The following is a 288,358-nucleotide window of genomic DNA, read 5'->3' as shown; positions in this document are numbered from 1 at the left end:
GAATAAAACAAGGACAGAGATTTCACAGACAAGTGAAGAAATTTGTCTTTAAACATATGAACACATGCTTACTGTTTGTCATAGATTTTAAAATACAGTTTAAAACAATGATGAATTACCATTTTTTATTTATCTGTTGGGCAAAGATTATAAAGTTGGATGAGAAGTAAACTGATGAGAGAGTAACTCAGTATAATTTCTTTGAAAGGCAGTTTTGTAAATGTCCACTGAATTCTTAAACCCGTTGATCCAGGTATCTGGCTTCAAGATATTTATCCCATAGCAGTAAAGTACAAAAATAATTGTGCAGAAGAATATCTATGGCAGTGTTGCTTGTATTAGCAGTCTAGAAACAGTCTAAACGTCCATCAAGAAAAAACAAGTTCAGTACATTTTGTAACATCTATACAATAGAACAAATTGTAGCCATAAATCTGAAGGTATTCATAGAAAATGTTCTTCTCCAAGTCAGACTACTGAGAAAAAAAGAGATATAAAACAATGCGCATGAACACACAGGTTATATCAAATGTGCATGCATCCATCATATTTCATAAAGATACCAGGCTCTGGTGACAACAGTGCCAGAGGGATCTGAGAAGTTGAAGATCTGTGTTGGCAAAAGATATACTTTTCAATGGGTACCCTTTGAAAATGTTCTTACATGTATGTCACATTTTTCCAAAAATCCTTTAAAAATAGGATAAATCAGTGATAAAATATACCCCAGATAATTCTGATACGAAGCCAAGCTTGGGCACCCTTGTCCTAGAACAAATTTGTATCACTTCACTTGACATCCCCTCCAACCAGTTCCAGAGGAACCAAGGATAAGCCAGTGAAGGTCACTCTGGCCTCTAGGCAAATAGTAAGAGTAAAAACAGCACTAATCAAAGTTTAGTGGCAAAGGTTATGCTGTGTGCCGGCGCCTCTGCCAAGCGCTGTGTGTGCCTGTTCTCATTTGGTCTTCACCATTAACCAGTGGAACGAACGCTAATATTGTTCTCATTTTACTGTGAGGACTAGGAGGGGTAGAGTCTGGATTCTGAATCAGTCTGCCTGCCTCCAACCTCATGCTTTACCATGTGGAAACCATAAAGAGCAACCACCATTGTCCTTCGCAGAGAACAACACATTGTCTACCTATAAGGTGTTGACCGGGAGTGGAATATTCACTAACCTTAGGTCAGCACTCCGGCTCAATTGCCACTTGCTAGCTGTTGCCTGAGGCTTCGGATAGGTCTTTTTACTCTATCATCCGTAAAACAAGGATAATGGTAAACATTTTTAGCTTGATTAATTGATCTTTTTTGGTAGTGGGACTTCCTGGGTGGTCCAGTGGTTAAGACTTCACCTTCCAACGTAGGAGGTGTGGGTTCAGTCCCTGGTCGGGGCACTAAGATCCCACATGACTTGAGCCACAAAACCAAAACATAAAACGGAAGCAATACTGTAACGAATTCAATAAAGACTTAAAAATGGCCCACATAAAAATTCTTTAAAAAAAAACTTGGGTAGTAAATAATGATATGTTCCCCATTTTGGAGATGAGGTATTTGATCCTACGTGTGATCAAGTGCTTTATTATAAATCTCCATCAGTCAAGGACTGGAGAAATGAAGACCATAAGTAACTCTCCCAAATATGAGCACAGCATTTGGAAGCGATGCAGAAAGCTGGCAACTACCAAGATAGAAAAGAATACTGCTAACACATTAATAGCCCTCCAGTTCACACATTATGACTCTTGATTTCTACCACATTCTTTCCATTTCAAATACAATTATTCCTCATTAAGAGAGTAAACTCTAAACCTTGGCAGCCATCATGTTTAGAACTGCCAAGGAAAGCATGTGTTATTGTCACCACCCAAGTTCAGAACTGAAAAAAGTTCCATTGCTTTTCATAATCAGTATCGACGGAAACCGATTTATGTGCCAAATGACTTAAGTTTCTCCTCTAGACTGTGCATTACTTGAGAGTATACATGGCACTTGCACTACTCCATTCATAGTACAGTCATTGCACGATGAGCGTTTGTTCATGATGGAATGGATGGAGGAATGGGTGGATAGATGGATGGATGGAGGATGGTCAACCGATGGACATAAGGGTGGATGGATAGATAAATGATTAAGTTACCACAACGAATTTTCCTGATAATAATGATTATGTAGTTTGCAATATGAAATATAATCATTTTGTAAAAAGCTACATGGCAGAAGGAGACAACGCTTTCATTTAATTGGTACATGTTTGCTGTTTCTCAAAGCTCCCACTTATGATAAATCGGCATTTCAGGTGCACCTGCAGAGCAAAGAGAACTTGCCAAGAACCTCTGAAGAGGAGCTAACCACACGACAAAAGGAGAAAACATTCAGAGAGAAAAATCATCTCAATAATCACTATAGCACTTAAACAGACTTCCAACTTGCAAAGCAGAGAGGGAATAATTTTCTAACTTTCTAATGAACGTTGCACTTAGCCAGCTGTCAAATATGCAGTTAATTTTTCATTCTAATTATTCGGAGTTTTTTTTCCCCTGGGTCGCATGATTGTTAGTTGCTCCATTGTGTCCAACTCTTTGCGACTCCGTGGACTGTAGCCCGCCAGGCTCCTCTGTCCATGGAATTCTCCAGGCAAGAATACTGGAGTGGGTTGCCACTCCTTTCTCCATGAGATCTTCCCAACCCAGGGATCACACCTGGGTCTCCTGCATTAGAGGTAGAGCTACCAGGAGGCTGGATGCTCTATATGCTATGTGACTGACAGTCAAGCTGACAAAGGTTCTCCAAGCCCAGAGTCTGCAACAGTGTCTGAGCTTCTTACTAATGGGCTGTGCCAGTGCATATTCATGCCTCACAAACTCCTGTGCTACTCAGTCTTGTACAAATTCACAGTCCTATCACCTTTAAGGGCAAAGTGAGAGGAGCTGGCTAGGGTAGGAGGAGGTCAGGTAATGGTATGAGAGGTTTATCTTGTACCTTCTAGGATCCTGATAGCAAAAGCTAAAGAAATGGCAGCCAAGGAAAGACAAGGACCCAAGGTCAGGGCAACAACACACCAGTCCAGAGAGTAGTGGCCAAATCAAAACTGAGAGACAATAGTTTGCAGTGAAATAGAAATTGTGTGGTGGGCATGTTGTTTTTCTCTCTAGGGTATTTTGTTAGCTTATTTTTTTTTGTTTGTTCCTTGTTTATTAGTTTGTCTGTTTGGTAACAGCACTCTGTTTTTCTCTGGGGGAATTCTCTACCCCCTGCATGTAAGCTTACTGGATCAGTCCTCAATAGATTGGACACTAGCTTCCGTCTAGCAAGTAGAGTTTCATCTGTTCACCCGAAGCTGGAAAACACATTCCTCAAGACTGGAAAAGAGAAATGGGTTAACTGTCTGCCTCCCAGGGCTGGAGAGCTGAAGCCTTTGGAGTAATTATTTGTAAAGACAGACTTAAACATCATTTGCTATTAATTAGTTTGCATACTGGAGTCCCAAACACTGGACTGAAATTGAATTCCCCATAGTGCTTTCAAATTCTGATCAGATTATATTAATTCTTGGCAAAATTTGGCTTTTAATACCATCACCTATTGTCTTTCAGTTTGTCCAATATCTTGCTCGTGTTTCACCATCAGGTCATCAATTTGATTTCGTCTGAAGAAAAGATAAATTAGTTCCTTAGCAGCATTTCTCAGCTTACTCACGCCATTGCTGTTGCTGTTCAGTTGCCAACCTGTGTCTGATTCTTTGTGACCCCATGGACTGCAGCATGCCAGACTTCCCTGTCCTTCACTATCTCCTGGAGTTTGCTCAAACTCATGTCCATAGAGTCAGTAATACTTATGCCATGGCACACTTTCAATTATATTTGCAGTGCACTCGAGTCAAGTTTGAAATGACATACCCAGAGTCAACTGCTTTAGAGAGTTCAGTTGCCCCAGACACATCATATCCAGCTACCTGAGGGTCTAGGAGGTGAATAACTCAGTCCCCTGTGAACTGGCTACAGCACATGTATAAGGAAATTTGCCTCAGATGATATAGCTACATCATTAAAAAAAAAAAAAAAAAAAAGCAAAATCAGAATCTCCAAACCTCTCTCTTCTGTCACCCTCACCAAGTCCAACAGAGAATAACTGTTATTTCTAGAGAGGAGACACATACCAGGCAAAACTGGAAACATATCTCTTAAACCTGCATTAAAACTTCCACTAATCATTAGGCTAAGGGGGGAAAAGCACACAGGAACTGTGTGGCTATGTAATACCTCATGAATATAAATCAGAGACTTTAAATTGCTCTTTGAACAAATATTTGGACACTTCGTTATCAATAATTATATGGCTTATCTGACACAAAGGAAAATTGAAGGAAGCGGTTTGGGCTTGAGATCCATTCAACTTGCAATGGACTTGCTTCCTTAAAGGACAAGCTCAACAGTGTGGTTGCCTAGATGGCTGCCTCTGAGTTTTCCAATGACCCTGCATGGCAAAATATAGCTCCACTATGATCTTTTTAACAATCTCTGAAATTTTACTTGCCAACTTTTTGGGTGAAGTCAAGAATGCTCTTATTCTTTTTCTTATTGCTATTGTTTTTTTAATAACCAGGTTTTTTTTAAATTTTTTTGGCCACACATTTTGTGGGATCTTAGTTCCCTGATCAGGGATCAAACCTATGCCCTTGGTAGTGAAAGTCCTAACCACTGGACTGTCAAGAAATTTCCAAGAATGCTCCTGTTTATTTTGGACTAAGCAGTTGTCATTAATTCAAATTAATTCCATATTGGGAGTTAGTTTTTCAGAAATCTTAAAGTTAGTTAGTTTTTCAGAAATCTAAAAACCTAACCTCAGTGGAGTTCCCAAGATGCTTTCTCTGATCGTTCCACCTAAGAAGAGGAATGTAATTTGAGGTCGAGACCAGAAACACTTAAGGTCTTTAGAAGGACAGACCTGGGTGTACAGAGAGATTTTTATCGACCTAAAAGCCTTTTTTTCTTAGCAAAGAATGTCTTGACCATTGGATGTTATTTCTCTATTGTATTTTTTTTTCTCTCTGTGACCTCATTTTGGGAGATCTCGCTCTCTCTCTGACTCCATTCAAGGAGCATTTATTGAGGTGTTCTGCAGCATGAGCTGGATGCAGAATACAAACATAAGCAGGACAACTGCATTCCCTGAACTCACAGAGCTGTAACCAAGAATGATGACAATCAGATGCCAGGTGATCTAGGAACAGGAAAAGGAAGACAAAGAGAAGCAAATGAGCAAACAAAGAGGTGCAAGAAAACCTTTATTCCAATAACACATTTTCTTCGCAGAGGAGTAGAAAGTTCACAACCCCAGCTAGTTGACTACCTTCAACTAAAGTACTGTGGTCTTTCCCATCTCTGGGCTTTGGCATATGCTGTTCCCTCTGCTGGTAAGGTTTTACACACTACTTCCTGTACTGAAACCTCCCCCCATCCTTCAAGAACCAATCCAGGGCTTCCCTGGTGGCTCAGTGGTAAAGAATCTGCCTGCCAAAGGAGGAGACATGATTTCTATCCCTGATCTGGAAAGATTCCACATGCCTCAGAGTAACTAAGCCTGTGTGCCATGACTATTGAGCCCACGCTGTAGAGCCTGTGAGCCAAAATTAGAGCACATGCGCACAACCACTGAAGCCCATGTGCCCTAGAGCCTGTGCTCCAGAAGAGGAGAAGGCACTGCGATGAGAAGCCTTCAGACCACTAGAGAGTAGCCCTGCTTGCTACAACTAGAGAAAAGCTCACAAAGCAACAAAGACCCAGCACAACCAAAAATAAATAAATTATTTTAAAAGAGAATCATTCCAAATGTTCCCTCCCTTGTGAGTCCCTCCCCTCACCCTTCATCATCCCCGCCCAGGGTGGATCCGTGTATTTGTTGATGCCAACACTCCTTGCACACAACTCCATCCTATGACACATTGCAGTGTGGTCTGCTGATGGCTTTTGTGCATGTTGACTCTGCCAAATGATGACTTGTGAAAGCAGGGGCTGTTTGCTGTTCATTTATGCATCCAGAGTCTAATATGAGACTTGATTTATAGCTGGTGCTCAATAAATTCTTATTGAAGCTACCTGCAGGTATCAGTTAAGAGAAGGAGTGAATAGAGGAAGCTGGCACGTTCGTCACAACACATTACTTCTCCTTCTTCCCTTATCCTATTTTTTTTAAGGGAAACTTTATTTCTGTCCCCCAGAGAGGCTAAGTGAGTAGGTACTGCCTGCAATCTCTGGCTGCAGCCTTGTGCTAATTTGCTAAATTTAACTCACTTTCTCTCTCTCATCTCTTCCCTTCCCTCTCAGTAAAAGCCAGTCAACAGGATCAGTAAAACCTAGTGGTGGATACATCTGCAGAAATGATTGAAAAAGAGGAGGGTGAAAGCCAAGCAATCCTTTTAGTGAAGCCATTTCCCAGTCTTTCAAAATTTACCCACTTCCACTGCCTGTAAATATCCCAGTTTCCACTGAGATCTCTAGACGTCAAATGTAGTGCATTGTAAACTCAATCACAACTATTCCTCCTCCTTATCCCAAGTCAAAACTAAAGAGCCTCTGGACCTGAGGTCTCACCTCTAGATGTTAATAAATGTGTGTAGTTCCTGAATGATCACTGCATGCAAGGTGGCATGTCGTTGTTGTGTTGTGATTGCAACTAAGTTGTGTTAATGACTGGGCTGGTTAATGATTATGGCCCTTTATGGGCCGTAAAAGAGGCCAGAATTTAAAACATATATGAAATCAGAGAAAGTCATTCTCAGAATCTTTGGAAACATCAATTCTGCTGTTCCAGAAAGAGAAACCGAGGCCCAGGAGGAATAGAACTTAACATCTGAGCTGTGTTCTTTGCTGTGAAGGAATTTATGACTCTTCCAGGGAGACAAAGTATAAACACAGAGAAAATTAAGCAACAACATGATAAAGTGCACAGGCCTTTTAAACTGAGAGGCTAATGAGTAATCCAAAGAGGGAATGTGTGAGATTTCATTCATCATCATCTCCATCACCATCATTATCACCATCATCGTCACATCACCATCATCATCATTACCACTATCATCATCACCATCATCACCACCATCACCATCATCATCGTCATCACCATTTTCATCATCATCATCATTACCACCACCATCATCACCACCATCACCACCATCATCATCCTTATCACCATCACCATCATTATCATCGCCATAATCATCATCATGCCATCATTATCACTATCATCATATCACCATCATCATCATCACCACCATCACCATCACCATCATCATCATCACATATGATCATCATCATCATTACCACTATCATCACCATCATCATCATTACTATCATCATCATCATCATCACCATTTTCATCATCATCACCATCACCATCATCATTGTTATCATCATCATCAAATCACCATCATCATCATGCCATCATTATCACCATCATCATCATTACCACCATCACCATCCCCACCATCATCACATATGATCATCATCATCATTACCAGCATCATCATCACCATCATCACCACCATCACCATCGCCATCATCATCACATCACCATCACCATCATTATCATCACCATCATCATCACCATCATTATCATCATGCCATCATTATCACCATAATCATCATATCACCATCACCATCATCATCACCACCATCACCATCACCATCACCACCATCACCACCATCATCATTATCACCATCACCATCATCACCATCATCACCTTCACTAATACCTATTGACTGTTTCAATGTGCCAGATGCTTCCCTAAGTACTTTATAGGTATGATCTAATTAATCTTTTCCCTACACTTAAGAGAAAGATTTTATCTCAGAGATGAGATATCTGAGGCCTAAAAAGTTAAGTTTTAAGGCTCTGGAGTCAGAATTTGTGGGTTCACATACCAGCTCTGCACCTAACAAGGTGTAGCTTTTCTCAACCTCTCTACACCTCTGTTTACTGACACCTTTAGTGGGGAGGCGAGTGCATAACTCTGAGATGATATGACAATCAAGTCAATAAGTGCAGGTAAAGTGCTTCACAACTTGCCTGGCCCACTGTCAGTGCTCCATTACAAGTCAACTATTAGTATTCTTGTCGTTGTTGTGTTGTGATTGTAACTTGGTTTTGTTAATGATCAGAATGGGCTTTGATCTGTACCTTTAGGAAATAACAAAATGTAATCTGAAGGAACTTCAAGACAGACTATGAGAGAAAGTTGACATGATTCCCAATAAGAATGTTATAATACCAACAAACACTTATATGCAGTGCCCTCTGTGCCCAGCAACGCATATAGAATGAACAGTGATTGGAGCTGAACGTCTGCTGCTGGTGGTGGTTTCATTGCTAAGCCGTGTCCAACTCTTGTGACCCCATGGACTTGCTCCTGCCAAGGTCCTCTGTCCCTGGGATTCTCCAGGCAAGAATACTGGAGTGGGTTGCCATTTCCCTCTCCAGGGGATTTTCCTGACCCAGGAATAGAACCCAGGTTTCCTGCATTGCAGGCAGATTTTTTACCAATTGAGCTATGAGCAAAGCCTGGAACCAAAAGGATATTGTGAAGGAGAGCTGAGCAAGAAAATGGAAACTGGGGCTTCCCTGGTGGTCCGGTGGTTAAGAATCCGCCTTGCAATGCAACGGATACAAGTTCAATCCTTGTTCTGGGAAGATCCCACGTGCAGCAGACCAACTAAGCACATGCCACAACTACTGAACCAGAGCTCTAGAGCCCAGGAACCACAAATACTAAGCTCACATGTTGCAACTTCTGAAGCCTCTGTACACAGAGCCCAAGCTCTGCAACAAGAGAAACCACTGCAATGAGAAAGAAGCCCATGCACTGCAACAAAGAGTAGCTGCCACTCACCGCGACCAGAGAAAGCTTGTGTGTAGCAACGAAGACCCAGCACAACCGAAAATAAATAAATAAATCTTTAAATAAAAAAAAGAAAAAGAAGGTGGAACCTCATTATAAAAAGTATGGCGACCCAGCAGAAGACCCTGAACTGAAGGCTGTAGGGCACACGGTCCAGAGGAAGTGCCTCCTCCGCACCCAAAGGAGAATGAGAGTTGAGCCCCTAGGGCTGTCCCAAGATGGCAATGACAACTCTTAGAAAAAGGGGAGTGAGAGAGGAAGTCCATCAGAAACAAGCCTTAGGAGGTCAGGACATGCCAGGGTGGCACATGCAAAAAATTTTTGTCCTCAGAGCAGTAGGAAAGGGAGAATGCCCAGTGGCCTCAAGGTACATTTATTCTTCTCTAGTAGCTCAGCCGGTAAAGAATCTGCCTGCAATGAAGGAGACCCCAGGTCGATTCTTGGGACAGGAAGATCCACTGGAGAAGGGATAGGCTACCCACTCCAGTATTCTTGGGCTTCCCTGGTGGCTCAGCTGGTAAAGAATGCACATGCAATGCAGAAGACCTGGGTTCGATCCCTGGGTTGGAAGATTCCCCTGGAGAAGGGAACGGCTACCCACTCCAGTATTCTGGCCTGGAGAATTCCATGGACTACATACTCCATGGGGTCTCAAAAGAGTGACATGATTGAGCGACTTTCACTTTTCACTTTCAGCTCACTTAAAGGGTTAAAGTAGGACAGAAGAGAAAGAGCAAGGACTCTGATGTCAACATTTATTTGTTCATTCTTTCTTTTATTCATTTACTTAGCACTTAATAAGCACCTAGTAGATGGTAGGTTCTATGTTGATAGATACTAGAAATTTAGTGGGAGAAGGCAATGGCACCCTAGTCCAGTACTCTTGCCTGGAAAATCCCATGGATGGAGGAGCCTGGAAGGCTGCAGTCCATGGGGTCACTGAGGGTCAGACACGACTGAGCAACTTCACTTTCACTTTTCACTTTCATGCATTGGAGAAGGAGATGGCAACCCACTCCAGTGTTACTGCCTGGAGAATCCTAGGGACGGGAGAGCCTGGTGGGCTACCGTCCTTGGGGTCGCATAGAGTCAGACATGACTGAAGCGACTTAGCCCAGCAGCAGCAGCAGAAATTTAATGAGAAGCAATAACACCTGGTTATCCATAAGATGCTAGGCATTATATCAGACCCTTTAAAAACATTTCTGCCTTATGACCCAGCAATCCCACTACTGGCCATACACACTGAGGAAACCAGAATTGAAAGAGACACGTGTACCCCAATGTTCATCGCAGCACTGTTTATAATAGCCAGGACATGGAAGCAACCTAGATGTCCATTGGCAGATGAATGGATAAGAAAGCTGTGGTACATACACACAATGGAGCATTACTCAGCCATTAAAAAGAATACATTTGAACCAGTTCTAATGAGGTGGATGAAACTGGAGCCTATTATACAGAGTGAAGTAAGCCAGAAAGAAAAACACCAATACAGTATACTAACACATATATATGGAATTTAGAAAGATGATAGCGATAACCCTGTATGTGAGACAGCAAAAGAGACAGATGTGTAGCACACTCTTTTGGACTCTGTGGAAGAGGGAGAGGGTGGGATGATCTGGGAGAATGGCATTGAAACATGTATAATATCATATATGAAACGAATCACCAGTCCAGGTTCAATGCAGGATACAGGATGCTCAGGGCTGGTGCACTGGCATGACCCAGAGGGATGGTACAGGGAGGGAGGTGGGAGGGGGGTTCAGGATGGGGAACACGTGTACACCCATGGCAGATTCATGTTGATGTATGGCAAAACCAATACAATATTGTAAAGTAATTAACCTCCAATTAAAATAAATAAATTTATATTAAAAAAAAACATTTCTAATCCTTAAAACAATTCTCCCAATTGGAATTTATTATTACCATTTCAAGGGAATGGTAGAAAACCATTAAATAACTTTCCCAAGATCACACAGCTAATAAGGAACAGTACAGCTAGGATTTAACTCAGTCAAGTCAAACATCAGAAGAAAAATAAAAGAGAAGAACAAAGATTACCCCACTTCCATTCTCAAAACGCCCCCCCCAGCATCTCATTTCCTAAAGTGGCTGTGGTTAAATTTAACAGTCTGCAATTGCTTCCCAGTCCAGTCTGCATGACTGACTGCAAGATTTGGGGGTGTCGCTCTTTGATTAGGGGCATAAAAACAAGCTGTGGAGCCACCCTGGCCTAGCACAACAGGGGCCCGGCTGGGGAGTGAGTCAGCTAGGAAGGCCTCCTGAATGTCAAGCACAAACATCCAAGAATAGCTGCTCACTGGGCAGGAGGCTTCAGGAACTGCCCCACGTGTGCCAGCCTGTGAATTGGAAATGGCAGTGAGCTTGACATGATGGGTCTGAGCCAAAAATAATCCCTGTCTGTTCCATAAGGTTTGCAGGGAAATGAAAGCAATCTTCAGGCAGAAGCAAATTAGGAGGACTTCCCTGGAGGTCCAGTGGTTAAGATTCCATGCTTCAACTGCAGGGGTTGAGGGTTCGATCCCTGGTAGGGGTACTAAGATCCCACATGGCACATGGTGGGGCCAAAAAATAAAATAAATTTTTTTAAAAAAAGAAGCAAACGGGAGACTTCTAGCTGATGATTCCACTACAGATGGGAACGTGGTCCATCTTATGATGTTAGCTGTGACCAAGATACTGGACATGTTTGACCTGAGGCCATGTTGGACACCTCAAGTGGCTTTTAAATATTATTAATCTGACAACATAAGGTTCTAGACAAAAAAGAAAATTAGGAACTAGAATACTCGCTAATCATGAAAAAACAGAGTGGCCTTGAGTTTTAAAAAACAAGAGATTCAGGCTTTTAAATACCAAATACCTAATTAGGGCCTACAAAGTGGCAGGCAATGAACTTGGCACTTGAGCACTTGAGGTATAACAAGGAATCGCTGAATACTATTTTCTCAAAGCTCAAGCTCCTTAACCAAATACTCAAGAGTTCTCCCTTTAAGAGGATGCATAATATATTAGTTAGGTCTCTTTGGGGGCAAAGGTAAGAGAAACACAACTAAAAATGAATTAAGGGAAACAAAAAGGAGTTTTTTGGCTCATGTAATAAAATTGGAAAGTTAGAATGTCTTCAGGTACAGCTGGATCCAGAGGCTAGAGTCACCAGACTCTCACTTGCTGCATTTCCGTGCTCCATCTTCATCAGTTTTGGATCCCTTCTCTGGAATATTTTCCTTAGGAGCTCCCAATGACTTTAGGCCTTCATACTCATATCTCATGTAGAGTATGATTCCTGTAAAGCATTTCAGACTGTCTTTAATTGAACTGACTTGGATCACATGCTCATCTTGAACTATTAACTGCAAGTTTGATGAAATACAGTTGTTGCTCAGTGTTGGGCTCTCCACTCAGTAACAGAGGATGAGCAGAGACACAGAATTCACCTGTGATTTTGTAAGTAAGAGAAGAGTGGCTTCCCTAAAGAAAGGTACCTTCTCCAGGGGATCTTCCCAACCCAGGGATCGAACCCACAGGATGTCTTGTCTAATTCAATTCTATGCAGAAACCCAATACTCAATTTGTACTTCAGAGAGACAAATGAGCAAACTACTTGTGTTGAGCCAGTGGAAATAACTGGGGAGGAGCATTGCCCTTAATCCTCCTGGAGTCACCCCTGAGGCTCACATTGACATATCTCATCAGCACTTTGCATTAGGTGGAGGGAAACAGCAGACAAGGAAAAAAAGGAAACCCGTCAAAGGTGCATCGTCAAGTAAACAGTCACCAGAACTGAATCCCCCTGGGTCCCCTTGGGAGACAATGTACATACACCTCAGACTTAGACTCCCCCTAAGGTGTTTATCCATTCAGTCCCATCAGCCTTTGGCAGAGGGCTACACCCAGGGGGTGCTATGCTCTGGCACTTCCAGGTTGTCCTGCTCACGTGACCAGAGAGCCTTCAGGGAAGGAATAGCAAGATCTGGCCATTGGAAATGTTAAGTGCTGAAGCAATGAGGGACAGGTACCAACAAGGTCCATCACAGAGGCATAAACATTATCTCACGCACTTGACATGGATTTATTGAGAAGTACTCCACTCAGGATGGTATTGGGCCAAAAATTTCATACCATGTTACAGAAAAACCTGAACGAACTTTTTTGACCAATCCAATAAACAGCTGGAATTCCTGCCCTCCCAGAGCTGATAGTCTGACAAGAGGACCAGATGGGTCAAGGGACTCTAGTGCTATGCGACAGGTAATAATGACTGTGCAGGAAGTGTGAGACCACAGGGAATAGGGGCGAGTATTTAACCCAATATTTAGAATGCAGGGAGTCACGGAAAGTTTATGATAAAAATGACATCTTAGCTGAAATCTTCAAATTAATCATTTACTCCCCACTCATGCCAAGATTAGCAGAAATTCTATCATATTCTTCAATTACCCATAGGCTAATGGGTAATTCACATATTTACATTCACATATAGGCTAAATGTGAATCCTAAGAATTCTTACGTTGAAACCCTAACCCCCTTCCCCAGTATTTCCAAATGGGACCCCATTTGCAGAGGGGGGTGGTCTTTGCAGAGTTAATCAAGTAAAGTGAGATCCTTCAAGTAGACTCCAGCAGATTTCTTCTGGAGAAGGGATAGGCTACCCACTCCAGTATCCTTGGGCTTCCCTTGTGGCTCAGCTGGTAAAGAATTCACCTACAATGATGGAGAACTGGGTTCCATCCCTTGGTTGGGAAGATTTCCCTTGGAGAAGGAAACGGCTACTCCCTCCAGTATTCTGGCCTGGAGAATGCCATGGACAGTATAGTCCGTGGGGTCGCAAAGAGTCAGACATGACTGAGTGACTTTCACATTCAGGTAGGTTCTAATTCAGTGTGACTGGGTCCTTATACAAAGGGGAACTTTGGAAAAGATGCACCCACTTGGATGGCACCACACAGAGAACTACCAGAAGCCAGGAAAGAGGCCTGGAATGGATCTTTTCCTCACAGCCCTCAGTTGGGTCGTCATGGGCAAGTCATTTTACTTTTTTGAGCCTCAGTTTCCTTAACAATATAATAGACATAATATCCCTGTCTAAACAGTGTACTTCCTGATAAGGTCAAATAAATACCGCACATGTAGTGTTTTGCAAACAGCAAAGCGCCATGCATGCATACGAAATTGAACTCATTGTACAAAGAGCTGTGCATGAAAACACTGGACATATTTGATGGTAATCCAAGAATACTATCTGAAGCTCCCTTTTCACAACTCCATTTTACAAAGGATTTCCGGTATGATTCATTCTTCAGACTCAACTGGCTTTCCCACGTGAATCCATGCCACTTGAAATAGCTTTTCAAAGCCAGACCTTAAATCATCATGCTAGATTTGGTATCTAGCCCAAAGCAATATTCATATGAACCAGTCCAATTAAATGAAGCTCAAATGCCATCTCTTTCCTGACGTTTTCACTGATTTGAACAGTCCCCAGAACTACCACAGCAATAAGACTCTGGAAGCCTTCTCGTTCTCATTTGAATTCACTCCCAGCCCTAGCACCCCTAGGATTCCTGTTCTCATTGAGATGCCTAATAACTTGGAGACACAAAAACAAACAGGACAGAATAGGACAAATTGAAATAAAACTAGATTATTAGCCTGCCCTTAAAATATCTTGCATAGGTAGGGGTTGCAGACACCAGATTAGAAAGTAGCCCCTCCCCGAGAATCATAGTATCAAAACTTAGATCCTAAGTAGGTCTTGGCACCAAGCACTCAGTACCACAGATACTGCCAAGCTATTTAATGGGACAGGCTTCATTGATACTATATACAGAGTATAGAGTCAGATCTACATCATTCCAATCCTAGCTCCACTTTTTATACCACTTTTGTGGTTTTGGAGAAACCACTTAACTTCACTGAGTCCAGATACTTCATCTATAAGATGAGAAGTAATAATACTCTTAGCTTAGAGACTTGTGGCAAATATTAAATGAGATCATATAATACTTAAGTGCCAGACAGCAAGGAAATGATCCATAAATGTTAGCCATTGTTATTGCATATTTTCAGGGACCTAGGTCCAAATTCTCATGCTACTCATGTCATGACATAAGCTACAGCAACCTCTCTAGTTAGACTTTCCAGTGGTCACATTCTCCCAAGATGGAAGATGTCTCTTTCCCTTTTGTGTTTATCATGCATTTGGTGACATTTAGTTTTCAATCCCCTTCTCCTGAAGCATCATATACGTTTTCCCCAGTAGTACTTATTGCCTTGATAAATTGTAATTGACTCTCTTCCTTTAAGATTTGGGCAATCTTGATTCCAGTTTGTGATTCATCCAGCCTGGTATTTCACATGATGTACTCTGTATTTAAGTTACATAAGCAGTGTGACAATATACAGCCTCGATGTACTCCTTTCCCAATTTGGAACCAGTCCACTGTTCCATGTATGGTTCTAACTGTTGCTTCTTGACTCCACACACAGGTTTCTCAGGATATGGGTAAGGTGCTCTGGTATTTCCATCTCTTAAAGGATTTTCTGGTTTGTTGTGATCCACACAGTCAAAGACTTTAGTGTAGTCAATGAAACAGAGGTAGTTTTTTTTGGAATTCCCTTGCTTTTTCTATGATCCAGCAGATGTTGACAATTTGATCTCAGGTTCCTCTGTCTTTTCTAAACTCAGCTCATTGGAAAAGACCCTGATGCTGGAAAAGACTGAAGACAAAAGGCGAAGGGGGAGGCAGAGGATGAGATGGTTAGATAACATCACCAATTCAATCTGCATGAATCTGAGCAAACTCCAGGAGATAGTGGAGGACAGAGGAGCCTGGCATGATGCAGTCTATGCAGTCACCAAAAGCCAGACATGACTTAGCAACTGAAGAAAAACAGCTTTAACAATTAGAGCAGAAAAAGAAATAAAAGGAATCCAAATTGGAAAAGAAGAAGTAAAACTCTCACTATTTGCAGATGACATGATCCTCTACATAGAAAACCCTAAAGATTCCACCAGAAAATTACTAGAAATAATCAATGACTATAGTAAAGTTGCAGGATATAAAATCAACACACAGAAATCCCTTGCATTCCTATACACTAATAATGAGAAAACAGAAAGAGAAATTAAGGAAACAATTCCATTCACCATTGCAACGGAAAGAATAAAATACTTAGGAATATATCTACCTAAAGAAACTAAAGACCTATATATAGAAAACTATAAAACACTGGTGAAAGAAATCAAAGAGGACACTAATAGATGTAGAAATATACCATGTTCATGGATTGGAAGAATCAATATAGTGAAAATGAGTATACTACCCAAAGCAATTTATAGATTCAACGCAATCCCTATCAAGCTACCAACAGTATTCTTCACAGAGCTAGAACAAATAATTTCACAATTTGTATGGAAATACAAAAAACCTCGAATAGCCAAAGCTATCTTGAGAAAGAAGAATGGAACTGGAGGAATCAACCTGCCTGACTTCAGGCTCTACTACAAAGCCACAGTTATCAAGACAGTATGGTACTGGCACAAAGACAGAAATATTGATCAATGGAATAAAATAGAAAGCCCAGAGATAAATCCACGCACATATGGACACCTTATCTTTGACAAAGGAGGCAAGAATATACAATGGATTAAAGACAATCTCTTTAACAAGTGGTGCTGGGAAATCTGGTCAACCACTTGTAAAAGAATGAAACTAGACCACTTTCTAACACCATTCACAAAAATGAACTCAAAATGGATTAAAGATCTAAACGTAAGACCAGAAACTATAAAACTCCTAGAGGAGAACATAGGCAAAACACTCTCCGACATACATCACAGCAGGATCCTCTATGACCCACCTCCCAGAATATTGGAAATAAAAGCAAAAATAAACAAATGGGACCTAATTAACCTTAAAAGCTTCTGCACATCAAAGGAAACTATTAGCAAGGTGAAAAGACAGCCTTCAGAATGGGAGAAAATAATAGCAAATGAAGCAACCGACAAACAACTAATCTCAAAAATATACAAGCAACTCCTACAGCTCAACTCCAGAAAAATAAACGACCCAATCAAAAAATGGGCCAAAGAACTAAATAGACATTTCTCCAAAGAAGACATACAGATGGCTAACAAACACATGAAAAGATGCTCAACATCACTCATTATCAGAGAAATGCAAATCAAAACCACTATGAGGTACCATTTCACGCCAGTCAGAATGGCTGCGATCCAAAAGTCTACAAGCAATAAATGCTGGAGAGGGTGTGGAGAAAAGGGAACTCTCTTACACTGTTGGTGGGAATGCAAACTAGTACAGCCACTATGGAGAACAGTGTGGAGATTCCTTAAAAAACTGGAAATAGAACTGCCTTATGATCTAGCAATCCCACTACTGGCCATACACACTGAGGAAACCAGAAGGGAAAGAAACACGTGTACCCCAATGTTCATCGCAGCACTGTTTACAATAGCCAGGACATGGAAGCAACCTAGATGTCCATCAGCAGATGAATGGATAAGAAAGCTGTGGTACATATACACAATGGAGTATTACTCAGCCATTAAAAAGAATACATTTGAATCAGTTCTAATGAGGTGGATGAAACTGGAGCCTATTATACAGAGTGAAGTAAGCCAGAAGGAAAAACATAAATACAGTATACTAACGCATATATATGGAATTTAGAAAGATGGTAACAATAACCCGGTGTACGAGACAGCAAAAGAGACACTGATGTATAGAACAGTCTTATGGACTTTGTGGGAGAGGGAGAGGGTGGGAAGATTTGGGAGAATGGCATTGAAACATGTAAAATATCATGTAAGAAACGAGTTGCCAGTCCAGGTTCGATGCACGATACTGGATGCTTGGGGCTAGTGCACTGGGACGACCCAGAGGGATGGTATGGGGAGGGAGGAGGGAGGAGGGTTCAGGATGGGGAACACATGTATACCTGTGGCGGATTCATTTTGATATTTGGCAAAACTAATACAATTATGTAAAGTTTAAAAATAAAATAAAATTAGAAAAAAAAAGAAAAACAGTTTTAAGATTCTGAACGCCTCCATGGCAAGGGCTCAGTCTCATTGTCTTATATTTCCAAGGTGCCACAAAACACTTAACCCATCACTGATGTTTAATATTTGTTGAGCTAATTAAAAAGAGGAAATATTATTTGATCTGACCTTTCTCAAAGCACTCACTGGGTAGCACAAGGAGGTAGAAGTAACACAATGAGTTTCCACAATACATCAAGCTTCATACTATGCAATTTTATGGCTGTTAAACTATCTTTATCAGTAAAGAATACATTCAGGTAGATATATAAGCCAACCAAGAGTGGCTTACACAAATAGGATTTATTTCCCCTCATTTGTACAGGTGAGAACATTCTGTTTTTACTTCTACTCTTTACTGGTGCCATTGGGACCCTGTAGTGTGCTCTGTCTCTGCTCTGCCATCTTTAGCTTTGTTCTCTTGCTTGCAGAATGGCTGCCACAGCTCCAGGCAATACTTCTACACTCAGAGCAACATAATGGGGGGAAAGATGCAATAATGTTTTCTGCCAACTTTTTTACAGGAAATTAAATACTGCTCTAGGGACTTCCCTGGTGGTCCAGTAATTAAGACTCTATGCTTCCACCACAGGGGGCACAGGTTCCATGCTTGTCTGGGGAACTAAGATCCAACATGCTGTGCAACAGGCCAAAAAAAAAAAACCACTTCATAGACCTATGGTAGAACTTTACCTAGGTCCTCTTTGCCAACACTAGTATGTGGGAGGCCTAGAATGTGAAGGTATATTTAGCTGGGTGCTTGCTGCTCCAAACGTATAAGCAAGTTTCTTATCCAAGAAAATATATATTAGCTAGGCACTTGAGAGTTTCTGCCATGAAACCTCAAGGTTTCATGAAAACCTAATGAAAGTGTTATCAGTGCCTCCATTTCATAAAGACAGAACCTGAAGCTGAGAAATAAAGCAATTCATGCAAGTACAAATAGTGGTTCCATGGAATTTTGCTTAAGCCAACATTTTGCCAACTTACTGCCATAAGTGAAGTTGCTCAGTCGTGTCCGACTCTTTGTGACCCCATGGACTGTAGCCTATCAGGCTCCTCCGTCCATAGGATTTTCCAGGCAAGAATACTGGAGTGGGTTCCATTTCCTTCTCCAGGAGATCTTCCCAACCCAGGGATTGAACCCCAGTCTCCTGTGTTGTAGGCAGACACTTTACCGTCTGAGCCACCAAGGAAATCTTATTGCCATAAACCACAAAGAAAATTAATAGGCAAAACATATCTAAAGTTTTGTTTATATATGGTTAGACTAAGCCGAGGCTTCCCTAGTGGCTCAGTGTTAAAGAATCTCCCTGCCAATGCATGAGACGCAGGTTTGATCCCTGGATCAGGAAGATATCCTGGAGAAGAAATAGCAACCCATTCCAATATTCTTGCCTGGAAAATCCCATAGACAGACGAGCCTGGTGGGCTACAGTCCAAGGAGTTCCAAGAGTCCTACACAACTTAGTGACTAAACCACCACCACAAGAATAAGCAAAGCTTTCACCCACCATTTCCTTATTTTTAAGAAGAGGTTGTTTGCTAAAGGAGACAAATTCTTGGCCTTCCTGCCATAGGCCTCAAATCTCAGCCAAATCAGCAGCCACTCCCATTTCCTGCATGCTTTATAAATCGTTTTCAAATCATCTCTAGCAAAATGTCAGTCCAGTGTGTCTCACTGCTAAAATGTTCAGCCTAAGTTTTGAGAGTCAGAATGAATCGCAATGTGGTTTTTAGAATTGTGCAGGGCTAAGAAACCATCCAGACTGACAAAAATAAAAGCTTAATCCTGCTAGTTTGAAGAAAACCTTAGATGAGCCGATTCAGCTGGAACCCTCTAACAGCTTAGAGCAATAAAATGCCTTTGTGGCCTTCCTAATCCATTTTTAATTTTTGAATAAAATTAATAACATAAATACCTAGGAGTTTCCAGCTGCGTGCCTTCCTAAGGATATAAGATTCTCATATATTAATATATTCCCCATCTGTTTTTGTCAAATCCAGGTGCAATTTATAAACATAAGAATGACTGTGTCTGTTTTGCAGATGGAGGATTTAAGACCCGGAGTAGGTACAGTTACTTAGCCAAGGACAGGAAGCTGTCAAGATTAATGTTACTTTTTCATTTGTACATTGTTATTAGTCCCCTTCCCAACCCAATACTTTGGCCACCTGACGTGAAGAGCTGACTCATTTGAAAAGACCCTGATCCTGGGAAAGATTGAAGGCAGGAGGAAAAGGGGACAACAGAGGATGAGGTGGTTGGATGGCATCACTGACTCAATGGACATGAGTTTGAGTAAACTCCGGGAGTTGGTGATAGGAGGCCTGGCGTGCTGCAGTCCATGGGGTTGCAAAGAGTCAGACACCACTGAGCGACTGAACTGAACTGAACAACCTAAGAGAAAACTCTTATTGAATGAATGATATGTGGCTGTGTTGGGTCTTGATTGCTGCACATGGATTTTCTCTAGTTGCAGCGAGTGAGGCTTACTCTTCATAGTGGTGCCTCCCGTTGTGGCTTCTTTTGTTGTGGAGCCAGGACTCTAGGCACTTAGGCTCAGTAGTTGTGGCTTGTGGGCTTAATTGCCCCGAGGCATGTGGAATCTTCCCAGGCCAGGAATTGAACCCATGTCCCCTGCATTGACAGGCAGACTCTTAACCACTGGACCACCAGGGAAGTCCTCTGGGAGAACTTGATGTATTTACTCGAAACTCTCTCTTTCTTAGCAACTTGCCTGGTGCTGTTCCCATATGCAAAATGCACAGAGAGTTCACATCGTAAGCAGTAACACCTGGCCAAGACCCCCATGTTTGAGTTTGATCATGGGCAAACTACCGACATGGTTCCGTCAGCTCAATTCTATTGACATTGTTCTGTCAGCTCAATTCTCCCCCACTGAAACAAAAATTTTACCGACTTGATTCTTTTTCTCAAGTTTTCACTCACTGTAAGGAGTTTTGTATCCTTTGAGGGGCGCTGAGAGTAGTAGAAATGTCCTCTACCTGAAAAGGCAGAGACTTTGACCTAGTTCAGTAGAAGTAGGGACATTGGAAAGAAGAGCTCTGCCCAGTCCCCTCATTTGCCATGTAAGTCTACTTGCCATAGCAGAGCACAGAGAGATATGCTTAGGAAGTGGGCAAGTCTGAGTTCCAGTCCTCACTCTTGCTAGCTATGGAATGAACCCCAAACTAAGATGCTTAATCTCCTTGAGTGTCTGTTGCCACATCTTTGAAAGCATGAGTGATAAGACTTATAGGGAAGTATTATAAAGTGAAAGTGTTAGTCGCTCAATTGTATCCACTCTTTGCAACCCCATGGACTGCAGCCCTCCAGACTCCTCTGTCCATAGAATTTTCCAAGCAAGGATACTAGAGTGGGTTGCCATTTCCTTCTTTAAGGAATCTTCCTGACCCAGGGCGCGAACCCATGTCTCCTGTGTCTCCTGCGTTGCAGGCAGATTCTTTGCCATCTGAGTTACCAGGGAAGCCCGAAGTATTATAAAGATTACCTGAGATCAAGCGCAAATGGCCTAGTAGGCATGTAAAGCATTTATCAGTATTCTATGGAATGGTGAGATGCAATTGCCGTATTATCTGATGACTTTTCTCCGTGGAGGCTGAAAGACAGCCAAGCTCCAGGCAAAGGACACTCTGTACTTTGGGCTTGAGGCTCTCCATGTAGGATGCACTGAAATAGGTACTGGTTAGAAAATATTCTACTAGGGGAGGATGGAGCCTCAACCCCGGAGAAAAACAAGTGATGGGCACAGAGTGAACACAGCTCTGGAAGGAGATGATCAGGTTCCAAAGAAAAGGCTGGGATTTAAAGTTGTTCAGAAACTCCTCCCTTTCCACCTTCCTCCTCTAATACCCTTTCTGCCACCTTCCTCCTGTTCCCTTTAACAGAGCCTCACCCTCTCTCATTGAAAACAGCCCCATCAAGACCTGCTAGATGGTGGACTGCCCTGCTGGTCCAGTGGTTAAGACTCCACACTCCCAGTGCAGGGGGCCTGGAGTTTGATCTATGGTCAGAGAACCAGATCCCTCATGCCACAGCCAAAAGATATCATGTGTCACAACTAAGAGCTGGTGTAGCCAAATAAATATTTTTCTTTTAAAAAAAGATATTCATAAAAGAAGACCTGCTTGATGAAGCAGATCTGGTTCCCAGGAAAACACAAAGAACTAAAAATTACCAAAAAACGGTCTCCATCTCATGAAGAGGCTTCCCTGGTGACTCAAATGGTAAAGAATCTGCCTGCAAGGTGGGAGACCTGGAGTTGATCCCTGGTTGGGAAGATCCCTTGGAGAAGGGAAAGGCTACCCAATCCAGTATTCTTGTCTGGAAAACCCCATGGACAGAGGAGCGTGGCAGGCTACATACAGTCCATGGGGTTAAAAAAAGAGTCAGACAGGACTGAACAACTGACACACACACATATCACGAAGAACCCGGAAATAGCCATTCAAACATTAATAAGATGCCTAAAGAAGGCTTAAAATGGGGAGGAAGGCAGCCAGAATGCTTTCTACACAAATATAACTTCACTTGCTTAAACTTTTAATATTGAGTATAGCTCTTCAGGTTTTATTTATGCCTCAAGACATAAATAATTCAAATCACAGGTTTTCTTTTCAAACTGAAATAAACTTGGGTACAAACAAATATACCTATACCTCTTTACCTAAAAGATAGCAGAGAGGGACTTCCCTGGCAGTCCTGTGGTTAAGACTCTGCACTTCCACTGTAGGGGGCAGGGTTTCGATCCCTGGTTGGGGAACTAAGCTACATGCCACATGGCCAAAATAAATAAATAAATAAAAAGATAGAAGAGAATACCAATGTAACAAAAACACAAGCAAGGATCAGATTCCTAGCGTGAGAGATGAAACGTTGAGGCTGGAAAGGACTTGCTTGAAGTCTCTCCCAGAATGAAACTGGAGCAAATCTCCACGGACATGGGGCTCCTCTCTACTCTGGTTTTCCACTGTGCTAACAAAAGACTGCATCTTGCAGGGTACTAGCTTGTCCTCCTCCTTCCTTACTCCCGCTACACAAACGGCTCCAAATGAAAATGTCATTTGGATCAAAATATTCGAGATACATTAAGACATCTAAAATTGCACACAGATCAAAGTATATGAAGTCATAGATTTCCTGGCTTCCCCTCAAGACTGTCATCAAAATAATAAAGAAGCCATTTGCCACCTCCCACACTAATTCCACCATAATCAGAACATAGTCATATATCTGCCTTTGCCAAATTGGGATTTGTGAATTATGAGCATAAGTGAGAGCAGTGGCGGCTGCCAGGGGTTCGGAGATTGAGGCTTATATCATTTTGCTGTGATGGGTTGGGAAGTCCTGGGCTTTAACCTAACTGGAAAATGACCAAAGGTCAAAACTCTTTCCTTTGCCATCTACAACGAGGTAGCCTTCAGTCTGCTAGAGAAGTCTTCCCTAATCCTGCCAGCTAAAGAAATCTCTTCTCTGTTCCAGACATACATAGTGTTACCACTGAGGTCTTCCAAGGGACTTCTCAATAGCAGGAGATGCTTTAGAATAATGAAAAGGCATTGTTCATTGAAATTAGAAAACCTAAGTGTAGATTCCTGGTCCTTCGTTCACTCATCCGGACTGAGCAGTCTTACTGTCTCTGAGACCCAGACATGATGCAAATGTCACTCCTTGTGAATGTTCACATTCAGTGGTTAATTTCTGCTCCCTATAATGAGACAAACGCGACCCCTCCGTGTTTATGTCAACACATCCTTTGATGGCCATTTGAGGACAGAATGTGATTTCCAGGCTGTTGTCTGAAAGCAACCGAGTACTATAGTTGAATCAAGGAAGAACCAGGAAATTAAGCCGCACAACGGAAGGCCATGACCACGGCAGGTGGGGACTCTGCAGGAGGGAGGGAAACAAGGACCTGGGTCCAGACTGCCACGGAGGAAACTGCAAGCCATGGATGTGGACGTGACTGTGGCTTCCACTTGAGCATGGACGGTCTGGAGGAGCCACTTAACAGCCTCAGCAACCCAGTACCGAAGAAGCAACTCCTGCCTTGCAGAGGGACACGGTGCTGGTGAGTGGTGGCACGCAAGCAGAGCAAGGAGTCTAAAGACCTTACCTTTATCAGGTTCTCAGACAGCCTGAAGGTTTGCAACCTTGGGAGAAATAACCAGCACTTCAGCGCCAGTGATACCAAGACCGTAAGGCTTTCATTGAGCAAGCTAGATCACTTGGTGACCAATGACATGTTGAAGAGAAAGAATTTATATGAATATGTGTCATGTTCTATTCTCTTCTCATTCCACTATAAAACCAACCTTTGTTGAGTAGTTCTGGATTACATATAGTTTATGGGTTGCTTTTTTTTTTTTCCCTTGGTGAATCTTTTTAAATGATAGAACTCATTCTTTCTTTCTTTCTTTTTTTTACTAACCAGAAAGGATATAAACTCAGATATGTGTCAGATAAGCTTTGAAGTAAGAAAAATGCACAGATGAATAAAACATGATGCCACAAAAACCTTGGATTGAATCCCAACTGAGTCTCTAGCTGGCTTTATGGCCTTGGGACAATGATTGATCTCTGTGAATCTGACTTTCCCTTATCTATAAAAAGTAATAATGGCTACCTGTGTTTGTCTCTCAATTAAAAATCACTTATATGTGCTAGGGTTTCCCAGTTGGCACAGTGGTAAAGAATCTTCCTGCTAGTGCAGGAGATGTGAGTTCAATCCCTGAATCAGGAAAATCCCCTGGAAGAGGAAACGGCAACCCACTCCAGTATTCTTGCCTGGAAAATTCCATGGACAGAGGAGCCTGGTGGGCTACAGCCCATGCGGTCTCAAAGAGTCGGACATGACTGAGCACACCCACACACACACACAATATGTGCAAAGTTTGCCTCCCATAAAGAGAAGCTTAGGAAAACAAGGTAGGAGAAGGCAGCTTTCCTATGAAGCCAATGAGGGATCTCAGAGCCTCTTTAGGACCAGAGTGAAAAAGACATGTAAGACTCCATGGACGCTCTATTCTTCCTAATTCTCTAGGGTCTAGGTGGCTGTGGTCCATCCCAGAGCAAGGGCTCATGGCACTTACCTCCAGAGGCACAAGAACGAGGCAGCTGCCCTTGGCTTCTGCTCGCCTGTGTTTCATGTCTGCCCTTTTCCCCGTGAACAACTGCTGATTCACCCTTAACTTTCCTGTATAAATTCTTGGGAAACTTCCAGTGTAAATTCCTCCAAGAGAGTATCTGTTTATCCTGATAAGAATCTGATTACCTGATAAGCCACCTGGTGCTTCCCAGCTGGTGCAGTGGTAAAGAATTTTCCTGCTAGTGCAGGAGATGTGAGTTCAATCCCTGAATCAGGAAAATCCCCTGAAGAGGAAACGGCAACCCACTCTAGTATTCTTGCCTGGAAAAGTTCCATGGACAGAGGAGCCTGGAGGGCTACAGTCCATGGGGTCACAAAGAGTCAGATAGGACTGAGCGCACATACCACACACACACACACACACACACAGCTCCCATTGTCTCCAGTGTAGTCAAGGAAGGGGAAACAGGGCCCCAGAACTCGCATCCTCTTGCTCAAGGAACAACTAAGGCTCAATTTCTTCAACAAGGAATGTGGATGTTGCAGGATCACAATCTATTTGTCAAGTATACCGGTGAATAGGCTGTTATAATGGGGCATATAAAGCACCTGGCTCCTAATGGGTACACTATAAAATGGAATTATTACTATTTTGAACAGACTCAAAATTGGATTCCAGCTCTCAGAAAACTAATAATCATGTGATTGATAGCTAACATTGAGTACACTCTGTATGCCCCTGACTTTTCTAACATCTCTTTTAACCTGCACAATAACTTGATCCTATTAGTGTCTTTACTACAAAGAAAAGGAAACTCAGGCTCAAATGATTTACATAACTGACTTAAGGACAAGAAGCTAATGACCTTGAATCCAGAGCTCTTGCATTAGGGCCCACATCTGTGAACACTGCCTCAAAGTAATCAGAAACACTTCTCTGGAGCCCAAGTTCCAGGCCTTCAGCCTTGCCTAAGTCACTGACACTCTGGTCTTTGGTGTCCCGGGTAACCAATGAAAAAGTGACCCTCAATGGTAATACACACTGGGCTTACAGTGAGAAAACCTGGCCTCCAGTTTACGACCCCGTGCTTCTGGGTTGCGTAACTCGCAATAACCTCAAACTTTTTGAGCCTTATTTTCCTGAGCTGTAGGTTGGAAACGATATTACACGCTCTGTCGGCCTCACATCAAGCAGTGAGAATAAAGACGAAATACTACTTGGAGGAAATTGCCTAGGAACCATTTAAGCATTATATAAACGTGAGTTGTTATTATCAGAAGTCCATTTGGACTCACATTTTATCACTTGAAATCCTGCAGTAGTATTCTGTTTAATAATATTGTTCAGCTAACTTTCAATTATTCATTCTCTCTCATATAAAACCTATTGACCACCTACGGTAGCCAGGGATTGTGAGAGGAATAGGAACATAATGATGAAAAGGGCAAGAGCTCTCTTCTCAAAATGCTCACAGTGCGGGCGGAGGCTGAGGGTGGGAAGTGGGCAGGAAACAGGTGATTTCTGGAGCAGTTTGGAAAATGCTGTATCAGGGGGCAGAAACAGAGCAATGTAGGAGCACAGATGAAGCAGGGCGGTCTGCCTGGGGAGAAAGCTTAATTTAATCAAGGTAGCATCTCAGCAGGTTGGATGGCAAGTGAGAAAGGTGGATGAAGACAATTATAAGGTGACAGATCGGCCCAAATTCGCCCCCCCCGCCCCAACCACCTCAGCGTCTGTTCTCCTATTCTTTCTTTAAACCTCGTGGGTTTTAGCTGGAATCATGGCTGCCTGGCAGTCTCCATTCTCCAACCCCCTTGCAACTGAGTGTGGCTGTGTAACAGTGAGATGGGAGCCCAAGCCATGAGCACAACCTCTGGTTCATCTCCTCAAAAAACAAAACCAGGTGGGCACTTCCCTGGCGGTCCAATGGTTAAGACGTCACACTCCCAAAGGAGGGGGCCCAGGTTGGATCCCTAGTCAGGGAACTAGATCCCACATGCCACAAGTAAGAGCTAGCACAGCAAAATTCATCTTTTAAAAGATTTTTTGTTTAAAAAAACCACTTGGACTGGAACGTGAATGTGGAAGAGGAGTCAACTTCAACCACACGGCAAGGACAAGAGGGAGGAAACATCAGAGCAAAAAGATGAAAGAGCCCAGGCAGCGGATGTCCTTGTGAAGCAGAGCTGCCCCACGCCAGCTCAGGACCACTCGCTTCTGTCTGTTTCATAAGAGAAAAACTAGCATCTTTCTTGTTTAAAAGACCTTATTTTTTAGTCTTTTTTTTTTTTCTTAAGATACCTTAACAGGTTACCCAACAGGAACATGTGAAAAGTTCTGGAATCATGAAGAGATAAGGCAGCTGTGTTTAGGAAGTGATCAAAAATGTAGTTTGGTAGCCACATGGGGACCACGTGGTAGGTTTCTATGAGAACGTGAGGTGATCCCAGAGATGTAGACTTGGCTTGAGATTTCAGGACAATTATTAGTCAAGCTTGGGCTTTTCAACTTAGTCCCTGGGGCACATGGGAGCCAAAGAGTGCCCTAATGTCTCCTAAATATCTTCTTTCTTTAAAAACAAACAAACAAACAAACGAGTATTTATTTGGCTGCACTGGGTCTTAGTTGCAGCATGGGGGATATTTAGTTGCTGCATGTGGGATCTAGTTCCCTGATCAGGGATCGAACTCTAGGCCCTTGCATTGGGAGCATGAGGTCCTAGCCACAGGACCACCACAGAAGTCCCCTAAGCATCTTCTCTTGAAAGGCCAACAAAAGAGAGTACATTATGGGAAAAGGGGGAAAGAAAGGTAGGAAAAGAGAGAGGGAGAGAGGAAGAGAGAGAGGAAGTAAAAGAAAAAAAATACTTTATAGAGGCAGAAATCAGAACTGCTAAATCTTAGGCATATGGACTTCTGTAAATTCCTCTGAACCTCGACTTTTTCAACTTTAAAATGGAAACAGTAACAGGTTTGCAGAATTATTTTAAGGACAAAATGAAATTGGGTAAATAAAGTGTGTGACAGATGTTAGAAACCCCAAAATTATTCTATTATCAATAACCCAAATCTTCTATTTCTGGAAGTTCTTCCTATTGTCCCACAGAGTTTTCTGGGTCTCATGTCAGAGCCTCAGAGTTGCTGCTGATTCCATTTTGTAGGACACACTTCCCCCATCAAAGTTTGCCTCACTCTTGTTTTCTTTCTTTCCTTTAAAGACTTTTTTATGTGGACCTTTTTTGCACTAGTGGTAAAGAACCCGCCTGCCAATGCAGGAGACATTAAGAGATGTGGGTTCCATCCCTGGGTCATGAAGATCTCCTGGAGGAGAGCACAGCAACCCACTCCAGTATTCTTGCCCGGGGAATCCCACGGACAGAGGAGCCTGACAAGCTACAGTCCATGGGGTCACAAAGAGTCAGACAGGACTGAAGTGACTTAGCATTTTTAAAGTTTGTATTGAATTTGTTACAATATTGTTTCTGTTTTATATTTTGGTTTTTTGGCTGCAAGCCATGTGGAACCTTAGCTCCCTGACCAGGAATTGAACCGCACCCCCTGCATTGGAAGGTGAAATCTTAACCACGGGACCACCCATAAGTCCCAATTTGCCTCATCAGTTTATAGACATCTCTCCCTTGACCACCCAAAGCCACTGCAGCTGCTCAGCCAAACTCAGCATCATTTGCTCGTTTAACTCTTCCCCCGTGAATGGATCTCTTCAACCCCGTAACCATCCTGTTTACTCTCCCTTGGAGGAGCTCTAAATTGACTCCTTCCAGCTGGTGCTGAGATTTGCATGTGGTAAAAAGTGAACACAAAGGTGCCGTCACCCAAGGATACGTGTGTGGGAGGAACACTTCCAGCAGCCATCTCATTCCCTCTGGCTCCCACTCTCCAGGTGGGATTTCTCTAGATAGGAAGGTGCGGGTGATTGGTCCAATCCTGCTACAGCCTTCCTTCAAATGCCAGAATCCTGGCTAACAGGGAGGGTGTTTAAGTATGCACAGTTGACTCACAAATTCAGGGGCTTCAGAGGAGACCTCAGTGTAACTGCTTGCAAGGGATGCCTAAGACCTGCTTTGGAAAATGGTGATGAAGATCCTAGACTAGCAGATCAGGTCTCTGAAACATAGGTATTTCAGGCACTAAATTAAGCAAGGAGGACCCTCCAATGCACTGGGCCAGCATAGGAATGCCCCAGAATGGCCCCGAATTGGATGTGCCCTGAGGGAGCTTGATGAATAGAAGCTTGGAGAAGCTCTGCTGATGTCCCCAAATGCTCCAAGCCTTGGTGCTGGGAAATTTCATCCAAATTCCTTTGTGGGAAAAGCAGTAAAACTAAAAGATTAAGCTATTTTGGGAACCTGAAGAGCTTTAGTATTTTTTGAGAGGCCAGGTGGTATGAAGCTGACTGAGAAAAACATAATCCCCATAAAAACAAAACTCTGGGGAGAAAAAGACTTGACCCAGGTCTTCTGACTCATGTGCCTCCTCTTGTACTGCTGGTGAAATGAGAGGGTCCTAAGGACTTCCCTGGTGGTCCGGTGGTTAAGAATCCACCTTCCAAAGCAGGGGATGTGGGTTCAGCCCCTGGTCAGGGAACTAAGAGCCCACAAGCTGCGGGGCAAGTAAGACTGAATGCTGCAACTGGGAAGTCTGAGCACTGCAACTAGAGAAGCCCACACACCCCAACGTGGGGGAAGACCACAAACCGCAGCAAAGACCCAGAACAGCCAGAACAAGAAATGAGAGGGCCCTGTATCTTTCTTTGGAACTGTTCTGGCTTTCTCAAAGATAGGAGGATATAGGCCCCTGATATAGACCTCAACACTAAATACGCCTAGACAGCATACTGAACAGCAGAAACTTCACTTTGTTAATAAAGGTGCATATAGTCAAAGCTATAGTTTTTGTATCCATGTGAGAGTTGGACTGTAAAGAAAGCTGGGCACTGGAAAATTGATGCTTCTGAACTATGGTGCTGGAGAAGACTCTTGAGAGTCCCTTGGACTGCAAGGAGATCAAACCAGTCAATGCTAAAGAAAATCAACCCTGAATATTCTTTGGAAGGAATCAATATTCACTGATGCTGAAGCTTAAGTTCCAGTACTTTGGCCACCTGATGGGAAGAACTGACTCAATGGAAAAGACCCTGATGCTGGGAAAGATTGAGGGCAAGAGGAGAAGGGGGTGACAGAGGATGAGATGGTTGGATGGCATCATCAACTCAGTGGAAGAGGGAATTCAATACAGCTAGAATGAAGAAGGAGTGGGGTGATGGGGAGATAAGTGAGATGACCTAGGGCTTGGGAAAGAGATAGGACCCCTGTGGTGACAGCACAGATGCTAAGCTAAGGACATGTTTAGGGAAAGAAGCATATAAGGATTTTGAGGGGATAGCAAGGCACCTTGTATTTTCAAAATAGCACATCAGAGGCTTATTTAAGGGGAAAGAAAAGACTGGAGGCAGAGACCTCTCAAGAGTTAGTACAACTGTTTAGGTGACATAGAATGTGTGCTGATCCAAACTAACTCTTATTCATGCTCCAAAAGTTTGGTGTCTTCTCTTCCAAGAAGTCTTCCCTCTTGCTTGAGTCATCCTCATTCTCAAGACACATGGCACGTAACTGTCTCATACGAGGGCAATTATCTATTTCAGAGTCAGTCTTCTCCAAGAGACTGAGTGCCCCGTAAGGGCAGGGGCTGCATTTTATTATTCTTTACATTCCCAGTACCTTGTAAAATGCCCAGCATGGAGTGGAAACAGTGCATGCTTGATGAATTGACTACAGTCTCTTGGGGTAGAAACAATGGCAGGACAGGTCCCAGTACCAACGGAGTGGGTGTAGGATGACTATCAAAGCAACACCTCAACAATTCAGGCACAACTGCAGAAACAAGATACTTAATAACTGAGTTGGAAGATGATATTGGAGGGGGCTTGGTACCAAGGCAGAAAACTCAAGCGGGAGGTTTGATAGTCAAGGTCAAAGTGATATGTGAAGTATGTGATCTGAGCCCCAGAGTCTCACCTTGAGCTTTGAAACGCCCTCCTGCAAACCCATAAGACTGCAGGTAGAAGTCGAGGAAACCCGATGACTTGGGAGAAGGAGATAGAAGAAGGGAATAGGACAGGGCAGACTTTTGGAGGCCAAGTCCCTCCTGCGTTGTCATCATGGCTGTACTCATTAGTGTTGGGAGGGACAGTGGAGACATTTCAGAGAGAAGTTCAAAAGGTGTCATGGGGCCCCTGGGAAAGTGGGTGGGGTGTGGGGAGGAAAAGTGGAGCTGGTATTTCGCCCCTTTCTTTTTTCCCTGGAGTGAAGCACTGTCCAAGCTGTTTGTCACCCAGCATGTGTCAGAACAGGCCCATCAGTTACAGCTCACACCCCCTGACCTTAGAACACTGCTTCTCCTCCCCTCAGTATAATGGTGATTATTCTAGAAACATTAATGGTGAACATTCAGGATGGATCATTTTTGTAAAAAATATTTATTTGGCTGTGCCAGGTCTTAGTTGCAGCATGTGAGATCTTTAATAATAGCATGAGAACTCCTAGTCGGGGCATAGGGGATCTAGTTCTCTGGCAAGTGTTCAGACCCAGGTCCCCTGCATTGGGAGTGCAGAGTCTTGGCCACTGGACTAGCCGGGAAGTCCCCAGGATGGATCCTTTCAATGTACTTAGAGCCTGGGCTCATGTGGAAACTTATTAGAGCCTGAACTAGGGCTGAGGTTCCCATAGTCTAGAGAAACAGCTAAAACTCCAGCTGAGAGTCCCTAGAAACAAACATCTCTGAATTAAAGGATTGGCCACATGTGCAACTATCTCCTCTCCTTTCGTCTCTGCCAAGAGCATCACAGCTACTTCTTCATGAGTTGCAGAAGAACGGGGAAGACTGAACTCTGAGAACTGAGCACTGTGGAAAAGGATGTGGCCCTCACCAAACACTTTATAAGCACTCACTTCTTTGAGCCTGTTGTTGTTGTTCAATCACTAAGTTGTTTCTGACTCTGCGACCCCATGGACTGCAGCATACCCAGCGTCCCTGTCCTTCACCTTCTCCCAGAATTTGCTCAAATTCATGTCTTTTGAGTCAGTGATGCCATCCAACCATCTTATCTCTGTCGTCCCCTTCTCCTCTTGCCTTCAATCTTTCCCAGCTTCTTGGTCTTCTCCAGTGAGTCAGCTCTTCCCATCAGGTGGCCAAAGTATTGGAGCTTCAGCTTCAGCATCAGTCATTCCAATGAATATTCAGGTTTGATTTCCTTTAGGACTCAAGGTTGAATCCTATATGCTAGAGAGCATTGATAGATGGTTAAATTTTCCTAGATTCTGTAAACCAGATCTGTTCTACCCTGCCACCAAGTAACAAAGGGCTGTCACTGATTCTAAAGAGGACCAGGTCCAGGTAGTGAGAAAGCTAGAGCCACAGCATCTTATTTATCTGACAAATATATATCAGTCACTTTTGCCTCACCCCAGCCAATCCAATGAATTCTAATTCCCAGTCAGCTGGCTAAGCATCTTTTAATAGCAACAGTGCAAAAGGATCCTTCAAAAAAGTCACTTTTTATGAAAACCAAATAGGATGTGAGGAATAAAGAGGAGTTGATTTAAATTCTCTGCCAGCTGCCATGAGATTTCAATGCACTCCTGACCAATGCCTTTGATGTCCAAGCATAAGGACACTGCACCAATTATTGGGCCTGATCTCTATTCTGAGAAGAGCTGTTAATTTCTTTCTGTTTCCTCCAGTACTTTTCCATTTCTCCGTCAATTACCGGACGCCAGCCTGCCACTGCTATTATATCAAAGAATTTGCCCATTTCTGATCACCATACCGCATTCAGAACTTTTCTGAGAATGAAAAAGCTTTTATTATTTGTCTGGATTTTTTTAATGATTGTCCTAGTGGTGGCTTTGTTAGTAAAGGGGATGATGGTGATGCAACTGTTAAATAATGATTAATGACTGAGCAGCAACAATGCGGCATGAACCACGCTGCAGAATGGATGCTGAGCCAGCCTTGTGGTGAGGCAGTGAAGGTAAGAATATAATGGAACTGAACAGAGGTGTTGGCACTGGTGAGCATGGTGGAGCTTGTGGTAGAGATGGAGTTGGTATGATTGTGGCATGGGTATGGTATCAGTTGTGATGATGGAGATGATGGTTGTAGAAGAGACTGCATGTGAGGGAGATGTGATGTGATGCTGGTGACCTTGAGAGTCAACACTGATGGAGCTACCATGTTAGCGTAGATGATGGTTATAAATGTAGAGATGTCAGCAAGCATAACAGATAGAAACATATAGAAAAAATATATCTGTATCTATAACATATACACATAATATATATATACATAACATATAATACAGAAGGCAATGGCAACCCACTCCAGTACTCTTGCCTGGAAAATCCCATGGGTGGAGGAGCCTGGTGGGCTGCAGTCCATGGGGTTGCTAAGAGTCGGACATGACTGAGCGACTTCCCTTTCACTTTTCACTTTCATGCATTGGAGAAGGAAATGGCAACCCACTCCAGTGTTCTTGCCTGGAGAATCCCAGGGATGGGGGAGCCTGATGGGCTGCCGTCTATGGGGTCGCACAGAGTTGGACACAACTGAAGCAACTTAGCAGCAGCAGCAACATATAACATATCTATATATATACTGTTGTTTCTCAAATAATATTGTTCCCCAAATTTTTTCAGATTTGTCTTCTCAGCCAAACTAAAGCCAGAGACAAAGAGTAGCTTCTTTTTCCTCAGAAAGATATTCCCTCCACTGGATCATAAAAATAGAAAATGCACGTCAAAGTAACCAAGCCCTGGATGCATCATTAGCTAGAACAGCTAACAAGTTAGAAGTTGTCAGATGCCATCTGTACTGATGGAATTCTAGCTTAAGCCATCTTCTCCTCAAAGTTCTTCCAGAAAGAGAGCACTGGGGAGGAAGAAGAAATTCTTATCGGGATTAGAGGGTGTGGGACTGAAAAGACCTTGTATGGGGGTCCCAATACTACTTAATCCCAGGTTCAGTGATTGGCTGGAAAGACTCAGAAGACTCAGAAATAGTTGAACTTGTGCCTAAGATTTATTACAGTGAAAGGATACAAAACAAAAGCAACAAAAAGAAAAAATGCATCAGGCAAAGTCTAGAGGAAACAAGATGCAAGCTTCCAAGAGATCTTTCCAGTGAAATCACACCGGACATGCGTAATTTCTCCTGGAACAAGTTTTGCCATCTCGTGTGAAGTGTTGTCTTCAGGAAAGCTCTTTAGAAAGCCAGAACCCACCGTTTTTAGTAGATGGTCATGTAAGCGCCCTCTGACTGTTGTTGTTGCTGTTCAGTCACTAAGTCCTTTCCAACTCTGTGACTTCATGGACTGCAGCACACCAGGTTCTCCCAGAGTTTGCTCAAATTCATGTCCTTTGAGTCAGTGATTCTATCTGACCATCTCATCCTCTGTTTCCCCCTTCTCTTCTTGCCCTCAATCTTTCCCAGCATCAGGGTCTTTTCCAATGAATTGGCTCTTCGTATCAGGTTGCCAAAATATTGGAGCTTCAGATTCAGCATCAGTCCTTCCAAGGAATATTCAGGAATTGATTTCCAGACTCCAGGGGGGAAAAAAACCCAGATGTTCAGAATAAACCACATTGTTTGTCCAAACTGTTTAGACACAATAAGCCATGCTGCTGCTGCTGCTAAGTCGCTTCAGTCGTGTCCAACTCTGCGCAACCCCATAGACAGCAGCCCACCAGGCTCCCCCGTCCCTGGGATTCTCCAGGCAAGAACACTGGAGTGGGTTTCCATTTCCTTCTCCAATGCATGAAAGTGAAAGTGAAAGTGAAGTCACTCAGTCATGTCCAACTCTTAGCAACCCCATGGACTGCAGCCTACCGGGCTTCTCCATCCATGGGGTTTTCCAGGCAAGAGTACTGGAGTGGGGTGCCATCGCCTTCTCCGACAATAAGCCATACTAATACAGAAAATGTTTTATGTCAATATAAGAAACTGTATAAGTTCTGGCAGCTCTATGGTGGAGTTAATGACGACCTCCTCCAAGAGGATTTATGCCATATCCAGGTCTGCTGCACCCGAGCCCCTGACCCTGCAGCAGGCCACTGCTGACCCTGACCTCCACACTCAAACACTCAAAGGCAGGTCTGGTTCAGTCTCTGTGGCGTCTCCTGGTGTGCACAAGGTTTTGTTTGAGCCCTCTGAGTGTCTCTTGCAGGTATGGGGTTCGATTCTAAGTGTGATTTCACCCTTCCTACCATCTTGCTGGGGATTCTCCTTTGCCCTTGGACATGGGGTATCTTTTTTTGGTGGGATCCAACATTCTTCTGCCAGTGGTTGCTCAGCAGCAAGTATTAAACATATTAAAAACAGCATATTAAGAAGCAGAGACATTACTTCGCTGATAAATGTCCGTCTATTCAAAGCTATGGTTTTTCCAATAGTCATGTTTGGATGTGAGAGTTGGACTATAAGAAAGCTGAGCACTGAAGAACTGATGCTTTTGAAGTATAGTGTTGGAGAAGACTCTAGGGAGTCCCTTGGACTGGAAGGAGATCAAATCACTCAATCCTAAAGGAAATCAGTCCTCAATATTCATTGAAAGGACTGAAGCTGAAGCTGAAGCTCCAATACTTTGGCTACCTAACGCGAAGAACTGACTCATTGGAAAAGACCCTGATGCTGGGAAAGATTGAAGGCAGAAGGAGAAGGGAATGACAGAAAATGAGATGGTTGGATGGCATCATCCACTCAATGGACACGAGTTTGAGTAAGCTCCGAGAGCTGGGAAAGGACAGGGAAGCCTGGAGTGCTGCAGTCTACGGTATCGCAAAGAGCTGGACATGACTGAGTGACTGAACTGAACTGGTAAGAAACTGTTTATCAGCCATGTTCCAAGACACCAACCTAGGGTCGGCTATGAAGCAGCTTTCTATGAATAGATGTCTCATCTCCAATGTTCAGAAGAGATGCAGATGGCAATGGCTGAGAACCAGCATCACCCGTACATAGAAGGCTGGTCTCACAACCTCACAAGACCTTTGCAAGCAAAAATGTAGATGCAGCAGCACTGTCCTTGACCTCGTTGGGTTGGTGGATAATTACATAGCCCTGGGGATCTATTTTCACTGATTAAGAAGAGTCCAGCTGCATCACAAGCAGATGTGTTGCTCATTGGCGTGACTATAAAGTGATGAGTCCTCTAACAAAAACAAATCTAATTACCTCAGAATTGCATCTCATAAAAGAAGTGTTTGCAAATCCAGTCTGGTTTTGTCATTAATTCATATCTGAGTTGCAAAATTTAGTGGTAAAATAGAAATTTTAAATAAAAATCTGGTTTTTACTATGTATTAGCTAGTTGACTTTAGATGAATCACTCTGGGTCTCAAAAAGTTGCACGGTTTCTTTGGGGGCTTGGCATTCAAGGTCAGAGAGTTGGGATAATCAGTCTTCAGGTCTTGCTACACTCTTCATTAGTGCCATCAAGGACCCTCTCTTATGTCACTTTATATTTTAACTTCAGCCCTTTTCTCTCATTCCAGATCTACCCACCAGCAGCTCCATGTATAAATGTGCTTGGAAGAAGTCTGTGTATCTAAACTTTCTCATTTGTAAAATGGATATATTGATAATAATAGCAGCCTTACTGAACTCATTATGTTTTTGCAAAGGTCAAAAAAAGATGCCTAAAAATACGCATCATCAGAAGCACCATGTAAATATTAATAATGATTGTTTTTCAGTCACAAGTGGCTCCTGACCTTTTTGTTTTAGGTTTCTGTATTTTCTCTTCTGGGCTTCCCTTGTGGCTCAGTGATAAAGAATCCACCTGCCAATGCAGGAGACACAGGTTTGATCCCTGGGTTGTGAAGATCCACTGAAGAAGGAAATGACAATGCATTCCAGTATTCATGCCTGGAAAACCCCATGGACAGAGGAGCTCAGCGGTCTACAGTCCACGGGGTCACAGAAGAGTCAGACACAACTTAGTGACTAAAACAGCAACAAAAATCATCTTTTTCATCCCTCTTGGCCCAACACAAACACTGGGACAGGACTGCTGTGTTCTCATCTACTACAGGTTGAACTGTGTCACCCCCTAAAAAAAGACTGCTCAAGTCCTAAGCCCCAGTACTTGTGAATGTGAACTTACTTGAAAATGCATAGAGTCTTGTCAAAGTAAAAAAATTAAAATGAAATCACACGGATGACGATGGGCCCTATTGCAACGACTGGCACCCCTACAAAAGAAGGAAATTTGGTCAGAGAGACACAGAGAAGACACACGTTGACAACGCCATGTGACAGTGGAGAAAGACACTGAAATGGTGCGTCTACAAACCAAGGAATGCCAAAGATGGCTGGCCACCACCGGAAGCCAGGGAGGGGGAGTAAGGACCCTCCCCGAGAGCCTTTGCAGAGAACATGGCCTTCCCAACAACTAGATTTTATACACTTAGCCTCAAGAAATGTGAGAGAAGACATTTCTTCTGTTTTAACCCCCACTGTTTTGTGGTAATATGTTATAGCAGCCTTAGAAAATTTCATCCCATCTCACCACCACAGCACCCAGTGGTCTTGGCCGAGACGCTTCATCAGGCTAACATACGCTGTGGTCCGGAGGAGAGACAGCATGGATTAGCCTCGAGTCTGTGGGTTATGAAAATATTGGGTTGGCCAAAAAAGTTCATTCAGGGTAACATGGAGAAACCCAAAGGAACTTTTTGGTCAACTCAGTAGTAGGACCAGAGCCATACCTTGGAAAAGCCAAAACAGAAACCCTCCAAGATCGCCCTCTTTAGTGTGCAGAAATGTGGCTTCAGGCCTGTGCTTCTAGGTTTATGAATGAGAGAACCAAGGCTGCAGGTGATGAAATCCCTCAGCTCTGGTTATATAGTAAGTTAGTGGCAGAGCAAGGGTAGAAACTGAGTGTTTGGCCTCCCTAAGTCTGGACTTTCTCCATGTCACATAGCATGCCCTTTTCTGTTTAGCCCCCAACATCAGAAAGATGCAAGAACAAAGATGGCAAAGCAGCCTGTTCTGTGCTGGAGCAAGGAAGCCTGCAGCAAGGGGAGTGATGTGTGGGAATTCTTAGTGGCAGTAAATCATCTCTCCAAAGTCAGCGCCAGCAATAAAGGGAGGGAGGTTTTTGCAGTGGTCAGACCGGTTGATTCACTGTGGTTTAAGACCAGACCCAGCTCTCCCATTCATTTTAACTCCAACTCAGTTTGGAGGGATTTACGACCACGTTGTATGAGTGTGATTTGAGTTACAGCTTGGCCTGGTCGTGTTTGGGAGTCAAGGGCAGAATGTTTCATTTTCCAGACTGTTGAGTTTCTTTTTAACTCTCCTTCCTTGAAAACATAAATAAAAGCAAGACATTGAAAAATGATCCTGCATTTCCTGATGGTTGACTCCTACTCAGAACTTCAAAAAGAAAAACTGAACAATCAGAGAAATAACCTGAGAAGGCCTGAGTGCATGCATGCGCGCTAAGTCACTCAGGTCATGTCCAGCTCTGCAACTCTATGGACCATAGCGCACCAGGCTCTTCTGTCCATGGGATTCTCCAGGCAAAAATACTGGAGTGGGTTGGTGACAATGCCCTCCTCCAAGGAATCTTCCCAAACCAGGGATCAAAGCCACATCTCCTGCGTCTCCTGCACTGCATGGAAAAATGGAGCAAACTCTTGTGATATAAGTTTTAGATTATGTCATCCGAGATTGAAATTAGAATTTCTGGCTGAAGTAGTCCAGGCTAGTGATGGTACACCAAAGAAGTGAAAAAGGAAATGTTTGAATGCAATATAAAGATGCCTCTATCAGCCTATGCAGTATTAGTGGAAATATAGAAATAATTCAAGTGCCAAGCAATAATATATCTATGTGGCCACTTGCTCATTAATAGTCAAGCCCACTGGAAAAGGGTCAACTATCTGAATTTTCCACAATGAGTCCATTGCTGCCCATTCCAACTTCTTTATTCATTCAGTGTTTCCATCACCCAGGTACATTTTTTAATATATTTATTTATTTGGCTGCACCAAGTCTTAGTTGTAGCATGTGGGATCTAGTTCCCTGACCGGGGATCCAACCCATGGCCCCGGCATTGGGAGCACACAGTCTTAACCACTGGAGCACCAGCAAAGTCCCAGAAGTGGCTAGCCTCTCACTCTACCTCCTGGGAGCAGTGTTTAATATAGGCTTGTTTGTTTGTTCTTTGATGTTTTGAAATATTTACTTTTGATGAAGAATGTTAGACCTAAAATGATTCTAGGAAAACTCATTTTCAAAAAGTAATTTTATAAACAGATATAAACTAATGGATGCCCATGTCCATTAAAAAATGTCTTTGCTATCTAAATATTAAAAAATTAATTTAAATAGAATAAATATTTTATAAGTAGTCATGCATTTTAATGCTTTTCCAAAGAATGTATTATTTTTCAATTTAAATGTTACTTCTAAAACATTTCAACATCAAAAACTATGCAATTTTTTTAAGGCAATATTTTTTTAATTAAAAAGAATTGATATATACACAGGGAGAATGACCAAAATACAGTGTGTGTGTGTGTGTGTGTGTGTGTGTATGTGTGTGTGTGACAGAGAGTTAATAAGAATATACAAGGAAAATAACTCAGTAGAATTATTATTCCTTTCTTTGTTCCTGTCATCAATTTGGTTTTATACTGTTTAGAAAGGCTTTTAAATTTTGCTTGCATTTTGTTCAAAATAAGCTGGCACTATTCAACCAACCGATTAACAAATGGAGCACAAAAGCTTCCCTATTTTAAGATGCTAAGAAGGCAATTATTGAAAACAAAGCTTGCAAGCATTAAGACATTGATATTTACACATAATAAAGAAGGAACTGAGCAAAACAGAAGATGAGAACTTCAATGACATACAAAGCTTAATTTTGGAATTCTCTGAATGTTTTAGGGCAATTTTGTGCATGTGAAATTTTGTTTTTGAAACACAAATTTCTAGAATTAAAATTATTAATTTTGAAAAATATGCACTTTTTTTAGATTAAAATTGCCCTTTAGGAGTTTTATGTCAGTTTTCACCAGTAAATACTGCTTAAGAAATGTCTCTTCACTGACGTGGAGAACAGACTTGTGCATACAGTTAGGGGGAAGAAGAAGGCGAGACAAACTGAGAGAGTAGCACTGATGTACACACACTGCTATGTGTGAAGTAGGTAGCTAGTGGGAAGCTTCTGTATAGCACAGGGAGCTCAGCTTGGTGCTCTGTGATGACCTAGCCTAGATGGGTGGACTGGGAGTGGGGAATAAGGCTCAGGAGGAAAGGAATATACGTATACACATGCAGAGTCACCTTGTTGTACAAGAGAAACTAGCACAAAGTTGTAAAGCAATTATATTCCAATTAAAAAAAAAAAAAAAAGGAAATTATCTCTTGAGTTCAAATGTATCCTCAGTGTAGGATTTCCTTTGTCCAATAGTTTTCCCAAGCTACCAGTCACATGGCTCCATCCAGCTTCTTGGAACAGAATGAGTCAAGGGTAGAGAAAGGGCAAATGTATATTTAGGGTAAATTCCTTCTTCATAGCAACAGAGTGGAGAAAATGACCTTCCCCTCCAACACGTTCTACATCCAGCTTCCTCCACATGGTGAAAATGTGGCACCAGGAACCCCAGACTTCTTCCTGCCAAGTCTGGCAACTCCAGGAGAATGAAACATCTTCCTCCCATTGTCCATACAACAACCTTTGTCCTTCTCCTCTGAATCGTTCTGTTTCCTTCCGTGTCTTTCTGATCCCTCTGATGTCTGTCTCTCATCTTGCACCATCTCTGTGTTTCACAGGTTTTGTTTCTCTTTGCCCCCCTAAATTTCTCTAACACTGTCCCTCTTTCTGTCCCTCAATCCACCTCTGTCTCCCTGTATCTTTCTCACAGTGTGGGAACAAAAAAAAAAAAAAAAAAAAATCAAAACCAGGACAGGGTGTCTCAGCAGCCCAGCAGCTGATAGAAATTTTCCATCCAGTCAGATCCAGCTCCATCAACTGGGTTTGTGCATCCAGATTCCCAGACCATAGCCTCCTCCGCCCACCTAGCAGGTGATGTAAGACCTTGGAGGCCAAGGATACAAAAAAAAAACTGTCACTATTCCAAGAACTAATGGTCTATGAAATGAAAGTGCTTGGCCCACCTGCTCCACGCGGCCACCTCACAGGGGGAACCCTCCACTGGCTCAAGCCAACCCTGAGGAAAAGTAGGAGGAGACTTGTCCCAGCTCTGAGTCAACAGACATCAGGAGGGTCTGCTGAATGCAAGTAGCTCAAGCCAAGATTTTGCCTTCACCAGTCCCATTGTTCTTGTTCTTGTTTAGTTGCTCAGTCATGTCCGACTCTTTGAGACCCCATGGACTGTAGCCTGCCAGGCCGCACCATCCTTGGGATTTCCCAAACAAGAATACTGGAATCGGTTTCCATTTCCTTCTCCAGGGGACCTTCCGAACCCAGGGATAGGACTCCCACCACCAGCATTGGCAGGCAGGTTCTTTATTGTTGAGTCAATGGGGAAGCCTCTCACCAGTGCCAGGCAACATTCCAAATATGCCCAGAGTATGAGGTTCAAAGAACTCTAAACTGTCAGAGGGCCTGGATTTGACTCACAGCTTTGCCACCAACTGACTGCAACCTTGGGTTGGCCACTTGCCTTCCAGACCACCAGTGCTCATCTGTAAAAGGAGGTGCACAAACGTGACCAACTAATTCTACTGTGGTTTTAATTGCAAGGTTGTTGCAAAGAGATTAGGCCCATTCTGTTTCCCTGTAAATTAGGTACCTGTTGCCTATACACAAGCATCTATAGTGCCTTTCATAGGATGAAGGAACCAAGCAAGAAATAAAAAGGACGGAAGAGTAAAGTTATGAAAAGGTATGTACTTCTCCATTCTTAAAAAGAAACGTAAGTATGGGACTTTCCTGGCAGTCCAGTAGCTAAGACTCCAGCTTGAAATGCATGGGGCCTGTGTTCAATCTGCAGTCAGGGAACTAGATTCCACACACTGCAACCAAGACCTGGCACAGACAAATAAATAAAGAAACCTAAGTAGTTACTTAGGAGGCAGACACTCCAGGTTCCTTCTTTGTGCTACACAAATACCTGTTCTTGAGGACATGTCCCCAGACTCCTGTTTTATCTCTATTTTGGTGGATTAAATGCATAGCTCATGATGACAGCCTCTTTTGGCTCAAACTCCTGGCTGGCCCAAAATTCCCTCTTCAGGGAATCAGCACTACCAACCTCTTTGTTCAAGGGAGATTTCTGATTGAACCAAGAAGGAAATACGACCCAAGAGATCCCATCACAGACTTCCTTGGTGGCACAGTGGATAGGAATCCTCCTGCCAATTCAGGGGACATGGGTTCAATCCCTGGTCTGGGAAGATTCCACATGCCAGGGAGCAACTAAGCCCTTGCACCACAAGTACTGAGCCCACATGCAGCAACCACTGAAGCCTGCACGCCTAGAGCCTGTGCTCTGCCGCAAGAGAAGCCACCATGATGAGAAGCCTGAGAGCCGCATTGAAGAGTAGTCCCCCCTGGCTGCAATTAGGGAAAGCCTGAACCAAGCATTAAAGACCCGGCACAACCAAAAAAAAAAAAAAAAAATTTAATGATTTTTTAAAAAGAGATCCCGTCAGTAGTTTGGCCAGTGATTGTTGAGGTCGCCTGGAGTAAAGGACTGAAAGAGGGAAAAGATCAGCAAAGTCATCATGGAAGTCCCATCTGAAATTTGTGGCAGAAGTTATTAACAGAACTGATTTACCAGCCACAAAGGAAAAGAGAATGGAGCAGAGACATGAGAGAACTGGAGGTACTTAGAGACAGAGACCATCTAATTCAAGAGGAAGACAGAAAATAGTGGTTCCTGCATCCAGGTGGTTCCCGGCAGCATCCCAGGTCAGCAAAATTCCAACCTTCAGGAATTCATGCAATGATCTCTCTCTTTCCTTTAGTGGCCTGAGGAATAGTGTTCCTGGCAACCCACAGAATGTCATCAACGCATATAAATGAGGACATCATGCTGCAAGCACTGGCAACAAATTCCTTTGATGTTAAACATGTAGGCAGCCAGAGATGTCAACGGTATGAGCTCTAGAAAAGTATATGAAACCACACCTTTGGGCAACATAAAAACCTTTGTATTAATTGTTTCCCCCAAACCTATAAAATCTTGCTTCAGCAAATTTAAAGAAAAACATACAGACCATTAATTAGTCCAGCTCTTCATTTTACAGTGAATTTTCTTAAAGAAAATGTAAACGAAAAACTGAATTTCAAATAACTTAAGAAGCAGAGAAATGTCTATCCTGTTTTTCATAAATAGCTCTTCTGTAAGTCCCCCAATCACATTCCTCCTCTTTGAGGGAGTAGGGTACATGAGATAAAACATGGTACGCTTGTGTTCTGGAATCAGAAAAACTCAGTTTTGTAACACTGACCAACAACTGTTTCTGTCCCTCTTTGAGTAGCCCTACTTCTTTTAACATATTGCTCTTCCAGGCTTATAATCTCAATTAAAATCCTCCAGCTCCCTGCTGAGTGGGAAGGTAAAAGGGAGGACACAAGACCTTTGTCTAGCCAAACAAAGGACCCGGTTCTCCTGACCACAGTTTTTGGTCCAAAGATGAGCATATAACTGAGCAAAGCTAATCAGAATCATTTCTTAGAACAGTTTAGATTGGAACATGAAGAAAAGGGCCCTGTATTTTCAGGTCACAGAGCTGAAAGTATATGAAATGGGGTTTTGCAATGGATGTCTTTCCTCCAAGTGAGGATAAATGGAGCAGAGAAGAGAAATGAGGGAGTAAGCAAACTATCTTACTCGAGTCTCTAAAGCATGGGACCATAATTCAATGCATGCTTAAGTGTTGTCATATATGGATTTCTCTTTCCTCTGTTAATTCCATATCATTCTGCAAAGTAAGGAGCTTTATCTATGTCCATAAATGTTCTGCTTGTAGACAGATGGTAGATAACTGGTAGATAAAAATTATAGACATATAAATATGGACTATTTATGTGCTCCTTTGTGTAAGTGGGAAAGGATAGACGTAGGGAGTTATGGGTCAGTCAGATAGCTTCAGGAAATTAGAAGCTGTATCATGAAGGACTGATCATCAACACCAGTGGTTAAACACATAAACCGGGTAGAAAACAGATTCCAAAAAGGTTTAGAAGTTGATGCATTGGTCTGTAGCATTTCCAGAGGAAAGCTGATTTGCTGACGAAGTCTCCTTTCTCCAGGAAGATGAAGCCTGTGAATAATGAGTCTAATTATCATGAAATGGTACAATAAAGTAAATGGCAAAAAGAAGTAGGATATCCTGTGTATAAGACTTGATGGTCGTGGGAGGCAGAAGGGAAGAAGGGAGAAAGGGAAAAGGGAGTTCTCTGTCTGCATTGCTGGGCCAGCAATGCTGTTCACTGAAGTTGCAGACCACGAGCTCCCTGGAGAGGCAAAGGCCACAAGCGGGAATAAAGTGAAGATATCTTCTGATCCACGGATTCTCGCTAGTTACCAGGGAAGCTAGGAGACCACCTGTGGAGAGACTGGGAAAATCAGCTTCTAAGAGTTTGATTTGCTGCTAGTAGTTTGAGGTCTCATGGCACTGCGCTGCATGACTTGAATTCACCAGCAGGGGTCTAGGTCAGGTGAGACAGCCCAGAACGTCCCAACTATTCAAGCTCATGTGATTGTTAACAGTTAACAGTGTGTACATGCTCAGCCGCATCCAATTCCTTGCAACCCCGTGGACTGCAGCCCATCAGGCTTCTCTGTCCATGGAATTTCCCAGGCAAGAACACTGAAGGGGGTTGCCATTTCCTTCTCCAGGGGATCTTCTCAACCCAGGGATTGAACCCATGGCTCCTGAGTCTCCTGCACTGGCAGGCGGATTCTTTGCTACTGCACCACCAGGGGGGCTCTGCGATATGGAAATAATGCACTTTGAATCCCAACACTTTTGTTTTCTAGATTTGTGATCTCAAACAAATAAATTCATCTCTTCAACTGTGTTAGGGCAATAATGTGAGAGAGCTCTGGTAAAAAGTGAATATTGCACATAACTCAGACCTAGCACAGAGCAGCCAAACAGTGGCCCTTTGTACCCTTCTTCAAGTGTTTCTTCCACTCAAAAAGGCAATGTCTTAGTCACTTACCACTCACATTTCCTTCTCAAATAGATGGCAGTTCTCCCTTTCAGTACAGAATTCTTGGCAGTTTAACCTCTCTCTTCCTCCTGTTTCAGGTTGTCAATGGTAGTGTCTGAATTTTTCACTGTGAGTCAAAACTCTAATATTGGAAAGGCAGTGGCCATGGCTTTATTACCACTCTCTCTCCCATTAGAAGATGACAGTGAAGGTTTTACCGATAACAAGTTCCTAGCTAATTCCACTCCATCTGCACATGCACCTCTGATGAGTTCAAAAACTAAAAGGCTCATAAAGGAAAGATAAGACAAGACGGCAGCATTCCCCAATAAGCAATCAGTTCAGTCACTCAGTCATGTCTGACTCTTTGTGACCCTCATGGACTGCAGCATGCCAGTCTTCCCTGTCCATCACCAACTCCTGGAGCTTGCTCAAACTCATGTCCATTGAGTCGTGATGCCATCCAACCATCTCATCCTGTGTCGTCCCCTTCTCCTCCTGCCTTCAATCTTTCCCAGCATCAGGGTCTTTTCCAATGAGTCAGTTCTTTGCATCAGGTGGCCAAAGTATTGGAGTTTTAGCTTCAGCATCAGTCCTTCCAATGAACATTCAGGACTGATTTCCTTTAGGATCCAGAGACATCACAGTGACTGAGCCAGACCTGTCTTTGAGTGTTTGTTTGTCTCCTGCAGAGATATAGGTCAGCAGTGGCCTGCCAAAGGGGCAGGGGCTTTGGGTGCAGCAGACCTGGGTCACCCAGTGTGTGGCATAAGCCCTCTTGGAGGAGGTCGCCATTAACCCCACCATAGAGCCGCCAAGCAGACGACCCACAAACTGCAGAACAATTATACCAAATAAATTCTTGTACTGTTAAGAAAGTTCTAGGACCCACAACAAATTTCCAAACCTGGGGATCTGGCAAAGGGACTGAGAACCTGAAGGGAATTGACTTTGGAGGTCAGTGGAATTTGATTATAGAACTTACACAGGACTGGGGAAACAGACTTGGAGGGCACAAACAAAACCTTGTGTGCACCAGGACCCAGGAGAAAGGAGCAGTGACCCCACAAGAGACTGACCCAAACTTCCCTGTGAGTATCCAGGAGTCTCTGGCAGAGACGTGGGGCAGCGGTGGCCTGCTGCAGGGTCAGGGCACTGAGTGCAGCAGTGCGTGCATGTGACCTTTTGAAGGAGGTCTCCTTTATCTTCATTGCCTCCACCACAGTTTGGTCTCAAGTCAAACAACAGGGAGGGAACACAGCCCCACCCATCAACAAAAAATTGGATTAAAGATTTACTGAGCATGGCCTTGCCCATCAGAACAAGACCCCATTTCCCCCACAGTCAGTCTCTCCCATCAGGAAGCTTCCATAAGCCTCTTATCCTTATCCATCAAAGGGAAGACAGAATGAAAACCACGATCACAGAAAACAAGCATTATAGGGTGACCTTTGGGTTTGCCTGATAGGGAAAGTCTGTCACAAGGAACAGCTTCCTTCCACAGACAACTGGCAGAGTGTCACCATCCAGAAGGGAAAGAGGGTGAGGGGACCCCCAAAGGAGAAAGGAATTAGAGAATGGACTTAAGTGTCAAATTGAGGTTGTTCTACAGTTGGGAGAAGAGTGTCTGGGTCAGAGAGCTCCGAAGCCCACAGTGGATCAGGGGCTTTTAAATACTTAAGTTCTTATGACTAGAGATGTTGGGTGCAGTTTCACATGGCAGGCAGACCAGACAGGCTCCAAATGGCTAAAAACATGCATTTGCACCATATTAAAACCAATTGAAGGGAATTCCTTGGCAGTCCAGATATTAGGATGCAATGTTTTCATTGCCATGGCTTGGGTTCAATCCCCAGTTGAAAAACTAAGCTCCCACAAGCCATTCAATATGGCCATAAATAAATAAAGTAATTGGATGTGTAAGAATTTTAATTTGGTGCCAGCAGGTGTTGAGTTGAGGCATTCATAATAGTACTGACTTGCTGTGAAGTGAACATAGGGGCGAATACCCCAGGACCATCTTTATCACATTATTATTTTCAGTGGTTCATAGTCCAAGTTTTAGATTCAGAGCATTGTCCCTATTGATAAGAAGAAAACTTCCTGGAAATGTCTATTCCTTTAGGCTAATGAAGGTCAGTCAGAGATTGTAAGTCATGTTCCATACCTTCCTGCCATGCCCCAGAGACTGTTTTGAAATATCATATGTCCTTTTTTGGCCTTCCCTGGTGGCTCAGAAGGTAAAGAACCCACCTGCCAATGCAGGAGACTTCGGTTTGATCCCTGGATCAGGAAGATCCCCTGGAGAAGAGAATAGCCACCCATTCCAGTATTCTTGCCTGAGAAATCCCATGGACAGAGGAACCTGAAGGGCTATAGTCCATGGGGTCTCAAAGAGTTGACACATCTGAGGGACTGACACTTAACCTTAACTCATGCTTTTTTGCAGTGAGGATTCTGTTTGCTCTTTATCGAATTCAACTTTATTTCAGTGTTGCTAAATCTGGGGATATTACTTTGTAAATGCCCAGGGCCCAACCTGGACCAGCTAAATGAGAACCTCTGAGAGTGGGGCCTAGATGTTGGTATTTAATCATCAATTCTCTGATTGGCTGATGGTGAGGGAACAGGGTGGTGTCATGGGAGTCATGGTTTTTCCAGTGGTCATGTATGAATGTGAGAGTTGGACCATAAAGAAAGCTGAGCGCCCACGAATTGATGCTTTTGAACTGTGGTGTTGGATAAGACTCTGGAGAGTCCCCTAGACTGCAAGGAGATCCAACCAGTTAATCCTAAAGGAAATCAAGTCTGAATATTCTTTGGAAGGACTGATGCTGAAGCTGAAACTCCAATACTTCGGCCACCTGATGCAAAGAGCTGACTCAATGGAAAAGACCCTGAAGCTGGGAAAGATTGAAGGCCGGAGGAGAAGAGGACGACAGAGGATGAGATGGTTGGATGGCATCACCAACTCAATGAACATGAGTTTGAGCAAGCTCTGGGAGTTGGTGATGGAGAGGAGAACCTGGCGTGCTGCAGTCCATGGGGTCGCAAAGAGTCGGTTACCTTTTAGTTCGCTGAATTCTCTCTGAAAGAAGACAAATACAGTCAAATTCATATAATGGTATCTTATTCATTTGTTTATCTCAATGGAAGTGAAAGCACTTTGAAGTTGTCTTGCTCCATAGCAAAGTTAAGGGCATCTTCTGTGTTAGTGGCTATTTCTTGAAGGAGCTGAAATGCAGAGGGAGCCATTCAGAGCACTGCGCAGTGCTCCATTTCCCTTTTTTTCATTCTCCATCTCATTTCCGGTTACAGTCTCTCCTAGGAACAATGGCATAGCCCCAAGGCCAAGGCTGACCTCAGCAAATGCCTCCCAGCTAATTTCCTTCCCCCCAAGAGTGCTATACCTGAAGGAATGGTACAGGAACACTTGCAGAGGTACATGAACAGACTTGGGACTTCCCACTAAGAAAGGCTGTTATTTTTTGGCCATTTCCAATTTTGGTAAATCATTAATTCATAGGCAATACTCAACATTGGGGCTAACAGTGAAACTTTTTTCTGGGTTGTAGCAAAAAAAAAAAAAAAAGGAAAAATAAAAAGCAATCATATACTGTTTCTGTGATAGAGATACCACCTACCAGATCTTTCTTCAGTACCAGGGTATGGAGATGAATAAAATCAGAGCCTGCCTTCAAAAACCTATGTGAAATCTAGAAAAGGGGTATGAGTGATCTTATTTGAAAAACAGAAATAGGGACACAGATGTAGAGAACAAACATACGGACATCAAGCAGGGAAAGAGGGTGGGTGGGATGAAACAGGAGATTGGGGTTGACATATATATACTATCGATACTATATATAAAATAGATTAACTAGTGAGAACCTACTGTATAGCTCAGGAAAACCTTGTCAGTACTCTGTGGTGACCTAAATGGGAAGGAAATCCAAAAAAGACATGTTTATATACATGTGTAGCTGATCTACTTTGTTAGTGCAGTAGAAACTAACACAGCATTGTCAAGCAACTATATTCTAATAAAAATTAATTTTTAAAAAATCTACAGCCCTCAAAAATCTACTGGGAAGATTGTAGTTTGGAAATAAACCTTCAACATCTAGTAGAGAGGGTGAGTTGTCGCCCATGGGGGTCACAAAGAGTCGGACACGACTTGGCTACTGAACAACACAGAGGGCGAGGGCAGAGTGTGTCTTCTTTTGTAGAATTTGCCAATTTCTATGGTCTAAATAGGGCCTCCCTAGTGGCTCAGCCGGAGAAGGCAATGGCACCCCACTCCAGTACTCTTGCCTGGAAAATCCCATGGATGGAGGAGCCTGGTAGGCTGCAGTCCATGGGGTTGCTGAGGGTCGGACATGACTGAGCGACTTCACTTTCACTTTTCACTTTCATGCATTGGAGAAGGAAATGGCAACCCACTCCAGTGTTCTTGCCTGGAGAACCCCAGGGACGGGGGAGCCTGGTGGGCTGCCGTCTATGGAGTCACACAGAGTCGGACACGACTGAAGTGACTGCAGCAGCAGTGGCTTAGCAGTAAAGAATCTGTTTGCAATGCAGGAGATGGGTTCAATCCCTGAGTCAGGAAGATCCCCTGGAGAAAGAAATGGCAAAGCAACCCACCCCAGTATACTTGCCTGGGAAATCCCATGGACAGAGGAGCTTGGAGGGCTACAGTCCATGGGGTTGCAAAAGAGTCGGATATGATTTAGAGACGAAACAACAACAACATGATCTAAATACTTGTGCCATTTCATTCGTTCTCTAGCTTCCATTATCTTCATCCAATTTTCATCCATTCCCAATCAGTGCTGTTCATTCAATGTTGGTTTGTCTTACAACAGGCCTCAGGATCAGTCTCCATGTTTGATTTTTGCTTACATCAGCCCTGTGACTAAAAATAATAAAATATTTTAAAGAGTAGTCATAGGAAGTCCTGAACAGAAAAGTTAAAACTTGGAGCCTGAGGCAGTTTTTTGTGATGCTAATAAAATATAAGCTTCCGGGTACCTCCCTTGCCTGTGCTTCTAAATAGACGTATATTTGCATACCTAATTTTGTATTCAGAGCTCTGTATGCTTGTTTTTAAAAGACCAGACTAAATTATATAAACTTTAAGCTCAATGTCTGTTTGATCTTATCAATCTGTTTCTTTAAGGTGTACAGCATATGCACAGGAGCTAGCCCACTGTTCTTTCTCATAAAACACTGTGGATCGTGTTAAAATGCAGGCTCTGACTCAGGAGAGAAGTGCAGGTCCTGTGACTTTGCATTTCTAACAAGTTCCCAGGTGGTGCTAAGGCCGTGGTTCCATGGAACACACTTTTCATAGCAAAGTCTTACAATAGAGTCTATACAACATTGGCCACAGAATCTAGCAAAGCTTTAAACAGGCCCTTCATTTGAGATGACACCACACAGGGTAATTTCACTATCTGTTTTTTCACTGGGCAAAGTAAACTACCAGTATTCCATATCTAATCTTAACCATGTCTTCTCTGCTTTCTAATTCAATGTGGTCAGATTCCCAGATTTCCTTTTCTGAGAAGGTCTCTTGATTGCAGTCATGCCCAGTGCTAATTCAGAAATGGTTCAGAGTGAGTGGATGAAAGCAATAGAATTCACTTTATCTAGAGAAAGCAGGAGGGAAGTTTTTAAAATATTTATTTATTTGCTTATTGAGCTGTACCAGATCTTTAGTTGAGGCATGCAAGATCTTTTAATGCAGCATTCAGGATATAGTACCCTGAACAGGGATCAAACCTGAGTCCCCTGCATTGGGAGCACAGACTCTTAGCCACTCTTAGCCACAGGAAAGTCCCAGAAGGGAACTTCTTATAGAGCCAGGCCAAATGAAAATCACTCAGTTGTGTCTGAATCTTTGTGACCCCCTGGACTACAGCCTTCCCAGCTCCTCTGTCCATGCAATTCTCCAGGCAAGAATACTGGAGTGGATAGCCATTCCCTTCTCCAGGGGATCTTCCCCACCCAGGGATCAAACCAGGGTCTCCCACATTGCAGCTAGATTCTTCACTATCTGAGCCACCAGGGAAGTCCTATTATAGCACACAAAGTAATTTACTAGAGCCCTAGGACTTAAGCACATATGTATTCCAACAGAAACAACGAAGCCAGGAGAAACGAATGATGTTTGCATTGGAGATCCTCACATCTCAGCTGCCCATCACTCAGCATTTATGATGCTAGAGACCAGAAGGTATGCCAGTCCTCAGATCCTGGAGGACCAGACACCCCTATCGCCACATGAGCCAAAAGTTGCACTCTCCTTATGTTTGACTGACACCCCATATGGGTCACTCTCCCTTCCAAGTCTCAGCCCATCTCATTCACTCAACAGAACCGAAATCAGATGCAGAACCTGGCCCACAAGTGTTCCAAAAGCATAGTGTTCAGCTTAGTAGTCCCTTTAGAACAGAAAGACATGGTAGAAAGGAGTGAGAGTGGATGTTGAATGAGCCAGTCTTCAGAATCAGACAAGCAGCCAGTGGTCTTGAGTAAATTAATGGACGTAATCGGATTTGAATTACTTACTTGTGATTCCTGATCTCCACAGTAATGTCAGCTGAGAGATACTGACTCCAGCTCTACTTTCGCGTGACTGTTCATCTCTGTAAGGTATAGTTCGGGCCGAGGCAGAAGAGGAGAGAGGACCTCAAGGGAGGTAGGTTACCTTTATTGAGGCAAGGAGGGGTGACAGTTGGCCTAACGACCAGGCTGAGCACGAGAGGGGTCAGGGAGGCTTCATATTTAAAGGGAGGTTTATGGAAACGATAAGGGAAACGTTAGTCAGGCAGGACATTTTGGATATTCTTTAAGCTGAGATGGCATTTGTAGTTGAACAGGGGGTGGGAGGTTTGGGGCAGGGGGTGATAAGTCCCAGGTGGATACAACTGGCCTGGAGCATCAGGGCGGGACCTAAAGGTCGGTTTTGTTTTCTCTGAAGTTAGATGATTCAAAAGGGGCCTTTGAGACCGTTGTTTTCTTTTATAGGCCCAAAGTGAAAGTGAAGTCGCTCAGTCGCCATCCAACTCTGCGACCCCATGGACTATAGCCTATCAGGCTCCTCAGTTCATGGAATTTTCCAGGCAAGAGTACTGGAGTGGGTTGCCATTTCCTTCTCCATGGGGTCTTCCTGACCTAGGGATTGAACCCAGGTCTCCCGCACTGTGGGCAGACACTTTTCCATCTGAGCCACCAGGGAAGTCCATAGGCCCAAAGATTCTTTCAATCTCTAATCTCTATTACCCATGGGTTGCAGACTCAGAGTCCCCTTACTTCAAAATCCCAGGAGACAGATTTTTCACTAGCTAGACAATAAATTGATTCTTCATGGGTCAGGTGTCCAGCTCAGCTTTAATTTGCTGTAGCTACGGAGGTTGAAATGGTCAACATCTGACTGCCTAACCCTGCTTCTTCTCCTGAGAAGGGGAATTTCCTTAAATAAAGAGACTTTGAAATAAGAAAACTACCCCAGAACCTGTCAGCTATAATGCCTGAGGTAGGTTTTAAAGGAGAAATAGGCATTCTCAGTAGTCGTGTATGGATGTGAGAGTTGGACCATAGAGAAAGCTGGGCGCCCAAGAATTAATGCTTTTGAACTGTGGTGTTTGAGAAAACTGAGGGTCCTTGGACTGCAAGGAGATCCAACCAGTCAATCCTAAAGGAAATCAACCCTTAATATTCATCAGAAGGACTGATGCTAAAGCTGAAGCTCCAAAATTTAGCCACCTAATGTGAATAACTTACTCATTGGAAAAGACCCTGATGCTGGGAAAGATTGAAGGCAGGAGGAGAAAAGGATGACAGAGGATGAGATGGTTGGATGGCATCATTGGACATGAGTTTGAGCAAGCTCTGGGAGTTGGTGATGGACAGGGAAGCCTGGCGTGCTGCAGTCCATGGGGCCACAAAAAGTCAGACATGACTGAGGGACTGAACTGGACTAAACTGAGGTGTTCTCAAGATGGACAAAGCAGCAGACCATTAGGGGTAGAGCAGTGTGTGCATACTTACTCATGTTCAACTCTTTGCAACCCCATGGACTGTAGCCCATTAGGCTCCTCTGTCCATGGAGTTTTCCAGATGCAAGAATACTGGAGTGAGTTGCCATTTCCTTCTCCAGGGGATCTTCCCAACCCAGGGATCAAACCTGTGTCTCTTGTGTCTCCTGCCTTGACAGGGGTATACTTTACCACTGTGCCACCTGTAGAGCAGACAGACATGCAAAGATGTGACAATTAAAACTGTTTTATTGAGTTGGTCAAAACATTTGTTCAAGGTTTTCCATAAGATATAGTGGAAAAACCCAAACGAATATCTTGGCCAACCCAATATAAGTGTTTTGTGATGACCTGGTCTTTTCTTCCTTCCTTATATTTGCTGACATGTGCTTGAAACTCTACAGGCAAGTACTAGTCCTCTTTCCACTGCCTACACTCGAAAAAATAATTAACTCATCTCTACCCCCATTCTGTTCGTCTTGCTACTTCTTCAAACACCTCTGACTATTCTTAGGCATATTATATAATTTCATTGAGCTTCCCTCCTATAAATTGGGGACCACAGAACCTACTTCTTCTAAGTTACAGTGAGAAGCAAATGGCATGATGTATGTGAAAATAACAAAGTGAACCTTAACACTGCGTAAATAGAATTGATTAAAATGGTGATGGTCTCTCTAGCCCAGATTTTTTTCCCAAGACATTAAAAATTCCTTTTGGGATCTCTTAATTAATCCCTGTGTTCCCCTCAGGCGGCAAAGGACACGATGTGAGATGTGGCCCCAGACAGTTCCTGTCTGCCCTGGCTCAGCAAGTTGGCTGCAAAGCTTGGCAGGGGTGCCAAGGTCTTCACCTTCCCACTCTCTGCAGGGCCTCACCCACACTCAAGTTTTGCTACTGTGATCACTACAGCTGTTCACCAAAGAATAACCTGAAATGCAGGCTAAGCTGGGGGCCAGCCTTGCACCTGCCTTGGGCTTCTACTGAGAGTCAAGAACAGTTAAAACTGAAAGTGTTGTAAGGAGAAGTCAACTCTGACTCCATGTTGGAACTGTTCCTTTGACTTGCTTTCCATTGCTTCTGTTATTATAATCATACATAATGTCCAGCCAGTGAATCCTGCCCCTCTGCCTGACTGTTGAAGTGCCTTTGTTCAAACCCTATCCACCTATAGATGGCAGGAAGGAAGAAATTAACACATTCCCCTGCCTGAGGCTTGCCTTTCTAGGAGATGTTTGAAAGCTTATAGGCCTTTTTACTTTGTTTCCTCATTTCCCCCCATCTCTGATCTATAAAAGAAGCTGGCATCCAGACCCTGATAAGATGGTTACTTAGAGACATTAGTATGCCATCTCCTCAGCCATATTCCATGCCTCCGCCCCTTGACTCTGATTCCTAGGCCTATCGTGTGGCGAGAAAAGTGAGCTCGGATTCAGTAACCGAAAGACCTTACATTCTTTAATCTTGCCCTCACCCCAGCTTTTCCATTTCTCACATGATGGCACCTGCAGTCTCTCAGTTACCTAAGCCAGAAGTCTGTTCTCCTTCTTCCTTTCTTTGCCCATCCACCCCTTGCCCATCAGCAGGTCTGTTAGCTCTACCTGCATATGATATCCCAAATAGAATCAATTATGTCAAACTCCCTGGCTGCCTGCTGGTTCAAATCAAGTCATCATCTTGCCTGGACTTCTGTAATGCCTTTCTAGCTAGGCTCTCTGTTGATGTTTACTCCTGCAATCTATTCTCCAAAAGAAGCTAAGGTAGCTTCTTAAAAATTAGTTCAGAGCATCCTGTTAAGAGCTGCAATGCATCCTATCATAACTAAATTAAAATCCATAATCCTCACCATGGTGGCCCCTGCTTCTCTCTGTGGTTTCTCTCTATCCACACCTTTCAATCAGTCTCTTTCCTGTTTCTCAACCTCAGCCCATTGTACTTTGAGCTTTGCATGGCTCCAACTTGCACAGTGGAGAAGGTGATGGCACCCCACTCCAGTACTCTTGCCTGGAAAATCCCATGGATGGAGGGGCCTGGTGGGCTGCAGTCCATGGGGTCGTGAAGAGTCGGACACGACTGAGTGGCTTCACTTTCACTTATCACTTTCATGCATTGGAGAAGGAAATGGCAACCCACTCCAGTGTTCTTGCCTGGAGAGTCCCGGGGATGGGGGAGCCTGGTGGGCTGCTGTCTATGGGGTCGCACAGAGTCGGACACGACTGAAGCAACTTAGCAGCAACTTGCACAGAGTAGGCACTCAAGGAGGTTGGGATGGGTGGGTGGATGGATAGATGGATGGATGGATGGGAAATAAAATAGCCTCCTGTGACCTCTATGGTTTTGTTCTCACAAACACCACTATAGGTGAATGGGAAGCTCGAGGCACTCGGATCAATAAAGTCAAGGGAAGTCAGAGGATTGGGGAATTCAATTTTCAACAATACTGACAATGAGAGGCCAGATGTCAGGCAGCCCCTCATTTTTCCTGGCAACTAGAGCAGAAATATTGAGATCTTCCAAACCAGAAGCCAGAGCCTGTTGAAGGAAAGAAATTGTTAAAGCCGAGGTAAGTCAAGATGAGCTCGGGAACATAGACTTTTTCCACCAACAGCACTTCAGGTCCCTCTTAATAAACCACTAGATTGCAGGCCTGACAATGATAGAACTTTGGAGGCTGCAAGAAGCCATTATTCACTTATCAATAAAATAGGCAGAGAACACTGATCTCATTTCTCAGCTGCAGAAACAGTTCAAAATGAAGAATCATCTTGAGCTTGAGCTTCTACACTCTGTTCTTTCTCTCTTTCCTAAAGCAGAATTTATTTCAAATTGGAACACTTAATTGCCTTCTAGCAACACGTTGACTTAGGTCATGGATCAGAGAGAATAGTCCAGAATCATAGCAACTATGGGTTTCTGTAAAAACTAGTCACAGTTTCACAAGAACCCCTACCCCTATGGCCTCTCACTGTCCCTCCCCAAGCCCTCATGAGCCAGGATTGGACATCAGAGGAGTCCTTCAAATGGCAAAGCAGCAGAGTTTCATATTAACAAATTAACTTCCTTTTTCTCCTTCAGTGAAGGATATTCTTTGCTCACTTCATGGAGTGGAAAGGCAGACTGAATGGGCTTTGAATCCTAACTTTACTAATGTCTGGCTGTGTGGCTTTGGAAGAGTCAATTTTCCTTCCAGGGATCATGTGAGAGAAGGGGATGATAGTGGAGCTATAAGGAAGAAATATGAGAATCTATATATAAAAGCACTTAACACGGTCCCTGGCATACTGCAGGTACTTTATTAATGTAGCCTTCTCTCCCCCTCCCTAATAGCAAGTCCTCCTCTCAGAACCCAAGCAAAAGCTTGGTCAGGCATATTGTGATCCAGTGGTTAAGAGTCCACCTGCCAATTCAAGGGACAGGGTTCGATCCCCAGTCCGGAAAGATTGCCACTAAGTCCATGCACCCCAACTGCTAAGCCCACACTCTAGAGTTTGTGCTCCTCAACAAGAGAAGCCACCACAATGAGAAACCTTCACAACGCACCCACTCACCACAACTAGAGAAAGCCCACATACAGCAATGAAGACCCAGTGCAGCCAAAAATAAATAAAATAAAAGGAACAGTTCTTCCACTCCTATTAAAGCATTCCTATGAAATGAGCTATCATCCCAGTTGGGTCCTTCTGTCTTTACTCACATAAGGCTAATAAGCAGCCATCTGACAGCAGCATCACTCAGGAGCCAGTCTGCCCATAGACTCACATTGACGCTTACATTCTGTATAACCTGTGACAAGTCCCGTAACCTCTACATGCCTCAGTCTCCCTTCTGTAATAATAATGCAAACATCCACATAGCATTGTTGTGAGTATCCAAGAGTTATATGCCATATGCTTAGAATAGTGCCCAGGGCATAGTAAGCCCCATAAAAGTGTGGATTGAATTTATATGGCGACTTGCTCTAAAGGTCTGATTTTTTGAAATTCTCCACCCCCTGCTCCTGTCTTTTGTCTTTCTTTCTTTTTTTTTTAAAACACATCTCCATAACCAAACAGCTGGTACAGCTCCTCACACGGCTTCTCCACCTCCACAGACACCTGGATCTGTCTTTTGTCTTTCATTGGGATGATGATCACCTTTCTGTAGCCCAGGGGTATCAGCACACACCTGAGGAGAGGTACGGCACAGGGTTGGGGTGGGTAGGAGTGGGAGTGAGATAAGGCTTAACAATACGGAGGGCATATGGTCAAGTGCTGGAAGTTAAACCTTAATAGAAGAAGGAATGTTCTATTCTCCATCAGACCTACGCTTTCTTGAAATCAGATTTCAGTGAGCCCCTAAGTCTGAGCTCTGCCCCTTAGATGGGCTTAGATGGTACCCATCACAGAGAACAAGGAAGAATAGAGCCTCAGAAAGCACACCATAGTTTGGAACTCAGATTATCTAGTTTTGTGCTGTTCTGTCCTTGTATCTCTCTTATGTGTGTTTGTACTTCCTCTTATGTTTGTTTTTCACAGAAAATGAATTTTGACTTATATGCCAGCTCCACTCTGCAGGTAGAAGCTGCAGAGGATTGAGGAAAAAACCCGAGGCTCCCTCTGGAGTCAACAGAAAATGTCGCCATGCTTAATTTGCATCCTCTTCCAGGTATTAAAGCATGAAGCATGGAGCATGAAGGTACATGGGTCCATGGGTCTTCCTGTCCAGTCCTGCTTCAGTGTCCCTGCCTCAGCCCAACTGCAGCGTCAGAAGCAAAGAAATAGCCAAATAATTCACGTGACCCAATCTGACCTGATAGGAGCCTGTCTCTCTGTAAAGCAGTGGTTTTTTCTTACCATGTTTTTCAAGTTAATTTCTCAAAATTGTATGTGATGTATTAAGTCACTAGATAATACATAGAGAGGAACTGATGTCTTTTCCCAACCAGCTTCCACACGCACCTCGAACTCCATGACCTTCACCATTCAGACCAAAATCCAACCTGAGAAAACTGTCCTGGAAAGAATCCGGAATGTCTAATTCATGTCTCCTGAGTTTTCAAGAGCCACCGTGCAGGACTAGAACAGGAAGATGGAGACCTCCTGAGCAGCCTGTGCTCTGCAGTTATTTCAACTGCCTGGCTTCAAATACCAGGCACAGGGGCAAGTTCCTTGACCTCTCCGTACCTTGATTTTCTCAGATATCAAGTGTGTGATAACACGAGCACCTCCCTGGGAAAGTGAGCATCATATGAAATATATGAAACACTTGGCACTGTGCCTGTGCATAGTAACCACTCCATCAGTGACAGCTGCTATTATGCCGGGGAAGGATGTGAGCTGCAAAGACTCTCCTTGCCTGCCATGACTTGATTAAAAAAGCTATATAAAGAACTATATATATATATATATATATATTCATATATATACAACTATAGTTAAATTGTAGTCACAACTTGATTTTTAAAAAACTGTATATGTAACTATATGTTTAGTTATATATATAGCCACACTTGATTAAAAAATTATATATAACTATATAAAACTATATATAACTATAGTTTTATATATACTCACAACTGGAATTTTTTAAAAACTATATATATAACTATAGGTATAGTTTATATATATAGCCATAACTTGATTAAAAATTATATGATTATATAAACTACATATAATTATAGTTATATATAGTCACAACTCAATTTTAAAAAACTATATATATAACTAAATACATACTTATATATATAAAGCCACAACTTGATTTTAAAACTATATATATATACACATATATAACTATAACCAGTGCAGGAGGCACAAGAGACTCAGGGTCAATCCCTGGGTCGGGAAGATCCCCTGGAGGAGGAAATGGCAACCTGCTCCAGTATTCTTGCCTGGACAATTCTATGGATGGACAGAGGAGCCCGGTGGGCTACAGCCCACGGGGGTGCAAAAGAGTCAGACATGACTGAGTACATGCACACACATATAAAACTACATATATAAATATTCAAAACTATATATATAAGCACATATGTTTATGTAACTGGAAAAAAGAAAAGCATCAGTATTAGAGAAGCTGTAGCTGAGTTAGATGCTGATAGTATCTTGGAAAAAGGCTTCCTCATCCTACCTCCCCATCCACCCCCACCCCACACACACCCCTGGAGTTGTCACCACCTTCTCCCACATCTGGATCTGGCAGCAAGTGTGAGGAGGAAGGGGCTTCACAACAGAACACAGAGCCGGGGGCAAGGGGATGCGGCAGGAGCTCAGAGGACATTGTGTTCCCTTCCAGACACTTGTGCTCCCATCCCAAGCAGGCACCTGGGAAAGGAAGGGTGTCCCCAGAGCTACCATCCTCCCTGAGCCCAAGTGGGGCAGGACGAGGCTGGCGGAGGGCCTGAGAGATCCTGCGGGTCTCCTGCAGACCTCCACCCCCAGAAGAGCAGCCAAGGGAGGGTTCCCTCCTGGTTTTCCCAGGACCCCACAGAGGGCAAAGCAAGGACAGAAGAAAGAGCCCTTTGGTCTGAGAAGGCTGTTTGTCATCACCAGACTCTGGACAGCCCCTCAAAGTCATTCGGTGGGAGAGTCGTGTGTTTCTGGGAGGTGGGTGGTTGGGATGTGGATGGGGTTGGGAGCAGTTGAAAGAATTAAGGGGTTTGGACATTTGTGGAGGAGGTTGGAGTTTGAGTTGTTTGGTTTAGTTTGGTGTTCAGTTTTCTGGTTTCTCAGAAAGTAAAGAATCTGCCCACAATGCAGGAGACCTGGGTTCAGTCCCTGTATTGGGAAGATCCTCTGGAGGATGGCATGGCAACCCACTCCAGTACTCTTGCCTGGGAAATCCCACAGATACAGGAGCCTGGTGGGCTACAATCCACGGGGTCGCAAAGGGTTGGACACGACTGAGTGACTACACTTTGCTTTCAACACTCAGTCTGGAAAACATTGAGCTTAGACCTGGGGGACTTCAAGATAGCGACCACTGTCGCTGAGGGGAGGGGGCTCCTTCACATCTTTCTTTGCAACTTGGAAGAGCTGCTTCATTCAGGCTCCCTTGCCCCTTTACACTCCTTCTTTCTTATTCACGGGCTAGTCTCTCCGGGGCAAAACCCACAACCCTCCGTGCCCCTATGGCATTTGCTTCTGGGCTCTGAACTCCAAGTGTCCGTTCCATCCACCAGAAGGCAGCCAGGCAGAGAGGTCCCACCTGTGAGCAGAGTGGTCCTAGGCCTCCCTCAGGCACCTTCGCCTCCTCCACTGCTTCATCCATGAGTTGGGACACAGGAAATGCGAAAGAGAAAGCCTACTGTCAATGGCAGTGTTCCTGTTTCCAGCTGTGTGTTCTTAAGCAGATCAGCCCTGGGTTTGCAGACATCATTTTCTCCATCTGCACCTTAGACATACATTATAGACAAGGATCTGGGGGGCCTAATAGTCCATGACTCACTGAGCCATCCATTCAACTGTCCCTTTGCCTACCCCTTGATACCTAGCAGGACCCTCTGGGGCTCCTGGGCACAAAAGCCTTTCTGTGTCTTTCTTCACTGAGTTCCAAAGGGCAGGTTCAAACAGTTGTTAATTAGGGAAGGGAGGGGATACAGAGAGAGGGATGAACAATCAAAAGAAGCAATAGCACAGCCTTGGGCCTGGATCCTGGCTTCTCCTCAAGGAATACACATAATATCTTCTAGCTGTTTTTCAGATCCTGAAACCCCCACCAGGTGGGAGAAGTGAACCATATGGTGCCCACAGCACATAGGCCCCAGAACCACTGGAACCAGAAGGTTGGTGATACTGACTCCCACTTACCTCCCACCAACCAATCAGAAGAGTGTCCACGAGCTGATCACACCCTGTCTGAACCATTACCAGAAAACTCCCTACTGCCTCAAGGGGGAACACAGTTTTGAGGGCATTAGCCTTCTGTGGCCTCCTTTGCCTGGCAAAGCAATAAAGCTATTCTTTTCTATGTTACCCAAAACTCTGACTCTGAGATTTAATTAATTGTCAGGGTACAGAGGCCAGATCAGCTTCACTGTCCACTGCCTCCCTGCACCCTCTCTCTTTAATTCTTGCTCTAGTCCCTGCGGTTGGGGTTAGGAGTGACCCACAGCCCATCCCAGACAAAGCATTTCGCCAAACTAGACTCAGGAGAAGAGCTCCTGCCATCTCCCGCTGTCTCCTGGTGCCAATCAGCCAAGCAGCGGCATTTGCAGAGGAACATTTTTAGAATGAGCCCTGGGCAGAGGAATAGGATTGCATAATTGCTCTGTTTTAATGAAGGAGAGAGGAAGAAAGGAAGCAAGGGAGATCTTGGCACAGATGCAGGGCTTTAATGAATTGTTGAAGTGAGAACGCTCAGTGTGGAAAGTTGAAGCAAGATGCTGAGCCTGGCTCATGTTTCATTTGCCACAGAAACACATTCAGGAGCATTGGTACCCAAACAAGATTGATTATTTGATTGCATCAGCTAGACAGTGAAATTAGAGAACTGGTCGATTCAGTTGACTATTATTTTTATTATTTTTTAATCCAACCCATGTGCACACTGAATGGCTGGTATGTTGTTGTTGTTCAGTCGCTCAGTTGTGTCTGACACTTTGCAACCCCATGGACTGCAGTACGCCAAGCTTCCCTGTCCTTCACCATCTCCCAGAGCTTGCTCAAACTCATGCGCATTGAGTCGGTGATGCCATCCAACCATCTCATCCTCTGTCATCCCCTTCTCCTCCTGCCTTCAATCTTTCCCAGCATCAGGGTCTTGCCAAATCAGTCAGTTCTTTGAATCAGGTGGCCAAAGTATTGGCGTTTCAGCTTCAACATCAGTCCTCCCAATGAATATTCAGCACTGATTTCCTTTAGGATGGACTGGTTGGATCTCCTTGCAGTCCAAGGGCCTCTCAAGAGTCTTCTCCAACACCACAGTTCAAAAGCATCAGTTCTTTGTCACTCAGCCTTTTTTATGGTCCAACTTTCACATCCATAAATGACCACTAGAAAAACCACAGCTTTGACTATACGGACCTTTGTCAGCAAAGTAATGTCTCTGCTTTTTAATATGCTGTCTAGGTTTGGTTTCCTAAATTGTTGGGGTAAACAACAATTTCAAGGGTCTGTTCAAATGTTGGTAATATTACCACCCTGGTTCCACCAGTTAAAAGACATTTTTCCCTCCTGATAACTTGCATAACATTATCTAAGTATCTCTCTGATCATTTGTCATTTCCCCCTTGAAATTTACCTCCCTTCTGGGTCCAGAATCTGATCCAGGATAGGACCCATGCACGATGTCTATCTGTCCCCTCCATAGTGATGTGCTATAATGCCAAGAACATGGTACCTATGTTTCAGATATTTTTAAGTGAGTAGATGGAAAGTACCATGTTGGCACAGTGTGTCTCTCTTTAGTAAATTATTGAATGTCTGCTGCTAAGCTGCTAAGTCACTTCAGTCATGTTTGACTCTGTGCGACCCCATGGACTGCAGCCCACCAGGCTCCCCCGTCCCTGGGATTCTCCAGGCAAGAACACTGGAGTGGGTTGCCATTTCCTTCTCCAATGCATGAAAGCAAAAAGTGAAAGTGAAGTCGCTCAGTCGTGTCTGACTCTTAGGGACCCCATGGACTGCAGCCTACCAGGCTCCTCTGTCCATGGGATTTTCCAGGCAAGAGTACTGGAGTGGGGTGCCATTGCCTTCTTCGATTGAATGTCTACCATTCATTCATTTATTCAATAATAAATACCGAGAAATTACTCTGTGCCAGGTATTGTTCTAGGTTCTGGAAACACAAGCAGTGAATAAAAGAGACAAGAGCCCTACCCTAGAGGACTTACAATGTGGTCAGCTGATCAGTTTTAAACACCCAAACCCCTAATGGAAAGTCAGTAGGTTTCTGAAAAGGAATCAGTTTATGATTCCAACAAACATCTTGACCCCGCAACCTTCTTAAGAACATGGGAAGAGCACAAATCTTGGCATCATAAAGTAAACAGTCCTGGGGCTCAGTTTTCTTGCCTGTGTCATTGGAATAGCAATGTCCTATTTCTTAGGATGAAAAAAGCACCCTGGCACTACAGCTGGCACATTTGAGGTACACCTTGTATCACTTTCCTCCAAGCCAGCATCACCACATCTTCAGTAAAGAACGGTGAGAGGCGCATCTTACTTACCACATCTTCCTGATTCTTTTGTGGAAATTTCTATCTCCAGCAGACTGTGGGGGAAAGAAAAGCAGTGCTTTCTGGAAGAATGTGGCCCAGCACTGTGCTCACAACACCGGAAAACTCCCGTTGCCTAAAACAAAAGGGGGATGACACCAGCTCCTTCTCTTCCAAGGCAAAAGTTCAAGGGCTCTCAGCACATGCATCCCGCACTTCAGACCTTGCAAAGTGACTTTTGGGAAGAATTTCTGAAAAAAAAAAAAAGAAGAATAGAGCCACTTACTTCTTTGACCTTAAAAGATGAAGTTTAGCAGTATTTTATAGGTTCAAAAGAGTCTCATTTCTGCTCCGGCACTTTGCCCATCTCTTTAGAAAATAGAAATGCCTGTAAAGGATTTCAAGTAACATCTCTCACCCGGCCTTTCTGTGAACCCCTGTGAAAAGTGAAAAAAGTGAAAGAGTTAGTCACTCAATCATGTCTGACTGTTTGTGATGCCATGGACAGAGGAGCCTGGTGGGTTCCTGTAGCCCGCCAGCTCCTCTGTCCATTGAATTCTCCAGGTAAGAATACTGTAGAGGGTAACCATTTTCTTCTCCAGGAGATTTTCCCAACCCAGGGATCAAACCCATGTCTCTTGCATTGCAGGCAGATTCTTTACCATCTGAGCCACCAGGAAAATCCTGTGACGTTCCACAAAAGAACAAGGCTCTTCTGTCCCAAGTGGTAGAAGCCAGGGACCCAGATATGATACCTAACTGAGAGCAGCATAACAGCCAGAGAAACAAGCTTCTATAGCAGCAAGAACACTTTCTCCAAAGATCCAAATTCTTGTTCCTGCCAAGACGATGCCTGGTAGATACCCCTGTCCTGGGCCAGCCTTCTGCTCAAACATACCCTTTCCTTTGCACTTTATCCAATAAGAAAACCTCCCTCTTCTTGGCTACCCTCATATTGCAGACTCAGAACACACTGGACATTTTGCTGTTACCCAAACAAGATGAACGCTCACATCTACAATCCTGCCCAGAAAACTTTCTTTCTCTTCCTAATAAACACCAGCTCATTTTTCAAGATCCACTCATCCATCACCTCTTTTGTGAAAACCTTCTCCAAACCTTCAGATCAAATTAATGATTCCCCACTCTAGGCTCTCACAACTGTTTGTCTTCTTATTTGAATTCTCATTCTCATTATACACTATTCAGTTTAGAGAAAAGAGGAGTAAAGGAGAATGAGAGCATTCAGGCTGCTGTTGTGGGAAACCTTCTCTTCTCTTGAAATATTCTAGTGTGTGGAAGGTTATGCCTGAAGATTGGCCACTTGCCTCTGTTCCTCCCCACAGTGGTGGAGTCAGTTACATGGTTGGTGGACAAATCTATGGTCCAATGTCTACAGAGGCTGGAGTAGCCCATCAAAGACCATGAGCACCATTCATTTGTCCCCTTCTTCCATCTCCAGTGAGAAGCAGAGACCTGACTGTGTCCTTTGATCATTCAAACGTCCCCTTGGATGGGTTCTTCCTAGACCTAGGCTGGAGGAACTTGCTGTTCAGTCACTAAGTCATATCCAACTCTTTACAACCCCATGGGCTGCAGGATGCCAGGCTCCTCTGTCCTCCACTATCTCCCAGAGTTTGCTCAAATTCATGTCCATTCAGCCAGTGATGCTATCTAACCACCTCATTCTCTGTTACCCGCTCCTCCTTTTGCCTTCAATCTTTCCCAGCATCGGGGGCTGGAGGAACTAGCAAGTTCATTCTGCCTCTTAACCTAAGCAACAGCTTCCAACCTTTGTTATTAATAAAGCGATGCTCTGTTTCTCCATATGCTGCCTATTTGTTTCATTTCCCCTTGTTTAAGCTCTCAAGTGCAGACATAGGAGGGCTCTGTTTTTCACTACCTAAAGGAACCCTAACTATTGCAGAGATAAATTGGGGCTGCAGGGTATATGACGGGACTTATGAAGAGTTTCTGTTGTGTTTCCTTGTCTAGCATGTGTCCCATTGTGTGGTATCTACTTGTAGTGAGAATCACAGAAGAGAGGATTAGGAGTAAAGCGGAGTGATCCCAGGTTGGACAGGATGCATCTGGATAAGCAGCCCTTGAGCTCTGCAGAGAGGTGTGTGCCGTGAGCATAGGACACACTGGTGTAAGGATGGGAGCCAAAGCCTGAACAGGAAATAGCACCCCCTGTATGCAAGGTGAGGCAGACCTTTCCTCCCGGTCTAGGAGCATCTTGGTTTCAACCTGGAGGCTCCCTGGAGTAGCGGCTGCTTTTTGTGACTTGTCACGTATATCCTGTTTGCAGAATGCTCTAGGTGGTGAGCCAACTTCTCTTTCCTCACAAGGTAGATGCACTTTCCCCATGCTTCCTTCTCCTCTCTTTCCAGTTCCCTGATGAGATCCAATGCCACATTGGATCCAGTGAGATCTGGGACATCTTTGCAAACATCCTCAACAAGTCACTGATGAATTGGCAAGGATATGGCTGGCCTGTGCACACAAGCAGCCATCACCCCATCATCACTCCCTCCTCCCAAGCAGAGACACACCAACAATCCTATGCACCTCTCACACTCCTGATGGAGCTAGCCAGCGTTTCCAAGTTATGTAAGCCTCAGTCAGCTACAGTTGCCTGGCATGAGGATGATGCTCAAAGAGGAAGAAATTAGGAGAGAGAGAAAGGAAGTCAGAGAACAAAGGTAGAGCAATAGAGAAAAGTCTGAAAGAAAAAAAATTGAGAGAATGCAATTAGTAGGGAACCATTCAGTCAAATCAGCTAAAATCAACTGTCTCCTCTGTGAGCATCTGAAAATGTTTCTGACCTTACTCCCACCTGGAACACCGTGCCTTAATCCATGGTGTCTTCCGATTCTCCCTTTCTTAGGAGGATCCATGCTCCTCAGGGTCTTCCCAGGTGGTATTAGTGGTAAAGGAATCTTCTTGTCAATGCAGAAGACATGGGTTTGATCCCTGGATCAGGAAGATCCCCTGGAAGAGAGCATGACAACCTACTCCAGTATTCTTGCCTGGAGAATCCCATGGACAGAGGAACTTCACAGGCTACCGTAGGGTCACAAAGAGTCGGAAACAATTCAAGCGACTTCATGCACATATGCTCCTCAGCCCTGTCCTTTATCTCTATTGCAAATGAGATCTCTCCTTCCCTCAAAAATGGAGAGGATGATCAGGCTCCTTTGTTCCACTTGCTTTCTGCTCTCTCTTCCTTTCCCAGAAGGAACAGCTCATCTAATTGATGACAATCTGACTCCATTCATGTTTCACTAAAGGATGGGGCCAAGGTGTGAGAAGTTGCTGTTTAATTCATGGGACAGCCTGCTCTGGTGCTCAGTCACTGCCTGACTCTGGGTTGTAGGAAAGGTGTCCCCTCTATCACCACTCCCCTGCAGTGAGCCCACCTGCTCGGGTCTTCCTTTGGGCAGAGAGTGAAGGCCTGAAACTCTCTGTTTAGAGGATATATGGACAAGGCCTCATAGAGCAGCGGGAAGTCACCTGAGTTAGAAGACCCCCACCCCAAGGGCGGGCTCCAAAGTCTGGACGCGTGGAAAAAGCAGTCAGCCTGCTCTGACCTCAAGGCCACATTCCCCAGCACAGTTTACCATGAAGCTTGCGCTATGGGGCTTACTGAGTTTTGTGGGATTTGTTTTGGCCACACTACAAAGCATGTGGAATCTTAGATCCCCAAGCAGGGAGTGAATCTGCACCGCCCCCACAGAGGAAGCGCAGAGTCTTAACCACTGGACCCCCAGGGAAGTCCCCTGAGCATTTTTGTAACTCTAGAATAACGTGCTTCTTTGATCCACATTCAGCTAGCGTGGGTTTATTCTTGACTGGGCCGCAATAGAGCTTCTCAACCTTGAGCATGCATCAAGGCTTGCTGAGGCTTGTTGAAACACTGATCTCCAGACTGCCTGAGTCAGCTGAGCATGAGTGGGCCTGAGAATATGCATTTCCAACAAATTCCCCAGTGAGGCTGCAGCTGCTGGTCTGGGGACCCCACTTTGAGAACCAATGGATTAAACACAATAAGGGAGGAACGTAAGCAAGATCTTTTCATAATACTCAGCGTATTTGTTACTCCTTGTGAGTGTTTTCCCCCAAATTCCAGTGACTTTGTTTATCTTGTTTACAATTATGTCTCCACTGCCAGGCACAAATTAGGAGCTCATTGATCATTTGCTAATGAGTTAGACCGAACACCTGTCCTTATTAATGGGATATCTCTGTCCCATAAGAACATGTAGCCCTGCCACAAGGCAGTGAGTGCTTATTATTTTGGGCCACATCACAGGGGCATGTGGGATCTTGGTTCCCCGATCAGGGATTGAACCCAGGGGCAGATGGAAGCACGGAGTCTTAACCACTGAACCACCAGAGAAGTCCCAGTGCGCCATTATTACATACTCTTCTAATGGAAGGTGCAGAGGTTATAAGTTGTAAATTTCAGAGAACATCCCTCCCCAAAGCTGCAACCTGTGTTCCTGGGCACCATTGCCCCAGGGTTCATTTCTATGAAGACCTGCTCTGGGTGGAAACTGGAAGACGGTCAGAAGTACAGAAGGAGGTATTTATTTGTTTAACCAGTCACGTAGGGAGTCTGAGCAGACCTTCCAGCCTCCAACCCTTGGTGAGAAAACAGTGCTCTGTAGTAATTGTTATTAAAGCCATTGGCACTAATACGCCTTGTAAATTGTCTGCAGGGTTGTGAACAACCAGGAATGCCCTGATTGCTCATCTGGCTTGCTCAGAATACATTGGAATGCAGCTCAAGCTGTGATGAAGGAACGATCTCAGAAATAAATCAAATTTGGTGCAGGAAGCCACATCTATATTTCATGTGCCTGCTTCTGCAGGAATGCTTCAGTAATTGGTTTAAAAATATCCATGACATCTGTTGATTCTTCTACTTTTAAGTGTGCATCTTTATCTTTGTCTTTTTTGCAAAAGATTATGTTGCAAAACAGAGCCAAGAAACTGTTGCAGCAGCTACATTTACAAAGCCTTTGTCCCTCCCGGCTTTCAGAGTCCACATCCATCTGCTGGTCACCTGGCCTGATACAAAGATCACAGCTCCCTCAGACCTGTGGGAATGAAACAGCCTATAAATACATGGCATGTCTACAGGTGAGCACTCACTTGGGACCCGTCAATAACTTCACAGCGTTGAAATGAGGATGTTTGGTAATTCCAAATTTTTACATATATATCCCAGAAGTGAGAACTCCTGTTGGAAACTACAAACAAAGCCACATCTGCATTTAGCGTTTTCAGTCAGGGAAGTCTTCTGGGAGAATTTACTATTGCTCTCTGGCCTCAGTTAAGTCAGATGCAAAATAGGGGGAAATGACAGAACCTACTTCATGAAAATTGTTATGAGAATTAAGGGAGAAAATGTGGGAAATAGTTGCATGTGTAAATAAGGACTCTGGGGCTTCCCCAATGGCTCAGTAGTAAAGAATCTGCCTGCAATGCACAAGAAATGGGGATTCGAGCCCTGGGTCAGGAAGATCCCCTGGAGAAGGAAATGGCAACCAACTCCGGTATTCTTGCCTGGGAAATCCCATGGACAGAATAGCCTAGTAGGCTACAGTCCATGGGGTTGCAAAGAGTTGGACACGACTAATCCACCACCACTATTATTAGTGTTGTTACTGTTATTACTGCTCATGTGGTTGGATAACATTCAAGGCCCATAGCATCAGTGAGACTTGTCAGGGAAGGAAGTTTGGATACCCAAGGTACAGTCCCTCCCTGGCTGAAGCTGCAGCCCTGTGGCAGTCCATACTGCTCTCCTTTGTATGCTTATTACCTCCATCTGGAATGCCTTTTCTCCTTCCCACTCCTTACCTATTTTCCCTTTGTCTCAAGTAAAACAGAGGCGTTGCCATCTCCCACGCACTATCACAAACCAGAGTGGATGCCCGGTTTGCACTTTATCACCACCCAGGAGCATCCCATCTGAGTAGTTTTCATAGGCGGTGATCCTTTTCTGTTAACTCATCTGTCTTTTCCTCTAGATTTGTGAGCATCCCTGAGTATGAAACTGATATGCTTGGATATCTAATTTGGAGCAAATGCATGTGATGAGTAAGAATTAAAGGGAAGGCTGTCACTTTTCTCTTTTGTTAAGGAGTTGGTAGGAAAATTAAATGCCAGACAGGTAGAATTCACACTGACAAAGACAGAGTGAATTTTTGAATAAATAAGCAAGGACTGTGGACAGAGTGAAGAGTATGTGTGCTTTGAAGTCACTCTGGATTCTAAATCTGGTGTGTCCCTTACTAGCTGTGTGACTTTGGTCATATTGCTTCAATTCTCTAGACCTCTTTTCTCATTTAAAAAATGTAAATAAGTCCCAGCGTGGTAGAAAAAGATAAAATTGGTGCTACGGACTGAACTGAGCCCTTCCAAAATTCTGGCCTCTCCTCCTCTCCCTCCTTCCCCTTCTTCCTCCCTCTCCCTCCCATCGAGCTGTCTCCCTCTCCCCACAACCAGTGTGATAGACCACGTGAAGACACGGCAAGAAGCCAGCTGTCTGCAAAGCAAGAGAAACGTCACCCAAAACTGACGGTGCTGGCACCTTGATCTTGGACCTGCCCGCCTCCAAAACAGCGAGAAAATAAAATTCTGTTGTTTAAGCCACCCAGTCTATGGTATTTTGCTATGGCATTCTGAGCAAACTAGCACAATCTGCGTGTGTCAAAGGACTTTTTGAACATACTGTATGCTACATGGACAGAGAGCCTGATAGGCTGCCGGCCGAGGGGTCACAAAGAGTCAGACACAGCAGAGCACGCACGCACTCATATACCTCATGATGCCAAGTAAATGCTGCATAGACATTGGCCTCTCTATCATTTGCAATTGTGTTTGATTTTTCAAATGAAACTTGTTATAATAACATCAGCATTTATCATAAAATATAGCCAGGAAAATGGTATAAAATATAAAACAATTATTTTGCCAAGTATAAATTTTTATCTGCTCTTTTGGGCAAAAATAATATTCTCACCAAAACAGAATAAATCCTATTCATCAAGGAAACAGCACTGAAGTTGGTCACTGACCCAACCTTGCACGGGTACCATCTTAAACAAGGGCTCTCTACCAGCCAGACTCAGGCCATTGGCAGCTGCGTCAGATCTAGCCGTGAGCATCTGCACCTGCCAGGGCTGCCAAAGGCTTCAAGAAAGCCCTGAAAGATCCGGAGGTGTCTACACATTCATACATGCTGCTTTTCTTTCTCCTGGGGAAGAAGATGAATGGACCCTGAGCAACAGGGGAAAGGCTTTGACTCTAAGGATAGCTAAAAGAAAAAGAGAAAACTATGTCTGTGTTATAGGAACATTGTTATAAGAATATAGTGAAAAACATTGTTACAAAGCTATCTTGTTATAGAATAAATACCACATGTATATGGATTAGAGTAGGCAGGGGGACGGGCATAAAAGGAAGCTGCCTTACTGGGGTGGCAGGACAGTCAGGGGAGATTTTCATTTTTGTTAATGTGACCATAATGCTATTTGTGTCATAAGTAATAAAATAATCATTTTTTTCTGATTATAAAAGAGAGAACATCAAGGTACCAAGAATCTCTTCTTAGCAATTGCATCAGAAACCGGAAGCAGAGTGGAAAGTGGAAAGAAGTCAAGAACCTTTCATTCTTTCATCTCTTTTTCTCTAGTCTTCTCTTCCTATTCATTGTAGAAAACTTGGAAAATATATGTTAAAACTGCATTTTTCAGAGATAGATAGATATAGATAGATTTTTTCTATAAAATTAAAGTAATGCTATACACTGTTATAAAATGAAGAAGAAACACAGGATTCAGACATTTGGAAGTCAAAACATGAATTTCATTCCTGTTAAACATGTTTAGAGCAGTGGTCCCCAACCTTTTTGGCAGCAGGGACCACTTTCATGGAAGATAATTTTTCCACAGACCAGGGCTAGGGGATGGTTTCAGGATGATTCAAGTGCATCACATCTATTGTGCATTTTATTTCTAATTTAATGCTACCACTGATTCGAGAGGAGGTACCGGTCTGTGGCCCGAAAATTGGAGACCCCACAGTTCAGTTCAGTTCAGTTCAGTTGCTCAGTCATGTCCAACTCTTTTCGACCCCATGAATTGCAGCATGCCAGGCCTCCCTGTCCATCACCAACTCCCGGAGTTCACTCAGACTCACGTCCATCGAGTTGGTGATGTCATCCAGCCATCTCATCCTCTGTCGTCCCCTTTTCATCCTGCCTTCAATCCCTGCCAGCATCAGAGTATTTTCCAACAAGTCAACTCTTCTCATGAGGTGGCCAAAGTACTGGAGTTTCAGCTTTAGCATCATTCCTTCCAAAGGACACCCAGGGCTGATCTCCTTTAGAATGGACTGGTTGGATCTCCTTGCAGACCAAGGGACTCTCAAGAGTCTTCTCCAACACCACAGTTCAAAAGCATCAATTCTTTGGCGCTCAGCTTTCTTCACAGGCCAACTTTCACATCCATACATGACCACTGGAAAAACCATAGCCTTGACTAGACAGACCTTTGTTGGCAAAGTAATGTCTTTGCTTTTGAATATGCTATCTAGGCTGGTCATAACTTTAGAATGTAGCTTAGCTCTGTAGGCAGGTAAGCTTACTGACCCTCGGTCCCTGAGTGGGATTGTTTATGCGCCCAGTCTATCATACCTGGGTGATGCAGGTCACTCTGCACAGGGGCAGGGCCTTTAGACTAAGACAACTGCCCAGGCAGAAGGGGTGAGTGAACCCTCGCTGCTGGAGGGCAGAACCCAAGGAGGCAAGGAGGAGGGGCTGAGCCAAGCTCAGGACTGGGAACCTCATACCTGCTCTCATGGGTAAGAGGAAGTCATGAATGGAGAGAGTGGCTAGCAAGTCACCCACAAGAACCCATGAGGAGTGAGAAAAATTACAATTCCCAGGGATGCAGATGGTGGCACATCCTTGTAGAGTGCCTTCCTGGCTTGCAGGCTAGAAGCTAAGCACTATGCTGTCCAGACCCTAGTGTAGGTGGAGAACTTGGGTTAGGTACACTTGACAGAGATTTGAAAGGTGGATACAGAAAGGAGGCCATTTCTGTGGTGGTGGCTTCTATTTCAGTGAGTTTGGTGGGCAAGTACGGTTCTGGATGGGGTCTGATTTTTCTCTGGCGACTTCTTGACCATGCAGTGGGATGAGCTTCAAAGCCAATAAAGTCAATGTCTGTACAAGCAGCTTACCAGTTTAGCAGATGTCTTTCTGATTTTTCTGGCCTCCAATTCACGACAGAAGTAAGTGGCCCTAGAGGTAGACTTGGAGTAGCAGCTTCCCAATTTAGCCAGAGGCTTTGAGACCAGAAAAGAGACTGTGGTTTCTGGGGTGACTCAGTTCTCTAGGATATTCCTGGGAGCTCAACCAAGATGCGGTTACTTAGTCCCTCTGATGATTCCAGAATCTATTTAATGTGTTATAACTGATCCATTTCTGCTAATCTGAGGTAGAGTGAATTCTGATCTCTGCAATGGAGCCCTAACTTTTATCTCCTAAGTTAGTCACCACTAATAATTTTAAAGAATTAAGATGCTTTAGGTTGAATGTTTGTGCTCCCTTATCCCAGTCCTCCAAATCCATATGTTGAAGCCTTAATGCCCGAGGGATGGTATTTGGGAGATAATCAGGTTTAAATGTGAGGAGTTTCCCCAGTGGCTCAGGTGGTAAAGAATCTCGCCTGCAATGCAGGAGACTTGGGTTCAGTCCTTTGGTGGGGAAGATCCCCTGGAGAAGGGAATGGCTACCCACTCTAGTATTCTTGCCTGGAGAATTCCATAGACAGAGGAGCCTAGCAGGTTACAGTCTATGGGGTCACAAAAGAGCTGGACAGGACTTAGTGACTAACACTTTCACTTTTCACATTTTTTCAGGTTTAAATGTGATCATGAAGGTACAGCCCACATCGATGGCATTTGTGTCTTTCTAAGAAGGTGGAGACAGCAGAGTTCTTTCTCTGTGTGTGAGGACCCAGCAAGCAGACAGTCATCCACAAAGCAGGATGAGGGCTCCTGCCTGACACGGATCTTGGCCTCGGACTTTCCAGCCTCCAGAACTTTGAGAAATAGACATGTGATGTTTAAGCACCCATACTGTGGGATTTTCGTGACAGCATTTCATACTGACTGAGACATAATATTAGGACCACTAGTAAATTTTCTCTGTATGCCACGTATTCTGTAATATGTATTATTTTGTGTAATTTTCATAAGAACTCTTTGAGATTAATATTTTTATTACTTCTATCACTAATACACAGAGAGATTAAGTCAGATGCTCAGCACCCAATGTCCATGAGGAGAGCTTCGTGGGAATCTGGAGTAGAATCCTAATCTGTCTACACCTCCAGATCTGTCTAGACCCATTACTATATCTGGCCCATCTTCTTATCGCAGTGTTTGCTTTTTCTCTGGTTTATTTTTAAACACACCCATATGTCCTTTAAAATAAATTTCACATATTTGCAAGTATTTAGGGAGCCCCTTCCCCCATCAAATGCATGTTATTGTCAAGCCAAACCTCTACCATTCTTCCAAGGCCAGGTCTCCAATTAAAGAGACAATAAAGCACCTAATCAACCAAATGTCCAATAAGGACGGAAAGAGGAAAAAAGATGCGAGGAGAGAAGAAAGACACAAGACAGGCTTGTAGAAGAAAATGTAGAGAGAATCCAGTAGACCTGCTATACCAGAATGTCTCTTAGCAACTCAACACCTTTTCTGCTCCCTCCTAAGCTCCACTCTATTCCCCAGGGCTGGAGTTCTCTGCCCCTGGGCTTATGGTTTAGCTTCTGGCAAGGTGTAAAAAGAGGCAGAAGCCATGTCACTGCTCTACGTTTTCTGAGGATATGCATGGACTTCAGCAGATGAGAGACCTTCCAAAACTCTCCAGGCTTGCTCTTACAGACCACTTGCCTCCTTGCTGCAAGCAACCATAATCATTGGTGGCAATTTCCTGCAATTCCAGATTGTTTGACAGCTAAGCAGCAAAACTCTGTGTCAGCAGCTTCTGCTAACCTTTGCTACTCTAGTCGTCTCAATAATTTTATAGGCCATTAATCCCCACTTATTAAACCACTTCATACTTACAAGACCTAGAGCAGTGTCCGTTTCCAAGATGGACAGAGCAGCTCTGCCACCAGAATGGGCTCCCCTAGACTGGTTCCTTCCCTTCTCCGGGCCTCAGTTTCCTCCCTTATCAGATGAACGGAATCAGACTGGGTCAAATCAAAGATCCCTTCCAGCTCTAGCATGCTGTGAGTCAACAGAAAAGAAAATCACATACACTAGGAAAGTCTCTTCTGGCCTCTCTTTCTTACACCCCACATAAGGCCAAAGGGGTTTTGTTTATCTGGCAATGGCAGGATCAACACTGAGAAACAATTTTTATTGGTGAAACTGTGTTGAGAACCAAGAAAATAAGTGAACGTTGCTGCTGCTAAGTCGCTTCAGTCGTGTCCAACTCTATGCGACCCCATAGTCGGCAGCCCATCAGGCTCCCCCGTCCTTGGGATTCTCCAGGCAAGAACACTGGAGTGGGTTGCCATTTCCTTCTCCAATGCATGAAAGTGAAAAGTGAAAGGGAAGTCGCTCAGTCGTGTCCGACTCTTAGCGACCCCATGGACTGCAGCCTACCAGGCTCCTCCGTCCATGGGATTTTCCAGGCAAGAGTACTGGAGTGGGGTGCCATTGCCGTCTCTGAAGTGAACGTTAGATACACTCAAAGGTGCCAATTCATTCAGATTCCATTTCCCCTAGAAACTAACTTAATGTCCAAAAACGTTTCAATTAATGGCTACACGTCTATCATTTTCTCCCCAGCAAAAGCAAATAACTTTCCCTAGACTTGTTCTTAACCTATTCTAGAAAGATCTGTGTGGGCTGAGGAAGAACATTTGAATAACTTGGAAAACTGTGCTTGACTAATAATTCTGACTTCACTGGCTGGTGGAGGAAACAGTGCCTCTGACTTCCTGGAATCAGGTTTGAGTTCTTCTGTATCACTCTGTAATAAATATCATAGACAAGGTGGCTTACTCAGCAAACATTTTTTTCCTTTTTTTTTTTTTCCTGGATTCACCAAGTAACATGAGGGATCTTAGTTCCCCAACCAGGGATCAAACACATGACCTGCATTAGGAGCACACAGTCTTAACCATTGGACCACCAGGGAAGTCCCTTATGCAGCAAACATTTATGTCTCACAGTTTTGGAGGCTAGAAGTTCAAAATCAAGGTGCTGGTAGATTCGGTTCCTTGTGAGAGCCTTCTTCTTGGCTTGAAAATAACCAGTTCTTGCTGGATCTTCACATGGCAGAGGGAGAGGGCCCTGGTCTTTCTTCCGCTTCATATAATTCCATCATGGGGTCCCACCACCATGACCTCATCTGACCCTAACTACCTCCCAAAGTTCCAGCTTCCAAATACCATCATTTTGGGGATAAGAACGGGCTTCCCAGGTGGCACAGTGGTAAGGAATCCACCCGCCAATGCAGAAGATGTAGAAGATGGAGATGTGGGTTTGATCCCTGGGTGGGGAAAGATCCGCTGGAGATGGAAATGGCAACCAGCTCAGTATTGTTGCCTGGAGAATCCCCTAGACAGAGGAAGGAGCGTGGTGAGCTATGGTCCATGGGGTGGCAAGGAGTCAGACATGACTGAGCACGAAGCAGCACAGGGATTTGGGCATCAACATGTGAATTTTAGGGGAACACAAATGTTCAGCCCAGCACACCAGCTTTCTCCTCCTCCTAACTGTGGCCCAGCTTACAGGTCATTTCTTGAAGCGGCCCTTTGCTAACACCTGCTTCACCCTAATGTCAGAACACTACCTGCTTTCCTTTTGTGTCACTCCCTACAGCATAACTGATTCTTATCTGATGTTGCAGGCTCTATGAAGGCAAGAGCACTGACGTTTCATCACAACTGTAACCCAGAACCCAGTGCAATACCACATGGGGGTATTGATCAAATGTACGATGAAGAAATGCAAGGGGCCAGGAATCTGGTACTTTGGATAACTGAATTAACCTCTCTGAGCCTTGATTTCCTTGCTAACAGCTGCCTTATGCTGCTTTTACAAAAGTTAAATGTAACTGTACATGGAAGCGCTGAACTCGTAATTGGGAGGGTCAGCCTGTTATAGTGTAGGGGCTTGATCATCAAAGATAAACAGATCTGGTTTTCATCCCATTGCCAAGCAGTGTGAAGTCATTTAATACTTCTGAGGAGTTATGATATTTTTTATGTAAAATGGGAATATAGGTGCTTAATTCACAGGGCCAATGTCAGAATTCAAGGAAATCTCTAGGACAGTGCCTGGTCCATGACTGATGTGTGCAGTAACCTTTGCTCACGCTGATGGAGGCAAGTGAAGGAGGTTTTCAGGCACCCATCTAGGAAGGGAGAACAAGGGTGGCCCCTCAGAGACTCAGAAGGTCCAGGTGGCTCAGCCTGGCTTCCTGCCTGAATAGGACCCTCCACCAGCACCCCAGCTGCCCCAGTTGGCTGGTGATGTTCTGGCTTCATCAAGAAAATGAAAAGGCCAGATGGGCCTCCATCAGTCCGTTGCATCATCACGCTCCCAGGACCAGCAGAGTGATTCATGTGTCAGTGCCAGTGACAGGATTAAACCCAGCAGTAATAGAAATGTGACTAGCTCTCCCACCTGCAGCAAGGGGTGTTTGGAAACAAAACTCCTACGTGTTTCCCTGAGGTGCAGGCACAGCTCTTTCCTCATGTATGTGGCAGAGAGAAAAGCTCTCAGGTGGAGGAAGGAAGGAACATGCTGGACTTCAGGATTTGTTTCTGTGACCTTGAAGGTCTCCTTGATCTTGAAATTGTTTGAACCCAATAGTGCTGTATGTGAGTGTGTGTTAGTTGCTCAGTCGTGTCCAACTCTTTGTGACCCCATGGACTGTAGCTCTCCAGGCTCCTTCCTGGCAAGAATACTGTAGTGGGTTGCCATTTCCTCCTCCATGGGACCTTCCCCACCCAGGAACTGAAACTCTTCTCCTGTGTCCCTTCCTTGCAGGTGGATTCTTTACCCGCCGAGCCATCGGGGAAGCCCTAAGAGAATGTATTTGTTCATTCTTCCATCTTCACCTCCTGCCTCAACAGTTACCAGTGAGGAACACATTACTGCAACACCACCCTCTCCATCTATGTAACATCCCTCAGTCTCAGCTACCCACCCACGCCTGCTGCCTCAGGCAGTGCCATGCTAAGTTCTACTGATATAAATCCCTTCTGCGTATTTATGGAAATGCGGACCTATGTGAATTCTAAGAGCTCAAGCAGACCTTAGAGGACATTTGTTGGCCTTCTTAATTACAGATAAGGAAGTTAACAGCTTATCATGTAGAGCTACTTTCCCAAGGCCCACTGTTCGTGGGAGTCCAGCTGCATAGAGGACCCAAGTCTTAAATGGAAGGGATCTTTACACGGCAGAAATTCTGGGGAAATGGCAGGAAACTTCTGAATGCTGTTGTACTCATGTCACAAAATGAAGCATTTCTCAATGCCTTGTCCTCGGTAGGCGTGGAAATTGTAACTCTTAGATCTCTCCCAGGAGAACATGATCATAGATGAATTGTTCTAGGATCCTATAAGCTCATTCTCAGGAATAAGCCATGGATTCTGATTGCCCTTCAATTTTGGAAGTGGGCAGTTTGACTGTCAAGTCTCAGATTTCCCAATTTTGTAATTTTTAGAAATTCATTGCTTTCACACACTGTCAGGTTCCCCTGTATAGCATCTCTGATGCATGGACATCCAGCCCTTGTTTGAATACCTCTAAAAAAGACTGTGCTACTTCCTGAGTCACCTGATACATCCATCAGAGAGCTCAGCTGGCTAGAGATAACTTCCTGCCATAGGACTCCCTCCATGAATGCCACAGAGCAGGCCTGCTTCTTCTTCCTGGAAGCTAATAGTCCTGCTGCTCTCTGAAGACCTTCTGTCCAAATCCAACCTCCTTCCTCTCAGGTCTCCTCAATCCACATCCGTCTCGCAGACCAGCTCCTGTGTGAAAGTATACCTACCCTTCTCAGCCTCCTTCTCAACTCATTTATTTTCCTCCAGGGAAGAAAACAGACATCAGAAAATTAGCTTTGGGTTGTGAATTAGCATCTCTTGGGTTGTGGAAAGAGCACAGTTTATCATTTTCTCCTCAAGGTAAATTAGTAACATTTACTGTTCTGGACCGCAGAAGGCAATGGCAACCCACTCCGGTACTCTTGCCTGGAAAATCCCATAGACGGAGGAGCCTGGTAGGCTGCAGTCCATGGGGTCGCTAGAGTCGGACACGACTGAGCGACTTCACTTTCACTTTTCACTTTCATGCATTGGAGAAGGAAATGGCAACCCACTCCAGTGTTCTTGCCTGGAGAATCCCAGGGACGGGGGAGCCTGATGGGCTACCATCTATGGGGTCACACAGAGTCGGACACGACTGAAGCGACTTAGCAGCAGCAGCAGCCTCTGGAAGAGGAGGAAGTCTCCTGGAATGAGGCTGGATTATGGACATAACATGCCTCCCAGCCCGACATACATAAGGCATTCAAAAAAAGTCTCTTTTCATTTTTTTATGTTTTCTTTCTCTTGAACCTAACTCAGGTATTCATCCTTTCAAAATAAACTGATGGAGCAACTTTGCTGCCTGGAGCTGTTAAGCACAAAAGATACCAAGATAAAGAGATTAGCATACTCATGCATCAGAGGAGCCCATGGTCCAGAGGGAGAAACCGACATGTAAAGCCAACAAATAAATCACAGAGCACACAGGCAATAGAATAGTGGAGGTCATGGGGATTCGGAAGCATCCCTTCGTAATTTAAAACCCGACTTGTGGTGTGGATATGGAATCTAAAATAGTCAAACTCTTAGAAGCAGAGGATGGAATGGTGGTTACCAGGGGCTAGAGGGGAGGGGAGAGGAGAAGGGGGGGTGATGGTGAAGGGTAAAAAGATTCAGTTATGCAAGATAAGAGAGGTTCTGAAGACCAACTATACCACTTAGTGGCTATAGCTGACAATAATGTATAACTTGAACTTTGCTAAAAAGGGAGCTCTTATTTTGTTTTCCAACCAATAGTAATAATAGTAATAATAATAAAGGCAGAAGGAAACTTTGGGAGGTGATGGTTATATTTATGACCTTGATGGTGATGCTTGTTTTACAAGCACATACTTATTCTCAAACTCAAGTTACATACATCAAATATGTATGAATCTTTACATGTCATTCATTCCCTGGTAGCTCAGCTGGTAAAGAATCAGCCTGCAATTCAGGAGGCCCCAGTTTGATTCCTGGGTCAGGAAAAATCCCCTGGAGAAGGGATAAGCTACCCACTCCAGTATTCTTGGGCTTTCCTGGTGACTCAGATAGTAAAGAATCTGCCTGCAATGCAGGAGACCTGGGTTTCACCCCTGGGTAAGGAAAGTCCCCTGGAGGAGGGCATGGCGACCCATTCCAGTATTCTTGCCTGGAGATTTCCATGGACAAAGGAACTGGTGGGTTACAGTCCATGGGGTCACAAAGAATCAGGCACAACTCACTGACTCACACTTGCACACTTTAACTTCACCGGTGGTCTAGTGGCTAAAAATCCACCCTGCAATCCTCGTTCAATCCCTAGTCAGGGAACTAAGATCTCACTTGCCACAGAGCAACTGGGCCCACATGCCACACCTGGAGAGTTTATGCACTGCAATGAATGATCCCACATGAGGCAACGAAGAGCCCCATGCTACAGCTGAGACCTGATGCAACCAAATAAATAAATACTTTTTAAAATACCAATTTAAAATGTTTTAATTAAAACACAACTACTGGACTCTGCTATCTGGTCCTTGGGCCTCTGAGTCGGAGTCTACTCTCCCTACAAAGAGAGGAAGACAACAGCTTTTTCAGGGTTTCTTGGCAGACAATATACGTATTACAAGAAAAATGCTCAGCTCCTGGTTTGATACATGGTTCAGGCTTTCTGTTGTTGATAATATTTCCAGAACCAATGGACGCCCTCAATGCTACATATTCATACAGATGAATTGCATGGAAGAAACTGTGTGTATATTAGGATTCCCTGTATTCTCTCTGTTCTATAGAGGTGCTTTTCCCAATGTCTTTAACATTTTGTTCAGTCCCTTTTTGAATGTCTCCTTGGGCTTCCCTGGTGGCTCAGAGGGTAAAGCGTCTGCCTGCAATGCAGGAGACCTGGGTTCGATCCCTGGGTCGGGAAGATCCCCTGGAGAAAGAAAAGGCAACCCACTCCAGTACTCTTGCCTGGAAAATCCCATGGACGGTGAAGCCTGGTAGGCTACAGTCCATGGTCACAAAGATCGGACACGACTGAGCGACTTCACTTTTTCACTTTCACTTCTAGAAGAAGTGGGCTTCCACTGGTGGCTCAGCTGGTAAAGATTCTGCTTGCAGTGCAAGAGACCCAGGCTCCATCCCTGGGTTGGGAAGATCCCCTGGAGAAGGGAATGGCAACCCGCTCCAGTATTCTTGCCTGGAGAATTCCATGGACAGAGGAGCCTGGCAGGCTACAGTCCATGGGGTCACAAAAAGTCAGACATGACTGAGAGATTAACACTTTTTCCTCTAGAATAAACGGTCTTCATTTTAGGTAACATCTGCTTTCCTGCCGCTTGTATAAATTGGTCCTAAGCAACATCTCACTTTCTTTAGAGCAATTCTTCAAATGTAAGATGACCACCCTCATGGTCAGCTTTACCATCTTCCCTTCCTTCCATCCTTCCTGTCCATCTTTTTTCTCCACCCTTCCTTCTTTTTTTCTTTCTCTTATGCTTTCTAGTTCGTTCAATTATTTTCTTCTTAGTAATGATTTCAAGCATTGACAAAGGGCTGGCTCCATGTGCAAAGCACTTCACATCCGTAATGTCAAGGTTTTCCTCATGACAACCAGTTAGAAGGGCAAAAATCCTTTTTGTTTGTTTGTTATTTACAGATCATGAAAGGGAGACTCAGAGAGGTGGAGAGAGAACCCCATGGACACACAGTTAATGCAGACAGACCTGGAATTTCAGCACTGACTCCTAAGTCATGTTTGTATTCACATCTTTATTCTGTTTCCTGATCTTACTATTTCAAAACAACACTAGAGTGATCTTAAACTGAGTAGTTTGGATCACTTCCCAAACCCTACATGCTCAGAAGTGACTTTTAGCTGCAAAAATCAATCAAGGCAGAATTTAACCAAGAGATCACAAAACTCCATGACCTGAGTGTGTTAGATTCTTATCAATGCCCAGATTTGTCTGGAACAAGCCCACCTACCTTGGCAGACAAGGGTCAAGTCGTGAGGGGCTGTGAACGTCCCATTTAGGGCTCCCTCCTGAGCTGAGCTGCAGTCCTGGTTCCTCCTCATCCATGCTCATCACTGCTGATTCTCTTATGAATTTATGGGATACACAAAAGTGTTGAAACCTCCCACACACAAAGCAAGGCTCTGAGCATGTTCCCATAGGCTGTTTTATAACAACAAAAAATGGGTCTTTTGATTCCCCACTCAGATCAGCACACTGAGGCTTCATCAGGTCAGGGGGCTTCCCTAATGCACAAAGCTCTTGCTGAGCGACCTATACAAAGTTTGATAGTTTAGTCGCTAAGTCGTGTCTGACTCTTTTGAGACCCCCATTGGCAAGGGTCCTCTGTCCATGGGATTTTTCAGGCAGGAATACTGGAGTGGGTTGCCATTTCCATCACCAGGGAATCTTCCCCACCCAGGCGTTGAACTCAAGTTTTCTGCATTAGTAGGCGGATTCTTTATCACCAACTTACCAGGGGAGCCCCACCTATAGGTACATGTATTTAATTAGGCAGAGGCTCCTTCATGGCTGAAAAGCATTATCTTATTCTTCCCTGAGTCTCCAGAGCCTATCCCGGCATACAGCAGGTGCTCAACACATGTGTGCTATGATGAAACTGGGCAGACCTCTCCTCTACCCACTTCCGGAACAGCTGCCTTACCACAGAGATGGGAAGGAATGGGTTTCATTTATAACATCTCAAAAGATGACTGTGTCTGATGTTTATTTTTCCTGTGGTATAACATTGTAGCCCTTCATCACCCAGGGGTGGGGTGGAGGGAGTTATTAGGAAGCAGCTGGCTCAGGTAGGGTTATCTGGTTCAGTGTATATTTCAGTTCTTGAGATTGATGGGCTGTCCTCTTAAAGGCACAGAGGCGAAGGAGGGAGCCCTATTAAACTGTTTGAGGTTGAGTGCGGTGGGGACAAGAGACAGAGATGAGAATTTGACAAAGTTTGCTCTTGAAATCCAGGACCCTGCCTCCAATCCTTAAAGTCCCTCAGAGTAACCACAGCGAGCGCTAAGCCTGCCTGGAAGGAACCAAGGACAGGGAAAGGTACAGTTTGGAAAACTGAAAGGCCAAATGAGACAAAGTAGCTGCCATTTACCATTTAAGAGCCCTCAGTGTCCTTGGAATTATATTAATCGCTCCCAGATACCCTCTCTTGTAGCTGAATTCTCACAGCAACTCTGTGAGATGGGTAATATGATACTCATTTTACATTTGAGGGAACAGGCTCAGAAAAGTTAGGTGACTTTCCCGAGATCACAAAGCTAACAACTAGAGAAGCTGGGGAAAGACCCTGCTCTTTGCATTACTCCACAGCTTTTTCAATATTGTGGTAGCTGAGTCACGACCTCCAGAGCATCCATGGGGCTTCCCAGGTGGCTCAGTGATACAGAAACCGCCAGCAGTACAGGAGACTCAAGTTCTGTCCCTGGATCAGGAAGATTGCTGGAGAAGGAAATGACCACCCACACTAGTATTCTTGCCTGAAGAATCCCGGGCACAGAGGAGCCTAGTGGGCTACAGTCCATGGGGTCACAAAGAGTCAGACACGACTGAGCCACTAAACACAAACACCGCTGAGTCCAAATTCAACCTCGTGAATTTGGTAGAACTGGGATTATAATTAACCACATTTTTCAGATGGGGAAAGTGGGACTCAGGGAAATCTATTGCTCTGCTTAATGTTACACAGAGGAGATAGGATTTAAGTCCTAGATCTGCTGTTACACCACAGACTGAGCGGTTTAATTAACAGAAATTAATTTTCTCACGAGGGAGGCTAGAAGTGTGAGCTCAAGGTGTCTGCAGAGTTCGTTTCTTCTGAGGCCTCTCTCCTTGCCTTGCAATGGCCATCTTCTCTGTGTCTTCCCCAGGCCTTCCCTCTGTACAGCTGTGTCCTTCTCACAGGACACGGGTCAGATAGGATTAGGGCCACCCGAATGAGCTTATTTTAATTTAATCCCCCCCAAAAGACCCTGAAAGCAGAGGATTAGAATTTCAACCTGGGCGTTTTAGGGGGACTTCATTCAGCCCTTCACAGCCTTCATGGTTCCAGATCAATGCTGCTTTCTGTCTCTACCAAGCATGTCTCTATGAAATGGCATAGTTACTTCTCTTTATATTTCTTACAATGTTTTTAATCGAAGGATGATTGCTTTACAATGTTGTGTTGGTCTCTGCCATACATCAACATGAATCAGCCACAGCTATACATACGTCCTCTCCCTCTTGGACTCCCTCCCACCTCCCACCCCATCTCACCCTTCTAGGTTGTCACAGAGCACCGGGTTGAGTTCCCAGAGCCAAGTCACTTCTCTTTAAATAACACTAAATAGCAGGAGACTTCCTAGTATTATCACCCCAGAGTTCTGGATTTCTGCTTTGCACAGTCCAGCTTCAAGAAGGAAAAGTTTAGGCACTCGGAGCCAGACAATGGACTACACTCAGAAAATTCTTAGGTAACCAGAATAGGAAGAGCCGTCTCCAGAAGCAGAGAAGCTTCCATTGCCTGACAAGCAATTTGAGTTCTCAGAAAGCAGGGTTTCTGGGGTGAAGTCAAAAGGGACCTATCTGGGGGCCTGCTTCTCTGAAAGATGATCTTTAAGCAAACACAGTGCAGCCAGTTTGGGGGGGTGGGGGTGCCTCCCAGTAGGGACAGTGAGTGATGTGACAGACACACCAGCCATCCCCACCTGTGCCTGCTACAGATCCCACCACGCTGGAGGATAAACAAACGTCCCTTTGTGACTGTGACCCTGGTTTGCCGAGAGATTTTTCAGTTTGATCACATTTTCAATTAAGTTTTATTCAGAACAATATTTGGAAGTAATACTTGTGGTCCCTGTAAACGAAAAACCAAATTGCTTTGACAGATTCACATATTTCCTATCAAGACCCAAAAAATGACAAAACAACCCAGCATTCACATCCTGTATGTTATCACCATTATGCTGCTGCTAAGTCGCTTCAGTCGTGTCCGACTCTGTGCGACCCCAGAGATGGCAGCCCACCAGGCTTCCCCGTCCCTGGGATTCTCCAGGCAAGAACACTGGAGTGGGTTGCCATTTCCTTCTCCAATGCATGAAAGTGAAAAGTGAAAGTGAAGTCGCTCAGTCATATCCGACTCTTAGCGACCCCATGGACTGCAGCCCTCCAGGCTCCTCCGTCCATGGGATTTTCCAGGCAAGAGTACTGGAGTGGGGTGTCATTGCCTTCTCCATATCACCATTATACCTTTGGGCAAAGACATTTTATAGTTCTTTCCACACATTCCCCACGCTTATTCCCCCAAATACACACTGACATGTGTACACTTTGCATGAAATTACATTTCTATTTCTGATGGTGTCAAGCAATTACTTTTCTCTCTTGAAAAATTGACCCACAAGACTTTCAGCTTTTCCTTCTTCCTCAAAACACACAGTCAAATAATCCAGATTCTTTCTGCAATCCATCCTCAACCTAAGGCCAGTCCGAGCTTGCAGACAAACAGACCAGTGCTGTTCAAAGACAGTCCATATGGTAAGGACAGGGACTGAGAGCCAATATGTACAAACTTTTAAATCAATCTGATATCATCACCATATTCTAGTGTAAAGTTAAATCCCTAGTGATTCATTTTTTATTGCAAAGTATGAAAGTATTAGTCCACAGAAGATGGAAACTTATAAAAAAAAGAAAATCCACTCGTTCACTGCCAGAGGTTTAGGAAACACTGAGTAGAGGATACCCGCTCATAACTGGGGAATTATGGGAGGGTCGTTGCAATGCACAGTTCATTCACTCGACGTGCTTACTGGTCATATTACAGTGGAGAGGATGCTGGGCCACAGTTAGAAGCGCAAGCTCTGAAGCCAGATACAGGGGTTCAAATCCTGGCTCTGATGCTTACCGGCTAGGTAACCTTAGACAAATTCTTTATGCTCAGATTCAGTTTTCTCATCTGTAAAGTAGGTATATTAACAGGACTTACGGGCTTTCCCAGGTGGTTCAGTGGTAAAGAATCCTCCTGCAATGAGGAGATGCAGGTTCAATCCCTGGATCAGGAAGATCCCCTGGAGAAGGAAATGGCAACTCACTGCAGTATTCTTGCTGGGAAATCCTATGGACAGAAGAGCCTGGCGGGCTACAGTCCATGGGGCCGCAAAGAGTTGGACACGACTGAGTGACCAAACAACAATAGGATGTATACAAAGTCTCTGAAGATTGAATGATACTTGGCCCACATAAGCAATAATGATTGGTGGTAAGGAGGAGGTGTGGAGCATTCTGCCAGGTGCCAGCTTAGCTTGGTGGTTGAATAAACCATAGCCCCTGTTCTCTACATGCAGACAGTATAAACCAAGTAATGCTGTGAGTAGGAGTGAGCTGGGGGAGCTGTAATGGGCACCCGGGGGAGTGAGGGAGAGAAGAGAAGGATATATACACCATGGAATATTATTCAGCCATAAAAAGGGATAAAACCTTGCCATTTGCAATAACACAGATGGACCTGGAGAGTATTATTATATTAAGTGAAATAAGTCAGAGAAAGACAAGTGCTCTATCATTTGACTTACACGTGGAATCTAAAACAGAAAACAAATGAACAGATCAAACCAAAGAAAAGGAGACTCAGAGATGTGGAGAATAAACAAGTGGTTTCCAGAGAGGAGGAGGTGAGGGTGGGCAAAATACATGAAGGGAGTTACAAGGCACAAACTTCCATTTATAAAATAAATAAGTCATCAGGATGTATTATACAGCACAGGGAATAGCGTCAGTGGTACTGTAATAGCTTTGTATGGGAACAGATGGCAACTAGACTCACTGGGATGCTCTTTTTATAATGTATTTAAATGTTGAATCACTGTGTTGTACACCTGAAATGAACATAAGATTATAATCAACTCTGTTTCGATTTTTAAAAAGAAAGGAAGCAGAGAATGGCTGGACTCTATAGGAGCAAAGGGTGTGCGCTGAGAAGGACCCAGCAAACAGGTAGACCCAGGTGACAGGCATCATCGGAGCAGACTGACAGAGATGTTTAGCACCCCGTTGCTCAACTCCGGGCGCAGCATCTGTATCGCAGGCTGTGAACACCCTGTGCACGCAACGCAAGGCGGTAGTAGAAGCTGCTTCTGAAGCGGTACGACAGAGGCCAGAGGAGACTCTCAGAGGGTCTCTGCGGTTTCACGGAACACCTACTATGCACAGCGTCCTGAGCTGGGCATCCGTCCCAGAACACGGGAGAGTTCAAGGTGCATGCGGCTGCTCTCAGATATGGCTTCTCTTCCCCAGAAAGCTTCCCCTGACTCACAGGCTGGGTGGATTCATTCAATCATTTAACAGACTTTTGTTGCACTCCTGAGCCCCAAAAGCTGTACTGAGCGCACAAGGGGAGATCCCCCTCTGTAATCATCGTGTTTATCACACTGCATCATAGCAGTGTGTTTACTGCTCTGTCTCTTGTACTAGGCTGTGAGCTCCCTGAGACCAAGGACTCCATTCTGTTCAATTGTGCCTTTCTAGAACATCACCTGACATGTAGTAACTGTTTATTAAATGTTACCCAAAAAGACTAAAGACGACTAATGAATGAAGGGGTGAGTGAATAAAGGAATGACGGGTGAGCATACAATCTACTACCAAGGTGCACGGTGCACTCAGCTAACACGGGGATTGGCTGAAAGAAGAGGAGGCAAGGGGCAGAAGCAGACATGTGGTCACCCCACCCCCCCACAGCAGGAGCTCCAGCTGCGAGCGTCTGTGCTGCTGTGGGGAAGGACCATCTTGACAGCCCATGCCTCACATTACTCCCAAGATGCAAATAAGCCCGAGTCTCAATACCAGGCAGTCCTTAGTCTGTGTTGGGGAATAAAGTTTTTATCTATAGGTATGGGGGAGGAATTGTGTGTGTAAATCTCAACATTTCATGGCAAATAGATGGGGAAACAGTGGAAACAATGACAGATTTTATTTTGGGGGGCTCCAAAATCACTGCAGATGGTGATTGCAGCCATGAAATTAAAAGACGCTTGCTCCTTGGAAGGAAAGTTATGACCAACCTAGACAGCATATTAAAAAACAGAGATATTACTTTTCCAAAAAATGTCTGTCTAGTCAAAGCTATGGCTTTTCCAGTAGTCATGTATGGATGTGAGAGATGGACTATAAAGAAAGCTGAGCACCGAAGAATTGATGCTTTTGAACTGTGGTGTTGGAGAAGACCCTTGAGAGTCCCGTGGATTGCAAGAAAATCCAACCAGTCCATCCTAAAGGAAATCAGTCCTGAATATTCATTGGAAGGACTGATGCTGAAGCTGAAACTCCAATACTTTGGTCACCTGATGGAAAGAACTGACTCATTTGAAAAGACCCTGATGCTGGGAAAGATTGAAGGCAGGAGGAGAAGGGGAAGACAGAGAATGAGATGGTTGCATGGCATCACCGACTTGATAGACATGAGTTTAGTAAGCTCCAGGAGTTGGTGAAGGACAGGGAAGCCTGGTGTGCTGCAGTCCATGGGGTCGCAAAGAGTCGGACACAACTAAGTGACTGAACTGAACTGAGCTCATGGGGGAGGAATTGTGTGTGTAAATCTGACCTATGAAAAATAAATAACATGATTTAACAGAGAAGGCAGAGCCTTACTGTTGAGGAAGGCTGAATTACTGCCAGAGTTTTTCTCTACCATTTATTCCTGTGTGATCTTGAAAAATGACTATCTCTCTCTGAAGCGCCATGTCCTTATCTGCAAAAAGAAAACAATAATGGAACCTAGCAAAGGTTGAAGATGAAATGAATTCACGCCTGAGAGGGCTCAGCTTGGTGCCTGGCTCCTAGAAAGTCTTCGGTGGATGATGGCTGCGATGGTGAGGATGAAAATTAAGATGGAAAGGGAGGGAGTGGGGAGCAGAAGAAGAAGGAGGGGGAGGAACATGAATGGAAGGGGAAGAGGGAGAGCCTGGAGGCCACGTGCAGCCTAAGATTCCATATTTCACCCTTTCCCAGCATTTCCCTTGAGATGCTGCAAGGAAAATCATCTCAGTACCTGTTAGTCATCCCTTCTTTCCTCCTTACATAGGTTACAAAATATCACTCCTGAGGCTGAGATCCCCAAGAGCAAAGGAGACAAATCTGTCAAATGGTTCTTCAACCTCACAAGTTCTGAGACTGAGACAAGGCCGCCACCTACTGCCCAACAGAGGTACTGCCCTTGCTCCCCCCGGAGCTGACAAGACCTCCAAGAGCAGGGCTGGGGTTGTGGATGCAAAGATGCCGCTCCAACATCACCTCCAAAACACTCTGCCTGTCGCCTATCTCACCACCCTCTCCTGGAAACATGAGTGAGGCTGACAAATGTTCCAACAGGTCCAGAATCCCACTGTCCAGATTAACTTCTGCAAGGGGACGTTAGGGAAAGGATGGAAGCCACATCCAGTGAGATTCTGAGCCGTGTCTCCACTCCTCTCTCCATACTCACTAGCCTGCGGGCACGCTAACCACAAGCTGTCTGGATTTTAGGGGCTTTCGGGCTGTCCTCTTTTCCCGGAAAGGAGTTGCTCACCCCCTCTCCCCGTCTTTCCCTGTTAAGATTCTACTCATCTTTCCATCCCTCATTGGCTTTCCTTCGTTTAAGACAAAGTCTCAGTGTCTTAATCCAGCCCAGGAGGCCCCAAAAGAACTTTACACTTGCTGTTTCCCCAGTTCCTCTTTCCCCCACTTACTGATGAACTTACAGTCACTTTGAGGGGGTTCATAGTCGATATCACAGCTGAAAAGCCTTTCCTGGACCACTCGCCCTGACACGGTTAGTACCTCTACTGATCTTCCACAGTCACCAAGGTTTGGAGTTGTTCATGCTTATTTCTCCTCCAGGAGCCCATGACCATGAGTTGCATGTGGTAGAGTCTATGTATCATCCATTCTTCTATGCCCCACGGTCCCTAGAAGCCCTTCAATTATTATTTGTTGAAAGAGCAGAAGAATCAATCAATTAATTAATCCACAAACCACTGAATGAGTAGAATGCCTGTTCTAAGGTTGTCTCTGACGCTTACTAACACGTGACTCTTGGCCAGTCTCTCCATACCTCTTGTCTTAGTTTTCATATCTGGGAAATTGCGGTAGTGAAACCGATGACCTGGGATACAATGGTGAACCAAGCAAAATCCCTGCCCTTGGGAACTTACATTGTAGATTGTTGGAGAGGGACCAAAAATTAACAAGCAATTGCTACAAGATAACTTAGCAAGCCCACAGAAGAAGCTTCTAAACCAATCTGGGATTAGGGACGTCACCCTAGAGGATATGACAAGTAAATATATAAAATGACAAATAGTGAGTGAAAGCAGAGCAAGAAAACAGAGGAGGAAAATGATCATGGTGACTACCATATGGGAAGGGGTGTTGCATCATGGCAGAAGTGGTCTCACTTGTAAGGATGCAATACTGCAATTCACTGGAGGCAAGATGTGCCGGGCACAGGGCAGGACAAGTGCAAAGTATTAAACCAGTCCTCGCGATAGTATCCACTGCATTCCTTTTAGTCACATGCCCTTTCTCTTTCATTCAGTTTCCCAGGAAAGGATTCAAGATGCTCCTGCCAAAGGTAGAAACTGCACCCAAAGGCAACTTCTGCTCTCAGGCTCTTAACGTCTTCTGCATGGCCTGTGGGGCTGAAAATCAAGAGGATAACCTGCAAGTGCTCTCTGCCTCTTTTTCACCTAGAAGCCTGGGCAGCACTTGCCTGCTTCCTCCCTCCTGCTCTCCATGGTCTTCATCCTTGATGGTTCCTTGAGACATTGATCTCCGAACAGACAATGATGCCAAGGCAATGATTTTCATTTATGACAGAGAGGGATCTTCAGATTTCCATTTTGTTTTTTTTTAAAGTCACTTTGGTTGCAGCATGAAAAAAATATACTGGAGGAAGTAAGCTGAGCATAAGGAAACCAGCTAGAAGGATGTTGCAGCCACCTGGCAAACAATGATGGCCACCTAATTCAGGTAACCGCAGTGGGAGAGCCTACGCACAGCCCAGGAAACTCCACTCAGTGCTCCGTGCATTCCAAATGGGAAGGAAATCCAAAAAAAAGAGAGGATACATGTATTCACATAGCTGAAGAAGGAAGTGGCAACCCACTCCAGTATTCTTTCCTGGAGAACTCCATGGCCAGGGGAGCCTGGCAGGCTACAGTCTGTGGGGTCGCAGAGTCGTACATGCCTGAGTGACTAACGTAGCTGGTTTGCTTTGCTGTGCAGTCAAAGCTAACAACGTTGTAAAGCAACTATGTTTTTGTTGTTTATTTGCTAAGTCTTGTCGGACTCTTTAGGACCCCAGGGACTGCAGCCCACCAGGCTCCTCTCTGTCCAAGGGATTTCCCAGGCGAGAATACTGGAGCAGATTGCCATTTCCTTCTGCAGGGGATCTTCTCAACCCAGGGACCAAATTCGAGTCTCCTGAATTGGCAGGCAGATTCTTTACCATTGAGCTACCTGGGAAGCCCATTAAAGCAACTATACTCCAATAAAAGTTAATTTAAAAAATAAAGAAAATAAAGTTTAAAAGATACTTTAAAAATAAGTAACAGCAGTGGAGATAGAGACACACTAGGGCAGTCAGTAGAGCTGATGGGACCTGGAACTGATTAAACATGGACCCATGTGGAAGCGGAGGGGAGGTTCAAGGATGACTCCTGCCTATTGCTCTGGCAACCAGAAGGCTAGGGGCTGGCAGCTCAGAGCTTGGTGATGCCTCTGAGATGGGGAAGGGGAGAAGAAGCAGAGTGGAGAAAGACAACGAGTCCTATGTCCTTTTCACCCACACAGATTGCCTTAGGATTTGTTACAGATCAATCAATAAGGATATGAAGGAATTCATTTTTGTATAGTTGAAATGATAAACCTTACATGTCATGTATAAATAATTAGAGGACATGTTGAAACAGGACACTAATTGTAAGAAGATATGCTTACTATTGAGGATGGATACAAGGGATGCAAAAAGCCTTGAAGTTATGGGAGCAGGAGAAGTAAAGTAACTCACCATGAGTGAGCACTGAAGATTCTGTTGAGTGGAGAAAACAAAGGGGATGAGAAAATTGTGACCAAGTTCATTATCTAAGGAGCCACTGCTGGCTCAGTGGTAAAGGATCTGCCTGCCAATGCAGGAGACACAAGAGATGAAGGTTCAATCCCTGGGTTGGGTAGATCTACTGGAGGAGGAAATGGCAAACCACTCCAGTATTCTTGCCTGGGAAATCCCATGGACAGAGGAGCCTGGCAGGCTGTAGTCCATGGGGTCGCAAAGAGCAGGACACGACATAGCAACTGAACACACACATCATTATCTAAACAAAGCCATAGCAGCAAGAATAAGGCAGATGTGCTTGAGAAGCAGACTCAAAGAAATGTATAAAAATTGCCATAGCTGGGTACACTGAAATTGGTGAAGAAATCCCAATAGTGAGTGAACATAAATTTTGGAAATATAAGTTGTACATGATGGGCACCCTTATTTTTCCTGCAGGATTTAGTAGAAAGAACATGTCTTCTGGAGTCAGATAAGCTTGTTTTCCTATCCTGGGATCATTGTTAAACGGCTTTATGGTGGTGGGCAAATGAATTAACCTCTGCGAGTTTCACATTCCCAGTGTGAAAATAGAAAACTTGCAGTATTTCCTGAAATAAATGAGATGGCACAGAGTAAACACTCAATATATGTGCTTTCCTTTCTGGAGCTCTTTTTGAGTCTCTGCTCATCTAACTTACCCAAATGAAATGTTTGAATAGGATCCCTGGAGCCTATGCTATGTGGAGCTGATCCCAATGTCCGTGGACACTAAAGGAACTCTTCAAGTGCAGGGATTGTAGAAAGAAACCGCGATGAACTGATCTATATACAGGGTTAATATACATATGTGTGTGTGTATGTGTAATTGTAATCTTGAACATGAACATATTTAATATGCTTTAAAAATTGCAAATAGCATATGAGCATGTGAACATGCAGGACTCACCTGGTGGCTCAGTGGTAAAGAATCTACCTGCAGTGCAGGAGACGCAGATTTGATCCCTGGGTTGGAAGATTCCCCCGGAGAAGGAAATGGCAACCCACTCCGGTATTCTTGCCTGGGAAATCCCATGGGCAGAGCATCCTGGCAGGCTACGGTCCATGAGGTCACAAAACAGTCAGACACGACTGAGCAGCTAAACAATGTGAACATCCTACAGCTGGCTTCTCCTTATGAACCTGTACCTTTAGCCAGTATGAGGAAGGCATGATCTGCCAGGGCCACATCCATTTCTGCAGCTGCTGCCCTACCTCTCCCCAACCTGCTTCCATATCCAGGTGTCAGCACCGACTCCAATGGCCTCAGAGTCAGCCCTGAAATTTACAAGCTTTCTGCAACTGCGAAAGGAAATTATATTTTATTGCTCTTGCTTCAGCTGTTACATTTAAGTGAAATAGCTTTGCTTTCCATTTCTTTCTTCTTCCTAAATTTATTGCTGTGTTTATTTAATGTATTCCCTTTGATCACCATTCCTACTCATATTCACCCAACCATCCCTTTGACAGGCTACTATATTTTTTTATGTTTAAAAAAGTTTAGACATATCCCTTAGAATATATGTCTTTCATTAATGGGTTACGTGATGATACATTTGATCATTTTGATCTTCTGCCTCCTTGACTTTCATCACTAGACTATAAGCATCTCAGAAATGTCCCAGACCCTATTCATCTTTGTCTCTCTAGGATTTAGAACAGTATCCATACAGTAATTCTCAAAAAATATATGATTTACAGATTCTACAATATTTAGGATTCATCCATATTTTCAGATTGATCCAGATTCTACAATATTTCAGAAACCTAAGGATTACACACATATGAAATATTTACAGCACAATTCAAGATGATTAATTATGCCTGCCAACACAATTTGTGACTGCATTACCAGATGCATTAATGCAATTTGTGAATGCATTATTCAGCACCAATCTGGAGTCTGACAGAGGACCTCAACAGAGGACCTTGGTACAGTGCAAAGATTGCTATTCTTATCATAAATGATGCTACTTGAGTTATTCACTCCAAGTTTTGTTTCACATTGAATCACCTAGGGCTTCAAGGCAAGAATGCTGGAGTCCTAGGATCCATGAATAAATCCCACCAACCAAGTTGACTGGGCTTCCTAGGTGACACTAGTGGTAAAGAATCCACCTGCCAACACAGGAGACATAAGAGTTCTGGGTTCAGTCCTTGGGTCAGGAAGATCCCCTGGAGGAGGGCATGGCAACCCACTCCAGTATTCTTGCCCGGAGAATCCCCATGGACAGAGGAGCCTGTTTTAGGGTTCATAGGGTCATAGACCCTACAGTTCATAGGGTCACAAAATTGGACATGACTGAAGTGACTTAGCACACACCCACCATCTCTATCAGGCACCTTTCCTAAGTTTTTTTAGGTAGCCAGACCTTAAATTGGGGGGAGGAGGAAAAGAGACAGTATTATTATAAGAGTTTGTATAAAACAGAGCTGGAACGTCAAAGTAAAAGTTTATTAGGGATCCCTAGATTAGGGTCAGAGGAGGCAATGGCACCCCACTCCAGTACTTTTGCCTGGAAAATCCCATGGATGGAGGAGCCTCTTTGCCATGGGGTCTCGAAGAGTTGGACATGACTGAGCGACTTCACTTTCACTTTTCACTTTCATGCATTGGAGAAGGAAATGGCAACCCACTCCAGTGTTCTTGCCTGGAGAATCCCAGGGACGGGGGAGCCTGGTGGGCTGCTGTCTATGGGGTTGCACAGAGTCGGACACGACTGAAGCGACTTAGCAGCAGCAGCAGCTAGATTAGGGTGTTATCTACTTTTTTTAACTCTCAAGGGTGGCATTATGAATGTGTGTGTTTCTGGAAGTGTGCGTGGAAGGAAGTGAGTGTAAGATGTAAATATGGCTGATATTCTGCCAGTACATACTGCTATGACCTTGCGGGTTATAAATACTGAAAAATTTTCCAGACTGTTAGATATGTAGCCTCCATCCCACCCCCACACTCCCAGTCCAAAGTCCCCTATCTGCCCCCTGGAGTCTTCAATGGTTTTCAGACCTTCCTGCAATTCAACAGTGAGGTTCTCCAGGACCTGTGCAGGTGCCAGCCTTCCTATTTCTGTTACAGTTAATCATGTCCCTGCTGAGTTGATGGTTGGCTCTTAAGACACATGCACCTACGAGTGTGTATACGCATGTGTCATGTGTCTCTGCTTCTTTCTGTATAAGGACTGCATTCTCCTCTAGCACAAGGCTTCCTGTGCTGCCTCTGGGTTGTTCCTCACTTCCACCCTCACCTTGCCCAGGACCATCATGCCTGCCCTCTCCATGTGCTTGTCACATACTAACCCGTCATTTCAGCACCTGTATCTAACTGCCAGGTTCAAGTTCCAGGTGCCAGGTACCCACACTGCCCCAGTCAGCTTTTCCATTCAAAATCACTTCACCAACTCCCAGAAACCCAGACATGGCCACTAGGATAGCAGGGGGGTGAGAAGACAATGGTTGAGGCTCCTTTGGAAGGGCGTGGTGTAGTTTTTGATCTGCACAGAATGGATAGTTTTGTAGGCATTGATTCTTAATGGATTGATAGGCATTCGCTTGATCATGTCTGAAACATGGTGGAAAAGTCAATAAACCTGAATCTGATTCTCTGAGAGGCTAGAGGTTAAGTCAAAGACCAGTTATACCACCTACCCCTTGGGACGTTGAACTACGTGGAGTCTCTAGGCTTTGGGTTCTAACACAGCAAAGAGGAGAAGAAGAGGATTTCTGCTTGATGGGACTGTTATGGGATTGAAATAAGACATGGGGTGTGTGTGTGTGTGTGTGTGTGTGTGTGTGTGTGTGTGTTTAGTGGTGAAGGATTGGGGGCAAATCACTCAATAAGTTACATCAAACATTTCCCCACCAAAATGGAGTGGAGGTTATTGGAAAACAGAAGTAACTCATAGAATCTGAAGCAAGACCATGCTTTACACTGGTTGGAGGGGGAGCCTCAACTGATGATATGGGTAAGGTTTTCTCTTTTTAATTCCAGTATGAAAGGGAAAGTGAAGTCACTCAGTCGTGTCCGACTCTTTGTGACCCCATGGACTGTAGCCTACCAGGCTTATCAGTCCATTGGATTTTCAGTATAGTTGATCTCAATAATGTGTTCAGTCAGTCAGTCAGTTCACTCAGTCGTGTCCAACTCTTTGAGACCCCATGGACTGCAGCACGCCAGGCTTTCCTATCCATCACCAACTCCCAGAGCTTACTCAAACTCATGTCCTTCAAGTCGGTGATGCCATCCAGCCATCTCATCCTTTCTCATCCCCTTCTCCTCCACCTTAAATCTTTCCCAGCATCAGGGTCTTTTCCAATGAGTCAGTTCTTCACATCAGGTGGTCAAGTTATTGGACCTTCAGCTTGAGCATCAGTCCTTCCAATGAATATTCAGAGCTGGTTTCCTGTAGGAGGGACTGGTTGGATCTCCTTACAGTCCAAGGGACTCGCAAGAGTCTTCTCCAACACCACAGTTCAAAAGCATCAATTCTTTGGCACTCAGCTTTCTTCGGAGTCCAACTCTCACATCCACACAAGACTACCAGAAAAACCATAGCTTTGACTAGACAGACTTTCATTGGCAAAGTAATATCTCTGCTTTTTAATATGCTATCTAGGTTGGTCATAGTTTTTCTTCCAAGGAGCAAGTGTCTTTTAATTTCATGGCTGCAGTCACCATCTGCAGTGATTTTGGAGCCCAAAAAAATAAAGTTTGACACTGTTTCCACTGTTTCCCCATCAATTTCCCATGAAGTGATGGGACCAGATGCCATGATCTTCATTTTTTGAATGTTGAGTTTTAAGCCAACTTTTTCACTCTCCTCTTTCACTTTCATCAAGAGGCTTTTTAGTCACTTTCTGCCATAAGGTGGTGTCATCTGCGTATCTGAGGTTATTGATATTTCTCCCAGCAATCTTGATTCCAGCTTGTACTTCCTCCAGCCCAGCATTTCTCATGATGTATTCTGCATGGAAGTTAAATAAGCAGGGTGACAACATACAGCCTTGATGTACTCCTTTCCCGATTTGGAACCAGTCTGTTGTTCCATGTCCAGTTCTAACTGTTGCTTCTTAACCTTCATACAGGTTTCTCAAGAGGCAGGTCAGGTGGTCTGGTATTCCCATCTCTTAAAGAATTTTCCACAGCGTGAGGTGATCCACACAGTCAAAGGCTTTGGCATAGTCAATAAAGCAAAAATAGATGTTTTTCTGGAATTCTCTTGGGTTTTCAATGATCCAACAGATATTGGCAATTTGATCTCTGATTCCGATGCCTTTTCTAAAACCAGCTTGAACATCTGGAAGTTCATGGTTCACATACTGTTGAAGCCTGCCTTGGAGAATTTTGAGCATCACTTTGCTAGTGTGTGAGATGAGTGCATTTGTGCAGTAGTTTGAACATTCTTTGTCATTGCCTTTCTTTGGGGTTGGAATGAAAACTGACCTTTTCCAGTCCTGTGGCCACTGTTGAGTTTTCCAGATTTGCTTGCATATTGCGTACAGCACTTTCACAGCATTACCTTAACAATATTGTGTTAGCTTCAGTGGCAAAGTGATTCACTTACACTTGTATATATTCTTTTTCAGATTCTTTTCCATTATAGGTTATTACAGATACAGAATATACTTCCTTGTGCTCTACAGTAGGACCTTGTTGTTTATCTACTTTATAAACTTTATATATAGTAGTGTATATCTGTTAATCTCAAACTCCCGATGTGTCCCTCCCCCTATCTTTGCTCTTTGGTAACTATAAGTTTGTTTTCTATATATGTGAGTCTATTTCTGTTTTCTAAATAAACTGACTTGTATCATTTTTTAGATTCCTAAAACATGTAACTCATATCATATGATACTTGTCTTCCTCAGTCTGACTTATTTTACTTAGTATGATAATCTCTAGGTCCATCCACGTGGCTGCAAATAGCATTATTTCACTCTTTTTATGGCTTAGTAGTATTCCATTGTATATGTATACCACATTTTCCTTATCCATTCCTCTGTTGATGAACACTTTGGAAGTCTTCTTTCAGAGCAATACCATAAAATGTGGGTTCCACCCTAGTTTCAGATTCCTATAGGAAGCACGTGATTGGCTCATCTTTGTCTCTTTCCCCAAACCAGTCTGCCACTGGCCCAGGGACAGCAGGTTTGGGAGGAAAGGATTAGGAAGATGCAGCTTGATAATGAGGCAGTTGCTTTGGATGCAGATCAAATGACATAAAATCAGCTCACTCCCTGACACATAAAACACATTCAATATATTATTGTGTGATAGTGTTTCACAAAGAGTGAGGAGCTCAATATTTTCCTATATGCCTATTACATTGCTGACTCCATGCTTCATTCCATAGGGGAGAGAGAAATAGGAGATATGCCCTGCCTTCAGGGATCTTACAGGAATGATGAGAAAAATGACAATACATATCTAAAAGTTTGGTTTTATAACACAGATCACAAGTGTCAAAAGAGATAGTGAAAAACCTTTGAAAATGAGACAGTTGTTGTTCAGTCACTAAGTCGTGTCTGCCTCTGCAACCTCATGAACTGAAGCACACCAGGCTTCCCTGTCCTTCACTATCCCCTGGAGTTTGCCCAAATTCATATCCATCGAGTCAGTGATGCCATTCAACCATCTCATCTTCTATCATCCCTTTCTCCTCGTAGCCTCAGTCTTTCCCAGCATCAGGGTCTTTTCCAATGAGTCAGCTCTTTGCATCAGGTGGCCAAAGTATTGGAGCTTCAGCTTCAGCATCAGTCTTTCCAGTGAATATTCAGGATTGATTTCCTTTAGGATTGACTGGTTGGCTCTCCTTGCAGTCCAAGAGACTCTCGAGAGTCTGCTCCAGCATCACAATTTGAAAGAATCAGTTCTTCAGTGCTCAGCCTTCTTTATGGCCCAACTCTCACATCCATATATGACTATTGGAAAAAACATAGCTCTGACTATTGGACCTTTGTTGGCAAAGTGATGTCTCTTCTTTCTAATACTCTGTCTTTGTTTGTCATAGCTTTTCTTCCAAGGAGATGCATGTGTGCTAAGTCGCTTCAGTCATGTCCTACTCTTTGCGACCTCATGGACATAGCCCACCAAGTTTCTCTGTCCATGGGATTCTTCAGACAAGAATACTGGAGTGGGTTGCCATTTCCTTCTCAGGAGGATCTCCCTGACCCAGAGATCGAATCTGTGTCTCTTAAGTCCCCTGCATTGGCAGTGGGTTCTTTACCACTAGCACCACCTGGGAAGCCCCTCCAAGGAAATAGCGTCTTTTCATTCTGTGGCTGTAGTCACCATCTACAGTGATTTTGGAGCCCAAGGAAATAAAACCAGTCATTATTTCCACTTTTTCCCCATTTATTTGCCAGTAAGTGATGGGACCAGATGCCATGATCTTCATTTTTTGAATGTTGAGTTAAATACAGCCTTTTCACTGAACAAAGCAAAAAAAGAGAGACAGGAGTGGTGGTAAATGAAAGAAAATTCCAAGATACAAATAGAAATTTTGCAAGAAAAATAATTTGGAAACAATTGATTTTGAGACTAGACTGGAAAGTGATTTTCTGTTCCATTTCCTGAGCTGTCTCATACCCATAACAAAAATAGACTTTATTTATAAAGCCATTGATTGCTTTGTGTATACAGCTAAGAATATAAAATAGGAGAGGGAGAAGTTCCTTTTTGACAAATGCAGAAATAATCAGGAAAATGTACTGATCATTCCCCCACTGCTCCCTCTAGATCTTTTCTGTCCTCTCTGACTCCCTGCCATGCCAAGCAATTTAGCTTTATCTCCATGAATGAAGCAGTTTGCTTGATTTGAGTTTGGCTTTGTTTGCGTATTCCTGAGACATCTCCTATACCTTCACTGTCAATTGTCTTGAACAATATTATAAAGATATTCGAAAATAACTTTAAGAAAACTGCATCACAAACACAGAGAGAGAGAGAGAGACATATACACATATCCAAGATCAGAATAGTATTAGGAGATACATTTACATTCCCACTGCTCTAATTCAAGCTCTTTGCCTGTTTATAAAATGGGAATAGAAACATCTTTAATATGATGAAAGGGCTGTACTTTGATTATGCATCAGCCTGTGGATTTTGCTAGGGCTCTGCCTCTGACCTCCACTTTTTATTCTATCTCATGCAGGCATTTTAATATTGCTGCGTCCTGATTTCCTGCAGCAAGAGGCAATTTTGTAAAGAATGGCCCTGCAGTACAGCAAGGCCAAGAATGTCTTGGGCATGAAATCTCAGATGAGGTGGCTGTTTTATAGCTCAGAGGCTGGAGGGATGAGTGTGTGTGTGTGTGTGTGTGTGTGTGTGTGTGTGTGTGCATGCACGTGCACGCGTGCATAAGCACATGTGTTTTACACTGAGGCTTATTTACACCAGCCTTCTTCCTGGTTAGACCAGAAAGAGAAATTCTGATTCTATCTTTCCTTTATTTTACTAAAATACCTTATTTTACTAAAAGAAATACCAATTTTTTATGCCTTATCCTAGGTATTTTATACCTATGAACTCATTAAATCCTCAAATCAACTCAAGAAAGTATCTATTTTTTGCTATCATCATTTTACAGATGAGAAAACAAAGACACAGAGGAGTTAAGAAACTTGTCCAAATAAAACAGCTGGCTTAGAGGATGAACTTACGGTTACCAGAGGGGAAGGATCAAAGGGAAGGGATAGTTAGGGAGCTTGGGACAGACATGTACACACTGCTCTATTTAAAATGGATTACCAACAAGGACCTACTGTACAGCACAGGGAACTGCTCAGTGTTATGTGGCGGCCTGGATGGGAGGGGAGTTTGGGGAGAACAGATGCATGTGATACGTGGCTTAGCTGCTTTGCTGTGCACCTGAAGCTATCACAATATTGTTAACCAGCTACGCTGCTGCTTAACTTCAGTCATGTCCGACTCTGTGCAACCTCATAGACAGCAGCCCACCAGGCTCCCCCGTCCCTGGGATTCTCCAGGCAAGAACACTGGAGTGGGTTGCCATTTCCTTCTCCAATGCGTGAAAGTGAAAAGTGAAAGTGAAGTCACTCAGTCGTGTCTGACTCTTCACGACCCCATGGGCTGCAGCCCACCAGGCTCCTCCATCCATAGGATTTTCCAGGCAAGAGTACTGGAGTGGGTTGCCATTGCCTTCTCCATAATCAGCTATAGTTCTCCCTAAAAGTTTAAAAAATAAATAAATGAGAAAACTTTTTAAGAAAACAGCTGGTATGTGCTGAAGACAGAATTTGAACTCAGGTCATTTGACTCCAGAGCTCATGTTCTTAATCCCTTCACTTCACTGGAAGAAGAAATATGGGCAGCCTGTCTACACAGACATCAGAAACCAGCAGGTTATTCTGGAAAAAAAAATTCAAAATACAATCAGAAGTTAAAATACTCAGCTTCAGATCCTTGGCTTCAGATAGAATGGATATGCAGTTCAGCCTGATTTTGAATTACAACTCTATGCTCTTCTTACCTCTCTGCCCCACTTGCTATATAAAGGCACTTGACTCCCATTTGCACCAATGAACTCCCTGCCATATTGGTGGAAGAGCTGTGATTCCATTGCATTCTACAGAGAAGTGACCTCATTTAGGGTATAATGGCTCTTTGAGGGTGCTGTAGTTATCATTATTATTATATCTTTATGAAGTGTTCATTGTGTGCCAGGCTCTATTCTCAGTATTTTGCATGCCTTCTGTTATTTAGATCATACCACAACTCCATGTGGATGACTATCACTGTCTCCACAGCACAGTGGAGAAATCAAAACTCAGTATCTGAGGATGAAAGGAGATCTTGCTAATAAAGTCCATTGCTCAGTGCCTGGTGCCTAATAAACACCCCCAAACTGTAGCTCTTGTTATTCTCAGCATTATCATCATTTATCGTTATCGTGTTTCTCTTACTATTGCTTTAACTGGTTTTCACATTGCTCATGAGAGAACTAGTCCAGGTTAGAACTCACATCCACGTGCTTCCCAAACCCGTGCCCTTCATAGTCCTGTAAAGTCTCTGTCCATAAACCAGGAACTGAGACATTAGAAAGCAGAGAGCCAGCCCGTCTGAAGAGAGCTTAACAGTAGGATGTGTGCAGCTGAGGGTAGATAAGAAGCTCAGGGAAATGGAAATCATCTTTTGTGTTTCTCTTTGGCACTGGAGGACCCAAATGTGCCTGCTGATCAAAACGTGGGAAAGGCAGATGTTTAACTCTACTTATGGGGCATTGTTGGGCTTCCCTGGTGGCTCAGTTGGTAAAGAAACCACCTGCAGTGTGGGAGACCTGGGTTTGATCCCTGGGTTGGGGAGGTCCCCTGGAGGAGGGCATGGCAACCCACTCCAGTGTTCTTGCCTGGAGAATTCCATGGACAGAGGAGCCTGGTGGGCTACAGTTCATGGGGTCACAAAGAGTCAGACACGACTGAGCGAGTAAGCACAGCAGCACAGGGGTGTTGTCACATCCATTCTGACCAATAATGGAAGGAGATTTCCTGCACAATAGCCTGAGTTCCTGTCCCTGGAAATCCTGAAGCAGAAGACATGCAGCCATTGTGAGAGATTCTGGGAAGGATTTCTGGAAGATAATGCCATGGAAATAGTGAAGCTCGACTCCCTTCACAAATCTGAAATTCCACAATTCCTAAAGACCTCTGTTCAGCCTAGGAAATTCCTCTTCCTTGTCCCAGCTTGGGCATCAGGTCTAAAGCCTTTTCCTTTGCTCTTCTGTTCTTGCTCTTTAAGTCTCAGACCTCGGAAATGAATAAACTAGTGGTAATTAATGTATCTGGTTTCCAGTGGATCAATGCTACTCCTTCTAGTGAAAATAAGCAGAACAACCCAAAATCTTAACTGAATGGATAAAATATGTTGATAAAAGAAAATGAGAAAATGGAATGGGGGGGGGAGTTAATTCACCCATAATTCTTGTTAATACATTGATACATATTTTTCCAGATCTTTGTGTAATTTCATAAAAGTCAAATTACTGAGATAACATGGCTCTAAATATAGGAATATTCTGCACAGTGACAGACTGAAGATTCTCTGTACTTTCATTGCAGTCCACCAAATATTGAGCACTTAATTCTCTGCCTAACGTTGTATCAGATATTAGCAACATACATCCAAATAGGCCAAGAGCCCTTCTTTCAAGATGTTCAGAGTCTAGTGCTGGAGATGAATAAGTAGAGTCCAACAAATGTACATGTGTAATAAAAGAACAATATGCATATACAGTTTTGCTCATGCTCATAGAAAATGGCCATTATAAAATAAATAGTGCTCATAATCACAGTAACTAACAGATTTCAAAATGTCTACATTTATTTTAGCTGGCTTCAACCTTAAAAACAACCTTTGGAGTTGGTAAGCATTTTTATTTTCAATATCCATTTTAAAAAGAAAACATGACATATGCACCCCTATGTTCAGTGCAGCGTTATTGACAATAGCCAAGCTATGGAAAGAAACTAAGTGCCATCTATAGATGAATGGATAAAGTTGAGGTATGTACATATGATACACACACACACAATGGAATATTGCATATGTGCTCAGTCATTAAGGTGTGTTTGGCTGTTTGTGACTCCATGGACCAGAGCCTACCAGGCTTTTCCACCCATTGGATTTCCCAGGCAAGAATATTGGATTAGGTTGCCATTTCCTCCTCCAGGGGATCTGCCCAACCCAGGGATCGAACTAACATCTCCAGCATTGGCAGATGGATTCTTTACCACTGAGACACTAGGGAAGGCCAGTGGAAAATTACTCAGCCATAAAAAATGAAATATTGCCATTTGTGACTACATGGGTGGATCTAGAGAGCATTAGGCTAAGTGAAATAATTCAAACAGTGGAAGACAAATACTGTATGATTTCACATATATGTAGAATCTAAAAACACAGACAAAACAAATGAAAACAGACTCATCAGTACAGACAGCAAACATGTGGTCATCAAAGGGGAGGGATATTGTGGGGGCAAAATGGTTGATGGGCATTAAAAGGTACAAACCTCTAGTTAAAAAAAAAAAACCATAAGGATGTAATAAACAGCATAAGGAATATGGTCAATAATATTGTAATAACTTTGTGTGTAGACAGATGGTTACTAGATTTACCGTGGTGATCAGTTCATAATATATGCAAATATCTAATCATCAAGTAGTCCTCCTGAAACTAACATAATATTGTACATCAACTGTATGTCAATTATAAAAAGAGAATAACTTATAATGGAAAATAATTTGAAATACATAGATATTTTAGATTATTTTATATGTACATGTATATAACAATCACATTGCAGTACACATGAAACTAACATAATATTGTAAATCGACAGTTGTTGTTATTCAGTTGCTAAGTCGTGTCTGACTCTTTGTGACCCCATGGACTGCAGCATGCCAGGCTTCCCTGTCCTTCACCATCTCCCAGCGTTTGCTTAAACTCATGTCCATTGAGTCAGTGATGCCATCCAACCATCTCATCCTCTGTTGCCCCATTCTCCTCCCACCCTCAATTATACTTCAATTTAAAAAAGGAAAGGAAGGAAGGAATGGAAGAGGGAGGGAGGGAAGGAGGAAGAAGACAGAAAAATGAAATGGAAAGACTGTGGGCTTTTGAGGCAAGCAGACTACATTCAGCTCTAGATTCTGGCTCTGGCTAGCAATGTGGCCCTAAGCTGGCCTCGTAGAGTATCCAACTACCTCTCAGGGTTGTTCTCAGGTCTACAGTGATATCTGTAATGTGCCTGGCACGGGGTACTCCCTAAAATGCAGCTTTTCTTTTTGACCAAGGCTCAGAATAGGTCAGTGACTCACCCAAGGTCACCCAAGCAGGAACTCTAAATTTTCTGACTTTAATCCTGGCTTCCTCTGACTGTGCCAATTATAGCTTTCAGACAATCATCTATTGTTGGCTGTGGACACTACCAAAAATAGAACATATACTGCATGTTTATCTATATCTATATGATGCATTTTGCATGTTCTTTGTTTATTCATGTTCTTTCATTCAACAACAAAAAAGTTACATAAAAATTGTCTGATGTTTTTCCCAGTAAAAATCTACTGCCCAAATCCTCCTTCACATTCCATGGTGTCAACACTAGAGATGACAATTAGATCAGGGAATTAGAGGGACTCATTACACCTGTGGAAATTTCCATCCTGAGACTACAAAACCTGCTAAGTTATTCTGCTCCCAGGACATGGTCTATTTCCCTTCCAGGCTATGAGTCCACTCTTCCATGGACTGAGCTGGAGGGCCCCCCGGAGACCTCTTAAGACTCTAGTTTAGTATCCATTTCATTTAGTGGGCAACCCATAAGATGCTCAACTTCCTTGGCTCCTTTAAAAAACAAAACAGGGCTGAGGTAGAAAACAAAGGGCAGTGAGGAAGAGAAAACTCTCACTGGAGCAGAGAACGGCCTGAGGACCATGAGTCAGCAGGGTACCAGTGTTGTATAACATGAAGACATGATGCCGAAACAAGCCACAGCCTCTGAGAACAACCACAGAATCTTGAGCTGCAAGGGACCTTAGAGCAGTTTTTTTCCAGGAAAAAAAAAAAAGCATAATTTTTAAAAAACAATCCACAATCAGAAATACCTTTTACAATTGCAATCCAATACATGTATATAAATAAATATATAAATAAAACTTCTATGAAATAATTACTATCCTAACCATGTGATACATTCTATTGCCACCTATTCTAACCCATTCTGTTCTTTCCTGCTTTCCCCCAAATTAAAATTTCTCCCAGTGCTCATGGATCACAACATGTAGTTTGGGGGAAAAAAACTGATTTGGAGAGTTTTTCATTCAACCCCCGTCACAATGCCCATAAAAATTCTGACTCACATCAGCCTGGGGTACTCTTTAATAATGTAAAAATTGTTCAAGAAACTTGAGTTTACAACAATAATACAGCAATAAGAGTAGTCCCCTACCATTCTGAGGACTCTCTAGTGATGCATACTAGGTGCTATACTTGTACTCCCAATCTGTACACTATTGAATCCTCACAGATGGTTCTTCAAATGAGTCTATTATCACTTGCATTTTACAGCTGAAGACACCAAGGGCTCCCCCAAAAGCTAGTGACTTCTCCCAAAGGACCGTCTAATCCATCTGGAGCTCAGTTGCTGACGGTTGAGAGGATGTTGGGTAGTAAAGCGTTTGCAGCATTCACCTTACACTTGTTGTTCAGTCGCTCGGTCACGTCTGATTCTTTGTTACCCCATGGACTGCAGCACTCTAGGCTTCCGTGTCCTTCACTATCTCCCTGAGTTTTCTCAAACTCATGTCCATTGAGTCAGTGATGCCATGCAACCATCTCATCCTCTGTCGTCCCCTTCTCCTCTTGCCCTCAATCTTTCCCAGCATCAGGGTCTTTTCCAATGAGTCAGCTGTTTGCATCAGATAGCCAAAGTATTGGAGTTTCAGCTTTAGCATCAGTCCTTCCAGTGAATATTCAGGACTGATTTCCTTTAGGATCGACTGGTTGGATCTCCTTGCAGTCCAAGGGACTCTCAAGAATCTTATCCAACACCACAGTTCAAAAGCATCAATTCTTCAGTGCTCAGCTTTCTTTATAGTCCAACTCTCACATCCATACATGACTACTGGAAAAACCATAGCTTTGACTAGACAGACTTTTGTCAGCAAAGTGATGTCTCTGCTTTTTAATATGCTGTCTAGGTTTATCATAGCTTTTCTTCCAAGGAGCAAGCACCTTTTAATCTCATGGCTTTACCCTTAGATTTCATTTTACCCCTGCACTTAACCCCTTTTGGTCTTTCCCCAGTTTCTGTATCAGAAGTTCCTAAGTATGCAGACCCAGGCCTGGTCCTAGATGATAGCCCAGATCCAACCAAACATCTCTGGAACTGTGTCTTCACACAGTTCACTCCTCCATTTCCAGCCTGTCAGCTTTTGTTATTGTCAAAAGCACAACATATAATCTGACTTACCTTGCATCTAAAGCAGAAAAAGGAAAGGGGAGGTAAAGGGCTTTCTCGTCACTTCTTAAGCTGGAAGAGTTTGTTCTGAAAGACCTCAGGATTCATCATTGCCTCTCATTGGCCAGATCCCAGGCACCAGCTCACCTGGGACCTCTCAGGTGGGCATATTGCCTCTTGTCCAAAATCATGATTCTGTTGGTAAGGAAGGGGCCATAGCTGTTGGGGAGGCAGCTAACAATGTCTACTACCGTGGCTTTTGGGGACATGGATCTTGTTCACTTCATCTATCTCCCCACTTTCTCCCAAGGTTGAAGTCCCACTCAAATGCTACTAAACTTGTTTAGTTCTTCCTGTCTACCACATCTTGCTGATTTTAAGTCCTTTACTCTTGTTCTTCCCTTTGTCTGGAACATTCCTTACCTCACCCCCATCCTCTTCTGCCTTGCTCATCCCTACTGTTCTTGAGGATTCGGGCGTCAGTATCCTCTTCAACAGGAAACCATGCTTGAGCAGGGTCTGGGTGAAGGGTCTCGCCTACCTGCTCTCTGCTCCGCTGAAATTTACTGAGTTCAGAGGTCTCCGCCTTTACCCATCCAGTGCCCTCAGTCCCTGCCAAGGTGCCTGGCTTTTTATAAATATTTATTGAATAAATGAGCAAAAGTCACACTTATTAAGCAGAAAGGGCACTGCATTTTAATATCATCTATTTTGAGTATGAGTATGAAAGATTCATAAACCACATAATGCAATTACCAGAGTATTTATCCAAGTTTTATTCCACTGGAAAACAAGATTAAGAGGGATCAAGTTACATGTTCAAGGCCACACGGTTGTGAAAGATAGACAGGATTCAAATCCTGGTCTGATTCTAGAACCCAGGGATTTTCCACTACACCACACTGCTGCCCCGTAAGAGACACATTGACTCTAGTCCTGTTGGTGGTTGGACCTAGGGTAGGAGTTGATGTATATTTTCTGTAGAAGACCAGATAATAAATATTTTAGGCTCTGAGTGACATACAGTCTTTGTGGTAACTAACCTACTCTGTTGTTATAGCTTGAAAGCAGTCATGGGCATTATGAGTAAGTGTGGTTGTGTCTCAATAAAAATTCATTTGCAAAAACAAGTAACAAGTAAAATTTGATTCCCAGACTATAGTTTGGAGAGTCCCTATGTAAAGTAATTCAGTTTCCTTGACTTAGCTTTGAATTCTTCATCAATAAATTGATGGTTTGAATTTGATGCAGCTTAGGTAATTTTCTACTCTGAAATTCAATTATTACCCAGAAAGCATCTTGTTTTACTCATTTTATTAGCAATAGGAAGGATAGAATATAAGGCTTGATTTAACTAGACTATAAACACAAAAATTAATATATATGCCCTAAAAAATTAAAAAGAAATATGCAAAGAGTTTAGCTAAAATAAACTAAAAGCACCAAGAAAGGAAAAGTTTAGCTACCTATATATTTTCATGTGAGACATTTTTGCTTGGGCATTTTTAATCTATTGGATAACCTAATATTTCTTTAAAATACAGTCTTTCTGCTTTTAGCTTCTACCATCTCTTAGAATACAATAAGTTCCATAATTCTCATCTTTAAACATGGATTCTTGCTTTTAGACGTTTGCAATTCACATGTGAAGAAATGGTTATGAATATTCATTATAAATCTTTAGAAATCCATAAATAAATATTTGCTCACATCATAGGATTGTTGTACTAAATGAGATGACATAGCTGGTACAAAACCTGACAGAAAGGAGATATTCCATACATTGTGATTTTTGTTGTGGTTATTAATGTTACTAAAATGACTTTTATTTGATATCAATGGGAGAGGCAAGCTCTTGTTCATTAGAGCCTTAACTAGGGGACTTAACAACAGGGGGACAGTTTTGCTTCTTGGGGATTATTCAGTAGTATTTAAATATTTGGTTGTGACAATCAGGAGTGTTTCTGGCATCCAGTGGGTAGACACCAGGGATGCTGCTAAACATTCCCCAATGCTCAGAACTGCCGCCCACAACAAAGAGTCACCAGCATTTTCTCTAGTGATAGGGAACAGAAACCTTGCACTACAGTAACCCCTGTGCCTGGCACAGTTCCAAACATAACACAGAGTAGGTTGTCAGTAAATGTTTGTGGCTGAGTGAATGGATAACTGAATGGATGAAACCAGTCACCATCATGATATTATTTCCCTCCTGCCTTATACTTTGCTAAGGAAAACTGACTCTATTGAATCCAGACTATTTAACTGATAAATATACACTAGACTATTTGCTTCATGTCAGCTGAGACCCTTTATGTATCGTTCAAAGTTAAGCCTCCAATGCATAGCATAGTGATGACACATAATAGATGCTCGATAGACAAGGAATGAATAAATGAATAATCAAAGAATCATTGAGGGTAGATGCCTATTATACTAAATTCATACATTTCAACATTACTTATTTTTATTTTTTTTAATTTTACATTGGAGCAGAGTTGATTAACAATGTTGTGTTAGCTTCAGGCGTACAGCAATTGACCACTACTTATTGAACTTGGCCATGTCCCGCATCTATGCTTAGAGCTGAAATGACAGTATTTCTTTCTCACCCTCCATCCCTACTCCACCCCCATCACCACCCTCCAAAAGTAGATTTGTGTGTCCACGTAAAATTTCATGTCATTTGCTGTTTTTCCACAAAAGGAAAAAATATCTGTGCAGAAAACCCCAGGAGCAAAGTACAGCATGGCTTGCTCGACACTGACAGGCTGTGTGCATTTTTATGGGGAAGAAATAAATACAGGGATAATTATGCTGAAGGAGCTGAGGCGGAAGAGGCAGGAATGTCTGCTGAACATGTCAGCACACAAGCACCGGAGAATTTCACTGAGCTCCAGGCAGCAAAGGAGACTTCTGGCCCCTGAGGGATGAAATGAGTGCTATTTGTTGTGCTTCCATTTTTCCTGGATTTTGTTTTTGTTTTAAGCCATTGCCTTCAAGGAAGGAAGAGAAACATTTAGAGAAGCATCCATTCTAAAATCTCTCCTCTGAGAGATTCTTTCCCAGGAAATATTATCTTTGGATTTATTAACCCTTGGTTACCTGCAGCTATACTGGAATCCATAATGGTTATATAAGGCTGTTTTTTCAGATCTCTATTTTCCTCTGGACATCTGTTATTAGATTCATGACAAAACAAAGAAGAGTTAGTAACCACATAACCACTGCTCTAGAACACTTTAATTATATCAGCTAATGTTTTTGACTACTTGCGTGCATGCTCATTTGCTCAGTCATGTCCGACTCTGTGAGAGCCCATGGACTGTAGCCCACTAGGCTTCTCTGTCCATGGGATTTTCCAGCCAACTATACTGGAGTGAGTTGCCATTTTCTTCTCCAGGGGATCTTCCCCACCCAGGAATTGAACATGTGTCTCCTGCTCTGACAGGTGGATTCTATACTACTGCACCGCCTGGGAAGCCCCTTTGGTTACTTAATGTGTGTTAAGCATGGTACTTAAGAATTGGGCCTCTATTTCCTCCTTTAATTGGAAAAGCAACCCTCATAGGGTTTTTATTGGGGTTTTTACTGACCCCATTTTCCAGGTGAAGGACTGAGGCTTAAGGAGGTTATTGGACTTGACTGAGTGTGGAGGCTGGAACCTCAGCAGTTGGAATCTCGCCTGCCATGTCTACTTCAACCACAACTCAACGGGACCACTGAAAACATGATGCATTTCATCCAGACAACTACCTACATGGCTTTGGGAGAATTATTAATATTTAGCTACTTCAGTCCTCAGGCTTCCCAGGTGGTGCTAGTGGTAAACAATCAGTCTGCAAATGCAGGAGACGTAAGATATGCAGGTTTGATCCCTGGATCGGGAAAATCCCCTGGAGTAGGAAATGGCAACCCACTCCAGTATTCTTGCCTGCGGAATCCCATGCACAGAGGAGCCTGGTGGGATACAGATCATAGGGTCACACAGAGTCGGACATTACTGAAGCGACTTCACACGCACTCCAATCCCCACATGTTTCGTCTATAAAATGGAGTTAGGAATGATAACCATTCCCTCGAGCTATCATGGAGGCTACATATAAAGAGTTTAGCACAGTCTGTGTCACATGTAGAGTAGGAAAAATATGGTCACTCCAATAATGCAATCCCACTACTGAATTTCCTACTATTTCACTTTATAGATGAAAAAACCAAAGCCAGAAGTGGAAAGGTCACAGGTCCCAACGAAAACCATTCAAGGACTGAATCTCAAGTCTCCCACCTAACATTTAGGGGTGCTTTCTGCTGCGCTTCATCTCATCCAATTAGGGAGAAATGCTTCTGCCTTCACATGACAGGGGCCACGTGGAGATGTTCGATGCATGATACTGGATGCTTGGGGCTGGTGCACTGGGATGACCCAGAGGGATGGTATGGGGAGGGAGGAGGGAGGAGCGTTCAGGATGGGGAACACATGTATACCTGTGGCGGATTCATTTCGATATTTGGCAAAACCAATACAATATTGTAAAGTTTAAAAATAAAATAAAATTTAAAAAATAAATAAATAAAAGCAATCGGGAAAAGTGGCCCTCAGCCCAACCATCACTACAGATATTGGCAAGCCATTTAAATGACGTTAAGCAGCTACACTCCATTTTTTAAAAAATTCATTCACTGGAGATTGATCTGAGTGCAATAATAAAAGGGGAGAGAAGTTGGTAAGGCACAGGTTGAATTGGAGTTCTGTCTCTTTATCAGAAAACTTCTGATAATATCACTATACCTAAATCATTCTCTTAGTCTCATTGGTGAAAGTGAAAGTGGCTCAGTCATGTCCAACTCTTTGTGACCCCATGGACTATACAGTCCTTTGAATTCTCCAGGCCAGAATACTGGAGTGGGTAGCTGTTCCCTTCTCCAGGGGATCTTCCCAACCCAGGGATCAAACTGGGGTCTCCTGCATTGCAGACTGATTCTTTACCAGCTGAGCTACCAAAAAGCTGGCTAAAAATTCATCATTCAAAAAACTAAGATCATTGCATCCCATCACTTCATGGCAAATAAAGGGGGAAACAATGGAAACAGTGAGAGATTTTATTTTCTTGGGCTCCAAAATCTCTGTAGATGGTGACTGCCACCACGAAATTAAGACACTTACTTGCTCCTTGGAAGAAAAGCTATGACTAACCTAGACAACACATTTAAAAGCAGAGACGTTACTTTGACAACAAAGGTCCTTCTAGTCAAAGCTTTGGTTTTTCCAGTATTCATGTATGGATGTGAGAATTGTACCATAAAGAAAGCTGAGTGTCCAAGATTAGATGCTTTTGAACTATGGTGTTGGAGAAGAGTATTGAGAGTCTCTTGGGCTGCAAGGAGATCAAACAAGCCAATCCTAAAGGAAATCAGTCCTAAATACTCTTTGGAAGGACTGATACTGAAGCTGAAACTCCAATACTTTGGCCACCTGATGCGAAGAGCTGACTCATTGGAAAAGACCCTGATGCTGAGAAAGATTGAGGGCAGGAGGAGAAGGGGACGACAGAGGATGAGATGGTTGGATGGCATCACCGGCTCAATGGACATGAGTCTGAGCAAGCTCCGGGAGTTGGTGATGGACAGGGAAGCCTGGCACGCTGCAGTCCACAGAGTTGCAAACAGTTGTACACAACTAAGCGACTGCACCGAACCGAAATCCTCCTCTCCACAGGCTAACGTGGAAGGGTCACGCGGTCCTGAATTTTGAAAGCAGACAAACCCTTGTGCCACACCGAGCAGGCTGTGTGACCTTGAGCTGGTGTCTTAGGTCCTCTGACTCTCTACACGCCCGTGTAAAATGAGGTGAGATGCCCTAAGACAAGGAGAAACTCCCACTTGACAGCGTTGGCAAAGGAGTCAGATGAGAGTCTAAAACACTTTGAAAGCAGTAAAATCAGGCTCTGAAGATGAACAGGCATGAGTTTGAATCCTGACTCACCACTTCTTCTCTATGTGGCTGAGAAAGGCACTTCATCCCTTAAACCTCTTAACCCTCATCTCTAAATTACCATATTAGTAGCCACATCATAGAGTTGTTGTGAAGATCAAGTGCACTGATAGAGAACTTGGTAAGTTGCCTGGCCAAAATTTAGGTGTTTGATAAATGCTAACAAATAAGTATTGTAAATTATTTACCATCATAATTTTTTCCTGAGCAGAAAGGCTGCTGGCAACCTCTGAATTGATCTGCACACTCATCCATCAAACATGCATTGAGTAACTGCTGCACACTAGATTTTGTGCAAGATTTTTCACATTGCCTTCAAAAAAAAGATTGGCACTCACATTTGAAAAAGAAAAGAAACAATAAAGAATTCAGGAAGACACAAGAAGTGTCTTACGTTCTTGAAGAACTGTCAAACAAAAAGAGTTTAGTTTTCATTTCCACATTTCCAGAGAGAAAATGAGGACCAAGTCATGAAAAATTAGAACATAGAACATTTTCATTCGTAGAAGAAAGATTTTTCTACCGATTAGACCCATCTGACAATAGGATTATCAAATCTTGAAAAATAGAGAGCTTCCTATTATTGGAAATAATATACTATTCATAGTATAAAAAATAATTTATATTTAACACAAATAATGAAAGTGAAAGTCACTCAGTCGTGTTCGACTCTTTGTAACTCCATGGACTACATTACACAGTCCATGGAATTCTCCGCCAGAATACTAGAGTGGGCAGCCTTTCCCTTCTCCAGGGGATCTTCTCAAACCAGGAATCAAACCCAGGTCTCTCAAATTGCAGGCAGATTCTTTACCAGCTGAGCCACAAGGGAAGCCCAAGAATACTAGAGTGAGTAGCCTATGTAATTATGATATATTATATAACATATAAATAATATAACATAATATTTCATTGTCCTCTGCCCCCTCTTGATGGGCATATTGGGTTTCTAAACACGTCATGCCATTTCACAGGCATCCCTGGGACTTACACCTGTCCCTCTGCCTAAAAAGATCTTCCCCCAGCACGTACGCCTGGTCACCTCCAAACCAAGGTTTGAAATTCTTGGGACCCTTCCCCAAAGTTATCCTATTTTCTGTGATTCTGTTAAGACATTGTACACCCTCAACTAGAGTACTTTCATAGTTTTAATTTTTGCAATCTATGCCATCCTCATTTGACTATGTGTAGGGGAGTAGGATTATGTCTCTTTCCATTTTATGTCACTTTAAGTGCTGATACTCTGTGTACACATAAGATTCTCAGTTAAAGCACTGAATGATAATCGGTAAATTGCTCTACCTTAAGAACATCAGAGAAGAAAGAACGTCAGAGAAGAATCATCTTAGATCATTTCTACATAGGATTGATGTCAGTGAGGGTAGACTAGCCCTTTGCTTAGAAACAAACAATCCAAGATCTGGAAGATTAACCCCTATTAGTTTATTTCTCTTTCATCCAGGATCATCTATAGGTTGGGTATCTCCCCAAGTAATCCCTCTGTGCTGTGACTCAGGGATCGAGGATGCTTCCTCTTGCATCTTCACCATCCCAAAACAAGGTCTCCATGGTCTTCATGGCAAGAAAACAAAGATGGGAAAATCTTAAAGGTGTGCTTTTTTTTTTTTTTTCCTGTATATATCATTTAGAGGTAACAAACTTCACTTTCACTCACATTTCTGTCCAGAACTAGCTCCATGGCCTCATCTAATCCCAAGGGGAACTGGGAAATATAAGTTTCCATAGACCTAAAAGGGAAGAATAAGACACAGGATTTGTTGAATTCAAAAGTATAGTCTCTGCATATGGTCATTGGGAGAGAGTAGAAAATATTTTTAGATATTAATGTTTGCTATTAATGTTTGCCATTCTTCAAAAATAATGTCTTTGAGCATTAAAGTATGTACTGAATTTATTCAATTTATCCATGTACTAAATATTATGCAGTAATTTTAAAAAGTTGATATAATTTTAAAACAAAAGTATTATAAAATAATATATATAGCATGTCTTCAGTTTTCTCAAAGAGTAATACATATGTGCACATACATCAAAAAGGAAGAAAGGATACATACCAATGACTCAAGTCTGGTTATCTCCAGAAGGTGGTGTTACATATTTTTCCATTTTGTTCCTTGTGCTTTTCTGTATTTCCTATTTTTCTTTTTTTTTCTTTTTTTCTTTTTTTTAAATTTTTTTTTCTAATTTTATTTTATTTTTAAACTTTACATAATTGTATTAGTTTTGCCAAATATCAAAATGAATCCGCCACAGGTATACATGTGTTCCCCATCCCGAACCCTCCTCCCTCCTCCCTCCCCATACCCTCCCTCTGGGCCGACCCAGTGCACCAGCCCCAAGCATCCAGCATCGTGCATCGAACCTGGACTGGCAACTCGTTTCTTACATGATATTTTACATGTTTCAATGCCACTCTCCCAAATCTTCCCACCCTCTCCCTCTCCCACAGAGTCCATAAGACTGTTCTATACATCAGTGTCTCTTTTGCTGTCTCGTACACCAGGTTATTGTTACCATCTTTCTAAATTCCATATATATGCGTTAGTATACTGTATTTATGTTTTTCCTTCTGGCTTACTTCACTCTGTATAATAGGCTCCAGTTTCATCCACCTCATTAGAACTGATTCAAATGTATTCTTTTTAATGGCTGAGTAATACTCCATTGTGTATATGTACCACTGCTTTCTTATCCATTCATCTGCTGATGGACATCTAGGTTGCTTCCATGTCTTGGCTATTATAAACAGTGCTGCGATGAACATTGGGGTACACGTGTCTCTTTCCCTTCTGGTTTCCTCAGTGTGTATGCCCAGCAGTGGGATTGCTGGATCATAAGGCAGTTCTATTTCCAGTTTTTTAAGGAATCTCCACACTGTTCTCCATAGTGGCTGTACTAGTTTGCATTCCCACCAACAGTGTATTTCCTATTTTTCTTGATGGACATGAGTCTCAGTGAACTCCAGGAGTTGGTGTTGGACAGGGAGGCCTGGCGTGCTGCAATTCATGGGGTTGCAAAGAGTCGGACACGACTGAGCGACTGATCTGATCTGATTTTTTGTAAGAAAGAATTATTAATTTTGTTATCAAAAAAAAAGGAATTTTTCCTCCCAATTTACCAAAATAAGGTACCTGCTGAGCCAAGAAACTATTAAATCACTCAAGAGTGGAATTATCTTTTAGGGCTTTTTGTTTCCATACTCCTGTGGACTCATGAAATCCACGCAAAGAGAGCAGGGTTTTTGCCTTCTCCTGAAATGATCGGTCTAAAAATAATACCCTGTGGAGTTCAAACTTCACATGTGAGAAATGCCAAGCCTAAATTTAAGAGGAAAAATCACCAGGTTGCAAAAAAATGGTACAAGCACAGGCCAGCTGCTGGACGAGTGACCAGGAACACAGGGTTCAGCTGCCATCAAACCCACCCAGGAAGGCATCTCTAGAGCCCTGCAGAAAGGTCAGGATCTCAGGCGTACTGTGAGACAAGGGAAAAGAATACAGAGAAAGGCTGAGTCTCTTCTCAACCCCTAGTTGAGGTTATACCAAGAGAGAAGAAACAGTCTATCTGCTGCAGCTCCTTCAAAATGCAGATGCAAAATAGCAGTCTCAGAGAGGTGCTGTGACCTGCCCAGGGTCACACAGCAAGTTAGTACCTCAACCAGAACTAGAATCTCTGTTTCTTGGCTCCCAGTTTTCGATTTGCTTTGGTTTGTTTGTGTTTTCCCATTACGTTTTACTACTTTCAATAGCAGCCAAAAGTTAGATCACCTGGTCCTTATGCAGACTGCCACAGTCATTTCTGAGACTTTGGACAGAAGTCCAGTCTCTGTTGGCCAGTCTGGGAATAATAATATCTGCCCTACTGACCTGAGTTTATTGAAGGTGAATTGAAATAATGGATCAGAAAGTACTTCTAAACGTTGAAAGAGAGACAGACAGAAAGAAAGAAAGGAAAGAAAGAGGAAAGGAAAAAAATCAGGAGAGGAATGAGAAAGGGAGAAACAAACAGAGTGGGTTGCTATTATCAGAAATATGCCTATTTTCTTTTTTTAAATTAATTTAGTGCCAGCTGGTCAGGCTGGTATGGGTACCTGAAATAACAGAATTAACAGCTTTGTGACCTGAGTATGCTGGTAAGCCAGAGAGGTCAAAGAATTCGACTCAAAGTAATGAAATGCTGCCAAACTGAAATGCTTCCTCATTGTTTCGGACTTAAATTCTCATCACCTCTTGCCTCCTGTCACCACAAGAGTTATTTAGTAAATACAGAGCTCTCCGTCTGAGTGTGTGGTTGCCCTGCACAAGCTTCCCAGAAACTCTGGTTACCCTTCCATTTCTCAGAAAGCCCCACCCACCTTCTGTTCCATGTAAAGTACCCCGTCCTCGTCAGGCACAGCGGGAGCTTAACTATGTTCCGATTCACTGGGGAAGGGATAGAACATCATCTTGTCAAATATTTAGGGTCATTTTCTTCATTTTAGGCTTTTTAAAAAAATCATTTATTTTTGGCTGCACAGGGTCTTCGTTGCGGTGCCTGGGCTTCTTGTTACAATGGCCTCTCTCATTGCAGAGCAAGGGCTTTGGTAGTTGTGTTACAGGGGTTGAGTTGCGCTCCGCATGTGGAATCTTCCTGGACCAGGGATTGAAACCATGCCCTGTCCTCTGCATTGGCAGGGAGATTCCTGTTCACTGTGCCACCAGGGAAGTCCACGGGTTGTATAAATTTTATTTTCTGAATTCTAGTCCCAAATATTGTTCCATATACTCTTTCTATAATTTAATTTTCATATGCTTGCTTCATACAGTTTGTCTTATTAATGATGAAATAATCTCATGCATTTCTTTAGGAATGCAGTTTAAGTGACATTTTGGCAACATATTAGCTACAGGAATGCAGAAGCAGTCTCTTTTGAGCAGTATTACAACATCATGCATAATTTACCTAAAGAATATTATTTTACCAGCCAGTGAATGTTCTTAGGTCCAAAGCCACAAACCTCACAGTTAAGAAGATTTAAAACTAAGTTTCTAACTTACAGATGTGTTGCTTTGATCCTCCAGGAAACATGATAACCTCAAATCACTGAAGAGAAGAAAATACCTGGAGGGTTTACTACTGGATCAAGATTTTCAGGCCAAATCCTCACCCGAAGCCTGATCTCCAAAGACAGGATCATCTCTAAGATGAAGATTCAGGACCAGATAACAGGTGACTTCCTGAGAAGAATCCAAGTTTCTTCCCTGATCAGTACACAATTCTAATCTTATTTCCCTGGAGACTTTATCTAATCTGACTCTTATATTTATCTTTTTCATTTAAAACTGTGGGCTGAATGGTGGCCCCAAAACTGATATGTCCTTGCCCTGGTGACTACAAATGTGACTTTATTTGGGAAAAGGGTCTTTATAGATGTAATTACATTAAGAATCTTGAGGGCTTCCCTACTGGCTCAGTGGTGAAGAATCTGCCTGCCAACGCAGGAGATCCCTGGTGGATCCCATAGGTTCAGTCCAATCCCTGGTCCCGGAAGACCCCACATGCCTCGGAGCAACTAAGCCTGTGGGTCACAACTATTGAGCCCGCGTTCTATAGCCCAGGAGCCACAACTACTGAAGCCTGTGGCCCTAAAGCCCGTGCTCTGCAACAAGAGAAGCCACCGCAATGAGAAGCCTGAGCGCCGCAACTAGAGAACAGTCCCTCACTCGCCGCAACTAGAGAAAGCTCACACAGCAATGAAGACCCAGAACAGCCAAAAATAGATAAATAATTAAAAAGAACCTTGAGATGAGCTCTTCCTAGGCTACCCAGGCAGGTCCTAAATCCAACAGCAAGCATCCTTAGAAGAGACAGCGGGGGAGAGGACACCGAGGGGAAGAGGAGGCCATGTGAAGACAGAAAAAGACATTAGAGGGATGCTGTCCCGAGGAAGGAACACCGGGGACCAAAGAAGCTGGAAGAAGTAAGGAGGGACTTTTCCGTAGAGGCTTTGGAGGGATGCTGGCCTGCTGACCCCTTGATTCTGGAGTTCTGGCCTCCAGAACCATGATGGAATATATTTCTGTTGTTTTAAATCATGCAGCCCGTGGTAACTTGTGATGGCAGCCACAGGAAACTTAACACCACGTGGGACTCCAGATCTGGCAGAAAACAGGTTGAGTGGTAAAGTCTTGGACTTGAATTAGAAAAACAGAATTGGGTAGCCTCTCTCCAAAAGCTCCTAAAGTATGTCTCAAAGGCTTTTACCTCTGAATCTGGCATCCAGGATTCAGCAAGGAGCCTCTAATTCCATGGTCCTGAGAATGAACATAGTCACTCTGAGTCAAAGCGCCAGACTGTGGTTCCTATCCATCTGGACACCAGGCAGAGGAAAATGTCTGCTACCTCTTTGCCTGGGGAGAAGAGATTCCTAGCAGCCAGGAGACACAGAGATTCATGAAATGTACATTTCTCTCAAGTTCTTGGTGAAGGTAAAATAAAAGCCCCAGATCTGGCTTTGGAATGAGCAGTCAAATATATTAGAAGGAATGTGCTTTTTCTCTGAAGCAATAGATAAATAAATCCCTTAGCAAGAGCCCCAGGAAAGCTTATTACGTTCATAAAATATTTTTCTTTCCATTTTAGTGCTTGGTAAAAATGAAAAAGAGAAGACAAATGGTATTTCACTGCTTGTTTTTATGTGTGTGAACCCCCAAAAAAATTCTGTAAAGATTTAATTAAAAAAAATCTATAAAGTTTCTGAAGGAACTTTGTAGTCTGAAGCTCCCTGGTAAAAAGTCATAATTTGGGGGTGATACACAGAAGGCTTGCAGAAATGCTAATTAAAGAAATCGGCTAAAAAGGAATCATGCTTCCCTGAAATGGTTCTGAATCATCAAGTCTGGGGGCTGAAGAAGGGACACAAGAGATCATTTTGTCATCTCCCAAATCAAATGGTAAACCAGAAAGATCCTCATCTGTTCTTTTCCATAAGCCTCCAGAAAAGAATTTTCATTCTCCCTTGGTAGTACAGCCAGTCAGTGAGTCACTGAGTCAATATTGAGCATTTATTTAGCACCCAGTTCGATATTAATTGGAAAGAATAAAATTGTTCTTGGCATGACTTGGATAGGCAGGAGAGATGAGACATTCTGGGAATTTGGCTTAGTAAAGTTTCTCAAGCCTTAGTCCTCGCCATTCCCAACTCTCATCGTTTTATTAGCCTCCATTCCTTCATCCGTTAAATGCAGATAAAACATTGCTTACTTCACACAGTCAATCAGAAGCTTACAAGAAAAACATGGGCTTTGAAGTCAGAGAGCCTTGACCAGGATTTAGATCCTAGCTTGATTCTTTTGTTATCGGTGTGAAGTGGTCACATTTCTGACTACTTTTCAGCCTGGTTCCCCATCTGGAAAATGCATGACTGAAGTCCCATGAAGGGCTGTTGTGAAAATCAGAGGTACTTTACAAATATGGAGCATACACATCTAATACATGAGTTATAGTTGTTAATGAGAATGTTGCTGCCAGATCAGTAAACAAAGGATGTTTCGGTGGATTCTTTATCAGCTGAGCCACCAGGGAAGCCCAAGAATACTGGAGTGGGTAGCCTATCCCTTCTCCAGTGGATCTTCCCAACCCGGGAATTGAACCGGGGTCTCCTGCGTTGCAGGTGGATTCTTTATCAAGTGAGCTATGAGGGAAGCCCCAAACAAAGGATGTTTCAGCCATCAAGGTATTGTGGCTGCCCCAAACTGTGTACCCTGAGGGGACTCAGGATGGAGAAAAGCAGGATACTGGCTCTAGAGAGCGAAGGTACAATCAAAGGAATGATTCCAGTGAGCCCAGACTCTTTCTTATTCCCTTACCTAGAAAAGTACTAAATTCATTAACCTGAGATATCTGGTTTCCTTTTAACTAACAGTAATCTTCTGATGCTCTGACTCCCCCATCTTTGTTGCAAAAGCTCCTACATATGCAGGCTCCTCTTAGAAGCAGTCCCTCAGCGCTCTCTGAGACATTGTGTCCCGGGCCGAAGTTTGCAGTTTTGTCCGTCGAGTGAAACAACTCTCAACTTTTGGTTGTGCTCTTTTTTCCAGTTGACACAGCTGCTGTTGAAAGCACTTCATTAACGGTGACTTCGGAATACATTTTAGGAATAGCTGGCTCCACCCAAAGCCCCCATTGAAATCCCATGCAATTGTTGAAGTGACAGTCCCCACTTGGTTGGATAGAAAGGTGAGTTTTCTTTTCTCCCAACACTGCCCATACCCCTCCTCCTCAGTTCTCAACCCCAGTGGACAGCTTGAGGCCTCTTACTGTTGGCATCCTCCTGACTACCTGATGAAGCATCAGATGGGGCAGTGGTAGTCTGGCTCTGTGCAAAGGAAACTTACACATTTTTCAAAGCCAAACAGTAGGAGGATAAGTCAGCTGTATCATCAACCCTGCATCACCAAGCCTAGAAGTTCTTTCCTGCTATCTTTCATCTGGTCTCATAGACTCAGGCCAGATCAATAGGCCCACTGTTTAAGCAGCCAACCAGGGCAAAAGATGCCAGGCTCTTCCTCTCTTGCCAACATCTCTGCTTCTATGAAGATCCTCTGGAGCCCTGTACCACTAGGAGCAGGGAGAAGGGGTGGGGTGCAAACATTCCAGTCCTTTCAAAGCAAAGCTTGATTCACCTTTAACATTGCCTTCTTAAAGATGCTGAGGGCTCCTTCCTCTTGCCCCCATTTTTATTTATAAAGTGGGAAAGTGGTGGGCGTGGCAAAGACGATGGCAGGTGTGGCAGGTCTGGTTGAGCAACCTCTTACTTTTCTTCTTTTTTATAGTTAATTTACCGTGTTGTATGAGCCACTTCTTACTAAGCCTGAAAGAGATGTCCAGGCCCCCAATTCTGCTGGCAACTTAGTGCTTTTCTCTCTTCGTGTTTTTCTTTGTTATCAGATTTGGATCTTAGCCACCAGTCTTCTCAGCATCCTTTGATACCTGACTCATGCTTAATGCTGTCAAGAGATGTCACCTATGTAGACTGGACCCAAGCTCAAGTCTTAAACATTGTGGTGATATTGATATTCTGCTTTGGAAATGGAAGAGGGATAAACATGAAGGGAAACTGATCAAAGCAGTTTCTTAGATGTTCTGACATTCCTGCTTTTTACTAAAGATTCTTACATTTGATAGTCCTATTTCTTATAAGGTTAACATTACAAAGCAATGTTCTTTTTGTCCAGATAAATAATACATTCAGGGCTAACATATTTGGTCCCAAGTTCACAGAGACACTTGGATTCTTTTTCATTGTCTACTTCTTGGGTCAGTTTTAACAAGTTTGGGTTGAGAAGCTATTTGTGGGCAATTCTTTTTACTAGTCAATAGACTGCCTGGTTTACCAAATTTAACTTGCTTACTTTCTCTCCTAACTTTCAAGTCCTTATCTCTTGCTCTCTGATCAAACTGCTAACAATTATTCAAACTGTTCCTTATTTGAAGGCACCTTCCTAGACCATCTCAGAAAGTTCTAGAAACCTAGATTTGTGCTACTGTATGGAGAACTCAGTGTTACATAGCAGCCTGCTTGGGGGGCAAGTTTGGGGGAGAATGTAAGGCTGAATCCCTTTGCTGTCCACCTGAAACTATCACAGCATTGTTAATCAGCTATATCCCAATATAAAATCAAAGGTTAAAAAATAGATTTGTGCTACTATAGTACTTCGCACATAATTGAATTAAAGCCTGTTTACCTTGATTTTTAGTTACCTGCCCATGTAGCTCTCTGCCGCCACAAGAGTGGCGACTGGTTACCAGAATATATACCTGTTACCTAGCATATGCACTAGGGCTTCTAAAAATATCTGTTAGAATGGTCCTCCTTGTTGAAGAGAAATTCTCATCAAGAAAAATCAAAGCCTTAGCTAAATCAAAATACACTGAGTTTCAATTTCTCTATCACTCTGTCACAGAAAGAAAATAGAGTACTTTGATGATATCGATTCTCTACAAAGGCCTGCTGTTTTTCACCCCAAACCTTGTGCTTTTATGGCTGCTTAGACATTGATTTCTGGTGAGATATTCAGTTTGTTTGTTTGTTTCCCAGCATGACATGCTGATGGATCCATATTAGGCCACACTGTCCTGGCTCTCCTTTTGTGAGAATGGACTTTCAATTGCTTCTTTTGATCACTTTGCACTTCTCCCAATCTTTGTGAATCATTTACAGTCATTGCTAGTGGTTGTCCCAGCTGGACCTTAGGGAAACTGAACCATGCCAATTAAAATGCTTCCCAATTAAAATGTACCAAGATTTTCCCAGCCCACACTAACACAGTGATTAAGTCATGGTAGTCCTAACACTAGTAGAATATTTCTGCTCCACAAACTCTTCTGAGACTCCCATCTGTTTCAAATTCCTCCCCACCCAGTACTCCTGCGCATCACTTAAGAAGTCTCAGATGTTTGCAGATGCATCCTCTGTGTTGCTATGAGGACCCATTACCTTCCTCCTCTCCTCCTCTGATGTGTCCTGTTGCTGCTGGTCATGAAACCATCATGAAGCTGCCCCAGGTCCTCTGTGGTTCTGCTAACACCCACTAAAGAGTGGCATGGGGGACCACTCTTCCATCTAAGAGGAAAGCTAATTCAGCAGGTCCCAGGTGGCTGAGTCTGCACCATGCTTGAGAGTAACATGTGATGTGAAAATGCCCAGCTCCTGTGCAGTTCTGTCACGGCAGCCACCAAGTCCACATTTCATGATGTTTGGGCTGAAACAACTCTTTCACGTTTTATCCTCCATTCCCTTCCCCCTAGGGTCGGGTGAGAGTGTGGTAGTGAGGCCATAGACAGGGTGAGTGGCAGACATGGGCACTATTCAGAATGACCTTGAACTTCTTTATGAACCATTTATTCCAGGCAAAATCCTTTGTTCAAACTGTCTTTGCTTAGAATGCTGTCAGCCCTAAGAGACCTCTGGTCTGTTTTGACAATACAAGGCTCATGGGTCCATTCAAATGGCCTTCAGACATGCCCATACAAATCTGCATCATAGAGTTAGTATAGTCTGAGATCAAGCTGATGTCCTTTTCACATTAAAAAAAGCAGAGAACTAGCAGCTCCACTTCTATGCTGTGTCTTCCTATCCTCCTATTTCTGTACCTGTTCACAGATTACAGATGACATTTAAAAGTGTGCAGTTTCTGGGACCATTGTCACCTGTTTTAATCCACAGATGATGAAACTGTGGATACCAAAGGCAGACTGTGGTCTTCCTTGATGCCCAAGATATAGGTGAAACAGTTCAGGTTAAATTTGCTGTTGTCCAGTTGATAAGTTGTGTCTGACTCTTTGTGACCCCATGGACTGAAGCACGCCAGGCTTCCCTGTCCTTCACTATCTCCCAGTGATTGCTCAAACGCATGTCCATTGAGTCAGTGATCATCTTCTCTCATTCTCTTCTCCTCCTGCCCTCAATCTTTCCCAGCATCAGGGTCTTTTCCAATGAGTCAGCTCTTTGATCAGGTAGCCGAAGTTTTGGAGCTTTAGCTTCAGCATCAGTCCTTCCAATGAATATTCAGGGTTGATTTCCTTTAGGATTGACTGGTTTGATCTCCTTGCAATCCAAGGGACTCTCAAGAGTCTTCTCCAGTACCACAATTCGAAAGCATCAACATAAGCACTATTTTGGACACATTAAGGAAGAAGGAAAAAACTAGGTCTGACCACTGCCTTTCATAAAATTGATTACTGACACAAGGGAGCAAAGAGAAAACATGGAGTTATTGCTGCATTGTATCTTTATGTGGAATACAAGGCCACTTCCACGTGATAAAATCAGAGTGGACACACCATCATAGGCATGGGGAATAGTGGATGACAAACTTGCATGCTTTGCGCTTCAGTATTTGTGTGTATGAGCTAAACGTCTGAAAGACGTCTTGAAAACTAATACTGGAGAAAACTAGAAAATGGAGTATGAAACTTTCTAAGCCCTAAGAGTTTGTGAGTTTTACTAACAAATGCTTTAGGCTAAGAAATGGCCTTTCATATTTTCCCTTTTGAATCTGTACTTACAAGACTGTTAGCAATTTTTTCCATATAATAAGATGTCAGATTCCTAAGAGCGCTTGACAACACCCATCTCCAAGGACTGTTCCTCATTGACCATGGTTGCAACTGAATCAAAGTAAATTTGGGAGGAAAATATACCTTTTTTATCATCTATGAGCAAATATCTACCTAATGACAGAGCCCATGTAACATTTACACATAGATCTGAAGCACTAGCATCATGGGGGAAATGATAGAAAATGAAGAAGGTCATTTTGGTTCATTACATCAGATTCTTGCAAAGCTTCAGAGACTTTTGAGCTAATTCTACATTTTTTTACATTTACCATTTCACTGCCTAGCTGCATTCTGTATAGCCATATGTCTTTACTTTAAGACCCATTTAAAAATTGCAAAACATCTTCTTATGAAGCATTACATTTTATACAGAAATATAAAGCAATCGAATAGCTTGTAGAAAGGCATTATATTTCAAGAAATACCCCTACAATGCTGGCTTAAGAGCGCTTCAAAACTCACCTTATGGTGGTCATTTTGTGTAGGAATTTTGAGTCCCAATATTCTTATTTTTTTCCTGCCCTTCACCTTCCACCCTTTGATAATATAATCATTGATACTATTGTTTTGGCAAACAGGTAATACAAGTCACTTTCTTACTGGAGTCAAATAAGATACATACACATGATCATTTTTGAAGAGGGAAAACGTTGCAGGTTTATGCTGCTTGGTCTAGCACAAGAAGGAGTGGCCATCTACCAGTGTCCGGTGGGCATTTCTCTGGGGCAATCTTATCTTCTGGGACTATGATTATCTATCATACAGTCAGGACTTGGTGACTGACATGTGCTTGTGGTTGGTTAGCAGGGGCAACAGTAATAACAAGGAGGACCTAATGGGAGGTGGGCTAGGCGCCATACATGCATGCTAAGCTGCTTCAGTCAAGTCTGACTCTTTGTGACCCTATGGACCATAGCCCACAGGTGCTTCTGTTTAAGAGATTCTCCAGGCAAGAATACTGGAGTGGGTTGCCGTTCCCTTCTCCAGGGGATCTTCCCAACCCAGGAATCCCACCTGAGTCTCTTACGTCTCTTACACTGGCAGGCATGTTCTTTACCATTAGCACCACCTGGGAAGCCCGGGCTAGGCACCAATATGGCATCAAAACCAACACGTAGGCAACCTGGAAATAAAAGAGGAGTGCTCAGCATCTTCCATTCTTAGACAGGAAGACACACTGAACACCTACCAGCCAACTCTCCCATCTAGGTCCATTGGTTGACACTGAGAATTTCACTTCTACCCCAGCTCCAGAAGCATTGGAGAGAATACATTTGATCTGGCCTCTCTCTTTACTTGTTACCCACAGGAGGCCATGAGATTAGAAAGAGCATCATATGTTTTAGACCCAGATGGCAATAGTAGCCTCCTAACTCATCGTCTGCTATACTTGTCTCCCTACAGTCTGTTCTCAAGATCCAGAAAGATGTTTTTAAATATTAAGGTATTAAATCTCAACTCTGTTCAAAATCAGTGATCAGTGCAAAGAAATAGAGGAAAACAATAGATTGGGAAAGACTAGAGATCTCTTCAAGAAAATTAGAGATACCAAGGGAACATTTCATTCAAAGATGGGCTCGATAAAGGACAGAAATGGTAGAGACCTAACAGAAGCAGAAGCTATTAAGAACAGGTGGCAAGAATACACAGAAGAACTATACAAAAAAGATCTTCATGACCCAGATAATCACAATGGTGTGATCACTCACCTAGAGTCAGATATCCTGGAATGCAAAGTCAAGTGGGCCTTACGAAGCATCATTGCAAACAAAGCCTAGTGGAGGTGATGGAATTCCAGTTGAGCTATTTCAAATCCTAAAAGATCATGCTCTGAAAGTGTGGCATTCAATATACAAGCAAATCTGAAAAACCCAGCAGTGGCCACAGTAGTGGAAAAGGTCAATTTTCATTCCAATCCCAAAGAAAGGCAAAGCCAAAGAATGCTCAAACTACCGCACAATTGCACTCACCTCTGCTATTGCTAAGTCACTTTAGTCGTGTCCGACTCTGTGCGACCCCATAGACAGCAGCCCGCTAGGCTCCTCTGTCCCTGGGATTCTCCAGGCAAGAACACTGGAGTGGGTTGCCATTTCCTTCTCCAATGCATGAAAGTGAAAAGTGAAAGTAAAGTCGCTCAGTCATGCCCGACTTTTAGCGACCCCACGGACTGCAGCCTACCAGGCTCCTCCATCCATGGGATTTTCCAGGCAAGAGTACTGGAGTGGGGTGCCATTGCCTTCTCCATGCACTCACCTCACATGCTAGTAAATTCTAGCATAATGCTCAAAATTTTCCAAACCAGGCTTCAACAGTACATGAACCGTGAACTTCCAGATGTACAAGCTGGTTTTAGAAAAGGCAGAGGAACCAGAGATCGAATTGCCAATATCCGCTGGATGATCGAAAAAGCAAAAGAATTCCAGAAAAACATATATTTCTGATTTATTGATTATGCCAAAGCCTTTGACTGTGTGGATCACCACAAACTGTGGAAAATTCTGAAAGAGATGGGAATACCAGACCACCTGACCTGCCTCTTGAGAAATCTGTATGCAGGTCAGGAAGCAACAGTTAGAACTGGACATGGAAAAACAGACTGCTTCCAAATCGGGAAAGGAGTATGTCCAGGCTGTATATTGTCACCCTGCTTATTTAACTTATATTCAGAGTACATCATGAGAAATGCTGGGCTGGATGAAGTACAAGCTGGAATCAAGATGGCCTGGAGAAATATCAATAACCTCAGATATGCAGATGACACCACCCTTACGGCAGAAAGTGAAGAAGACCTAAAGAGCCTCTTGATGAAAGTGAAAGAGAAGAGTGAAAAAGTTGGCTTAAAGCTCAACATTCAGAAAACGAAGATCATGGCATCTGGTCCTTTCACTTTGTGGCAAATAGGTGGGGAAAGAGTGGAAACAGTGTTAGACTTTATTTTTCTGGGCTCCAAAAATCACTGCAGATGGTGACTTCACCCATGAAATTAAAAGACACTTGCTCCTTGGAAGAAAAGCTATGACCAACCTAGACAGCATATTAAAAAGCAGAGAAATTACTTTGCCAAGAAAGGTCCGTCTAGTCAAAGTTATGGTTTTTCCAGTGGTCATGTATGGATGTGAGAGCTGGACCATAAAGAAAGCTGAGTGCCAAAGAATTGATGCTTTTGAACTGTGGTGTTGCAGAAGACTCTTGAGAGTCCCTTGGACTGCAAGGAGATCCAACCAGTCCATCCTAAAGGAAATCAGCCCTGAATATTCATTGGAAGGATTGATGTTGAGGCTGAAACTCCAATACTTTGCCCACCTAATGAGAAGAACTGATTCATTTGAAAAGACCCTGATGCTGGGAAAGATTGAAGGTGGGAGAAGAAGGGGATGACAGAGGATAAGATAGTTGGAAGGCATCACCGACTCAATGGACATGAGTCTGAGTAAACTCCAGGAGTTGGTGATGGACAGGGAGGCCTGACGTGCTGCAGTCCATGGGGTCGCAGTCAGACCTGACAAGCGACTGGACTGAACTGAACTGAATGACATGCTCATTGGTAAAGAATCCGCCTGCAAAGCAGGAGATCCCAGTTTGATTCCTAGTTGGGAAGATCTGCTGGAGAAGGGATAGGCTACTCAATCCAGTAATCTTGGGTTTCCCTTGTGGCTCAGCTGGTAAGGAATCCGCCTGCAATGCGGGAGACCTGGGTTCGATACCTGGGTTGGGAAGATACCCTGGAGAAAGCAAAGGCTACCCACTCCAGTATTCTGGCCTGGAGAATCCCATGGACTGTATTGTCCATGGGGTCGCAAAGAGTTGGATACAACTGAGTGACTTTCATTTCACTTTCATGACATGTGGAATGTTAGTTTCCTAGCCAGGGATTGAAACCACATCCCTGCATTGGAAGTGCAGAGTCTTCACTGCTGAACCACCAGGGAAGTCCCTAGAGTTCCTCCTAATTTCTTGTAGCAGCCTCTACAAGGCCCTCCATGTTCTGGGCCTCTGTTATTTCCCTGGTTTTGTTTGCTCTCTCTTTTCCAGCTACCATGACATCCTTGTTCTTTTTTAAATATTATATACCTGGGATTTCCCTTGTGGTCCAGTGGTTAAGACTTTGCCTTCCAATGTAGGAAATGCACACTGAATCCCTGGCTGGGGAGCTAAGATTCCACGTGCCATGGGTCACAAAGGGTTGGACACAAGTGAACAACTGAGCACTTATTATCTTTATTGTTCATTTTGTTTCCATCTTCCTGGAATACAAGCTCCTAAAGTAAAATAATTCCAGAGTCATTTATTCACTGATGTATCCTAAGCACTTGAAACTGCACCCGGCACACTGGTCAAATGTGAGAATGAACTCACGGATGCATGAATGAAAGTAAATACGAATTTGTGGATAATGGGAATATCAGTGAGGCAGGAAGCAGCCTGGGGAGAGACGTGTCCAGTGAGAAATGCCTGGGAGTAGAGAAGTCAAAAGATTTTTTTTAAAAAGCAGGGGGGCACATAAAATTAAATGTCCTATTGATGGCATCACTGAACTACAGCCCTCTCTTTAACGGCTAAAAAAAAAAATGATTGAGTCTTGAGAGTCCCTTGGACTGCAAAGAGATCAAACCAGTCAATCCTAAAGGAAATCAACCCTGAATATTCATTGGAAGGACTGATGCTGAAGCTGGAGCTCCAATAATTTGGCCACGTAATGCAAAGAGCCAACTCCTTGGAAAAGACCCTGATGCTGGGAAAGATTGAAGGCAAAAGGGGAAGGGGGCGACAGAGGATGAGATGGTTAGATAGGATCACCGACTCAATGGACGTGAATTTGAGCAAACACCAGGAGATAGTGGAGGACAGAGGAGACTGGCGTGCTACAGTCCATGGGGTCACAAAGAGTCAGACACAACTCAGCAACTGAACAACAGCAGCAAATAGTGACTGGAACAGCCTTCAGCTTCCAAAGTCCACCAGTGAAACAGTGTGGCCAGATACACACCTGGGAGATCCACGTCAGCACAGGCAGAGAGTAAAGAACAAACACAGGAAGGAAAACTCTAGTTCAGAGGCCAAGAGTCTTCCAGGAACAAAACCTCAGAGGCAGGAGTGATTGGGCAGATTACTGATCTCTAGAAATCAGCTGAAATTGGTGGGCGTGGAGGGAAGCAGAGGAACTGCCCACAGGGTGTGAAGTAGGGGCTGGAGATAACTGATGGCAGGGGACCTCACCCTGGGTGTGGGCAGGAATGTCCAGGGCCTTTGTATGTTAATACTGGTTATACTGTAGTTCTCAACTGGGATAGAACACATAGAATGTTTAGAAAAGTATAGAATGGCACGTGATCGCCCCAGTAATCTAGAACTGGGTCTACCAGTAGACCTTCTGTCCCACACTGGGAATCTGGGAATCCTTCTCACCCCTCTCTCTCCTTCCCCCCCACATCTACTACTGTAGGGGACAAAAGAGCAGAAGCAGCCAAATAAGAAGCTTTGGACCCAGTTTATAGAGCTTCCCAGGTAGCTCAGTGGGTAAAGAATCTGCCTGCGAACACAGAAGATGCAGGAGATTCGGGTTCGATCCCTGGGTTGGGAGATCCCCTGGAGGAGGGTACGGCAACCCACTCCAGTATCCTTGTCTGGAGAATTCCATGGACAGAGGAGTCTGGTGGGCTGCAGTCCATGGGGTCACAAAGAGTCAGACACGACTGAGGGGACTGAGCATGCATGCACAACACTATGGATTTGAGTCACAGCTACTCCACTTTGCCGCTGTAAATCCACAGACAATTTATTTCACTTTCCTGAAACTCTTTTTCCACATCTGTAAGTGGGGATTATAATAGTGGCTATTTTATAGGATTGTTCTAAGGATGACAAGTTAGCATATGGAAGGCACTCGAGGCCAGGGCACAGGTAATTCCTTAATAAGTAAGAGCTAGTCATCTCATCTGGAGAAGGCAATGGCACCCCACTCCAGTACTCTTGCCTGGAAAATCCCATGGACGGAAGAGCCTGGAGGGCTGCAGTCCATGGGGTCACTAAGAGTCGGACACGACTGAGTGACTTCACTTTCGCTTTTCACTTTCATGCATTGGAGAAGGAAATGGCAACCCACTCCAGTGTTCTTGCCTGGAGAATCCCAGGGACGGGGGAGCCCGGTGGGCTGCCGTCTATGGGGTCGCACAGAGTCGGACACGACTGAAGCGACTTAGCAGCAGCAGTCACCTCATCAGTGATAAAATCCTGCTAGCCATGCCTTTTTCAGATATTTATTCATTCATTTATTTGGTTGTGCCTGGTCTTAGTTGTGGCATGGGGGATCGAGTTCCCTGACCAGGGACCAAGCTAAGGCCCTCTGCACTGGGAACTTGGAGTTTTAGCCACTGGACCACCATGGAAGTCTCTAAACATGCTTCTCAATAACCTTCTTTTCCAGCTTTATCAAGGTGTACTTGACAAATAAAAATTGTATGTGTTAGCACATTCACATGCTTATACTTTATAAAATGATCACAATCAAGTGAACTAACATGTATACACCTCACATAGTTTTAGGATGAGTAAGTTCTGGGACTCCAGTGCACAACATGTTAATATATGCTAGTATCATAACTAATAATACTGTGTTGCTGCTGCTGCTGCTGCTAAGTCACTTCAGTCGTGTCCGACTCTGTGCGATCCCATAGATGGCAGCCCACCAGGCTCCCCCGTCCCTGGGATTCTCCAGGCAAGAACACTGGAGTGGGTTGCCATTTCCTTCTCCAGTGCAGGAAAGTGAAAAGTGAAAGTGAAGTCGCTCAGTCATGTCCGACTCTTAGCGACCCCATGGACTACAGCCTACCAGGCTCCTCCGTCCATGGGATTTTCCAGGCAAGAGCACTGGAGTGGGGTGCCACTGCCTTCTCCAATACTGTGCTGTATACTTGCAATTTGCTAAAAGAGTAGATCTTTCAGTATTCTCACAATACACATAAAAAAAGATCTCCAGGGGATCTTCCCAACCCAGGGATCGAACCCAGGTGTCCCACATTGCAGGCAGATTCTTAACCATCTAAGCCACCAGGGAAGCCCATGATAATTGGAGTGGGTAGCCTATCCCGTCTCCAGGGGATCTTCCTGACCCAAGGACTGAACTGGGGTCTCCCGCATTGCAGGTGGATTCTTTACCAGCTGAGCTACCAGGGAAGCCCATACACATAAAAAAAGGTAATGTAATTGTTTTACAGAATGTGTCCCCTCCACTCCATCCAGACCATCTTATTTCCCGTCTTTTCATTCTGTTGCAATTCACCCTTCATAACAACTCTGTATCATTTATCTGTAGAACACATCCCCAGCCAAATTAAAAACAACCAAGGATTCCATGCTGCCTGAAAAGGCCACAAAGCTTTCACAATTTCATGGCCCCAGCACTACCAGTTTTCTCTCCTACCATAGCCTGTCTTCTAAAGATACTGACTTTTTTCCATGTATTTGTTTTCTGGGCCAGCCATGCCCTCTGCCCCCACTTCCCTCACTCGGTAAGGCAGTCATCTATGAAGGCATGTTCCTGGAAAGGCATATTCTCAGGAAGGCATGCTGAAATCTTACTGAGAACTCACTGGCAAAAGCCTCAATTCTAAGAACTGTTTTCTGCTTCATTCTGAAGTAAAAGAGGAGAAAAGGCTGGAATTAAATGCACATTAAGTAAATTGCTTTTAACTTGTGATTTCCAGGTTCTAAGAGCTGTTTCCTACCTACTGCAGGGCAGCCCTGACCAACCTCTGTCTTACCTCCCCGTCTCACCTTTACCTGCCAGCCTGCAGCTCCGGAGAAGATGTCCGTCCACGGCTTAGCAACTGCACAGCTGCCTCTGATTCTGAGGGGAGGGGCTAGGCAGGAGCCAGGAAAGCAGTTGAACAAAATGAGTCAGGACAATAAGGAGAATGCCGATGTTATGATTGTAGGTGCACATACGTGTCTTTCCTACTCTCACCTCTTTGGCACCTGCCCAGCTAATTCGTGCATCACAGGAGAGCACACACAGAGCACACGCACACAAGCGGGGCGCTGTCCTTCCATGACCCGCTGTGTCCTGGTTGCTGTTGTCTACTGTCTCCCCTAATCTCTCTCTCACTAAAATGGAAATTCCCTGGGACTTGGTCTTTTGTTCTCTATTATATATTGATCCCTGGGTCAGGAAGATCCCCTGGAGTGGGGCATGGATACCCATTCCAGTATTCTTGCCTAGAGAATCCTGCGGATGGAGGAGCCTAGCAGGCTACAGTTCACGGAGTTGCAAAGAGTCCAATATGACTGAAGCGACTTAGCACTCACGCACATTGTACACCCGTGCACAGTATAGTAGTAACCATGGTAGATTCTGGACAAATAGTCAATAGATGGATGGATGACTGAATGGTGAAAACAGCTCATTAACATCTAACAGAACTTTCCTACTCCTTAATTGCACTGGCTTAGATCAGCCCTGGGTGTTCTTTGGAAGGAATGATGCTAAGGCTGAAACTCCAGTACTTTGGCCACCTCATGCGAAGAGTTGACTCATTGGAAAAGACTCTGATGCTGGGAGGGATTAGGGGCAGGAGGAGAAGGGGACAACAGAGGATGAGATGGCTGGATGGCATCACCGACTCGATGGACGTGAGTCTGAGTGAACTCCGGGAGTTGGTGATGGACAGGGAGGTCTGGCGTGCTGCGATTCATGGGGTCGCAAAGAGTCGGACACGACTGAGCGACTGAACTGAACTGAACTGAAGTCAGGACTTAAATCTTTTAATGAATGAGTGATGAATGGATGGATGGATGGTGGAAGACCTCACTAAGCAAAATCAGTAGAAGTTTTGCTACTTCCTAACTTCACAATCTTAAGTCAGGACTTAAGCCTCTCTGGATCTCAGTATTCTCATCTGTGAAAACCTCACAAAAGCATCTTAAAAGAAAAAAATTTACAAAAGAAAGATTAAATCTCTTCATACCTCCATGCCCAGTTCTACACCATCATCTCTCTGGAGACTTGAGTTGTTCCTCTAGACAGCATCCGATGGGTCTCCAGTTTCCATCTCTATTTCCTGTGTATCATTACCATGAATGATCACTGTGGTCCAAGACTGTGCTGCGAAGAAGAAGAGAATTTAAAGATTGAGAGGCAACCACCTGGTAGACCAATGAGAGCCAGAAGAGAACACGAGAAACACATCAAGGAGGCCTTAGGGGCACTTTCTGACAAAATCAAGAAAATTCACAGGAAGAAAGGAAAACAAAGAGATAAAAACTAAAGTGGTAAATACAGCCAGACGTCCGCACTTGTAAGGTGAACAAACCATGCAGGGTGCCAGAGGAGAGTCTCAGGACTCAGCACGGTGAAGCAGAGGGATCTCGAGTGGGTCACTCGTATCCCAGTTGAAGGGGAACAGCACCACCTAGTGTTCTGAAGCCCGAACCCACTCAGTTTTTCAACACTTCTCACGAAGAATTCGAGAATGTCTCAGCTAAAACATATTTGGGGATGAAGTATAAACAGCTGATTCATTGCCAAGTGCAAATGATGCCAACATTCATTTAATTCATTTTATGATTTGAGAGAGGGAGGATGGATTGGGAAATAAAAAAGAAGATAAGAGGGGCTTGAAAGTGAAAAGTGAAGTCGCTCAGTCATGTCCGACTCTCTGTGACCCCATGGACTATACCCCACCAGGCTCCTCCGTCCATGGGATTTTCCAGGCAAGAATACTGGAGTGGGGTGCCATTTCCTTCTCCAAGGAGAGGGGCTGAGGGTTCCGGTTAATACAGCCCTGCTAGATGGCAGAGAGGGCAGTCAACACAGACAGCAGGGCTCAGAGGCTTCTAGTTTTGCAGAGGTCTTCCATTCAGCTGGGGGAGGATAAACAGGAAGCATGTATTAACCTACCCATTGTGCTCAGGTGTAGGGAACACGGGGGAAACCATGTAGCAATCCTCACCTGCTCAGTCCTCAGTGGTGTTGGACTCTGTGACCCCACGGACTGTAGCCCACCAGGCTCCTCTGTCCATGGGACTTTCCAGCCAAGAATACAGGAGTGGATTGCCATTCCCTTGTCCAGGGGATCTTCCCAACCCAGGGATGGAACTCCTATCTCCTGCATTAGCAGGCAGACTCTTTAACACTTAGCCACCTGGCAAGCTCAACCATCCCCACAATAGAAGCAAATGTGAAGGTCGTGGGAACAGAGAAGGGAGCAATTAACTAGACACCAGAAAAAGATGCCAGATAGCCAGAGTCCTCATCCCAGCTTGACTATTTCTTTGCTGTGGGTCCAAGACAAGTTACCTTAAATGTGAGTCTCAGTTTCCTCTGTGAAAACAGAGACGGTGATAATGACCATAGCACACTGCAAGGATTAAACAGCTTGATGTATCCGAGAGAGCCTAATGTGGTGCCTAATGTCTATAAACATTTCCTCTGTGTGATTTCGTATTACAGAAGAAACTGCAGACAGGGTTTCATTGGAAAAGCAACCTCCACAAAAAGAGAAAGACAGTGGAATCTAAAGTATGACACATGTGGACTTATCTACGAAACAGAAACAAATTCACAGACACAGAGAAGAGACTCGTAGTTGCCAGGGGGGTGAGGGTGGGGGAGGAATGGATTGGGTACGGATCAACAGCGGCAAACTATTATGCATAAGCTGGATAAACAACAAGGTCTTACTATACAGTACAGGGGAAAATATTCAATATCCTACGATAAAAAAATTTATGAAAAAGAATGTATGAGGACTTTTCTGGTGCTCCAGTGGTTAAGACTCTGTGCTTCCAATGCAGGGGGCACGGATTCGATCCCTGGTCAGGGAACAAGGCTCCCACATACCATGTGTCATGGCTTACAGAGAAAAAAAAAGAGAGAGAGAGACAGAGAGAATGCATGTATCTGTGTAACTGAATCTACTGGGCTACATAGCAGTCAACATTGTAAATTAACTATACATTAGTAAAATAAATTTTTTTCAAAAGTGACCTTTGGGATACATCCCAAAGAAGCAGATGTTCCATTTTCTAGGGTGAAGAACTCTTATCCACTTTAATTAAGGGAATAGTTCAAGAACAGTGAGAACCGAAGTAGCAGTTCTTCCGGCCAGCCAGATACATGACTTTTGCAAGAGGTCAGTGGGTGACAGCTGTCACAGGCAGGTCACCCAGACATCCCAAAGAATCAGCAGGTTACCCCTAGATGGAGAGAGCAAACACCCTTCCCTGAAGGTCCGCAGATTGAAGCCTCCAGTCTGAGGTTGTGTCCCAGAGGCTGTCTCACAGGCTGTGGCCAAAAACTCCAGGTCAGGGTGGTATGTACCACAGACCGCAATAAAAACCATGCTTTGTGAGGGCGGTCTGCTGTTTTTCAGCCTCTAATATAGACTCAGAAAGCATTGTTACTGGAGAAGGGAAGGCTTATCCCATTCCAGAGACATGGCTTCTCAAAAGCACCAGTATTTTCCTGGCTGGTGGGCAACACAGAACAGATCTCTCAGCTCTCACACTGGAATTTGCAGATTCTTCTAAGTCCTGATCAACGATCACAGCAGCACTTCAGGTGAGAGGAAATAGGTATCTGCTGTGAAAATGAAACGATTTCTTTCCTCCACTCTGTTTAGAGGAAGGACAGCTTCGGTTTATCTCTATGCCTCGCTTACAGCTCCACCTAGCGTCCTGAAGCAAGTGCTTTCCTAAATAGCAGGTATTTTCCCTTTAGGAATCTTGTGGAATCCGTGCTCTTCACTTAGTATGACAATCTCTAGGTCCATCCATGTTGCTACAGATAATATTATTTCATTTTAATGGCTGAGTAGTATCCACTGTATAAACATACCACATCTTTATCCAGTCATCTGTCCTTGGACATTTAGTTTGCTGCCATGTCTTGGCTGCTGTAAATTGTGCTGCTGTGAACACTGGGGCATGTGTATCTTTTCAAATTACGGTTTTCTCCAGACATATGCCCATTAATGAAATATCAGTATCGTATGGTAGCTCTGTTATGTGTGGTACAAAAAACGTGATACAAATGAACTTATATACAAAGTAGAAATAAATCCACAGATGGAGAAAACAAACTTACAGTTTCCAAAGGGGAAAGAGGGTAACTGTGGTGAATTCCTAACCGCCAGTACCTCTAATGTGACTGTCTTTGGAAATAGACTCTACAAAGAGGTAACTCATTTAAAATGAGGTCACATGGGTGGACCCTAATCCAGCGTGACTGATGTTCTGAAGCATGAGACAGGATGTTCAGGGCTGGTGCACTGGGATGACCCTGATAGGTGGGAGGGGAGTTCAGGATGGGAAACACATGTACACCCATAGTTGATTCATGTCAATGGGTGGCAAAAAACACTGCAATATTGTAAAGTAATTAGCCTCCAATTAAAATAAATTAATTAATTTTTTTTAAAAAAGAAGGGATTAGGACACAGAGAGGCGACCATGTGAAGACACAGGGAGAAGAAAAGCATCTATAAGTAAAGGACAGAGGCCTCAGAAGAAACCGACACAGCTGACACCTTGATCTTGAACTTCTAGCCTCCAGAAGGGCGAGATAATCGATTCCTGTCGTTAAGCTGTCAAGTCTGTGACACTGCATCATGGCAGCCCTAGCAGAATCACACACATTTGTGCCTTTCCACACCTTTCTCGTTTCTTTCTTGTGTACACCTACAACATATGCACACATAATCATGAGTTCACCGATCATTTTTACTGAGTCATACGAGGCACGTTATTCTGCAAGATGCTTTTGCCACCAAAAAAAAAATGCATATTGCAAAAAATCAGTTGATGTCAAGCTAATATTGATATCTGTTTCCTAATCTTTTAATGTTTGTATAACGTACACAAATATTATTTTATATAAATGTGATCATGTGCATACTGGGTTTGCGGAGGCCTATTTGGTTGGTTGGTTGGTTGGTTGGCTTTTTTGGTGTGTTTTCTTTTCTTCCATTTTTATCTGAGGCTTGTTTCACCTTCTCTTCCTTCATACTCAGGAGAAACCAAATTAGCAACGTCAAATGTGACCTTGTTCCCACACTTTTCTCTGGGCCATGCCATCTTTCTAGCGCCTGAGTTTTGTTGTACAGGACTCCTAAGAGTTGATGGCTGTAGCACAGAGTTGTGGCTTCATCACTGTCAAGTGATCCACATCATACAGATCACAGTGGACCTATCTATTCCCATGGTCTCCGGGATTGAAATGAAATTCTTCTCCCACCCTCCCCCACCCATATAGACACTGCCCAAAATCTAGAGTGGAAGAAACATGGCTGACCATACTGGACTGAGATATGGTTGCATTTGTGTGCACACAAGACACCCACTGAAGAGTCTCAAGTTTGGCTGGAAAAGTCAAATTGTGCAGTGGCCACTGGACACCCTTAATAGTAAGTCCAATGAGAACCATTTTTATCTCCCTTATTTCACCCTCCCTGCCCCACCCAAGCATTTAGATGACAATATAAGAACTAGGCAACTAGAATGGAGGTCCTTAAAAGCAGTTCAGGTGTGCTGATAGCAATCAGTATTGTTTTTGTGTAGTAGTAGCTTATCTCCAATGACAGCAAAATTGCAGACCCCAGGGTCTGTGCCCTCATCAAACAGCAAAATATAAAGATAGGAGGAGTGGCTCCCATTTATCTCCCCTTCAAAGAATCCAGTTATTGAGCCGCCTCTGTTGACCTTCAAGGTGACCCGCCTTCAGCAGGCAGAGGCAACACAGATCAGAGAGATTCCAGATTGAACTCGAGAAGGGAGCAGGGGCATCCCACAGAGGTGGCCCCAGACGCACGCGTTCGGACGACGACTCTGTGGCCCCTGCACTCACGCTTTTGGTGCCGCACGTCAGCATGTCATCAGCATGTCTGTGCCCTATCCTCGGGTTTTATTTTATTTCCAGAAACTCTGATCTCACCTCTTTTCCCAGCTGTTAGACACAGGTTCATTTGGGCTCAGACATGCTAGAAATGTCTTGTATTTTCAAATAGATAAGCCTCAAGATTTTTATCTTTCAAAGGAGGTTCTTGCAAGGCTTAACTGAAAGTAAGCACTTAAAGTGCTTTGCACAGCGCCTGGCTCTCAGGGGTAAAGGTGCAACGAAAGATCCCTGTGTTTACAGAGGTGGAGACAGACAGGAGAGCAGGGGGTTTCTTGAGCCTGTGGGCAAGGGGCTAATGTCTCCATCCCCTGGTAAATCAAGAATATGATGAGACGGCATTCTCATGCAAGTAGTCAAATTCTGTTTCTAGTGCATCCTTTTATGTCTTTTTAGCAGAATCTTGATGAATTATAGCCATTCATGTCTTGACAGAAAACCTGGATTGCACAAATTTGACAATCTGTTCACCTTTTGCTTCAGTGTCTTGCTAAGAGAGACGGTGTGTGGGGTGTGTGTGTGTGTGTGTGTGTGTGTATTCTTTTACTATGTCCAGGTTCTTTACCTACATTACCTCATTGAAGTGGGTAGTAAATCCTCATTCTACAAATGAGGATAAAATGTTACAGTGTTAAGGAAATGCTTCTTTCTTTCTTTTGCTATAATTTATTAGTATCTAAAATTGCCTTATTGGTTTATATGCTTAATTATTTACTATTTTTCTCGCCTACTAGACTATGATCTTTTGCATCTCTAGCACCTAGAACAGTGTCTAGGACATAACTAGTGTTCAGTAAATTCCTATCAAAAGAGAAATGTACAAGGAGAATACACCTTTCTGAAAAGATTTGACCAGCCTGAACCATAGGGAGCAACCCAGGAGTCCCAGGTGATAAAAAAAAGAAAAAAATCACTAGGTTATTGGACATCTATTAAAATCTTGAGCATGTGCTTTCCTGGAAAATTACTTTACTCCTAGGAAAATATTAACATCCTAACTTTTACTGTAATCAGTTGATACCACTTCCAGGTGATACAGACTCCTTCTTCCTACACATTTTATCCCTACTACTAAATCTCCAACTAGAGAACAGAAACAAATATTTAAAAACCATCCCTGAATCCCAACATACTCAGAAAATTCTCTTTATTCTTTTACTAAATTCTTGGAGATTTTCATTGTTGAACCGTAGTCCAATTTCATATTTGTTGTTTATGGTACAATAATATCATAGTAAGATCTACAAATATATGTATGTGTGCATGTGTGCTCAGTCGTGTCTGATTCTTTGTGATCCTATGGACTGCAGCCCACCAGGCTCCTCTGTCCATGGGATTTTCCTGACAAGAATACTGGAGTGGGTTGCCATGCCCGCCTCCAGGGGACCTTCCTGACCCAAGGATGGAACCCATGTCTCTTGCGTTTCCTGCATTGGCAGGGGTTCTTTAGCAGCTGAGCCACTGGGGAAGCCCTACAAATATATGTATAGGCAACCTAAAACTATGCTTGTGCCTGATTTGGAAAGGTATGTTCAAAAGTATCCTTTGAGATATCTTTCCAAGTAAAGTTGCTGCAGGGCTGTACTCTCATTATTGTGGTTTGATTCCTTATTCTTACTCACACGAAGGTGAGAACATATTGATGATCAAGATGATCTCAGGCTTTTGTACTTGTACAGAGATGCTCCTATTGAGTGCAACAGCGCTCAGGGAATCACTATAAGATATTTGGTTGTTGAACTTCCTGCAGCACATGAGGGCAATAAAGGATTTTCGGCATCTTTTTAATATTCTAACCGTCTCTCCTAACACTTGCAAACTGCCTTTTAAGGAATACAGGAAAAGATAGCTCTAAACCCAGCTACAATTTTTAAGAAAAAAAACATAGTTAAATGGCAGTGGTGATAAAAATTAGACTAAAGGCTCCTTTTACTTCCTATGACATTTTAATCATACTCAGTTTTATTGAGCCTGGAAGCCTGGTAATTAGCAATACTGATTTACTGCCAAGGCACAAGAAATCCTTGGCCTATGACTGTCCAGTCTATAGGGACACAGGCAGAGTTTCTGGTTTTGGGGTTTTTTTTTTTCTTTCCTCATCTTCTTTGGTATTTCCAAAAAATCTGCTTATTAATACAATGGGGAAGAATCTCAGAGGACATGCAGTTGATATCCTTCTTCTAACCAATGAGAATGTGGGGGCAAAGAAGGATCTTCTTAAGTTCAAGAAGCAGGATGGACTCACAAGATGGCAAGGAATCTTTTTCACTTCTAGTTGTTAAAATGATAAAACAAATTATAACAAAATAACTCATATTCTCCTTCCTACTCAGTATACTAGTTTCATTCATACATGCATAAAGATTTGTGTAATCGGCGTGAGAGGGATGGTTATTTTCTTTTTTTATTCATTTTTATTGGAGTATAGTTGCTTTACAATGCTGTGTTGGTTTCTGCTCTACAGCGAAGGGAATCAGCTATGCGTTTACATATACGCCCTCTTTTATGAATTTCCTTCCCGTTTAGGTCACCACAGAGCATGAAGAGGACTTCCCTGTGCTCTACAGTAGGTCCTCATTAGTTGGTTATTTTCAAGAGAATTGCTATGACTTGATCATGAGATTAGACGTGGGGACAGAGGAAGTCAGAGGTTGCGATTTCCGGGCCTCTGGGAGGGCAACCTGACACAGGTAACCACCTGATGAGCTCCATCATCCCAGGAAAGGGTGCAGTCTGAGTTTCCCAGCCTCCATTTCTGTAAGACCCAGCCCGCGACTCTGCTCCACCAACCAGACTCACCAGCACATCATGGTAATCTAAAGCTGAGCAATGGGCATTTATTGCCTTTAGAAAGCAGTGGTGATATGAATCAATTTTAGTGCCTGAGAGAGAGAGAGATATGACTCAGTATAGTGGCTTCCTGAAGTTTGTAAATTCTTCAGGCAAAAATACTGGAGTGGGAAGCCATTCCCTTCTCCAGGGGATCTTCCTGACTCAGGGACTGAACTTGGGTCTCCTATGTAACAGGCAGATTCTTAGCTACCTGAACCACCAGAGAAGCCCTACATTATAGACATTAGCATCAATAAAACAATGACAACACCAAAAAAAAGAAAGAAAAAGAAAGAAGAGGCCACCATGGAATTTATTTTTCCAGCAAGCTCTGGGAGTCAGGTAGTGGAGTTTCAAGCATGTAGAGGCTAGCACCTTGCATCCGCGCCCAGGCATGACAGTAAGGGGTTCTACTGCAAAAGCTTTGCCTTGTGCTTTGAGTGCTGTTCCTGAATGTATAGCTTCCAAACCTGATTCTTGTGCTTTCCTGGGGTATCCCAGGGTCACCTGTTACTTTCACACACTTTCCTGCTCACATCTGCAGCAGTCGCGTGGTACCTGGCCTCCGAAGATAACTCCCCTAGGAGCTGGTGTTGTCTGTCCCCTGATTCTGGTTATCCTTGTGTCTCCCCCAGAACAGTACGACATGAAGAGAATATGGCTTCTAAATCTAAGTTATAAGAATCGTTGTAGCTCTTGCCTACCCTGCTGGGAATGCTTGCACACTAAAAGGTCTGGTTTAGAAAACAGTTGCCATGCTATGAGAGGCTTAAGCCACATGGAGAAGCTCTGTAGAGTGAGGATTGTTGTTTAGTTGTTCAGTCATGTCCAGCTCTTTGTGACCCCATGGAACTGTAGCCCACCAGGCTCCTCTGTCCATGGGATTCTTCAGGCAAGAATACTGGAGTGGGTTGCCGGTCCCTTCTCCAGGGATCTTCCAGACCCAGGGATCAAACCCACTTCTCCTTCATTGGCAGGTGGATTCTTTACTGCTGAGCCACCAGGAAAGCCCATAATCAAATTAAAAAGAAGAGACTTCATTGTCCCTGTTGAAAAGAAGAGTAGAGATTTCTGTTCATCCCTTCTTTTCCTTACAGCATTTACTTTTTGGAAAACTAGATAAGTCTTTTTGTCAGCTTTACAACCCAAGAATGCCTTTCTTAAGGACCTGGGAGCTGTTTTTCTCAACATATACATCAAGATAAACAGCACCTCTCCCACGCCCTCAGTTTCTGTGAGAGGGTAGGATCCCGCCTTGACTAGACACCTTGCTCCAAGCTGCAAAGCAATCTCCTACCATAAAGATATCAGAAATTTGTTATTTCTATGGATAAAGCCAATTGGCTAATCCAGATGGTCACCCCAACCACCAAGTAAAGTTAGGATGAACTATGTGTGACAAATGGTGCCTTGAAGTCCTCTGACCTGAGGATTTGTTATAGTTTACAGTGAGAACATGTATATACTCGGCTATATCTGCTTGGCTGTCTACAAGGATGAGATTTCTTTGTGTCTCCACAGTCTCTAGCAGACTGCCTCTGATGTGTCCATCACATTCTGGTCTTTTAATGTTTATTTGGTAATGAAACTTTTCTTTCTCTGCTACCTTTGTGGAGCAGTTTTCCGGGTGGGGAGAAGATTCTGGTTTGAATTATATTTCCCAGGAGTAGGCCCTCTGTCAGTCTCTGAGGTCCCAGATGACAGCCAGCACCAAGGGTCAACCATGGGAGTGAGCCATCCTCAACGTCCAGCCTCATAAACCCATGAATAATCGCAGTCTAGCCAATATCCGACCATGAGTACACAACAGACTTCAAGCCAGAGCCTCCTGGCTGAGCTCAGTCAATCAAACCAAGAGCGATAACAATAAATTAAGCCACTACGTTTTGGAATAGTTCCTTAGACAGCAAGAGATAGCCAAAACACTTAACTCTTGCTGTTGTAACTAAGGACCCTGACTAATACATGTAACCTCTTCTCTTCTTCTGTGTGGTGAGTATCTTGGGAGAGGGGGATCCATCCATCTCTGAACCCTCCTTCCTTGAAACTGGTGCTATTTTTTGCACAGAGGAGATACCAATACACTTTCCTGCTTAAATTGCTTTTTGGACAGATTGAGGTTTAAATAAAATAAAAACAACAAATTGGATGCAATACATGTCAGTCAAATTGAACTGAATATTTTGATCTAACAACTGCTTCTAAAAAGCATTTGCTTCTGTTTGTTTACACACTCCACTAAATATGTGATGTTGATAATTTCCCTACAGTTTAAAGCCAATACACATGAAATTATGTTTAGGGAATATCGAGACTGTTTTTTTCCTTCCAAAACCACTTCTGAGCTCTGCCCTTGGTTCACTGGGCATTTTGCTCTTCTGTTCAGCTTCAGGCGACACCACTCTGGGTTCTGCACCTGCTTTTTTCCTGTTTTAATGGTGTGATTAAAAGCTATTTCTTGGCCATAGGGGCCTTTCACAAACATCCATAGAATATTGTCAAGATTGAAAGCAAATGATTAGGGATAAAAAAAAATGCCGTCTGCAGGGAAACCCATTGTTCCATTTCTCTGGAGCATCAGCCTGTTTGTGCTACAATTATTGGATTATGTGTCTGCTGATACGTGCCGTCTCTTGTGATTTGACTTCCCCACTCTCTTGACAGATTACTGACTCTCAGGCTTCAAAATGAAGGCAATCCCAGACACTGTCTTAATGCTCTTTCTGGAATTGGTAAATGCCTGTTAGTTGCGACGTAAACTGAGCTTTGGAAACTTAAAGATTCTTTCCCTAGTTGTTCTGGATCCTTCCTGACATGATTAACCCTCGACAGAGAGGTTCAGGCTATGCAGGCTTGCAACATCCCCTCCCTGTCCCTTCCCCCATCCATGTGTAAGAACCTCAAATGGCTGGAGTCAGCATGCCCTCTACCTGCAGAGAAAGCATCGTCAGAAAGGAGGGAAAGTGAGGGAAACCAAACAACAAACTCTGTTTCTAGCAATTGATGCACGTTTTTTGTGCTGAAATCACCAATTTCCCTGTTTTTCTTAGAACCTGTGATAATCCCTGATGACTGGGGTTGGGGTGTCAAAAGTACTTGAACAATTTGGAAAAGTATAGTAAAAGAGGGAGGTCCAGGAGGATTCATCTACAGACTCAGTTTCACCTGTAAAAAGAGAAAATCTTAGCATGCATCTCCCAGGGTTACTGGGAAGCCTAAAAATGTAAGTCAACCTAAGAACTTGAGCAACTTCCCAGGTACGGTGCCAGGCTCCTTGCGCAATCAGCGTCCCCTTGGGTACTGTCATGTCCAGAGCAATGCTGGGAGTGAGGCATTCTGTGTGCGTCACTATGCTTTAATGGCGGCACGGCGAAGTGTAGAGCTACAAGAGACAAAGGAGCGGGGAAAAGAAGCAGAAAGGAAGGGAAAGGAGAAGGTCCAGGAGGGAGAGAAAGCAAAGGGGGAGGAAGCGGGCTGGGATAAGGAAGGGCCTTGAAACAACATCCTCCGAGGGAATACAAAGCACAAAAGTCAAGACAACTGGAGTGCATCCTGATTAAGGAAACAGACTTTGTTCATTCAGCCTCACACTTAATGCTTATCTTGTGACCAGCGTGGTCCTTGCCCTCTTAGCATTTACAGTATAGCAGAGGTGACAGCTAATTTAAAAGGTCCCTGCTGTACGGTGAGTTACGATACAGTGACAGAAGAAGAAAAAATGGCTATGATGGAATAGAGCAGGGGCAGGGAAATAGTTTTCAGTGGGTTCGAGGGAGGTGAGGGTTGTCTGGAAAGGCTTCCACTTACCAGGTACCAGGAATAAGATACAGGAGAAACTACTCAGTGTTGCCGAGTCTCAGTTGCTCATCTGTCAAATAGGCGCCATGACACTGCTTACGTCACAGGAACGCTATAAAGAAGAAATAGGACCATCTGCGTAAAGTACTTCAGCAGGGTGTCCGTCGGTCAAGCAAGGGATTGAACCTGGTGGCCGCGGGGCAAATTTAACCTCACTCCATCTTTAGTCTGTGATTCAAAAGGAAATGAGGTGGCCATCTTTAAAAATTGGGAAATTTCACAGGAATCTGTATCTCTAGCTTCTCATGAAAAATACGGAAACCCGGCAACTCTGTTCTCAAATTCCATGTGGCAGAAATTGGCTGGAATTGAGGAACAGCTGCCCTTCTGGGCGCGGGGTCTGGCCTCAGGTTGGCCATACCCCAGGCACCCTTCTCTCACGTGTGTTCCCTGCCCACCCTGCACTCTTCTGAAATGATCACTCAGATTACTAAATACAATGCAGATCCCTCACCCCAGCTTTGCCCCTCTTCCTGCCTTTGCCCTCGTCATTTCAGCAACCCTGAATAACCTACATCTCCCCCATGATCTCCGTGCAGAAGTGCCCTTTCTCCTGCTGCTCTTTCTGCCCAGAAGAAGAAGCATCAGTTAACTCTTACTGAAGTGGATTTGAATTCTGTTTTCAGGCATGAAAAAACTTGCTTAGACAAAGCCATGGGACAAATGGCACATCATCCTTGGGGTAGTTTTAGGCTATACGCTCAAAAGAGAAAAATTGGGCTGACCTTATTACCAAAGGGGGAACGTTTCTGCCCAACACCTGTTGTTTCCTTCCAAGTGAAGGGGGCTCCTTCACGGTGTGACACCTGGACTCTCCCAGCTTTCACTTACTCTTCCCAAGGAAAGAATGAATTTGGGTGAGTTTGGAAGAAAGAACCAGAAAGGCACCACCTGGCCCCTTTTTTCAGTCCTTTTCTTCTACTTGCTGGTGTGCCTACAGAAGGCGTGTGTCTTGCTCTGCCTCTGTCCTGTGGGAAAAGAACCTTTCCCAGAAAGGATGAGTTCTAACTTCAGCAGAGTCTAGATGGGTAAGCCTGAATGGTAGGTTATTTGCAGGAAATGGCTGAAAGTATTCCTTGTCCTGTACCCAGCCCTGTTAAGTAGTTCATACAACTTGCAGGATGAAGACAGCTTTCAGGGAAAGGGGAGAGGAAACCTGGGAGGCGGCGGGTTTGGGGGATGGGGGAAATCCACAAGCTATCTGGACATCACCTTTCAATTCTAAACTCCTTTATTTCTCTGCCACTTTGAAATTTTAAAGTCCCAGTTCTGCAAAGGACAATCTTCAGTCTTTGCTCACCTAGCATTTGACCTCTCCACATAGGAGACAAAATGTGCCTTCTAGTCTGGAATCTGAAATCCTGGACATGGCCTTTGCTGCACTCGCTTGCAGCAGGAGGACCCTCTCCACTCCAGAAATGCTGTTTCTGGAGATTCAATGTGGAATCTGAAAATAAAAGATCACCCTGACCACAAAGCTTCTGCCAGCAGGACTTCTCAATGATTTATTTATCATCAACATTGATGATATAATGCATTCAACATCATGTCTTTTTTTTTTTTCCAACAAGAACTTTTTCTTTTTTTACAGCGAGAGAAGAGTTTAAGCCCATGGGATCCACTGTGATTATCATATACCCCATCACCTAAGGATTCCTGACCTTCTAGAAGAGTGGGAAGACTTCTTGAAAACTCAATCTTCATGCCAGTTGGACTTCCTTGCATGGCTGAGTTGCAGTTACACATATAAAATGTAGGATATGCTCTGAGCCAGACAGTAATTCACTGGTGTTTTTCTCATAGCCCAAATACATTGCACTCCACACCCACAAGGGACTTTAATGGTTTTAGAAAACTCAGTGTCCAAGAGAATGTTTCCTTTAGGAGACACAGAAAGATTTCTTCAGATGGGGCACTGACCCACTGCCTACACATTCTGGCACCTCTGTTAGAGGAATGGGGGGAAGTGAGAGGTAAGGTGTTGGTTAGGAACATGAATTCTGATCAGCTAGGGAAGGTGGACAGAGAAGGCAATGGCACCCCACTCCAGTACTCTTGCCTGGAAAATCCCATGGATGGAGGAGCCTGGTAGGCTGCAGTCCATGGGGTCACTAGGAGTCGGACACGACTGAGCAACTTCACTTTCACTTTTCACTTTCATGCATTGGAGAAGGAAATGGCAACCCACTTCAGTATTCTTGCCTGGAGAATCCCAGGGATCGGGGAGCCTTGTGGGCTGCCATCTATGGGGTTGCACAGAGTCGGACACAACTGAAGCGATGCAGCAGCAGCAGAAGCAGGGAAGGTGGAAGGCTGTGTTTTGATCTCGGGTGGTCTCCTGTGATGGCTTTTAGTAGTCCTTCCCTGTTAGTGACAAAAATGAGCGGAAGATAATAGCAACCCCAGGCAGGTAGAACACAAAGGACCCCTACTCTGCGGGGATGAACATGTGGGTCAACCCGCCAGGTAGAAGACTTCAAGCATCTGATAAGTCAAAGAAGTCAAAGGCAACAGGAAATGGATAGAAGAGAGGTCTTAAACTGACAAATGCTGACTGTAGCCTTATGAACAATTACTATAGTTAGTTCTCTGTGTCCTGGCACTTTCTTCCTCCTTGACTTGCACGTACACAGACGTATTGACTAATTTTCTTCTTTCTTCTGTCTCCCGCTATGTCAACTTCACAATTTATTTTCCTACAATACGGAAAGATTGAGATGGGATGGTGACTTTACTAAAATAAAAATGGGAAATAGATGCCCCAGACCTGGAGCTGAAGCTAGAAATGACTTCATGTTGGTTTCTTTGAAGGAGGAGATGCAAAGTATTTTTTATTTTATGAAGGCTATCTGCATTATATGAGATTTTGTTTGCTTATGTGTGTGTGTTGATACTGTAAATTTGGGGAAATCAAAACATGGTAAAGAACATTTAAATGCCAGACATTTGCCCTGATTTTTGGCTGTCCAGCATCTAAACCCCGCTTCCTACATGTGGCGGGTCCACCCCTGGTAAGGCAAAGCCCTTCTCCCACTAGAATCTGAAAATGCCTTCTGTTTCTTTACTCATTGGGCATGTAACCTCCACCTTTCCTACTGAGTATACCTGCACAAAACTTTGAACCGGAAGGTAGTCAAAACTTTGAACCGGAAGGTAGTGATAGAAAAGAGGCTTCCCTGGTAACTCAGCTGGTAAAGAATCTGCCTGTAATGAGGGAGACCTGCATTCAATCCTTGGGTTGGGAAGATCTCCTGGAGAAGGGAAAGGCTACCCACTTCAGTGTTCTGGCCTGGAGAATTCTATGGACTGTATAGTCCATGGGGGTCACAAAGAGTTGGACACGACTGAGTGACTAAAACTTTCACTGAATCTGTGCTTGGATGGGCAGTGACACCAAAGGCAGAAACAGAAACGGTCAAAGTAGTGCCAGTGAGTATAGTGACCAGTATTGCCAGCAGCAGCCCAGGGATGCTTCAGGCTAGTTCCTGTGCTTTGGGTATTGCCCGACTGTAAATTCTGAGCTGAAACCTCAGGCTTTCCTAACCATTCTGAGAGTTACTCTATTATCTTAAAAAAAAAAAAAATTTATGCATTTGGCTACTCTGGGTTTTAGTTGTGGCATCTGGAATCTTTAGTTGAAGCATGAGAGATCTAGTTCCCTGACCAGGGATTGAACCTGGGCCCACTGCCTTGTGAGCATGGAGTCTTAGCCACTGGATCACCAGAGAAATCCCTCAATTATTTTTTAATGAATTTGCTTTATGCTTAAATCAGTCAGATGTAGTTGCTGTTGATTGAAACTCTAGGCCCTAACTTGATAAATATCATTCTTTCAGTGACTGTTAACTGAACTCTTACCACACACCAGACACTGAAGTGCTATGCTGTCACCCACCAGTAGAGAGCAAATGTAGATATGGTTCCTGCTTACAGAGAGCTTAGTCTAGAGAGGTAAATATTCGTCAATAATACTGAAGATACATTTGAGTCTGATTCTCAATCAGAATACGTCTTTTCCACATTTATAGTTCCTCAAAGTCCATGACACTATCCTCTCCTCACACTAAAGCGAACTGTTATTTCTGAGTAAGAGGGAGGAGAATGAGAACAACTGGCATTTTCTTCTTCACACTTTTGGGCATTTTTTAGATTCTTTAGAATTGGTAAATATGTCTTTTAAAAATCTGTCTTTCCCATTAGACAGACTATACTTCATTCTCCAACTGGAGTCATTAAAATCTGCAAAGATTTTTGGTTAATGCAATCAAAACTATTTTCCACTTCTCTGGATCTTTAAAACAGCATTTAGAAACTGCATTCTGTTTATGGAAAATTATACCAAATGAATTAAGTAAATATATCTTAATGTGATTGGAAAGATATGCTTTATTTTATTGTAAGCACAGTTATAAACCAAGAAAAGCAGGTCAGGTTATGGTAAGAACAATGTTATTGCACATTAGAGTAAATAACCACAGAGGGTTATTTATTTAAAATTTTGCAAATAAGTTCAGTAATTTAAAAATTGATTTATTAAATGTCTAAACTGTGGAACCTGTTCAGTTATGTAAAATGGTATTACTTTGCCACCATGGTGAATAAACAATTATGTCAACAGAAATTGAAGTCATTTTTCTCTCTCTTCTCCCTCCCCCGCCAGCTCATTCTTCATGCTGTGTTTGTTTATCTGAGTCATCTGATGGTCCCTTATGTTCAGACTTCTGCATCCCACCAAGCTTTCCCTCTCTGCTGCCATTTAAAAGAGTATAAAATTTAGCATGGTTTTGGACAATTAGCTTGAAAGAAAGTTTAATAGCAAAAGGGGAATTCTACTTGCCACATTTCATGAATCACTGGGGTTTTCTTTGGCCAACAAATCCCTTCTTTGGGAAAGTAGATTCCCTCTTCATTTTGCTTCCTCTATTCCTGTAGCCTTCTTTCCTCCCCACCGAATTTCTCTTCATCTGTATATAAACTGCTCAATCCACTGGAGAAGGGATAGGCTACCCACTCCAGTATTCTTTGCCTTCTCTGGTGGCTCAGCAGGTAAAGAATCTTCTTGCAATGTGGGAGACCTGGGTTCAATCCCTGGGTTGGGAAGATCCCCTGGAGAAGGAAACAGCTGCCAGTGTTCTGGCCTGGAGAATTCCAGGGACTGTATAGTCCATGGGATTGCAAAGAAACCAACACAACGGAGAGACTTTCACTTTCACTGTTACTAGTGATCAGTCGCTCATCATCAAACTCAAGAACCTACTCCTTTCCCCACTGGAGATTTTTATAAATTAGTAAGATCGCCTTCTTCCTCAAAAAGGCAAAACCCAAATCCTCTGAGGTCAACAATGGGAGGAAAATTTTTCACATAAAAAGGGAAGCTGGACTTGGAAGCCCTCACCATTGTCCTCTGAAGCTCCCCTTGCTCTTTGTAAGATACTTGCTCATGACTTCTCGTCAAAACCACCACAAAGCTGGCAGGATTGAGGGGGGATGTTACTCAGCTCTAAGCTTTAATACTCGGTCCTTTCCTCATCTTGCCATGACACCTCATATAGGCTGCTCACTTATGCTTAAGGAGCTAACTTTTGGCTTTTTCCCATTATCAACAGTTAAAATTCTGGATGAAAAGATGGACCGATCTAGGACACGGTGTTCCCAGGGTCCTTGTCTGGATGGAGGTGTTGCACTGCCCACAGATTGACTGTTATTGGGCAGATGCCCATCTTTAAGAAACCCAGTGGTACCTCATGTTTGTCACCTGAAACAAATCCTTTTAAAACAATCCTTTCCTCTATACATCAAAAACGTTTTTAGTAACCCTGTCATAATCAACAAAAATTAAATGCAATATTGAGTATTTACTTTTACAGAAAATAATTTAAAGAAAAGATTTTTCAAATTATTGTTTGAAACCCATAAACCAGTTTATTTATGAACTAAAATTTGTACTTCTTGGCAATAATATGTATTGCAGCTCACTGTCTTGAAATTTAAACAAATAAAAACTCGAAGTCACCCCATAAAACTAAAGTAGTTTGTTTCCCTTTTTTTTTTTTTTCCACAATCACGGGACTAACATTGTTAATTTCAATTCAACTATTTAATTGCAGGGTTGTTTTGTGCCATAGAATCTGGAGACAAGAACCAAAGCAGAAGAGAGCTGGGACAAGTCAGAACTGCTCTCACTTGACAGTGAGTTCAGAATGAGTCTGCATTTTTTAAAAAATTTAAAACAGCTATATCCATATGCATCAAGGCTCAGTTTTATGATTGGGAGTTCTTCAAAGTGACTTTCACAGAGAATATTACACTTGTTAGATGATAACTAATACAAATTACATCACCTGTAAATGATTAGAGCTCACAGTAACCACAGGAATTGAATAGAACTTAGACCAACGGAAGACTTTTTCATACCATTTTATCACTGACATTGTTTACAATAGTGATAATAGAAACCTTGATTTGATTCTCATCTATATTTACATGGTGATAATGAAAAGCATTTGGCCTTGGAGTACAGAATGAAGCAGGACAAAGGCTAATAGAGTTTTGCCAAGAGAACGCACTGGTCATAGCAAACACCCTCTACCAACAACACAAAAGAAGCCTCCACACGTGGACATCACCAGATGGTCAATACCTAGAATATAATCAAATCAGATTGATTATATTCTTTGCAGCCAAAGAGGGAGAAGCTCTATACGGTCAGAAAAACAAGACCAGGAGCTGACTGTGGCTCAGATCATGAACACCTTATGGGCAAATTCAGACTTAAATTGAAGAAAGTAGGGAAAACCACTAGACCATTCAGGTATGACCTAAGTCAAATCCCTTATGATTATACAATGGAAGTGACAAATAGATTCAAGGGATTAGATCTGATAGACAGAGTGCCTGAAGAACTATGGATGGAGGTTCATGACATTGTACAGGAGACAGGGATAAAGACCAACCCCAAGAAAAAGAAATGCAAAAAGGCAAAATGGTTGTCAGATGAGGCCCTACAAATAGCTATGAAAAGAAAAGAAATGAAAGGCAAAGGAGAAATGGAAAGATATACCCAGTTGAATGCAGAGTTTCAAAGAATAGCAAGGAGAGATAAGAAAGCCTTGCTCAGCGATCAATGCAAAGAAATAGAAGAAAACAATAGAATGGGAAAGACTAGAGATCTCTTCAAGAAAATTAGAGATACCAAGGGAACATTTCATGCAAAGATGGGCTCAATAAAGGACAGAAATGGTAGGGATCTAACAGAAGTAGAAGATATTAAGAAGAGGTGGCAAGAATACACATAAGAACTATACAAAAAAGATCTTCATGACCCAGATAATCATGATGGTGTGATCACTCACCTAGAGCCAGACATCCTAAAACGTGAAGTCAAGTGGGCCTTAGAAAGAAAACATCACCACGAACAAAGCTAGTGGAGGTGATGGAATTCCAGTTGAGCTATTTCAAATCCTAAAAGATCATGCTGCACTCAATATGCCAGCAAATTTGGAAAACTCAGCAGTGGCCACAGGACTGGAAAAGGTCAGTTTTCATTCCAGTCCCAAAGAAAGGTAATGCCAAAGAATGCTCAAACTACCACACAATTGCACTCATGTCACACGCTAACAAAATAATGCTCAAAATTCTCCAAGCCAGGCTTCAACAGTACATGAACCATGAACTTCCAGATGTTCAAACTGGATTTAGAAAAGGCAGAAAAACCAGAGATCAAATTGCCAACATCCACTGGATTATCAAAAAACCAAGAGAGTTCCAGAAAAACATCTATTTCTGCTTTATTGACTATGCCAAAGCCTTTGACTGTGTGGATCACAACAAACTGTGGAAAGTTCTTCAAGAGATGGGAATACCAGACCACCTGACCTGCCTCCTGAGAAATTTGTATGCAGGTCAAGAAGCAACAGTTAGAATTGGACATGGAAAAACAGACTGCTTCCAAATCGGGAAAGGAGTACGTCAAGGCTGTATATTGTCACGCTGCTTATTTAATTTATATGCAGAGTACATCATGTGAAATGCCAGGCTGGATGAAGCACAAGCTTGAATCAAGATTGCCAGGAGAAATATCAATAACCTCAGATATGCAGATGACACCACCCTTATGGCAGAAAGTGAAGAAGAACTAAAGAGCCTCTTGATGAAAGTGAAAGAGGAAAGTGAAAAAGTTGGCTTAAAGCTCAATATTCAGAAAACTAAGATAATGGCAACTGGTCCCATCTCTTAATGGGAAATAGATGGGGAAAGAGTGGAAACAATGTCAGACTTTATTTTTCTGGGCTCCAAAATCACTGCAGATGGTGACTGCAGCCATGAAATTAAAAGACACTTGCTCCTTGGAAGAAAAGCTATGACCAACCTAGACAGCATATTAAAAAGCAGAGACATTACTAACAAAGGTCCATCTAGTCAAAGCTATTGTTTTTCCAGTAGTCATGTATGGATGTGAGAGTTGGACTATAAAGAAAGCTGAGAACCAAAGAATTGATGCTTTTGAACTGTGGTGTTGGAGAAGACTCTTGAGAGTCCCTTGGACTGCAAGGAGATCCAACCAGGCCATTCTGAAGGAGATCAGCCCTGGGATTTCTTTGGAAGGACTGATGCTAAAGCTGAAACTCCAGTACTTTGGCCACCTCATGCGAAGAGTTGACTCATTGGAAAAGACTCTGATGCTGGGAGGGATTGGGGGCAGGAGGAGAAGGGGACAACAGAGGATGAGATGGCTGGATGGCATCACTGACTCGATGGACGTGAGTCTGAGTGAACTCCAGGAGTTGGTGATGGACAGGGAGGCCTGGCGTGCTGCGATTCATGGGATCACAAAGAGTCGGACACGACTGAGCGACTGAACTAAACTGAAGGGTTGGGGAAAAGGAGGGAACAAGACAGGGCTCCAAAGCCTAAAATGCTGTGCATGCTCAGTCCCTTCAGTCACATCCTACCTTTTGACACCCCATGGACCATAGCCCACCAAACTCCTCTGTCCATGGGATTATCCCGGCAAGAATACTGTAGTGGGTTGTCATTTCCTCCTCCAGGGGATCTTCCCAACCCAGTGATCGAACCCACGTCTCCTGAAGCTCCTCTATTGGCAGGCGGATTCTTTAGTAGTTAGCCACCTGTGAAGCCCTCTAAAATGCTGGGTTAGGTCTAATTCTTCTTTTAGACTTAATGTTGAAGAAAAAAATTCAAGACACAAAGAAATCTAACAGACCATGAAAAGTGATATCCACAATACTGCTCCTTTGCTGCTGCTACTGCTGCTAAGTCGCTTCAGTTGTGTCCGACTCTGTGCGACCTCATAGACGGCAGCCCACCAGGCTTCCCCGTCCCTGGGATTCTCCAGGCAAGAACACTGGAGTGGGTTGCCATTTCCTTCTCCAATGCATGAAAGTGAAAAGTGAAAGTGAAGTCGCTCAGTTGTGTCCGACTCTTAGCGACCCCATGGACTGCAGTCCACGAGGCTCCTCCATCCATGGGATTTTCCAGGCAAGAGTACCGGAGTGGGGTGCCATTGCCTTCTCCAAAAACAATGTCACACACATGACATTCAGAACTTCTGATGTTGAAGAGGATAAGTTAAAATTTTACATAACTTTCTTATCTTTCTGCCTCTGTAACTCAGCTTGCTCCTTGCAAAGTCTGGATCACATAGGTCTCAGAAAGTGGGGACTCACAATACTAGGAACGTGAGCTTATCTCACTCACCCTTGTCCTGCTGTTTACAATTGCCCAACCCCTGCAAACCTGCTTAATCATGTCTGTTGGTGTATAAAAACTCTGCAACCCCTTTGTTCAGGGCTCACAGCTTGGAGTGTTAACTCCTCCGGGCCCGCCGGGATAATAAACCTGAGTTCTCCAACTCTCCGAGTGTGGTGCTTGGTTTCTCCAGTACTGGTTTCTGCAACAATCTCACTGACACTGGTTTCAGCCCCCTGCTTGTGAGATTTTTTTGTTTTTTTTTTTTTGTCAAGCAGATCTGCCGCTCTCTTCCCTCATTTTGGTGGATATAGTAAGTTTGATTGTAATGGGGTTTCTTCTTTAAAGGCATAAAATGTTCTGCCTTCATTTCTAATGACTAACTAACCACACCACACCCCCTCCCACATTCATGATTTAAGGTAATATTAGCAGTAATATTATTTACTTTATAGTTTTCCCAGTAGTCATGTGTGGATGTGAGAGTTGGACCATAAAGAAGGCTGAACGCCAAAGAATTGATGCTTTCGAACTGTAGTGTTGGAGAAGACTCTAGAGGGTTCCTTGGACTGCAAGGAGACCCAACCAATCCATCCTAAAGGAAATCAGCGCTGAATAATCATTGGTAGGACTGATGCTGAAACTGAAACTCCAATACTTTTGTCACCTGATGTGAAGAGTCAATTCATTAGAAAAGACCGTGATGCAGGGAAAGACTGAAGGCAGGAGGAGAAGGGGACAACAGAGGACGAGGTGGTTGGAATGCATCACCAACTCAATGAACATAAGTTTGAGCAAGCTCCCGGAGATGCTGAAGGACAGGGAAGCCTGGCATGCTGCAGTCTATGGGGTCTCAGAGGTCAGACATGACTGAGCAAGTGAATAACAACAATATTATTTAACCAATGCTATTAGCTTATTTGAAGCAAATTTAAATATTTTATGTATTTATTTGACAGTGCTGGGTCTTAGTTATGGCACGTGAACTCTTAGGTGCAGAATGTAGGATCTATCTAGTTCCCTGATCTGGGCTGAACCCTGGCTCCCTGCACTGGGAGCATGGAGTCTTAGCCACTGGACCACCAGGGACATCCTTGAGGCAAATTTAATAGGCAGCTCTCTCTCTTGCCTGCACAATCTCCCCACAGCCCCACTTAGTCACTCCCTTAAAAGACCATAATGGCACAGTCTATGGATGAAGATTTCTCATAGGAACTTTATATGCATTGCATATCCCATCAAATGCAACATTTTAAAACATTTTTCTGAGAAAGATGAACACTGATATCAGTTCAGTTCAGTCACTCAGTCGTGTCCAACTCTTTAAGACCCCATGGACTGCAGCATGCCAGGCTTCCCTGTCCATCACCAACTTCTGGAGCTTACTCAAACTCATGTCCATCGAGTCGATGGTGCCATCCAACCATCTCATCCTTTGTCGTCCCCTTCTCCTCTTGCATTCAGTCTTTCCAAGCATCAGGGTCTTTTCAAATGAGTCGGCTCTTTACATCAGGTGGCCAAAGTATTGGAGTTTCAGCTTTAGCATCATTCCTTCCAAAGAAATCCCAGGGCTGATCTCCTTCAGAATGGACTGGTTGGATCTCCTTACAGTCCAAGGGACTCTCAGGAGTCTTCTCCAACACCACAGTTCAAAAGCATCAATTCTTCAGCGCTCAGCTTTCTTTATGGTCCAACTCTCACATCCATTCACGACTCTTGGAAAAACCATAGCTCTGACTAGACAAACTTTTGTTGGCAAAGTAATGCCTCTGCTTTTTATATGCTGTCTAGGTTGTTCATAGCTTTTCTTCCAGAGAGCAAGCATCTTTTAATATCATGGCTGAAGTCACCATCTGCAGTCATTTTGGAGCCCCCCAAAATAAAGTTTCTCACTGTTTCCATTGTTTCTCCATCTATTTTCCATGAACTGATGGGACCAGATGCCATGATCTTAATTTTCTGAATGTTGACTTTTAAGCCAAATTTTTCACTCTCTTTTTTCACTTTCATCAAGAGGCTCTTTAGTCTTTCCTCGCTTTCTGCCATAAAGGTGGTGTCATCTACTTATCTGAGGTTATTGATATTTCTCCTGGCAATCTTGACTCAAGCTTGTGCTTCATCCAGCCTGGCATTTCTCATGATGTACTCTGCATATAAGTTAAATAAGCAGCATGACAATATACAGCCTTGACGTACTCCTTTCCCGATTTGGAACCAGTCTGTTGTTCCATGTCCAGTTCTAACTGTTGCTTCTTGACCTGCATACAGATTTCTCAGGAGGCAGGTCAAGTGGTCTGGTATTCCCATCTCTTGAAGAATTTTCCACAGTTTGTTGTGACCCACACAGTCAAAGGCTTTGGTATAGTCAATAAAACAAAAGTAGATGTTTTTCTGGAACACTCTTGCTTTTTCAATGATCCAGCAGATGTTGGCAATTTGATCTCTGGTTTCTCTGCCTTTTCTAAATCCAGCTTGAACACCGATATAGGTAGAACTTATTTGAAAACATCAATCATATCAGAATTGTTCATTTCTTTCTTAAGAGGAGGGCTTCCCTGGTGGCTCAGATGGTAAACAATCTAAGTAAGAGTAAACTAAACTATGACTGTAATTCATCTTCCACCCCATGGGAAAAGAATCAATACAAGATCTCTTGGCTTCCCTTAAAGTTGTTGAAATAGTTGGAAAACATGACTCCTCCCCTGGAGGGCTTGACAATTTTTTCCATAAAACAAACTCTAACTGCACAGAGTCTCCCCTTACATCTCCTATTGAGTCTCTGATCTGTTCTTCAGCTGACTCTGTACTGCCTGTAGTTAAGAGCTTGGGTTTGGTATAGACAGACCTGAGTTCAAATTCCAGTGCCATTTAAGTGCCCATATGACTTTTGAGACCCATTTAATCTCCCCAAGCTTCAGTCTTCTATTAAAATCAATGTGGGATACTCATGCTTTTCTACTCAGGGGTTTTGTGAGCATTTTGTCAGAAAATACATGTAAGGCACATGGTACAATACTGGGTACATACTAAGATCATGAAAAGTTATACCTCCTGTGATTAATTTTATGGTTTTTTCAGTAGTCATGTACAGATGTAAGAGTTGGACCATAAAGAAGGCTGAGTGCCAAAGAATTGATGCTTTTGAACTGTAGTGCTGGAGAAGACTCTTGAGAGTCCCTTGGACTGCAAAGAGATCAAACCAGTCAATCCTAAATGAAATCAACCCTGAATGTTCACTGGAAGGACTGATGCTAAAGCTGAAGCTCCAATACTTTGGCCACCTGATAAGAGCCAACCCATAGGAAAAGACCCTGATGCTGGGAAAGACTGAAGGCAGGAGAAGGGGGTGAGAAAGGATGAGATGGTTGGATGGCATCACTGACACAGTAGACATGAGTCTGAGTAAACTCCAGGAGGTAATGAAGGACAGGGAAGCCTGGTGTGCTGCCGTCCACAGGGTCTCAAAGAGTCAGACATGACTTAGTGACTTTACAACAGCAAAGGATGTTAGCTATGTGCTAACTCAGTTTAGTTCAGTTCAGTTTAGTCGCTCAGTCGTGTCCGACCCTTTGCAACACCATGGACCACAGCACACCAGGCCTCCCTGTCCATCACCAACTCCTGGAGTGTCAGGAAGCATTTAACAGGAGGCTTCCTGTGTGCGATTTTGGATCTGTCAGGAATCCTCCATTCCTTATCAATTCCTGAATATTCAGGAATTAAGAGGAGAGGAAGCCTCTCCCCAGGCTGAGGGATCCAGATAATTTCCTTCTTTAGTTTTTCTATATGGTGATAAGTACCCTCTTCCTGTTTATGAACCATATGGTAATATCTCTGCTGAAAATAGCTATCTTGTAAGACAGTATAAATACCTACACAATGTTGAATAAAACAACTTTGCTCCATCAGAGCTTCGGTCCCTGTGTCCCCGTGTCCGAGAGAGCTTTCTCTCTCTCTCTTTTTCAGGCTGATTTCCTGGAGCACAGAGGCTCTCTGAGTTCACTTTCCTGCCCAGGCTTCTAAGACCTTCTCGAGAAACCTCTCTGTGCCTTCGCCCCATCAAGAGGGCTCCTGAGGCCTCCGTGAACAGAGCAAGCCCCGTGCAGGGGCTTTATTGGCTTTCTGCGTAAACCAAGGAATATCAGCCTCTTTCTCTCTCCTTTACTTTCTTATTGGTCGACTCTGGACCACCAGGTTCCAGTCCATTAAAGGACCTCAACAAGTGGCACCTGAACAGGGACTTGGTACACGTATGCAGATTCGGACGGAGTGACCCCTGGGCCTACTGAGGCCGGTAAGTATTAAGACAAGGGTAAAACAGCTGGAAAGCCCCATCACTTTTTTACTTTACTTCATGACTTATTTAAAGTTCAGGGACCTAATGAAATGTATGCTGATTTTTTAGCTAGATTACAAACTGCTGTTTCCCGTACTGTAATTGGAGAAAAAGCCAAAAGGCAACTAGAGAAATTACTTGCTTATGAAAATGCAAATCAGGAATGTCAAAAAGCTATAGCTCCAATTCGTGAGACAGGGACTATTATTGATTATTTGAAGGCTTGTCACAATCTAGGATTAGAAACTCAAAAGATGCAAATGCTAGCTGAAACAATGGTTACCTACTTAAGAAAGGGAAGTGAAGGATGCTTTACATGTGGAAATACAACCATTTAAAAAGGGACTGCCCTAAGAAAGCTAAAAAAAAAAAAAAGGAAAAAATAAAAAACCTCCAAAAATCTTCCCTCGTTACTGTAGAGGAATGCATTGGGCCAAAGATTGTAAGTCTAAATTTGACATTGAAAGAAAACCTATTCCAGGAAACTCCAAGCAGGAGACCCCCCCCCCCCCAGGTCCCTTTCACCAGAAACCAGGGGCAAATTCCATCTTTTCCCTCAAACCCTCTACATCCGGCATAACTGCTGTCAATATACCAGCTTTGTTTTTAGATAATATGAAGTTAATGAGCTCTATCTACATTTAAATTCACATAACTAAAAAATATTTAATATTCAATATAAGGTTTATTTAAATATAAATATAATTTAAATATAATTTTTTGCTAATCTAATTAAGACATGTCTTAAGTCATCAACATTATATAATACTTTTATTATGCCTAGGTTTAAGGTAAACTGGACTTCCATGGTGGCTCAGACAGTAAAGTGTCTGCCTACAACATGGGAGACCTGGATTCAATCCCTGGGTCGGGAAGATCTCCTGGAGAAGGGAATAGCAACCCACTCCAGTATTCTTGCTTCCCCCTCCCCCCCTCAAAACATGGGCTCAAAGAAATATTTCGGAGAAGGCAATGGCAACCCAGTACTCTTGCCTGGAAAATCCCATGGACGGAGGAGGCTGATAGGCTGCAGTCCATGGGGTCGCTAAGAGTCAGACACTTATTGAGCGACTTCACTTTCACTTTTCACTTTCATGCATTGGAGAAGGAAATGGCAACCCACTCCAGTGTTCTTGCCTGGAGAATCCCAGGGATGGTAGAGCCTGGTGGGCTGCCGTCTATGGGGTCGCACAGAGTTGGACATGACTGAAGTGACTTAGCAGCAGCAGCAGAAGCAAGGTAAACTAAATTTGTCAACAAAAAGATAACTCTTTACATATATATATATGTATATATATATAAATATATAAATGAGATGAAAACTTTTAGATAAACTCTATTATAAATAATTATATTTTAATAGAATAATCTATTATTATAATCTAAAATAATCTCTTAAGATTGAGATAACTTAAATTTCTAGAGTTGTACTAAACTAAATAATAAAAGTTTATTAAATAGCTAGGTCATTTCCAAATAAAATAAGATTTTAAAACATTAGTTACTAAATATTAACTTCCTCTTACAAAAAGTTTTTCTTACAGAAAACTAAAGAGATTTTTAACTATTAATAAATATATTATATAATGTATAATATATTTATATATATAATAAATATATATTATAATATGATATAATAAATATATTCACCAATCTATAAAATGCTAATATACAAGACACTTCATAGTTGCTAAAAAAGGTAAGATATATGCTTTTAATAAAAAGATATAAGATATGACAAACTTAGATATACATTCCACATTTTTCCTAGGGGCCACTGCACATTTAAAAAACAATACACTTATTAAAATAACTTGGAAGAATGACGAACCTTTTGGACAGAGCCGTGGCCCATCACATGAGAAAGAGTAATTACAGGTGGCTCAGAAATTTATTCACTGGAAAAAACTCTGATGCTGGGAGGGATTGGGGGCAGGAGGAGAAGGGGACGACAGAGGATGAGATGGCTGGATGGCATCACTGACGCGATGGACGTGAGTCTTAGTGAACTCCAGGAATTGGTGATGGACAGGGAGGCCTGGCATCCTGCGATTCATGGAGTCGCAAAGAGTTGGACACGACTGAGCGACTGAACTGAACTGAACTGAACTGAAGAAACTTATGCCAGAGAAGGCAATGGCACCCCACTCCAGTACTCTTGCCTGGAAAATCCCATGGATGGAGGAGCCTGGTAGGCTGCAGTCCATGGGGTCACTAGGAGTCAGACACGACTGAGTGACTTCACTTTCACTTTTCACTTTCATGCATTGGAGAAGGAAATGGCAACCCACTCCAGTGTTCTTGCCTGGAGAATCCCAGGGACGGGGGAGCCTGGTGGGCTGCCATCTATGGGGTCACACAGAGTCAGACACGACTGAAGCAACTTAGCAGCAGCAGCAGCAGCAAGAAACTTATGCAGAGTACATCATGAGAAACGCTGGGCTTGAAGAAGCACAATCTGGAATCAAGATTGCCGGGAGAAATATCAATAACCTCAGATATGCAGATGACACCACCCTTATGGCAGAAAGTGAAGAGGAACTAAAAGGCCTCTCGATGAAAGTGAAAGAGGAGAGTGAAAAAGTTGGCTTGAAGCTCAACATTCAGAAAACGAAGATCATAGCATCTGGTCCCACCACTTCATGGGAAATAGATGGGGAAACAGTGGAAACAGTGTCAGACTTGATTTTTTTGGGCTCCAAAATCACTGCAGATGGTGACTGCAGCCATGAAATTAAAAGACGCTTACTCCTTGGAAGGAAAGTTATGACCAACCTAGATAGCATATTCAAAAGCAGAGACATTACTTTGCCAACAAAGGTCCATCTAGTCAAGGCTATGGTTTTTCCAGTGGTCATGTATAGATGCGAGAGTTGGACTGTGAAGAAAGCTGAGTGCCAAAGAATTGATGCGTTTGAACTGTGGTGTTGGAGAAGACTCTTGAGAGTCCCTTGGACTGCAAGGAGATCCAACCAGTCCATTCTGAAGGAGATCAGCCCTGGGTGTTCTTTGGAAGGAATGATGCTAAAGCTGAAACTCCAGTACTTTGGCCACCTCACGCAAAGAGTTGACTCATTGGAAAAGACTCTGATCCTGAGAGGGATTGGGGGCAGGAGGAGAAGGGGACGACAGAGCATGAGATGGCTTGATGGCATCACCGACTTGATGGACGTGAGTTTGAGTGAACTCCTGGAGAAGATGATGAACAGGGAGGCCTGGTGTGCTGTGATTCATGGGGTCACAAAGAGTCGGACACGACTGAGCAACTGAACTGAAGAAACTTATAGATACACAACTAGAATTAAAGCATATTGAAGAATCTTGTTCTCCTTGGAACTCTCCTATCTTTGTTATAAAAAAAGAAATCTAAAAATGGTGTCTCCTAACAGACCTTAGAAAAGTTAATTCATCTATGAAACCTATGGGTGCATTACAACCAGGAATCCCATCACCTACCACTATTACACAAAATTGGCATATCTGAAATATTTTGGAGAAATTTCATTTCATTATCCTTCTGGTATGCTGTGGAATTTCTTCAAAAATACTGAATTTATTATTTCTTGCATTATCAGCTCACAGCCTATACCACAGGCTGAGGTTTTTTATATAGATGGGACTAAAAATGCCAAAGCTTCATTCTGGTCTCTTAAGGAATATAAAGTCTTTTATACTAAATTTCATTCTGCTCAACAAAATGAATTATATGCATTTATTCAAGTTATTTGCCTACATCCTTACCCCATTAATATAGTCTCTGACTCTATATTTTCTGTTTTTGTATTTAAAAATATAGAAACCTCCACCATAAACTCTAATCAACCTATTATTCAACAACTCTTTTTTGAACTACAATCTGTTGTTAGAAACTGCTATTCTCCCATTTATATTACATATATTTGAACACATTCTTGTCTTTCGGGCCCTATGATTTATGATAGTGAACAAGCTGATAAAGTGGTTTCCTTTGCTACTCCAGAGGAACAGCATGCTCTGTTGCATAACAATGCTGGCTCCCTACTCCAGCTATGGAAAATCCCATACCACCAGGCTAAAGAAATTATTAGTAATTGCTCTACTTGTAGACCCCTACATCTTCGACCCATTGCACAAGGTATTAATCCTCGTGGTTTGCAACCTAATGAACTATGGCAAATGGATGTAACTCATTGCCCTAGACTTCCTCCATTTTCTTTCCTACACGTCTGTATAGACACAAATTCCTCTTTTATCTGGGCCACATCTCTTCGTGATGAGGCTACACAACATGCTATACCCTGCCTTTATTTCTAGACACTTTAAACAATTTTTACAATATTTTTCTATTAAACATATTACAAGTATTCCTTATAACCCACAGACAGAAGACATAGTCAAACAAACACATCACACACTAAAGTTACAAATAAAAAAATTTAAAAAGGGAGAATACACAAGGTTCACTACTGTCTTCCTTATCTAAAGTAGACTTTACTAGATTCCAACATAAGATATTTTCTAAACTTATAACTATTGTTAATACAGTTTTATTTATTTAAAAAAATTTTTTTAACCTCTTCGGAAGATTCGACCCAAGGTGGCCCCTGGCATTCAAAATGGAGATGAAACAACAAAAACCCCAGGAAGAAAAAATTCCAATATAGGCTATGTCAGCTCTAAAGATCTCCAGAAAGCACCGCCCTCGGCAGCATCACCCTATGATCTCCCCACTTGGGGACAAATAAAAACCCTTACTAATCGAGCTGAAAATTTGGTCTCTCAACAGGGATTGCCTCCGAGTCCTGAATCCTGGCAATGCTCAGTCTTTTGGCCTGTACCTCCCCCTGCTGGACCTCGACTAATATCCAACCCCCATCTATTCAGATCAGATTAGATCAGTCACTCAGTCGTGTCCGACTCTTTGCAACCCCAGGAATCGCAGCACGCCAGGCCTCCCTGTCCATCACCAACTCCTGGAGTTCACTCAGACTCACGTCCATCGAGTCAGTGATGCCATCCAGCCATCTCATCCTCTGTCGTCCCTTTCTCCTCCTGTCCCCAATCCCTCCCAGCACAGAGTCTTCTCCAATGAGTCAACTCTTCACATGAGGTGGCCAAAGTACTGGAGTTTTAGCTTTAGCATCATTCCTTCCAGAGAAATCCCAGGGCTGATCTCCTTCAGCATGGACTGGTTGGATCTCCTTGCAGTCCAAGGGACTCTCAAGAGTCTTCTCCAACACCACAGTTCAAAAGCATCAATTCTTCGGCGCTCAGCCTTCTTCACAGCCCAACTCTCACATCCATATTACAGGTGGTCGAATGGACAGAGAGAGGACCAATAGTTTCAACTAAAGACTATACATATGCCCCCTCCCTAGAACCTGAAGGAGCCATCACACCCTGGGGAGGAAGAAAAACTAATTAACATTTATTTAGGCTATGAAGTCCTTCCATTGTGCCTGGGCCCAGGGAAATTATCCATAAACATCAGCCAACAAACTTGGCTTTCATCCTGCCTCCAAAAGAAGACTTTCGGACATTGCTTGGATTATTTACTGCCCTTTTTTTGTCCGTAAACCATGTTTATACTACTGAAACTTTAGGGAAAGAGTTGGGGAAAGGACAAAAAACATTATGTAAAAGGTTACTAATGAAACATTACTATAACAAAGGACTTCTTGGCTGTCTTGACACTGGAATGGCACCCCCTTCTCCTCCTCGAATCATCCTCGATAAACAGAGTGGGCCTAAACAATGGGACATTTGGGCGGCGAGCACTGAAAAGCTTGGAACTTGGACCGGACATTTTACAGGGAGCGGTTGTGGTCAAAGTAACTATTTCTAAAATCAGTCATATTTTATACAGGCCTATGTCCCACTTCCTTTTGTTATAGCCATAGGAAATTTACAATAAGACTTTACATTCTGTAACTTGTATTAATTGTAAACTATATACTTGTCTTAATTCCTCTACCTCTTTAAGAAATGATTCCCTTTTGAGTCTTTGATCTTGACGTAATTTGCAATTACCAACGACCCCGGGAAGAACGTCCCATGGTTGGACTTGTTTCCGGATTACCTCAATTTTGTGTTACTCTTGATTCATTTTAACAATAGTGCCTACAACTGAATACAAATCAAATTTCATTTTACAAATATAATAAAATAGGGGAATTGTCAGGAAGCATTTAAAACAGGAGGCTTCCTGTGTGCTATTTTGGATCTGTCAGGAATCCTCTGTTCCTTATTAATTCCTGAATATTCAGGAATTAAGAGGAGAGGCAAGCCTCTCCCGGGGCTGAGGGATCCAGGCATTTCCCTCGTTAGTTATTCTATATGGTGATAAGTACCCTCTTCCTTTTTATGAACCACGTGGTAATATCTCTGCTGAAAATAGCTATCTTGTAAGACAATATAAATACTATACAATGTTGAATAAAACACCTTTGCTCCATCAGAGCTTTGGTCCCCGGGTCTTGCTTTCTCTCTCTCTCTTTCAGGCTGATTTCCTGGAGCACAGAAGTTCTCTGAGTTCACTTTCCAGCCCGGGCTTCTAAGACCCTCTCAAGAAGGCTCTCTGTGCCGTCACCCCATCGAGAGGGTGCCTGAGGCCTCCATGAACAGAGCAAGCCCTGTGCAGGGGCTTTATTGGCTTTCTGTGTAAACCAAGGAATATCAGCCTCTTTCTTTCTACTTTCTTATTGGTCGACTCCGGACCACCAGGTTCCGGTCCATTAAAGGACCTCAACACTGGAGTCTACTCAAAGTCATGTCCATTGAGTCGGTGATGCCATCCAACCGTCTCATCCTCTGTGGTCCTCTTCTCCTCCCGCCTTCAATCTTTCTCAGCATCAGGGTCTTCAAATGAGTCAGCTCTTCGCATCAGGTAGCCCAAAGGATTGGAGTTTCAACTTCAGCATCAGTCCTTCCAATGAATATTCGGGGCTGATTTTCTTTAGGATGGACTGGTTGGATCTCCTTGCAGTCCAAGGGACTCTCAAGAGTCTTCAACACCACAGTTCAAAAGCATCAATTCTTTGGCACTCAGTTTTCTTTCTTTCATATGCTAACTAATGCTAGCTAAATGCTAACTAGTAATAGGGGTTATGGGGCACATAACTAACCACCCTCAAATTTGGTGGCTTAAAATAAGGAGTTATTTAGCTCATGCCTCTGTGTGCTGACAATTTGGGATGGTCTCAGCTAGGCAGTTCTTATGCTAGTCTTGGCAAGAGTCACTCTTGACTCTTTGTGGAGTTGGAGGGTCAGTTGGGGCTCGCCGATTTACAGTGGGCTCATCTGGAATGGGTGGGATCACTGGGCCCTCTCTCCTCCAATGGAGCCCAGGCTTCACCACATTTTCTAAGTCTCTGCTTGCATGGTGTTTATCTCTGTCCCATTGGCCAAAGCAAGCTGCAAAGCCAGTCCAGCGTCTCCAGGGTCAGGACTGGGGAAACAGAATACCAAAGCCAACTGCAAGAGTGTGCACAGTCAGGGGAAGGAAGAATCTGAGGACTTTTCTCCAAGACACCACAAAGAACCTCTTCTAATACTTTTATTTATCTATGTTTGCTTCTTGTCTTTATGTCCTTTGTGTTTATTATCATCCCCGCTTCTTCCTCTCTCTCTCTCTGTCTTCCTCTTTCTCCTTCTCTTCTTCAAATATTTATTAAGCATCTAGTGTGTTTCACGAAGAAGGCAATGGCACCCTACTCCAGTACTCTTGCCTGGAAAATCCCATGGATGGAGGAGCCTGGTTGGCTGCAGTCCATGGGGTCGCTGAGGGTCAGACACGACTGAGCAACTTCACTTTCACTTTTCACTTTCATGCATTGGAGAGGGAAATGGCAACCCACTCCAGTGTTCTTGCCTGGAGAATCCCAGGGAGGGGGGAGCCTGGTGGGCTGCCATCTATGGGGTCGCACAGAGTCGGACATGACTGAAGCGACTTAGCAGCAGCAGCAGCAGTGTGTTTCATGTAGAGAGAATACACCAATATATACTATCTAATTCGAGTTGTCTTGTAAAGGATCTCATTGCCTACAGTGCCTCTACGTTTAAAAGAAGTTTTTTTCTCTGTCTCCTTATAGCAGTTCCACTCTAACACCCTGTGTTAAACACTAAAGCTAGCTAGTATTTTAGTAAATAACAATGGGAGATAATGCTCTTCTCTAATTGTTTAAAATGATAGTGTTTCTAAGGAAGGGTTACCAGCTGTTTTGTCTGCTCTAATCAAGAACTCAACCTTATTATCTCAGGATTTTGCTCCCTATCCATTTGCAATTCTCTTTATAAAGCAGAGATGACGGTGACATTTGGCTCGTGGAGTGTGTGCCTGCACGCCGTCCTAGTTGGCACAGAGAGGGGTTGGGAATGACCTTCTGGATTAGAGGCTCATCCTTTTTATTTGTTCTCATGTGTTTCCAACCTCTTTGACAACGACGGAAGTGAGAAAATTACTCTGGCATTCAGTGTGCTGTGTTCTCAAATGCATGAGCTTAAATGGCAACAGAAATAGCCTGATGACATGTGTGGCATGCCTGGGTAGAGCTTCACTGTACTTCAAGTCTTTGCTTTCTCTCTCTCTCTCTTTTTTTTTTGATGTGGACCATTTTAAAGTCTTTATTGAATTTGTCATAATACTGCTTCTATTTTATGTTTTGGTCTTTGACCTCAAGGCATGTGGGGTCTAAGCTCCCTGACTAGGGACCGAGCCTGCACTCCCTGCACTGCAAGGTAAGGTCTTAACCGCTGGACCATCAGGGAAGTCCTTCACCTCTTTCCTAAGAGGATGGATCTCCACCTTGGTTGCGCATAAAACATCTGGGGAGCTTTTAAATTAGGTCCACACCCAGGCTACGCTGCAGACCAAACTACATCAGAATCTGGGAAGTAGGATCTGGGCATGGCTATTTTTTAAAAGCTCTCCTGGTGATTCCAAAGTTGAGTCAAGGTTGAGAACTACTGCCTTGAGGGGACTCATAAAATGTTACAACACAGAAGTCTCTCTTGATCTTGAAATTGAGGAAAATTACATCCAGAGATGTCAAAAATTCTCAAAAGGCTAGGTAAGAGGGAAGGAAAGATTCAAACCCAGGTTTTCTAAGTCCAAAGTCTGTGTTTTGATGCCTCATAAAACATAAGTGACCTCGGAAAACCCTGAGTCACTATTAGACGATGGTGGAAATAGAATGGAGTGAAACAAAACAAGAAGGGTATACTCCTGATATAAATATTTAGTGAGAAAGAAAACTAAGCAATGAGAGCATCAAATTGCATCATTATAACCTTTTGGGAATAAGCTTTTGGGAGAAGTAAATAACAGCTATTTCCTATAAACTGTAAATTTGCTGGCAAATACCTTTGAATACGCAAATGCATGCTAATTAAAAGTGAATCATCTCAGTGCCTGATTTAGAAATTGGAACAAATACTGGACTAAACCTAAAGCAGAGCTATTTTGAGCAATTCGGGCTATAAGCAAATATTCTGATAGGATGTCGACAATGGTATTTCTAATACCATTTGGACGGAAACTATTCTTTCTGGAAGAGCGATCTATGCAGAGGCTCATCTTTGTGTTGGCCCCACGCAGTGTGTAAGAATCAGAGCTGGGAGGTGCGGGGACACAGAGATCGATAAATTCCAGTTCCTACCAGTCCAAATTTGGCTTTAAGAGAGGAGCACTGGCACAGAGTGGATAGGAAGGGTATTCACGAGAGGTTCAGGACAGGCAAACACCCTTAGCTCAAGTACTAAAGAAGGTGGTGGAAGAATCAGTCCTCTAGAAATTGAGGTGAGGAAAGGGGTAATACACAGGCAGAACCTGACCCAGAAGATTTGATAGGGAAAGGAGGTCTGTTCAGTAACACTGTACTGAAAGCCCACCTGTACTAACTTGGAAAACACTTCGGCATAACACTTAGGTTATGTGATCTGTTATCTGTGCTATCATTATTCCTGATTTTCAGCTGTCCCTTCCTTAGGATCTTTGGCTGCTGACTTTATTTCTGGCAATGATACAAAACCAAAAGACCAAGAGGGAGTTTTTAAAAAAACCAAAAAACCCAAACCCATTATGGGTCAAATGATCCAGGGCCTCTGAGACTTGTATCTTTTTTGAACAATGTAAGCAGAGATGTCTGTCATTCAGCAGCGTGTCCTCCTTTGCCTTCTGGGGCACTGTGCCCTCTGGCTCTCCTCCATCTCTGTCATTCTGGCTCCACACCCTCCCTCAGCAGGCTTTCTCTGACTCCTGCCCTCAGCTTCTGTCCCTGGGCCAAAGATTTCCAAATTTCTCTGAGATCCCTCTGCCTGCCTTCCACCTGGTATGCCAGCTGCCTTCAGATCTATTTGCTCAGATGTTTCTCTTGGACGTCATCTCAGGCTTAATACGTAAAAGAGAAACTCACATCCTCTCTTCACACCCCCTCCCTAAAGCAGCTTTCCTTCCCAAGTTGTCTCCTGCTCTTCCAGCCCCATCCGTTTCCTTACTCCAAACTTTGAGTTACGTAACTAACATATGCCTCACTTTTGCTCCCAAGTCAGCAGACAGCAAATGCAGGGAGTCTGCTTATGCAGTAAGATTCAGCCCTTTCCTTTTCCACAACCACCAATACTTCCTTCTGTATAAAAATCGAGGTCTCCCCTCCATGGTTCCTCTGCCATGCTGTCTGGTCCATAGAAAGCTGTTCCTGATCTTGTAATGATATTGTCCTTATAAAGAACCTAGATTCTTAAAGGACAAGTTCCACATTTGCATGTAAAGTTGTTCTTTAACTAGTTCTATTGTACTTGCTTTATTTTTATATCCATTGAATAAATATGTATTTTATTTACATAGTTGTTAAATTAATATGCTTTAGATACTTTCGAACTGTGGTGTAGAAGAAGACTCTTGAAAGTCCCTTGGACTGCAAGGAGATAAAACCAGTCAATCCTAAAGGAAATCAATCCTGAATATTCATTGGAAGATTGATACTGAAGCTGAAGCTCCAATACTTTAGCCACCTGACGCGACAAGTGAACTTACTGGAAAAGACCCTGATGCTGGGAAAGACTGAAGGCAGGAGGAGAAGGGGATGACAGTGGATGAGATGGTTGGATGGCATCACTGACTCAATGGACATGAGTTTGAGCAAGCTCCAGGAGATGGTGAAGGACAGAGAAGCCTGGGTGCTGCAGTCCATGGGGTTGCAAAGAGTTGAACAGGACTGAACAACAACAAGCCCCCCTACTGTGCGCCAGGCTGGAATACAGACATAGGAACCAAATATGGTTTTTGCCATTTTCTGAAATGTGTACAGTCCACTGGTGGAATATAAGCACGTATAAAATTTTAATTAGGATTCAGTGAATAAACTGCTACAGTAAAGGTGTCCTGAAAGTCTGGGCAAGGTATCTGGGAGCAGGAAAGATGTTACAGATGATAAAAATATGCAGCAAGGCATTGAAAGAAAACCAAGTACTTGGTAATCTGGCCTTTACCATTAGCAAGAAACAGTCTCCTACATATGGATTGTACACTCTCCTCTCATCCACTTCCCTGACTCACTTTAAATTGCCCTCTACCCTCCCCTAGTCTCTTTAAGAGCTGTCCAGGTCTTTGCTAGTTCAATTTTTTTTTTTGCTAATTCTGCTTTTTCACAAGTCCACCTCAAGACAAACTCCCTCAAGCCCTGCCCTCTCTTATCTTCACCTTCTTTCTCCTCTCCATACTGCACATCATTTCTTAACTAGAATGTTGGCACTACCCTCAAAGACAAAGAATTTCAAAGCTAAATATATACTTGAATCACTCTCATGTGTGATTCATCGGGTTTAGGTAGGAAGGCAGGAATTCGATTTTTAGTAGATTCCCAGGTGATTCAGGCACAAGAAACAATCCTGAGTCACTTTGAGAAACACCGTTTGAGACCCCTGTGGGCTTCCTATTTCTTTCTCCACATAGGCTGTCCGCATCCTATAAGGACTAGCAAAGCATATGTGGGTTGCTGAAGGCTCTGGGCTCCAAGTACCAGCTTAGGCCGTTGACTAATAGACACATCAATTACCAGTGACAGAGAGTCAGGAAAAATGACTCAGTCAAGTGGACAGAACCTCTGTCTCTGGAGGAAAGTAACTCCGGAGGCATGAAATCTCTCTGAAAGTCATCCAAGGAGCAAGAGGAAATTACATTTTCTGTCCTCTCAAAACAGACGCAGCCACCGCCCCGGAGGACCTCCGGACGTCTCAAATAAATCACGCTTCCAGAGAATAAAAGACGCACTGCAAGTTCAAGGGCTTAGAAGAGAAAAACCCTACGGGTACTAGACGCATTCATTCAACGCCATCCTGCTTAGCTTACAACCTCATAAACAGGTGCAACTGCTAAGAAAATAATTGTTGCTAATGCACCTCGAATAAGGGTTCGTGAAAACGAATGTGACTCAAACCACTCCTTTTTGACAATAAAGCGAAGTCCGAGGATGCCCAAAGCGCTGCGCAGTCCTTCCGCAGGTCCCCAAGTCCCCCCATGCCGCCCCTCCCACCTTCGAGTGCCACCGCCCTGCGGGGGGGCGGGGCCTGGACGTCGGCGACGTGCTGACGTCAGGGCGTGGGGTCGCCCCGGCGTCGTCCAGCGCGGGGCTGCGCCGGCGGGGGCCTGCTGCTGCCCGCTCCGCCTGCGTGGTCTCGGAGGTCCGCGTCGTGTCTTTCGGCCTTTCGCCCTTAGCCTCGTCCCGGCCTCCGCGGCCCGGGCGGCTGGCCCGTCGTGATGCGGTCAGCGCGCCCGGCGCGGCCCCGCTGAGCCTCGGCGCAGCGACGAGCGCGGCTCGGGGTCATCATGCCTACCCGTGAGTGGCCGCCCTAGGGCCGGGCCGGGCGGGGAGCGTTGGGCGCGCACTCCGGGTGTCGCCGGGCCGGGGAGTGCCCGCGACCGGCCGAGTTCGTTTCGTTTGGGCTTAGGCTTTCCCGGGAGTGGGCGGGCAGAGGTGGTTGCGGCGCGGGAGCCCGTTGCACGGAGCAGGAGACCGAGGCCCGAGCGCGGAGGGCGCCCGGCTTCGGAAGCGGCAGAGCTGCCAGAAGTCAGCCCCGCAGGACTTCAGAGTCCAGCTGTTCCTCCAGCAAAGCGCAGGGACTTCCTGCAAAGGCGGGGAACTCACCCCCCCCCCCCCCCCCCCGCCATCGCCATAGCCTCTTCACTTCCTTGAGGACGGGCGTCGCCGGTGGGGACGCCCCGGCCTCTCCCGGAGCGCTTCCCCACGACGCCCGAGCCCCGGCAAGCCTGGATTTTCCCTCTGAGACACGTCCTGCTGGTTGAAGTAGGCGCGCTCCTTGGGGAACTTTGTCAGGCTCGGGTGCCCCGTGGTGGTGGACCACAGGGCTTCCGATCCACCGGGCCGTCGGTTGGAAAAGGAGGGTTTAAGGTCTCCCTCCCTAGACACGTTGAATAAGACTCCCGGAGCTTGGGCCCCGGAATCTGTGTCCTCCGTGTTAAACGGAAGGACCCTGAAGTTTGAAAATCGCTGGACAGTTGGAGGCATTTTGGGCAAACAGGGTGTATGTAGTACAGCATTGCCAACGACCAATTTTTCAACGAGCCCAGAGCATCACCAAGTAGTGATTCTTTAAACCCACTGGCTTAGGTATGTGCCCACTAGGGTAGTTCTAGATTTTGGACGCAGAGGAAAAGCATTGATGATGATTGATTTGAGAATTTTTTTCAGGTAGGGCTCTTGTGAGCACGGTGTTTCATAATGTGGAATCCTGAAACACTTGGCAGCATGTTTCCAGTTAGCTCCTATTTCTTAGAATTCATAACGTTTCCTAATTGTCCTTATTTTTGTAGACATATGGGACAGTGGATTTCCAGGTCAGCCTCAAATGCTTCTTTTGTCCAGTGGTGGGTAAAGAGGCATTATCTCCTGATACTAGAAAGGTTTATGTAATGCTGTTGCATATGTTTAAACAGTCTTGATTGTAAAGATGACTAACAACTTCTCCTGTATGTCTGGGTAAGGTGGGTTTTGTTCTCTTAACACAGATTTCCTAACCTTGATCTTCTTGGGTTTTGTATCCAGTATGCATGTCAGCAGGCTTCCCTGGTGGCTCAGTGATAAAGAATTTGCCTGCCAATGCAGGAGAGGTGGATGCCATCTCTGGACGGGGAAGATCCCCTGGAGGAGGAAATGGCAACCCACTCCGGTATTCTTGCTAGGATAATCCTGTCGACAGAGGAGCCTGGTGGGCTGCTGTCCATAGGGTCACACAGAGTCGGACACAGCTGAAGCGACTTAGCATGCATGCATGCATTGGGGAAGGAAATGGCAACCCACTCCAGTATTCTTGCTAGGATAATCCAGTGGACAGAGGAGCCTGGCAGGCTGCACTCTATGGGGGCTCGAAAAGAGTTGGACTCGGCTAAGCACACACACGTTCATATGTCAGCAGTTTATATTTTAATTTTATTCATCTGGACTGGAGGAATATCCTCATCACTGTTACTGTCAGTTTATTGTTCCTGAATTCATGTTCGTGTTATTCAGTGAATTAGCACTGTGCTAATCTACACTCCAGTATTCTTGCCTGGAAAATCCCATGGACAGAGGAGCCTGGTGGGCTATAAGTCCATGGGGTGGAAAGAGTGGGTCATGACTTAACAACTAAACCACCACCGTGAATCTACTTTCTTAGAAAGCAAAGTGTGGGGAGGGGACACCTTTCTTGAAAGTTAGGACTTCAAGTGGAATTTATTGGTAAAGTGGCAATTATTTTTTTTTAATTATGTTTTAGGGTTATCTAGCTTCATAGACGGAGAAGGCAATGGCACCCCACTCTAGTACTCTTGCCTGGAAAATCCCATGGATGGAGGAGCCTGGTGGGCTGCAGTCCATGCAGTCTCGAAGAGTCGGACATGACTGAGCGACTTCACTTTCACTTTTCACTTTCATGCATTGGAGAAGGAAATGGCAACCCACTCCAGTGTTCTTGCCTGGAGAATCCCAGGGACGGGGGAGCCTGGTGGGTTGCCGTCTCTGGGGTCCCACAGAGTCAGACAGGACTGAATCGACTTAGCAGCAGCAGCAGCTTCATAAAATGGACATAGGAAACATTTGTTTGTTTTCTTCAGTTCAGTCGTGTTCAACTCTTTGCGACCCCATGAATCGCAGCACACCAGGCCTCCCTGTCCGTCACCAACTCCCAGAGTTCACTCAGACTCACATCCATCGAGTCAGTGATGCCATCCAGCCATCTCATCTTCTGTCGTCCCCTTCTCTTCCTGCCCTCAATCCCTCCCAGCATCAGAGTCTTTTCCAATGAGTCAGCTCTTCGAATGAGGTGGCCAAAGTACTGGAGTTTCAGCTTTAGCATCATTCCCTCCAAAGAAATCCCAGGGCTGATCTCCTTCAGAATGGACTGGTTGGATCTCCTTGCAGTCCAAGGGACTCTCAAGAGTCTTTTCCAACACTACAGTTCAAAAGCATCAATTCTTCGGCACTCAGCCTTCTTCACAGTCCAACCCTCACATCCATACATGACCACAGGAAAAACCATAGCCTCGACTAGACAGACCTTTGTTGGCAAAGTAATGTCTCTGCTTTTGAATATGCTATGTAGGTTGGTCATAACTTTCCTTCCAAGGAGTAAGCGTCTTTTAATTTCATGGCTGCAGTCACCATCTGCAGTGATTTTGGAGCCCAAAAAAATAAAGTCTGACACTGTTTCCACTGTTTCCCCATCTATTTCCCATGAAGTGATGGGACTGGATGCCATGATCATCGTTTTCTGAATGTTGAGCTTTAAGCCAACTTTTTCACTCTCCACTTTCACTTTCATCTAGAGGCTTTTTAGTTCCTCTTCACTTTCTACCATAAGGGTGGTGTCATCTGCATATCTGAGGTTACTGATGTTTCTCCCAGCAATCTTGATTCCAGCTTGTGCTTCCTGCAGTCCAGCGTTTCTCATGATGTACTCTGCATGTAAGTTAAATAAGCAGGGTGACAATATACAACCTTGACGTACTCCTTTTCCTATTTGGAACCAGTCTGTTGTTCCATGTCCAGTTCTAACTGTTGCTTCCTGACCTGCATACAGATTTCTCAAGAGGCGGGTCAGGTGGTCTGGTATTCCCATCTCTTTCAGAATTTTCCACAGTTTATTGTGATCCACACAGTCAAAGGCTTTGGCATAGTCAATAAAGCAGAAATAGATGTTTTTCTGGAGCTCTCTTGCTTTTTCCATGATCCAGCGGATGTTGGCAATTTGATCTCTGGTTCCTCTTCCTTTTCTAAAACCAGCTTGAACATCAGGAAGTTCATGGTTCACGTATTGCTGAAGCCTGGCTTGGAGAATTTTGAGCATTACTTTACTAGCGTGTGAGGTGAGTGCAATTGTGTGGTAGTTTGAGCATTCTTGGGCATTGCCTTTCTTTGGGATTGGAATGAAAACTGACCTTTTCCAGTCCTGTTTGTTTTCTTAGTTGTGTGATTTACAACGCAAAATGACACAAGGATGCGCCATGGTGTACTTTGCATAGTTAAGAATACAATATTCATGACCTGATTGGAAGAAAGTGAACTACTTGAGTTGTCTGTCACTGTTAATATTTATTATGGTACGGTTTCTGTGATTGCTTCAAAGTATGATACTGATTGGTGGTACCCATGTGAAGTCAGTTGTGTTTGTAATTGCCGTTTTCTCTTTTTGTGACCAGAACCACCAAAATCGCTGGGATAGTGCAATGAACATTAGTACCTCTCAGAAATTCTGCATGTAGAATAAGTAATTTTTGCAAAATCATTATTTTGTTTAGGGATTTTTTTTTTAGGAACACCTACCCACCCCAATAAACGAATGTGTTTTTCTTTTTGGTGTCAGGCAAGTTAAGAGGCTCGTGTATATGCTTAGCTAGTTAATCCTTAAGGGTTTAGTGAAATAAATGTAATGGTTTTCTGTAAAATGAAGGTGTTGGAGATGATCACCAGGGTTTTTTCAGACTCTATAATTCCAAGTCATAGAATTTTTCTATTCCTGCTATTTTGTTGCTTACTTGGAATGTTGATTCTCTCAGTCGTTGAAACTGGAATCGGTGAGTAGAATCTAGTGGAGCATGGCACACCCATGAAGGCAGAGTGACAGCGTGTCTCATGAATGTTAGCAGTCACGTCACTGGAGTTATTTAGAAGATCCAAAAAGGTCTTTTTCAGAAAGCAGCTACCTGGAAGGGTGTCTGATAGGAAGTGACTGCAGCACAGGAACAATTCTGTGGTCATGTCACTCTATTCAGGCAGTTGTTTGCAATGGTCACTAAGCACAGATTTCAAGACTGTCTCCCTAAGCGATCTCTTCAAACCTGCAACCCTGTAATTTGTCACGTCGTTTTTCTAAAGGCCTTTATTTCATCCTCCTCCACTCCAAGGACCATTAAGAAACATTTTGATTGTGAAGACTTTCCAAATTCTGAATCAGAGTTTGAGTGGAAGACATGTTAAAGCTTCTTAATTCCAGTCGTTTTATTTATTTTGTTTTGTGTATCAGGAGACTGAGACTCAGTGAGTTTCAGTAACTTGCTTAGAGTCAGGTGGAGTAGAACCAGGGCTTGAACACAGACCTGGGGGTTGGGTTGGGGTTAGGGTTCCTATCCATAATCACAATGAGCATAGATAATGTTTATTTTTCCATAGCTAAGCTGATAATAGTTTATCTTTTCAAAAAATATTCCTTGGAGTTACACTAAGGCAAAAATGGTCTTGGCCAAAATTTACATCAGATATGTGAACTTATAAAAATACTTACAGTTTCGTCTTTGCTTCTGTCTTGTCGCCGGAATCTGAGGGAAGAATACTGGGGATCCCAGGGGTATGCTAGGTAGATTCTTGGTTATATAAGTGTAGACATAAGGTTTTTAGTAAACTACTTACATGAAAGGGACCCCTTAGCTGACAGATAACTTGTCTTGAAACAGTTCAGTAAAATGTCTGATTGAATGTGCTCTTGTTTTATATATGAAAACCTGTTGTATATTGGCTAAGGGAAACTGCATCTTAATCATTTTTTGCTGTGCTTTCAGTGATTATTTGTGGTTGACGTGTTCTTTTCTCGTTTAGATTGGCATTGATATTTGGCCGCATACATTAGGCTGTGGTAATGTGGTCCATCTATGTTTGGTTTTTTCCCATTGATGAGGTTAATTATATTTGACTTATTTTTCAATCCATTCTTATGAAATAACTGCAGAATATAGATGAATTGTGATGTGAGGGATGAATGCTGTTTGAAGTGTTTTTGTTTAGAAACATAAGCAGACTTGACCTGCACGTGTGAGCATTCTGTCTGTTCCTTTGCTCTCCCTTGCCTGCCCCTCACCCCCTTCTGTCTCTCTCCCACCCAGCACCTATATATATTGTCAGAGTTACAGCTGAAGAGTTCTCTTTCTCACAGTGACCTTTGTCCCAACACTGTTTGGGTTACTACCAGAAGTCATCTGTCCCCACTCATGGGGACGTGGGGCTGCATTGAAGATAATATATGTGGTGGGAGATGAGACTGGAGAAGGAGGAAGGAGCCAGAATTTGCAAGATTTAATACGCTGTGCAACTAACGTGACTAAAATTGTCTTCCAGCTGTCACATTCACAGGAAGTGGCTGTTTTGTAGGCATGTTAGCAGTTTCCAACTTACTGGTTACTTTACAAAAACTTAGAATTTGCTCTTAGTAACAAATTATTTATGGAGTGTTGATTGTATACCAGGCAATATACTTTGTGCTTTATAGGAATGATCTTATTTAATTGTCTCCCACATTGAGGAAGGTCCTATGTAACCGGTTACAGAAACGAAGAGATTGGTTCAGGGAAGTCAAGTACAGCCTGATGACAGTGAGTGTGGAGCTGGGCTTGGAGCCGGATGCCTGTGACTGCAGCGCTCTGCTCCGGGTGCAGCAGGAGTGGAACCTGCTGTCAGATCCTATCAGTTTCTTTCAACACGGTCTCTTCTGCTTAGCACTCTGCCTGATCACGTCCCAGGTACTTGGTCAGTATTGACTAAAAGAGGGAATTCGAACTGGAGTCAGAGCAGTGCTTCTTAGATACGATAACTTGAAATAACTTTTTCCCCCATAAAAACTGTTCTGAAAGGTTTTATAGTTTATGATTAGATTCTTAGCAGACCTGTCTGAAATATTTGCCAGGCCTGAGACAAAGAATACCAGTGCAGGCCTGCAGACATACTCTAAGTTGGGGTTTCTCAGTTTTTGCTCTGTTGATGCCTTGGGCTGCATTGTATTTTGTTGGGTGGTCTCGGTCAGTCGGGTGCATTGTGGTTTGTGTAGCAGCGTCTCTGGCCTTTCCCCACTAGAAGCTAGTTGTAGTCCTCGCTGTCCTAAAGTGTGACAGCCAGAAATGTCCTCACACATTGCCACGTGTTCCCTAGGGGGGCACTGTCCCCAGGTTGAGAACCACCAGTCTAAATACTGAATGTTACTGACCACGTTGTGCCCACAGCCTGGCCTGCTTTCCCATCCACGGCCCTGCAGTTTGCTCCCTAGAGATGACCTCAGGCTGCAGGCCCAGGCGGCCTACAGGCCCGATCCAGGCAGCTGTAACCTCTTGGGTCAGGGCAGGCTCTTTCCTGACCCTGAAGTGAGATTGGTGTGTCACACTTCTCTGGGGAGCCAGAGTGAGCAGATTCCCTCTGCCCCATCCCTCACGGTTCCATCTCAGGAGTTTGGTGCACTTCTGATCCCCTCCCAAAGCTATCCCACCAGAGTAGGGGGCAGGTAGGAGGAAGAAGCCCAGCTTCTTGGGGATACTCGATTTGCCTAGACTCCCACTTGGGGTGATTTGGAGGGGACAACTTTACAGAAAAACAGCTGCCGCCATCTCTCTGGTGTTTTAGGATGTGATTTTCAGTATAGTCTCTGTCCCCTCTCCTGCTCACACATGCTTCTCTGAAAGAAAAGAATACTCTGTCTTTTGGGAAGCAGAGGTCCTTTGTACCTGAGTCAAATGAAGGCACTGATTCTTAGGAGAAAGCACCTTTTACCTATTGTATAGCCCAATTTTGGTAAGGGATGATCTGAATACTTGGTGGGTGTTGACAACTACATAAGTTCATACTGTCTTTACGGGGCATGGAGAGGTGTAGGATAGAAGTATTATAAAAATCTGGCTAAAGATTTGAAGAAGGATTCAAAGTTAGTATCAATTATAAGAGATCAGTATTTGCAGTATTTACACAAATCAGAGAGCAAAATGCCATCAGCATTCCATGGTTAAACCACACACCTATGCTTGTCAGCAGTGTTTGATCAGGCTTGGGGAAAGATGATTCATTTTCACTAATGAATAAATGCTAATTAAAAACTGGAATCCTTTGGAGTTTGTCGCATTACCAAAGATACAATTTTAATCTCTTCTTCAGCAATAATAGGCAAAGGTGGTGGTGAGGTACAATAGAAAAGGCAAAACTTTGGTATGACTCTTGAAAAGTAATTTGTCAGTATTTTATCAAGTTCTCTGATAATGCATTTACTCATTGACCCAGTAATTTCACTGTTTGGAATCTATAAGAAATGATGAAAAACATAAACTGCGCCAGGATTTCTGCACTGAAATGTCTATCACAGTAATATTGGTAAAATAGTAAAAACCCAGAAACTTTAATATTCAATCATGGGGAAGTGCTGCACATTGAATATAGAACATCCTTGCAAAAAAAATGCCATACAGCCATTAAAAATGATACTTGTAGAAGCACTGGGTTTATAAATTTTTATTTTGTGTAATTTATGTTTTCCAGGTTAACCACAGTTGGCATATAGTCCACAACCAGAAAAAAGAATGCTTAAGATTTTTATAACTTTAGCATAATTTTTTCATAATTTTTTACAAAACCTAAATGAAACAAAATATTGCCATGAACTGGTTCTTCCTTTATCACATAGAAAAGAATTTGGGTAACTTGATGAGATAGTGTCTATTGTATGTGTGTGTACATTTATGGCTTAGGAAAATAGCGTATTTACTGTCTGATTGCTCTTGCTGTTGCTGCTAAGTTGCTCAGTCGTGTCCGACTCTTCGCGACCCCATGGACTGCAGCCTACCAGGCTCCTCCGCCCATGGGATTTTCCAGGCAAGAGTACTGGAGAGGGGTGCCTTCGCCTTCTCCGCTCTTGCTGTTGCTGCTGCTGCTGAGTCGTGGCAGTCATGTCCGACTCTGTGCGACCCCATAGACGGCAGCCCAACAGGCCCCCCCGTCCCTGGGATTCTCCAGGCAAGAACACTGGAGTGGGTTGCCATTTCTTCTCCAATGCGTGAAAGTGAAGTCGCTCAGTCGTGTCCCGACTCTTAGCAACCCTATGGACTATAGCCTACCAGTCAGGCTCTTGCTGTTCAGTTCAGTTCAGTTCAATCGAGTCGCTCAGTCGTGCCCAACTCTGCGACCCCATGAATCGCAGCACGCCAGGCCTCCCTGTCCATCACCAACTCCCGGAGTTCACTCAGACTCACGTCCATCGAGTCAGTGATGCCATCCAGCCATCTCATCCTCTGTCGTCCCCTTCTCCTCCTGCCCCCAATCCCTCCCAGCATCAGAGTCTTTTCCAGTGAGTCAACTCTTCACATGAGGTGGCCAAAGTACTGGAGTTTCAGCTTTAGTATCATTCCTTCCAAAGAAATCCCAGGGCTGATCTCCTTCAGAATGGCCTGGTTGGATCTCCTTGCAGTCCAAGGGACTCTCAAGATTCTTCTCCAACACCACAGTTCAAAAGCATCAATTTTTCGATGCTCAGCCTTCTCCACAGTCCAACTCTCAAATCCATACATGACCACTGGAAAAACCATAGCCATGACTAGATGGACCTTTGTTGGCAAAGTAATGTCTCTGCTTTTGAATACGCTGTCCAGGTTGGTCATAACTTTGCTTCCAGGGAGTAATCGTCTTAATTTCATGGCTGCAGCCACCATCTGCAGTGATTTTGGAGCCCAAAAAAATAAAGTCTGACACTGTTTCCACTGTTTCCCCATCTGTTTCCCATGAAGTGATGGGACTGGATGCCATGATCATCGTTTTCTGAATGTTGAGCTTTAAGCCAACTTTTTCACTCTCCACTTTCACTTTCATCTAGAGGCTTTTTAGTTCCTCTTCACTTTGTACCATAAGGGTGGTGTCATCTGCATATCTGAGGTTACTGATGTTTCTCCCAGCAATCTTGATTCCAGCTTGTGCTTCCTGCAGTCCAGCGTTTCTCATGATGTACTCTGCATGTAAGTTAAATAAGCAGGGTGACAATATACAACCTTGACGTACTCCTTTTCCTATTTGGAACCAGTCTGTTGTTCCATGTCCAGTTCTAACTGTTGCTTCTTGACCTGCATACAGATTTCTCAAGAGGCAGGTCAGGTGGTCTGGTATTCCCATCTCTTTCAGAATTTTCCACAGTTTATTGTGATCCACACAGTCAAAGGCTTTGGCATAGTCAATAAAGCAGAAATAGATGTTTTTCTGGAGCTCTCTTGCTTTTTCCATGATCCAGCGGATGTTGGCAATTTGATCTCTGGTTCCTCTTCCTTTTCTAAAACCAGCTTGAACATCAGGAAGTTCATGGTTCACGTATTGCTGAAGCCTGGCTTGGAGAATTTTGAGCATTACTTTACTAGCGTGTGAGGTGAGTGCAATTGTGCGGTAGTTTGAGCATTCTTTGGCATTGCCTTTCTTTGGGATTGGAATGACAACTGATCTTTTCCAGTCCTGTGGCCATGTTTATCATGCTGTTGTATTTTGAAAGGAAGAAAAACTAATTTCTGATCTATTAGGTGGTGTTTTCAGTTGTGAAAACCTGAAAGGTTGAGATGAACCACTTTGTGTGACTTCAGTTTATCAGCAATTTGTAGGGTTCCCCCCCTGCCGAATGATTGTGTGTTGTAGAATGAACACAGTTCTGCGGAAGTATCATCACAGAATGAATGTTGGCAATCCGTCCTATGATTAATATGTCAGACCTGTCAAAATTCTTTCGTCATTTCTATCTGCCAGGTTCGCTCCACTCTTGAAATGAGGCTGTTTTCACATATTCTTGAAATTCAGCAGGAGCTGCTATCAATACTGATACTCCTCTTCCCATGTAGGCTGTCATATTCTCCCTTCTGCATATTATTAGACAGCATGATCCTAATTTTTATTAAGAAGGAATCACTACTCAGGTTTTTTTCATTGTACCTCTGCATGAAGAGTTTGCTCTGTTCTAAAAATAGGCATTAAGCCTTTTGCTCTGTAGTCTTCAGGAGGACTTTCTTTCTCCCCAGTGCTATTATTTTGGGTTTTATTCTGGTGAGTTATTCAGCTATATCTTTTTGTTTTCATTACCTGAGCTCCAGGGTATTTTTGCTGCACTAGTTTGCTGGATAATTCTAAGTGTTCTTCACACCCCTGCTATTTGATTGGCTTTTTGAACAGCTGTCTTGGCTATTGGCTACAAAGTTCTCTGTGCTATGGTTGCACTGAACTTTAAATGGATCTCACTCCTGCCAGGCAGAGAAAATGAAATGTAAGATGTTCAAGTTTGCCATAGTCATTTCCTGCTGCTGCTGCTGCTAAGTCGCTTCAGTCGTGTCCGACTCTGTGCAACCCCATAGATGGCAGCCCACCAGGCTCCCCCGTCCCTGGGATTCTCCAGGCAAGAACACTGGAGTGGGTTGCCATTTCCTTCTCCAACGCATGAAGGTGAAAAGTGAAAGTGAAGTCGCTCAGTCGTGTCCGACTCTTAGCGACCCCATGGACTGCAGCCCACCAGGCTCGTCCGTGGGGCCTTATAAACTTTGCAGCAGTTGCCAGCGTGGAAGTCAAAAGGAGTGGTCTGTTTATGACATCTGACATACGTTGATTTATGAACTTAGTGAAAAGTATTTTTATTAACTATTTGATCCCTTAAATGGGACAGGATAATAGCTCTCAGGGAGACTTAGATGAAGTTGAATTTATGTCATTGTGCTTTAGAGGTAGAAATGACTTATGACCATGTGATTGGAATCAGAATCACTACTTGGATTGTTGCCTTTATTGCACCTGATTCCAAAAGGGTATCTGCAGTGGAGGGTGCTCCAGGCACATGTGTAATAACTGAAATTTGGGGTCTGAGTCCCTGTGGGTTTTTCCCATTCTCTTAGCTGGCTGCACTGCGTGAACTTCAGGGGCCCAGTTTCCTTTTCAGTTCACAGCCCGGAACAGGAACAGACTTAAATAATCTGTTCCCTGCTGCCTTTTCCCTTGGTTCCATCCTGCTTCTTTGTGTGGTCTTCCAAGGATGGGAGTGCCTTTAGCAAGCTGCCACAGGTTTGTCTTAGAGCACCGTCTTTTTGAAATGGAAGAGCTCAGGTCCAGGAGTCTTGGGGGAGAAACATGGACATCTGCGCCAGGTGGGTTCTGTCTGTATTACCTTTACTACAGCACCATCCCCGGCACAGCGTTCCCGTGTTAGCTCCTGAGCGTTACGTGTTGCTCTTGATCCGTGTTGCAGGCTGGCGCAGGGGAAGTTTGAGCTACCTTAAGAGCTCAAGCTTCCCCAGTGTCTTCCATGGAAGCATAAGAGGGCCTGTTGTGTGGAGACGGTGTGGAGGGGACTCAGCAGGTGGCCTCTCTACCTGACCCTGCCTCAGCTGGACCAGCTCTGTTTTTGTCTTGTTGGTGAAATTCTGCATTCTGTTTCAGGAGGTAAATAATATTGCTTACTTTTTTAAAAGTTTGGAATTTATGGTCTTAGATATTAGAATATGCCCTCTGACAAGAGCATGAGATATTTTAGAATCAAAAGCTTAGGACCCTAGAAGCAAAACCAGAGGCATTTAGTGATGATGTCTGACCTGCTTTTGCTCTCATGCATCCCAGGAGTGGAGCTGTCTCATCTTGCCTTGTAGTCACTTCAGTCGTAGGCACTGTCAGGATACTCTTAGAGTCACAAATGCTCTCTTTCAGCCTTTCCTATTTTCCTGTTGGATTTCTCTTAGGGATTGATTCATTTAGCAGATTATTGTAGTGCCTACATGTGCAAGGCCTGGGGAATATAGAGGTGAATAAAGCAGTCCCTAGCTGTAAAAAGTTGATCCAGTTTATAGAACCTTGTGTAAATGGCTCTGACACAAAGAAGGAAATGGCAAGCCCCCTGAGAACAGTGCTGTGGAGTTGAGAGCCCGCAAGAAGGTGAGTGGCAGATGGCGTCCTTGGCCTGAGTCGTTTCAGAGGAGTGTGGGTTGGGGAAGACATTTGGGTTGAGTCACACAGTTGGAAATAACCAGCAGCCAGTTGGAGTAACACTGGGGCTGGGGACGTGACAGCTTTGAGGCCATCTATATAATTGGTGATTTTCTTTTAAGTAACACCTGCTTATCAATACCTAATGTGTGTCGGTTACTGTAGGCACCAAGGGCTTAGCAGTGCCTCACACTGGACACAAGGGCATCTTCCTGGACATCATCTCTGCCTTCATGAAGCTCAGTCTGGTGAGGAAGACAAGTGCTGAGCAGACAGAGCTTTACAGGCACTGAATCCTGGTTTTCTTTGCTACTGTACATATGGTTTTTGGTATAGTCAGTGGCTCATTGGTACACCTTCAGTGTATATTTGTAGAGTGACTCAAATTACTAAAAGAGAAACAGAGGTTGCTATGGGAACACATGAGTGAGGTAGGAGGGAGAGCAGTTAGAGGTTATTAAAGTACAGTGGACTGAGTGGTGGGTTTTGAACTTGGGTCATAGGCTTACCCAGCAGTGCAGTGGTAAAGAACCCGCCTGCCAATGCAGGAGATGCAGGAGACAAGGTTTCTGTCCCTGGGTCAGGAAGATCCCCTGGAGGAGGAAATGGCCACCCACTCCAGTGTTCTTGCCTGGAGAATCCCAGGGACAGAGGAGCTTAGCAGGCTGTAGTCCGTGGCATCCCAAAGACGAGGACTGAGCACACCCGCAGCAGGATGAATTGCAGTGTAAAATTTGAATATTATTGAGAAAGTACAATTCATAGGATTAGCTGGGTGAGGGGCGGAGGGAGGAGTCAGGATTGATACCCAGATTTCAGGCTTGGTCATTTGGGTGAAGTGCTCCGGTGTGATACGGGGACTTCCTGGAGGACGAGCGGTTTGGGAGGTGAGATGGAAGGTGAGTCCGTTTTAGGGTATGATAGGTGTGTGGTGCCGTACAGGACTTTCAGGGTACATTTGTAGCAATAACTGAATGAAATTATGAAAGGACAGGTGGTAAAGAGTAAAAACAAAATGCCATTGAACAAATGCTCGCATGCAAGAACTGGGTAAAACTCAGGAGAGTCCATCTGGTTGTAGAAGCATTGGAAACATTTCAGTGTAGCAAGAAAAAGAAGCTAGGACAGTCTCTTACTGTTTGATCTGATGCTTTGACAATGATAATTTATGGAATGTTAGGAAAAAGATCTTACTTTAAAGCTTTGGGCCTTAAAGATGATCATTCATCTTAACTGTGGTATGTACTATCTATCCTGTACTTAACGCCATTCACTTGTCTTGTCACTGCTTCGTAGCTAGGGGAAGAAATTGTCAAATTAGACTAGGCTGAGAGTATGTAAACTCTTCTGTAATTCCTGGGCAGACAAGCTAAATTGTGCAACTTAAGAGTAGAAATAGGGAAGCCCCACATGTGTAACCTAAAAATTTCATCTAGATCTCTAATATTAGTAGCTTCTCATCCCATTCTGTCTTTTTCGAGTCTTGCTATCATGTGAATTTGTGGAAGAATTGAATTTGCTTGTAGCAGATACAGTGCTCGTGTAAACTTGCTGAGGAACTGCTTTATTTCAAAGAGAAAAAAGAAGTGAGGGGGCGTTTGGAGACTGGAGCGGGGAGCCTCAGAGACCTCCTTGAGTGTGGATCACCACCTTCTCCTCCTCACAAATGGTGCTGCTCTTTGTTCCCTTCCCTACCCACTGCTCTCTGCACGTTTATTCAGCGTCCTGGAGTAAACAGGCTCTGTCCTCTTTTCAGCAACAAAGAAGTACCGCTGCTCTTTTTGTTGCCTACCCTGATAGGGAATACAGCAACATACTGGTTAAGGGCTAAACAGTTGTAAAAGCTTTGTATCCAGTGGTTTCAAGAACATGAGGGAAGGGCGACTGTAATTAAATGTGGTTTGGCTGCTGCACTTTTGCTGGAACGGTAGTTGATTCCACTAATTCTTCATGTTTTTCCATCTAAAATTGCATTGGATTCAACCTTTATAAAGAATTTGAGTATTTCCATAAAAGTGGGATGATTTTCTGTTGTTCCCCTTTTAATTTTCAAGGGCTTCCCGGGTGGCTCAGCTGGTAAAGAATCCGCCTGCAATGCGGGAGACCTGGGTTCGATCCCTGGGTTGGGAAGATGCCCTGGAGAAGGGAAAGGCTACCCACTCCAGTATTCTGGCCTGGAGAATTCCATGGACTGTAGTGGCTTTCACTTTTAATTTTAAAGAGTGAATAGTTTCTGTTTGTAGTTGCAGTAATTAATGAATACTCCAAGTATGTACAGATTTCCAGATTCTCCCTTTGTGTCTAATGCCACAAAAAGTTGCTGTGTTTTTTATTTCTTCCATGCACTCGCTATAAGTCTTACCTTTGAAGTGGAGGAAAATATGGTAATAGATTAAAATCTTGGGTAGCATCAAATTTTGGTTTATGAGTCATTAAAAAAATTATTAGAAAAGATTAGATGGCCTTCTTAGAGTTTTGATTAACATAAAACATGTAACCATTGCATGTATAATAAAGTAAAAGAATACCTAAGTTAAAGAAGTCTAAGCTTTTGATGTTGTGTTACCAAAGTCTCAGCTGGAGTAAATACAAAGTGTTTAGAGTCTCTGTGGTTTCTTTGGCAGTTTTGGGAGACTGGGTCAAGCGCTGAACTTTGAAGGTTTAACTTGGCAGCTTAGTTTCGTGAAAATAAACTTGGTGCTTGGCTTGGCCCTGTCAGCCAGTCCTGTTACATTTTGCTGTCTTCAAACTTCAGACAGATTCTGTTTAGGTATATAACTAGAGTGCTCCCAGTTTTTTCCTTTACTGTTTAATCAAAAAAATTAATCATCTCAATTGGAATGAAAATCTTCAGCATATGGCATAGACACTGTGGGTGTTGTGAACTCTGTAAGAAGAATCAAGGCTGTTGGTATATTGAATGTATTTGTTCTAAAAATAATTTTGGAAGTTACAAACAGCACCCCGCCCTCCCGCTGCACACAGCCAGATTTAACACTTCTGTTACTCTCTGACTAATGAGGAAATAAAAATATGTTAATATTTAAGCAGTTGAGGAATTTTAATGCTGTTTTGGATTTTGCCTGAAATAACTCATATCCTACTTTTGAAATATTCAGAGGATTTTTAATTAAAAAGAACTCAAATGAATGTGGTTCACTGAGAAAGATCCTAGTCATTGCCTATGGTGGATTCTTTGTATTTGTAATGGTGACAAGTGAATATCTTTTTGATTTAGGATTTAGGTTTATTTTCCAGGACTACAGTGCCTTAACTCATTTAGGCAGAAATTGGATTTGGTGGTGTGTGTTTGTTTGTGTATTAAGAACTTAGCTAAAAATCTGCAGAAAGCCCTACCTTTATCTTTTTTTTTTAATATCCAGGTTTTCGTTGTGGAGAATAGTATAACAAATACTTATTAAGGTCACAGTAAATATACTGATGGAAATAATTGACTTTTTAAAAGTCATACCATTAAATTTACCTATATTTAGTATATGGTAAGACTTGATTTTTATGTGAAACAAAAATGGTACAGATTACCCAAGCAGTGATTATAAATGTCAACTCCCGGATGCCCAAACTTGGCTTTCTCCCAGGTTTTAATTCAGTAGGACTCATAATTCGATAAATTGCACTGTGTTAGGAGACATGCTAAAATTAAAAATACCGAGTGGAAAGATTCTGAAATTCTAGTTCTTTTTAAGCCCTTTATTGTAGGTCAGAAATTAAAGCTTACACATATATTTTAAGTTTGCTGCTGCTAAGGAATCCAGTGGTCATGTATGGATGTGAGAGTTGGACTGTGAAGAAGGCTGAGTGCCGAAGAATTGATGCTTTTGAACTGTGGTGTTGGAGAAGACTCTTGAGAGTCCCTTGGACTGCAAGGAGATCCAACCAGGCCATTCTGAAGGAGATCAGCCCTGGGATTTCTTTGGAGGGAATGATCCTGAAGCTGAAACTCCAGTACTTTGGCCACCTCATGTGAAGAGTTGACTCATTGGCAAAGACTCTGATGCTGGGAGGGATTGGGGGCAGGAGGAGAAGGGGACGACAGAGGATGAGATGGCTGGATGGCATCATTGACTCGATGGACATGAGTCTGAGTGAACTCCAGGAGTCGGTGATGGACAGGGAGGCCCGGCATGCTGCGATTCATGGGGTCGCAAAGACTCGGACACGACTGAGTGACTGGACTGAACTGAAGTCACTTAAGTCGTGTCAGACTCTGTGTGACACCATAGATGGCAGCCCACCAGGCTCCCCCGTCCCTGGGATTCTCCAGGCAAGAACACTGGAGTGGGTTGCCATTTCCTTCTCCAATGCATGAAAGTGAAAAGTGAAAGTAAAAGTGAAGTCGTGTATGACTCTGCGACTCCATGGACTGCAGCCAGCCAGGCTCCTCCATCCATGGGATTTTCCAGGCAAGAGTACTGGAGTGGGGTGCCATTGCCTTCTCCATATCTTAAGTTTAAAAGTCTGAAATCATCCAGTATCAGATTGCCATAATCCCAAAACGGGTGCTTTAATCTGTCAAGGGGAGAATTAACTGGACTTGCCCCTCTGTATGCCCACACTGTAATAAGGCAAAGGATTCACATCTTATTTTTATAAAATAAAAATGGGCCGTAGCTTCAAAACTGGGACTTGCTTTACATATAGATTTGCTGCTGGAATTTTGTGAAAGTTTATATATAAATGTTTTTGTTATTTTCTTTGGTAATTTTGGGAGTATTTTGTTGTCACAGTAGGTAAGAAAACTTTTAAGACAGCAGTCATCTCTTGGCTGTGATTTTGTAAAGTGATGAGGTTCTGTCTCCCTTTTTCCAGTGGCTGAGCTCCATATAGCTCTTGTTCACTCTCTGGTATACTGGAATTCACCAGTAACTTATCATGGGGGCAATCTAACAGCCTAATAAAATTTCTCATTCTTCCTTTCATGATGTTCTTGTACCCTTAGGGACATTTTAGAGCTCAGAGTAACCTATAATAGGAAAAGAAGATAATTTTTGGAAGTGGGAAAAGTGAAAGTGAAAGTCACTCAGTCATGTCCGACTCTTTGTAACCCCATGGACTAAACAGTTCATGGAATTCTCCAGGCCAGAATACTGGAGTGGGTAGCTGTTCCCTTCTCCAGGTGATCTTTCGAACCCAGGTCTCCCACATTGCAGGCACATTCTGTCCCAGCTGATGCACAAGGAAAGCCCATATGTTGGAATATGACATTTTATAATATGACAGGTTCTCAGGCAGGGTGTCACTTCTCCATTCTCTACTGTCTGACTTGAATTTTATACCGTGGAGAGCTGTGGTGGCAATAGTGTCATCTTTGGGTAGCTGCATAATATTTTGACTGTGTTTCTCTAGTCAATATTAAACAGTGCATATTATTTAAAAAATTAAAGAAAAAAACCATCTCAGGAAGACAGTATCGTATAGAAACTGTTAAGAGCACAGACTCTTAAGGGGGTCCACCACTTCGAGTTGTGTGACCTTGGACAGATTACTTTCATCTTTTTGATTTTCCTATTTATAACCTATAGATGTTGATATCTACCTCATACAGTTATAAGCGTTAAGGAAGATAAAATTTAGAATGTAGTAGATAAATATTTGTTGAATGTGTTCTGAGGGAATCAGACTGACAGGGAGTAAATGAGAACAGGATGTTCCTGAGATAGATTGGGTTAGGTCTTCTGGTTTTCTGCTGTGCTTTGCACTGTATCCCTGCAAGCAGAATCTGTGCCCTAGGGACCTTGCGTTTAGTGTTTGATGTTCTATTGTTGACCAGGACTGCTGTAATAAAATACCACAAACTGAGTGACTTTGAACAGAGAATGTATTGGCGCACGGTTCTGGAGGTCAGTCTGAAATCAGGGTTGATTCCTTCCAAGGGCTGTGAGGGAAGGTGTGTTCCGGGTCTCTCTACCTGGCTTGTGTTCATAGATGGCCAATTGCATGTGCATGTGGAGCTCCCCCTGCATGCACATCTGTCTAAAATTCCCCCTTTTATAAGGATACCAGTTGTGTTGGATTAGGGCCCCCGCTAATGACTTCATCCTAACTGAATTACCTCTTATTCTAAATAAGGTTTCATTCTGAGGCCCTGAGAGGACTTCAGCATATGAGTTTTGCAGGGGATACAGTGCAATCCATAATAGCTCTATGAGACATGAAAGTGAAATGATTTCTTTTACTTAACAGTATTTCTGTGTTTTAAAGCATGCTTATTTTTTAAACTTTGATGTAAACTGATGGCATAGTCACTTTTTCTTGTACTGAAACCAAATATTCATTTACTTAAAGAGAAGTATATCTAGCACAAGAAGAAAATTGGTAGAAATGAACAAAAATTCTTCTCATGCTTCAGTTATTTGGTATGCTACTAAATTCTCTTGGAGAAGGAAAATGGCAACCCACTCCTATACTCTTGTGTAGGAAATCCCATGGACAGAAGAACCTGGCAGGCTACAGTCCATGGAGTTGTAAGAGTTGGACACAATTTAGTGACTAAACCACCACTGCCACTAAATTCTCTGGAGCCTGACTTAAGTCATTTTAGCATTTGAACTGATTTCAGGAATGGTACATACCTAATATTTAAGCAAATACAAAATTTACTGATCTACACATTCTATGAAATCTTACTTGTTTTGGTTTCTCTAAGCTGCAATAACAAGATACCATAAGCTGAATGGCTTAAGACAGCAAAGTATTGTCACAGTTCAGGCAGCTAGAAGTCTGAAATCAAGGTGTGGCCCGGGCCATGCTCCCCACGGAGTTCTAGGGAAGGATCCTGGCTTGCCTCTTCCGGCACTAGTGGCTGCTGCAAACCTTAGAGTGCCTTGATTTGTAGCAGCAGAACGTGCGTGTCTTTCCTATCTTCACGTGGCCTTCTTCCTAGTGTCTGCCATATCTTTCTCTTTGTGAGGGACCGGTCTTTGGATTAAGGACCCACCCTAATCGAGGATGAGCTCCTTTTAATTTGATGCCCTGTGCAAAAACTCTGTTTCCAAGTAAGGCCCCTGTCACAGGTACTGAGGCTAGGACTCCAGCACATCTTTTTTGGGCACACAGTTCAACCTGCAGCATTTGTCCGTTACTTTAAAAAATTAGCTTCATTTAATTTCTCTAATCTTCCAAGTATTCCTGACTAGAAAATGGACACCTTTGTTATCATAAATTAATGTTCTTGAGCCTCATTATTCTGAGCCCTCCCACTGTCTTGTCAGGCCGCTCCCTTGGTTTTCCAGGTACAGAATTCTGCTTCCCTTTCAACTCTGTCCTGCTTCAGTAGTTTGTTGCAAAGATGCCTTTCTTCCTTTCTTTTTAAGGTGCCTTTTTCTCATACTTTCTTGACCATCTCAGTGTTATGAGTTATGTTTGAAATTGTCAGACCTACTATTTTAGAATTTACAATGGATTTCAAGTCCAGGAGCGTTTTGTAATTGGAATGTCTGTTATCTTACTACTGAATGCATCTGATCTGTACTACTTTTTGTGAAGATAGGATATTCTATATAGATAGAATGGTATGAGCAAATGCGTGGAAATGAAGAAGTTTGGGGATTGATTTTAAGAACTGTGAATAGTCACAGTTTTTATTTGGGAAACAAGGCTGAAAAGGTAGAGATTATATCCAGGTTCACCTCCAAGACCAGCCTGTCAGTGAAGTATAAGTAAATTGGGGAGATCTTTATTTTGGACTTCCTGGTGGCTCGGACGGTAAAGCATCTGTCTACAATGCGGGAGACCTGGGTTCGATCCCTGGGTCAGGAAGAATCCCTGGAGAAGGAAATGGCAACCCACTCCAGTACTCTTGCCTAGAGAATCCCACGGACGGAGGAGCCTGGTGTCCATGGGGTCGCAAAGAGTCGGACACGACTGAGCAACTTCACTTGATTTTGGTAAACTGACTGACTTCACTTTTTAAATCTTTAAATAAATGTGTGTGTGTAGCTAAAATAAACTATTAAATTTATCATATATATTTTGTAAAATAAGTGATTTGGGTTTTTGTAGGTATGCTCTGAATGAACCATCTTATAATTTGCCTAATGTGGAAAAGTGTATTCCCATTATATTCTCAATGTTTCTGACATACAATGAAATGTCTTGTACTCATATTCTTTCTGTGTTAATTTTCTTTTATATGAGTTGCACAGCCTTTCAAAGGCATCTGGAAATGTCAGTTTTTTTTTTTTTTAAACTTTCACAAATTGGAAATGTCACATTCAGACAACTTCTTAGGAGAAATAAAAGGCTTTTACTGTGAGTCAAGGTTCAACATTTGTCTGATTTTGGTTCATGGTGTTTTGTTTACCAAGAACCAACTTTCTTGTTACCTGCATGGCACGTTAATTTAGAAGGGAAGTATCAAAGCATATGTGTCCTTGTTAAATAGTAGTTTACATCCCTGGTCTTTTCTGTACCTTCCACAATACCTTGTGTAGTACTTTCCACATAATTGGTATTCATAAATATTTGTTTTGCAGTAGAGTTGGAATGTCACATGCTTTTAGAATTAGAAGGAATCTTTGGTTACTTAACCTAACCTCTAGTTTGAATCTGGACAGCAGCTGACAGATAATCCTATCTGAAAGCACTCAGGGAGTTCTATAATATTTTGACTACTTCTGTTGAGCTTCTGTCCTCTGAGGGGATCACAGACCAGTCCTTTTTTACATGATGTCCTTTAAATATTTGGGTAATACCTGATATTTTGACATTTATTACCTGATACATTCTGTGCTAAACATTTTTTTAAACTAAAAGAATGAAGATTTTGTTAAGCATTATGAGTTGCATTTAGTAGCCTTCAAACATACTATACTACAGTCCGTCTACAGTTAAGTCAAATCCAACAGCAATTCATTTTTGCAGAATCCATGAAATAGGGCAGAATTCCTTTTGGTTAACAGTAAGATACTTACTTAGCTCTTACAGACCGATGATACACTACACTCCACTTCTGACCACTGATACGTGATGAAGAGCATCCAGAGAATTATATAGAAAGGATTTGCTTTCAGAAGATATTAAATATGAAAGCAGCAAATAAAAATGATACAGATTTATACAAATACAGTGTGACAACTAGAAATTTTGAATTGTATCTTTCTTTGGAAAACACACATCTTATATTTCTGGCACTTAACATGGAGTAGAGGCTTTATAAACCTCTTTTGATTGGTTGACTAGACATGAAACAGTTACAGTGTTTTTTGAATGTCTTCAAAGACTTCCTTAGATGTGAAACTTGTGTTAAATTGTATCTATTAGTAGAATAAAACCAGTGCTCAATTACTGATTTTTTAGAAGAAGTCTTGTTTTTATCCTATTTTCAACACCACATGCCAAACAAAGCGTGGGGTTTTCTTCAGGAGTAGTTTTTTTCCTTCCAGTCTTTAGTAGAACTTGGATTTTGCAATTATTTCACTCTAATCAATTATTTTTATCCTTCATTATTTACTAAATATTGTAGAACATAGTCTAATTATGTATTTCAGATAGAAGACTTGTATCTTACTAAAAACTAATTAAGATGGTAATGAAATGTATTACTAGGTCCTTTTAAGGGATATTTCATATTATCCATCATTTTATTTTTAATAAGAACCTATAATCATTGTAAACTATGTGATTAGTCTCTTTATTTTTTCCCACATCAAATGTAGAGTCTGTAGAATAGTATTTTTCATTCTGGATATTCTGAAACTGCCACTGTTTTATTTTTGGTTAAAATAGTTAACACATCTTGAAATTTTAATTTATATTACTGTAAAATATGAAAATTTTCACTTTCATGTGTTTTTTAAAAATGCTCTTAATTTCTTTTTCTGCTCTTTCCTTGTTCTGAGAGTATTTCTTTTTTTTCCTGTTTTTTGGAGTTCTTATTTCTTTAATCTATGTAAATTGGTACCTTTATAGAAGGCATGCAATTTGGAAGACTCTCCTTTGTTTTCTCTGTCACTATTCTTTTTATAGTTTTCTTCCTATCTCTTTAAATGTCTTCCCTTTCACTTCCTTCGCTGCTAGTCATTCCTTAAATGCTTGCTTTCCCCAGAATTCTCTTAATTCTATCCTGTGTTTCTTTGTTGACTTCAGCTAGTTAAACTAGTTGCTTTTGCTATCGTTTATATGCTTTTGGTTCTTAAATTTTTATTTCTCATCTAAATCATTTGCCTGCTACAAGATGTCCCACTTTTAGGTTTGTAACCTCAAATTTAACATGAGCAGAATAAAATTTATTCTCTTTCTGATAGCCTCCTCCCACCCCCAAACTTATCTTCCTCTGTCCCTTATTAGACACCACCATCCAGTCACTTGTTCAGACTATCCTGTCTGTTACTTTTGACTCCTCTCTCTTTGTACCTTCTACTTTGAGTTGATTTCCACGTCAGCTTCCTACAAGTTTGTCTAGCCATTTCTGTCATGCTGCAGAACTTTATGATTTGTTTGGAAATTAAAACTCTTATTCTTGACATCTGGCTCTCCACATCTGGAATGATCCTCCCTTTTTTGCTGAATTCCTGCTGCTGCTTTTTAAGACTTAGTTTAGTCATTACTTTTTGTAGGAAGGTTAGGGTCACTCTGCTGTTCTCCGATAGCAGTCTTTTCTGTCATGGCTGTTACCCCATCGAGTTACAATTCTCTTTGTATATGATTATCTTGTCCTGTCAGACTGTGAGCTACTGAAAGCCAGGGAGAGAGAATTTATCTTTGACCATTACATAATTCTTCCCTGAAAACATATTAATTGTGCAGAGTAATTGCCAACATAATTAGTCAAGAACATGGTGTGGATTCAAGAGGAAAATTCTCACATGCTTTTTTTTTTTTTTAATTACACATGGAGAAAATGTGATTCCTTTTGTAATTCTTAACAGTACTACTGACATTATCACAGAGGACATTTAGTCAGTATTTTGTCTGTTAAAAGGAAAATCACCTGCTATTTCAGTTTCAGTTCTGCCTCATCTAATTTCTTACCTCCAGAGACCAGGACACTGGAATGCTGTGTGCTCCCGTCCAGGACCACCCCGGGCACATTGAAGGAGGGTCTGTGGTGCAGAGTCCAGCCATGCAGTCTGGTCTTAGAAGTGGACGTGAACTTTTGTGTTGTGTCCCAGTGGTGGTGGAGACAGAGGTGTCAGTACTTTGCTTTCCTGTTTGCAGCTCTGGTTTCTGTGTCATTCAGTGGATCCTTTCTTATTTGCTTTGCCACCTAAGCCAATGTCAGATGAAATGAATAGAGCATTGTATTTCCGTATTTTAATTTTTGTGGAGTTTTTTTTCCCCCTGTATGATGATTCCAAAAGGTTTTCAAATGTGGTCTTAACAGAATTACATTTTCTAAAAACCATGCCTATTGTATATTTTATTGCTCAGGTTAACTCTGCTGAGTAATATTTTTTTACAGTTAAGTATGGTAGAATACAGTAAAGTCTAGGTATAAATCTATAAATTGACTATTTGTAAGTAAACAATACCTTTTGTTTTTCTTTAAAATTGTGATAGTGGGGAAAAATGTGTTAAGTATAGACTGATCAATCACAAGTTGACTCAGAAGAAGAAAAGCTGTTTTTTTTCCTACAGACACTATTTCAGAATAGTTTTGTAATGTATACAGACTTTTGTCTATGTTATACCTTTTCCAGAGGCAAGTATTGCAATGCAGTGGAAAAACCATCTTTTAAAAAAGAATTAGAGCTTTAATTTCATTTAATGCCTTTGTTGTCCTCTTTTCCATGAAGTTTATGTGCCTGGGAATAAAAAACAAGTAGTGAAATTGAGAATGAGAAGAAAGATGGTATAGAATTGCTTACGGAAAGAGTCATGTAATAAAATACTCCTCTAATGGATTAGAATCCTTTTAAAAGGAGCACTGTCCTGAAGATAAGATTATTTTGTTCCCATTTTTCTTTGAGTGCTGTCTAATTATTCAGCAGCCCTTTTCGATGCTTCCTGTGTGCCATCTCCTAGGTTCCTTCCTTTCTAAGCTCTGGGTCATTAGAGCACATTTGGGGTTTTCCGTGTGCCGTCCCCCATAGTGAAGCTTGCATAGTTCCATCTGCCTGTAATTGTCCTCCGCTGTCTCCAGTTTCCTCATAGTCCTACTCGTTCTTCAGGGGGAGCCCTCAGCTCAACTCCCATGCCCTTCATAAAACCTTCTTTCATGTGAGCTAGGAGTGCTTTCTCTCTTCTCTCAACCTCTGTGGCCCTGTAGCCATGTGGTCCATTTGACATTAGATAGCTCTTGTCCTCCAGTGTTGTCCAAATCTTGTTTTCAGTTGTTATTTATTTTCTAATTGGAGGAAAATTGCTTTACAATATTGTGCTGGTTTCTGCTGTACAGCAGTGTGAATCAGTCATAATTATATACGGGACCCCTCCATCTTGAGCCTCTCTCTAAATTTCAATTTTTAAACCTTTGTCTTTTCAAGTAGTTAGTTACCTTTTTGACTCTCTGTAGTTCTTAGCACAGTGCCTTGTACCCAAGTTGAAGTGCAGGAGTAACACCCATATTACAGGCTTTATAAGTAGTGTATGTGTATGTGAGTGGTACATGCAAATTTACATGTTAAGTGTTAGTTACTTGGGAGGGATGTATGAATATGAACTGAATGAGTAGCTTTTAATTTCAACCTTGAAGAGAGTATATGTGATGCAGAGTCTTTTCAAGGGTTTTGGATACCACAGAGCTAGAGGTCTTGAAGTAATGAATTTTTTAAATCTTCTAATAGAAAAACATGCTCTCTCTTTTCAACTTGATTACTGATAGCTTCTGCCAGGTCTAAAAATAAAACATGAATTGTTTAAAGTGATTCAGTTGACATTGTCAGCTATTCATTGGAAAAATTATATGGTTCTGGCATTTATTTAATATTTTGTGGTGGACAGTTTTCTTATCATTTTGATTTATGTAGTACATATCAGCAGATACTAAATTTATTTTATCAGTGAACCTTGGATCCACATTCGTTAAGTGAAGGAGCATTTTTTGTGAATGTCTGTTATATTCCAGGCATGCAACAAAGAACAAAATATATGGACTTTATTGATATGACTCATTCAGGTAGGAAAGACAAATGTGTGTATAAATAAGTAAAATAATTTGTTTTAGGTGCAATAATAGACATACCATAAGGACGAGAATCCAGTAATCATAGCTATTCCAATTTAAAAATATGAGATTTAGTAAGCCCTAAATATACCAGCAAATTCCTAATGTATTATGCATAAGAATTATAAACCAAGATAACATAATTGCTGTGTAGAAGATATAGATAGTATGATTTTTTTCCTTTAACAGATCGAGAGACAAACCTAATACAGTTGTTTTCCATCAGAGGATCTAAGCATTCTTCAACTTCAGTGACAGTGATAGTAACTTACTATTTTGTTTTAGAGGATAGCTTTTTCCCAGATATCCAGTGCTATGGTGATGTTTAATAATAAACACTAATTGTTCAATTATTAGTAATTTAGTAATAGAGACATTAATATTTCCAGTTAGATTTAAATTATCATTGGGTAATATAGTTAGTTGAAAGTATAGCTTATTTTAAAGGGGGTCTTAATTATCCAAACCCCCAGACTTACAGAGCTGCATTAGGAAAGCGAATGTCATTACAAACAGCAGTATTCAGTGGGGACAACCCACGAAGCCGAATTCTCCCAGCACCTCAGAGTGCTCATGCACCTGGCCAACGCTTATGTCAGCTCAGCTGCGAGGCTTTCTGTGCAGTTGCTGAGTGCCTGTTGGCTCGGGTTAGAAGTTATTCGTAACACCTCACCATCAGAGAAAGAGGATTCTAGAGGCCTGTATATCTCACACCTGTCTGCGGGGAGAACTAGATGACACTGGTGAAGTTGCATGTTTTGGGTGTCTCTAAAGAAGAAATGGTTAATTTAGGAGTATGCAGAATTTACTAAAATAAATGTGTGTGTGTGTAGTGTTTTTTAAAATGGCTTCTATATTCCAGACAGCTTTTTTTTTTTTTTTTTAAGTACTCCTAACCCTGAGAGATTGGCAGAAGGATTTTTCTGTTTCCTGACTAAGGCTCAGAGAGCATTATTGAACAGATTGCCCCAAGAGCCTGTCTGCACACCACTATAATACACAGCTTGGCATCCTTCTTGGTCATAATTTTTCCTTCCAGCTATGCCCCAGTTCAGTTTTTCCATAGTTCAGTTACCCACTTGAGATTTCCTATTTCTTCTACTATATCGTAAGTCGAGTTCTGAATTCCATATGCTACAGGAGGAGAGTAGTGAATTACCTTCTCCTTTATGTGTTAGAAGTAAATTTAAAGGAAGTTACTGCTTAGACTTGCCAGTTGCTGGAACTTCTCTATGCTACACTTAGCCCCCTTTTTCCTTTGGAAAAGAGAAAGTTGGGAAGAGGTCTAGAAGTGAGGAGTTTGTTGGGAGGGATGGGAAGCTAGGATGAGGAAGAATTAAAAGCTTTAAGGAAAAAAATAGAAAATAGGTTTATTTTCTTATTCAAACTGTATAAAAATCTATCTTTAGTAAACTAGCAATGCAGTAGTTTAATCAAAAATCTGTTTAAGCTATTTGGCCTTGCTTGCAGAATTCGATACAGATATTATCAAGTTCTTGATAGCTTTATGTTTGATGTCAACAAGTAGATATGTTACAGTATACTAGTACCCTCTGCTAATTTAATTACAAGTAAAGTGAACTAGGCACTTCCTGAACAGGAGGTAAAAGAGCTGAAAGAGCGACTAGAAACTCGTCTCTTGCAACATGAAGGACTATGTTCAGGTACCTGCAGCTGAACTCGAAAAGCCTTATGAACTGACTTCGACAGGGGAGTCCCCCACACTTCTGTGCCTGAGTAGGTCCAGTGCTTTCATTTTACTTGTTCTTGTGATGTTGATAAACACAGTATTCTCTTATTTAAAATAGCCTATAGAGTTCTCTCTTTTGTGATTACAATTACCACTCACTTTCACCTCATATTACTTTCAGTGTTATCATTTTATAGAAACCTGAGTAAATTGAAGCTTTTAAACCTCGTTTCAGCTATCTCTCTTGATTGGTTGGTTTTCATGTATGGTAAGAGGTCAGGAAGTTGTTTTTGTTTGGACTTCCTGGAGAAACGCACTGTGACTGTGTATCTCCCTCCGTGGCAGGGCACTCCTCGTCTCTCAGACTCGTTCCTGCAGTCGTGTCTGTTGGGCATGGTTAGTGGAGAGCTAAAATGTTTAAAGGAGTTTGGAAAGTGTCCAGTCCTTGAGTTTTGTTGTTGCTTAGTCGCTCAGTCGTGTCTGACTCTTTGTGACCCCATGGGCTGCAGTTTAGTATGGCAGTTAGCCTGTAAAGTCATCGTGTCTGATTGGCATCTCTGCTCGTCTGTATGTACCAGCTGTACGATATGGGGTATGGGACAAATGGGACTCCCTTAGCTCCTTTGCTCCTTTGTCAAACAAAGCTGCTGCTAACCCTCTCAGAGTTGCTGTAGGAGTGCATGAGTAATGCTGTCAAGTCCTTAGTGTAGTGCGGCACACATCATGTTCAGAAAAAAGCAGCTATCCCCTTGGACTCGGGTCTTGTTATTGAACGCTTGTTGTCAACCACATAGAGAATTTGTTGGAGGTTTAGATGATGAATTCTCAGCAAAGGTTTTCACACTGTTGGGGATACTGTCTCAGGGCCCTCACGCACCTCGGTTACCCTGATCGTAGTTCTTTTGTTTTTGTTTAGTCACTCAGTCTTGTCCGACTCTTTTGCAACCCCGTGGGCTATAACTTGGCAAGTTCCTCTGTCCTCCACTTATATATAGCATTAGTAATAATAACTACCGATCTGTTGGATGCTTACCCAATGTTACACCCTTAATAAGAACTTTACGTATAATTTTATTTCATTTTCCCAATAAATATGAAGAAGGTGTTACTACACTGAAGAGGAAACATAGGTAAGATAAGAGAAAATAATGTGCCTGCCTAACTGGACAGTAAAAGATGTTGGGTTCACCTCAGACCTGTCTGACTCCAGAGCGTCTGCCCTTTAACCCCCTATTGAGCATTTTGTCATTTTTCTCATCTGTCTCCTCTAATAGACCCTATGCTTCTTCAAAGTGAGAATTGGATATTACGTGTATTTCGAAGTCCCCATTTTTTGTAAGCTTTTTTAAAACTAAAAACAGTGTATAATATCAGAAAGTGTCAATGTAAATGAGACTTAATACCTCATTAAGAATTCTTAGCCTATTGAAAATTACATAATTTATCATTCTCACAGGAAACTTGAAGCTTGGGTTTCAGTTCCATTGCCAGTCTCTTTGCCATAATAGCATTTGAATTTTCTATATTTGGCCTTGCATTAGTGTAGCAAAGTATTCCTGCTAATCTTCTTATCAAGTTATAAGCTTCTTTCATCATTGCAGTACCCAGCTCAGTGCCTTGTGTAAGTTAATGACTTGATATATATTTGGTTTTAATTGATTTCTGTGTATTAACATTCATCTGAAGTGTTTTTATATTAGGTGTAACTGACACAGGAATAGGACTTCCGCTTACTTTGTTTTTACCCTTGCTTTTCTTTATAATAATCAGGCCTCTGTTTTGCTTTTGGACTTTAAAAATAGTTCAGATATTTTGGAGTTAGTGTGAAAAAAAAAATCCCCTAATGGACTCTGGAATTTTTTTCTCCTTTTAAAGTAGAAAACATCCTGAACAGTAGACAGCATTTTATATTATCTGCATGTGGTGCCTAAATATATGCTGTTGAATTATTCACTATTTTTTATGACAGTTTATAAACTCAAGGGCAGAGATCTTGACTCTTATACTCTCCTGTGTCTGTGGCATCTGATGTGGTGTTCGGGAAGTAGTATGTGCAGATGAAACATCTGCGTGCTGATTCATTTGACCACTGGTATCAGCGGTTTCGTGGAAAGAGCATGACGTTTCAGAGTTAGGCGTTGGATTCTCGCCTAGCCATTGCTGCTGAGTAGATTACTTGGTCAGTTCTTCTCCAGTTTCTTGTAAAGTGGTAGTGATAACAATATCTCACTAATTTGCTGGAAATGTTAAGTAATGTATGTGCATTACTTTATAATCACCAAAATTGCTGTACATGTCTTAATTCTGTCTTGTTTTATCAGCATAATGACTCCACTCTACTGCAAATCTGGACTCAGTCTTACATGTTTTGTCGTGTTGGGCACTCACTTGACATGATACTGCTGCCTGCGTGAGTTATGTGTGCTTCATGAGCAAAGTGAGATCTGGAGAAGTTGTCTGTTGAATAACATTGCTCAATGAGATGGTAGAAGTCTGCTTAGGTCTGAGTTCCCTTAACTTCTAGCTTGTGTTCTCTCATGCCGTGATTTGGTTTCTACATGCATACGCGTGCACACTTGGCCACAGACACACATAGCCCAGTTTCATAAATCATGGAAATGGTTGTCTAGTGGCTCCAGACCAACATTCCCGTTACGTTATTAGTTCGTAGGACAAGAAAACAGATCCCTCCTCCTCCTCACAGAGTTCTTTCCAGTGAGATGATGTGCTTTCCCTCAAGGTCACGCGGCCCCTTAAATGAAAGAATTGGCGTGAACCCAGGTCTTCTCATCCAAATGCATGACTTTTTCCTAGATGCCAGCAACGGAAAATGTACAGAGCAGTCTTTGAGCAGTTTTTGAAATTCCTGGACTTTCCCTTGAGGTTGATTCTCTCTCTGTTGTGGCTTCTTTATATAATTCATCATGTAGATAGAGGTGTTAACTGTTTTCACCAGCAGCTACTAGTAGTGAACTCCCATTTTGAGACCATTGTGGCTGGAACTGAGTGGATTGGGCCTGGCAAGAAAAGTGGGGTTTGGGAGGAGGTGTAGGTAGGGAATGATGCAGAGAGTAGTAGAAGATGAGATCAGAAAGGAAGTGAGGTGGGGGTACCAATTACGTATATACTTTATAGGGTGAATTTGGTAGTCATGTATGCATGTACACACACACACGCTCCAGAACAGTTCAGTTCAAAACTCTGGAATAATTCATTACAATGTTCATTTTGACCTGGTGTCTTTGGAAAGGGGAGGAGAAATTTGACTTTTTCATTTCTTACTTAATAATTGAATTTGCATACCCATTTCTGTTTCTGGCTGTTTGAACTTTTCCCCTTTATTTGCAATAACCCATAAATACTCAGAACTTGAACTTTTAGATCACTTTACAATATGATTAATTGCCGTACTTTGTGATTTTATTCTTTTTTGAACAGGAGTGTGTTGCTGCTGTTCTGCTCTGCGTCCTCGCTACAAACGCCTGGTGGACAACATATTCCCAGAAGATCCAAAAGTAATTTGATCTACATCTCCTGATCCTTCTCTTTGCTGACCCATCCTTCCCCCTGCTGATCTCCCTAAGGTTTCCCTGATTTCATTTCTCTACTTTTACTCCCAAGTCTCATCATGTACACTGCTATGTTTATACTTCTCTTTTTTTAACCTTTAAACGATCCGTGCTTGCTTGACTGGTTTTCAGATTCTTTTCTTAGATTAGGCATATATTCAGAATGATGGACAGGTGATGTTCTTAGTGTGTATAGTTCCTAAATTTATGACCTAGTCTCAGATTATCTACAAAATGCCAAGAACACAGCTGTGAATACAGACATGGCCTTCTGCTCTCACCAAGTAAATTGGCAACTGCAATATGTGAAAGAATGCTGTGATAGAGAAGTGACGTACAGTGTACTGCTGGAGTAGGTGGGAATGATACCTGATCTGGACTTGGAAGAAGGAATGCCTGAAGGAGTGAAATCCAGGCTAAGATCCAAAGAAGAAAAAGGGTTGGCCACACAGTTTTCAGAAGAGAATTGAGAAGTAAAGGGAGAATATTCCAGGCAGAGTTTGTTCTCTTTTTACTTAAGTGCTTTTTAATTTTTTATAAAAATTACTTTTTTATGGAAGACTACAGGCTTCAAAGCAGCTGTGTTTGATTGATTTTATTTGACACTGTCTTAACTTTTCTAGAGAACTTCCCTGGTGGCTCAGACAGTAAAGCATCTGCCTACAGTGTGGGAGACCCGGGTTCAGTCCCTGGGTTGGGAAGATCTGGAGAAGGAAATGGCAACCCACTCCAGTGTTCTTGCCTGGAAAATCCCATAGACAGAGGAGCCTCGTAGGCTACAGTCCATAGGGTCACAAAGAGTCGGACATGACTGAGGGACTTCACTAACTTTTCTAAGAGTCCTTTAGTCTAGTGTTAAATAGATAGGAATAAAAAAATGTTACATGGGTTTGAATTCCAGAGGTTGCTTTATTTTAAAAGGTAGTCAACTGTAGAAACTTTTTGGTTATCTTAACAATTTATGAGCTATATCTTGTTTTTAATCAAATCTGATTTAAGGAACTATATAAAGGCTAATCTGTTTTACTGAGGCTAATCAGTTAAATATATTGGCTGCCAGATATCCTGGATAATTCATAGCATATAAGTAACTCTAAGATACGGTACCTGCCTTAAGCTTTCCATCCATTGATATAAAGTGAAAGCATACTAAATATTAAATCACAGTGAATAAATTAGAAAGTAAAATGTTAAGTAAAACAGGGGTAAAGTTTCTGCCTTTAAATCAGGAAGGTACCACTCACTCTGAGTTGGCAATCTCTGCGAAGATTCACAGAAGAAATGAACTTGGAAGGATATACAGCATCTGGAGAAGCAGAGATTAGTTTCTTTGTACCTAAGAGAAAAGGTGTGATAAAGTAAGAGAGAACATTTGGGACCAGGACCTTCAAGTGGAAGTTCTTGTAACCTAGTCGTAGTATAATGAGTGGTACTAGTGCACAATTCCTGAATTCCTGATTGGAAATTTCAAAAGTATCATTTAATAGACTGCATATTCAGATCATTTCTTTAAGGAATCTGAAACATGAGGCTAATGAAGATAAGGTGGAGGCAAGATTATGGAGGAATGTGAATAACAGATAAGAAATCTACTTATCTTACTGGCAGTGAGGGAGCTTTGAACACTTTTGATATGAGAGTGGTGACAGGTCAGTTGGAGAATGGTTACACAGAATTTTTATTTGTGCCAATATTTAGAAAAAATCTATTTGAGCAATCTGTAAAATAAGATGTAAGAAAAAGAAAAGATCTACATGAACCTTACATACGTATGGCAACCATAAACCCAGGTGACAACACTTCTTATCTTTAACTTATTAAACAAAAAAATCTCCTGTGTCCAAAATGGACCCAGTAGCAGGTGCCCAGAGTGCACATGTCTACCTGTCATAGTCCCTGCCTTCAAAGAGTGCTCTAATGAGGAGAGCAGATAACTGAACCTTTGCTGATACTTACTACAATACATTGTATAATTGAGCTGTTTTTTTGTTTTTAATATATAAAGGAAGGTGTTAGAATAATCCAGTGCTCATGAAGGTGTATGCTTTCCGAAATAGGGCAATGCTTTAACTTTTTGAAAGCTCTACATATCCAGAATGGTGATTAGCACTAAAGAGACTGTATCCAGGCAGGCTGAGGGTAAATAGGGATTAATTTCCAATCCATAAAGGGGGGGTGAGAAGCAAGCAGCACTTAGAAATACAAACACTAAGCATGGAAATACAGGCATAAGTAGAACCTATTTCACTCGTTGTTTTTATTTTTAGGATGGGCTTGTTAAAGCCGATATGGAGAAATTGACATTTTATGCTGTATCTGCTCCCGAGAAACTGGATCGAATTGGTTCTTACCTGGCAGAAAGGTTGAGCAGGGATGTTGTCAGACATCGTACTGGGTAAGGAAACTACTGTAGTATCTTTGGAAAATTCTTCCTAGGCTAAATCATCCTAGAAGCTATTTTGCCATCTAGGCAGGCAAAGATAGTAGATGGAGAATAAAGCATTGCAATATCATACGAGGATATGTATTACACCGAATAGATGCTGTAGCTTTTATTACTTTCCTCGTAGTCAGGTTTAAGAATAAACTCACGTTAGTTAAAAGAGTTGTTTGTTTAAGCATCCTCTGATTTTTAAACTTCCCTAATGGGAATAGTAGAAATTGATTCCCTTAAAGGCCTGTCAGTGCAGTACTCTAATTTAAAAATCAGTCTCAAAATTGAAACCTATCAGAAATTCTGTTAGCAAATTAATTTTTAGCACAGCTCCAGTTTTGCCTGTCAGAGGAGCAATAAAAGAGGGCTATGTTTAGGCTTAGGTATTATAATAGGTTCAGAATGTGTAAATTCTGAGCAGGTGTGCTGATGTGAACTGTGCTAGCTATACATGGACCTATAAATAAAGGACTACTGTCTTAATCCATTCTGTGTACTTGAACAGTAATTACTTTGCAATTTGGTATATAAATATTTTTCCATATTATTTTGTGATCCTAGTTTCTTAGTGTATTCCAGTTTCCAGATGATACGCTGGCTTTCTCTGCTTTCACACTGTTACCATTTAGAGCATTTGCTACAAATGGGAGTCTTGATACAAATAGTTCTTATGGTCATTTGTTCAAGTAAAGTTATCTAAATTCTGAATTTTAACTTTTAGTACAAGCTTTAAAATCTGATGAATTGGAAGGTAAAATTTATCCCTTTCCTTACAGTATTGCTGATACTGTTTTATATACTCATATTTACAAATACAAATAGATTGTGTTAGAAATTTAAGCTCATTTCTTGTAATAACTGTCTTGGGTCAGATGCAGAGAAATATGGTTAAAAATCTGGAAAATGGAGAATATTTGTGTTTACAAAAACATTCACGGACGTTAACATGGAAGCAGCTCTGGGAGAGGTTTTGCTGAGGAGAAGAGTGGAGGAGTGCAGTCTAGTCTCTGCGTCCTCCCACCTGAGGTCGTTTTATGACCCCAACATCCTTAGTGTTGTGAGAGGATTAGGCAGTCACTCAGATGCTGCTAAATTTGCCTTTCTCTGTTCTGTGCATTTAAATAAATTTATTCTAAGTATTCCTGTGAGGGCACTGAGGAGAATCTGGAGAGCTGGAGGTGCTTTGATGTTATTTTTCTCTTGTGTTCAGGTATGTTTTAATTGCTATGGAGGCACTGGACCAGCTTCTTATGGCCTGCCATTCTCAAAGCATCAAGCCGTTTGTAGAAAGCTTTCTTCATATGGTAGCAAAACTGCTGGAATCAGGGGAACCAAAGCTTCAAGTTCTTGGAACAAATTCTGTAAGTAAAGGGTTCTAATTTTAAGAGTAATTACCGTAACTTGGATTAAGTCTTCTTCGAGTGTCCTTATCTGGTAAAGGCAGATGCTCTGGTCAGGGTATTTGGGCACCCAGTACAGTTGTAGATGATTAGAACAGTTTGTCTCAAGGTTTTATTGTTGCTCTGTGTGAAATCCGGGACATTAACAAATCACAAGAAGTGGTAGAAACTCAGTTGGCCATTAAGTGGAAGGGGTCCGTGTCCCCTCACAATCTCCCCCTGCCCACCCCTGGCCTTCTAACACTGCTTCTGAACTGTTTCTGCTAACAACATTCATTTTCTTTTATCCAGAACTGTAGTTTATTAAACATGTGTGGGGTGGGGAAGGCATATCTAATAAAGAAAATACAGTACAGTGATAACCTTGCTCCTCGTCTTTAGTTTCATTGGATCACCTTTGGCCTCAGTCTCTCAGTTCCAGCTTCATCTCTGAGGGAGCTTTTAGCCGTTCAACCGGTCTGCACGTTCCCATCCAGATTCTTATCAACAGCAGAGTCATCTGTTACCTGCTGTTGCTTGCAGACAGCTGTTTCATGGTTAGGGACTGTGGTTGCTGACTGGCAACGTGGCTTCTAGGGTTCGACTGCCTTACTCTGAATTATGCCTACAGCACTTTCTAGCTGTGTATCTTGGGCAAGTTATTTAACCACTCCCTGCCTTAGTTTTTCATCTGTGAAGTGAGGATAATTACAGTACCAATCTTACAGGACTGTCGTGTGATGTGAGTTAATATAAAGTTCTTACAACAGTGATGGCACTGTTGGTTATTACTGTTGGTAGTAATATAATATTTTCCCTTTTTTAACCAAGATTATGTAAATAAAATCCCTATTTGAAAACCCTTAATATGATTTTGTCCGTTAGTTTCAGAGGGAAATATTGGGTATTTCCAAATACAGTTAGGTGGTGTGACAGGCTCCATTTCAGTCAGCGTGGCCACTTATGCTTCTCCTGCTTCCTTTACAGTTGGCTGAGGAAAGTCTAGGAGAAATTGTTTTTTAGTTTATTGGAGTATAATTGATTTACAACATTGTGTTAATTTCTACTGTATAGCAAAGTGACTCAGTTATATGTATATAATGTATACTTTTCTCACTTTCTTCTCCATTACAGTTTATCACAGGATACGGAATATAGTTGCCTGTACTGCTGTACAGGAGGACCTTGTCATTCATCCATCCTGTATATTTAGGGGAAATGTTTTAATGGCTGTGGAGCAAAGGACTTTTAGTGTAAATCTCCATGAAGTCAGCAATGCTGTTAGAATTCCTTTAATGAGTCATTTGAGAAAAAGACAAACATCTCCAGTTACTTACTTTTGGTTTGAGTGAATTGTATTAAGTGAAATGCTATATTATCTTGACCAACATTATTTATACAGTATTTCCTGGAAGTGTGATTTTAATTTCTTTGGGGTGCTAAGTTGTCAAACATTGAAAATTGAATGTTAAAAAAATAGTCAAACATGACCGATTCAGTACTTTTGTGTTTATTAGTAGTCTTTGTACTTTTTTTTTTTTGGCTGTGCTGGGTTTTTGTTGCTGCATGTGGGCTTTCACTGCTTGCCTTAAGTGGGGACTTGCTGTGCGGGCTTCTCATTGCGGGGCACAGGCTCTGGAGTGCGCAGGCTCAGTAGTTGGGTGCATAGACTCAGTTGCCCTGCCACATGTGGAATCTTCCCAGACCAGGGATGGAACCCCCAGGTGTGGTATTTGTGGCCTTTTTCTAGATCATATGAGTCATATGAAATCATTTAAAACAGATGACTTGGCTCTGGCTGAATTAATTTAAAATACTTTTAGTGTCATAATTTTATTTTTTCAAGTTTATGCTTACTTTCATTTTGTTCCCAGGACATCTTTAGGCTATTTTAGAAGCAATAAGTCACCAAATAAATGAGAAAGCAAATAAGAAAAAAAAGGATGCATATTAAGGGATCATACGGTTGGGTTTGTGACTCATGAGGATATTTAAAATTTCCTAAACATATGCATCTCTCTCTCTCTTTTTTTTTAATCTTTTAAAAAGAGGTAGAATAAATTTTACTGTCTGAGTCTTTTTTTTCCTTTACTGTGTTGGTGATGTTTTCTTCAGCTTAGGGCCCTTTTTCTTGTCCCATCTTGTTTGTATAAATATTCATTCATGTGTTATACAACAGCTGTCAAGATGTCCTACCTATGATTTAAGAAATAGAACTCCTGAAGCTTTCGGCCTGACTGTGGTTATCATGAAAACGTTGCTAGCATCTGGGAAATGCAGAAGAGCTTCAAAGCAAGCACTCACTCCCTCCAAAGAAACTGCCTCAGAAAGTTATAGTTAACACTCACAATGCTATATTCTTGATTTTGTGAAGTTTGTTATTAAAAAATTCCTTTCATATATATGTGACATTTATGATATTTCATATTTCATTTGCTTTTTATTTGGATATTTCTTGTCAATGTAACAAATAATGCATGAAAATAAATGTATTTTTTCTACACTTTGAAAAAGGTGATAATACACTTTATTGTTATTCTTTTTAGTTTGTCAAATTTGCAAATATTGAAGAGGACACACCGTCGTATCACAGACGTTATGACTTTTTTGTATCTCGCTTCAGTGCCATGTGTCACTCCTATCATAGTGATCCAGAAATACGAACAGAGTATGTATTGTTTTATAATTTATAGTCATGGAGTAGTTTATTGGTGAATATTGTGTTTATATCTTACGTAATGATTGCCAAAGAAGATGGGAAATGTACGCTTTATTCCTAAAGTGCAGCTTTTCATTGCTGTTAGAACTGACCGAAGCAGCAAAATTGAGAGTGGTTTCCTAACGGGATCAGAATAAAATGCAGTCTCCACTGTAGCCCAGAATGCCCCTGTAATGCTGCCCGCATCGAGGTTAGATCCTGGCATCCTGTCATTTCTGTCCGCTTCCACGCTGATCCGTTGCGTAGGTCTCCTCGCTTGCGTGAGCACATCAGGGACACTTCTCCCCAGGGCCTTTGGACTGAGTGGCCCCTGGCCTAGAACAACTCCCCAGATCCTTACCATATGGCTTCTTACCTCACTTTGTTCAGATTTCTGTTCAGGTGTCATCTTATCATGAGAATCCTCCCTTGGCCACCTTTTATGTATTAAATATCAACATCTCCGTTCCATTCCCAGTCAAGCTTTATTTTCTTGTTGTATCTCATTCCCTGGTGGCTCAGATGGTAAAGAAGACACCTACAGTGCAGGAGACCTGGGTTCAATCCCTGGGCCAAGAAAATCCTCTAGAAAAGGAAATGGCTACCCACTCCAGTATTCTTTCCTGGAGAATTCCATGGTCAGAGGAGCCTGGCAGGCTATAGTCCATGGGGTTGCAAAGAATTGGACACAACTGAGCAACTAACACTTTCTCTTTCACTTTTCATGGAATATGTTCATGGCTTTGTTTTATTATTAGAAATCCCTTTATTTTTAGCAATACACTATCAAATAAAATTAGAGGTCATGGCCAGTAAGAAATGGGACTGCGACTTTAAGATTTTCATAAAATATTTGACTTGGCACATACTAACTTTGTAGTAAAGTTAGGCTTATCCCTTTGTGATTGCAGAAGAATCTCTCAAGACTTTAAGACAACAGCATGAACAGATCCAGCTTTGTACGAGGCACAGTTTGTCTTGTCTCCACGTTCACTTCCTCACCTGTTCAGTGTCATGTAACTGCCACATCCCATTCTCCACCCACTACTCCTGTAGGTGTGCGTTATTTCCCCGCGGGCTTGTGAAGCAATGTCACCCACTGCCCCTCATCCTCCAGTCTCTAAACCTATATTGGAAACAGTCCTGGATAAGCTGAGTAAACTTCTAATGGTGAATATTTCAGGTAGTAGCTAAGTGAAAGTGAAGTTGCTCAGTCATATCCGACTCTTTGCGACCCCATGGACTGTAGCCTACCAGGCTCATCTGTCCATGGGGTTTTCCAGGCAAGGATACTGGAGTGGGTTCCCATTTCCTTCTCCAGGGGATCTTCCCAACCCAGGGATCAAACCCGGGTCTCCTGCATTGTAGGCATACGCTTTTACCATCTGAGCCACCAGGAAAGTCTAGTAGCTAAAAAGGAGGATAAATAAGTCACATTTGGTCAGAGTGAAGGTGTTTCAGGGAAGATGGGCTACCAGCTTAGCTCTGCTTGCGAGCTTGTTCTTTCCCCAGATTTTATATGCTGTTTTCTGGTTACTTTTCTTCCCATCCTTGAACCAATAGATTAGATTTTATTTTTAAAGAAGAATGAGGAAGAGCTGAAGGAACTTGAGGCCTTTGAATTGAGAAGGGAAGAGAGGGCAGCCTCCTCTCAAAATGTTACCTGTCTAATACTGTAATGTGTGTGTGTCAGGACACACAGGCGTGTAGTGTGTGCATGGCTTGGGTCATCCGCATTCCATTTTGTTAGTTCACATTTGTCATCCCTCTATAGGAACCAGCCTAGTCTTCCATCTAGGTGGACTTGGAGGGGAGAGGTTCTCAGAGAGAAGCCATGGAGGGACAGGCTGAGGACACATGAAGGGTGTTGAGGATGGTAAAATCCTGTTCTCACGCGGCTGCTGAGACTTCTGGGCAAGAACTGCTGAGACTTCTGGGCAAGAACTGGGAGAGAATCTGATCCTCATTAGTTTGAATTATTATCATCCTCTCAGAAAAATCTAATTCTTTTTTAAACATTATTGAAGTATGGTTGATTTACAGTGTTGTATTAATTTCTGTAATATAGCACAGTGATTCAGTTACGCATATATAATGTTTCATATTCTTTTCTGTGATGGTTTTATTGCAGGATATTGAGTATAGTTCCCTGTACTATATAGAAGGACCTTGTTTATTCACTCTGTGTATAATAGTTTGCATCTGCTAGTCCCAGATTCACAGTCCATTCTGCCCCACCCCTCTCGGCAGTCACAAGTTCTGCTCTTCATATCTGTGGGTTTGTTTCTGTGTCATAGATGAGCTCATTTATGTCATACTTTAGATTCCTCTTGTGAGTGACGTATGGCATTTGTCTTCCTGACTTACTTAGTATGATAATCTCTAGGTCCAGCCACGTTGCTGCAGATACTGTTATTTCATTCTTCTTTATGGCTGAGTAACATTCCATTGTGTGTATGTGTGTGTGTTTTATATATTTATATATGTATCTATCTCGCATCTCCTTTTGTCTGTTCATCTGTCATTGAGCACCTAAACAGCATTCAGCCTGTTTCCCTGGCTTAGCTATTGTACATACTGCTGCATTGAACATCAGGGTGCATGTATCTTTTCAAAGTATATCTTTCTATAGAAGTAGGATTGCTGGATCATATGGCAACCCTGTTTTTAGTTTTTTGAGGAGCCTCCATAGTTTCCATAGCTGCCACACCAGTTTACATTCTCACCAACAGTACTAGGAGGCTTTTCTTTCCTCCACACCCTTTCCAGCATTTGTTATTTGTGTACTTTTTAACGATGGCCATTCTGGCTGGTGTGAGGTGGTATTTCGTAGTTTTGATTTGCGTTTCTCTAGTAATTAGCGATGATGAGCATCTTGTCATGTGCTTGTCGACCATCTGTATGTCTTCTTTGGAGAAAAAGTTTAGGTCTGCTCATCTTTTGATTGAGTTGTTTGTTTTTTCATTATTGAGTTGTATAAGCAGTTAAGCCCTTGTCAGTTACATCATTTGGAAATATTTCCTCCCAGTCTGTAGGTTGTCTTTTTGTTTTATTTATGGTTTTCTTTTTTGTGCAAAAGCTTACAAGTTTGATTAGGTCCCATTTGTTTATCTTTGTTTTTATTTCTATTGCCTTGGAAGACTGACCTGAGAAAACTTTGGTATGCTTTATGTGAGAGAATATAGGAGAATCTATTTCTTTTGATTATTTTATTGAAAACTGACACACAGACTAACCTTATATTTGACAGTCCTTTTTAACTTTAAATGCTGATTACAGAAAGATTAAAAGTCAGTTTCTTTTGGAACTACCGTATCTCTGTCCATCTTAGATTTTTGAGATTTTAATTTCTTAGACTTACTGTTATTTTTGTTTTATTGACTTGAGATAATAGTATTTATTTAACATCCATTCCCTTAACTAAGCTAACAAACTTATTTAAAAAACTTTTTTCATGACTGAATTTTTTTTTTTTTCCTTTTTTTTATAGAATCCGAATCGCTGGAATCAGAGGTATTCAAGGTGTGGTTCGTAAAACAGTAAATGATGAACTTCGGGCTACCATTTGGGAGCCTCAGCATATGGATAAAATTGTTCCATCCCTGCTGTTCAACATGCAAAAGATAGAAGAGGCTGACAGGTATTGAATAAAGATGGAAGGGTGGGGCTGTGTTTTTCTGTATGGTGTATGTGTGCTTGCTTGTTGGATAAGAATGTTTTATCTTTAGTATTATGTATACAGTAGTCTCCTAAACTTGAGTGAATTTAAATATATATCCTTTCTGAAAAAATTACCATCTTTAGTCACCACATTAGGCTGAGTAGACCACAGATTCTTACTCAGACACTTAAGGCTTTATTTCTTTTAGAATAAATTATCACTTGCTGCTTATTAATGGGCAGTCTAGATTGCTATTTGAATTAGTACCATTTAAGCTGCAGGTGTAAGAAATAGAGATTATAAACTGAACTTCTATTATTTAGAGATCCAAGGTGCTTTTTCATAGGGAGTTAATACTGCTACTACTACTAATAATAGCAGCTACTATTCACTCTCTATGCTTTTCCAACATAAATACTAGACTATTTCTTATTTATTCTAAGATATTTTGGCATGGAATATTGTTTTGGGGCATATGCTGACCCCTCCGCTCCCCACACACCAGTAGCCTGTTGCACTTAGGATTCTGTACTTATTCTCCTTTTTCAGATGCCATAAGCATGCTTTCCTGGCAGATTTCTGTTGCCTTACACAGAGGTACTATACAACCAAGTTTTAGAAGCAGTGTTTTCCAGTTTGGCTTATTTCCTGATCTCCCTTTTCTTGTAGTTTAAAGAGGGAAAGTCTGAATCAAATTTAAAAGATACTTAATTCTGTAGTTCTAAAAGTTTAACTTTATTTGTAGTTTTGATGATTATGTGTGAAGTGCCAAAGTAAACATGGTCTAGAAGTGAAAAGATGAAATTGGTAGCTCTGTAGGCACTTAATATGTTGATTGAAATTTATAGCAATTACAGAAAATATTTACACTAGATTTCTTAAATGTGATTGTCTGCAGGTTTGAAAACATAAAGTGTGAAACTTGGTATATTTTAGCACTTTCTGTATCTTTCCTAGTTTTGACATTGTGGCTGAGGTTAGTTTTTCTGAAGGTACCTAGCTGGTTGAGAACTGATTCCCCATGATTATGGCTCTTGAGGTACAGGATTAAATTAAGTTGGTTGACAAATTATAAGAAATTGTATTTTCTCATGGTTTTATCCCAGTGCCACAGATACGCTTTTCTTTGTTGTTATTGTACATGAAATAAAGTGTTAAAATATGAACAAATAGTGTCTACTGAGGAGATTTCCAGGTGTTCTAGTTAGCTTTTGTTTACACTGTGTCATAATTTTCTACTTGATTTTATTTTTGCTCTCTTACAGTTAAACTGGGTGATCTTTGGGTACCTTTTTCTTGCTGAGACTGTGCTCTAAATGTAGAGAAGTTGTAGGAACTTTACAAAGTAGCAACTGTTGAGTATTTTGCCTTTGGAAAATATATTCTATTAGTTAGGAACAAGTTAGTACAACTGAATTTAGTTCTCCCGTTTTGAAAGATTATATGATCAGCTTCAAGGTATTGACTTCATGAAGTAAAATTAAGCTCTAAAGTTATTTTGAGGTAAAAAGAAAATGTCATGCTGGAAATTCTGAGAAGTCAAATCTCTCCTGTTTAACTGTTAGAACTGGTGTCAGAAGTCTTGCATTGGTTTGTTTGTCTTCATTTCTCTTTTCTTCCCAGTCGCATAGGCCCTCCTCCTTCTCCTTCAGCAGCAGACAAAGAAGAGAATCCCGCTGTGCTGGCTGAAAACTGCTTCAGAGAACTGCTGGGCCGGGCGAGCTTTGGGAATATGAATAACGCTGTGAGACCAGTTTTTGCGTAAGTCCTTGGTGTTTTCCTGGTTGCATCTAACTGTGCTGTATGCATTCTGTTTGAGTTTATTTGAAATCCTCTTACCTGTATGAGAGAGTTACTCATGGAGCCAGTATAGTGGTGTGGGAAGAGTATGGGATTGAGTCAGACAAAGTCCCTTTGAGCACTGGTTCAAGCACTTCCCCGCTTTTCCCTCTTAAGTAGGAAATGCAGTCATGCTCGTGGTATCATGTGCATTGTTTCGCTGGGATTTCTGCTCACAACTTGGAATGCATATGCCCACTAAAATATTAAAGTAGAGTGTCCAAGTATGATGTATCTTGTTTTATTAATTTCTGATTCAGTTCAGTCGCTCAGACGTGTCTGACTGTTTGCAACGCCATGAATCGCAGCATGCAGGCCTCCCTGTCCATCACCAACTCCGGAGTTCGCTGAGACTCACGTCCATCGAGTCAGTGATGTCATCCAGCCATCTCATCCTCTGTCGTCCCCTTCTCCTCCTGCCCCCAATCCCTCCCAGCATCAGAGTCTTTTCCAATGAGTCAACTCTTTGCATGAGGTGGCCAAAGTACTGGAGTTTCAGCTTTAGCATCATTCCTTCCAAAGAAATCCCAGGGCTGATCTCCTTCAGAATGGACTGGTTGGATCTCCTTGCAGTCCAAGGGACTCTCAAGAGTCTTCTCCAACACCACAGTTCAAAAGCATCAATTCTTCGGCGCTCAGCCTTCTTCACAGTCCAACTCTCACATCCGTACATGACCACAGGAAAAACCATAGCCTTGACTAGACAGACCTTTGTTGGCAAAGTAATGTCTCTGCTTTTGAATATGCTATCTAAGTTGGACATAACTTTTTCTTCTAAGGAGTAAGCATCTTTTAATTTCATGGCTGCAGTCACCATCTGCAGTGATTTTGGAGCCCAAAAAAGTAAAGTCTGACACTGTTAACACTGTTTCCCCATCTATTTCCCATGAAGTGATGGGATTGGATGCCATGATCTTCGTTTTCTGAATGTTGAGCTTTAAGCCAACTTTTTCACTCTCCACTTTCACTTTCATCGAGAGGCTCCTCTTCACTTTCTGCCATAAGGGTGGTGTCATCTGCATATCTGAGGTTATTGGTATTTCTCCCGGCAATCTTGATTCCAGCTTGTGTTTCTTCCAGTCCAGCGCTTCTCATGATGTACTCTGCATAGAAGTTAAATAAGCAGGGTGACAATATATAGCCTTGACATACTCCTTTTCCTATTTGGAACCAGTCTGTTGTTCCATGACCAGTTCTAACTGTTGCTTCCTGACCTGCATATACATTTCTCAAGAGGCACATCAGGTGGTCTGGTATTCCCATCTCTTTCAGAATTTTCCACAGTTTATTGTGATCCACACAGTCAAAGGCTTTGGCATAGTCAATAAAGCAGAAATGTTTTTCTGGAACTCTCTTGCTTTTTCCATGATCCAGCGGGTGTTGGCAATTTGATCTCTGGTTCCTCTGCCTTTTCTAAAACCAGCTTGAACATCAGGAAGTTCACGGTTCACATATTGCTGAAGCCTGGCTTGGAGAATTTTGAGCATTACTTTACTAGCATGTGAGATTAGTGCAATTGTGTGGTAGTTTGAGCACTCTTTGGCATTGCCTTTCTTTGGGACTGGAATGAAAACTGACCTTTTCCAGTCCTGTGGGCACTGCTGAGTTTTCCAAATTTGCTGGCATATTGAGTGCAGCACTTTCACAGCATCATCTTTCAGGATTTGAAATAGCTCAACTGGAATTCCGTCACCTCCACTAGCTTTGTTCGTAGTGATGCTTTCTAAGGCCCACTTGACTTCACATTCCAGGATGTCTGGTTATAGGTCAGTGATCACACCATCGTGATTATCTGGGTCATGAAGATCTTTTTTGTACAGTTCTTCTGTGTATTCTTGCCACCTCTTCTTGATATCTTCTGCTTCTGTTAGGTCCATACCTTTTCTGTCCTTTATCGAGCCCATCTTTGCATGAAATGTTCCCTTGGTATCTCTAATTTTCTTGAAGAGATCTACAGTCTTTCCCATTCTGTTGTTTTCCTCTATTTCTTTGCACTGATTGCTGAGGAAGGCTTTCTTATCTCTTCTTGCTATTCTTTGGAACCCTGCATTCAGATGCTTATATCTTTCCTTTTCTCCTTTGCTTTTCGCTTCTCTTCTTTTCACAGCTATTTGTAAGGCCTCCCCAGACAGCCATTTTGCTTTTTTGCATTTCTTTTCCATGGGGATGGTCTTGATCCCTGTCTCCTGTACAGTGTCACGAACCTCATTCCATAGTTCATCAGGCACTCTATCCATCAGATCTAGGCCCTTAAATCTATTTCTCACTTCCACTGTATAATCATAAGGGATTTGATTTAGGTCATACCTGAATGGTCTAGTGGTTTTCCCTACTTTCTTCAATTTAAGTCTGAATTTGGCAATAAGGTGTTCATGATCTGAGCCACAGTCAGCTCCTGGTCTTATTTTTGTTGACTGTATAGAGCTTCTCCATCTTTGGCTGCAAAGAATATAATCAATCTGATTTCAGTGTTGACCATCTGGTGATGTCCATATATAGAGTCTTCTCTTGTGTTGTTGGAAGAGGGTGTTTGTTATGACCAGTGCATTTTCTTGGCAAAACTCTGTTAGTCTTTGCCCTGCTTCATTCCGTATTCCAAGGCCAAATTTGCCTGTTACTCCAGGTGTTTCTTGACTTCCTACTTTTGCATTCCAGTCCCCTATAATGAAAAGGACATCTTTTTTGGATGTTAGTTCTAAAAGGTCTTGTAGGTCTTCATAGAACCGTTCAACTTCAGCTTCTTCCGCGTTACTGGTTGGGGCTAAAACAGAGTCCGAAATGCAGTACTTGGATGCAATCTCAAAAACGACAGAATAATCTCTGTTCGTTTCCAAGGCAAACCATTCAGTATCACAGTAATCCAAGTTTAATTTCTGGTTACTTCCTCATATTTGGCTTCTCTTTCTTTGCTTTCTTTTTTGTGTGACTGGGCTGCCTTAGATTACATTCTCTTCTCTTGAGTAAATTTTATTGTATACTGAGTGACTAATCACAGGAATATTAAATATCTTGTTGGTACTTATATGCTGCCCTCCAAGCAAAATACGTTTATAAGCTTTGAGTTTCTCCACATAGACATGGAGGCTCTTGTCAAGCCTCTAACTCAGTTGGCACATATAGACCTATATAATATTCTGTGTTATTTCTGGATATTTTTGCTAGTCTTTTTTTAATCGTTTGCCTTGTTCTTTCCCCTTCCCAGTTCCATCTTTATAGCATGTATAAAGTAGTCTAAATGTAATATCCAGAAGTCTTTTTTTTTTTTTTTTTTTTAGCGAAAATATTTTGGTGCAAAGTTGATCTTAAGTACAAGAATCTATAAACCACAAATTAAGAATCAGAGAATTTTTATATTTTCAAAGAGATTACCCCTTACTGCTACCACCACCAAAAAATGATGTTTACTGTTTAAAGATTCTCTGGGCTTATGAAAATGCTGCTAAACACTAATCAAATTATGTCAGATATAACTGAGGGCAGATTTATTGTTTAATGTCTAGACCTGCTGATTTAATATCAGAATTCTAGTTTTTATCTTGTGCTTGTGCTTAGTCATTCAGTTGTGTCCGACTCTTTCCTACCCCATGGACTGTAGCCCACCAGGCTCCTCTGTCCATGGGGATTCTCCAGGCAAGAATCCTGAAGTGGGTTGCCATGCCCTTCTCCAAGTTTTTATCTTAATCCTGTTATTAACTAAGAGGTAGTCTATATCGCCCTAAAAATCTAGAGAGCTATTGTAGAAGACGTTACCATGTTAACTATAATGGATTGCTTGAGTAACTTGAAAATGGGCTGTATTTTTCTCTATGTATAACTTAATGGACTTACATCCTGATCATGTGTTAGTTAATTAATCTAATTAAATGTTAAATAGAGAGGGGGCGGGCGGGAAAAAAAAAGAAAAAAAAAATGTTAAATAGTTAATTACATATTGGCTAGTTAATTAGTTATTTAAATGTTAAATGCCCTCTGCAAATTAGATACTAGGCATTTAGGGAGAATATAGTCGTGAATAAAAGTCCTAAAAAACTTGTTCTAGTCCCTTAAAAACTTGAGAGATCATTGACATTCATAGTGGCTTTTTACCTTATGTGTTCTGGGAATTTGAATTTTGAGCCCATATTCATTGTCATTTTCTTGTGGATATGAGGCTTGGATTAATGATGTATATAGTCCATAAAAGGCTTTATTTTGCTTCTGCTAAAGACATGGGTGCAGTGTTATCCAGGAACCACTTTGAACTACAACCTTAGGTTCAGTTTTTTTCAACCACACAGATACTTATGAATTCTGTCAGACTACTCTCTGGGTGCTGGGAAGGACTTTCCAGAGAGACTTAGACTTTTTGTGGTTCCTCTCAGAGTCAAGGCCAACACAGACAGCTTCTACAGGAAACATTTCCACACATTCACTGAAGGTGTCTTGGATTGACTTAATGGTCTTGGATTGATGCATGTATTTCTGATCCAATAGCCATCTTTCCCAGGTGGACCCTAAGCTTTGTCTCCAGTTTTCTGTGTATCCCATTAAACCACTACCTGTCAATTACTGGAGATCTGAAGATGTACCTAAGATAGCTGCTGGCTTCAGGGTATACTGACTTCTTCAGATTCCACCTTCCTGTGGAGTCTAGACTGAGGGACTTTTCTTTCTTACCAGCTCATGTAGGTATTAAAAATCACACATATATAGTAGCTTTTATTGTTGTTTTATGAAAGGATCTGCCAGTAAAGGGAAATAAATATAGTTCTTGAAATGGAAACTTAGCTTCTCTTTTAGATAATATTCTTTTGATTGTTAAGCTTTGTATATTATTGAGGATTCTAGAGGAGAAAGTATAATAAAAATAAGGAATTCTTAAAGTAGTTTTCTTACTATTAATTACAGGCATTTGGATCATCACAAACTATGGGATCCCAATGAATTTGCAGTTCACTGCTTTAAAATTATAATGTATTCCATTCAGGTAAGGATTGAATATATTATATAAGTATATATAAGGATTATGTAAGTATATATATAAGGATTATATATTATATAAGTAATTTTGGTTCTCTGTCAGTAAGGATGTCTTCAGAGATAGAAAACACTATAGGAGATAAGACATATTCTTAATTTAGTTCTTGACATTTATTTTTATTTATACTTATATTCTTATTTGCCAAGATGAAAAGATATCTAATAAAAATAACTAAATGATTTTATGATGATAACCATTATTGTGCATTTATTAAATACATTATTGTGTACTTGGTGTTTTACTGATAAACTAGTATTAGAATTGATTATTACAGCAGCATGTGACTGATACATTTATAGGGTATTTGCTGTGTGATAGTGCATGTATTAATGTATTAACTCCTCTGGTATTCATAGAACCTTGATGAGGCACTGTCATCTACTATAGAAAAACTTGGACAGACCCAGCTACCTCTTAATTCAATTGGAATTTTAGGTCTTTTTTTAAACATCTGCATTTTTAATACCCTAAAAAGTCATCATTAATTTAAAGGAGATAAGGTTGTAAGAAGCAGCACAGCTTTTAGTACCGGTCTTAACAGGATTTGCAGCCTAGATGGGCTGTTTCCTGGTTGCATAGAACTTAGGCAGATTATTTAGCCTCTCTGAGCTTTAGTTTCCTTGTTTCTGAAAAGAAAATTTTAGCGCATGCACTGAATGCTTCATTTTTATACTAAAATAGAAGCTGACATTTATCAAGTGCTGGCTGTGCCTCTGACTGTGCTAATAACCTTACATGCTTTATTTCATTTAATCCTCCTCATTTTATGAAGTGAACGTGAAGTATGAAAGTGTTAGTCATTCAGTTGTGTCCGACTCTTTGTGACCACATGGACTGTATCCCACCAGGCTCTACTGTCCTTGGAATTTTCCAGGCAAGAATACTGGATTGGGTTGCCATTTCCTTTTCCATGAAGTAGATGTTGTTGTCCCCATGTTATAGATCAGAAAACTGACCTTTAGAGAGATCAGGTACCTCACTCAGGGGCACACAGGTAAGAAAGTCAGGATCCGAATTCTGTTCATCCTATTCTAAAACTTTGTGTCTGAATAAAATACTAATTATAGACGAGCATAATGTAAGTTTTCAATACTTGGTAGCTAGTATAAAGCTGGTTTATATGTGGAAGGATAATTTTTTTTTTAATTTTCCCAGTTTATTGAAAATAATTGACATATAATGTTATATAAGTTTAAGGTGTACAACATGATTGGTATATGTATATGTTGCAAAATGATTCTCATAGTAAGTTTTCTCAAGATCCATCACTTCACATAGCTACACGTTTTTTTTCTTCTGATGAGAACTTTTAAGATCTTTTAATTTTAGTTTAGTAGGTGAGCAGTTGATCTGGCAATCTGTAGACATAATTAAGGCTCTTCCCCTAGTCTTCGTAGCCTTATATTTCTTCATTTGCCCTCCTCATTCAGATTCAGTTACTAGATGAAATTATTTTTTGCAAGGAGTAAATGCTAAAGTTGAAGAAACTGAAGGAATCAATCAATATTTGTTGATTAAATGTTTAAGAAATTATTCTGGTCCATAGCATTGCTTTAGAAGAAGCTTTACGTTCACTATAAGAAGTCCATTCATCGAAAATTGCATGTTAGTACCCACCAGGATGGGAATTTCTATTTTTTAAGGCTATCCTGATACATTCAGGATAATATTTATTATGAGAATAAAAATTTTCTCATAAATCTCTTTCTCAGAGATGACTGCTGTTAACATTTAGTCATATATAATTCTAGTCTTATATACTTTTTTTAAAAAACAGATTGAATTTTATTTAACACAGTATTTTACAACTGGGCTTCCCTGGTGGCTCAGATGGTAAAGAATCCGCCTCCAATGCGGGAGATCTGGGTTTGATCTCTGGGTTGGGAAGATCCCCTGGAGTAGGGCATGACAACCCATTCCAGTATTCTTGCCTGGAGAATCCCCACAGACAGTCCATGGGATTGCAAAGAGACATGACTGAGCAACTTAGCACAGCACACATTTTACAACTTGCTTTTTTTCACTCAGGATATCATGAGTATTTCCCATTATCCTTATTCTTAAAAAGAATGGTTTTTAATGGCTATATATATTGTTCCATGACTTAAGTACCAGTCGCCTAAATTGGATGTTTTAATGTCACATGATTTATCATTTTTATGAATTCCAGGATGTATATAATTGTTCATATATTCTTACACTACTTTGTTTCTCTTAGGCTCAGTATTCTCACCATGTAATCCAGGAGATTCTCGGACACCTTGATGCTTGTAAAAAAGATTCCCCACGAGTTCGAGCAGGTATTATTCAGGTTCTGTTAGAGGCTGTTGCCATTGCTGCTAAAGGTTCCATAGGTAAGTGCCAGCTCCCCCAAAAAACATTAATCTTTTACAGAATGTTTTTTCCAGCAGGTATAGCACTGTGTGGGATGCTGAATATATTTCTAACATTTTTGAATGTGCTATAATTTCTCTTGAAATTTTGGTTTTCCATGACTATTGTCAGGCCTCTTTAATGTACAGTTAAACATTTTCTCCACCTCAGTCTCTCCTTCCCTTCCTCTTTTCCAGTAAAGATTTTGAAACCAGTTATATGCTAAACATTTGGGAGGGGTACAGATATAACAAGAAACTTACAGTTTACTGAGTTAGACACCTCTCCCTGATGCCATAATATAAGGCACATTTTGATCAAGTATCATAAGAAAGCCAAGGTCCAGAGAAGGGGGAAAATGGATTAGTAGGAGCAAAGCATTATGTAGCCCATTTGACTGGGACATGTGGCGGTGTGTGGAGGAAGCCAGGGACATGGCTTCAGATTCAAATTGTGGCCAGATCGTGGGTATAACTCTTCAGTTGACTAACATGCTTTAAAGATTTACTACAGTCTTCATCAGAGATAATGTTATATGATGCTGACCTTGATGGCAGCAGCAAAAGTGGGAATGTGAAGTCAGCAGGATTTGATTAACTGACTGACTGTGGGGGTAACACGGAGAAGGGACAGGTCAGACATCATGATTTTTCACTCGTGTGATTAGAAGGATGAAAGGGTCCCTCATAAAATTTCTGAAGTTAGGAAAATCTAGTTATGTTTTCTTTGCTTCAAATCAAAGTGGAACTATGTATTACCTACTGAAATATTGTAATGCTCACTCAGTGTCAAATGAGAGTGCACATTTTGTATATGGACTCATCATTACTCATAATTTACCTCAAAGAGATGGAAACAGGTTATTTTTTGGAGAGCTACTTCATTTGACATATTAATATGAATTGAATCACAGATGATGCATTGATTGAGTCATCTCACTACTGATGTCTTTTATGTGTGAGGAACTGTGTGTTAGGTTAATACATTCAGAGAAGGAATTACACGAGGCTGCCTGTCCTGGAGAAGGTTATAATCTAGAAGGCAGAAGTAAAAAGCACTGATTAGACTGTATTGTGATGGATGCATTGACAGAAACACACAGAGTGTTCACAGAATTAAAAGCAGAGAGTAAATGTAGTTTACCCAAATTGGGTAAATTGGCTAGCTTCATTCTAATAATTGAGACAAAATTCTTTCTTCTTCAGCCGTAAAAGATGCAGAATAAATTTCTTATGCTACAGTGGGCTCTATTATCATAATTCTATGGATTCTGACCCAGCAGGTTATCACAATATGCATTCTTTTGAGTAGACAAGATTAGATAGATGCAAAGTTTTTGGTAACTTTTATAAGAATATGCATGTTTGTGTGTTTGTATCAAAGATTCCAACAGCCAGTTGTTCCGAGATGCCCAGTAGATGTTTGCTGGAATAGCTAGGAGACTTTCTTGCTTAGGGATTTCTCATTTACTTTTTTAATGAATGGTTAGTTCATAAATTACGAAGTATTGCCAGCTACTTAGAAAATATCTGGAAGTCTCTGTTGAGAAACATGAGTATTGGCTTTGAGTCTGTGACGCTGGAAGAATGTACTCGCTCACACCAGGGTTCATCTGCAGGACCCACAGTGCTGGAAGTCTTCAACACCCTGTTGAAGCATCTGCGTTTCAGTGTTGAATTGGAAGCAAATGATTTGCAGGCAGGCTCTACGGGCAATGCCAACTTAGACACAAGTTCCAAAGACAGCGATGAGAAGATTGTGCAGAACGCTGTCATCCAAACAATAGGTGAGTACGTTTCCCTTTTCAGGTTACTATGGAAAACGGTGATTCAGAAAGCCCTCATTGAAAGGACTTGACTGTCACGCTGCATTAGTTAAAGGTGAATGATAGGTTAGACTTAAAAAAAACCTTTGTGTTTAGAAACTAAACAAACACGAGAATACAGCAAATTACAACCACAAACACCGTATGTACCTTCACCAGATTCATCTCTTAATATTCTATGCCTTTATTATATCATTGCATTTCTCTCTCTGCCTGTCTCCCTCTCTCCCTCCCTTTCTGCGTTTCTCTGTGTGCGTACGCATACCTGTATATATATGTGTATATCTACATATATGTGCATATATAAATCTATACATATAGAGAGATGCATGCATGTGTCCATCTACCTTTCTTTCCTAACCACTGCATATTAAGTACATATATATCATGGCTCTTTACTACAGAGTATTTTTTCCAAAGAATAAAGATATTTTCGTACATATCTAGAATACAGTTATCAACATCAGTAAATTTAACTTCATATAGTACTTTAATCCGGAGAAGGCAATAGCACCCCACTCCAGTACTCTTCCCTGGAGAATCCCAGGGATGGCGGAACCTGGTGGGCTGCCGTCTGTGGGGTCACACAGAGTCGGACACGACTGAAGCGACTTAGCAGCAGCAGCAGCAGTACTTTAATCAAACTTGCATGTTTCAGTTTTGTCATTTGACCTGATAATGTCCTTTATAGCGTGTTTTCCCTTAGGTCCAGGATCCAGTCTAGGATCATATATTGTGTTTAGTTGTGATGTTTCTTTGGTTCCTTTAGTGTGGAACATTCTCTTATGATACGGACGTTTTGTAAGAGTATAGGTCCCCCTTGCTGCTGCTGGCAGGTCACTTCAGTCATGTCCAACTCTTTGTGATTGTAGCCTGCCAGGCGCCTTTGTCCGTGGGATTCTCCAGGTAAGAATACTGGAGTGGGTTGCCATTCCCCCCTCCAGGATAGGTCCCCCTTACCCCTCACTTTACAAAACTCTCCTTTGTAGTCTCCTTCACATGGGCTTGTCTAATGTTTCTTCATGGTTAGATTCAGCGTGTGCATGTCTGGGAGGATGCTATTTAAGGGGTACTGTTCTTCTCAGATCCTCCCATACAGAGGCACACAGTGTGTGTCCGCTTTTTGCTGGTGGTGGTAGTTGTGGTCACTCAGCGTGTTGCTGTGCTTCTCTGCTGCACAGTTTCCATTCCCCCTCGTAAACAATAAGCAGTGTCTGAGAAGAGACTTTAGGACCATGCAGATCCTCTGCTCTCCCTACATCTAGCAAGACATTAGAGACCAGGATCTGGATACTGATACTTAGGGTTTAAAATCACATGCTTCCCCGCTACTCCACTCCACACACACAGACACACACACACAGACACACAGACACACACACACACATGTGCACAATGGGTACAAGGATATAGAGCATGGTGTAATGTTGACTGTTTTCAATTAATGTCTCTATTTGGTCACTGTCAACTTCAAGTGGTCAGTCTGACCATGGAGTATCATCCAGCGAGAAATCTGCAGCATAAAACTTCACAAAACACTTTTGATGCATTCATTCAGTCACAGCACCTTCTCGATACACTGTACAAATCCTTTTTTTGCATTTCAGTTGCATTTTTACCTTTCTTGAAATAATAAAGCATGACATGCTGTAAATGTTTCTTTTTTTCCATCTTCAGTACTAAAATGGCTATACAAAAATTCAACTTTGGTAAGTGTTTTTTCTTAATGCACTGCTGATATGACAGCTGTCACAGTACAGTCTATCAAAATTGTTTCAAATGAAGGTAAAGACAGCTAAGCATTAATAGAACCATCTTATTGAAAAAAAACAAATGAAACTTTGACCAACCTAATATTATGATTTTTTTATTTTATGGAAAAATTAAGTTTTCAATTTGAAAAATACATCTTAAATTTATCTTGATATTTTTACAGGATTTTTTGGAAGTAACCTGCCAGATTATCAGAGGTCAGAAATCATGATGTTCATTATGGGGAAAGTACCTGTTTTTGGAACATCTACACATACTTTGGATATCAGTCAATTAGGGTATGTTTTTGTGGTTGTCCTGTGTTCTCAAACTGAAAATTTCTCAAACTGTAAAGTTGAATACTCCAGGCCAGAATACTGAAGTAGGTAGCCGTTCCCTTCTCCAGGGGATCTTCCCAACCCAGGGATCAAACCCAGGTCTCCCACATTGCAGGCAGATTCTTTACCAGCTGTGCCACCAGGGAAGCCCTAATTTGATTTTACAACATGCTAATGCTTTAGTTTATAAAGAATTTAATAAGGAAATGATAGTCTTATTTAAGATATTTATTTGTTTGACCATTAATAACCCTTTTTTCATTTGTTAATTCTTTTTTGAAAGAATTATTTGTATAACAATTAGGCACATTCTTGCCTTCTTATTAATATATATTACATAGATATTATATCTGTCAATTATATTTGCATTAGATATATTCTCCAGTTTATAGTATCTTTTAATTATTCTGGATCTTTTGTTGTGATTTAATACAATTGACTTTTCATGTCATTACATGCATAGGTCTGTTTCCTTTGTGAACCAATAGCTTTTTAATGTTTTTTGTTTGAATTTGATTTTTGTGCATATAACCCTGTAATTCATATGAAGTTTACTTTAAAATATAAAATGAGCCAGACTTAGTATGAAAGCAAAGTCTGTTTCGCTAATATGAATAGAGTTTTAAAATCAAAAATAATAATTTAAGTAAATAAGGTTAATTACTTTTAATAAGATAATACTACTGTTTTGTGTATTTTAGGGATTTGGGAACCAGGCGGATTCAAATAATGTTGCTGCGATCTTTGCTTATGGTAAGGAATTTAAGACTGGTAAAGAACACCCTTAACCTTAAATTATTAAAGAGGTTAAAAGAATAGCTTCACATTATCAGCTTCTTTTTCTTATAAGATACCATTTATGGTAAGTTTTCTTTCTGTGGTTTGTATACTATACTTGAATGTACTTGAATTTTGCTTTTACTGTTTATTCCTCACTTTCCCATCATCATATTTGGTTTGCATAATGATGAAAGATACAGAAGGCAGAAGGCATTACCATTTTATAGGAGATGATGCCTGGGCCCAGCTATAGCCAGATTTCTCAGTTCTTGCCTATATGTTTTTTGCTTTTTTATTTGTATCTTGTTTAAGAGCTCTTTGCCTGCTCTGATGATATAAACACATTTGTTTATATCTTTTTACAAAAGGTTTACAGTTTGGCTTTCCACATCTAGAACTTTGAAGTTTATCTATTTCTGTATGTGATATAAAATACAGATATGTTTTTAGGTTTTTTAGGTAAGTAGTAAATGTCCCACCAATTTCTACTCACTTATAAAATCACCTTTATCCTATAATGAATGCCCAAATATAAATGGTAGATGTTCCGTATATGCTTGTAATCCTTAATATAAATAGAGATTACCCACCTGAAATTTCATTTGGCCCTAAGCTTTTTTTAATTAAATAAATTCCCTGAGCAAATAGCCTTGTCTCTAATCCTAGTTGTACTACACAGTCAACTGAATGAATGTCTGTGTGTTATGGTTAAACTGTTTAATGGCATTTAAGTATAGGCTGATTAAAAGCTCCAACTTTAGAGATAGGAATACACTCAGAAATGTCACATCAAATAATGAAAAGAGCTTTCCAAGATGAAAATGCATTCCTATTAAACTGAACTGCTTAATTTAAAATAAAATAATTATTTGCAAGTTTAAAATTTTCAAATCTTACCTGTGTTATTTGTTATCTAATTTCCTTATATCCATTTAGTACTGACTTCCTGCCCCATATATTCTTAACCTGTCTGAGCCTCGGTTTTCTTTTACAAAATGGGGAAGCAGTAATAATTCCTAGCCTCACAGGAACATGGTAATGATGAAGTTAGTACACATACAGTGCTTAGAGTCATGCCTGACATAAGGTAAATGTGTGCTGATACTGATTTTATTAACTTTATGAATGCTGTTTTTGTAAAATCCTCATCATCTCACAAATTTTCTTTTAGTTTTTCCTTTAGACTTACGTTTATACTTCCTGTTTTCCCTAAGCTAATGATTCTTAGAAAACAACTTGAGAGTTTTACCAAAGAAGGATTCATGACAAAGGTGTTTTGCTTGTTTTTCCTCCCTATAATCAGGTAACTTCTGGATACAAAGCGAAGACAATAGTTACTGCACTGCCAGGGTCTTTTCTGGACCCTTTGTTATCACCGTCCCTCATGGAAGACTATGAACTGAGACAGTTAGTCTTGGAAGTAATGCATAATCTGATGGATCGCCATGACAACAGGGCAAAGCTTCGAGGGATCAGGTATGTGTTGTTTGAAAATAGGCTTAATGATGAAATTTTCAGATTTCTACATTAATGCATTTAAGTACAGTATTGATTGTTTTGGGGTTTTTTTACCCTTTTAAAGTATTTATTAATTCAGAGGTTTTCAGTAAATTCACAGTTAGAACCATCACCATTACCATTATGCAGTATTGTACTTTTTTTTATCTAGGATTTTTAGGTTTTATTAATCCCAGAATTTAATTTGTATAACAATTACTAATATATTTTAAGATAGTAAATGTTAAAGGTCTTTTAATGTACTTTCAGAGATCTTATCTACTAGTAATCATTAGTTCCATAAATTTTATTTTGGTTTTGCCTCAAGGATTACTTTGTGCAATTATACTTAAACTCGGTTATTCAGTAGAATCATTATATATAAGCTTATTTAAAATGCTCATTGAAATGAGTGGTAAATAGTTCAGACTTCTAAGCATAGCTATGATTTGTCATATAAGATGATATAACAGTCATTCCTTTAAATGATGCATTGGTTCTCTCTAGAATAATACCAGATGTGGCTGACCTAAAAATAAAAAGAGAAAAAATTTGTAGACAAGACACAAGTTTCATGAAAAAGGTAAGATTATCTTCTGAAAAATAATGCATGGCTTAAGTTGTAGCCATTTGAATTCTCGGGTAGGTTTGCATTGATCTGTAACCTTAAAATGAAATGAAGGGGAATCTATTAGAAGAACATACGTAGTTTGTATCTGTAGCCAGAAAACTCCCACTTACTAATACTGAACCACAGACCTAAACAGGGTTAACCAGTCAGGCATTGGCACAGCTGGAGAGGCGCCTCTTACCTATATGGGTCCATGTGCATATTAAATAGATTACAGAGCAAAATGCATAACCCTACAGACGGACTGGCTTCAGAAGACTACTGTTGTGGCCTGTGACCCTGGCCACACTTTACAATCACCGGGGGAGCTTTGTGCTTTTACAAACACTGATGCTCGCGCTTCCTCACTGATAAGTTAAGTCATATCCGGGGTGGGCAGTGGGGCCTAGTGGAGAGGAAGCGTGGCAGTCGTTCAGTTTCCCTATTGTAACTTACAGTTTGTGTTGCAGACCAGTGTAACATGTTGAGTTAATTACCACATGGTACTTTGAAATGGGAAAAACGCTTTTATTTCTGTTTGTTGTCACTTGACAATTGGACCTGTACTCTGGAATGCTTTAGACCACAGGCTTTTCTGTTTTTGACTAACAGAACTTCCCTCTGGTTTAGAGGGAAACCTCTTACAGTCCTGGGGGTGTGTCTGTGACCTCTCCTCGTGGGTGGACTTTAGACGTGCCTGTGTCACTTCAGACCAAAGTGTGGCAGAGCCTGGAGGTGCTCTTCCCTGCACAGCTCCTAACCCACCTCCCAGGAGGTTGTTCCCTCAGGCAAGAAAACCTGAGTTCATTTCTGCTCAGCCAGGTGTTTCTTATTATTGCCAAGGCTCCCATAATTCTGCCATTTGTTTCAGTTTTTCTCAAATCTATCTATAATTTGCTTGTCTTTTCAAATTATTACTAAAGACATTTTCATTGTTTGCACTGGAACTGTTTCTGACTTGCTGTTTTTGTTTAATTTGGTCTTCAACTCCAGCGTTAGTGTGTAGTTATATATCGATACATTTATTGATGTTAATAATTGGAATACAATTTGACCCTCCGATTATCAGTTTAAATCTCTCCCATGTTATGTGATAAGATAGGTACTTTATAAGAGGTTATATACACCTCTGAAATCTGCCCTGCTACATTTTAAGCAAGACTGTCTTTTTTCTGTATCGTTTCCCTTTTCAGAATGGGCAGCAGCTGTATCGGCACATATATTTGGGCTGTAAAGAAGAAGACAATGTTCACAAGAACTATGAGCTACTTTATACTTCTCTTGCTCTTATAACTATTGAATTGGCCAATGAAGAAGTAGTTATTGATCTCATTCGATTAGCCATTGCTTTACAGGTATGCTTTCATAGCCTTTCATTGACAAAAGCATTTTTTTACAAATTAGACACCATCTTTAAAGTATTATCATCTTCACTCAGGGACATAAATTTTTTAAGTGAGTTCTCTAGTTTTAAATCTAAAAAACTATGATCACATTCATTTATTCTTTTTACAAATGTTGAGTAAGTATTGACCATGTGCTAAATATTGTTCAAAGGCATAGGATTACCATGATGAAAAAGACAGCATGGTCCCTGTGCCCATCCTTTCAGTGGAGAAGATAGTCATTAAATAATAAAAATTACATAGATGGAGTTGTTTAATTAGAGTTTAAATATTACATAATAATAGAACTGTGTGCAACGAGAATACATGCATTTATTTTTATATATCTAATATACATTTCACCAGCCCCCGAATCCCCCCATCTTTAGGAAAGGCTTTCCTGAAGAAGACCTGTTTGAATTGAGAGTTTTAAGTCTTTTATAAAGGGGTATTTATTCTCCTTTTAGAACTTTTTTTTTTGAAAGAAAGCTGCTTCTAAGGTGACATTTTTGTTAGCATTCCAACTTACCTGCAGTTTTTTTAGTATAATCATAAAGAAAATGCTAATGGAGCATGAGACCTTGATCTGTCCATGTGTGTTTGTTTGTTTAATTAAAGGATAGTGCAATTATCAATGAAGATAATTTGCCAATGTTCCATCGTTGTGGAATCATGGCGCTGGTTGCTGCATACCTCAACTTTGTGAGTCAGATGATAGCTGTTCCTGCGTTTTGCCAGCATGTTAGCAAGGTAATATATTTAGATAAGTCCTTGCATTTGAACTGCACGAGAATGGCAGATTTTCTACCAGTGATAATTATTTTTAATGTTGATGATTATCAAATTATTAAGATAATGCTATGTTTATATTTTCTTTGATGCCTGTTGTTGTATTAGAATTTTTCTGTATAATGGTTGAGCAGGAAATACGGTTTTCTTCTATAGTACTTCATACAATTTCTTATACAGTTATTTTCCTTTTAAAACATTATGGATCTTAGTATCTCATATTTCTTTAATTATACTGTTTTTATTGTCATTATGTTTTAAACCAGTCTCCTTGAGTTAGATCTCAAAAGTTAAGTAAATAATACACCTCTCAGATTTGTCCTGTGTCATTTAACTGTATTTATCTTTTTCAGCAGTAACTCATTAAATAGTTACTGCATGGTTTAGCATACATTTCAGAGCCGCTGACTTACCTGCAGAAAAAGTCCACTGTAATTTTTATTCTTTAAAGACATCTTTCAGGGAGAACCTCGTTTTTATGAAATTGGAAGCATCTCTCTCAGTCCTTCCTAAAATGTAGGGGGTTTTAGTGCATTCTAAGAAATAAAACTCATTCATTCATTAAACAAATGTTTGAGTGACTATTTGACATCTGCCATTAAAGATCCAAATTCTGTGAAAGCAGAGTTCCCCTTTAGGTGGCTCCCAAGTGAGTTGGGGAGCTAGACCTCAGAAGAGCGCTGAGACCACGGGCATACGCGGCAGCAGGTCCCGTGGAGGAGGGGCACAGCGAGGGCCTGTGGCTTGTGGAAGCGTCTCCCACACAGGGTGCTTGAGAAGGCACAGGTTCTAATTGCCTCTGTGGGAGGTTTGATCAGATGTGATGTATCATCTTTTTTCACAGCTTGTATTATTTTATCACTTTGGTTTTGTTACCTGCTGAGTTCATAAACGTGAAAACAAAACGAACTCTTTATTTGGGTTCTCAACTGTAGCTTAAATTCCAAAATAAAGTGATGGTATTTCTTATAAATGTTGAGTTTTTGTTTCTGTGTTTTTAGTTTTCCAAATTTTTGTGGCACCGTCCTGAAGAGTGAGGCTTTTGGTTTTTACTTTATTTTGTTTTTGGATATTTTTCAGGTTATTGAAATTCGAACTATGGAAGCCCCTTATTTTCTACCAGAGCATATTTTCAGAGATAAGTGCATGTATGTTAATGCTTTACATTTCAAGAAAGGGACATTGACTTGAGAAACCAGTAAATGATGATTGAAAGGAGTGAACTATTGTTAGAATAATTTTCTGATTTTTATAATCCTCATTGTTTTATGTTTCTGTCACTTAACTCATCTAACTTGTTTCTCTTGTTATAAAAGTTCTTGTACATTATAAATATAGACTCATACACATGGACTCAGTCTTTGAGGAAAAAAATTTTAGCTTACCTTTTTTTAAACATGAGGATGCAACTCTTAAATAGAGCATGTTCTGATATATAGGTGAACATTCCTTTAAGAGACTATAATATCTTTTTCAAAACTTTGAATAATCGATAACAATATTAATAAAACTATGGGAGAAAGAATGTTTTCCGAAAAGTGATGGTTATACTCTGAACTTTTTTTCTTGCTATCCAAACAAAAAAATACATATATGAAAAATACTTTATTCAGCTTTTGGACTCTTAAAAGCAGTTTAATATTGAAAGCATCAGCATAATATAACACCAAGCAGTTTGAAAGGAAAGTGAAGCTGTATGTCTTGGACGAGAGTTTCCTGTCACTTAGTTGGCTAGTGTATTCTTGATTAATAGTCAGTGAGCTTCATTTTTATTTTCTTCCTGTAGTAGACTTTTAATTAGCATGATAGTTAAAGCTGAATTTCGTCTTCATCATTTAATGTGTGACTACCAGCAGGATAAAATAAGGCTGACCTCACCCTTGGGATGTTACTGGGGAAGAAGAACAGCAGAACGCTTCCTAGCTGGGTCCACACTCCATATGTTTTTAAAGAGCTCAAATTAGTCACCTAAAATATACTGATTTTCCTATGACTAATTACAGTTTAAGTTGCATTTATATTTAGACCTTGATCTAGAATGTTTATATGTTAACTTATTTTAAATAATACTAAATGGCTTTTGTTTTGATCAACTTGACAGGCTTCCAAAATCTTTAGAGAAGCATGACAAAAATTTGTACTTTTTGACCAACAAGATTGCAGAGTCCCTAGGTGGAAGTGGCTATAGTGTTGAGAGGTTGTCAGTCCCGTACGTACCACAAGTGACAGGTAAGGGGGGGTGATTAAAACTCTATCGAATACGTATCAGCAATTTTTTTGCGAGTTCAGTTAGCAATGAAAACTAATTCTGTTTGTGTACTTACTATACCAACTGTTTCAGATGCTTAAGAAAGTTTACTTCTATTTTAAAATTTTGTTCTTGAAAACCTTTAGTAAAAGACACATACATGATTTTATCATGAGCAAATTGAATCCTCAAGTGTTAATTATTATAGTTCATGTATTATTATACTGAATAATATTATTCTTTAAACAGAGAAGCAAAGTAAGATCTTTGCTCTTTAAGCAATATTGTGTTTAACTTCAGGAAATTGGTAAAAATCATTTAGTTAGTTATTTGTGACTATTGAGCTTAATGAATTAGGTAATTTTTGTCATTTGAAAGAGTACAGACTACTTTCTTTGTAAAGAAACCTGCAAACTTTTTAAGTTAAGAATATGTTTTCCTCTGTGTATAATGTATCTCCTTCTGTTCTTTTCATTGCTTGAGATAATTGTTTTGTTTCAAAGCAAAACTGCATCATATCTTGCATTCACTTTTTACTTTGAAAGCTAAAATCAAAGATTTTTATCTTAGGACACCTTCATTTTCTTTTGATGGGGCTGTATCTGTTCTACAAGAGAGCTGTTTGATTTCATTTAGGTAGTTTTCCGAATTAATCGCTAGAAATAGCATGATATTTGGAAATAACTTTTTTATAATTTGGATCCAAAATATGTATATTTATTACAGATAGTTGTTCATAATAGTCTGAGATGTTAATGAAAGCTTTTGCATTTTCTTTTAAATTCCATAGTATAGAAAATTCTGTTCCTCAGAAATTCCTTGGGAAAGTAAAAAGTGCTAAGAATAAACTTAGTAGAGCTTTATAATTTTAAAGAATTTTTTAAATAGGTTTTTAAAAATGCATTCTTATAATTTGGATTTAGCTCTCTTTCCTTCAGGCAAAAAACCTCATAAACCCAGGCACAAGTGCAAAGGTAAATCCAGTGTCGGTTGGCCTGCCCTTTCCCTCCCCCATCTTTTAGGAAAATAGCTTAGTACAACTGCCTTCTAGAAAATGAAGACAGTGGCCTGTGTATTCTATGTAGTTGTAAACTCAGTTACTGTTTTGCTCTACCTTCCCCATAGCTATAGTTTACTTTCCATCCCTTGTTACTTCCTTCTACCCTGTTCCTTTAACTCCGAACAATTCTGAATGAAAATTACGGTACATTTTTTTTATTTTAACAAATGGTTTGTATTTCCCATTTCTTCCCACCCCTGAAAAGGATGTATTTTCTTTTTTAATGCCTGTCTATCACTGACTAGAAGAATTCTGAGCATTTCAGCATATTCTTAGTTATGTAACTGCATAGAAATCCCTCAGTGTGAATAAGAGTCTTCTGATTTATAAAGATTTTGGCAATTTAGAACCAGTCTGTGGCATGTGTGTCCTGCCTTAATGCAGAGAGAGTCAGAAGACATAGTAAGACTTTGTGGCCTAATCAATTATTAAATTTTCCTTTTGCTATATAACCATCAGATACTCATTTAAAAAAAAATAAGGGATTTAAGATTTAAGGTATCTTTCTTGTTAAAAGAAAACAGTTTAAATATTTAGGTTGTTGTGTATCATGCATGTATACCCTTCATCATCAAAAGAGTAGCTGCCGTTTATTATGTACCAAGTGTTTGCCAGTCAAAGTGGTACTCTGTATTCGTGTTCTCAGGGAATCTGAGAATGTAGTTTGGTGAGGAAAGTAGCATTAGTTTTGTTTACAAATGATGATAGTGAGGCTGAAATTAAATAATTTGATTAGGTAAGACCACTAGAATTAACTGCCTTGCCTGTTCAGTTAGGTGCTTAATAAATTGATTTTACCGGCTGTGTGCTCAAAGATTGTTCCTTATTGATCCAGATTTATTTTTTCTTGTATTACAAACTTTTACTGAGGGTCTACTATATCAAGCACTCTTCTGACTTTTGGGGTAGAAAGATGTTAAGATTCACTCCCTGTCCTCAAGGATTAAAGTTTGGTGGAGAAGACAGACAAACAGTTGAAATATAATGGTAACTGGTTCTAAAGAAAGAAGAATGGTATGCCTAAAGCTTACTGAACAGTTAGTGACTGGCATAAAGTAAGTGATCAATAAATGTTAGCTAATTATTGCAAATCAGCCTAGAATTTGAGTTAATAGTGTATGTCTAGGTGTGTGTTACATGCTCCTCTATGAAGGGGTACAGTATTTAATGAGTATTTACGATGTGGCAGCTGCTGTGCAAACAGAAGCAAGACAGGTAAAGGTTCTCGGTTTAACAAAGCATACAGTCTTTCCTAACAGGATTCCTCATCTGGACCAAGAAACACAGAAGATGATTTTGAATGACGTTTTTCTCAGTTCTCCCAAGATGGCACATCAGCACTTGTATTCTAGATGCATAGGAAAGAAGTTAATTCATTATACAGTTTGTCTAACAAGACAATTAACTAGACGATTGCAGTATGCCTTAAAAGCTGTCATCAGAGAGGTTTGGGGTCCTCAGGCAGCACCTAGGAGAGTCTTCTGTCCAGGTTTTGTGAAACAGGGGTGTTTTCCAGAAGGAAAAAAAACCCCTAAGCTGAGCCTGAAGCAAGGGTTAGGCAAGTGAACTGTTTCATGCCAACATAACAGCATGTGTGGAAGAATGGAGGCAAGCAAGAAGATGATTTTTCAAGGAATTACTGTAAAGTTAGTCTACTTCGGAGTGACTTGGAAGAGTAGGATTGGTTAAATAGTTTGTTCTGAAAGCACTGGGGAGTCAGTAAATGATTTTAAACAGGGAATGGCTTGATAAGAATTGCATAGAACCTAAAAAACCAGTTTCACTATAAATAAATACGCGTTAGCTCTAGATGGAATTTTGTGTTTTTCTATAGAACCAAAAAAGTCTTATCTGTATAAGTAGTATCAGTGTTAAAATGAAATTTTGTATAGATAAGTTACCTCTGAAATTTCGTTTTGCCGGTTAGCTTTTTAATTGAATCGGAGCAGCATTGTAGCCCTAATTACATTTCATGATTTATTAATATACAGTTAAGTAAATTCTTCTACCTTTTCTTATACAACCATAGACAATTATATTGAGTAATTTAATGTAGTTCTGTATTATTCTTGTGTTCAGACTGTTGTATCTACTTGTGTTTCTCTCTTCTTTAGCCATCTGAATGCAGTTCCATACATTATACACAGACACTCCAGGTGGCAGCAGAATATCACTGTATCACTGAAGGAAGTTAGGCCTCACTGTCTCCAAGTATTGCTCTAAAACCCAGGTTGCAATTAAAAACAGAAAGAAGTAACAATGATTACCATACCGAACAGCAGATTATAGGAAGAGGAGAGGGAGGTGGGATGGGAAAACCGAAGGGGCATAGAAAGTAGCGTCTGAGATTGCCCCAGGCCAGCCTGAGGAAGAGAAGCAAGGCTCTACCCGGGGAGTGCACATGCAACGCACTGAGACGCCGAGAGGCAGTTCTCGAGCTGGCAGGACAGGGCCGTCCACAGCGGCTGCAGTGGTGTTGCGTCTCAGCCGCCCTTGAAGGACAGGTCAGGAGCAGACGTGGACGGCCCATGAAAACGGGCGTTATCTTCTGTAAGCTGTGTTGTGGAGAGCTTACTCATGTGTAGATGTGCACGATACTTAGTTGTGGCTGGGCTTTTTCTGTCACCTTCAAGCAGGTTGCTCTATTGATGAAAAGAAAGAACTTTCTGAGAATAGAGTGTTAGAGTTTCCCATTGAGTTTCGTTTTCTTCCTTTGAAAAATTCCTTGTCTTTCTCAAATCTCTGCCCATACCTCCCTCCCGTTCTAACTCACTTTTGCCTCTCAGTGATCCCTCTCCTGCTTCTGTACTTCTCCTTTCCTTTTTTTTTATCTTAAGCTTCAATTTCTCTCTTCTCTGCAACCCATCAGGTTTCATATGTTAACCTAGAAATTCTTGTATGGGTTTTTTTGGAGAAGCAGGCTATTATTTATTCCTCATTTTGAGTTCTAGTAAAGCCTTGAAAGTTGAAAAGCAAGTCAGCAGTGATGACCATACTGTTTTGTAGCAGTTCGATTGATGTTGATTTTTATGTTTGGTGATTTATATTAGCACATATGATCATGAGGAAAAATTAGAAAAAGTACAGTGTCTCGGTTACCTCAGTAATAGTCATATGCAGGAGATAAGATACTTTCAATCTGAAAACTGTAGTGAAACAATATGTAGTAATTTGTCACAGATGGGTGTGTATTCATTCTGTACCTCCAGCCTTTATACAGCAGAACCATAGTAACTGCTAGATGATAGATGCAAAACACAGTCTGCCACTGAATTCTTGTACAGCTGGGGAGACAAGACATCGATTTACGCGTTGGTAGTTCAAGGCCCAGTCAGTGACTTCCGGGTGATAATGATTGAATAGTGATAAGGAAAGATCAATCGTAACCGATAGGAAATTTCTGGAGCTAGAAGAAAGACAAGTAAAAACAATTAAGTAATATTTAAGATTTAAAGCATGCGATGTAGTGTGTAAGTAGAGCTTGAAAGATAAGAGTCTTTATGGTGGGGGGACATAAGGAAGGGCAGGCAACAGGTGTTTCCAGTAGGAGTTTCTGTTTGTAGAAAAGCATGTGAGGCAGATGCTCAGAGACTGGAGAATAGGCACATTTGCCTTAATACATCAGGGAACAGCCGATGTTCCTGTTTGTAGGCTCTGACTGGAGAATGCAGATTGCCTTTTTACTTCCTCAGGCAATGGGTAGAATTGCTTGGAGGAGTGATGTGGTTAGTGTTTAAGAAACTTAAAATAAGATGGTGGCATACAGGGAACATTCTTGAAAGGTCTGTTATCAGGATGGGATGGGTCAGTGGTTCTCAACTGTGAGTGATTTTTCCCACTCTAGGAACCATTTGTCAACCCTAGAAACATTCTCAGTTATTGCCAGTGGGGCAGGCCTACTGGTATCTAGCAGGTAGAAATTAGAGATGCTGCTAAATATTCTGCAATACACAGAATAGCTCCCACAGCAAGAATTACCTGGCCCAAAACGCCAGTAGTGCCAAGGTGAAGAACCCTGGCTAAGCTGTGCTGTGAGAATAAACAGACACACGTTCTTAGTGATTTAAAACTGTAAAGACTTACTCGTTGCTCCAACTAACCGTGCATAACCTCATATCCTCCTTGTTCTGGAGTCCAAGCTGATGGAATAGCCACAGTCTAAAACGTTGCTCACTCTTCATTGGCCAGAACTAGTTACAGAGTCCCTCCTAACCACAGAGAGGCCAGGAACTGCAATCCTTCTATGTCCCAGAAAGAGAGTAAATTGCCATATTTGATTAACAGCATTAATTTACTGCCATGGAAGGCTGCCTTGGAGTAGAGGAGTAGTCAGTAAGAAAGAAACCAATGGTTTTCTTAGGCCATGCCACACAGCTTTTGGGATCTTAGTTCCCCAACCAGGGAGCAAGCCCACACTCAGAGCACAGAGTCTTAACCACTGGACCACCAGGAAAGTCCCAAGAAACCAATTTCCTTATGTTTGCCCTCTTTTAGTTCATTCTTGACCCCTTGAGAAGAATAAAATCACAGTAGAGTTGACCCTTGAACAACACTGGTTTGAACTACATAGTTCCACTTAAATGCAGATATTTTTCAATAAATATGTACCACGGTATTACGTGGTCTCCAGTTGAAGCAGAACCATGGATCTGGAGGGCCAATTAAAGTTGTAATGCAGACCTTTGACTGCAGAAGAGTCTGCCCCAAACTCCTAGGTTGTTCATGAAGTGAAGTTGCTCAGTCGTGTCTGATTCTTTGCAACCCCATGGACTGTAGCCTACCAGGCTCCTCCATCCATGGCATTTTCTAGGTAGGAATACTGGAGTGAGTTGCCATTTCCTTTGGTCAACTGCAAATACAAAATGAAATTAGAAAGTGTGTTGCCAGATTATGGTGTGAGTGACTGTGCTATTAGGCTAATTTTAGGCCTGAGCTCCCTGTTATTGGGAACCTTACAGGTGTGTCTGAATACTGATCTCCTTAGCTCTTCAGGTAGCTGGGTCTGGTCTTGGGCAGTCAGCTTACAGTGCAGGCAGCTGTAAGCTGACTGCTTACAGGGAGCTTCCATTAAGCTCCCTGTGCTTTACATGTACTATAAGTTTGTGTATGCTTCGATGTGCAAAATCTTGGGAAGCTCAGCATTAGTCAGTAGGCTGGATTTGTTTTAAAATTACCAGTTAGTCTGAAAAAAGATTCATTTTAGAAGCAGCTCTACCGGCAGTATAAGAGGGAGTGCTCTATTGGACCACTTCAGAAGCCATCCTCAAATCTACATAAGAAAAGATGAGAAATTCTGAAGGATGGCTCTCTTGAAAAATAAATATGACAGTGTGGAGATAAAGAAGGTTTTCGTAAAGACGTTAAAATTGAGTTTAGAACTTTTTTTTATTATTAATATTTTATTGAAGGATAATTGCTTTACAGAATTTTGTTGTTTTCTGTCAAACCTCAACATGATAAAACATGTTGAATAGAATTGATTAATACAAAATTGGAAATTTGGACTGGAAACGGAACTGGGGGTATGGAGGGCCAGCTTTGAAGTTCTGTACTGATCTTTGGCTCCTCAGGTGTCAGCGCCCCTACCTCCATATCATTCAGGGGTCAACTGTATGACCCCTATCAATTTAATTTTTTTAATCTGTTAAAGTCTGAGAGCACACTGCTTTGTATATTTAGTAAAAGCAAAAAAAGACAAACTGTCTTAATTTCCTGAAATTTTTTGAAATCTGAAATAACTGGAATTTATACGTGATATACCATTTCTAACTAGCAAATAATGGGGGAATTTTTTTTTTTTTAACTATAGATGAAGATCGACTTTCTAGAAGGAAGAGTATTGTGGACACCGTATCCATTCAGGTGGATATTTTACCCAACAGCATTCCTTCTGATGATGTGGTAAGTTGCTGAAAGTTTATGACCAAGTACTACTGTCTTGAGATAGACATCAGTCAATTTGAAAGAGCTTTTTGCCCCTCTGCACTTTTAGAAGCAAATACAACTCTAAATTATTCCTAAATAAAATTGTTAGTAGATGTTAATTTGATTTAGCCTTGAACTTGTAATTTACAATTTATTTTACTGAATTCATTTCAGATACTTACAAAGATAAATAAATTTAATATTAAGTGTTATGGTATCACTGCTTTTCACATTGTAGTAAAAGAAACCATAGAACTAAGCTTTTTTAATAAGTAAGAATTTATATAAGGCCTGTTATTAAATAAATAGGCCCTCTAATCCTATTTATTTTAAAAGATTTATGAAACATAAGTTGTGAGAATAAATGGGATTATACACTCTCAAGTGAAGCCAAATACCCACTACTTTTAGAAAGTTTCAAAATTTCACCTATGAGAGAATTTTTTAAATCATTTTGGAAAGTAAATATAACATTTAATATAGGCTAAGCTTTATCAGTGACCTGTGTACTCTTGAAGGACTTATTTGAAATATCATAGATTTAATGTTCTCCTCCTGTTTCAATAGAGCACAAGAGTGTACCCTCCTGAGTTATAGGAAGAAAAAGCAGCCAGTATTCTCTAGGACTTATCCACACAAATCAGCAGAGAATTTTTTGATAGTCAAGTAAAAGTGCCGATGTGCCAGCATGTCAAGTCAGCCTCCTCCTTGTGGTTTATCCATTGTTTGCTTCCTAGGTATTTCATTATTTCTCTTGGTACAGTATAAATGATTAAAAGAATATCCATATAAGAAAAGGGGAAGGAAATTGTCTGAATTTATGCTTTCTCAGCCTCCTCTCTCCCTCCTGCTTCCAAACCCTGTCAGTTAATTTGTGTGCAGGATTTAAAAGTATTTGGTGGCCACGGTACAGCCAATTAATTTATATCTTTCAAGGTTTTTGACTCCCTCTTACGTAGAATAACCAGTTTCATAAAGAAATTACCTTCAGAGCATTGGAGTAGTTTGAATAAGCTGTTAGTGTTCATTTTGGAACTTGGGGCCTTGAGGTTGGTTTAAAGTTTTCTTACCAATTTAAGACTCAAGAAAAATCATCTTCCCTAAATTTCACCTCTTCAAAGCCATTTTAATTTTTATACTCATTATTAGCAAGGAGGATGCCTTGCTAACTCTATCTTTAATGATTATGAACTTGCTGATAATACCTTTGGAGGGAAGAAATTCATCCAAAGCCTTAGTTTATATGTGTCAAGAGTGCAGTCTGTTTTACTGACTGGAATTTTTCCCTTTGCCTTTTGTTGACCATTTTTATTTCTCCTAAAAATACATATATAGCACTTCAAACTGTTGCAGAGGGTCAGTTTATTTTAATAAAATGAACCGAAACGACATTTGCATGAAGACTTAGTATAGGAGGAAGATTCTTGAGCATGAATTTTACATTAAAAGTTCACTAATACATTTGTTAAATTATTAAAGATCGCTTTTGTTTTATCTTTGCTATAACTGTAAATCCTAAGTCAAATACACCTCACTCTGAGTATTTGAAAAATTAAGTACAGTTTTTAGTTGAGTGCATTGGAGTTTCAAACTCATTTACCATTGTGGTACCTAATTTTGTGTATTAGGAATGGTTGTTCAGATACCAGAAGACAGAATGATGGTACCTTCTAGGCTAAAACCAGGTAATTTCATTGTGTGGACAGGAGAGATTTTCATCAGTTAGGTATTCACCAGTTAATGATGTAACAAAATATCAAACTGAGAATATGTATATTTGTTAACAGTGAATCAAATTAAAAACTGCTCATTTGAAAAATCATTATTTCATCAAAATTATGTGAAATTATATATACAGAATCCCATATAGTCCTCAGATATATGGCACCCCACTCCAGTACTCCTGCCTGGAAAATCCCATGGACGGAAGAACCTGGTAGGCTGCAGTCTGCTGGGGACCAGCCCCAGCTGATCCAGGGTATTCGAAGGAGAGACGGCCTAGGCGACTATTTATATGCTAATTAGAGATATAGAGAACAATAGAATGAGGATAGCTCAGTAGGAAAATTCAGTGGAGAAGAGAAGCTGAGTAGCTTGGTTTACGCGGGAGACCAATAAAACTTCAAGACAAGAAGTTTGCACCACTTACGTAGGCCGCAGGCGCCCTCTCGAATAGGGGAAGGTGCCTCACCCTAGACACCTTCTCGAGTGGGTCTTAGAAGCCCAGGCATAATTAGTAAGCGTGGTGGGTTCCGCGCTCCAGATGGAGACTCAGCTGGAAGTTAAAGGGAAGAATGACATGGGGAGACCAAGCGCTGGTGAACAAGGCCCATAGCTTTATTTTTAACAGGGGCTTTTATACCCTAAGTTACACATAGAGAATAATAGGGAATGCAAAGTCAGCAGTCTTTGGTTCTTATCAAAAACCAAGGTTTCTTTCCTGCAAATGTATCGTATACAAATGGTTTAGGTGATTTACATCATCTTCTGGCCAGAAGGCCTACTAACATTTTATGACTCTTGACAAGGACTTATCAACAAAGACTTATTTTCTCTAAGAGTAATTATTTTAAGGTTTGGCACCATCTTCCAAAGATAAAATTGCATTCCTATAGGGCGGATGTGTAATGGGTTTACAACAAAGAAAGAATTTATTACCTTAAGGGTCTAAAGTTACTAACACCAAGGCCACTACTTATTTTTTACTATATACCAACTATTAATTAATACACATTCAAGGATACAATTCAGGGGATGTGAAAACTTGGCAACAAGCATTGACTCATCAATGAAATCCTTTACTAGTTTATTCTGACAGTTTTTAACTCTCTGAGAGGCTCTAAGCTATTTGAATATCTTAAGCTTCCCGTGCCTCTGGAGGCTAGGAGACTGTAAACAATCGTATGCATAGCTGCAGGAGTCCGAGTAAACTTGTCAGGCGAGTTAGAGAGCCATCTGAGGGGTTTGGATTTAAACACTCCTAATTGCCCAGGAACTTCATTAATTGGAGCTGTAAGTTAACTCTTTGACAGGGAGAGAGCGAGATGGTGGTAGGGGACAGCCCCTAGTAAAGTCAGAGGTGAGAGCACAAAGCAATAAAGTAGGCAGACTCTGGTTTTTTGGGGGAAAATGCTCGAGAATATCCGGGGGGACTCCTGAGGCTCGATCCCGCCTTTGCATATGCCGAGCCTCCTTCCTCATGACCTTTGTCATGAGCAGAATGCCTCACCGGCTCCCCGCATCAGTGCATGGGATTGCTGAGGGTCGGACATGACTGAGCGACTTCACTTTCACTTTAGAGCTTGTAACTTTTTTTTTAATGTTGGTTAGATGGAGATCATAGCAAAACTTTGGTTTTCCCCTAGATACAGCTCAGCTTTTTACTAATCTATTAAAATACCTGGTCCATTTGTAGTATGTCAGTTCTGACATTTGCAATTCAAGTTTTAGCCCACTGTGAATCCTTAGTGAACTTCTCCTAAAAATTGCCCTGTATGTGTATAAAGATACTTAAAGTATTCAGGAAGATAAATGACTAAAATAGAATAGAGATATATCTGCTTCCTGAAATTAAACAATCAGCTTGACTAATAGAATAAAGCACCACAGGCATGACTCTCTGATCTCTGGTGCTTACTGAGCCCCATCAGCATGACTGATACGCATAATGAATATAAGTAAAACCTGAAATCGTGACTTAGTTCTTCTCTCAAAAAGATAATAGTCAGTGCTTAATTATTTGGGGGAATGGATGGGGAGTTATACGTGTTAAATTTGGAGTACAAATTAAATTTTTTATACAAAATTAAGTCACTGGTCGGCTGAGAAGAATTGTCACTTTTTCTAGGACAAATCGCAGAGATCTTTTTATACATACATACATACTCCTGCCTTTTCCCCAAGTACAACTGAAGGAACCTATATATGTGCTAACAAAACAAGAAGGCACTCATCAGTGAAAGTGATGTGACAGCTAGTCTGGTTGGAAAAAGGTGAATAGCAGATTTTACACAGGCTCAAGGGCATTGTACAGTGTAAGCGAGAGTTACGGGTCATATGTAAGGCCAAAGTCATAAAGAGTAAAGGAATGTTGAAACTCCTCCAAAAGCCTGCCTTTGCACCATTTCCCAATAACTGCAACACAACCATTGTTTTCTGTAGACTTGGAACAGACTGTGGTTTGCTTAAACACCAAATGAAGTAGGTGGCTTGTATTTAGCAGCTGCTACTGCTGAGTCGCTTCAGTTATGTCCAACTCTGTGCGACCCCAAAGACTGCAGCCCACCAGGCTCCCCTGTCCCTGGGATTCTCCAAGCAAGAACACTGGCGTGGGTTGCCATTTCCTTCTCCAATGCGTGAAAGTGAAAAGTGAAAGTGAAGTCTCTCAGTCGTGTCCGACTCTTCACGACCCCATGGACTGCAGCCCACCAGGCTCCTCCGTCCATGGGATTTTCTAGGCAAGAGTACTGGAGTGGGGTGCCATTGCCTTCTCCATACTTTGTATGAAAAATATGAATCATTAAACATTAGTAGAAAGAAATTCCTCTTTTTTTTAAAAAAAGAAAATTCACAAAAGGCAGGAATGGGAGACAAGATTGAAGCCAAGTTATAGAACATTTCATCCCCAGGCCGAGGGCTTCATGTGTACTCCGATAGGAAATGGCAACACTTTGAAAGTTTGGTAGTGTCATTGTCAAAGCTGGGCTTTCGTAAAAAGATTCTCAGAAGTGTGACTAAGCTACATTGGAAAGAAGAGACCGGCTGTAGAGAGGCCAAATAGAGACCCCTGTGGTAGTTTGCACTGAGGGTGAAGCGGGTTTTGGGTAGCCAGGCTGGAGACGGGGGAGAGGACCGGCAAGGCCCACAGAGGAACTCGGAGGAAGGAGGCAAAAACAGGAGGGAGACTGAGTGACTTGAGAGGTTTCCATGCTGAGGAACGCATCATCATTCTCTGAGGAAAACAAACGAGTTATTAGATAAAGTCCTTTAGCTTTTCATCCACCCAAAATTGAACAGGTAATAGGTAAAAGTTCTGTGTAACAAGGATCCTGGCCTTCTGGCTTCTCCTGTGTTCTTTCTCCTGTGGTCTAATCGTTTATCAAAAGTCTAAAAGTCTTAACCAGTTCTAAGAACAACTTTGAAGTGCTAGATTGCTTCTAGGTACAAATAATTGACCAGCCAGAGCCTAATCTTGTATATCTGCTCCAAATATCTAGACCAAAGCAACTGAAGATCTCCGAGTTTAATCTGACTTCAACTAGAAATATGAACCTTCAGTAGAAAAACTGAGGTAGTGAAACTCTTGCTGCTTGATTTCCAGCTAAAGCCTTTGTATTACAGAGAAGCTAAGGTGCAAAGCATGAAGCCCTTTGCTTTCATTAGTCTTTCTGCCTTAGACTTAGCAAAAGGAAGCTCATGAGCTAAAATTAGGGATGCCCAGAGTCCAAGGCAAGTATTCATGTATCATTTCTTAACTTTTATTGAGATACTATAATAAGTGGATATATTATTCCTCCTGAAAATGTGTTAGTGCCACAAAAAGTATTCCTGACTTTATATAGTATTCCTGACTTTGTTTATGTAGCACAAACGTCTCAAAACAGGAGAGATTTGAAAACTTCAAGTTAAAGGGTGTTTTCTGGATAATCAGACTTGGTGGTTGACCTTAAAAGATCCAGAATATGATTATTTTAAGATGTTGGTTAACTGTACTCATTGAACACTTCCCAAAGTAGTGATTCTTGCTTTTAAACTATTCAGAGTTTCTGATTATTTCATTTTTGATTTGTAAACATATGTGGTACCAAAATTATAGAGAGTATAGAATACTTAGTTCTCATTTATTACACAGCTGAAGCTGCATTTATACATAATCTCTGCCTTGACTGTTAGTTGGGTTGCCTTAAAGGGTGCTAGTTCTGCCAGCCCAGCATCAATCTGTAACCTGTTTGGGGAACCACTGTGCTAGGCTATTGTTAAAACAAATGAAAACGTGATGATTATTTGATACTGTGGAGTATAATCATGAATCCAGCCAACACAAAGAAGAGAAAATATTTGTAAAAGGTCTTAGATGACTTGTAACTAGGTGAGGGTGTCATTTATATTGACCTTTCTAAACCCTCTATTTTACTTAAAATCACTTTTCTCTAGGTTAGTAACACGGAAGAAATCACCTTTGAAGCACTGAAGAAAGCAATTGGTAAGATTTTTGCTTGTTAGCTTCCCTAGTATTTTACTAGCTGCTGCTTCTTCTTTTTTTTTTTTTTTACTGGCTTCTCTTTATCTCAGTACTTGTTTAGATGCTGGAATTACCAGAGGCAACATGGCAAATGTATACACTGTTGATTTCTCTATAGATACAGTATCCATTTATTAGCTTGCACTCTTCAGGTCTTTGTGGCTGTGCTGTCTTGTCCTGGATGAGTATCCTCCTCTGTCCAGACTGCATTTCCTGGAGCTGTGACAGCATCACTGTGTATCTGAGTGTCACCCTTATATGGTGGCAGCATGCAGGCTGCACGAATTTGTGAGAGGCAGTCAATGTATTTCCTTTTTTTTTTTTTTCTAATTTTATTTTATTTTAAAATTTTACATAATTGTATTAGTTTTGCCAAATATCAAAATGAATCCGCCACAGGTATACACGTGTTCCCCATCCTGAACCCTCCTCCCTCCTCCCTCCCCATACCATCCCTCTGGGTCGTCCCAGTGCACTAGCCCCAAGCATCCAGTATCGTGCATCGAACCTAGACTGGCAACTCGTTTCTTACATGATATTTTACATGTTTCAATGCCATTCTCCCAAATCTTCCCACCCTCTCCCTCTCCCACAGAGTCCATAAGACTGTTCTATACATCAGTGTCTCTTTTGCTGTCTCGTACACAGGGTTATTGTTACCATCTTTCTAAAGTCCATATATATGCGTTAGTATACTGTATTGGTGTTTTTCTTTCTGGCTTACTTCACTCTGTATAATAGGCTCCAGTTTCATCCACCTCATTAGAACTGATTCAAATGTATTCTTTTTAATGGCTGAGTAATACTCCATTGTGTATATGTACCACAGCTTTCTTATCCATTCATCTGCTGATGGACATCTAGGTTGCTTCCATGTGCTGGCTATTATAAACAGTGCTGCGATGAACATTGGGGTACACGTGTCTCTTTCCCTTCTGGTTTCCTCAGTGTGTATGCCCAGCAGTGGGATTGCTGGATCATAAGGCAGTTCTATTTCCAGTTTTTTAAGGAATCTCCACACTGTTCTCCATAGTGGCTGTACTAGTTTGCATTCCCACCAACAGTGTAAGAGGGTTCCCTTTTCTCCACACCCTCTCCAGCATTTATTATTTGTAGACTTTTGGATCGCAGCCATTCTGACTGGTGTGAAATGGTACCTCATAGTGGTTTTGATTTGCATTTCTCTGATAATGAGTGATGTTGAACATCTTTTCATGTGTTATCAAGACAGTATGGTACTGGCACAAAGACAGAAATATTGATCAATGGAATAAAATATAAAGCCCAGAGATAAATCCACACACATATGGACACCTTATCTTTGACAAAGGAGGCAAGAATATACAATGGATTAAAGACAATCTCTTTAACAAGTGGTGCTGGGAAATCTGGTCAACCACTTGTAAAAGAATGAAACTAGACCACTTTCTAACACCATTCACAAAAATGAACTCAAAATGGATTAAAGATCTAAACGTAAGACCAGAAACTATAAAACTCCTAGAGGAGAACATAGGCAAAACACTCTCCGACATACATCACAGCAGGATCCTCTATGACCCACCTCCCAGAATATTGGAAATAAAAGCAAAAATAAACAAATGGGACCTAATTAACCTTAAAAGCTTCTGCACATCAAAGGAAACTATTAGCAAGGTGAAAAGACAGCCTTCAGAATGGGAGAAAATAATAGCAAATGAAGCAACCGACAAACAACTAATCTCAAAAATATACAAGCAACTCCTACAGCTCAACTCCAGAAAAATAAACGACCCAATCAAAAAATGGGCCAAAGAACTAAATAGACATTTCTCCAAAGAAGACATACAGATGGCTAACAAGCAAATGTATTTCCTTTTATTGGAGATGGGCAGATAAAAATTCTGAAAATTATGTAGAGTCATTTTTAGTGGGCATACAGCAGCGTAATTAGAGGTGTGTTTCTAATGGGGTAGGAGAAAGGAGCTGGCAGAAATTGTCAGTAGGCATTATCACATTAATTCTTGCTATATAATCAGTGAGAACGCTGAAACAGAGAAATTAACAAATTTCCTGAGAGCACATAGCTAGTAAATACCAGAGCCAAATCTCATACCCATGTCTGACTGACTCTAATCTTTCCACTTATCTTTGCATAAAATAATACTCTTGATTTTTCTCCTTTGGCCTTTCTGGAAATAAATTTTACCTCATATAATTTGCCTCTTTTAAAATTTTTTGAATGATTCCTTCAATTAAGTATTAATATAAATTCCTGGTGGCTAATGATGCTCTGAATTTATTTCTAACTGGTAAAGCAATGGAGCATGGAAATTGACTTTCACTATAGAGAGTGGAAATTGGCTCTTGATTTTAAGAAATATTAGAATAAGAGCATCATTATCAAGGGACATGAAACACTCTGGTGCCCATCATACATGAAATAAAATCTGACCTTTTTCAGCTTAATCTTATAGAGGATTTTTTTTCTTACTGTAATATGACATCAGATTTGTCAAAATAAAATTGAATTTCAGTTCAGTTCAGTCACTCAGTCATGTCCAACTCTTTGCAACCCCATGAATCGCAGCACGCCCGGCCTCCCTGTCCATCACCAACTCCCGGAGTTCACTCAGACTCACATCCATCAAGTCAGTGATGCCATCCAGCCATCTCATCCTCTGTCATCCTCCTGCCTTCTCCTCCTGCCCCCAATCCCTCCCAGCATCAGAGTCTTTTCCAGTGGGTCAACTCTTCGCATGAAGTGGCCAAAGTACTGGAGTTTCACCTTGAGCATCATTCCTTCCAAAGAAATCCCAGGGCTGATCTCCTTCAGAATGGACTGGTTGGATCTCCTTGCAGTCCAAGGGACTCTCAAGAGTCTTCTCCAACACCACAGTTCAAAAGCATCAATTCTTCAGCGCTCAGCCTTCTTCACAGTCCAACTCTCACATCCATACATGACCACAGGAAAAACCATAGCCTTGACTAGACGAACCTTTGTTGGCAAAGTAATGTCTCTGCTTTTGAATATGCTATCTAGGTTGGTCATAACTTTCCTTCCAAGGAGTAAGCGTCTTTTAATTTCATGGCTGCAGTCACCATCTGCAGTGATTTTGGAGCCCAGAAAAATAAAGTCTGACACTGTTTCCACTGTTTCCCCATCTATTTCCCATGAAGTGATGGGACCGAATGCCATGATCTTCGTTTTCTGAATGTTGAGCTTTAAGCCAACTTTTTCACTCTCCTCTTTCACCTTCATCAAGAGGCTTTTTAGTTCCTCTTCACTTTCTGCCATAAGGGTGGTGTCATCTGCAAATCTGAGGTTATTGATATTTCTCCCGGCAATCTTGATTCCAGCTTGTGCTTCCTCCAGCCCAGCATTTCTCATGATGTACTCTGCATATAATTTAAATAAGCAGGGTGACAATATACAGCCTTGACATACTCCTTTTCCTATTTGGAACCAGTTTGTTGTTCCATGTCCAGTTCTAACTGTTGCTTCCTGACTTGCATATAGGTTTCTCAAGAGGCAGGTCAGGTGGTCTGGTATTCCCATCTCTTTCAGAATTTTCCAGTTTATTGTGATCCACACAGTCAAAGGCTTTGAATTTACTAAGCAATTTTTAAACACCTATTATATATAAGATACTTTGAGACATTTAAACATTAATAAGGCATGTTGAGGAATTTACAGTTTGACAGTGTTGTCAGAGTATCTTTGGTCCCCTGGAGTCCCAGGGGAAACTCTTTCAAGAGATCCTCAAGTCCAGAAGTATTTTCTGCATAACACTAGGACATAGTTTGCTTCTCTGCTGCATGTACTAACATGAATGAAGGCAGTGGCCTCAAACTCATCTGATGGTCATCGCATTCTTTGATGCCACATACTCCCAGTTATTTAGAGGATCTGCAGAAGTCAGTGGAGCAGTATTCCAGATGACCACTGCACGATGTTACAGAACCATGCATGAGTAGAACTCTATTCAAAGTGTAAAACAGACCAGTAGATGTTACTATAACCAATTGTAAAAAGTTCATTAATAAAGTTTCAGATTCCATATTGCAACTAACTTTACCACTTGTCAAATTTTATTGTAGAAGAAATAGCTACAATTCTGTGAAAAGGCTATTGAATTACTCTTTCCCAACATATCAGTACATGCTTGTGTGAGTTTAGTTTTTCTTTATTTTCAACAAAAATATAAAACAGCGCCATTCTCTTCACTAAATTTTCACTTTAGAAAATATGGTTATTTTTTCATTAAACAAATCTTTATGTTAACGTACAGTGGTTTGAGTTTTTGATGAATTTAATGAATATTTTTAAAGTCTCATTTTTATATTATAATACAGAAATTATCAAGTGATATAACACATAAAGGAGTCTTGAAACCAGAAAGTTTGAGAACTGCTGGACAGATTTGCCGCCTGCAGGCCAAATTTGGGTGGAAGCGTTATTTTCAGAAATTGAATTTGAATAAAGCCCTGAGATAGATGTTCAGCTTGCCCAAGTCTGTTTTTCTTACCTCTTTTACTGACCTAATTTAAAACATTTGTTTCGTGCCTGGCCTCTGGCACATTTAAGCTTGTGACCCTGGGCCAGTGAACACTAGAGATGTGATTGTGATTCTGTATTACATTCATTCAGAAGAAGTACATAAAGTCTACAACTTTGTTAGCCTGACACAATTTCAGAGGGAAAAAAAAAAAGACCTATTTCCTTTTTACATGCTACTTCCCCTTTTTTAAACTAGCTAATTTTGTACCTGAAGAGCAGCTTTGTTTTAAGAACCTTGAACAGAGTGTGTTTTGCCTTATGAAATTGTTGACTCACTGGGTTGTTAAAGTAGACCATCAATAACTAAACCATTAATTAGCCTTCTTTCAAATTGTTAAGCAAATAGACACAGTTAGTATATCAGTAGTATCAAAAAGACAGACCTCTTATTGTTTTATAATCTTTGACCAGACCACACATCATTTTAAGATAAAAACAATCCCTTTTCAAATTATGGAAGATTAAAAAAAAAAAAATTATGGAAGATAAATGGAAAAGATTAAACCAATATGGTTCCACTTGACCATATCTAGATTTCAGTCATGCCATTCATTATCAGATTTAGCAGACTTTTTATTTAGTACCTCATATGTGCAAAGGCATGATTATAAATAAAATAATCATTCTTCAGGAAGGGCCTTGAGGTTGCTTGACTTGTAGGAAGTTGTGCTTCTGCTTATTTTGGTAAGAGGGACAAAGATAGTCTATGAAAAAGGGTTTTGTGCAGTGTAATTTTGAAGTTTTTTGTGTCCGCTTTCTGGCCTCAACTAAGACATTTCAGGGATGTTACACGTTTTGCTTTTTTCCCTAAACAAGTAGTCCTGTAAATTACCCTTATTTTTTATGCATAGATCATTTGTTCTTAGGATCATTGGCAATGTTCTATAAAATTCTGTATTCCTTTTAATGGGTTTTTTTTTTTTAACATTTATATAGATACCAGTGGAATGGAAGAACAGGAAAAGGAAAAGAGACGTCTAGTGATAGAGAAATTCCAGAAAGCACCTTTTGAAGAAATAGCAGCACAGTGTGAATCCAAAGTAAGTGAGCACATAGTGGAGGCGGTGGGGTGGAGTTTGATTTTTGTTGGAGCTTTTCATGGTAACTGATGGGTAAATTCTAAGATTTAGGCAGGTCAATAGAATCCACAAGGGAGTAGATGGAATAGGGACAGAAAACTGAAGATGTAGCTATGAAGCCTTAAATAATGTCTTTGTGCAGTATGAGCTGATTGAAATAGCAGATCCCAAATTAAATGTTAATGATTTTTGTTGCTTTGAAATTTTTTTTGCAGTGGTTTTCAGTGGTTTTGCTGTAGGTGTTTTGTTCTGTGTGTATATCAATTTGTTTTTACTAGTGAGACTAGGAAAGGAATGAAGAGAAACTTTACATTAAATTTCAGTGTATGAGACAGATAAAATCAAAACAGTAAACATTCTGTACCGTCAGCTTAACAGTTACAGTTATGCTTTGTCCTTTAAATCACTTGTGTTCTTACATACGGACGTTGCGAAAGTAATAGATCCATTGTTAACATTTGTTTTTTCTCCTTGTAGGCAAATTTGCTTCACGATAGACTTGCTCAAATATTGGAACTCACCATACGGTAAGGGTTTTGGTACTACAAGATGAATAAAACAACAAATAAAAACTATTAGACCCCTATAAATTTCTAGCTTTTAAGTAATTCTGCTTTTCATTTAGAGTAAACCCAAGATCATATAGATATCTTTGTCTTAGTAGTTTTTCTGTTTACTGGATAGTCTGATACCGTTTCTTAAAGTTTTTCTAGCTTTCCTTTTTAGATTACTTAATTCCTTTAAAATGGTTCTATAAAGACAGGCTTCCCTGATGGTTCAGTCAGTAAAGACTGCCTGCAATGCAGGAGACCTCAGTTCAATCCCTAGGTCGGAAAGATCCCCTGGAGAAGGAAATGGCAACCCACTCCAGTATTCTTGCCTGGAAAATCACATGGACAGAGGAGCTTGGCAGGCCACAGTCCATGGGTCACAAAGAGTCAAACACGACTTAGCAATTAACCACCTTATGGACATTTGAGTAATTGGAAGACTCTTATTCTAGTGATATGTTTAACAAGGTAGTTTCTCAGATTTAATCATTTTGACGTACAGAAACTACTGTTTTGTATAGTTCAACCTCATCATTCTTCTAGGGCCATAACAATTCTGCCTCTGCAGATGGCTCACTTGAATTATCAAACATAAATTGAATTTTCCTAGGTTATGTCTATTTGAGTCCTGTTATTAGTTATAGTTGGTCCTCCATATCCACGGGTTCTGCATATTCAAATTCAACCAACAGTGGTCAGAAATATTTAGGGGGAAAAAAAATCCCAGAAAGTTCCAAAAAACCAAAGCTTGAATTTGCTGCATGCTGACAACTACTCCGTAACATTTACATTGTATTAGATGTTATAAATAACCTAGACATGATGTAAACTGCCAGGGAAGATATGTTGTATAGGTCCCATGCCAGTACTGCTCCACTTTATATAAGGGACTTGAGCACCCAAGGATTTTGCTGTCTGTGGGTGGTCCTGAAACCAAACCCCTGTGTACACCGTTGAGCAATTGTATTTTATGCTCTGCAAACATAAGGTATCCAACATGGGTTATTCTGTGTCTGTTATGAAGTGATGAAGCACATCAGAGAGGGAGGGAAAACTCCAGGTTCCATTTGAAGAATGAATTTGTGCATATTATTAGGTTGACTCCAGTGTGGAGACTGCTCTGTGTGCTTCTGAGATTTTTTTTTCCTACATCTTTTATATTTTCAGCTTGATTGAATCAGTTTTGCATCAAACCTTGTATCCTATAAATAGAATAAACAGGTAGATGCTCAGTTGACTTGCTTTTTTTCCCCCAGCCTTTTTACTGCCTTCCTATGCAAGGCACCTTTTCGTCAGTGTAACATCTCATTCCAGGCATTAACCACCATGCCACCCCCTACTAAGCTGCGAATCACTCATTTATAAAAGTTCAGAACAGAGAATCAGACTAAACTGTGCAGTATGCTGTATTCCTTAGATTCAGTGAAAATTGCTAGGTGTGGGCACTTATACACAGCCTATAAGTTTGGTGCTTCTCTGTGTATAGGAAGGTGCAAGGATCTGGGCTCATTGAAATTGTTCCTGGAATATGCACCTTGGCTGTGGGGCCAGTGTCTAATTAATAGAATGCTTCCCATTTCTCCCCATCCTGAATCCCCCTTAGGGCGTACCATTGTGGGAAATGGCAGTGGCTGATGGCTTGACCTTGTAGGATGCGAATGGCAGGCAACATTCCCTGTGTACAGAATCTTTGTTGCCTGTTAGTTCTAATAATAAATACCTACCTGCTTTGTATCTATTGTTTTTGCTAATCCTCACCACAGTCCTGAAAAGTTAGGTAGATGCTGTGTTTTTTTATTTTCCAGGTAAAGACACTGAGGCTTAGAGAAGTAAAGTAACTTGCAGAAGTTTATCCAGCTAGTGAGTGGAAATAATCGAAATTCAAATTTATAACGCATGTTCTTGACAAGAAATATTGCTAGCGACCTCTATGTTACATTTAATCCCACTATCATAACTATGTGGGTGTAGTATTTTAGAATAAGTATTATGACTAACTTTTTCATTGGTACTGCAACTACTGCTAATAATTTGCATTTATTAAACCTTATTGCTACTAGTTATTTATTGAAAACTTGTGGTATTCTGGGCACTCTGCTGAGTGCATTCTTTTATTTAGTATTTACATCACATTTTAAAAATATGTAGTGATTATTTTTACTTTACAAATGTAGAAACAGATTCATGTAGATGTTCGGTAATTATCCAAGGTCACCTGGTTAGGAAGTAGTAGTTCTGGGTAGTTTACATGATACAGAGAAATGAAACAGACTTCTTAGTGTATCTTCAGGGTTTTCAGTTTCTATCTGATATATTTCCTCTTGTTAATTTTCCACACTGTAACTGCCAGATAGGCTTCCCTGGTGGCTCAGTGGTAAAGAATCCACCTGCTGATGCAGGAGACACGCGATCGATCCCTGGGTCGGGAAGATCCCCTGGAGAAGGAAATGACAACCCACTCCAATATTCTTGCCTGGGAAATCCCAGAGGAGCCTGGCGGGCTACAGGCCATGGGCTCCCAAAGAGTCAGACATGACTTGGCAACTAAACAAAGCAGTCAACTACCAGACAGAGAAGAGAGTTTGTATTCTTGAGAAAAGAAACAAAATAAGCAATGTTATACCTCAGTTTCCACTGTTCCTTCATTCATTTTGACCTTATGGAAAAAAAATTACAAGAAATGCAAAGGAGCAAGAAAATACAGTAAGAATAAGTAGCCCCACAGATCAGTTATTGGAATTAGTAGATAATGATCTTAAAAGAACACACACATATCAAAGAATTTAAAGGAAAAACATAATGTATATTTTAGAAGAGAACTGGAAACTCTGAAAAAGAACCAAATTGTAGTTCAAGAACTGGGTGATACAGTATCTGAAAAAAGAAAAAATGTCATTGGATGAATTTAATAGTATATTGAACATTATAGAAGAGTCTGCATGTATTGCTCATAGTATAAAATGGTACAAATACTCTGCAAAACTTTTGAAGAAGTTTCAGTGTCTTATGAAGTTAAATATATACCTGCTTAATCCTATAATCCCATTTCTCAGTATTTACCCAGAGAAATTAGAATGTTTTAGCAGCTTTTTTCATAGTTACGAGACATCCATGAGCAGGAGAATGGAGAGACAGTAGACAAATAGTGGTGCTCTTGATGCAGTGAAATATTATTCAGCAGTGAAATATTATTCAGCAGTGAAAAGGAACACATTTGGGGGGTAAACTTAAAAACTGCATCAAGCAAAACAAATCAGACATAAGAGTGTGTCTTGTATTGACCCTTTTTGTGGCTATATGGACCCTTCATATGAAATTCAAGAATAAGGGACACCAATCTTCAGTGACAGAGATCAGAACACAGTCAGTGTTGGAGGTGTGTGAGCATGTGGAGTAAGGAGAAATTGATTGAAGACACCAAGGAACTTTTTTGAATGATGAAAAGTGTCATCTTTATGATAGAGATAAGAATTAAGTAACTAATTGAGGAAAAGCATTTGTATCATATGACAAAAGATCATTTCCCAAATTGATAAGAGAAAACTATGTGAGTAGAAATACAGGCAGTAGACTCAAATAGGGAATTCATTTTAAAAGAAACACAAAATGAATACTAAGTATGTACCATTAGTAGTAACCCAAAATGTGAAAATAAGAATGAATTCCCTTTTGGCTACCAGAGTGCCAAAGATGAGAACAAGAGAGAACGATTATACCCAGTATTTATAGTGGTGAAAGAGGATGGTGCAGCCAGATGTTGAAAGAATGAATTGTGGGGATCCTGACAGTGTGTACCCATCTCAAAATTGTGAATCTACTTTGGTCCAAAAACTCTATGTGTAAGACTATAAACCAAGAAGACAGGATAAAATTATGTATATGTAAGAATAGACCTGTCAGCCTTATTTATAATAATGAAGAATGGAAATGAATGTACAGTCTTCCCATGGAAATAAGTTAATCATAATATATCTATATATTGAAATACCATGCTGTCGTCATCAAAAAACAAAGCAAGCTTATATGAATGGATATGATGTAATCCCATTGTTAAAATTATATATACCGTATTCAGAGGAGAATGTCTAGTTTAGAACTTAAAAACAGCTTAGTTCCACTGTGATCTATACCCCATGCCACCTTGCAGCTGGCCTGCAGCTCCGTCACACTGACCCCTGTGACGGCAGAGCCTTACCCTGCTGTTGGCAGGTAGTGATGGGGATGCTGTGTGAAGTGAACAGCTTTTCCACACACCTGCTGACAGTGCCTGGTTCTTCTCTTACAGCCCTCCTCCCAGCCCATCGGGAACACTGACCATTACTTCTGGGCACGCCCAATACCAGTCTGTCCCAGTCTACGAGATGAAGTTTCCAGATCTGTGTGTGTACTGAGTGGCTCATGATGACCTCAGCAGAAAGCGTAAAAACTAGGGCCAAGCTGACTTCAGGGTTTACTTTACTGAAAATTATGATGGAATTTATCTTTAACCAAATGTTTGGCATACCAGGTTAGAAATTTTGTAGCTATATGATTTATAGAGTACTTCTGAAGATGGGTTTATGCCATGTTAATTTTTTATTTTTAGGTTCCTATTGGCTTTTAAAATTGAACATATATTGGTGTCACATTAATTCATTGTTAAATAGTATATTTAAAGCCTTTCACAAACATATAATTAAAAAGTTAAGCCTTCCAGAGTTGAAGATGTATGAAGTGTCTAGTGTATTTCTTAGACATCTACGCAACTGCTTAAAATTAGAACTGCTTTTGTTTTTCTTTGTCTGCAAAAGCAAAAACATACAAATACATTAATCGTGGGGCTGCAGAACTGTCCTGTGGCTTTTTGTCCCCATGTTTTGGATGTTGTGATCGGCATCCTTTTGTTCATTCACTTCAACAATATGTGACTGTCATTCCTCAACTTGTCTATGGTCATGACATCTACTGAGTAATAGTCCTAGAACATGACCCCAAAATCCCCATGTGTCTAAGTGTCTAGTTCTTGTAATACTGTGTTTTCTGCCAAAAGTTGACCATTCTACTTGAGAGTCTTAGAACTTACCCTTGGAGTACCAAACTGTGCAATATTTTTTACATCATAAGATGTATTTAGTTTACAGACTATACTTTGAAATTACAGTAGTATTTTTGCTGTGGCTCCATTAATTAAATGAGCTATATATTTAGTATAGGAAAAAAAGACATTTAAAACAGCTACTAGTTCACCTGTGAAGAGTGTGTACATTTTAATTTCTCTTGAGAGCACATTAATTTACATTTTTATATGGTGCATTGTTTTAAATCCTCATAGTCAAAAAAATGCCCCAAATGGAGTTTTAGTTTGTAAGATTTGAACTGTAGCTTGTATGCATCTCTGTTTAGGATTCATGATATTACATTTGAAAAGAGTGCCTATGGGTTTAGCCGTTAAGTGTGCTAAAAGATCGCCGGTTTAAGCTTGTGTTGATTTAATAAGCTACCAGGATTACATGTGCTGACAAACACATAGTGTTTTCTTAAAATTATGTACATTTTAGTGAATTCCATCACACGGCAAAAATGAGCAACTTTCTTTGCAGCTTTTATAAAGTTATTTTAGGACATTTTTATAAAATAGTCTGTTTATAATTCTACCTTTTCAGGTTTTTGATTCCTTTTTGCATCAAACAGTATACATATCACAGATTATGACCCAAAAAACAATTGAGTTTTAGCTTTAGCATTTGTTTAAAAAACCGTAGTGAAGAATGACATGTGTTTAGGATTATTTGGGCGCTTTCAGTAGAAACAAGATGGAACAAGTATACTCTAAATTTTTTTGAATATTTAAACAAAAGTATAGCATCTTGAAACATCTTGCAAAAGATTCTAGTCTTTGAAACCTGTCAAGCATCCATGGTGGCTTATTCAATGTAGAGAAACAAGACTTTGTTTTCCAAATAATAATGCAGTCACCACTGGGCTTAAATGGCTCCATTGCAGCTGTCACTATAACTTTAGATCTTGACCAGGCAAAAACGTTTCAGCATTTAATAGGCCAGTGTTTATGTTTTCCTTTATTTTTCCTTTTTTCTTCTGTATTTTTAAAGAAAGATATTAACTTTCGATTGTGCAAAAATCTAAGCAGGGGGACATGCAAAAACAATCATCATCCACTTGGATGTCATTTTATAGATTAACACTGTGTGCTTTTGTATGAAAAGTATATATAATTTAATAGTATAAGAAAAGGAGATATATATTCATTTGCACTCATGCAAAACAAACTTTGCTGGACACAATTTCACGTTTCTCTGTGATTTAAAAATGCATGTATAGCATGTGAAGGAAAACCATCTCAGTTAATGTTTATCACACTTTTCTTGTGGTCTGTTTGTAAACAGTTGATTTGGGTTTGGGGGGGATTTTCTTATTGTAGTTGTTTTTAAATCACAGTAGACCTCTGTATATGCTAGATTACTGAACTGGTCTCATTAACAATTCGTAAGAAATATGGATTCGTGTCCTTGGCTTGCTATCCCTTCCAGGAGATGGCAGGAGATGGTGCAGGTCATAGGTATGCGTGCTATTTTAGTATAGCTGGTTTGGGTACTAAATGTTAGGATGTATTGAAGTTCACTGTACTGCTATATTTTTGTAGATATTTAAAACTCAATAAAAACTGTTCATCGTTCTCTCTCTGCTGTACACTGTTGCTTATATCATTCATTTTTTTCCTTGACATTGAATAGTTAACATCTAAATGTTCCTTCTGTACTTGTATTGTCTGCTTATATAGAGTCATTGGAATTAACCTGAATACACACACACACACACACACACACACACACACACATACACACACACACACACACTCTTCCTTAATACTTCTGAATACATTTTCTTTAAGAATCTTAATTCTGTACTTTACCAGCAGTTGACTTCCTCACAATATTTTTCTTCTGCCTGTCTGAAAAGGGGGGGACTAATTTGTTTTATTTGTGCCAATATATGTACTAAATGTAATGAATTGAGTTTTTTGTAATGTAAAAATTCACTGCAATTCATATGTAAGCAATAAAAAAAAATCTAATAACTTCTGTATAATAGCCATTCTTATAATAGCTATCACATTTATTAAACTAATCCACTGTTTGGATTCTATTAAGAATGAAGTGCGTTAGTAAAAATCAAGTTGCCAGATGGAGTCATCCTCACGTATGCGGGAAGAATCAGCTCCGTAGCTGCGGATGTGATCAGATATGGCTGAGATGAAGCTCTCAGCATGTGCCCGGAGAGCACTGTCGCCGTGTCTGCATCAGTCTTCGTGTTTGTATTTCCAGCCCCACCCCTCTGCTGTATAACCCCACAAAGCCTTCCTCTCAAAAAGCATAGGTCTAGTACCGTCCGCCACCTGGCCCGCTCTCCTGCCACCCGTGGAGCTGTGCGCCACAGCCCGTGGGCTTCAGGGTCTTCCTGAGGGGTGCGGTGCAGCAGCAGGGAGCCCAGGCTCTGGGTTCAGATCCCACACTGCCACTTCCTAGCCGAGTGGCCTTCAGGAAGTGGCTCAGCTTTGAGCTCTGAAGTCTGTAAAATGCAGCTCTTAGGTTCTGCCCCTCAGAGGTTATCTGTTGAAGGGTAAGTGAATCACTTAGAAGAGGTTCGTCGTGTCATGCCTGCGTGGCACAGAGTAGGCACTCAGTCTGTTTATCATGAATGATCCTTGCATTCGCTATGCAGAGGGTCTTATTTGCTATTCAGGGATAAACTGATCTGAAATAAAAAGGAACTATTTGTAGGAATCAAGCCCCGGAAAAGGCAATAGGGTAACTGAACCCAGAGCAGAGGAGACATGGAGGGGTTGACTTTTGATATGGATAAGGAACCCTGTTTTTCATCATAACAAGAAGGAAGACAAAGACGACCAATAATTCTGTAGCTTTGGTGGCAGGAAGATCAGGGCATTCCCACTGGAAAACTTCAATTTTCTCAACAGTATTAGGTGAGGCCCTTGTTAAGACAACTGGCCATATGCCTTGAGTTCCTGCATGTCTTGTGAACCAAGACACTAACCACCTTTATTCTGGACTACCTGTCTAAGGTTGCATACAGCATACAGACTTGGAACACAGAGATGGCAGGCATCCATCCGGCGATCTCCCTGGAAGGCAGGAAAGGATATCAACCGTCGGCTTGGCACCGCGACCTTTTGATTTCCTAAGGTTTTCAACCCTGTTGACTCCAGGATAGTCCACACCTTGAGAAGCTCACGAGCATGAACTAACTCCAAAGGCCCTGCTTTCCCACCTGAGGAGCAGGCAGGGACCCTGCACCATGTCACCACAGGCCACATGATTTACAGGAATCAAGAACCAAGGATGCAGTGTGAACTTAGAGTCTGTGTCCTTATCAAATACTGAGGGGGATTCTGGAGGCATTGCCTATTGCTTGATACACAGTAAGATCTCAGTAACTATGGGGCGGGTGGGAGAATAGATGATACAGTTTCAATTTTTTGTAATTCCTATTACATTCATCTGTGTCCAAAAGGGCATTTGTATCCCCCAAACTTAGAGCCACTGGGATTATCCCCTATTTTTTTTAAATCAATATTGCTAGACCCAAGACAGGGTTATCTGTTTTTTCATGGTGGCAGCTGTAGCCACTCAACATACCAGAAAGGCTGTCATATCAGCGTGGCATACATCTTTGGTGGGCTACTGGTGACCCATGTCATCTCATAAGATTGATTACACTCCTTCATATATATATATATATACATATATATTTCTTTTTTTAATAGAAGGAAAAGTACCTTTCAGTGATTAGGGAGTGGAGATACTCTTTCACCCTCCATTCTTCTTTCATCTCACTCTTGCAATCTATTTGTCAGTATCCACAACATTGCTTCAAAACAAAAAACGGAACTTCCCTGGCAGTCCAGTGGTTAAGAATAAGCACTTCCATTGCAGGGGCTGCAGGTTCAATCCCCGATCGGGAAACTAAGACCCTGCATGACACATGCATGGCACAGCCAAAAAGATTATAACAAAGAAACGGTTGGAATATTTATTGAGCGTCCACAGTGCACTCCAGGAAGCATCGAACCACCCCTTGTCTGCCTTTTCCAAAGGCACACTCGCACGTGAACTGACAAACAGGTCCCAGTGTGTGTGTGCAAGGGTCTCCCTGCACTGTGAGCAGTGGGGTGAGGGCCCGCTGAGGACGGGTAAGATGAGACGGGCCCAGAGATCACGGGAGCAGGAGGGACTGGTCTACAGAGTGCACTGTGAGCCTCCGCTGAGGACGTGGAGGATGAGACAGGCCCAGAGGGGTTACGGGAGCAGGAGGGGCTGATCCACAGGGTGTGCTGCTCAGGTCCTCTGGGCGTCTATCTCGGGCCGTACGGTGGCCTGGTCCCCACGAGACCCAGCGGCTTCCCCAGGAACCTTCTGGTTCTTCTCAGGCCCTCCGTGAGGGGCGAGGACTCCTCGCTGTCCTCCTCGGAGCTGGAGGCCGGGGCGGAAGCCGCAAGCCCGCCGCCCTCGCAGGTCGGCCGGTCGCCCCGGCACTCGCGTCTGCCTGCCGACTGGAGGCTTTGGTTGTAGAAGGTAGAGGCCATGCACTCGGCCGCTGACAGGTCACAGGCGCAGAGCAGCTTCGCACACAGGTTCCCCCCCACACCTGAGGGGCGAGGACAGAGGAGCAGCCTGAGCCGCCGCGGGACGCTCGCCCCCTCTGGCCTGGCCTCCTCCCTCCGTCTTGAACCTCTTGGCCCTGCATGCACTGCTTCCTCTACTGGCTACTGCTGCTGCTGCTAAGTCGCTTCAGTCGTGTCTGACTCTGTGCAACCCCATAGACGGCAGCCCACCAGGCTCCCCCGTCCCTGGGATTCTCCAGGCAAGAACACTGGAGTGGGTTGCCATTTCCTTCTCCAATGCGTGAAAGTGAAGTCGCTCAGTCGTATCCGACTCTTCATGACCCCATGGTCTGCAGCCTACCAGGCTCCTCTGTCCATGGGATTTTCCAGGCAAGAGTACTGGAGTGGGGTGCCATTGCCTTCTTCCTCTACTGGGAATACTCTTAACTTTCTCCTGGTTGATTCATACTTGTCCATCACAAAACGACTTGGCGACCCCTCCGCTCCTTGCCGGCTTAAAGGGGGTGTCTTTCCTGTGGGCTCCCATCAAATCCCACCCTATGCTTCTTTCTATCACAGCAGAAATATATATATATATATATATATATATTTTACAATTTGTATTTTTATTTGCTGAGTCTGATGACCCCACTTTATTTCTTGACTGTTTCAGTTGCCTGCAGTCGGGGTGGAGCACAGAGATCTGTGTGATCCAAAAGAATGAATGTGTTTGAAGTTGCTCAGACATAGACAAGCATTCTACAAATGGTACCTTTGTCTGTGGTTTTCAAAGACGTATTAGTGTTAGACACTTGGTCTTGTCCTACTCTGCGACCCTAGGGACTGTAGCCCACCAGGCTCCTCTGTGCATGGGATTCTCCAGGCAAGAATACTGGAGTGGGTTGCCATTCACTTAAGGGGATCTTCCCAACCCAAGGGTGGAACCCAGATCTCCTGCACTGTAGGTGGGTTCTTTACCGTCCGAGCCACCAGGGACGCCCAAAGACTTCCTGGGTCTGTTGGGTCTGTATTGGGTCTGTTTAATTTTCTTTTTTGTCTGATACTACCATGAAGTACCATCAACCAGATCAACCAGACTTTTTTCATCACACCGACCCTCCAAATCTCTGACACGGGCCTTCCGGTCAGCCCAGACACAGCTGTGGCATCTCCACAGCAGGGAGCAGAAAGACGAGAAACAGATGGGCAGAGCGGACAGAGGCGGCGGCCGTTCCCCAGAGCCGCTCCACGCTTCAGCCCGTGCCCCTCGCGGAGGACGGCCCGGAACCGCTCCAAGGTGTTCAGCTCTTACACCCCGGCCCTTGCGTCCGCTCCAGGACACCATGCTCACCCCTCACAGAGGGTTGGAACCGGCTCTGAAGCCCCCAAGGAGTTCAAGTGACACCACAGCGTTCCCGGGTTCACTGAGACCAGAGCGATGCAGGCACCTTAAGCTGAGCAGATGGGACCCCGAGGCATGCCGGCATCCCCGAGAACAGCGATCATCTCATCCCGTCACTCAGGGCTCTAACCCCACCCCTGCCCCTCACCGCCTACAGGACGAAGCATACAGCTTTCAGCCTTGGGTGTCTGATCTGCTACCTGTCTTCTCTACCTCACGTTGCACCACCACAGTCCCACCGCCTTCACTTTCTGTTCCCGTAATACAGAACCACGTGTCATTCCCAGACTCAGGAGTTCCCCGAATGCCACAACTTGTCTCTCCCCTCCCCTCCCCACTTCTTTTTTAAAAACACACATGGTCATGGGCATCAGGGAACCCGTTAACCTCTGGAAAACCTCACCTCACTGCCCCTTCTTACTTCTGCCAAGTTCTCCCATCCTGGCTGCCGCACTCCGTGGGTTCAAAGCCCCTTTCCGGTGCTCCTGGGCCCTTGTACTACCTATGAGTGGTACCAGTAAGACTCGAGTCCTTTGCTTATCTCTCTTCCCGCCTGTGAGTGATTCAAGGCAGGGACCCTGTCTGTTCACGGTGTTCCTCATTCCTGGTGGCGGTTTTATGGAGAAGCACATGGTTAGGGGAGTGAATGAATGGATGACTGAATGCATGACGTGTAAAGCCCAGAGCTCCCGGGAGGCAAGAGGCGCACATGGCCCTCCAAGGCTGGCCAGAGCTCCCGGGAGGCAAGAGGCACACCTGGTCCTCCAAGGCTGGGTGCCCGGGGGGGAGGGGGGGCACTCAGCCCGGGGCTTCCCCAGATAAAAAGTGAGAGCGACACCCCCCGACGCAGCTCTCGAGAGAAACGGGGACCGTTTCCTTTTAAGCTGTGAAGCCTAAGGGAGCTGCACCCACTGATGCAGCAGTCAGATGTAGACGAAGTCAGTCCTATAGCAAGCCTGGCACAGTGAGGCTCCCGGCAGCTGGGCTCTTTCCAGACGGCTCCACCGCCACCCCCCAGACCCTGAGTGGCCACAAAGGCGCCTCCGGCTTCCACCACTGGGAGGAGTGGAGACGCAGGCCCACCCCTCCCTGCAGCCGGAGTCACTTCCCCTTTTCTGTGGGGTTCTTCAGGAGACCGCGTGGGGAAAGGGTTCTGTTTTTAGGAAGAGAGACCCACTCGCACAGTGGAGACTCGGTTCTAGGTCTGAGGAATTATGATTTCACAGTCCCAACCCCAGTTCTATCACCTCTTCCTACCTGTGTGACCCTGGACCTCACTTGCCTCATCTGTAAAATGGGCAGGCTCATGGGGCTACCTCACAGAACTGGAGTGAGGATGAACTCCAGAACTCAGAAGAGCACGTGGGAAGCACTGGGTAAGTGTGGGTTGTGACGTTAGTCCCCACCTGCTCTCACAGGCTCGGTGACTTTGGTCAGCTGACTTGGCCTCTCTTGAACTTGAGTCTCCTCCTCAGTGGAATAAGGGTACTAATGTGTGCCTCAGAGTACATAATAAGTCACATTAGAGGTGAACAAGTGATTGTGGAAGCATCTGTCAGATGAGCTGTGGTCCCCATGCTGAGCTGAATGAAAGAACAGCCCACTTTGCTGGCCCGCAGCACTTACACTCGGGTGTACCGTCCACGCACAGCACCGGCGACTGAGGAAGCCTCTCGAGCAGACAGCCCAGTCTTCTCACCTGCTCCAGGCAGCAGTGATGGGACAGACAGCACCTAACAGCAAGGAAATCATTTACTGCCAGGCCCCCGCTGCCCCCAGAACTCCCTCCAGGCTTAGTTCTCCCACACTCCCTGTAGTAGCGACAGTAGTCAGCGCCTCCTTTCCAGGGCACACAGGGCTGACTGATACACACACCAAGGGCCACTGTGTACGGTTGCTCAGGTTGCAGACTGTACCAGGATGCCACATCGAAGGCAGGGTCCATCACACTGGAAGCATCTTGTAATTGTAAAAAAAGTTTTTTGTATTTTTATCATGACTCTGTTGACTGAAAAGATAGGTGATTGCATATTTGTTACAATAATCTTGTAACAGAAAGAGTCTTGAGGAAAAGGTCCCACTTTAAGTATATACAAAAGTACCACATGGGCTAGCAGTGACACACTTCCTCCAAACTTTTATACAACAGAACAGTTAATCCTACATCCATAGGGTATCCCCTATGTCCCCAGCCTTAAAAGAGAACAGAGTAACTATCCTGGGCGTAGAGAACTGCCTCTAAGGAAGTGGCTAGCAAAGAGCAAGATCTCAGGAAACAGATGGGGATGAATCGTGATCTTGCTTTTTAGACTCACCCATCTGGCCCCATAAAGCCTCACAATCTCCCTCAGTGTCCCCCCAAGTCCAAGGAAACTTGTGATATAGTTTCCAATCCTCCCTAGGCAACTTCACCATTGGAGGGTGTGGGCAGTGTACACCATTCCACTAGAGCTCTAACTGGCCATGAACTAGGTGGGTCTTCAGGTGCAATCAACCTTTAAACTCGACCAGTTCCGCTCTCAGAATCTTTCTCTAATTCATCTCCAGGTTGAGTCCCCCATTGTTTCCCCCGTGTCCTAACCGCATATGTTATAGTGTGTGGTGTTTTGTTGAATTGTCCGTATCTCTCACTGCAAGCTCCAGAGGCAATTTGTTGTGATCTGCTTTGTTTAAGTTTAGTCCTTTATATGTCTCTACCACCTAGCACAGTGCCAGACACAGAGCAGAAGCACAACAAACGCAGGCCGAATGCCTATATTAATGAATGAATAAATTAATCAATGCATGAGGTCAGTGGAAGTTCTTCCAAGAGCAGTAGGTACAAAATTTGACAATTAAACTTAAAAGTTGTCGAGAAGCTCACTTCAACGTGTCCTGTTGCAGAGCAAATCAACTGAAGACCCCAATTCTACATGTTGCTGTTGTTGCTGTTTAGTGCCTAAGTGGTGTCTCATTCTGTGACCCCACGGACTGTGTAGCCCACCAGGCTCCTCTGTCCATGGAATTTTCCAGGCATAAATACTGGAGTGGGTTGCCATCTCCTTCTCCAGGGGATCTTCCTGACCTAGGAATCAAACCCACATCTCCTGCATTGGTAAGTGGATTCTTTACCACTGAGCCACCTAGGAAACCCAATTTAGAGCAGCTGGGTAGTACTTGTGTCTAGACTCCCATATCAAAAGATCTGAATCTGTCTGGCTCTGTCCCTTCATGGCTGAATGACCTCAAACAAGTCAGTCTTGGAGCCTCTGCTGCTCATCAGGACAAAGGGGTTGTCATGGCAACAAGCCCCTGAGCGCGGTAATGCAACACTGTGAGCCTGAAGCGATGACCCGCGTACCTGTCCAGGGCATCCCTCGGCTCGCCTTGTCCTTCCTGCCCACAGTAACAGCCGTAGGCTTCAAAGTCCTCGGGGCACCGGGATGTCAGACAGAAGAGCATCTCTCCAAGCTGCGACCTCACCCGTGTGTGGTCCCCGCTTCCCGGATGCAGGACGGTGAGCCTGTCACAGGCTGAGAAACAGGACTCTCATTTCTGTCTCTCTCTGCCCTGCTTCTCCCCTCCCCTCTTCCTCACCCTGCAACTTGGGCTAAGCCAAGCAAAACCCATCGTCCTTGCACACCCCATCGTCACAAGTTCAGACGGGGAAGGACCACAAAGCCCAGAGGCCTGAGCAGCGCCTTGCCAGTGTCTTGCCCAGGAATGAGCCCAGTCCCCCGTGTGTGTCCCACCAGCTGTGGCTCCTTGCAGGTGCGGGGCCTTTGCTAAGGCGCCTGAGAAAGGAGAGCCAAGGAGGAGGACCATCAAAACCCAAGTGTTTCATTCTTTCCAGCAAACCACGGTGCAGACGATGCCGAGCTCTTTCTTTCTGAGCCGGTAAGAGCGACAAGAGCCCTCCGTCAGCGGTTCCTTTCCCGATTCAGCCTCCAGCAGCTGATGACTAAAGGTGCTCATGCAGGAGAGATGGCGCCCTCTAGTGGCACCAAGTGGGATGGTCACAGTGCCTTACGGTGACCTTAAGGGCCTTGAATTCTTGCCTGGAAAATCCCATGGATGGAGGAGCCCGGTGGGCTACAGTCCATGGGGTCGCTAAGAGTCGGACACGACTGAGCGACTTCACTTTCACTTTTCACTTTCACGCATTGGAGAAGGAAATGGCAACCCACTCCAGTGTTCCTGCCTGGAGAATCCCAGGGACGGCGGAGCCTGGTGGGCCGCCGTCAATGGGGTCGCACAGAGTCGGACACGACTGAAGCGACTTAGCAGCAGCAGCAGCAAGGGCCTTGAAGAACCACCCCACTCATAAGAGGATCTTAAGACCGGGAGAGGACAGACACCGCTCTGCTTCTGCTCACCTTTTCTAGATGTCTCCTCGGGACCGCTTTTGATGGACGATACAGCCAACCCCAAAGATTTAATGCCAGCGGGGACGACGGTTACACCTTTCTCTGTGGCAACAATTTCTGCAGACCCTGAAAACACACGTCTTTATGGTCCATATTCAACAAGTGATTCGAGGGAAGTTAAGGACTTTGGGAAGGTCATGTGCACATATTTAAAATGAATAACCAACAAAAACCTACTACATAGCACCTGGAACTCTGCTCAATGTTATGTGACAGCCTGGATGGGAGGAGGGCTGGGTGGAGAATGAACACGTGTATATGTATGTCCCTTCCCTGTTCACCTGAAACTATTACAACATTGTTAATGGGCTACACCCCAGTACAAAATGTTTTTTGATGTTAAAAAGAATAAAAAATTAAATTAAATAAAAAGTGGTTCGAGAAGAGATTTGCAGATGGACACATGCTCAAGGCCAAATTCAGACAAAGCATCAGGAGAAAGAGTCTTCTCAGACTGGGTCTGCAGACAGCCAGGGCAGAGCCTCAGGGATCCTCGGCTGCTATGTGAGAATTTCCAAATTTTCCATGATGATGTTAAAACGGTTGGGGCCCAAGCTAGAACATGTGGATACTTCTTGGGGGCAAGAAGCGTCACAACCTCTCAAGCCTATATGCGTGTTATATTTACTATCGTGCGCCTGCCAAGTAAAGGCCACCAAGATGCTCACAAGTGAAGAGAAAACAGAATGATGGAGACATTAAGCCAGTTCTCAGTATAAAATCACGCAGGCAAGCGAAACTCTCCCTCAAACTCTTCAAAACCGCGTTAGCCTCTCTTCATGCTCAGAATTAAGTGCGAAGTCCCTTCCACCGCGGGCAAGGCTGCCAGCGATATGGTCCTGCTTCCTGGACCTCCCTTCACTGTCATATATCAGTCCCACCTGCCCCCTTGGCTGCAGGCAGGAAGGTCTCCAGCCCCAGGCCAGATCTCCAGCCCAGTCTGGTCCAGACCAAGGGAGCGTCAGGAGGCTCTGCCCCACTTGTCCACTGACCCAGGCTCAGTCCCCAGAGCTCAGGCTAAGGCCTGGACCTCTAACTTGCAGTCCTTCTCCAGACGCGCCATACTGGTTTTCTTCATACATCCAGGCTCCTGTCTCTGCTTGCTCCACACTCTGATCCTGATGGGTTAGAAGCAGCCCTTCAGGAACCTTGTCATAACCTCAGCCTCCTAAAGTTAGCATCCTGTTCAGTTCTCCAGCCCCACAAGTGGAAACCCATTAAATGGTGACTTTCTACCACACTCCAGAGAGCTGGAAACAGATGAAGACTCTCCCTGACCAAACTTCAGTCAGACCCCTCTGAGCCCTCCCTCGACCTTAGCCCGTGAGCACTGCAAGCTCTCCGCACTCCCCACCCTAAGAGACTTAACCAAATTCTAGTGTTAGTCACTCAGTTATGTCTGACTCTTTGTGACCCCATGGACTGTAGCCCACCAGGCTCCTCTGTCCATGGAGACTCTCCAGACAAGAATACTGGAGTGGGTAGCCATTCCCTTCTCTGGGGGATCTTCCCGACCCAGGGACTGAACCCCACTCTCCTGCATTGCAGGCAGATTCTTTACCATCTGAGCCACCAGGGAAGCCCAAACAAACCCTAGCCTGGTTTCTAACACTCAAGGAAAGCCTTGTCCCTGGGATGACCCAGCTCTGGTCTTCCTTAAGGTCCTTAAGGTCCAAGAAAGCGCAAGGCAGTCAAGAGAATTCACTGCTTTCCATCCACACCCACCTTGCCGAACAGGTCTCAGCAAACAGCCCCTACCCTCTCTTTGGAATTTTCCACTTTTCTGGCTCTGCGGGAGCTCCTAATAGTTTCCCCTTCCTCCTTCCTCATCGGCCTTTAAAATGCCCCATTGCTTCTGCACAAATCGAAGTGGAACTCAGTTTATCCTGAAGTCCACGCCTGGACAAGCGGTCGTAGGGTGAGAGAGGCCAGCCCAGTTCAGGTATAAAAAAAAAAAAAACACCACGTTGAATTTTAATCAGAGGAAACAATGGAAAATAATGAGCTACCATTTTTTTCTATTAAAAACTAGAGGTTTTTCATTCTCTTGTTTTTAAATAGTACCCACTATTGGCCACTGGAATGCACCTGTGAGTATAAATTGATTCAGTTTTTCTCCAGGGCAATATGGTGACATGTTGAAAGCCCTGAAATGATTACATCTTTTATACAGCAATTCAACTTCTAGGTATTTATCCTGACAAATTAATCAGAAGTGCATAGGCATAAAGAAAGTACGTATCTATTATTTATAATAACACGTTAGAAATAATTGGTTAAATAAATGATAGGATTCCACATAAGGAATTGTTGCACAGCCTGTAAAAACCATGTTACAGAAAAATACTTCATGTCAGGTGAATATCACCTCGTTGTATGAAGTGATACAACTCAGACTGTGAAACCGTAGCTGCCAAGTGATCTTAAATTCATTTTGTTTATGTTACGGATGTGCTTACTCTGGGTTGGGTAGAGACTGGAAGAAAACATCTTCAAATATTAAAAGTAGCTATTTGTATTCTGTGAATTTAAATAGACAACCAAGTATAGTTTTCTGTATTTTTTCCTAAATGCATCTCTTTAGCAGGTAGGTTTCTGTATCTTCCTATTAACGGATCTTTTGATTTCATTTTGTCTGTTTTTTGGTAAAGGGAGTAATTTTTGTAGAGGAGGGGAGTTGAAAGTAAATTGGCTTCAGTGAGTTCTCTCATTTTGGGGAGCACACGATAAATGTACAGGGGACAACAACATACGCCAAGGGGGGAGAAGCTGAGCATGCCTACCTGGAGAAGGCGTGGTCCCAGAGTCCTCCATGCCTTCCTGGTCTCCACCTGGTTCTGTCCCCAAGGGAGAGATAGGGAGTGAGCATTAACTCCAGTCTGTCCCATCTTAGTGTCCAGAGGCGGCTCCCATCCCCTGGGCGCAGGAGGCCACGTGCTCTTTGCTCTGCCCCCGGTCACTTCCCAAGGGACAAATAAATAGATAAGTAAATATTTTAAAAAATAGAGCCATGGTTGTTAATCACCACGAACAAAGTAAATAGGTTAATTCTCTTGATGACGTCTTGCCCATCTACTTTTAGATAAGACTTTGTTCTCTGTGAAATCACAACTGTATAACAGGAAGAAGACAAATCTTACGTTGTGAAGTCTGGGGTTAGAAAGCAGTCCAGAAATCAAGGCTAGAATGACTTAGAGTTTTTAATATCCCAGAGTCTTGGTTTCCTATATAATCTGCAGAATGGGCATAATAATACTCACTCCAGACCCTGTCAAATAGTGGTCACCGGTGTGAGTGTGTGTGTGTGCACGCTCGGTTGTGTCTGACTCTTTGTGACCCCATGGACTGTCGCCCACCCGTCTCTCCTCTGTCCATGGGATTTTCCAGGCAAGAATACTAGAGTGGGTTGCCAGTTCCTACTCCAGGGGATCTTCCTGATGCAGGGATCAAACCCATGTCTCCTGCACTGGCAGGGATTCTTTACCACTGAGCCACCTGGGAAGTCGGTCACCAGAACTCAGCACAAATACCGAGATGGCATTTTCTATTAGGTGCCCTCCTCTGAAGTCCCTTCTGCTTACTTGTCCTGGAGAGCGTGATCAGTTGGTCAGCTCCGGTCTCAGATGCCACTGTGAAAAGAAATCATCAAATCTCAATTACCAACCCAGCTCAGCACCTTAGCCGGGCAGAGGAGAGAAGACCCATGGCAATCTGATCAGGGACTCTGTCTGGGTATTGTGGCCCCATTACTTCTCAACTCAGTGGACAAAAGGCCAGATAAGGGCCCGTCTTGTGGTTTAGACAGAAAGACCAGCAAATGACCACTCTGGGAGAAACAGCCATTATTTTCCCTGGTTGGAATGGCTTCATCTGGGAAGGCAGCTTAAGAGGAAACGTAGGTCTAAAAGCAAGGATGGAGGAAGCGGCATCTTCAAATCTCAACCCTCCCACCAACTCTGGGTTTCGACAGCTTCTCTCCATCTCAATATGCCATCTGAATATGGAGATTCTAGTAATTATTTCATAGAATTGTATGAGCATTAAATGAGGCTACATAGTTTCAGTCTCCCAGTATCCTGCTTGTGGTTTGACATTGTGTGTGCTTTTTTTGTAGCCACATTAGAATTTTTGGAAGAAGATGCTGGCCCAGAATCTTCCCGTGCTCTGTCTCATTGAATTCTTCTGTCTCCCCAAAGAATAGGAACAGTCAACCTTTTCCAGGGATTGGTAAACTATGACCCGGCCCTCGGCTCATTTTTGTCAATAAAGTTTTATTGGCACCACAACCACACCCATCCAGTTACAGACTGTCTGTGGCTGCTTTCCTGCGGCAATGGTAGAGTTGAGTAGTTGTGAAAAAGATCTTCTTGCCCCCAAGTCTAAAATATTTACTATCTAGCTCTTAACCTGAAAAAAAAAAAAAAAGCTGATTTCTATGCAAAGTGAAATTTAGAGAGGTTAAACCATGCTCCCCAAGTCACATAGCTGAAAAATAGGAGAGTCAGGAATCCACCCCAAATCTGCCTAACTCTAAAACATAATTTCACCCCATAATGGTGAGAACAGCTGCAAACCCTTACAAACTGTCCCATCAGCACTCATGTGATTGATTTTTGAGCCCACATTAAGGCTTCCTCCTCGGAGGGCATTTGTGAACACTGCTGAGGTCGTGGGTGTGAAGATGTTGAGTGTGTGTTGGGGGCAAAGATGTGAGTGCATCCACCCTCTTCCTCTACTTAGACTCCAGACTCCTTGAGGAACCTTATTTACTTTGAGTCTTTCCCAGGGTCATGCCACAAGGGGAGTAAAGATTCTGGTTGAAGAAAGTGGAAAATGTATGAATTGGGGGTGATTCTGTGATTGTCTGGTGGGGCCAGGAAACCCGTAGCTTATGCTCAATTTTTTTATTTATTCTTTTTTTGTTTGCTTTTGGCCATGCTGTGCAGTAATGGAAGACCTTAGTTCTTCAACTGAGGATTGAACAAGTGCATTGGGACCTTGGAGTCTTAAACACTGGGCAGCCAAGAAAGTCCCATTATCCTCAGTTTCGAAGGGACGTGGCCACTGCCAGTCACACTGGGTGTGGCGGCTGCTTAGGGGCAGGGCATATGGTGGAGCTTTGGTTTGGTGTTGGTGCCCTCTCCTCTTTTCTCAGGACCAGGAATCCAAGGCACGGGCTTTCTGGGAGCTGTTGGGGATGACATGGCCTTGGACATGGAGGATAGCCACGGGATGAGCCCATGAGCCTCTGCTTCTAACCTTGCAGAAGCAGCAGCAGCAGCAGCAAAAGAGAACTAGATGCAAACCTGTAGGCAGCGGGTATGCAGTGGGCTCTCCCCGCGGTGATGAGTTGCCAGATTTAGCCAATAAAAAACCAGGAAGCCCAGTTACATTTGGATTTCCCATGAACAATAAATATCTTTTTAGTAGAAGTAGGGCTCATGCAAATTCTGGGACACACTTATATGAACACAGCATTCATTGTTCATCTGAAGTTCAAGGTCAGATGGTCAAGGGTGTGGGTCCTGTGTTTTAATTGGTAATTCTCCTGAGATGGGACTAGGAGTTGTGGGAGAAAGCTGAGCAAGTAGAAAAGAGATCTGTGGGTCAAAAGGAAGTAGGGGGGACTCTGGAATGTTCCTGAGGTGGTTCCACTGCAAGCCCAGGCAGGGGGAATTTTAGGTAGCCAATCTCAGCAAGTAGGCAGATGGCACCATCAAAACACAGGTATTTGGGGTCCCCACCGGTCCCCTGTGCTCACCTTCTCCTGAGATGGCCATCAGGCTGGAGTCCGTGGGCTCCACAGGAACCACTGGAGAAAGAGAGACCCTGGGAGCAATGGGTGATGAAAGCAAGTGCCAAGGGTCTCCAAGGACAGGCTGGGCAAGGGAGGAGGGAGGGGGCTGGCAAAGATGTTCCCAGAGGGGCTGCTTATCCTGCCTCTCGCACCCCACCTCAGGACATAGGGGTGCCCAGCAGGGACCCTGCTCAGGAGGGGCTCCAGTCAGTGCTGGTTCTTGTGGGGAAAGTGACACCATCAGTCACAGGCTGTTGCAACCAAAGGGCTGCAAACCCTGAAGGCTTGTGGCTGTGGACCATGGTCCCCACCCGAGAAGAGTGCTGTTCACACGGGATGGCAGAGAGAGAGGGTGCTGGACTCAGAAGGTCCACAGAGATACCACATGCATACACAACCCACACACACGTCCACACACGCATGCCTACACATGCTCATACACAAATCCACACACATATAGGCACAGACACACCCACATCCATGGCACACACAGTCACACCAACTTCCTCTTTAGCAAACACGGCAGGACTAGTTCTGAGAAAGAGACTGCAGCCCCAGGAAAGGAAGGATGCTCGGCCAGGGTGCACCTTGAGCTTCCCATCCTTGGGTACCCACGAGGTTGGGACTGAGAGATTGTGGGAAATTTGGCAGACAAGGAATGATGTGCATAAACTTAACTCTCACTTTTTTTCATAAGACTCATGTTTTAGACTTAGAACCATCCCTTGCTTTGTTCAGTAGACAGTTATGAAGAGCCCACCTGGTCCTGAAAAATGACATAAAGAAAACAACCTCCTCTTTAGGGAGTCCCCACCTGAGCCCAGGTGGCTCCTTGGGCCGCATGCTCTGGGGGACAGACGAGGGAGGCAGCCAGTCTATCCCCAGGAGGCCTCAGCCACCAGGAGGTCACCCGGCCGGAAGGGCCTTGCCCTATCTGAGCACTGAACTATGTCCTGCTCACAGCTATAGACAGAGAGGAAGAACCTGGGGTCTTCATCCTAACCAGATCAAATTCACACCTGTCTACCTAGCAAGGGCCATTTGATGTTGGCTATGGACTGAATTTATCAGAAGTAACGGTGTTTCTTAGAGAAGGAAACGGCAACCCACTTCAGTACTCTTGCCTGGAAAATCCCATGGATGGAGGAGCCTGGTAGGCTACAGTCCATGGAGTTGCAAAGAGTCAGACCCAACTGAACAACTTCACTTTACACTTCAATGGTGTCTCTAGCTGGGGGAGGTGGACACGCCTTCAGTGCCACCGGTCACTCCAGCTCCCCAACCTAACCCTGATCCATCCAGTCCCATCTGCAACCAAGGCCCTGTGGTCCAAGCAAGAGTGGCTTCCCGAAGAGGCCTTACCTCTTGGCAGGACGGTCAGCAGCTCCTCCTTGCTGGCTGTCTCTGAAAAGAAAGCACGTTGGAGAAGTGGGTTTGGGGATGTTAGAAGGCGCTGGACTTGGGCATCTGAAGAAACACAGCGATGATGGTCTCTGACCAGATCCCACCCCAGATCACCAGCCCCAGCAATGACGCCAGACCTGGGTCTTCCTACCTGGAGGCTGAACCAGACAGAAGGACGTGTCCAGAAGGTTCAGGGAAGAGTTGATACTGGACCGAGCCAAGCACTCTATGGCAGCCTTATCGCAGGTACACAGCAGGTGCTCACAGGTGTCCCTGGATTCTGTATGCAGAGCAAGGACAGAGCAGATGGGAAGAGCTCACTGGGAATCCCAAGAGGTGATGCAAATGCTCAAACTGACTGCTGACTTGCCCTCCACCGCCCTGCTTCTCTTGCGGTTTTCTTCAGCTCATCCACGACGGCTCCGTCCCTTCCGCTGTGTGGTCCAGCCTGGGATCCAAAGGCACTTTTTTCCCACACTCACACCCCATCCACCAGGCCACCCTACCGGCTCTGCTTTCAACCTATATGAATCTGATCATGTAGCCCTGGGCTTTCCTGGCAGCTCAGTGGTAAAGAATCTGCCTGCCAACGCAGGGGATGCAGGTTCGATTCCTAGGTTGGGACGATCCCCTGGAGAAGGGAATGGCAATCCACTCCACTATTCTTGCCTGAGGAATCCCATGGACAGAGGAGCCTGGTGGGCTACAGCCCATGGGTGGTAAAGAGTCAGATACAACTGAGCAACTAAACAAGAGCAACAATGCACCCCCATCTGCTCTCCACCCCCCCATCCTGCCTGGCTTACAGCAGAGGCCTCACTAGGCCCCCCGCCTCCTCCCCTGTTGCCCAGCCTCTTCTCACCACTGAGGGGCCAGAACAGTCTTTAGGGCTCAGGTCAAACCATGCCTTTCTGTGTGTGTGTTCAGAATCCTCCATCAACGTCTTCACTCAAAGTAAACACCACTACCTCCTGTTCCTTCTCAGACCTCACCTCCTTTCACTCCTCCCTTGTCACCCCACTTCTGACCTGCTGTCCCCCTCGTTCCTGACACACCAGGCCCCTGGAGCCCGGGTCCGCCGCGGGCCACTTCCTCCATCTGCTGTTCTCCTGAGAAGCCACAGGCGGCTTCCCCCTCCTCTCGGTCTTCACGCAACTGCCGTCTTCACAGGGAGGGTTCAGCCGACTTTCTTATTTAAACAGGACCCCCCTCCCCAGGCCTCTCTGTGCTTTTCCTCTGATGTATTTTCCTCCCCAGATCTTAGCCCTTCTTAACGTATCGTACGGTTCCTTTCTGACGTTTCCAGTGTCTGACAGCAAGAGGAAACCCCAGGTCAGGGCACCGCCGACATGTAGGTGATTACCTTGCACGTGGTGGGGTGCTCAGTGTTAAGTGTTGGGTGAATGAGCAAATGAGCCATGGTTCCCTGGTTCACTGTGCTCCTCACCTAGTGATTTACACCCTTCCTGATGCTCCAGACTCCTGCCAGTTGACATTACTTGGACTGAGGGGCCAGTCAAACTTGGGTTCAAACTCTGGCTTTGCCACTTGGCAGCTATGTGACTTTGGGAGAGTTATTATTTAATTTCTCTGAGTCTTTCTGTCCTTATCTGAACACTGGGGATGACGACCCCTGTCTAACAGAGTTGTTAGGATGACCAGAGTTGCTGTGTATACTATCCACGACTTGTAACAGTCACTCAAAAAGGCTGGCTCTAATACAGTACCCCATCTTGCCATGGTCTTCTTCCCTCTCTGCTTTGGCCTACTCTACTTCTTCTGCCAGGATTGTTCAGAGACATGAAGTAAAATTCCTAGAGTCACACAGCAGGTAAGGTGGAGAGCTAAGACTTGAACATACAAGTGTCTGATTCTTATAAACAAGCACCCCAGCCTTATTCATCCATCATGGCGTCTGCCTCCACTTCCACCATCATTGCATTCTCAACAGATGCCAGTCTCCATATTGTTTGACATTTAACACTGTTTAAAAATTGTAAATGTAACATTTTAAGCATTACTTAATGTTTATAACAAATCTCTGAAGCAGGTTCTGTCCTCCCCCTTTTGAGGATCAAAGTTGTTAAGTAAAAGGTCAGGGTACTCCCTCCCCGAAATCCACAATGCCTAAGTAGCAAACTATTTGCCCTCCCCAAGCTTCCAGGGTTGGTACAAGCATAGCATTGTAAATCAAATAATCGGCTGAGCAACTGTTGTTTCAATTCAGAAAGCATGTAGTGGGCCTCTACTGCCTGCAAGGTGCAGCTGCCACAGATCTGGCGGGGCTGTAAGTACCCACAGCGATGCAGGCAATGGTGACGATGACAAGGGTGGACCCTGGGAGCCTGGGCCTGGAGTCTCTGAACTGTCGTTTCTCAGCCCAGTCTCCTGAGACACCTGGAGACGCTCACCACACGAGATACTCTTGCTGATGCAGTTGACATCTGTGCTAAGCTTGGCAGGGTCTTGCAGACAGTCCATCTCAGCGGCCTCCTCGTAGCACCTGCGATGCTGGAAGCAGCAGCTGCGGCAGGAAGGGTCGGAATGAGAGCATGGGTTAGAGCACGGGCAGGCAGCACACCATCATTCAGTGTCCCCGGATGGTTCCTGGCAGTGACCTGTTTCAGTCCTTAGTGTGCGCGCACACACACATGCTTGAATTTGAATTGTGTTGCCTATGCAGCAGGTGCTATCATAGCTATCAGCATTTACATATGTGAAAACTGAGACACATGGAGCTCTGTAACTTGCCAAGGTCAAGGTTGATCACAGAGAGAGGCTGACACCAAACTGCTAAGTCAGGTGGCTCTTGCAGTGCAAGCAGGAGGACAGTGGAGCCAGACGCAAAGAAGAAAAAACACACAGGCAGCTGATGGCCTTGGGCAGGCTGCCGTTTCTGACACTACCTAACTTATAGAAATCTGTTAAGGTCAATAGAATGTCAATACAGACCCTACCACGTGGTAAACACTCAATAAAACTACAGCAATTATTTTTGGGGTCTGGCAAGCAAGTTCAAGGTGGAAATAATCTGTATCCCAGAAGTCTGGAAACTCCCACCTCCATCAATTGCACCGTGTAAAGTCACTGAAATTGGGTGTGACGCAGCATGCTGCCAGTTTCGGCCATCAACGCTTTGATCATTAACACAGTGATGAATTGCTGCTTTATTTTTTTGACTTCTAGGTCTGCTCAGTATTTTAATAACTAAAAGAAGTGGCAAGAGAGGACCTGAAAGAAAAACACGTTCCCAGAAACGGTCCTGGCACCATGCCCCGAATGGAATCAGTTTCTCCCTTTCTGAATGTCAATGAGCTGGCTTGTGGTCCCAGGGATGGAAGACTGCCCTCTGTTCCAGAAACAACTTACACCCATGGGAATCCTTCCCTACCTTCTGGGAGTCTGTGTGGATGAAGGCGCACACTCCATCACACTGGATTTGGGCACAAATATAGTACCAGTGGGAATTCCCAGGTGGCACCAGTGGAAAGGAACCCACCTGCTAGTGCAGGAGACATAAGAGACGCAGGTTCAAATCCTGGGTTGGGAAGATCGCTTAGAAGAGGATGTGGCAACCCACTCCAGTATTCTTGCCTGGAGAATCCCATAGACAGAGGCGCCTGGAAGGCTACGGTCCAAAGGGTCACAAAGAGTCGGACACGACTGAAGTGACTTAGCATGCATGCATAATGCCAGTGAGGTGTGGACACAGTCCCAGAGTAAAGGTGAGACTTCCACACTGCTGCAGTTACTATGGCTCCAATTACTGCTAGAACTACTACTACTGGTAGTAGTACTTCTACTACTTCTACTTCTCTTACTACTTTAAATACTACTACTACTACCTCTAGTACTACTAATGTTACTACTACTATTACTAGCCCAACCCCTAAACCCTGATAGCAGTTTTATTAGTACTGCAGCTATTGCTACTACTGTTACTATTACTACAGCTACTACAGCAACTGTTCTACTACTATTGTTACTACTACTACTAACACCAATACCATCACAGGTCACTAGTACTGCTTCTGTTGCTATCACTGCTATTACTATTAATACTACTGTAGCTACTACAACAGCTGTTACTACTAATATTGTTATATCACTACAACTATCATCACTACTAACACAGCACTACTAATCTTGTTGCTGTTGTTATCAATCACTAATAACCCTTGAAAACAATAAGTCAGGCAGAATTCCATCACATTAGCTTGTATTTGGTCGTGTAATCCTAAATAATAACTATGAGGTAGGTGTTTTTATTACCTCCATTTAATAGGTAAATAAACTAGAACACAAGGAAGTAAAATAATTTGCCCAAGGTCAGGTCCCTAAGGAACAGAACATGGGAATTACTGGCTTATAGGTGATCTGCTTAAAACTCTAACATGTGTGCAGCCTCAGTCGTTCAGTCGTGTCCAACTCTTTGTGACTCCATGGACTTTGTGACCCCACCAGGCTCCTCTGTCCTTGGGGTACTGGAATGAGCTGCCATTTCCTGCTCTAGGGCATCTTCCCAACCCAGGGATCCAACTCAAGCTTCCTGAGTCTCCTGCATTGCAGGCAGATTCTTCACCGCTGAGCCATCAGGGAAGCCCCCAAACTCTAACAGATACCAACACATTGTCCTAACTGACCTCCTGCTACCAGCAGCTATTTGCCGTATCCCTGCTGACGCTGAATGCTTCTAAGATTTTAAATTGTGTTGCACATGCCCGCATACACCTGCACACAGAAGCAGGGACCAGGGAGCCTTCTGCACCTGTGCTCTGCCCAAAGCTCAGCCGGGCCTCCACGAGCTCACCTTTGGTCTTGCTCACCTGTCAGACTGGTCCACAGGCAGCCCTTCCATCTCAAACCTGCAGGCACAGCCGTAGTCTTCGAAGTCCCGGGGGCAGAGCCCAGCCACGCACCTCATACCATTCACGAACTGGAGCAGCGCGGGGAAGTTGGTGAAGACGGCCTGCAGCCAGGTGAAGTGGGAGCCCAGGCAGTCTGGGGGAGGGGAGCAGGGCTCACCGGGAGCCAGAGTTGAGGAGGGAGCCCCCTTTTCAGGGGGATAGAACCTCCTCACCTACTAAGCACCCACTGCATACTCAGGACTTCTTGACCATTGAAGGGAGGCAGGTTTACAAGCTGCGGTCCCTGTTGGTTTCCCCCCAATGGCCTTTCATCCTTCTGCCTTACCAACAAACCTGAAAAGTACTCAAGGAAGGTGAGCCTCCTTCCGAAGTCCCTAGGGATGTTTAATAATCATTCTCAGCTCATCATGGTAATCTCACGCTTCTGTGATAAGGTTAGTCTAGGGCTGGCCATGAAAACCATGTATGACCCAAAAAACTTCAGGGGTAGTCTGTTGGAAGCTTTGGAGACATATTACTTTCCTAATAAAGCATAAAGACATAGAAGAGGGCCTTTCTGACCTACAATTTTCTCCTTCCTTGAAGGTGGTGAGGATATACTGGGCTAGAACTGCAGCAACCACTTTGCAACCATGAGGCCCCATATCTAAAGCTGAAAAACTATTATGTCCAAGGGAGCAGTGAGGCAAGATAAAATGAGCCTGCTGGGTCTCAGATGCCAGTGCTGCGCTACTGCATCAGTCCTTGTGCCTTCAGAAGGCTTATGTGAGATCATTAAATGTCTTTATTATTTAAGTTCCTATTAGTTTCCTGAATGGATCCCAAATGATACAGTCTTGGCAATAAAGAACTATAAATCAGCCTGAGGAAAAAAAAGGAGTATAGACACTAATAATCTGGGGTTACCTGTTATGTGCCAAAAACAGTTAGATGCTTTAAATAGCACAATAGTTAAAATTGATAGAGTGAGTAATGCTATGAAAGGCTTTCATGGTCAACGATCCCATAAATGTCTTGTTCATTCTGAAAGACAGATCCTATTCTGTCACCTCCCTTTCACAGGTAAAAAAACCAAAGGTCAGAGACATGCCTGAGGTATCCACCAGCAATGATGACTTGCCCTAAACAAAATGCTCTTGCAAACGTAACTGGCAAGCAAACAGCATCCAACTTTATGACTCTATATCTCATGCTCACTCTCTCTGCCTGGAGGATTGATACATACTTAATGAGATGATCCCACAGCACCAATTTAAATGCACAGGGTGATCAAAAAGAGGTTCAATTCAGTTCAGTCACTCAGTCGTGTCCGACTCTTTATGACCCCATGGACTGCAGCACACCAGGCTTCCCTGTCCATCACTAACTCCCAGAGCCTATTCAAACTCATGCCCATCAAGTCAGTGATGCCATCCAACCATCTCATACTCTGTCGTCCCCTTTTTCTCCCACCTTCAATCTTTCCCAGCATCAGGGTCTTTTCCAATGAGTTAGTTCTTCCTATCAGGTGGCCAAAGTATTGGAGTTTCAGCTCCAGCATCAGTCCTTCCACTGAATATTCAGTACTGATTTCCTTTAGGATGGACTGGCTGGATGTCCTTGCAGTCCAAGGGACTCTCAAGAGTCTTCTCCAACACCACAGTTCAAAAGCGTAAATTCTTCGGTGCTCAGCTGTCTTTTGGGGGAGATCCAAAGTTGTGAGGGTCACATCCACCTTGACTGTTCACTGCTCTGCTAGTTTCTTCCTACCTCGTTCAAACTTCCCTACCCGTGTTTTGTTTCCACACAGTCTAATCAGAAACATGATAAAAGGTTTTACGTTGATGGGAAAAGTCCATCTGGGGTTTATGTGTGTGAGTGTGTGTGTGTGTGTTTATGGAAACATGCATTTTCATTCAAGACCTGCACTCAGTCATTTATACATTTTAAGTGCACTTTTAAACCTAGCATAGTCTAATCTAATAGGCAATGCAGAGCCACCTTGCTTGTGTCCATCATATTATAATCTTGTTTTGGGTACTTTTAGTTATCGAGGCTAGGAATCATCACAGCATCCACAGCATCGTGCAACTTGTAGTCACGTAATGAATACAGAACTGATCCACGGAATGTTTCTCAAGCTTTATGTATATTTACTAGTTGAGAAGGAAACATAAAACTACTTCGGTGTAAGACCAAGCTCTGAACTCAGAAAAGACCTTGTCGCTTCTGGTTGTGTGGCTGGGCAATTCCCTTAACTCCTTTGCCTGGAAAAGAGGGATGCCATTCCCCTCCTGACCAGGCTGTGGTCAGTAAGAATGAAGAAAGGATAACAAAACCACCTAGTCCCTCAGTGACTCACCCTACGATAAAAGGCACTACCATTCACATCAGAATTTGATCACGTTGTTCGGAGCTTGCAGGGGAGGCCATGCTCAGAGGGCAGACCCCCAAGTTCTGTTAATTTCCTTAGATTTCCCCCCACACACACCCCATGCCCTAACACCCAGGGGATAAAAGCAAGTTCAGATTTAACTCACCAAAAATTTCGGCCACACCTTCTACATTTTTAAACATCCCATTGAAGAAAGTCATACCTAAGTGGAAGGAAAAGATAATACATTAGAGTTGGGTTCTCCCCTTTCCTTTCCCTGTCCACCCCCTTCAGGAAGAGTGAGTAAAACTCCTTCTCTAAGAATAGATTTGACCTTAGGCTAAATTTCTAGTAACGCAGGTTGCCATGGAAAACTAATAAGATAAAAATTGAGCTGTGTTGTTGTTGTTCAGTCACTCAGTAGTGTCTGACTCTTTGTGACCCCTTGGACTGCAGCATGCCAGGCTTCCCTGTCCTTCACCATCTCCTGGAGGTTTCTCAAATTCATGTCTATTGAGTCGGTGATGCCATCCAACCACCTCATCCTCTGTTGTCCCCTTCTCCTCCTGCCTCCAATCTTTCCCAGCATCAGGGTCCTTTCCAATGATGGAAAAGACTTCCAATTCCAAGTCGGCCCTTCACAACAATGCTCAGTGGTGAAAAAGTCCCCTGGATGATGAGGTCTGTCTGGACTGGTAGAAACTATGGCTAAACTACAAACACCTGGCAGGAAGTCATCATTTTGGGTCTCCATCAACGTGATGACTTTTGGAACTGGGCATCGTCCCTTCTGGGCATTTTAGAAATTATACCTATGAGCTGGTTACTAGGTATACTGACTTCTATGGAGAATGCAGCTTCGAGGTTAAGGCAGGTCTGGGGCTGCTCTGGGTGAGCCCTTGTATCTGAGCTGTTACTTAGGAGCTCCTGGACTGCCGTGTAGATCGATGCCAGGGCTTCTCCTGGTAAAGAAGAGTGGCTGGCATGGCCTGTTGGCACACTGTGCTTCCTGGCCTCAATCCTTCTAAAAGCCAAGTGTGGCTTGTGAGTCTAAACATCTACCTGAAGAACACCTCCTCCTGGGCATTGCACTTCCCATGGGGGTTGTGCCATTTGGATAGAGGCCATGAATGTGTCTGGACGGGACTGGTCACTTAGCTTGCATGGGCTAGTGCACAAATAATTTGGTTGACTCCAGTTACCTCTCTGAAAGGTCAGAAATGAACCCTTAGTTCAGGGTAAACCTCACCAGCTATGTACTCTATTCGATGCCTGTATAAGAACCCACCTGAGAACTCTTTACAATCCAGCGCCAGGAAAACCTTCCCTTCTCCAAGGGACAACTACAGATCCCCTTTTCTGATAACCTGAGCCCTGCAATGCGTCACCTTTTTATTTTTGTCCTTTCAATACAATTACTGTGTAACCCTGATTGATTAGCCCATTTCCTTCCTTCACCTGGTTTCCCCTTCCAGCTGACCCGTGTCTCTCGATAAAAATTTTTAGTGCTTTGTCTCAAAGGAGAGCCTGATGGTGGGTCAGACACCAGAATTAACTGTGAGGGAGATGCATTGGAGTCTTACTCAGATCACTGTACCGTCAAATGCCATAGCAGTAAGCAACTCTAGGGTATATTCAGAAGGGATCAGTCTCTCTGCCAATATCCTAGACAGCTTGCTACCAAGCTAGGTCTCCTAAGAAAAGAGCAAAGGATCCTTACTGATATTTTCTGAGAGTCCCAGAGGCAGCTCATGTGGAAGGTGTGGGGTGTCAAGAGGGTGGCCCCCTATAAACGAGAAGAACAAGGTTAGTGCAAAGACAGGCACTGCCCACGTGCCGGGGAGGGTGGGGAGGCGGCAGCTGGGAGAGTGATAAGGATGCAGGTCAGCTGGATTCTACACCTGTTTTTCTAGTGCCTGGAGTGACCAGGGTGGCCCAGTGTTTTATATTGGTTGGTCTTAACGGAGTAGTCTTCTGGTTTGGGATGGAGATTTTGAGACTTATCTTTAAGCTGTTGTTGCATAGGAAGCATATAATTTTAACTTACATGGCATGTTTGTTTGGAGTTTCTTGAGATGAAGGATTGGTGGAAATAAAAACAGACACAGAAAAGACCCCAAACCCTGAGTAGTTTATAGTTGAGGACAGGGGTTTTCCCCAGACTGTCAGCATCAATCTCACCTGGGATGCAAGCTCAGTAAAAGTTATGGTCCTTGTGCCCTCGCTCAGGTCTGATCCCACAGACTTACTCCAGAGTAAGTATCAGAAATAAACATTTTTAATAAGCTTCCCAGCTGGTTTGAAAGTTGCTGGTCTAGAAACTGCACTTTGATAAATGTTGCTTGGGAAGATGACAACAGGGTGGAAGACCTCTGTTATTCAGTCACTAAGTTGTGTCCAATTCCTTGTGACCTCAGGACTGCAGGCTCCTCTGTCCTTCACTATCTCCCGAGTTTGCTCAGATTTATGTCTATTGAGTTGATGATGCTCTCCAGCCATCTAATCCTCTGTCGTTCCCTTCTCCTCCTGCCCTCAGTCTTTCCCAGCATCAGGGTCTTTTCTAATGAGTCCACTCTTCACATCAGGTGGCCAAAGTACTGGAGCTTCAGCATCAGCATCAGTCCTTCCAATGAATATTCAGGGTTGATTTCCTTTAGAATTGACAGGTTTGATCTGCTTGCTGTCCAAGGGACTCTCAAGAGTTTTCTCTAGCACCACAATTCAAAAGCACCAATTATTCGGTGCTCAACTTTCTTTATGGCCCAACTCTCACATCTGTACTTGACTACTGGAAAAACCATAGTTTTGACTATATGGACCTTTGTTGGCAAAGTGATATTTCTGCTTTTTAATACGCTGTCTAGGTTCTTCTTAGCAAGGAGCTTACTTGATGGCTTTAGGGTTTGAATGTACTCTTGAGAGTCCCTTGGGCTGCTAGGAGATCAAACCAGTCAATCTAGTTTGAAGGGGCAAGGGAGCAACCGCGGGTCAAAGAGGCCATCACACTCCAAGGGAGTCAGCAAAGCAAAGGACAGTGGCTGTGAACCGCGGGGGAGGAGACGCACTGTTGGGTGGAGAGGCCTTCGCTCACTGGTCCCCTTGCCCTTTGCTCTCCTTGGTGCCCACCTCAACCCCCATCCCCCACATCCATGCTCAAAATGTGGATTAACCCTCAAGCTTATCACTAATGTTTGCTTTCCATCACTCACTTGGCAAGAGGATAAAAATAATAAGTAAATCAAATGGAATTTGGCAAGACGGCCCAGGGTTCATGCGCGTCTGCGTGTGTGCGCGTTCAGTCGTGTCCCACTCTTTGTGACCCCATGGACTGTAGCCCGACTGGCTCCTCTGCCCATGGGATTTTCCAGACCAGAATACCGGAATGAATTGCCATTTCCTTCTCCAGGGAATATTTCCAACCCAAGGATGGAACACGAGTCTTTTGCGTCTCTTGCATGACAGGTGGATTCTTTTTTTTTTAATTAATTAATTTATTTTAATTGGAGGCTAATTACTTTACAATATTGTAGTGGTTTTTGCCAAACATCGACATGAATCAGACACGGGCACACATGTGTTCCCCATCCAGAATCCCCCTCCCACCTTCCTCCCCATCCCATCCCCCAGGGTCATCCCGGTGCACCAGCCCCCCTGAGCGCCGACAGGTGGATTCTTTACCACCAGCGCCACCTGGGAAACCCCAGTGTTCATAGTAAATATATACAAAGCCAGAAATACAGTCAAATACCATTACTTACCGCCATGTGGAGCCATCAGCATTCCCAGGAGGAGAAGCACAATCATGGCAGCAGAGCAAAGGGAGGGACCTTGGCATCAACTGGCACAGCGTCCTGGGAGAGAAGTCAGCAGAGCATGGTGAGTATGCTTTCAGAAACCAGGACACGAGACCCCAGAGGACCTGTTTGTCCTAAAATGCAGTGCAGGAAAAGGAGAAAGGCCCCAAAGTGATCCTGTCCCAGCCTTGCAAGCGGCTTAACTAAGAGTAATGAGACAGGTTGGGACCATGGACTCTTTCCTGCAACCCTGCAGTGCTCGCACCTGGACACAGCTCTCCTCGAACAACAAAATATTAATACAAAGAAACCGTAAGAAACTAAAAATAACTGTGTGCACGCTCAGTTGGAGCAAATGCTGGACCCAAAAGACAGAAAGAGACCAAAAACCCCAGCTGCCAGTTTTAAAGAGCCTGGAGTATAAAAACAGTGTGTCAGGAGCAAAAACAGGATACTGGGCATGCCCCCTACACACACACACACACACACACACAAGCCACCCCTTTGGCCTGACCCCTGGACAGACCTCTACCCTCACCCCACATAAGGAACACTCACTCACCCCTCCGGAGCCAGCAAGCAAGGGAAACTGTTGTTTGTTTTTGCTCTCGCCTGCTACCACAGAGCCCCCAACAAAGCCTTGCCTGAATTTCTTGTTTAGCCTCTATTCAATTTCTATTGATTGGGGAAGGCGAAGAACCCTAGTCTGTAACAATATGACGGTAAAGAGATCACATTCCCTCTTTGAAACTCAGTTTATCCATCTGTAAAATGGAAATGTCACCGTACACTCCTTGAGGACATAGTTCTGCTCTCATTTATTTATTCACTAAATCGATGGTCATTTGTTATGTGCCAGGCACGTAGCAAGGATGCAGGAAAGCAAAGTGAAGAAAACACACCTTACCTGTGAGTGGCTCATGGACTTTGGGGAAAGGCAGCAATTTAACAAGCACTATAGTTTGACTTTTGTAAACTGAGTTTTGAGGAACCCATGTGTGTGTCCAGCAGCATTCTCAGCAGTATTTTTTTTTTAACTTCTTAATCCATTTTTAAGTTGAAGTATAGGTAGTTTACAATATTATTTTAGTTTTGGGTGTACAGCAAAATGACTCAGTGATTTATAATATACATATATTTTCAGATTCTTTTCCATTTATAGGCTATTATAAGATATTGCATATGGTTCCCTATGCTATACAGTAGGTTTTTGTTTATCTATTTTATATATAGTAGTGTGTATCTGTTAATCCCAAATTCCTAATTTATCTCTTCCCACCAATCTCCTTTGGTAACCACAAGTTTGTTCTCTATGTCTGTGGGTCTGTTTTGGCTTTGTAAATAAGGTCATTTATATAATCTTTTAAGATTCCACATATAAGTGATATCA

General features: G+C 42.5%; 2 protein-coding genes and 1 long non-coding RNA gene across 4 annotated transcripts; 1 reads left to right on the top strand and 2 right to left on the bottom strand.

Annotated features, from left to right (window-relative positions):
* Positions 1–114,388: 114,388 nt before the first annotated feature.
* LOC113904097 lies at positions 114,389–115,134 on the bottom strand. The gene is made up of 3 exons (XR_003514404.1): positions 115,045–115,134; positions 114,645–114,717; positions 114,389–114,541 (listed from the first exon to the last, which is right to left on the bottom strand). It is a non-coding gene; the product is annotated as an uncharacterized LOC113904097 (long non-coding RNA).
* A 57,136-nt stretch (positions 115,135–172,270) lies between these two features.
* EFR3A (EFR3 homolog A) lies at positions 172,271–260,404 on the top strand. 2 transcript variants are annotated; one of them, XM_027560821.1, is made up of 23 exons: positions 172,271–172,526; positions 203,171–203,247; positions 205,569–205,696; positions 206,946–207,096; positions 209,661–209,782; positions 213,303–213,452; positions 215,097–215,234; positions 220,200–220,278; positions 222,551–222,686; positions 224,324–224,491; positions 226,467–226,581; positions 227,322–227,373; positions 228,704–228,876; positions 229,405–229,480; positions 230,701–230,862; positions 231,511–231,642; positions 232,762–232,829; positions 233,783–233,910; positions 240,799–240,890; positions 247,068–247,116; positions 252,632–252,735; positions 253,252–253,301; positions 257,611–260,404. In XM_027560821.1, the coding sequence occupies exons 1-23, from the start codon at positions 172,517–172,519 to the stop codon at positions 257,714–257,716; spliced, it is 2,466 nt and encodes an 821-aa protein (XP_027416622.1). In that variant the 5' UTR covers positions 172,271–172,516; the 3' UTR covers positions 257,717–260,404. The 2 variants fall into 2 exon arrangements, with proteins under 2 accessions (XP_027416622.1, XP_027416623.1); XM_027560822.1 differs by having other exon boundaries at positions 172,291–172,526; positions 203,171–203,316; positions 257,611–260,012.
* Positions 260,405–262,135: 1,731 nt separating this feature from the next.
* OC90 (otoconin 90) lies at positions 262,136–286,978 on the bottom strand. The gene is made up of 14 exons (XM_027561720.1): positions 286,933–286,978; positions 284,895–284,960; positions 283,341–283,397; positions 280,780–280,954; positions 278,365–278,477; positions 276,105–276,233; positions 275,912–275,953; positions 274,514–274,564; positions 272,334–272,381; positions 271,536–271,589; positions 268,702–268,818; positions 267,687–267,858; positions 265,973–266,079; positions 262,136–262,988 (listed from the first exon to the last, which is right to left on the bottom strand). Exons 1-14 carry the CDS (start codon positions 286,976–286,978, stop codon positions 262,696–262,698), a joined length of 1,470 nt encoding a protein of 489 aa, XP_027417521.1. The 3' UTR covers positions 262,136–262,695.
* Between the last annotated feature and the right edge of the window lie 1,380 nt (positions 286,979–288,358).

This window comes from Bos indicus x Bos taurus, chromosome 14, assembly GCF_003369695.1.
Source record: "Bos indicus x Bos taurus breed Angus x Brahman F1 hybrid chromosome 14, Bos_hybrid_MaternalHap_v2.0, whole genome shotgun sequence".
Classification (NCBI taxonomy): Eukaryota; Metazoa; Chordata; class Mammalia; order Artiodactyla; family Bovidae; genus Bos; species Bos indicus x Bos taurus.
Note: the sequence above shows the minus strand (reverse complement) of the source record. Positions and strands in the feature narration are given on the sequence as shown.

What these genes read in the sequence shown, in the direction of transcription:
- EFR3A (XM_027560821.1), top strand. An exon ending in GCAAAGCTTCGAGGGATCAG is followed by an intron (nt 228,877 to 229,404) that starts GTATGTGTTGTT and finishes GGTTCTCTCTAG; the next exon opens with AATAATACCAGATGTGGCTG. An exon ending in GATTAGCCATTGCTTTACAG is followed by an intron (nt 230,863 to 231,510) that starts GTATGCTTTCAT and finishes GTTTAATTAAAG; the next exon opens with GATAGTGCAATTATCAATGA.
- OC90 (XM_027561720.1), bottom strand. Translation starts at nt 286,978, where the DNA reads ATGATTGTGCTTCTCCTCCTGGGAATGCTGATGGCTCCACATGGCG. An exon ending in GCTGACCGTCCTGCCAAGAG is followed by an intron (nt 274,565 to 275,911) that starts GTAAGGCCTCTT and finishes CTCTTTCTCCAG; the next exon opens with TGGTTCCTGTGGAGCCCACG. An exon ending in TGGGACCACGCCTTCTCCAG is followed by an intron (nt 268,819 to 271,535) that starts GTAGGCATGCTC and finishes GTGTGTTTTCAG; the next exon opens with GGTCTGCAGAAATTGTTGCC.